At 44.4% G+C, this 288,358-nt stretch overlaps 1 protein-coding gene across 2 annotated transcripts; it reads left to right on the top strand.

Annotated features, from left to right (window-relative positions):
- The first annotated feature begins 74,130 nt into the window (after positions 1-74,130).
- On the top strand, positions 74,131-268,444 carry AP2A1 (adaptor related protein complex 2 subunit alpha 1). 2 transcript variants are annotated; one of them, XM_069200922.1, is made up of 23 exons: positions 74,131-74,258; positions 109,793-109,861; positions 120,859-121,001; positions 143,926-144,119; positions 144,588-144,717; positions 164,959-165,060; positions 165,536-165,644; positions 166,173-166,323; positions 178,488-178,656; positions 181,476-181,613; positions 182,751-182,933; positions 185,833-185,930; positions 186,390-186,621; positions 187,170-187,334; positions 187,514-187,671; positions 227,369-227,452; positions 231,721-231,803; positions 234,021-234,110; positions 234,683-234,806; positions 248,194-248,310; positions 255,646-255,715; positions 255,990-256,124; positions 266,558-268,444. In XM_069200922.1, exons 1-23 carry the CDS (start codon positions 74,192-74,194, stop codon positions 266,633-266,635), a joined length of 2,889 nt encoding a protein of 962 aa, XP_069057023.1. In that variant the 5' UTR covers positions 74,131-74,191; the 3' UTR covers positions 266,636-268,444. The 2 variants fall into 2 exon arrangements, with proteins under 2 accessions (XP_069057023.1, XP_069057024.1); XM_069200923.1 differs by lacking the exon at positions 227,369-227,452 and having other exon boundaries at positions 266,558-268,443.
- The last annotated feature ends 19,914 nt before the right edge of the window (positions 268,445-288,358 follow it).

Below are 288,358 nucleotides of genomic sequence, written 5' to 3'. Positions count from 1 at the left end.
GGGAAGTGCAGAGGAACTCTGGTGAGCTCTTGCATTCGTTATCTGAAGAATTCCCCAGAGGAGGGACCCTAAATAGCCAGAAAATGAGGTTTGGCTACCAAGAAAGAGGATTGGCTACCAAGAAAGGTAAGAGCCTATCAGAGGGGGTCTCTGACGTCACCTGCTGGCACTGGCCACTCAGAGCAGTCCAGTGTGCCTCCAACACCTCTGTTTCCAAGATGGCAGAGGTCTGGGACACACTGGAGGAGCTCTGGGCACCTATCCTGGGAGGTACTGGTCAGGGGAGTGGTCACTCCCCTTCCCTTTGTCCAGTTTCGCGCCAGAGCAGGGCTGGGGGGATCCCTGAACCGGTGTAGACTGGCTTATGCAGAGATGGGCACCTCCAGAGGCTGGGGGAGGCTACGCCTCCCCAGTCCTTCACACCTATTTCCAAGGGGAGAGGGTGTAACACCCTCTCTCTGAGGAAATCCTTTGTTCTGCCTTCCTGGGCCAGGGCTGCCTGGACCCCAGGAGGGCAGAAACCTGTCTGAGGGGTTGACAGCAGCAGCAGTTTGGCAGCACCTGGGTTCTGTGCTAGAGAACTGGGGGATCATGGGAAAAAAGAGTGATTACTCCACACCTTTCTGTAAAGATATAGGTTTATAAAACTGTTTACACTCTCTATGTTCACCTTTCTGTAACAATTTAGTTCCCAACCGTGTGATACTTATATAAATCCATGTTTTGGCATTAGAGTGATGTTTTCTTATCACTGCCTATATAAACCATACAATAGGCAAAATTAACCCATATAAAAACTTTTTATGTTTGCCTAAACTGTGGTGAACATTTCCATCCTTGATGATCTGTTTACCGTTATCGATGCTATGTGAAACATTTCTGATCGAAATGTTGCTGACTAATAAATGATGAAGAAATAAATAGCAACAAAAAAAAATGAATTTCTCCATGCCCCACCACCACTTTCAAGTAGTTTGTCTTAATTCTGAGGTCAAAATTGTGACTAAAATGTTGACAGCTGAAGGATTATGAATGGGCTTTTCAGTCTGCTTGTGATATTGCAAAATATTGATTCATGCAATCCAGCTACAATATCACCAAAATAATTACAATATCATTAAGAAATATTAAATAAAACACTTTTTACATAAAACAATAAATAAACATAAAACATTTCATACACCTGTTTAAATTAAAAATAAACATATTACATCAAAAGAATCTTTACAATTCACCCCAAAATATATAACTAATTTCATAAAAATATAACAAACAAAATCACCATTAATTAGACACTTTTATACATCACCTTAAATATTAGTAACTATATATACATAATTTTTTTGAAAAACTATCAAACTGTATCAACATTTATAAATGAAACCTAAATTAGCGTTTACCACAGAAAGACACAACTGATAAAAAAATTCAAGCCAAAACTAAACTAACCAATAACCTCAAACAATAAAAAACCTTAATCAATGAAATCAGACAAACAATTATATGAACAATATAAAAGGTACACAAATTTTACCATCAAAATACTTCTAAAATGACAAATACTGCAAGATGAGGAAGCTCTGCCGGATCCTCTAACTAGATCTCTAACAAAGAAATATATAGAGCTCGACAACTAACTAACCAAGTAAATAAAATGTACACTTAAACTAAAAAATAAAAAGTACATTAACTTATAAACATAAAATATCAATGAATTAACAAAACACTCTCCAACTTCTATCTCTTCACATGTACTACCTAAAAGAAAACACTATGGTGGTCATTACAACCCTGGCGGGCGGTGTTAAAGCGGCGGTAAGACCGCCAACAGGCCGGCGGTAAAAAAATTGGAATTACGACCGTGGCAGAAACCGCCAACAAAGACAGCCACCTTAACACTCCGACCGCCACGGCGGTACAGACAAACAGCTTGGTGGTCACCACCAACAGACAGGCGGAAGATAAAGTACCGCCCACAGTATCACAACCTACCAATCCGCCACCTTTTCCGGGGCGGATTCACAGCGGACAAAAACACGGCGGAAACAGGACTTCGAAGGGAAAACTCTCACCTCTACACACCCCACGAGGAATCCGGACGCCCTGGAACCAGAGCTGCACATCCTGCCAGCCCTTATCTTCTTGCTCCTCTACCAGGAGCACGAACGCCGGCAGCGAAGACAACGGTGAGTACTGCACCTACGACACAGGGGAGGGGGGAGGCAAAAAACAAGGACACACACACGCAACACGCAACACCCCCGCCCCCACCCTCACCCACTACAACACACACACCAATACAGCATGATACATTACAGTTACACCCCCAAACCCCCCGGAAGAATGCAAAGACAAAAGGAAATGAGTGTAACCATTGTAATATATTAAAATCAAGTACGCAAAAATATATATATACACCATAAACAAAATATACATCAAGCTTAGTAGTCCAGGTAGTGCTCCAATGAAGTCCGTGGAACACTGGGCCCACACGGTATGGGCGAGGCCCACACAAGATCCCCGACCATGAAGGAGAGAACACTGCAGGGGCATCAGAGAGCAAGAAACAGGCACCTCAGGGGGAGCGAAAGGGGAGGCACCTCAGCCGGTTGAGTGCACGACGCCAAATCCACGAGAGGGCCACATGCCCACTGTTCAATCCTGGGGAGTGCAAAGCCACAGTCTCTCATGTCTATACAGTGGGTGGGTTGCCCACTGTTCCATCTTGGGGAATGCAAAGCCACAGTCTCTCAAGTCTATACAGTGGGTGGGTTGCCCACTGTTCCATCTTGGGGAATGCAAAGCCACAGTCTCTCAAGTCTATACAGTGGGTGGGTTGCCCACTATTCCATCCTGGGGAGTGCAAAGCTACAGTCTCTCATGTCTATTCAGTGGGTGGGTTGCCCACTGTTCCATCCTGGGGAGTGCAAAGCCACAGTCTCTCAAGTGGATAACAGTCTTCACTGGTTCTGGAGGGGGCATGGTGCCTAGAGTGCTTCATCCTGCTAAGGACAGAGGTAGTGGATGACAGTCTCCACTGGTTCTGGAGGGGGCATGGTGCCCAGAGTGCTTCATCCTGCTAAGGACAGAGGTAGTGGATGACAGTCTCCACTGGTTCTGGAGGGGGCTCTGTGCCCAGAGTGCTTCATCCTGCCAAGAACAGAGGTAGTGGATGTCTTTCTCCACTGGTTCTGGAGGGGGCATGGTGCCCAGAGTGCTTCATCCTGCTAAGGACAGAGGTAGTGGATGACAGTCTCCACTGGTTCTGGAGGGGGCATGGTACCCAGAGTGCTTCATCCTGCTAAGGACAGAGGTAGTGGATGACAGTCTCCACTGGTTCTGGAGGGGGCTCTGTGCCCAGAGTGCTTCATCCTGCCAAGGACAGAGGTAGTATGTCTTTCTCCACTGGTTCTGGAGGGGGCTCTGTGCCCAGAGTGCTTCATCCTGCTCGTGAAGGACTCAGTAGCGTCAGTGCCCTTGGTGCTCATGGGTCAGGGGTGCGTGTGGCGGCGGTGCCCTGTTCAGCGGTGCTTGTAGCGGTGGTGCCCTGTTCAGCGGTGCTTGAGGTGGCGGTGCCCTGTTTAGCGGTGCTTGTAGCGGCGGTGCCCTGTTCAGCGGTGCTTGTAGCGGCGGTGCCCTGTTCAGCGGTGCTTGAGGCGGCGGGCTCCTTTGCAGTGACTCAGCTGCTGGCGGTCCTCTCTAGCCCAGCGGGGCTTGTGCTGGCGGTCCTCTAGCCCAGCGGGGCTTGTGCTGGCGGTCCTCTCTAGCCCAGCGGGGCTTGTGCTGGCGGTCCTCTCTAGCCCAGCTGGGCTTGTGCTGGCGGTCCTCTTTAGCTCAGCGGGGCTTGTGCTGGCAGTGGCCTCCTGGGCAGCGGGGATGATGGCGGTGGCCTCCTGGGTAGCGGGAATGATGGCGGTGGCCTCTTGGGCAGCAGGGCAGGTGCTAGCGGTGGCCTCCTGGGCAGCGGGGATGATGGCAGTGGCCTCCTGGGCAGCAGGGATTATGGCGGTCTTCTCCGCCGTGCTGCTCTTCTCAGACTTGCCGGGTTTCTTGTGGCCCTTCCCCACCTTGGAAGGTGTCGCAGCTGACTCCACACTCCCACCGGGACACCTGGGAGCGGCTTTGGTGGCTGGAGTCTTCCCCCTCTCCCGCCGGGCACTGGCCAACTTTTGATGCTTGACAGGTGGGGGACTGTCCGTGCTGTGGCTCCGTGCCACACTGGCTGCCCTGGTGGCCGGTGCACTCCAGATTCCAGTGACTACAGGCACCACTGGTCCCGGAGATGTTGTGACTGAGGTGCTAGGTTGGGACCGGGAGAGTCGGGTCCTAGGAGACGGACGGGGTGGGGGAGGTGTGGGAAAGAGGTCAAGGTTGGACAGGAAAAGATTTTTGGAGACACTGGGACGGGTAGCTGGAGGGGGTTTGGGAGTGGAGGAAGAGGTTGTGGTTATAGGAGGTGTTTGTTTGGGGACTTTGGGTGAAGGTGCATGCGCTGGAGGCTGTCGTGAGGTGGATGGCTGTTGGGTGGGTGTGTGCCTGCGTTTGTGTATCTTGGGAGGTGGCGTCACAGACACACTGGGAGAGGACACAGGGGACGTGTGAATGGTAGTGGGGGTGGTGACTGCACGTGAGCGGGGTGTGGTGGTGTGTGTGCTGGTGATGGCAGTAGTGGCTGTAGATGTAGTGCATGCAGGTGTGAGTGTAGACGAGACTGGGAGGGAGGAGGGAGACGAGGAGGAGGGGGACACAGTGGAGGCAGTGGATGTTGGTGTGTCTGCATGTGTGTGATGTTTGCGTGAGTGCCTTTGGGATGTGTGGTGCTTATGTTTGCCTGAGCTTCCCTTGTGTGTTGACGTGTGTGCATGCTGGTCTGAAGGTGTGCTTGGGATAGGCTGAGGTACAGGGGATTGGGTCTGGGTGGAGGAAGATGGAGGGGGGAGGCTAGAGACGGGGACAATGGCTGCCATCAGTGCTGAGGCCAGAGTCTGAAAAGCTCGCTGAAGGGCCAAGTGGGATGCAGCTCCCTCGTGCTCCGGTGCCACTTCTCCTCCGCCTGATGATGCTAATGCACACAAGAGCAGGGAGACCACAAAAAGGGGGGGGAAACGACAGAAGAAAGACATGTTGAGTGCATGCATTACCGCTACCGTTGGCGGACACGACAGACAAAGAAGCCCCCTGCACTATGCCGCGCTCTTGGGCTCCACTGTTCAATCCCTGGGAAATGGCCTACAAGGCTATGGACGACATCTGCACACATGGATGACACAGGGGCATGACTAGGTGTACTTGGCACTCTACAGAGGTGGGGTGGGGTGCCACATGGCCTGCCTTACGGAGGGACCTTGCCTACTAAACTCACCCTGGCCTAGGGAAACCCACAGCCCACCTCCCCGCCCAGACACCTCCACTGCGCGCAAAATCAGCAGGATGAGTGTGTACTCACCCCCTTGTGGCTGCTGTGATGCCCTCAAGCGCCCATCCAACTACGGGTACGCCACCGCCAGGATCCTGAACATCAGGGGGGTCATGGTGCGACGGGCACCCCTCCCACGTTGGGAGGCCATCCCCAGCTGAGCCTCCGCCATCTTCTTGCTCCAGCGGCGAAGGTCCTCCCATCTTTTCCGGCAGTGGGTGCTCCATCTGTGGTAGACCCCCAGGGTCCGGACGTCCTTGGCGATGGCACGCCAAATATCTTTTTTCTGGTGGGCGCTGACCTACATGAATTGAACATGGGGAAGATAAATTGTATTACCAACTGCACCGTCACAATCCCCCCCCCCATCTTTCATTCACCCCACTCCACACAGGCATAGCCCATACAGCATGCTCCCAGTGTACTTAGCTGTTTGTCTGGAGGACCGTAGAGTAGTGTGTACTGGGGGAGGACCCCATCCACGAGTTTATCCAACTTCTCCCATGTGAAGGCAGGGGCCCTTTCCCCAGACACTCGAGCCATTGTCTCTTCCAGACCGAGGTCACAGCAGCACTTGCAGTGTAGGTCCTCTCCTGTCGAAGATCAGGTATTGAGTGATTGAACAGATAGAAAATGGCGGTCACGTCCGTGGCGGTGCGTACCGTCACCGCCGGCGTACATCGTCATTGGCTCCTGGGACCAATAGGGTCCAATGTTAACCAATGCAGCATTGCGCCGCGGTCTTCGACCGCCTACCGCGACTGTGTACAACGCCAGCGCAGTTACCTCACATCCCATTTTCCCACTTTAGAGGTCAGGCAGCCGCCATTTCAGGGGCCCACATGGCTTAATTTTTAACTGCGTCACACATACCTAGGCCTAGACTCAACTCACATACAGGCCACTTTTCGGATTATGATTCGTGGGTACATACCTCTGAGTTGGTTGACTCTGTGCTTGCTTTTGTCCTTCATAGGCACCGTCCGCTGGGACATGTGAGGAGATGGTGGCATCCTCCGGTGTACAGACCGCTGGTGGACCTGTCGACAATGGAGGAAAGACATGTGATCATCACCTACAGGCTTGACCGTGCCACAATCCATGAACTGTGTACCCAGCTGGAGCCAGACCTGATGTCAGCTATCCGCCATCCCACAGGAATCCCCCCTCAAGTGCAGGTGCTGTCAGTGCTCCATTTCCTTGCAAGTGGGTCATTTCAAACAACAGTGGCCATAGCATCAGGGATGTCCCAGCCTATGTTTTCCAACGTGTTGTCCAGAGTGTTGTCTGCCCTGCTGAAACACATGCAGAGCTACATCGTTTTCCCTCAGTGGAGGATTTGCCGACAGTGAAAGGTGATTTCTATGCCCTGGGACATATCCCCAACATCACAGGTGCCATTGATGTTATCATTATCATTCCATGAATGTGCAGATGGTGTGTTTGGCAGACCAGTACATCTCCCATGTGAATGCCAAGTTCCCTGGCTCAGTGCATGACACCTACATCCTGCAGAATAGCAGCATCCCTTATGTGATGGGGGAACTCCAGAGGCACTGTGTGTGGCTATTAGGTGAGCACCTGGAAGCAAGACAGTGGGAATGGTTGTCTGGGTCTGGGGATATCCCTACAGGTTAGTGTGTGTCTAACAGTTGTCCCTCGCCATTTACAGGTGACTCTGGTTATCCCAACCTGTCATGGCTACTGACCCCAGTGAGGAATCCCAGGACAAGGGCAGAGGAACGCTACAATGAGGCCCATGGGCGAACTCGGCAGATTATCGAACGGACCTTCGACCTCCTGAAGGCCAGGTTCAGGTGCCTCCATATGACAGGTGGATCCCTATTCTACTCACCAAAGAAGGTGTGCCAGATCATTGTGGCCTGCTGTATGCTTCACAACTTAGCTTTGCGACGACAGGTGCCTTTTCTGCAGGAGGATGGTCCAGATGGCGGTGTTATTGCAGCTGTGGAGCCTGTGGACAGTGAAGACGAGGAAGCAGAATAAGAGGACATGGACAACAGGAACTCGGTGATCCTGCAATATTTCCAGTGAGACACAGTTAAGAGTACAGACCTGCCTACTACATGTACTTTAACACTACTACCTCTACTGTCTGTCGTTTTCACCCAGTGTATGGTCACTGAGTTGTCACTTTCCCTTACGATTTCACAGATGTGGGTCCCACTGTGTGACATCTGCTTTGTTTCCTCATGGACTAGAGCTGTGTGACATAGGTATGTTGACATTACAATTGAAAGAGCATTTTGTCCCTGTAATTGCTAATACACAATTTCGAAATCACAGACTGACTCCAGATTGTTTTGTGCTTCAAGGGCGTTTATTTAAGTGCTAAATATTGGAGGGTGTTATAAAATGGTCAGGGGTGATGGTGGAGGAATGTCCATGGCAGAGTCCAGTCTATTAGTCTCACAGGTGCATTGCCCAAATGGGCATAGGAAGGGGAACTGGGGCAGTTTGAGGATGGACAGGGTGACAAAGTGGGACAGAAAGATGACATTCAGGGTGGTCTCATTTCTTGGCGGGGGTCTTGGCATCGTTCTCTGTCTTTGTCCTGGATCTCAGGGACCGTTTGGGGGGTGGTTCTCCCTCTGCAGGGGGTGGGGTGCTGGTGTGGTGGTCCTGTGGCAGGGCGTCCTGTCCACTAGCGCCGGCGGAGGTGGTGGGCAGTTCATCGTCCATGCACCCCTACGATGGTGCCCAGGGTGGAATTAATGGTTCTGAGTTCCTCCCTGAAGCCCAAATACTGTTCCTCCTGCAGGCGATGGGTCTCCTGAAACTTGGCCAGTACCGTTGCCGTTGTCTCCTGGAAGTGGTGGTAGGCTCCCATGATGGAGGAGAGGGCCTTGTGGAGAGTGGGTTCCCTTGGCCTGTCCTCCCCCTGTCGCACAGCAGCCCTCCCAGTTCCCCTGTGTTCCTGGGCCTCCGTCCCCTGGACCGTGTGCCCACTACCACTGCCCCCAGGTCCCTGTTGTTGTTGGGGTGGTGGGTTAGCCTGGGTTCCCTGTAGTGGTGGACACACTTCTGATTGACGTGTCCTGGGGTCAGAGGTGTGGGCCCGCTGGGTGGGTGCTGTGCTGGTGTTTCCACAGGGTGGAAGCTCTGTAGTGGCATGTGACTGTGTGATGGGAACTGACTGTCCAGAGGTCCCCGATGGGCCGGGCTGGTCATCTAGATCCAGTTGGTCAGAGGTGCTGTCAACACTGTGGGCCTCTTCTGTTGGTGGTGTGGACATGTGTGGACCCTCCTGTCCGGTGATGTTGGATAGGGGTCCTGCAGGGGTATAAAAGGATGTTTATTACATCTGTGTGTGCCATGGTGTGCAATGGGTGGGTGACCGTGTACCCCAGTGCTTGCATTCCTGTGTGGGACCTTGTGTGATGATGGTTTAGGGGGGTGTATGGGTATGTGCAGTGGGCATGCTTTGGTGATGGGTGTCCATGCTTTGGCGTTGCATGCAGGGCTTGGTGTTGGGATGGGTGGTTTGTAATATTGGGACATTTGTGAGGAGTTGGAGTGATGGGGGTGAGGGTGAGGGTGGGGGTATGTGATGGCATGCAGGTAGGGTGGGGGATGTAAAAGTGAAGATTTGACTTACCAGAGTCCATTCCTCCATCTACTCCTGCGAGGCCCTCAGGATGCAGAATCGCCAAGACCTGCTCCTCCCATGTTGTTAGTTGTGGGGGAGGAGGTGGGGGTCTGCCGCCAGTCTGCTGAACCGCAAGGTGGTGTCTTGAGACCACGGAACGCACCTTCCCCCGTAGGTCATTCCACCTCTTCCTGATGTCATCCCGATTTCTTGGGTACTGTCCCACTGCGTTGACCCTGTCCACTATTCTTCGCCATAGCTCCATCTTCCTAGCTATGGAGGTGTGCTGTACCTGTGCTCCGAATAGCTGTGGCTCTACCCGGACGATTTCCTCCACCATGACCCTGAGCTCCTCCTCCGAGAACCTGGGGTGTCTTTGCCGTGCCATGGGGTGGTGTGGGTGATGTGTGGGGTGGTGTGTGTGGTGATAAGTGTGCTGATATGTAGTGGTGTGTTGTGTGAGGTGCGTGGAAGTTATGTGGGTGATAGTCTGGTGTGCCTGTGGATGCTTGGTAGTAGTTTGTAGTGTCTCTCTCTGGCCTTCTTTCAGTATTTTTGTCATAGGGGTTTGTTAGTGATGTGGGTGTGTGTTTTATATTGTATTGGGTGTGTGGGAGTGGTGTCTGTATGTGTATCAGGTGTGTGTATTTTGAATTGTCTAATGTGGCTGTGTTTTGTATATGTGTGTGTATTTTGAGCGCGGTGGTGTGTACCGCCAATGGAATACCGCGGTTGAAAGACCGCCGCGTGGATTCGTGTGTCGTGATAGTGTGGGCGTATTTCTATTGGCGTGACGTGGAGGATTTGTTGTCGCCAGTTTATCACTGACCTTTGGTGTGGCAGACTTGTGTGGGTGTCTGAATTTTGGCGGATTCCGTGCTGTGGGTCATGATAGCTGTGGCGGATTTCCGCGGACGCGGCGATGTGTTGGCGGTCTTCTGCGCGGCGGTAAGCGACTTTTACCACCAATGTTGTAATGACCCCCTATGACCTAAAAAAGTGATAAATTGCAAGAAAAAAACACATATCACAAGCCCGCAAAAAGATATAACGAAGTAAGCATACAAACATTATCAGAAAAATTAAATTCACCCCAATAGCAAGTAAAATAAACCTAAGAACCTCAACCTGTACAAACAACCAACAAATAAACATTTAAAATAAAACTGACACTTTTTTCTCAACAGAAAAGGAATCACGTGCTTCACATAACCCCCAGTGGAACAGCTGCAAAACACTGGGAAACGTTTAAGAAAGAACATACATGTAAGTATAAAAACCAGAAGTAGTTGCATAAATTTATATGTATATAACAAACATATAAACTTTAAAAAATGTATTTATTTATACTATTACACTATTTTCAGATGCAATGGCACAGCAATCCAAATATATAACATCCCAGAAAGAAAAGCAATTACTAAGAGCCTCATTATGAGTGTGGCGGTCCGAGGACCACCTCACTCGCGTTGACGGTCACACTGGCACAACTTTGGTGGTCCAACTGCCCGATTATAACCCGGCGGGCGGACCCGCAAGGGGACTGCCGTCCCCACCGGGAACATGGTTCCCAATGGCATGACGGAGGTCGGGCTTGTAACCAGCCAGGGCGGTAATGAATTGAGCCCCACCTGGCTGATTACAACCCCTCTTTCCGCCAGACTTTTCATGGTGGGGACGCTACCATGAAAAGGCTGGCAGAAAGTCAGTGCTGGGGCCATCGGGAGGCCCCTGCACTGTTCATTCCCAGGGCATGGGCAATGCAGGCCCCCCCGTCCAGCACCCTCGGAATGCGCACTATTTTCAGACAGTTTGCATTCCGAGGGTGCTGGAGAATTAGAATATTCTGTTCCTGTCAGTCAGTCCAGCGGGAACGCATATTACAGTGTTTCCGCCGGTCGCCCTGGTGGGAACATTGTAATATGCTGGGGGGCGCGTAACCGCTATGGTGGTGGCGTCCTCCCCATGAGTTTGGTAGTCCCGTGGTGGGACCGCCAAACTCATAATGAGGCCCTGAGTCACATGGGTTACACATACAACGAAGAAAGTGCATCGACAGAAAATGTGAATTGGAAATGTACCAAATGTTGCTCTAATGCATGCTATGGGGTGGCCACTATACAAGATGATATTGTAATTCATGTAGGAGAACACACCACCATCCCCCAAATGTCACAGAAAGAGAAGTAAGGGAGGTATTGCAGGATATAAGACAGTCAAGCCCTACCTCACCGTGCCATTACCAAAATCCTAAAAGATATACTGCCTAAAGACCCTGCGCACATCACAGGGCAACCACCACCTATACCCACATTAAAACGTTTAATTGTGCAAAGAAAAAAAGCCACCAGTGACACACCTCCTGCCCCTATAAGATTCCAAGATATAGAAATACCTGAACATTTAACAATGACACATAATGACAAACGTTTCTTCTTATAAGACAACAACATAACCAATGAGAAACAAATCCAAATATTTTCCTTAGCAAATAACTCACTAAAACAAAGCCATTGTCAAACCTGGATAATGGATGGGACCTTTGAAATGTGTCCTAAACCATGCACTCAGATATACACCATACATGGTGAATATCATAACACAAATATCCCTTTAATATATACTCTACTACCAAATAACTCATACACCGCATTAAACATTAGACAAATAACTAATACCCACAAAAAATAATCATAGACTTTGAAAAAGCTATAATTCGGATCATTAAAAAACTTTACAGCCATACAAGGCTGTTACTATCATTTAAATCAAAATATATGAAGACACCTCCAACCATCTCAATCAATCAGTTTTGGTAGAGCTCAACTACTCACCCGTGAGGGTCTCAAGGGCTGGTGGCGGGGGGAGGGGGTTTGAGACAGAGCCTAATTCAAAGAGCCACGTCTTGAGGTTCTTCCTGAAGATGGTGAGCGATGGGCTTTGTCTGAGGTGTAGAGGTATGTTGTTCCAGCTCTTTGCTGCGAGGAAGATGAAGGACCTTCCTCCAGCTGTGGTTTTCTGTATGGGTGGCATAGTGGCCAGTGCTTGCTGGGCGCAGCAGAGGGATCTGGTGGGGGTGTGGACGGAGACGCGGTGATTCGGGTAGGCCAGACCAACATTGTGTATGGCTTTGTACGTGTGAGTGAATAGCTTGAAGGTGTGTCATTTTTCTATCGGGAGCCAGTGGAAGGCCCTCAGGTGCTGGGAGATATGTTCTTGGCATGGGAGGTTGAAGACAAGTCTGGCGGCAGCATTCTGGATGAGCTGCAGCTTTTTGATGTTTCTCGTCGTGGTGCTGGCGTAGAGAGTGTTGCCGTAGTCAAGCTTGCTTGTGATTAAAGCATGGGTTACTGTCCTGCGGCAGTCTGCTGGGATCCATTTGAAAATTTTCAGAGGGAATGCCAGCAGGAGGAGGTGACTGAGCTTACCTGATGGGTCATAGATAGGGAGGAGTCGAGGATGATGCCTAGCTTGCGGGCGTGCTCAGTCAGTGAGGGCGGGGTGCTGAGAGATGTGGGCCACCAGGAGTCATCCTATGCTGAGGTGGCGTTTCCGAAGATGATGAGCTCTGTCTTGTCAGAGTTGAGCTTGAGGCAGCTTTCTCTCATCCAGGTGGCAAAGGCTTCCATTCTCGGGTGGAAATTTTATTTGGCCATGCCCAGGTCTTTTGTGAGGGAAATAATGAGTTGTGTATCACGTATGACACGAAGTTCATTCCGTGGCTTCTGACGATGGCTGAGAGTCAGGTCACGTATATGTTGAAAAGAGTTGGACTTAAAGAGGATCCTTGGGGAACTCCGCAGCTGACTCCTGTGGGTTTAGATGTATACGGAGGGAGCCTGACCCTCTGAGTTCTTCCGGAGAGGAAGGAGTGGATCAATTTCAGGGCTGTTCCGCGGATTCCGTTGTCGTGGAGTCTGGTGCATATTGTGCTGTGGGAGACTGTGTTGAAGGCTGCTGAGAGGTCGAGGAGTATGAGTGCTGCGGTGTGGCTGTGGTGTAGAAGGAATTGGATGTCGTCAGTGGCTACAGGAAGAGTTGTCTCCATGCTGTGGTTGCTGCGGAATCTGGACTGGGAGCTGTGCAGAGAGTTGTTGACCTCGATGAAATTTTGCAGTTGTGTGTTCATGGCTTTCCCCAGTACCTTGGCCGGGTAGGGTAGCAGCGAGATGGGCAAGAAGTCCTTTAGTTCTGATGGGTCAGCCGAGGGTTTATTCAGGAAGGGGTGTACTTCGGCATGTTTCTAGTCCTTGGGGAAGGTGCCCATGTTGATGGAGCGGTTTATCGTATTCCGAGTGATGGATGTGCTGGCATCTGAAAATAGTGTAGAATATGCACAAACAGCCAATTTGCTTTGAAAATAAAAAAATGATAGCACTAGCCTATGTCCCTGTTCGGAGATAGCTAACCACTAAAATATACTAATAGAAAGCCTTTTCTACCAAAGAATGAAAACAAACCAAGCCTCTAATGGATTATTTTGAAGCCACTTGGGTTGGCGTACTGCATCACTCTGAACACAAATGCCAACCCAAATTCCAAATACCATGGTGGAATTTCTATGACAGCACATTGGCAAAGGAAGCCAAAACAAACATTGCAATGGAAGGATGGCACAATGCTTTACAATCCATTCTAGGCAGAACCCAACTTCTATAAATTTAAAGAAGCATTACAAAAAGAGCAAAGCTACCAACAGCTATGAATGGAACAATCTGTTAGCCAACTTGCATGTAAACTCACCAAACAAATCAAAGGAATGTCCAACATGCCACAATCTAAAGTCAAACTCTTCATAAACAACAAAGGAGCAGATTACTTAGAAATAATAGCCAAAACATATTATAAAATAAATAGTAACATACAAAAGTCTCAAAAAACTGTCATAAAATCTCAAAGTTAAATCAAGATGACAAGCCATTTTTTATATAAATAATGAATATACTATTTTATTACATCAGTCTAAACATTAATTGAAACTCCAATATTGAATAAGACTGATATATATATATAAATTATTTACATGAAAAATGTGAACCTGACCAACCAAAAAGCTCAAAGAACAAGCTCAACCCAAATTAAATAATCGCACTGTTGGACACTAAAGGGATGACATTCACTATTCCTACTCCAGTCTATACTAATTTGGGGACGGTGTTGGATGCTAAAGGGTGGACATTTAGTAATCCCACTCCAATCTATACCATTTTGGGGAAGATGTTGTACACTACAAGGGTAACATTTACTATTTCTACACCAATTTAGATCAGCTTGGGGAAATTGTTGGGCACTAAAGGGATAGCATTTACTATTCCTGATCCAATTTATACCAATTTGAGGAAGGTGTTGGACACTAAAGGGACATTTACAATTCACACTCCAATCTATAGCAATTTGGAGAAGGTGTTGGACATTAAAGGGGTGACATTTACTATTCCCACTACAATCTAAAAACAATTGGGGAAGTGGTGGACACTACATGGGGGACACTTACTATCCCCATTCCAATAAGAAACAATTTGGGGAATGTGTTAGACAGTAACTAACGATGGCAGTCTTACCGCCGCACACAGGGCGGTCCGACCACCTTATAATGACCGTGACATTTGGGCCATGGTCCGACCGCCGGCACTGCCAGGTTGCCACCTGTCGACAGCCTGGTGGTCTCGGCGGCCGTAATCCGCAATGCTGCTACCCACAGGATTCTGAGCAGGGGTCCCTGCACTGCCTATGCACTTCCCATGCCAAGTGCATGGGCAGTGCAGGCGCCCCCCTCTGCCCCCCTGCACCTGTTCTCCCCCAGCCTATTCATGGTGGTGAAACCACCATGAAAAGGCTTGTGGAGAACCAGGTTGTAATCAGCAGGGCATCACTGAGTTCAGCGCCACCCTGGCTGATTCCAACCTGGACCTCCGTTGGCCCGTCGGGAACATTGTTCCAAGCGGAGACAGTGGTGGTTTGGCGGTCTGACCACCAAACTCTTAATTTGGCAGTCGGACCGCCAAACTGGCGGCGATCAGACACTGTGAGTCTGGTGGTCTGTTGACCGCCAGACTCATAACCAGGCCCTAAATGGGCAACATTTACTATTCCTACTCAAATCTATACCAATTTGAGAGAAGTGTTGGACACCGAACAAGTGATATTTACTCTTTCTTCTACAATCTACACCAATTTACGGGAAGAATTTAGACACTAAAGGGGTGAAATTTAGTATTCCCACTCCAATCTATACCAAATGTGGAATTGGTTGGACACTAAAAGGGTAACATTTACTATTCCCCACCCAATTTAAGCCAATTTCGCGAACATGTTGGACACTAAGGGCCAGATGTAGCAAACTTTTGCGAGTCGCAAATGGCCCGAATCGCAATTTGCGACCCCGCAAATTCGGAAATGGGATGCAAAAATCCCATTTCAGAATCGCAAAATGCGACGCAAGCCATTACCGACTCGCAAAAATAGCGACCCCATTTTGCGACCCGCAAATAGGAAGTCGCTATTTGCGAGTCGCAAACCATATGCAATAGCCACTCGCAAATTGCGACTAGTCGCAAAAAAACCCCATTTTGCATTTCCAATTTACCACTAACTCAGAGCAGGTGGTAACCATAACCAAAGTATAAAAGGAGACCCAGAAGGCACCTGGGTTACTCAAGATGGCGGAGATATATGTGATAGCAAGGAGGAGGAGAGCCCACGCCGCACAGCAGATGAGGAGGAGGAGCCAGAGACAGGAGAAGATATACAGAACCAGACAGACACTTTTCCAACAAACTGAGGAGGAGATATATGATAAATACAGACTTAGCAGTGCAGCAATACTAGATTTAATAGATCTACTCAATCCGCAGCTTCAATGCCAGACTGTGCACGGCAGCGCCATCCCCACACATGTGCAAGTGCTATGCTCACTGCACCTCTTGGCCTGGTAGCTATCAGGGTGTCATTGCTGTGGCAGGTGGGGTATCCCAAAGTGCACTCTCACGGTTCTTCAGAGCATTCCTAGATGCCATACTCACACACATGTCCAGATACATATACCTACCCAGGAATGAGGCAGAAATCAACAGCACCAAGTTGGAATTCTGCAGGATTGCCAACTTCCCCCATGTAATAGGGTGTGTCGACGGGACACATATACAAATATGCCCTCCTGCAAATCTGGAATATCTGTTCCGCAACCGGAAGTGTACCCACTCACTGAACATCCAGGTGGTATGTGACGCCCATTATGTTATCACTGACATGGTTGCCAAATTTCCAGGGAGTACACATGACTCCTACATTTTCAGGCACAGTGGGATACACCAACGCCTAGAACGTGGGGAGTTTGGAGACGGATACCTCCTAGGTATACCTGAATACACCTTGCAGACATACACACACAGGTCAATGTGGAACCCATCTATGCCCAGCTAACATTGTACATTTTGTGCCAAACAGGTGACAGTGCATATGCACTACGACCATGGATACTTACCCCGTACTTAACACCCAGCAATGAGACAGAGAGGCGATACAACAGTGCACATAGGAGGACCTGAAATATTATAGAGAGGACCTTTGGACTGTTGAAGGCAAGATTCAGATGCCTCCACAGAAGTGGAGGTGCCCTCCAGTATGCCCCAATAACAACATTCAAGATCGCTGGTGCATGCGCTATACTGCACAACATTGCCACCAGACGTGGGCTACCTCTCACCCCAGAAGACCCAGATTCGGAGGATGACGAGCAAGAGCTACCACATCGCCATCATGGGGATAGAAGCATTGCAAATCAAGGCAGACAGAGACGGGACCACATTGCAAACCAATACTTTGGAAGGTACGTGCTAACTGTCACCACACACACGAATGTCACACACAAAGAGTCCAGGTGTGAAGTGGAACAAACAAGAACTTTAATGATGTGCACCAATAAACTATTTACACAAACTACAGATCAGGGGCTGTAAAAGTCCACCTGCTATGAGGACACATTAACCTCATGTGCCTCCAGTCTATGACAGTGCGTAGCTCACACCCTACGCCATGCTCGCCCAGCATGGCTGGTTCCTGGTGCGTCTCCAGTGCCCTGCCATGCGCTACCACTGCACAACACCCTGGTGTCTGTGGCTGAGACACTGCTAATGGTAGATCCCTCCTCACTGTCCTGCGGCGTGTCTGCCCCTAGCCACCTGTCGTGCCTCCATCAGATCGACTGCGTGGCTAATACGTCCCAGCCCACGTGCCACATCGCTGGCAAAGTGGCCCATGTCCACCTGGAGGCTGACTGTGCGCCGTGACAGCCCAGTGGTGTTAACAGCGGGCCGGACGATGGAGGCAGCCATGCGGTGCAGGCAGTGGATGAGCTGCCGGTCACGGCACCTTGCACCCTCTTTCTCAGTGACAAGTTCTGACACCAGTTGTCTTATTGAGAGCGCAAGGTCACCAACAGTGCTGTTGAGATGTTGCAGCTCAGTGTGGACCTGTTGCAGCCCTGTGGTCTGGTTGCGTTCCATGCGCCGCATGGCCCCTGAAATAATTCTTATCTCCCTTGTCTGCAGGCGCTGACCATGTAGGAGTGCAGCCTCGGCGGCGGACATGGAGGCGTCCCCTACTTCACCCTGTGGCACTGGAGGGACATTGAGACGTCGCCTGCGACGCGGTGGAGGTTCTGTGTCCTGTACACTGGCACTGTGGCTGGGACCGGGTGCTGGCTCACTCTCCAGTATGGCCACTGTGCATCAGGAGGGGACTGTGGTTGGGTGGTGCAGGTCCCTGTGGTGGCTGGTCCTGGGTCCTGTGCTGGCTGGTGGCTGACCTGTGGCCCCTGGACGCTGTGGCTGGAGGTGGTGTCGTGTGGGAGACCTGTGGGACATAGGGAACACACTGTCAGTATCTACCATCTGTTATCTGCTTCCTAATAAACTGTTGCCTCTCAACTGCCTACTTGACTACATTGCCCATAATGCACCATGCAGGTGGCTGGTACTCTGAAATGGAGCTATTTTGGTTGTGCATGCTGCTGTGTACTAGGTGGGTGTGGGTATGGCAGATATGGGTGTACATGCATGTCTCATGGTACTCACTGGTAGATGGTCCTGGCGCTGACGTGTCCAGCTCTCCTATCCCGGACACTGCCTCTGGCTCCAGGGTCTCCTCCACTCTTTCCTCCAAGGGTGTGGGTGGTGGTATGGTTGATGGTCCCCCTCCAGTGCTCCTCATCTCCCGGAGCCGCTCTGCCACCCTCTCCTTGGTCCGGGAGCGCAGGTCATACCACCTTTTCTTTAGTTCCTCAAAACTTCTGTGGCTCACACCCATTGAGTTGACTTTGTCATGGATTTCACTCCAAATCCGCCTTTTTTCCTGCTCTAGCACACTGAGGGCTGCTCTCCCAAATAGTTGTTCGTGGTGCTGGCAGCATTCCTCCGTCAGCACCTCCAGTTCTTTCTCAGCAAATTTCAGCTTTCTCTTCCTGGGTGTTTCTGCCATTGTAGCTGCTGTTCTTCCTGTTGGCTGTTCAGCAGTTTAAAATGGGTGTGGTCCTCCCTCCTCCCAGGTGTATTAGTAAACTTCCTGGCTGTGATGTCATCATCAAGAGCCAGGAAGTGTTTTCCAGAGTGTTCTGCTGCACCTGCACTCAATTTGCGGCACAGTCGCAATTTGCGACACCCACTCGCAATTTGCGTGTTCGTTTTTAGCGCGGTCGCAAAAAGCGACCTCGCTAACAGCGGACTCGCAATCTGCGGTGCAACTTCATTTGCGAGTCGCAAAATGAAGTCGCTTTATCTTCTTGGATACCATTTTGCGAGTCAGAAATTGCGAGTCGCAACGACTCGCAATTTCCGACTCGCTAATATTTTGCTACCTACATCTGGCCCTAAATGAGTGAAATTTACTATTTCCACTACAATCTAAAATATTTTATGTTAGAAACAGGTGGTGTCATAAAATCTAAAAGTTAAATCAAGATGACAAACCATTTTTGATATAAACAATGAATATACTATTTTATTACATCTGCCTAAACATTAATTGAAACTCCAATATTGAAAGAGACTGATATATATATATATATATATATATAAATTATTTACATGAAAAATGTAAACCTGACCAACCAAAAAGCTAAAAAAACAAGCTCAACTCAAATTAAGTAATCGCACTCCAACATAAACCATTTTACCAAAATTTTGGACACTCAGGGGGTGACATTCACCATTCCTACTCCAGTTTATACTAATTTGGGGACGGTGTTGGATGCTAAAGGGTGGACATTTAGTATTCCCACTCCAATCTCTACTAATTTGAGGAAGATGTTGGAATACAAGGGCAACATTTACTATTTCCACACCAATTTAGATCAACTTTGGGAAATTGTTGGGCACTAAAGGGATAACATTTACTATTCCCGATCCAATTGATACCAATTTGAGGAAGGTGTTGGACACTAAAGGGACATTTACTATTCAAACTCCAATCTATACCAGTTTGGAGAAGGTGTTGGACATTAAAGGGGTGACATATACTATTCCCACTACAATCTAAAAACAATTGGGGAAAGTGTTGGACACTAAATGGGTGACACTTACTATTCCAATTCCAGTCTGAAACAATTTGGGGAATGTGTTAGACACTAACTCGCGATGGCGGTGATACCGCCACAGACAAGGCGGTCCGACCGCCCTATTATGACCGTGGCAGATTGGCCATGGTCCGACCGCCAGCACTGCCAGGTTGCCGCCTGTCGACAGCCTGGTGGTCTCAGCAGTAACAATCCATCAGGGTCTCCTTTCCACCAGCTTTTGCATGGCGGTCTCATAACCATAACCAGGTCCTAGATGGGCAACATTTACTATTCCTACTCAAATCTATACCAATTTGAGAGAAGTGTTGTACACCAAACGAGTGACATTTACTCTTTCTTCTACAATCTACACCAATTTATGGGAAGATGTTAAGACACTAAAGGGGAGAAATTTAGTATTCCCACTCCAATCTATACCAAATGTAGAATGGTTGGACAGTAAAAGGGTAACATTTACTATTCCCCATCCAATTTAAGCCAATTTCGCGAATGTCTTGGATAAAAAAGGGTGAAATTGACTATTTCCACTACAATCTGAAATAATTTATGTTAGACACTAACAATTTTATATACACAATTATTACTCCACACTCACACAAAATGTACGATGTACAAAACAAAATAAAATTGACTTTAAAAACACACTACAAACCTATATATTCATATCCAAACATTAAAATATATAATTGTTTACCATTATTAATGTATTTTTTTAAAATATGAACTACCATTCCTAAACTAAAAATCATAATAACAAATTAACAATGATACAATTAAAAACATATACACCACCAATGTTTAAAATATTAATGTAAAAATATTTTTTTACAATGACATTGAATGTTCAAGATGCAAAATGTAAAGATATTCTAATTACAATATTTCAACTGATTTATGTATACATATTTTAAATTTACATTTTTATTTAAATATGTATTTTATTGTTTATAATTAAAAAATATGTTCTATTATTAATACATATTTTAAGTAATTAAAATTATTTGTAAAGGTTATTATTGTAACAAAATCAATTTAAAATGTTAATTTGCATATCATTAGCATAATTAACATTACATTTCATTTAAAATATCCACTTGTTAAACTGCTCTCGTTATCCCCTAAAAACCCAATATCCTGCTGCTGAAAAAAATATAAATCCATTATTTTTATATATGAGAACAAGTAAAATCACAAATTTCAACAATTTCATTATTAATAAATTATCTTACTAAAAACACAAATTAAAAAGTAATAATAAACAGATAAAACACACTACAATAAATTACATACAAAATGACACAAATGATTTTACATAAACCAATATTCTCTAAATAGATCTTTTTTACAACAATATTAAAAACAACACTACACAACTACAATATTTTTAACTTCGATAAACCTTTTGACTATGTTTTGGACATCCTGATACTCTTGACACAATATTTTTGTATCACAATATTTTTTTCAAATATTTTGTTGAAACACCCATGCAAACACCTAGATCTGACACAATTATGAAGAGGTTTCATAAGAATGTTAAACATTGGAGGGGGCAGAGGGCAACACCGTCTTAGCATGTCAATGTCCTGCTGCACCTCTGTTTGGTGTCTGGCTTTCTGTCACTCCTTTTGTTTGTCAGTGCCGCTTTTGTGTCTGTGGTCCCCTTTTTATTGTCCCTTCTATGTCTGTGTAATTCTCATAGGTTTCTTCTGTGCCTTTGCACTCCTTTTGCATGGTTCTGTGCCACTGATGCATCCCTTATCACCAGTACTATTTATATATGGGTCTGCCACCATTAGAAGTATTAGATTGCTTTATAAAAAAACAGCTCAGAGAAAACTGTGACAACCCAGATAACCATGAGCAGGAGGTCACAGTGACCAAAGAGGTTACAGTCTTAGTGCATTATTGAAAAAGCTAAAGTGTTAATAGTTGATGTAGATGAAAAAGAATGATTCAGGTACTGGCAGAAAACATGTTTCTTAAATGTGAGAGGGGTGAGTTTGGGTTTAATAAAAAGGGCAAGAAAGTTCCAAGCAAATGTTACAGCACCAGAAAGTGTTTCGAAGCAAGAGGGGTTTCTAGAGAGTTTTAGAGCTCTTTGTTCTGTTGGTCACTTTAAATAAAGACAAGGTGGGTATCTTCAAATGAAGTCTTCATAATGGAGGCATCATTATTTGAACTTGATTCTTGCTGCCAAGGGTATCCAATGCAGATGGTGTAGACTCTGTGACATATGGTGGAACATTTTTCAGTTTGTGATAAGTCTAATTGAGTGCCTTGAGCATGGCATGTGGGGCTTGTGCTATACATCTCCAGCTAGGATAGCATTTCCACAGTTGAGATTACAAGCACTTGTACAGCAGTTTTCAGCTGGTTTGTGAAGATTTAGAGCCTGATTATGATCTTGGCAGATGGGATACTCCGTCACAAACATGACAGATAGCCCATCTGCTGTATTACAAGTTTCATAGGATATAATGGAACTTGTAATAAGGCAGACGGGGTATTCATCACGTTTGTGACGGAGTATCCCATCCGCTAAGATCATAATCAGGCCATTAGTGTTTGTATTTTTTGGGTGAGTAGAGGAAGAATGTTGCAGTTATCCGAAAAATGGGTCTAGGGGTGGAATTCAAATTAAAACTCAAGTGGCTAATTTATAAAGCCTCTGTGAGAGGATTAAGGAGTGGTGTGCATTAAGAGTTTGTGAACACCCACAAAGTCGTGCGTTTGATGACAATCACAAACTCCTGTACAACTGCTCCCAACCCTGGAAATGGTCTTCAGCAAAGTGCTGGAGTATCTCCACTTTAAGGGTAGAAATTGGAAAGGAACACCCCCAAACTTTGTCAGGGTGTAGGTGAAGAGGTTTCTTCATGGAAGAAAAGCATTAGCAAAGCCAATAAGTCTTGCCTGTGAAAGCTATTGGCTTTGGCAATGTTTTGTGGCCATGCTGTACAGCAGTGCTGATGCTTTGCAGTGTGGCTAAAACTAATCGTAAAACGTGCTATGATGGAGCTGGCTAGCTCTTTTTTTTTTTTAAAGTACCGTAGGGCTAGATGCAGCAGAGTCCTTTTTAAACGTATTATTTATAGCCATGCTGCACAGCAGTCACTCTGCTATACAGCTTGGCTACAAATCATTGCCCAATTTGGCAAATGCCCATGCTGTATATCACGAACAAAAGACAATAGCATAGCTGCTAGTCACAAAGATGAGGCTAATTGGCTTTGCCAATGCTTCTTAGGTCTCAGCACAATAACCTTGTGATTCTGAGAAAATCAGTTCATCTCCCCATTGTGAAAAAGAAAAAAGGTATGATATCTGGTGTTAGACCTGACAGCCTTAGGGTGGCCACCCATAACGTTTTGCCTGCCTCCTTCCACTTTTTGACACTGTTTTTGCTGGTTTTAGGACTCTGCGCACTTCACCACTGCTAACTAGTGCTAAAGTGCATACGCTCTCTCCCTTAAAACATGTTGACATTGGCTCATACCCAATTGGCTTATTCAATTTACTTATAAGTCCCTTGTGAACTGCACTACATGTGCCCAGGTCCTGCAGATTAAATGCTACTAGTGGGCCTGCAGCACTGATTGTGCCACCCACATAAGTAGCCCCTTAACCATGTCTCAGGCCTGCCATTGCAAGGCCTGTGTGTGCAGTTTCACTGCCAATTTGACTTGGCATTTAAAGGTACTTGCCGAGCCTTAAACTCCCCTTTTTCTACATTTACGTCACCCCTAGGGTAGGCCCTAGGTAACCCATAGGGGAGGGTGCTACATAAGTAAAAGGCAGGACACGAACATATGTGTTCTATATGTCCTGGTAGTGTAAAACTCCTAAATCCGGTTTACACTGCTGTGAGGCCTGCTCCTTTCATAGGCTAACACTAAGGCTATCCTCATAAACTGTTTGAGTGGTAGATTCTGATTAGAAAGGGGTAAACAGGTCATATTTAGTATGGCCAGAATAGGAATACAAGGTCCTGCTGACTGGTGAAGTTGGACTTTATATTACTATTTTAGAAATGTCACTTTTAGAAAGTGAGCATTTCTCTGCACTTAAAACCTTCTGTGCCTTACAATCCACGTCTGAGCTGGGCTGGGCTGGGCTGGGCTGGGCTGGTTGACAGCTGCCTTGTGCATTTCACACAGACAACCACAAACACAGGACACTCAGACACACCTGCACACATCTGCATACTGAATGGGTCTTCCTGGGCTGAAAGGGTGGAGGGCCTGACACTTACATTTCAAAGGACAGTGGCCTGCCCTCACACAATGGACTGCCAAACCCCCTACTGGGACCCTGGCAGACAGGATTGTACTGAAAGAGGACCTTGTGCACTCCTAAGACACTCTTTGAAGTCTACCCCATTTCAAAGTCACATTTGGGTATATAAACTGGGTCCCTGACCCTACCAACTGAGACACTTCTTGCCAAGATACCTGCTGGGAAAGGAACTCTGAACCAGAACCTACAACCTGCTAAGAGAAGCTGCCTGGCTTCCCAAAGGACTCACCTGACTGCGTTGCTGTAAAGGACTGCTGCCTTGCTGTTGCCCTGCTGCCTTGCTGCCCTCTGGCTCTGCTGAGAAGTGCTCTCCAAGGGCTTGGATTGAGCTTGCCTCCTGTTTCCTGAAGTCTCAGGGCCAAAAAGACTTAGGGGCATATTTATACTCCGTTTGCGCCGAAATTGCGTCGTTTTTTTTTACGCAATTTCGACGCAAAACTAACTCCATATTTATACTTTGGCGTTAGACGCGTCTAGCGCCAAAGTCCATGGAGTTAGGTCATTTTTTAGCGTGGACACCTACTTTGCGTTAATTATATGCAAGGTAGGCTTTCCCGTCTAAAAAATCAACTCCGAGGCATGTGCGTCGGATTTATACTCCCGGGCAAAAATCACGCCCGGGAGTGGGCGGGTCAAAAAAAATGACGTACGGCCGCTTTTGCGCCGTTTTTTAGCGCCTGCAAAAGGCAGGCGTTAAGGGACCTGTGGGCTCTGAAGGAGCCCAGAGGTGCCCTCCCATGCCCCCAGGGACACCCCCTGTCACCCATGCCCACCCCAGGAAGACACCCAAGGCTGGAGGGACCCATCCCAGGGACATTAAGGTAAGTTCAGGCAAGTGTTTTTTTTTTTGTTTGTTTTGTGGCATAGGGGGGCCTGATTTGTGCCCCCCTACATGCCACTATGCCCAATAACCATGCCCAGGGGACAGAAGTCCCCTGGGCATGGCCATTGGGCAAGGGGGCATGACTCCTGTCTTTGCTAAGACAGGAGTCATTTCTATGGAGGTTGGGAGTAAAAAAAAATGGCGCAAATCGGGTTGAGGCGAAAAAATTGCCTCAACCTGACTTGCCCCATTTCTTGACGCCCAAGCTCCATATCCCCCTACGCCGGCGCTGCCTGGTGTACGTCGTTTTTTTTTACGCACACCAGACGGCGCCGGCGGCTAACGCCGGCTAACGTCATTCAATAAATACGGCGCACGCATGGCGCTTCAGAATTACGTTAGCCGGCGCTAATTGTTTTGACGCAAAACTGCGTTGGCGCAGTTTTGCGTCAAAAAGCATAAATATGGGCCTTAATCTCTGCAAAGAACTCCTTGTGCTGCGAAAATCGACGCACAGCCTGCAAGAATCGACGTACAGCCTTCCCTGCGGTGAGAAAATCACTGCATCGCCGAACCAGAACGACGCAGCCCGGCTCCCCGAGTGGAGATCGATGCAGCACCAGTGTTGCGCCGGAACTTCGACGCACGGCCCACCGGATCGACGCATCGCTGAGCCGGAACGACGCAGCCCGACTTCCTGTGAGAGTAATCAACGCAGTGCCTGCCATGCGACAGAAATTTCCCCGCATCGCCCACCGGATCAACGCAGCTCCTGTGACTTTGGCCTGCACACCCAGGATTTCTCTGCATCGTACCTGGGGCGTCCAAATATCCTGCAACCCGAAAAAGATCCAAGCCTGCACGCCGAAAATCGACGCAAAGCCCTTGCTGCGTGGAAAAGCATTGAAGCATCATCTGTGTGCGCCCAGAGAGATCGACGCACACCTCCCCGTTTTCCACGCATCTCCTCCTCTGCCGTCCTGTGCGGATAATTTAGATGCAAACCAGGTACTTTGTGCTCGCATGAGACCATTGTTGTTTTTAAGAACTAAAAGACTCTATTCATCATTACAAAAGTGATATTTCAACTTGTATTTATCAAATCTTGATCATTTTGACCTTAATCTACTCATAAATATTATATATTTTTCTAAACCTCTGTGGTGTATTTTTGTGGTGTTATACTGTGTTATTGCATGATTTATTGCACAAATACTTTACAGATTGCCTTCTAAATTAAGCCTGGCTGCTCAGTACCAAGCTACCAGAGGATGGGCACAGGATAATTTGGATTGAGTGTGACTTACCCTGACTAGAGTGAGGGTCCTTGCTTGGACAGGGGGTAACCTGACTGCTATCCAAAGACCCCATTTCTAACATCTGGCAAGAAAACCTACCACATAAAGAAGACAATAGTGCAAATGTCCATGTCTTAGTGAACATTCATTTGGCTCAGATGACATCTGCTGTCACAATAAAAGCAGATCACATCTGTTGTCAAAATAAAAAAGGGCTACTCTCAAGTTTGTGACATGGTAAAACATAGCTATAAAAGGCAAAAGGTCCAACAAGGATGATAGGGGAAGAAGAAAAAATAAACGTACCTTAATCACAAAATGATCAGCAGAAGGATAGCAATCAAGCTGAAGCAATTAGTACTTGGTCCATGCTCCGGCCGAATGAAGAGGAAGTGAAGCCAGCATGAACTGGACAATTTGTAGGCAGAATATAAGAGTGAAAATGAATGTTAAACAATGGGTGGGATGCAAGCCTCTTATTGCATACAATATCTCTTGCAAGCGAAAGCACACACAGGTGCATGCCCTGTTGCAGGTGAGACCTAAAAATGGTTTTCCCTATGGAGAAATAAAAGACATTGGAAATAGTTTGCATTTGCACAGCAGGCTGCATTTGCCTACTGCAGGAATCTAGTAGATATAGGAGAGCAAGAGGATGACTGGAGTGTCTCTCTCTATATGCGTGTAGACCTAAAACACAGGCTGTATCATAGGTCCCCACAGACCCTGTAGTCAATCAATCAATCAATCAAGATTTATAAAGCACAGCTAATCATCCAACAGGAGAAAGCAGTGAAAACTAGGGAAATGCAAAGAGAAGGCACACTAAAATGGAGGAAAAAGCAAGGAGAAAGCAGAGAGAACAAGGGCAAAGCAAGGAGTGGGCACACATAAAATGGGGAGGGGGAGGAAGCAAGGAGAAAGCAGTGAGAATGAGGGGAAAAGAAAGGAGAGGGCACAAAAAAAATGGGGTAAAAAGCGATGCAGCAGCACGGGGAGAGCTGGGCCTGGGAGTGTAGTGAAGCAAATAGGCCTAACTTTCTGAAGGCCCCTACAGTCAGCCCAGGAATTTTGTGTATTTCCTGTGCAAACGAGGGAAAAGCAAAGAGCAGGCACACAAAAAAGGGGGGAAAAGCAAGGTGAAGACAGGAGCAGGAGTGATGCAGCAGCCCGGGGAGAGCTGGAACCTGGGACCTGCTCAATGGGGTTGAGTTGCAGCCTCTATTAAGTAGATCCTGGGACGAGAGAGGGTCACTAGGAGGCAGTTAGCGAGGCTAGGCGGGAAATAACAGGCAGCAAAGGGGAGCAGCAATGAGGGCAAAAGCAAGCAGAAAGCAGTGAAAAATAGAGAAAAGCAAGAAGGCACACAATAAAACAGGGGAAAAAGCAATGGGAAAGCAGTGAAAAAGAGGGAAAAGCAAAGAGAAGGCACACAAAAAATGGGGAAAGAAGCAAGGAGAAAGCAGTGAAAATGAGGGAAGGAAATGAGAAGGCAGACACAAATCTACAGAAAAAGCAAGGAGGAAGCAATGATAACAAGGAAAAAAGCAAGTAGTGGGCACACAAAAAACGGGAAAAGCGGAGAGAAAGCAGTGAAAGCAAGGGAAAAGCAAGGAGAGGGCACACAAAAATGGGATAAAAAGCAAGGAGAAAGCAGTTAGAATGCGGGAAAAGCAAGGAGTGGCGCACAAAAAAAAACAGAGAAAAAAGCAAGGAGAAGAAAGAAGCAAGAGTGATGCAGCAGCACGGGGAGAGCTGGGCTTGTAGTGAAGCAAATAGCCCTAATCTTCAGAGGGCCCAGGACCTTTGTGTATTTCACAACAGCTTGCATGGAAAACCCTCATTATGCACTATGCAGCTGCTAAAGAGAATCTAAGAGGAAGCTCAGAGTGCATGTCTCAGTATGTACAAATGTGTAAGAGGAGGTTAAGTATTTCTGCACCAGTTTAAGAGGAGATCAAAGTTTTTGCATGAGTTTAATCCAAGTGAAGTGTATGCCTTACTGTGCCGGAAGATGTAAGAGGCAGGGGCATACAATAGGCCCCTAAAATCCCTGAGATGCAGAGAGCTCCCATCCCTCACGGACCTTCACTGGTGGTATGTCTAAATACCGCAGATAGGAATATCGACTCAAACATATGTGACTCCAAAATATCAACTACAGTTATATTGCTAAAGCAAGTATACATAGCAAGGGGGCATGGCCAACAAGATTGTCAAACGGACGTAGATTCAACATCTTCCACCTAGTTACTCCCTATACCTATAGCTCATCTGCTCCCCAGCTTCCATAGACTCACCAAAATAGTTGGATGAGTTCCAGATGGTAAGGGGGAGTTGGTGGAAGAGTTACGACTGCAGTGACTTTAGAGTACTGCACTTTCTGAGAGAACCCTAGACTTCGGTGTGCCCCTACTGACTCCCCTGCTCCCACCCTTCATGCCCAACCACCCAGAGCCTGGCGTTCGTGAGATCTTAGGTACCGAGAAAGCCACTACAGGAAAAGCAGCCTGAGAGACACAAACTATCGCCCCCACATATAGACCTCAGCAAAGGAAAGTACACACTAGCTCCCCCGGAGTGGAGGCAGCATCACAAGAAAACTAAATACATAATGAATCCAGGAGTAGTGTCAGGCTCAGGGACTGAGTGATTCCAATCAATGACTGGATTGAGGAATCTGATGAATGCCATTAAGGTGGATATTTTACAGGCCCAAAGTGAGACATGTAAAGATGCAAGGTTCGAGGAGATATGTAAACGTAGAGCAGCCAGTGGGAGGACTTAAATACTTCTGAAGAGGCGATTAATAGTACAATGGCAACAGATCTAAGCCTGGGTTGATGGGACTGGTGCGTAACCCCTGATGTGCTTCTGTACTATTCAGAAAGGATTACCACAGGAGCCTAGATAAATATGAATACTGGTTACCTAGATACCCTGACACAATATGTGTATAACTAGCAAAGATGAATTAATTTAGACTGCAGTCTTTTGTACAATGAAACAAGCACTGAGCAGAAATGAGTGTAGCAGTGGCAACTGTATGAGCGATGCCCATTCCCAGTGAGCCTGACAGGTGAATGGGAAATGGGGACACACCTGTAAATGACACCATTGATGGCCTTACGCAGGGGCGGCCCCTCCGCTATGGTGGAGGAGCATCGCCCGACTGCTGAAAGGCAGCAGAAAAATAAAATGATAATACAACTATTGTAGTATTTTATTTTTTACTTCCTCCTCATAGGGCAGGGTGAGGCAATCGTAGTCAGCAGGGGAGGAGGCACGGGGTGCGCTCTAAGTGCGCATGTCGGTTTGGCCGATCGTCCAAGGCCAGCCAAACTGACATGCACACTTAAAACACTCCACCCGAGCTCTATAACACAGCCCCGGTGAAGAACCAGTGCAGGCTCCCAGTCCCCAGCTGAACTGCATTTAAGGCCACTCGCACCAATCCAGGTGCATCTCTTATGCTGGGTAACAGCATGAGAGAAGCATCTGGATTGGGCGGGGAGAGAAGACTCAGAGAAGCACTGAGGCGGCAAGGACATCAAGGTGGCATGCAGCAGGTAAGTGTTTTTTGTATTATTATTTTTTTTTATTATTCACACCCCCCCCCCGCGTGAACCGCCTGCCTCTGCGCAAACACTCCCTCTGCACGACTTCTCCCCCCACCCCACCGAGCCTTATTAAAAGTACCCACCACCGGTCTTATGGTTGCAGGCTGCTTTTACAGATGGAACTTCATTCTACTGTCTATGAAGGACACTCACATAGTTTTGGAAAAGGAAATAGATACAGTGATGTTAGATGTAAATTTACTTGGTGCAGACTAGAAGAAAATTGCAGCCAAGGCACTGGAGGTATAAGCAAAGCTATCAAGAACAGGACCTGAAGTCATGCAACTCGAAACAATTAAGAGATGAGCAAGACAGAGTTAATTCCTAAAGTATTTGGTTGAAGGAACAGAAAGAAAGGCCAAAAAAGCAAGGTCCAGATGGAGGGGATACCACTCTGAGCCTTAGGCCCAAATGTTTAGCTATCCCATAAAGAGTGACTGAGTGGAACAGTAGTGCCAAAGGTATTGACAAAGTATTTTTCCATCAAAAGGGCACACAGGAGTCCACAGTGTCTTCCATCAATTAGGACACCACCAAGAACTATAACTGACAATTTATTAAACTGCCGTGAGAAAGACATCATCCTCCAGTGGGCCAGGTAGACTGATCAATATTTGATTGAAGAAGCACAAATACTAACCCTCCCTGACTATAACTTGGTAGGGTAACAACAAAGACAATTATTTGGGGAGTTAAAAACCACAAGCCTTGATACAATGAAAGATGGCAGATTTCACTTTTTCACTGATGTGACTGTGCCATGAGACTGGTCTGAGGCACTAAGGAACTCTTTGGACCCACAAAGGTGGGCCCAATCTGCTAGGCTAAAGCCTTACTCAGGATCAAGGATTTAAAATCATAGATCCAATAGACTTATACCTCTGCAGAGAATGGGAGACAGGGTAGCTGCAGGAGTAGACGTAGAAGCGCTTAACATAACTCCACCTTGCTGAAAGATTTGGCAGTGGCAGTTCGACAACAGGGTGTTGATACAGGCAGCCTGGAAGTCCCTCTCCAGATGGGCTTGATGAACAACCAACGACTTGCAACAGTGCAACGTATGAGCAGGTTCTTTTCTATTGGGGTGCAGTTCAAACAAGATGGCTTAGATGGCTGATTCAGGGTAGAGAGGGCTGTCAAATATGTATTTACACAGCCTAAGAATTGTAGATTGACACTGAAATCATTAGTGAGTTTTGGGGTGTGCTGAAGATGTGCCCCACTCCCTTGTTAATGGTAATGATTTCTTTCTTTGCAATTTTCATACACTTGATCCTTCGAAGGGAAACGCTGCCTTGGAGGAGGAGAGCAAATGACTTATGCATCTTGGCAGAGTGTGGTCTAATGATTCTATTCTGTCCTAGGGACACTGGAGGTTCTCTGTGTAATGATGCCTGTTCTATTTGAGGGGGGTCATGTGTAAAACAATGCAAAATTGATAAAAAGGTGTGGAGGGTCATTACCTGGGTAGTAATTCCACATACAGAATGAGGGCAACTGATATTAGCGGCTATGAGTATAATTTGGTGTAAGGTGGCATCCAGATCACAATGAAAGTTTATGACCTCGAATATAAGGGGAATATCTGGAGCAGCCAAACAACATAAGGTGCAGTCTTTTACTAGGTGCTCCATCCACATTTTACTCTTTTTACAAGAAACACATATTCTCCCCTGTTTTCTAAGGAACAGAGATCTTTGATGGAAGCAGCGCAAATGCTGGCAGGGATCAAATATGCTATCAAATTGACAGCAAAAACTAAAACCCCAGGTTCTGATCATTTATTTTCTGGATGAATGGTATATGAAATATGAATAATTATTCACCCACAGATGACTAGAGGAGTATATCTCAGCTCAAACACTACGTAGACCCCATCTGCCCACACAGGAAGCAATGTTGGTGGAAATTCCAAAGACTGACCATGACAGTTTAGTTAAGATCTCATTTAGACCATTCTCTACGCCAAACCTAGATTAAAAAATCTTGACAAAGGTGTTAGCAAATAGGATCTTGCCGATATACACTATGTCTATATATCCCTTTCAAAACTGAGTTGTTCCAAAGAGGAATACATTCCCTAACTTGAGGAGATTACTGCACTGAGAGCAGCCTCCCCAGACACTGACATATTTTCATCAGTTACATCAGTGGATATTGAAAAAGCATTAAATACTCTAAGGTGGGATTACTTGTATCAGGTACTGGAGCGTATGAGGTTTGCTTGAGATTTATAGGAAGGACTATTGTACACTAGGCCAACTACAAGGGTCAGAGCTAGGGAGGTCATTTCACACAGTGGCTGATAGGTAGCGGCATTTGATGGGGAGGCCCGCTCTCACAACTTTTGTGTGGCTGGCAATGGAATCCCAGGCCTTCTGGATACTTCAAAGGGCTGGTTACAGGGGACTTGTCCTTGCAGGAGTACATTATAGCATACGATTAGATGATGATGAGGTACTTTTGTATCTTAGAGACCCCAATATAGATCTAGCTACAAGGATGAGAATGGTGGAAAAGCTTAGCATTGACATGTAGTCGGTGTGATCCATTAAGATGGATCCTTGGCACATTTAAATATTTGGAGATGCAAATGCATCATGCTTTAGATGGCTTGCAGGAGAAAAACCTAGGAAGAGCGCCGGCAGCACTGAGAAGCTCAGTAATATTTTGGGGCACAGCAGGGTCGGACTAAGACATAAAATAAGCCCTGCACCGAAATAAAAGTGCCCCCCATTAGTGAGTAGGAAAGCAAAAACATTTTTGCAAATTGGAACAGTTTTGACTGTGTAAAGTCATGCTGTATAACTGCTTTGCAAGGTATGGAAGACTGTATGGATTAGAGCTTGCTGCATGCAATGTTTGTTTAATATCAGTGAAAGCAAAAGTCAAACAGGCCCGGCAGACAATAAAACAGCTAAGAAAATGGTCCACACGCTGACCTGTCGGACCAGCCTGTTGGGCACTGCCTGATTCCCCTACAGGCCAGTCCCAGGGGCACAGCACCACTGTTAATTATTGTTAAGGCGGGTCTCTCAAAAATAATTATGTTAGCCCACCTAATATGTTACTTTAGGAATATATCAGTGAGTGTCCCACAAGCTTTCTGAGGTAGCTCTAACTGTTTTCAACTGGTCTGATCAAGAGCAAAGGAAGATGGCAGGTACCAAAGGGGAAGGAGCATCAGTCACTGACTGAATGGGGCTTGGCAGCATCTGACTTTAAGCTGTATTAAGTTGCATCACAACTGTAGTAGGTGATCAGATGGGTGTTACAGGAGGGCAATGATGAGGCGTGCAAAAGGGCATATGGCCACTGACAACAGCATAAGCTGAGCGGGGTGATGTAGAAAATTGTCCACAACCGATATTAACAAAAACAGCACAACATTTCTGGAAACATTGCTTACGAAGAACTGGGACACAGGCGACACATGCATCAGAGATCCTCTGTGCTGTCTGTATAGGTTCCATAAAATAGTATGCCACATGGGCTGGGGTGGATGGTTGGGAGCTGGCCTAAAACAGGTGGGTGCCCATAGGAGGCAAATGTCCTACAAGCCTTTATGGAGATAGAAGAGCAATTCGGGATTCATCCAAGACAGTTTTTAGCATATGGTAATAGTGTGAGGATAGTTAGAGAAACCTGGAATCAAGACTTGAAGGAAGCTATGATACATGCACTGCACATCACTTGGCAGAAGAATCAGTGGCTCTACCTCAGTGTGCGAATAGATAAATCCAAGAGGAGCCTACAAGGAGGACTGGAGCATCTCTGAAAAGTAGAAATGTCAGGCCAGGCCAGGGATCCTCAAGTTGGCGGACCAACAATAAAAATGCTGCACTCGTTTTTGATCATTATGTCAAGAATGATAAGTAACTTTGCCTGTTCTCATGCCGTGTAGCACTCTTCTAAATTCCCACAATAGGTCCACAGTCAAACAAGAAAGCTCTTTTCAGTTAGACTTACAATATATAGATCATAATTATGGACAAACAAACAATGCATCAGTTTTCAAAGGGATTCATGAAGTGGAAAAACATATGTTTAGGGGGCATAAGGGTCTGGCAATAAAATAAAATAATTAATAGGTTCATCACTAGACCAGATGAAAAAATGATTTTCTCAGCAGTGTCTCAACATAAAAATGTATACCCTAGTGATGTAAATAAAATCATATCTCGCTAAGCAGCAATGCCACTGAATTAATTATATCATCCTACCTGATTGAAAATGTCATTGTCTGGTTGGCTAGAACCAACCCACTGCACAGCAGACCAGTGACAACACACTTGGCATGCTTCATGAATGTTGCATGTACCACTCAATGGCTGGCTAAAATAAAAAGATGCCAATTTTTTTAAATCTCTGGAACCCCAGGTGGAAGAACCCTGTAGCTCACAAAATCGGGGGATTGTCATGCCATGTAGCACTACTCTAAATTCCCATAATAGGTCCACCTGGTATTTGGGAAGTGGAAAAAAAGATGTTTAGGAGGCATAAATAATTAACAGGTTTATCACTAGACCTGATCAAAAAATGATTTACTCAGCAGTGGCACAACATAGATAATGTATACACTTGTGATCTAAATAAAAACATATCTCTCTAACTAGCAATGACACCGAATTATTTAGATTTCCCTTCATGATTGAAAATGTCATTGCCTGGTTGGCTAGAACTAGCCCACCACACAATGGTCTACTGACAGCATGCTTGGTATGAAGCCTAGTATTTCCAACAGTGACTGATGGCATCAGAGGTGGACACATTCATCCTACATGAAAGCGGCACACACTAGACATGTAATAGAGAAAAACGCCTGCAAGCCTATTGCCTGCCACTGTCCAGCGCCCTTCGCCCCAGCACAGACCCTCAACAAGAGAAGCTTATTCGGGGATAAAATGCAGTAACGTGTGCTATGGCAATGACAACTACTGCGTTAGCTGAAACCGTGGATTTACATAATACCGCAGTGGCTCCCTCGTGATAACTGATCAAGACCTTCTCTTAAACACCTTGAGGCCAGACTCTTACCAGTGAGGGGAGGCTTTCTAGGTCTGTCTCCGAGTCAGCTTCTCCGAGGAAGGTCTCTCGTTTATCCAGCGTGTGTTCCGACCCTTCTTCCTCGGTCTGCTCGCTCTCGGTGGATTCCCCGTTATCCATGTCGGTTAGGTTCATTATTGACACGTTGGTGCAGGCGGAGGAGCGCTTCAGTGCCAGGCGCCATTCCATGCAGTCGTCGGCCTTCGGTGGTTCCACCCTGAGGGAAAAGTTGGCAGGTCCTATGACTTAATGTATCTAAGTTCTCTTCCCCGCCTAAAGTTCTTGAGAGAAAACACTTGATGTACGCACGTCACTGTGGTGCAGTAAACTATTTCCCCTGTGTTTAGGAAGTCCATCTTTGTTAGAGACAGGAATGTCCTTCCTCTTATTTTTCGGAATCTATTTCGTTCTTTGTAAAATGTCTTGCTTCTGTGTGTAGGGCTGTAGGTATCTGTAGGGCTTCTCTTCGTGCCAAGCTGCTGGCCTTCCCTGAATTAAGCCACGAGCCCTCAAGAATTGTTGTGATAACTATGTATATGTCACTTCCTCTTAGGTTCTTACCCAGCAGTGCTCAGGTGACATCTTCCTCCATGTTTACAGAGACTGAGCACATGAAATGAAAGAGGCGCAGGAAGGGCGGGGAGTGGGCAGGAAGGGACAATACTGCATTGGGGGCAGTGTAATGGAGTGTGAGCTGCAATATAACTGAAGTGAGAAAATATTTCAAGTGTGGTTGCTTCTGGAGTGAAAACAGTAGCTCCTGGTTTGAGTGCAGTCTGAATATAGCTCAGCATGAGGAGACCGGGGTAGACTCTTAGTGCTGTGAGGGACATTATTACGAGGGCAGAGTGGTGCTGTGTAAGGGTAGTTCAGCGTAACTGCAGTGCAACTCTGTGTGTCTGAAGTGTGAATGTTACAGGGTGCAGCATGAGTGCAGTGTAGCAAAGTACATTGGAGAGCAGGGTGAGTAGAGTGGAGTGCAGTGAGATGAAGTGTAAATGATGTGTAGCCAAGTGTGTGCCTTGACTACTCCCACCGTGCCATACCACTACATTGCGCCATTAGAGGGACAAGGCCAACACTGGTCATACTACGGCATGGATCAGCCAAAGTAGTGCCCCAGCTGTCTGTGAAAGACATCATAGACAGAGCAAAGGAACTGCAGCTTAGCTGAAGAAAGAATACTACAACCTAGACTTATACGGTATGCATGTATATGCTATACTGAAAGGGACTAGAAGCTCTGTGCTGCTGTGGGCCTCAAAAGTTAACTTTCATATATGTTGGTCCCAGTGGCAGATATAGCAAGAGAAGGGTTTATATTTAATTATTTGTTTGCTTTACTATAATATAAAAAAGCCTGTTATGTAGTGGCAGCCAGCTGTTCACAGTTTTGTCAACTGTGAGACGAGAACAGCTGTACAATATTGAATGTTCTTTATGTGCCTTACAATGTCTGCATTGTACTTGTATAAGTCCCATGCATGCACAGAACCAGATCAGGCGTTTTCTTACATCACTTCTAAAGCATGGCGCATCCTCCCGCTCCACATCAGAGCCTCCTCCTCTCTTCTTGAATTCTGCAAGAAGCTAAAGATCTGTTTTTTCAATTAACCAACCTACCATAGGTAGCGCTAGGCACATGCACATGCTTAGTGCCAGGATACCCTCACAGGTGATGGGGTGCTTTACAAATATAGCTAATATAACATAACACAGCAGAACATAACAGTGCCTTTGTGCCACTGGTGGTGTGGCGAAGGTTCCTGTGGCAGGGCGCTATCAGCTGCTGCTTTATTGCATATATTAGTGATGTGTGACATGGATTTTAAGATGTCACACTTACCTGTTGTGGAAAGGGTGGAGTCAGAGGTAGTACAAAACTTGCAGTAGTCTTTGGTGATGGCAGATAGGCTGCATAAGTGGTTGCGGGAGGCTGGCACCTTATCTGAGAAGACTAAGGCTTTAGCCTGGACTATATTGTGGTTTGATAATGTCAGGTGTGGGCTGTACAATGATAATTTTGTGTAGATTGAGTGCCCATTGGTCCAGTGGACCTACTAGTAGGAAGGACAACTGAATGGCTAGATGTCAGCTGGTGGTGTTTAGTGGCCAATATACAGTAGGCCTGCTGTGCTCCCAAAGAGTGAGGAAAAGGCCTTTAGAGATGTCCATTAACGCCACAGTTGGTAACTTATGTCAGGAGATTTATGCAGAACCAACCACAACGGCTTCATTAAGTGATTTAGTTAGAGAGGTGGCAAATGATGATGGAGTTATCGATGAGTTTAAATAATTATATGGCCGTTGTAGGCAGTGCATGTTTGCTTACGTAAAGGGCACACACTGCATTAGTATCAATGATGTGAGTGTTACCTGCAATTCATTGGAACGGAAGGTGGGTAGCCGTGGCGATGTTGCTGCGTTTTTTAAATTGGTTATGTTAGCTATTTTAGACATAGAGAAGGATTTAATATGCTGCACCTCTCTGTTGATGAATCAGTTAGTGGCAGAGCAGGCTTCAAGATGTTTTTAGTGGTCACCTGTGACTACCACAAGTTTACGTTTCTGGACTTGACTCTAGAGTGCTTTGACAATTCATTGTGTCCAATATGTTGAGAAGATGTAGTTTTGAGCCTGAACCTGGCCTTCAATAAACCTTAGGTTTGAGGTGAGAAATTACAGATGTTGATATTGTCTTATGGGTATTAGGAGATTAAGGGGGTGATTCTAACTTCGGCGGGCGGCGGAGGCCGCCCGCCGAAGTTCCCCCACCAAAATACCGCTCCGCGGTCGTAAGACCGCTGAGGGTATTTTGGGATTTGCCCTGGGCTGGCGGGCGGCCGCCAAAAGGCCGCCCGCCAGCCCAGGGCAAATCAACCTTCCCACGAGGACGCCAGCTCAGAATTGAGCCGGCGTAGTGGGAAGGTGCGACGGGTGCAGTGGCACCCGTCGCGTATTTCAGTGTCTGCATAGCAGACACTGAAATACTTTGTGGGGCCCTCTTACGGGGGCCCCTGCAGTGCCCATGCCATAGGCATGGGCACTGCAGGGGCCCCCAGGGGCCCCGCGGCACCCCCTACCGCCATCCTGTTCCTGGAGGGAGACCCGCCAGGAACAGGATGGCGGTAGGGGGTGTCAGAATCCCCATGGCGGCTGCGGAGGATTCTGTAGAGCAGCGGAAAACCGGCGGGAGACCGCCGGTTTTCCTAGTCTGACCGCGGCCGAACCGCCGCGGTCAGAATGCCCTGCGGGGCACCGCCGGTCTGTCGGCGGTGCTCCCGCCGACCCTGGCCCCGGCGGTCTGAGACCGCCGGGGTCAGAATGACCCCCTAATTGTTTGATGCTGCATATCAGTTTTGTGATTGTGGAGGTTGGTTGCTAACTGGAAGTGATTCAAGAAAATGATAAGAGACTATTGTGCCAGGCAGAAATTTACAAGATTTCCATCTTGAAGAAGTAACTGTGGAAGAGTATCTGGTGGCAGGACTGTTCCAGTGACTCTGTTGGAGTACCAATGTGTGGGGGAAAGCCTGGAAAGCTTGAATGGAAGTGGTTATGGCAGAAGCATGGGAATAATGGTTAAGTAAAACTATATATGGATGTCTCCTAGGAGGTGAGTAAATGAAGAGTCAGATGCAAGATGTGAAAAAGTTGGGAAGATTTAGGTACCGGTACGAGGTCAATATATCAGTGCCAGGGTGATGGACATAGTGGGACTGAAACGTGTTACGTGGCTTTTTTCCACAATAGTTCTTTCTTAATTTTCAATAACCGTAGATAGCTCCACAATACAACATATATATTCAGAACAGAGGTTACTACCAGTTGTTCTGATACACAATATAATGTAAAGCATCTAGATAAATGCCAATGAAAGGGAACATTGGGGATTTGCAAAGGTAACAAACAAAACATAACTCAAAGCAAGTTGGTTTAGAGCAACCCATATCCTACCAAGGAACAGCTTGTTAGAATGAGATGCAGCCCATGCCTCTAGCCATTGAGGGTAACCCAATGTAAGGGGGGGCGTAAGGGGTGTGATGAGGTACGGCATGCTAATAACTGAGGTCTGCTATCACACTGTTGAGTCAGACCCCATCTACACAGCACTGATACCACTTTTCTCCTGGTATGAATTGGAGTGGCTTTTTTCTGATTTAGCTTCAACCTCACAAATATACCCTTCCCATTGTATTGGCTGTGTGTATCTCACATAATTATGAATGCTTTTTGTCACAGCATCCAGCTTGATGCTGGGACGCTCCTGCCATCATGCCACACCCAGTCCACTGATTCTTGTCATTCACCTGATTCCATTTTTAGCTCCAAGCACAGAGTGGACAAGCAGACTTACTCTCTTTTGGTTGCCTGGATGGTGCTGCCATCCGCGGCGCCCGGTCTTCTGGTGTCTGTCACCTGCCTACTCCTAAGCAGCGCAAGGGCTTCTAACCAGCATTGGAGCATTCTTCCATTCTGCCGGGTCATCTTTGCCTGTTTCTGTACTCCCAGTTTAGGTTATGGGCACATGGGCCATCTCCCTACCAAATACTTCATCGATATTGACTTTTACCTTTTCAGGCCTGCATCAGGCGCACAGTATATTTATCATCCCATGTTTTACTTGTAGGTGTTAAGCCTTGGATTTCTTATCCCACTAGTCTCTCAGAAGTGAGCCACTATGCTGCTATTTACGGCACTTTACCATGCCAGTTTCATTTCATGAGATGTTCATGTTCTCTCTATAGTTTGACTCTTTTCTTCCCCAAGTGTCTATAAATGCCCTTCTGTACTGTGAGACCTTTACATAATTCCTGTACTTTACACAACTTGCTGTATGTGTTATCTTCTTACTATTTCTATTTTCTTTCTATTTCAGCAGGAATCTTGGGCTCAATTGTTTCTGTGAGAGTCCTGATGATGATCCTGTCATTTTCTATGGGGTTGGAAAGTCGACTGTATTCGCTGAACCTCTTCTACCTTATTTATTAATCGAGAATGGGCCATGCTTTCCTTGCCTTTTAGATATGCAGTTTTGATTGCCATTATCACTTGTGTGTATCACTGTTGAGAGAGCACAGAGCTCTGTATATTGTTTTTACAAATAAATATTCTCATGCTTGTTGGTTTGAATAAATAACCATTTGTGGGTATCATTGTTAAATGCATGTGCCTAGGGGCCACTTCTTTGTATTATAGCGCATCCAGCACAGCATACATTTCTCTTTTCAGGTCCCTGACCCAGCTCACCAATGAGGAGGTGTTAGAAATGGGGTCTCTAGTTGGCAGAGATATTCACCTTTGTCTAAATAGGGACCACAAAATAGTCCAAATAGTCAACCAGCCCAGCCAGATGTGGATTGGAGACAGGCTGTAAGGCACAGGTGGATTTTAGGTGCAGAGAAATGCTCACTTTCTAAGAGTGGCATTTCTACTAAGTGGCATACTAAGATAAAATCCAACTTCACCAATAAGCAGGATTTTCTATTACCATTCTGGCCATACTAAACATGACCTGTTTACCCCTTTATGATCAGAATCTACCACTCAAACAGTACATGAGTGTAGCCCTAAAGCTATCCTATGAAAGGAGAAGACCTTACTGTAGTGTAAACCCAATGTAGGAGTTTTCCACTACCAGGACATATAAAGCCCACATGTACATATCCTGCCTTTTACCTACATAGCACCCTGCCCTATGCGTTACCTAGGGCCTACCCTAGGGGTGACATATGCAGAAAAAGTGGAGTTTAAGGCTTGGCGAGTACTTTTAAATGCCATGCTGAAGTGACAGTGAACCTGTACACACAGGTACAGGTACATATGGTAGACATCAGTGTAACGTTTTATATGTTTTGATTATGTTAAATTTTACCCAGGCTTTGCTGAATTTTAACATGATCATGCATTGTGCATTGAATGAATTTGTGCATGAGAAGACTTGAGAAAAGACGCATGTTTCTTGCTATGTGAGCTTATCAGTATTTTGCAGTCCTACAAATTAAATATGTTCAGTTGCCACACATTTTTTCTGCTGCTTACAATAAAAGGAGCCAGATAATGGATGTTCCAACTCAAAGCATTGCACGGTAGCTACGGGTCTGCCTTATTAGTGTAAATGACATTGTGTGATTCCTCTGTTAAGGAGCTACAAAGATAAACACCAGCTTCAGTGTGCATCCTAAAAGCAGAAAGGAGGCTTTGCTAAACTGTCCTGTGTAACAAATATAGGCACCAAGAATGGAGAGTCTATCCTCGCTCCATAGACAATCATATGTGAAAAAGGTATTAAAAGACAGAAGTGTTTGGAGCAGGCCAAGGCAGATAGACTGGATGCTAGAGGGATGCTGAAACACTAGTCTCCAACTTCACACTTAACAGCGCAAAAGTATGAAGAAGCTATAAATGAATCAGCATAGAGGTGGTAAAATAGATTAGTTATTAGCAACTTAGGTAGGATTTAGACTAACTGATTAGGGAAGTATGATGAACAATATAAAAGTAGATATAGTATTAACTCTTCTAAACATGTGTTTACCGTTATTTTGGCAAACAAAGAATGCAAGTCACATAGCGGAAAATAATCTGTATCTTTGATTCCAACACAGGTTGCCCTGCCCCAAGTGTTCTTTGAGGTGGCATGTGGCCTGTGGCTACATGCAGGACATATGTGCCACAAAGTAGCAGTTTGAGGGGGACACAAATACATGACAAAATCTGCCCTGGCACTAAGCGGCACCTATGTATAAATAGGCGCATGTTCACTCTCAAGGTCCTTAGTAATTTTTATGTATGAATTCAAGTTATTGCACAATTAAGATATTTTGAAGTTCTGAAACATTAGAATGGTAGATCTTATTTAAGAGTTGCACATCAGCCTGTGCAAAGCCAGATGATACCTGCTGCCATGCTTAACTCACAACCATATGCCATGGGTCAAAGGGCAGCATGGCAGATTTAAAAGCATTGGTGATGCAAAGATTAGGCACATCTTGTGGACTGACTCAATCTGGCATCCCCTGTTTTGCAGTACATATCTCACTTGTCAGATCAAGCTACAGCTTGGGTAAATAATGGCTTCTTCCAGTCAAGTTTATAGAATGTGTCACATCAATCTGTTTGGGTGCTGCATACTGAGAATAAAGAGTCAGGGAGGAAGGTCGGCTTTGGTGCTATGAAGACGTCCATAAAGTAGTTTCACTAACTCATTTTCGGAAGCACCTGACACTCTCCTTTCGGACTCTGAGCTAACCACTTGGTCTGTAACCGTTCACCGTATCAGTTTGGTTTGCTATCTTCTCACAATTCGCATCAATTTCCCACCTTCTTCCCCACTGTTAGGCCACCCTTCCCCTGGACCATAGACCTGTAAAAACACAAAGCATCAGTAAAAAGAAATCCTAAAACACCTCCTCTAAATCAGTTGTTAACCATAGCAATTGCCCTTGACAACAACTATCTACACACATAAAATGAATGGATAGTAGTCATTGTTCCATCAGCAGTTGCTGCTTTGTATAATCCTTCCAGTGCTTGACCTTCTTTCCCTCATGGTGCTTCCTGTTTCCATAGTTTACTGCTTAAAAGATATGCAAATCCATTTATGCCCAATATTTTATGAATTAATTTGTTAACAATATGAACAGGGCAAACTGCATCTATTAACTGCCAGGATTCTGGCCTATGACCTTCCCTTTAGAAGCCCTTTACTGCCTACATGTTTCTCATTTTGTCCCTATCAGTTTTTAAGGCAGAGATATTTCCCATGGGTGTCAGTTATTGCCTCTGTAAGAAGATGTATGGTCTTAAGGCAGAGATGTTTCCCACAGACATCGATTCACATAAATGTCAGGGGTAGCAGAAGTGACATCACAAACCAGTTGATGTCTGATCACATAGAAGAGTTGATCCCATAGATCTTTTACAGCTTCCTATTTGCGGAAAGGTGGCTCCTTCAAAACAAGGAGTTAACACTACATAAACTAAACAGGACATTTAAGGCCGGTTTATTTTCTGTTGTTGCCCCTGCCTTCATGTAAATTTTGTCCACGGAAAGCAAGAGCAATGCTAAGGGTACCAAAGGGCAAGTGAAGGATGGCATTAGCTACTTATGGATACTCCTAGTTGAGGCCCATGTGTTATACCTCAGAACCTGGAATTAGCTCTGGTCCCAACAGTTCAGGTCAGATCAACCCCATTTTCCTCCAAAGGGCACTCTCTTCTAGAAATAGAGAAAACCTATGGCTCCTCTGCACCCCTCCCCCCCCCACACATAATTTCAAGATACTTACCCATGGAAAGAAACAGCTTTCTTCCTCCTGGAAAACATTTTTGGGGGTTCTACTTTCTGTTCCTCTTCAAGCTTGTTCAGTATTTCTTCTGCCTTAGGAGGGTGGTAGTCATCAGATACGTGGATGCCCCCTACATTAATCTCCTTGGACTGCCAAATAGTTTTCAGGTAAACAGCAGTCATGATTTCATTTTAAACAAGGCAGATTCTCCTCTTCTACTACTAAACGCAAAAATAAAGGCCTCTATTTATCCCTTCCAGCCTCATCTGTGCACAGGTGAACTTCTCTTGGAAGTTCCAGGCAGGAGTCTTGTGATGTCACAAAAGATGATTTCATAGTTGGAAATCAAATGATCTTGTAGACTGAAGACTGACCTTATGTGTTCCAATTCTAAGATGTGTGTTCCGTGACATCAACCCCACTGAATGGGCTGCCAAAGCTAGGGAATCTACAAAAAGGTACCTTTTCCAAGAAACCTATGCATTTGCATTATGGTATTTACTGTAGTCCCATGATTAATAGTATGAAATAAAGCAATGAGCCAAAGAGGCACATGTGATGCACAACAAACATCTATATACTGGCACTGCATCGTTTTAGGTCTTGCCTTCTTCGGGTGGAGGGATACTGCCTTCTCAGTCTCAGACTGCTCAGCTGATAATGCTGCATTTTACAAAAAAGTATAATTCATGAGAATTCTAACTGGAAGTGAATTCAATGCAGCCCCCTGATCTGATTAGGTAGGCGCTGGTCTGCTGCTCAGTTAATTTGTAAATAACCACATAGGTTGCACAAGTGTGTCTGCAGTAATGTTAGTAAATCCGTGTCTGACGTAGTTAGTCCGTATATGTGCCAAAATGTGCTCTGATGCAGTTATGTGCCATGGCATGTGCTCCCCTGAAATGGTGGCTGTCTGACTTGTGAGGAGGGACAAGGGAAAATGAGGTAACTGCGCTGGCGTTGTGCTGCGTTGCGGTAGGAGACCGCTGCGTAACTCAACATTGGTTATCATTGGGCCCTATGGGTTCCAGGAACCAATGGCGATATACGCCAGCGGTGACGGTACGCTCCGCTGCGGACGTGACCACCATTTTCTGTCTATTCACTCACTTGATACCTGACCTTCAACAGGAGAGGACCTACACTGCAAGTGTTGCTGTGACCTCAGTCTGGAAGCGACAATGGCTCGAGTGTCTGGGGAAAGGGCCCCTGCCCTCACCGCAGAGGAGTTGGACAAATGGTGGATGGGGTCCTTCCCAGTACACGCTACTCCACGGTCCTCCAGACAAACAGGTGAGTACACTGTGAGCATGATGCGTGGGCAATGCCTGTTTGGAGTGGTGTGGATGGAAGATACATGTTGGGGGGGCTGAGGGCTGCATGTGAGGTTGGTCAGTGTATGTGCCTCAGGGCATGGTTGGCAACTGGTGGGCAATGAGTATGATGGTCCGGACGGGTGAGTAATTTCCTTTCCTCCTGTACCTTTCCTCTAGGTCAGCGCCCACCAGAAGAAGGGTATTTGGCATGCCATTGCCAAGGAAGTGCAGACCCTGGGGGTCTATCATAGACGGAGCACCCACTGCTGTAAGAGCTAGGAGGACCTGCGCCGCTGGAGCAAGAAGACGGCGGAGGCCCAGCTGGGGCTGGCCTCTCAAGGTGGAAGGAGTGCCCGTGGCACCATGACCCCCCTGATGTTCTGCATCCTGGCAGTGGCCTATCCGGAGTTGGATGGGCACTTGAGGGCATCACAGCAGCCACAAGGGGGTGAGTACAGTGTCATAAAGCTGACTCTGCGCGGTTTAGGAAGTATCTGGGTGGGGGATGTGGGCCGTGGGTGCCCCTAGGCCAGGGTGAACATGGCAGTGTAGGTCCCTTGTTGGGCAGGCTCTGAAGCACTCCAACCCCAATAGTGTTAGTGGGCATCTACTACTGGGCAGCGTCCTGTGGGTTTCAGGTGTGCAGCTAATGGCGTTAGGCATTGTACCCCATGGGCTGGTGACTTTCTTAGTAACTGGTAGTGCATGGCCTAGTGCATAGGGCTGCTCCCTGTGTGTTGTGTCCGCCAACGGTAGTGGTGTTGCTGGCATTGACCATGTGTGTTCTCTGTCTTTCCCCCCCTTCTTGTTTTGTCACCCTGTCCTTGTGTGCATTAGCATCATCTGGCGGAGGAACAGAGGCACTGGCGACGGAGAGAGCTGCATCCCACATGGCCCAGGAGGGTGAATCCACAGATGGTGAAGGCACCAGTGGGATGGAGGGTGAGGGGAGCTCCACGACGGCGACAGGAGGGGATACCAGCGACAGCTACTCCTCCTCTGATGGAAGCTCCCTGGCGGTGGCAGACACCCCTGAGGCAACAGGTACAGCTGCCCCCCCCACTATCAGCACTGCCCTCCCAGCAGCCCCTCAGCGAGTTTCCCGTGCCCGCTCACCCAGGAGGGTGAGCATTTCCTTCGCCCCATGCTCCTCAGGCCCTGCCCCAGTCAGCCCTGCTGCCCTCAGTGAGGAGGCTATTGACCTCCTGAGATCCCTCACTGTTGGGCAGTCAACCATTCTGAATGCCATCCAGGATGTCGAGAGGCATTTGCAGCAAACAAATGCATACCTGGAGGCCATTCATTCTGGTGTGGCGGCCCAAAAGAGAGCATTTCAGGCTCTGGCCTCAGCACTGACGGCAGCCATTGTCCCTGTGTCCAGCCACCACTCTCCAACTTCCACTACCCAGACCCAATCCCCTCTACTTCAGCCTATCCCAAGCACACCATGAGACCAGCATGCACACACATCAACACACAAAAGTGGCTCAGGAAAACATAAGGACCACACATCCCACAGGCACTCACACAAGCACCATACCCATGCACACATCCACTTCCTCCACTGTGTCCCCCTCCTCCACCTCCCTCCCAGTCTCGTCTCCACTCACACCTGCATGCACTACATCATCAGCAACTGCCTCCATCACCAGCACGCCCATCACAACACACCGCTCACGTGTAATCACCACCCCCACTACCATTCACACGTCCCCTGTGTCCTCTCCCAGTGTGTCTGTGAGTCCTCCTCCCAAAGTACACAAACGCAGGCGCACACCCACTCAACAGCCATCCACCTCACAACAGCCTCCAGCCCATGCACCTTCACCCAAACTCAGCAGACGTACACCTCCTACAACCACTAGCTCTTCCTCCACTCCCACTTCCACACCCCCTCCATCTTCCTGTCCCAGTGTGTCTAAAAAACTTTTCCTAGCTAACATTAACCTCTTCCCTGCACCTCCCCCCCATCCTTCCCCTAGGCCCAGGATGTCCAGATCCCAGCCCAGCACCTCAACCACCAAATCTGCATCCGTTGTGGTCCCTGCAAGTCCGGGAGGCTCAAAGGGGGCAACCGTCAGAGCTCCCAGTGTGCCACTGACAGATATGAAGAACCACCCTATTTCGACCACATGCAAAGGTCAAAAAGGGCCCTGCTTCTAGCAGGGGAAAGTCAAACCACCCACCCAGCAAAGCCTCACCCAAACACAGACAGGACAGTGCCAATGTCCCTGCAGCGACTGCCAAGGTGGGGAAGGGCCACAAGCCAAAGGGCAAGTCACCTCTGGGCATGATGCCTCCTGGTGAGGGGCTGGTGACCACCATATCATCAGGGACGGCAGCGACCTACACCACAGTCACCACCAATGCTCCGACTGCCACCTGCACCACCACTGCCACAACGTCAGGCTGCAGCATCCTCCCCAAGGATCAGCCACCCGAGGCTGTCGGAGATGGTATGGTGTCTCCCTTCACTACAACAGACACTTGCACCACGGCCAGCACTGGCAGCCTCTCCGCGGCAGCCATCGCCACCTGTACCACCATCAGCACCGCCACGTGCACAGCCGATACCACTCTGTCGGACATCAGCACCATCCCTAGTGGGCAGCCGTCTGAGTCTGCAGGTGATGTCCTGGACCCTGGACATGCCACTTGAGGCACCACCTCCAGCACTGACACTAACCAGCAATTGGCAGCCTAAGTCGCCACAGAATGTAGTGTGGCTCTGCCTCCATGGAGTATCATGCTACCTGTTCCAGGTACATCGCGTGGCTAAGACACCCAGGTGGGAGGATGTCAACTGCCACACCCCAGGTGCAGCATCACTGGGCACAAAGGCCCCTCCAGAACCAGTTGAGAAATGCATCCCCTCACCCAATCCTTGGCAGGATGAAGCACACTGGACACAAAACCCCCTCCAGAACCTGTGGAAAAATGCATCCACTCACCCAGTCCTTGGCAGGATGAAGCACACTGGGCACCAAGCCCCCTCCAGAACCAGTGGAGAGATGCATCCACTCACCCTATCCTTGGCAGGATGAAGCACACTGGGCACAAAGCCCCCTTCAGAACCAGTGGAACATGTCACCCACTAGAGAGACTGTGGCTTTGCACTTCCCAGGACAAGCAGTGGGCAAACCACTCACTTGAGAGACTTGAGAGACTGTGGCTTTGCACTCCCCAGGACCAAGCAGTAGACAAACCACCCACTTGAGAGACTGGAAAGACTGTGGCTTTGCACTCCCCAGGACCAAGCAGTGGGCAACCCACCAACTTGAGAGACTGTGGCTTTGCACTCCCCAGGTCCAAGCAGTGAGCAAACCACCCACTTGAGAGTCTGTGGCTTTGCACTCCCCAGGCACAAGCAGTGAGCAACCCACCCACTTGAGAGACTTGAGAGACTGTGGCTTTTCACTCCCCAGGACCAAGCAGTGGGCATGGAGCCCCCTCGAGGAGCAGTGGCGTCGTATCATCATCCGGCTGAGGTACCCCCCCTCCCCTTCCCCCTGAGACGCCTGTTTTTTTTCCGACCTGATGCCCCTGCAGTGTTCTCTCCGTTTTGAGGCAGGTGTCGTGTGGGCTTCGCCCATGCTTTTTGGGGCCACTGGTCCACAGACATTTACAAGGGACAGTGTATGGACTTGTGTACTTGATATTGCTTATATTATATATAATTAATTAATATAATATATTAATATATGAGGATGTCATCCATGTAAAGCGAAATTGCATGCATGCCATCCCCCAGAGGTCTCATCCCCTATCCCTGAGAGTTAAGGCTAAAGGTTCAACCGCCAGAGCAAAAAGGTAGGGGCATATGGGGCATCCCTCGTGCATGCCCCTCTCTATGGTGATGGGAGGAGAGATCAGAGATACTGTGCGCACTCTAGTCGTTGGTGAAGTGTAAAGCAGTCAAATCATATTTGTGAATTAGGTGCCTAGCCCCATTTGTTGTAAAACCCGAATGAGATAAGACCACTTCAGAGAGTTGAAGGCCTTCTCTAAGTCAAATACCAGGCATCCGGCCAGGAGCCACTGTGTTGGTGCGTGTCTTCAAAACCAGAAAAATCTGCGGAGATTGAATGACGTAGTTAAGTTGGTACAAAGTAATTTTGATCTCTGTGGACTAAGTTGGATATCAACTGTGCCAGTCGATCAGCTATGAACTTAGCCAGTATCTTATAGTCAGAATTCAGGAGTGCCAGTGGTCTGTACGAGTTAGTCTGTGAAAGGTCTTTGTGGATTTTCTAAATGTATCAGTCTCTGTTCTAACAGAATCACTCCCCATCCACATGCCTTCCCATGTTCCGGGTTAGTCCCATACAATGCCATGCACTTGTCATCTCAGCTCAGCTTGTGTACAACATAACAAAAAGACTTTAAACTGCCCTGTAGAGATCTGATAGAAGGATGACCAACAGACAACTACTTCTTATTTAGTTTAACAGTGACATCTTTGTCATCTGCAGTATTCTATTATTGCTCAGAAATGCTTCAAAATGGCTGTTTGACCACTTTTTGAAGTGCTGAGAAAATCTCAATTTTGTCATCTCTTTCCTGCCCCTTGTTGTGGCTAGATGATACAGGTATTTGTGATAGACGTTGTTTTACATTAATATTACCAGAAAATATAGTGGTACATTAAAATTGTTTTTTAACATTATTAAAAATATCTAAGAATTGAATATTGTTGTATGTAATAATTGTGGTATCCTAAGAATACATTGACTGGAATGTTGGACAAATAGAGTGTTGGGACATTCTAGGTCACTGATGACATCTGACTGGAACTCCATTACTGTCAGTTGATGCTAGACCTGGATGTTACCTGACCTGCACATAAATGATGAATTTCAGTCAAGAGAATATACAAATAAGATGAATTTATTAGCAGCACAACATCTAACAGACCATCAGTCTCCACAGCTGCTAGAGATAAGGTTCTCTAAGTTCTATATTCTAAACAGTTGTAACAATACAGCATGAAACAATTGAAAACAAACAAAAGCTTAACCTGTACTTACAATGAATTTACATATAACAATACAACTGAATAAGACTTCTTATAATTATTTAAACATAGGAAATTGCACATCTTCCTCCCTAAAAGAAAGTGAATACTCATGACACAAAGGCCCTCATTACGACCCTGGCGGTTGGCGGAGAAGTGGCGGTCTTACTGGCAACAGGCTGGCTGTAAAATAATTGGAATTATGTCATCCGCCACTTCTCCGATCCGACCGCTGGGCTGGAGACTTGGGTCTCCAGCCCGGCGGCCGTCACAAGACCGCTGGCGGTATCACGACCCAGCTGACCACCATGGATTTCATGGGGTTGGGGATGAGCACTATCAGTGCCAGGGAATTCCTTCCTGCATGTCTCACCCAACTTGTCTCTTTTACCCTTGATGCCGCCGAATCACAAGAACCATTTCCTCATTCATCATCAACTCAGCATTGTCCACCCTTTGTTCTTCTGTAGTACATTCTTCATCTTCTGTAGTACAATCCTGACCAGAGAACTTTCCTCCAACTCCTTTCTCCCTTCTATCATAATTTCCTTACACTTTGCCACTCATCTGACATTCAACACTTTTCCATCCTGTGTGACCACACCATTAGTATTAACTTTCATCAATTTCATTTCTTTGCCATGCTTCGGAATACCTTTCATCAATATTCCTGTGAACCAGATTCCCGCCCAATCAACCACCTCAAACCTGGATTCTTTTACTCTACATTTGGAGCCGTACCATTCCTTCCTTTTATTTTGCTTCTCCTACACCTTTCATGCCACACAATTAACATCCACAACATCGATCTTCTTTACCCACTTCTCCCTGAACCACAATGGACACAATTGAGATATGGGATCTCTTCCTTTTAACAATTTGAAAGAACTAACCTCAGTGACAGTGTGAGGTGTTATCCGATACATCCACAATGTTTCTCTGAAAATGTTCTTCCACTCACTGCCAAATTTCCACGCATTCCACCAACCAGTCCTTCAGTACATAATGGAACTTCTCCACCTATCCATTTCCTTGAGGTTCATACAAGGCTCTGGTAATACGTTGAATCTATCTTTGCTTGAGAAAATCCGCCATTTCCTTAGACTTCAGTTAAATCCCATTATCTGTTATTAACACTTCGGGTAACCTTCTCTTGCAAACATTTCTTTGAGAAACTTAATGACAACACTGGTAGTAATTTGCATTACAAACTTAATCTCAGGCCACTTTGAATGGCAATCCATGAACACCAAAGCAAACCTAGCATCTTGTGGCAAAGAATAAAATGGTCCTGAAATGTCCAAAGCAACTTTCTGCCATGGAAATTCTGGCCATTTCACAGGTTTCAAAGGTGCCAGAGCCACTTTAAGTGCCCTTTCTCCTCTCACATAGTCAATTACATTCTCTTACCACCGTGTCAACTTTCCTATTCAAGCGTGGCCACCAAAAACGTTCCCAATAAGTCTCTTCATGGAAGACATTCCTAAATGTTCTTTCTGGGCCAACTGAAGAATCACATCCTGCATCGTAACAGAGGGAACACACTTGTCATCCTTGAAAAGATTCCTCTCTGCAGCTCTAACTTCCTGAAACCTTTTAGAATGGTAAAATCTCAGGAGACAATGTTTCCTATCTTGGCCAGTTTCCATAATATGCTTCTTAACGTCTTGCCATAACTCATTTTTGGTTTTACTTTCCACCCATAACTTTTCATCAATCCCTTCAAACTCACTCTCCACCACATCCTTAATAGTAGCAATCATGTCCATATCTTCCTTCACATCCTCCTCATTTCCATTGCTACACAGTAATCTAGAAAGGCAACTGGTACATATTCTACTTTAAAACTATACTTTTGGAACCTCAAGGTAAGTCTCGCAATCCGAGCCATAGCATTCCATACACCCCTGGTGACAACATATTCACCAGTGGCTTATGATCTGTTCTCTGAAGATGATCATCTTTGGGAAAATGATCAATCACCCAAACACATCCCAACAGCTCTTTTTCAATTACTACATATCTTCCCTCAGTGTCATTTAGGGTTCTTTATGTAAAAGCCACATTCCACTCTTCTTTCCCACATCTTTGGAACAAAACTATTCCCAGACCACACAAACTTGCATCTACAGTAATTATGCATTCTTTTCTCATACAAAAAGGTTTCAGCGTGAGGAGATCCACAATATTATTTTTGATTTGTTGAAATGTGTGTTGCTGTTTCTCCGTCCAGTTTTTTTTAGCATTACATTTATTGCATTTTGCAAACACATAACCTTATTGACAACATTGACTAGTAATGAAAAACAGTCATGGCACAGATATCATTACATAGAGCCAGTCAGATCCTCATGGTACAGGGCATATCATGGTTTCTCCATCTAGTTAAATACAACATCTTTCCTTCTCAATGCATGCAAAGGCTACATCTTGGTTACAAAGTCTCTAATGAATTTATTATAGTACTCACACATTCCTGCGAAGGAGAGTAACTTTTCTTTAGGATCTGGTGCTGGTGCCTTTACAATGGCATCCACTAGAAACTTTCTAGGCACCACTCCATTGTTGTGTTGGCTCTCATTGCACCAATGAGGCTGCTGGATTTGGCTGTCAGCATCACCTGAATTGTGGGGAACTGAGTCCAATCCCATACCATGTGACAACTGTCAGCCCAATCCGTGTCCGGCCAGCTAGCAGCACCTCATCTCTGCCAAAGAACAAGGATGATTTGTGGAAAGCGGGTACATGACATAATGACTTCTCAGGGAAATCATGGTGGATCAGATCTCCTCCTTTTCTCTCAGTTACATTAGTCTCACACATGCAAAGACAAACAGAGGCAGGAAATGGTTCAATAAGATTTTTTGAATAAGCTGCGTCTTAGATAAAATAACATGAAATGCAAACATTAGAATGATAAAACATACTAGAAGCAAAATGGTGACAAGAAAAGTGACACACAAGAAAAGTCCCACCATCCTGTCACCATGCATGATACATTTAATTCCTACCTAAGCTATGTTAGAGCACAGCAGGATAAGCCCTAATCTTCCCTTCAGGAACCTCCCCTGGGAAGACATCATCCCCCATACCTGAGTATGACAGTAGTGGAGATGTCTGTTATCTATAGAGACACCATCCCCATGTGGGCCAGAGAACTAGTGGTCTCAGCGAGCAATCATCATCATCTGGCTGGAATCTCCATCTAACATTCATGGGACAGGATAATGTTTTTATAATAAAACAACTGATGTTCAGAGAAGTGTGTTCCCACATAAAAATAAGTGTGTTTCTGTGAATGCTAGAGACACAGTGTACGCTTGTGCTGAAAATATGAGGATATCATCCTGGAAACACTTTACAAACTTGTCTATATCCTTAAAAATGTGGTGCATTGCCCTTTGGAACACTGACACCACTTAGGTTAAACCAAAAGGTATCCTCTTGAACTGATACATCCCCAACAGCATAAGAAAAGCAGTAAAGTGTTTGGAGTCCTCCATCAATTCAATTTGATGGTATGCGGATCTTAAATCATGAGTGGAAAAAAAACACTGCTTCCTCCAACATGCATACCAACTCATTAATGTTCGGCAGGGAATGACAATTCACAAAAAGACTGGCATTTACAGCTCTCAAGTCAACACATGGTCTCAAGAGTTATCCCCTTTTCATGCCATAACTATGGGAGACACCCATTCCGAGGACTCAATTTCTTCTATAATATCCTTTTTCATCATTTCATCGAACATTTCCTTCAACTCTTTCCGAACATTAATGGGAACATTTCTCAATTTTTGTCTCACTGGAATTATTCCATCTTTTATTTTTATCCTGTGGGAGTAATCTGTCAATATGCCTAACTTGTCTGTAAATACCTTTAGAAACTGTAAAACCACATTTTCTCCTTCAGTATTATCTGCAACTAAAAACACTGGTTCTTTATTTGTGGGATTAAGCATTATGCCCAACTTCCATTGATCCCTCCATTCAAGAACATTCACATACTTTTCAACTATATACTACTTGACTTGAGCCACTCTACCTTTGAATTTCAACTCAACTGACTCATAACCCATACTATCAATGGTGGACCCATCAACGCTCTCAGCTATGATGTCACATTTCTATAAATTATGTATGTCTAACACCTTGGCAAATATATCAAGAAAATATTTTCTAGTAAAGATAGTGCATGGAGAACCGGAATCAGTAATGAGCAACAGGTCAACATTCAAAGCTCTTACTACACACTTAGGTTAACTTTTGATCTCATGTTCCCATTCAACAATGGTAAAATCCTTAATGGGAAACACTACTCCTTTACTGCACACTTCCATTTTGCAACATTCAAATCTTTTGTTTTGCTCCCTACCTTTTCCAACAAAAGATACCATCCCTGTAGGACGTACATTACTCTTTTTTATATCATTGCTGACACTGCAAAGTGTCCTACCTGACCGCATTTCTTACGTTCTTTCCCAATTGCAGGACACTGAAAAAATTAAGCAATATGATTGGTAATACCACACCTATAACATGCAGAAGTTCTTTCTCCCTTCCTATTAGTATTTTGAAACAGTGCACCAGTAACAATACATACCCCTTCCTAAGAGTGGTTAACAGTAGATACATCTTTACTACTACAATTCTTGTCTGACACTGAGGTCATCCACTTTTCTGACTGTTCCAAAGCTTTTGCAGTAGCTATAGCATCTTGTAATTTAGGGTTGCCCTTGACCTATATTTTTTTAACTTTTCACATGTACCACAACCTGATCTCTGATCATCCCATCTGTCATAGGCCCAAAATTACATGTCATAGAAACAGCGGCAGCCGCCGCAGATCTCAAGGGGAGGGAGGTACAGGGGGAAGGGGCCAGAGACAGAGGGGGGGGAATAAATAATAAAAAAAAAACGTACCTTACCGACGTCTCCGTCTCTTGCCTCCTTGCGCTCCTCTTCCGCCCATGTGGGACACCAGCACAGGCTCCCCAGCAATCCTGGAGCTGCTTACAAAGCTAAACATAACATGCAAGCAGCATCAGGATTGATCGGCGACTGCCGCTCACACACAAGCCTGGGGTCTATGCTGTTTCTCCAGCCCAGCTGTGTGCACAGCCGGGCTGGAGAAACTTAAGTGTGCATGTGTGTTTGGCAGGCCCCAGACTGCCGGCCAAACACACATGCGCACTTAGTGCACTCTCCACTCCTCCCCCCTCCCGTTGCCCAGCCCCCCCCCCCTCCTGCACTGCTGGTTGAGCCAGCAGATGATAAATGAAACTATAGAAAAGTATTGTTTCATTTTTCATCTCCTGGCTCTTGGCCAGGGGGGCGACACTTCTTTGCCAGGGCGAAGGAGCCGCCCCTGCATAGGAAGTGCTCTCAACACAGTGAGAAATTCATCAAATGACTTGTAAAGATTAAGCCCCAACAAGGTCCACTTGATATAAATTCTTTATTCTTCCATGAGTCATCCCTTCACTGCTCTCCAACCCTTTTGACTTTCTCCCCCACATTCCATTTGATGTCATACTCCCTCACTACATTCTAATATCATTATACCACTGGACATGCTATGTAACCACATAGTTCCTCCCTTATATACTGACCACAAATGTAATTCTAAGACCAGTAAAATACTACTGATAACTTATCAAATAATTCACATTCATGTTACATATTTACATAGTTTTGTATATTGTCACATTAAAGGTAGTAATAGAAGATATAGATAACCTAATACTTTACCACAGTGTACTTTGCATACATTTCCCATGCTCCATTTTGCTCCTTTTTGTAAAATTACAAACTTCCGTCTGACTTCCCTTACTCTTTGTGGAACAGAGTACTTACTATCCCCTTTGTGGACAAACCCTCCCTTCCTTATGACAACCCAATCTCCACTTTGTACACAACACTTTTTGTCACACTTCTGTTATAATAGTGCACATTTCCCTTCCTTTCAGAGATACAAAAGGTGAAACACCTGTTACAGAATGTGGAGTTGTTCTATGTGACCACATCATTTTCCTCAACTCTTTTCTCCATGGAAGATGATTTGCTAATGATAGCTGTATGTTTTCCCAATACAGTTTATTCTTTCTATCAATCTATTTGCTTGTGGTCAGAATAAGGACACCCTTTCATGACATATTCCTATCCTACCCAAATAATTGGTCTTTTCCCTAGATACAAATTATACTGATACAATTATTCTAGGTATTCCTTCCTCAATAAAAACTTCCTCCAGAAAATTCAGTTACTCCTGCAGTATTCACATATTCCATTGTTTTCACTAAAACTACATAGGGCCGCATTATGACCCTGGCGGTCACCATACCGCCAGGGTCGCGGTTGGACTGCAGCCAAAGTGGCAGTCCAACTGTGAAATTACGACCGTGACGACCTGGTCGCGCCGTCGGCACTGCCAGGTTGCAGCCAAGTGACAGCCTGGCGGTCTCAGTGGTTGTAATCCGCCAGGGCTAGGGATTACGAGTCCCCTTTCCGACAGCCTTTGCATGGCAGTAGCCCTGCCATGCAAAGGCTAGCGGAAAGGAGGTGCAGGGGCGCCAGGGGGTCCACTGTACTTGGCATGGGTAGTGCAGGGGCCCCCATGGACAGCCCCATCGCCCGAATTAGGGGCAGTGAAAAGCGTGACGGATGCTGCTGCACCTGCCATACCGCCACATTGGTGCCGCCTCAAACACGAGCCGGCGTTCATTTTAAGGCCCTGTTCACCGCAGGGTCGGCGGGTGGAAACGCTGTGAACTCCTAATAGGGCTGGCGGTGTTCAGGCTGCACTGGCGGTCAGGTGGCAGTATGAGTTTGGCAGGCAGCAGAGGCCGCCCACCAAACTCATAATGAGGGCCTCAATTTGATAATCCACCACTAGAATATATTTATGCATCACCCCTTCAAATCAATGGCCAACTTCTCCCATGGTCTTTTTGGGAATTCCATAAGTGTTAACAGAGGTTGTCTTATTGTTTTAGTCTTGTCACTATTTTCACTTGTGACACAATTCCTTACCCTCTCTTCTTCTTGATCCGTTCCAGGCCACCAAAATGATTGCCTCACTTTTCTCTTCATCACTTCTTGATCTAGATGTCCTTCGTGCGTAATGTCAGTAACATGTCCCGAAACTCCCTTTGGAGGAACCAACTGATTTCTCCTTATTAATTTGCCATTGACTATATTCAAATGTTCCCTTACTTTAAAGTAATCACCTATATCGCTGCTAGCGCCATCTTCATCCTTCCAAGTACCCACAACTCGTTCCTCAGCCTTCTTCATGACTGAATCTTTTTCTTTAGCAACATCCCATTCCTCCACACGTATAGCTATCTGCCCTGGATTCACGCTTCCTCAACCTGCAATCACATGTTCCACAACGTCTACTAAATCACCCGGTATCCTTGATACATAATCTGCCACCACATTCTTACAGCTCCTGACAAATTCTACCTCAAAGTTATAATCCATAATGGATAATAACCATCTTGAAATGTGTGGAATAATATGCCCTTAAAAAGCCTCTTTCTCCTTTAAAAATGTATGTCAGGGATTTTTTCAGTTCTTACCTTGAAAGGTATACCCCACTTATAAAACTTAAAATGGTTGATCCCCCAGCAACAAGCCTACCTCTCTATTACAGAATGTGCCCTTTCAGCTCCTTGTAACCTCCTGGATGCAAATCCTACCACATACACATTATCATCCTTCCTTTGTGTCAAAACTGCACCAATGCCAACATTGCTAGCATGCATGGTTATGTACGTTTTTATTGTAAGATCAAAATGCCCCGATGTGGGAACCTGAATGATACATTTCTTTATTTCTCCAAACCCATGTTCACAATCCTCATTCCAAATAAAGTCTGCCCCCTTCTTCAGTAACCTCCTTAGTGGTTCCACAATAACTGTAAAGTTCTTCGCAAATTTTGAACAATACTCTGCAAGTCCTAGGAATGGTTTCAAATCATCTTTGGTACTAGGCTTTGGTGCTTTTTCTATTGATTCTACCATGCTCTTTTTCGGTCTGATTCCGTTGCTGTTTATGACATGTCCTAAGTAAGTTACCTCATGTTACCTCATGTTACCTCATCTTTCCCCTCCACTGTTAACATTTCAGATGTATTAGGAAGTGGCTGCCCCTCCACCCAAATGTTTTTATTAAGATCTCTAAGATCAACACATAGCCAAAATGTTCCTTCTACTTTTGGTGCAATTACAACTGGTGTGAGCCATTCGGAGGCCTCAATGGGCTCAATAATATCTTGTTCCAACAATTTATTAAATTCCTGTGTCAAGGGTTCTCCCATCATATTAAGGATATTTCTTACTTTGTGGACTACTGGCTTTGCTCCTCTTTTAAATACTATTCTATGGGAAAATCCCTTTAACAACCCCAAGCTATTTGAAAATACCTTTTGATATCTCTCAACCACTTTGTCTTCAACTCCCTCAATTACCTCACCTACATCCTCTCTTTTTGCTAACATGGTTGGTTCTCTTGCATTTGGGTTTATTATAAGACCTACATACTTCTAGTTGCACCACCACAGCAAATCTGAACCATAATCTGTAATATATAGCCTTCCATACACAGCACTCTCGTTGAAAGTGATCATCATCCATTTAATTCCCAAAATTGTTATTCTCTTTCCTGCATATCCTACAGCTTTTATATCTGCCTTGCTTAACTGATAATTTTGCACCCCTGCCCATTTGGCTTCATATGTTTCCTTAGATATGAGACTGAATACGCTTCCTGAATCTGTTAACATGTTTTTGGGTATGTCATCTGACAATGGGGTTTCTCTAACCTATCAGTACTTTCTGGTTTCACTCCTTGTACTCCATAGTCGTCTCTAACTTGCACCGATCAGTTTCATTTGACTGATCTTATATCCCATTCACAGTTAAAATCACCTCACGAATGCTTTCAAATTTGTCCTGGTCTACTACTTGTATTTTTCTATTACCTCTTGACTCAATTTGGGTTTTACATACTTTGGCAAAGTGCCCTCTTTTGCCACAATTTCTACATATTGTATTCTTTATGGCACGCATTTTATTAGACGCAATATGACCTGGAGCATTACAACAAAAACACTCCATCAAAAATGTTTCTGCTTCAACTCTGTCTCTATCTTTTCTTTCACATTTTTATTCCTCACCTTGTTTCCCAACTAGCCTCACTTTTAACTTCATTAATTGCATCATATTTATTCTTTTCATCACTCGTCTTGCCTATTTCCTGTATGCTGTATGTTCAATCCCTTTAGCTATTTCTATAGCTCCCTCCAAATTGGGATCTTTCATTAATAATTTTTCTTTTATTTTCTTGCCGTGTACACGCTTTACAATTTGGTCTCTTATTAAAAAATCAGTCAATTGTTCAAATCAACAAGACAGTGCGAGGTCTCTTAGTGCTGCCACGTATGACGCAATATCCTTGTCCTTCCTTTGTGCTCATGAAAAGAACTTATGGTGCTCCAAACCTAAATTAGTTTTAGGAGTAAATTAAATATCTAACATTTTCATTGACATGTCGAACTATTAGTAGGCTGTCCATCACCCAATCTCAAGGATACTTCTGGTAGATCCTCATAAATCCTCTTTCCTTCAATTCCTAAGTGATGTAGTAAAATGGCCTGATGTCTAGGTCCATATTGCCCCCCCCCAATTGCTAACAAATAGGTTGGAAAGATTTTCTTCCACTGTTTCCAAGGAATAGGTTGATCGCCTGGTGTTGACAAGAAAGGTGGTGGTGAGGACATACTTTGCTCTGCCATCTTTACTTTGGATATGTTTTTATAAAATGTACTTCTGAACCTTAAATACACAGTTTTTTCAAAACTATCTAAAATAATATTTCAATATAACAAATTAACATACAAACTAACACAATTAACTAATAAAATAACCTAAAATAATAACTATGCATGAATTAATCTTGAATTAACTCTAAAACATAATCTCATACATTCCGGTTCTAGTTTCTCCTTAATGACAGAAATAGTCCTATTTCTACTGTTATTACTGACTGCAGGTTCCCTGAGAAAGAGTTGTCCTTGTCCGGGTGTTAATACTGACTGCAGGTCCCCAGAAGAAGATTTGTCCTTGTTTAAATGGTGTTGTTGCCAAGAATTGTTTTTAAAATGTCTGCGTCCTCCGCTGTTTAAGACTGTCTCAGCTTTATAATAATTAAATCGTCGGATAGTAGCTGCTCGCACTGCATTCGGATCCTGTTGTGCGTTCAATCACGCTGCTCCGTTGTGCTTGCTCATGCAGCAGCGCATTCAGTCTCTCTGCCAGTGTTCACACACATACCCTTCTTGTGCTGCTTTGTGCTGGCTTGGCAGTCAACACCTGCTTGCACTGCCAATTGTCTACTCTGTGCCTCACACACAACTTCTGCTGGACTCGCACACAACACATGGTAGTTGCTTGCGCTATCCCGGCCACTCTGTGCTTCATGCCGATAACGGCACCGTAACCGTTATATATTTCTTATCTCTTTTACTTTTTGCCAATTTTGCCACAATTGACAGCGCAATAGCGCAGATGAAAAAAAACATTCACTTGCCTTCGTAGAACATGCAGAAGCACAATGTTACCTCCAACGTCATGCAAAGTCATACACTTGTGGGCTTCCAGGGGAGACAATGTCTGTTTTCTGTTTGTTCTCCCCTGCACAGACCAGCGATCGTCGCCAATGTAAATATTACGCCCCAACAAGGCCTGCTTGATATAAATTATTTATTCTTTCATGAGACATCTCCAGCAGAGCTTCACTGCTCTCCAATCCTCTTGACTTTCTGCCCATACTCCAGCTGATATCATACTCCCTCACTACTTTCTAACAACCTTATTCCATTGGACATGCTATGTCTCCTTCCTTCTGTGATCTTGTATAAAATGTGTACCTGTTTAAAGCAATGCTGGTGGTAGGCTTAAATCTCAGTTCCATTCTTAATAATGCTTCCTGCTATACCTCAAGTTCCCCTTGACCTTCCACGTGCGGTAAAGTTCTAAACAAAAATTGGCCTTGTGACCCTAAACAATGCAATTATATACTTTTCTTCCTCTCTGCACTCATTAGCTTTCATATAAATTATGAAATCTTCCTTCCATCTTATTCATGGTATTACAGGTTACTCTTTGTTTTGTAAAAGCTTGTCTGGTGCATCAAACTGCATATTTCACATTTACAATTACTATCAACTTTAAGCTAAATCACAGTTGTTATTAGCCCTGAAAAGAAAATTATATAATTGTTATGATTAAAATAAAACGTTAACATAAAGTAGTCACCGCTGTCTAGATGTGAAGATCTTAAAACCAACACAGTCCTATGTTGATGATTATGAACAGGTTTAGTCCTTTTTCAGTGTAGATAAACTCAGTACTAAGACAAGGTACTGCATATTCTGCATCTCAGCAAGCAGCACATATCCGTCCGGTAAGTATCTTTACTGGAATATGAGCAAACTGATGCAAAGTATTTATATCCAGGATAAACCTATAGAGCCAGTTCAGTTTCCCATTTTCCAACGAAAAGTGTGTCTTGACATGATAAACAGAAATGTTTTGATGATAAATACGATGCCTGTACACACCTTAATAAATACATAAAGCCTGAAGTTGTCTTCTGTAATTACCAAGGCCTGTAAATCTCACTGAAGAGATCAAAACAAGCGCAAACATGTACTAGTGCCCAATTCGTTGACGTGAGACAGAGCACGCACAGTGGCAGTGCGTGCCGGTAGAACTTCAAACAATGCTGTGGCAAACAACTCAGTGGCACGTAGTAGTTAGTAAATGAACATCCAAGAATGCTGCTGTGTGCTGGGAAAGCATCTTAAAATATATATTTTGCTAAAATTGCTCCTTAACAATTATGATATCCCAAATGCCAGCAGCGAACAGAATATGGCTTGCACAGATAATATCCCTGAAGCCTCCATGAATTATTATGGGAGCACACTTGAAAGCCCCAGTTTATATCCTCCAGAAGTGTTACCATTCCTGTGCTGAAGTCGAAGAAAATGACAGGTCCACTCCTGGCCCTCGTCCCCAAAATCGTTGCATAAATGATGAACTCCAGTTCAGATAATATGCGAATAAGATGAATTTATTTGCAGCACAGCATCTAACAGACCATCAGTCTTCGCAGCTGCTAGAGATAAGGTTCTCTAGGTTCTTTAATCCAAACAGTTGTAACAATACAGCATGATATAATTGAAAACTAAGTCTTAACCCGTACTTGCAATTAATTTACATTTATTTAACAATATAACTGAATAAGATGTCTTATCAAGGACATAACAGGGAAACCCTTTAATAAAGAATCTACTTGACTTTTACTGGATTTCTTGCGTAATTACAGTAGCGATGAGTGGATAAGAGCATCCCAACATTGTATTGCTACTAAGAAGTTTACTTCACTTTACTTCAATTAAACTGGTTTGAGCTTATCTGCAGTTTGCAGAGATTTCAACTAAAAACCAGTGAAGGAAAACTTCCACTTCAGCCCTGGGATGAGAATTTCAGCGTTGTGATGTCATCAGTGTCACCCACGACTGTGTCCGCACGGACCACTACATGATTCATGACGGTGGGGTATGCGTCTGCTTGTGCATTCTCTTTTCAAGTTCCAAATGCAGCTGTTATAAGGGGAGCACACCGTTGCATACCTAGCAGGAAGATCAGAGACAGTGAGAGGAATCTTGCACACCTCCCCTAGCTGATAGGTTAGTAACCCATGACTACGAGGGAAGCCCCACAGTAAAAGTTAGTCTTATTTACTTTAATTCTGTAGTTGTGGATACCTTTGTTTTTTTGGGGGGGCATAACGATCTGCACTATGTAGTAGTACACTTCCTTAGGACTGTTAACCGTCCATTGTAAAAGGCCTCGACTGCTATCTATTAATTGGTATTGAAAATAGTTCCCAACTTTTGGAAATTCTTGTCTTCCTTGGAGATTTTTGAATTGGAAGTTTATTTTGTGGTTATATATTTGTTCTAATACTTTTTCTTTGCAGGACTTAACAGGCAGAACATTGTTCCTCCACCATTTTTTCTTATTACACCTAGCGAATCACTGATTCAGTGGTCCAAATGGAAAAACATTGATGCATTATTCTAAAGTGTGTGATTCAAATCTTACAGCTGAAAGAAAAACATCCCTATTATTACATTGTTTGAGCTGTGAGGGATAAGAGCTGTTTGAGAACTCACCACATTTGGAAGAGGTTGTGCAAGGGCTAAATGAGCTAGATACATGCATAAAGAAGTTATTTTTACATTACTTGCCAAACATTAGTACTATACTGGAAAGGTATCATCCTGATATGAGTGAGCAAAATGGTGGCGAGAGTGTGGAAGAATATATAACTAGTCTGAGGAAGTTAGCCTCCACTTCCAAGTTTGGTGCTACACTGGAAGAACGCATCCGAGACCAATTTATTCTTAGTTGTCGCTCTTATAAAATCAGGCAAGCGTTATTGCTGAAGGATTATACCACTTTGAATGAGGACGTCTGCATTGCCAAACATGTGAAGCATTCCTTAGCTTGTGTAGAAGAGTTAGAAAAAAATAAGAACAATGCTGTTCGTAAGGTAGAGATAAATGAAAATGACATAAAATCTCACCAAACAAAATTTAAAAGGGTGTGCTTCAGATGAGGCAATTCAGATCATATAGCCTCACTGAAGAAATGTCCTGCGTGAAATGTCACATGCAAGCTCTGCACTAAGAAAGGACATTGTGTGAAATGTTGTTGTTCCAGCAAAATTAATGTCCTATAACCTGTAAAATTGATTGGAAATTTTATTCGGTCAGTATATATCAAGAATGAAAAAAGATCACATTTCTGTTGAGAGGCTAGACATGGAAACTTTCTGGGGCATGGCTTACCCTGATGCCGAATGAAGTATTTGACAAGGAGATCAGCAACAGAATTGAATTAAAGGACCCTGATGAGATTCCTGGAGGTTATGGGGGGACAAACCATTGATTTCAGGGGATATTTTGAGGCTGACATAAAATGTAAAACTAACATGATTAATGGAAAACTTTATGTTCCTGTGAAATGAGACACTGTATTAAGTTGGTCACACCAGAGAGATCTAGGGGTCATACTGGATCCAAATTCTTCAACTTCCGTTAAGCTAAGAAAAAATATATATACAGAAACTTAATGCAGAACACATTGATAAGACTGTCAAATTTGTTGACAGATTCCCTGGAGTATTCAGAGGTGAGATAGGAAGTTTAAAAGATTATGTTCACCAGATTAAAACAGGGTGTTACACCTGTGGCAGCAAACGTACGATCCTTACCTGTTTCCATGTAGGAATCTGTTGAGACTGAACTGAATTATTGAGCCGGGCAAATCACAGAATGGGGTGAGCCGACTGTTGTGCCCCGTAAACTTTCAGGAGACATCAGGTTGTGTGTATACTTGGGGGTCCAAAATAATTGTGTAATTGTTGATCATTTTCCTCTGCATAACTTCACAGAGATGGTCTCTTTGTTAGGTGAAGCAATTTTTTTCACTACACTAGATGGATTTAATGGAGGCATTCCACCAAATAAGGTTACATCCAGACTTAAAGGATCTGACTACATTTATAAGTCCTTTTGGGACAAACCAATATGTGTGTATGCTTTTTGGCTTTGTGTCAGCTGCTGTATTTCAACGTGTAATGTACAATTTGTTTGGGAGCCTTCGTGGGGTGAAGTGATTTCAAGATGACATTTTGATATATGGTGAGTCTTTACAGATTAATGATGAAAGAGTGAAGCAAGTACTGAACATACTACAAGAGAATGGTTTAACACTGAAATTGAGTAAGTGTGCTATTGGTAAGCCGGAAACTAAATACCTAGGTCACTGTGTTAACTCTAGAGGGGTGTATCCTAAAAAAGATTTTGGGCCTCATTACGAGTTTGGCAGTCCCAGGACCGCCATGTTGGCGGTCGTACCGCCAACAGGCTGGCAGAGAAGACCGCCAAATTATGACCACTGCGGTATTCCAACAGAATACAGCCAATGCACCGCCAGTGCGGTCTAGCTGCCACAGACGACGGAAGACACCTGCAGGCCAGCGGAGACCATGTTTCCACCGGACAGATTATGAGGTTGCACGCCGCCAGGGTTTCTGCTGCGGTTGCACAACCACGGAAACCCAGGTGGAAACCAACTATATAAAAGGAGACACTCACCTCCAGGAAGCAATACTCGTCCAGAGCCACCATGGAACCAGAACTACAAATCTTCCCGCTGCTTCTTCTCGTCTAGAGACACCGCATTCAACTCCGAAGATGACGACAGCAACTGTAAGTACACACACACTTACCTGTCATTGTTGTAAACTGTAAAAAGTGTGTACGCACACACAATATACTGTAGGAAAGTACCCTCTTTTTGGCATGGGTACACATATTTTTTGCCTGCTGTCAGTGTGTTTTGACTGTTTTCAATGGGATCCTGCTAACCAGGACCCCAGTGATTGTGCTCTCTCCCTCTAACTTTGGTGGCTTAGGTCTTTGCACACCTCACAATGGCAAACTGTTGCCCCCATATAAGTCCCTGGTATATGGTACTTAGGTACCCAGGGCATTGGGGCACCAGGGGTTCCCCATGGGCTGCAGCATGTATCGTGCCACCCATGGGAGCCCATGAAAAATGTGTCTGCAAGCCTGCCATTGCAGCCTGAGTGAAATGGTGTATGCACCCTTTCACTACAGGTCACTGCACAAGGTCACTGTAAGTCACCCAAATGGAAGGCCCTCCTAGCCCAGAGGGCAGGTACCTTTGTGTCAGGGCACCCCTGCACGAGTAGAGGTACCCCTACGAACTCCAGCTCCATTACATTGGACATCATAAGTGTGGGGAAGCCATTTTACGCATGTACTGGACACCTGTGTCCAGTTACATAATGGTAACTCCAAACCTGGGCATGTTTGACATCAAACATGTCAGAATCATTCCCCAATACTGTTGCCAGTACTGGTTGTATGATTTAATGCACTCTGGGGATTCCTTAGAGGACCCCCAACATTGCTCCTACTAGTCTTCTGGAGTTTTCCGATCAGCCCCCGCTGCTGGCACCCCTCAGACAGGTTTCTGCCCTCATGCTGCTTGACCGGCTCAGGCAGACGAAGGCAGAACAAAGGATTTCCTGTGGGAGAGGTGGAAATAGGTGTTACATGGCTTGGGAGGGGTAGCCTCCCCATGCTACCGGTATGTTTTGAAGGGCACATTTGGTGTCCTCCTTGCATAAACCAGTCCCTGCTCTGGTGCGAAACTGGACAATGAGAATGGGAGTGACCACTCCCCTGTCCATCCGCACCCTAGGGGTGGTGCCCAGAACTCCTCCAAGTGGCCATCTGATTCTGTCATCTTGAATCCAAGGTGGGCAGAGGCCCCTAGGAGCATCTGTGTGGTCAGGTCCGGCAGGTGACGTGACAGCCCCCTCCTGATATGCAGGCATCCTGCTAGGTGACAAATTCCCCTTCCTGGGCCCTCTAAGGTCTCCCTCTGGGGTGGGTCCTCAGATTCGACATGCAAGATTCCAGAAGGACTCCTCTGCATTGTTTACTTGATCTTCTGGCCACTGGGACTTCAACTGGACCCTCCAGGAACTGACAATCTGCAACTACAGCGACGACTCCGCTCTGCAACATTGTTTCTCTGGCTGCTTCCAGCAACTGCAACATTTCCCCGGCTGTACATCCTCTGAGGCTGGCTAGTCTTCGGCCTGCACAAGAAGCAAGAAGGGATCTCCCTTGGAGTGACAGAATCACTCCCCTGCATCTGCAGGCACTAACTGCAATGGCGACCATCTGCGTGGATCTTCTACCCTCCTCTTAGTGGTCCCCTTGATCCTCTCTACCAGCTGTCCAACTTGGAAGACGGTAAGCCCTTGCCTTTCCTTGCAGGACAGTACTCCTGTATGCCGAGACTCTTGCACCTACCAAGTCTTGTTTGTTCCCCCTCCCAGGGCCCTTCAGGCTCCTTGTAGCCCCATCCCCCAACACTCCTTCCTGCAAAGCACAGTCTCCTGTCTGCTGCTCCAGCGACGTGGGATACTTCTCCAGGCATGCTGATTGGGCCTCACTGCAACTCCTGTGCCTGCTGCCTGTGGGTCACCTGTGGGGGCTGCTTCCTCTTCTTGTGACTCTCCCAGCTTCTGAGGGTCACCTCTGACTCCCCTTCTTGGGTCGAGTTCTCTTCTGAAAAATCTTTGCAAAACCTTCTTCCCCCAACTCACAAGTTTGTGCAAAGCATCCTGGATCAGTCCATGATTCCTTCTTCACGTGGAAAAACAATATACCACTGCTGATGACATCAATATACACAGAGAGGGCTTGGCTGGTTGGTACGTCATATATGTCATATTTCTCTGTACATTTTTTCCTATTAACATATATGTGGATGTCCAAGATTAAAGTTTGGATTGGTGTAACTATACCTTACAGGGGACTCTGGCTACCAAAACTGTCCTTGGTTATTGACACCAGTGAGGTACCCAACTATGCCAAGGAAGTCTGCTTCAATGAGGCCCATGGAAGGACAAGGCGTGTTGTGAAGAGGACTTTTGGGTTCCTGAAGGCAAGATTTTCCACAAAAAAAGACTTGTTTGGTATTGGAGGTGGCTCAAATGGTACATTCATTTCTGTCTAACACATGCCACAATGTGGTACCCAGACCCTCTACCATCATTATGGTTTGTGTTGTATGTGAACTAACTTGTACATAGCTGCCAGTGTATTTTCTCATTGCAGACTAATGTGCATGTGTCTGAAGACTGATATAGGTCAGTGGTAAGCCTACGGATACCTGACCATGGTAAGTGGAAGGTTCCATGACTGGGGAAATTAGTAATGGCCTTTGTCTGTTTCATGGGGTATGGTCATTTGGAAGCTAAGGTATGGGTATGTGATAAGGCTTTAGCTGATGATACATTGAACAAATCTGTATGCCTCCTGGGATGGTAAAAGACTGATATGTCCCTAATGCCTGTATTCTGTGGGTTAGTAGTGAATGACACCTACTCTGAAGCACTTGTTGTGTTTGTAGGGGAATAGGATGGAAAGTATTATAAATATATATATTTTATTGTTTTACATTCATTCATTTTTAAATATGATTGTCTTTATTCACTCCGCTATTTAAAATACTTTTTGGAAAAAAATGAATGAGTGGTTGTTTTGTGAAATTGCTAAATATATTATTATTATTATTATTTTAGTGTTATTTTAGTATTGTTAATTAGATTTGAGTTTGTCGTATTCATTAAATTAAATAATTCATTTTTATTTTTGGAATTTTGGTGGGCCGTTCGGTTTATAGTGAATTTGCATATTTATTACTGATTAATCGGTAGAACTGTTTAATAAGTAAGTAATAAGGTAATAAATAAGTAAATTAAGGGCCTCATTGTGACTTTGGAGGGCGGAAAAGCCAGTCCGCCAAAGTTACGACAGGGAGGTTGCGCCAGTGTGGCAGCCTCCCTGCCGGGCCCGTTACGAGTTTCCCGCTGGTTCAGCGGGCGGAACCCCAGATTCCGCCCACTAACCCAGCGGGAAACAGCCTACAGCATTGTCTCCGGCTCGTAATAGAGCCGGCAGCAATGCTGTAGTGCTTAGGGTGCACAAGCACCCGTCATAAAGTTTACTGTCTGCTGAGCAGAGAGTGAACATTGCGACGGTGCTGGCAAGGGAGGCATCTGCACTGCCCATGCCTAGTGCATGGGCAGTGCAGGGGCCCCCCTGGTGCCTCACGCACCCTGTCTCTGCCAGCCTTTTCATGGCGGTGTTACCACCATGAAATCGCCGGTGGAGAAGGGGGTCGTTATCCCCAGGGCAAAACTGCTTGCACCGCCAGGCCGTCATGAAGGAAAAATCTGGCAGTGCTGGCAGTCCGGCCCTGGCACTAACGCTGTGGTTGTAATATGGCGCTTGGACTGCCGCATTGGCGGAGGTCTGACCGCAAACCTGCCTGTCATTAGACAGTCAGGTTCGTAATGAAGCCTCAAGTGTTTAATTGATGAGTATTGGCTTTATACATTTTTTTTAAACGTTAAATGTATACATATCCATTTTTAAAATAAGCTATTTTAATTACAAAACATTTAATAGTCATAAGTATTTTGCTTTGTGTATTTAATTGACTTCATTATTATTGATAATGTTATTTTATATTTTATACATGTGAATTACTTTGATTTATACTTATTGTATGTTTTTGGTTTTAGTTGCAATACGTTTTTACTTTTCAGTTGTATATTTTTGTGGCATTTAACTGATAGACTGGGATTGCTACTATTTAGCTTGCAATGTAAGCTGAACAACGGAAACATCTATGAATCTGTGACTCAGTGAAGCTGAAGCAGCCAGGGACTATAAGGTTGTGCATTGACGTGTACCTGCTCAACCGGGTGACAAAACAAGAAGAACATATAACTCCAACAATTAATTACATGATTACTGGCTTAAATATGGCAAAGTGGTTCTCAAAATTTAGTCAAAACGCAGAATAACACCAGCTCAGGTCCCACCCAGAAAGTTGCTACATAACTTTGTTTTCAACCCACTTGGGGTTCGATACAAGAGGTTGAACTTTTAGATTTCTTCAGCCACTGAGGTGTTACAGAACATCATCAGAGAGATGCTCTTGAGCTTGAGGGAATCATCAGAATAAGCAATAACATCTTCATATATTCAAAAGCACTTGCTGACCATTATTACCGCCTGTGGGCCACACTGCAGTGACTTGCAGAGTATGAAGTTACCTTTCACAAAGAGAAATGTTTGTTAACAGCACATCCAATTCTTTGGGTATTTCTTTTATTTTATTAAATTAGTTTATTTATCGGTTTTCGCAAACAACCAAAAGATGACAGAACATTAGGTCATCTCACTCACAGATATTATTACAGCAAGTACGTGGCTGATAATCAAGGGCACACACATGGGTATGCCTTTTCAAAAGATGGGTGTGGTATGTTGTGTCTAGTTCCTGCCTGCTTTGCATCCTGCTTATGTGATAAGAGGTTTTAGGTTCTAGGTTCAAAGTGGAGAAGTAGTGAAGGGACAAAGACGGTTGGAGGCTGGAGTCCTTCTACATGAAATAAACAGATTTTATACCTATTCTCTCTGAAGTCTCAGTGTTTATTTAAAGTTCTACATCACAATGGGTTACAGATAGACACCTGGAAGTCGAATGTAATCAAGTTGGTGCCAGCCCCACCGCATTGCAACAAAAGTATGCAGTTTTCTGATGATGGCCACATTATGTGAGCGGTTCCTACCAAACTTAGCGGCCCTGACGGAACCGTTGAGAGCCCTCACCAAAACAGCAGCCAAATGGGAATGGGGCACAACAAAGGAGAGGTCTTCAACAGCATCGAGGCAGCTCTGCTGACCAAAACAACTATGGCACACTTTGACCCCTAGAAGTTAAAGTAGTCACTGACCACAAAAGGCTAATCAGCCTCTTTAGCAGCATGCCCCTACACTCGTCCCCACAGATTGAGTGGTGGGCAATTCAGCTGCTACTGTACCACTTCATTGTGCTCTACAGACATGGAGCCAGAAACCCATCTGACTTCCTGTCGCAATACCCCGCAGCCCCAGATCACAGGTGGCTGGGTTCAGAGGAGGACAGAGACTACCTTGTAAGCACAGTGGCTCGGTGTGCCTCTCTGAAGGAAATGTCCATGACTGACATTCAGAGCGCAACCCAAGCAGATGATGGTCCATAGAGAATGATTTAAGTGCTGCAACAGAAAAGGTGGAACAATTTCCTTCAGTAGACCCGCCAGTAGGTTCTAGAAGACAATGTTATGCTGGCTCAGCACTGGAGAGTTTGTGCAAACTAAGCACAATAAAAGTCGAACTCCTAATAAAGAAGGACCAAATTGTGACCGCAGAAGCCCTGCAGCTAAGGATAATTGAACTGGGCCACAATGGCTACCAAGGAGTGAAGAAGAGCAAGCCCTGCATATGGGAGAAGGTGTGGTTCCAGGAACTGGACGCGCTATGCGACCAGACTGTGAAAGATTGCTTGTCACATCACCTCATGGGAGGATCAAACCCCTGGCTCCTATCACCACTGAAGAAGCATGTGGGGTCCCGTGGACCAAGATCAGCCTTGACTTTGGGAGCTACCATGACAGACAGATCATCATGGTCATGATGGACAGATATTCTTGTTTCCCAGTTATGAAACTAACAAGCTCCATGGCATTTCAAAAGATTTGTCCCCTGTTGGAGACAACACATGCTACATTTAGCATCCCAGAAGTTGTTCAGATGAACACCAGACCCCTGTTCCAGGAAGCCGAGTGTAGGAAGTACTTGGAGAGTTTGGGAATCCTCCATCGTAAGAGCACACCACTGTGGCCTCAAGCAAGGGGGTGTGGAGCATTTCATGCGCACCCTCAACAAAGCTCTGCATATTGTAATGCCTCAGAGGGGAGCTTTAGAATGGAGTCTACACCACTTCTTACACAACTATCTACCAGACAACTCCCATTGCATGACCTGATGTGTGCCCATCACCATGATGCTGGAATGACCAGTCAATGATAAAATTCTGGCGGGCCAAGATTGAAAGCATGGCATTTTGCTCAGGCAACACTCTGAGTCACTGACACAGCACAAACGAGTGAAGCAGCAAAGCTAGAAGAGCTAGGAACACTGAAATCCAAATAGGGGGCTATGTCCTAAGCAGGGATAGACACCCTGGTTGGAAATTTTGATCACTATTCGATAAGAAGGTGCAGGCTGGGATGAAAGGAACCATTGTGTATGTACGGAAGGGTGAGGAGACAGTCACATGGAACATCTTGTGGTTCAAGAAAGTGGAAACCTCTCCAGAGCCCAGGGTGAAGGAAGATGTGGATGCACTGAGGAAACCTGAAACATACAGCACCTCCAAGCCTCTGCATTCTGCTAGCATAGAGAGTGCATAAAAGCCTGACCCCAGAATGGGTGGACGCTAGGGTTGCCACCTGGCCAGTTTTCTACCGGCACCATCTGTAGTTTAATGTCCAGACCGACACAATAATACAATAATAAGCAAAATCACCTAAAGCTGTTATTTTTAGCCTTTATCTGTACATACTTCAAACAGCAAATATAAAGAGAAAGCACTTTTACATGTGTTATTGAGCTGTGTTAACGACCCCGACTAATAATTAAAGCAAACAAAGGCAGAAAAGTCATGCTACAAATGAATACATGTGATTTTCTTTAAAGTCCTATTTACTATCATGCTCAGGCCTTTGCCAGCTCTTAAAACAACAAAAGGTCAGTATTTTTCTCTTGGAAAAGTTCCAACCCTAGTGGATTCAAGTGAAGAAACAGACATGGAGTCAGCTTTACGAGATCCAACCCAGCTCCCAATCCGCAGCTCAGGGGCTATGTATGTTCAATCCGCTCCATCTACGGTGGGAAGAGATGTAGAGAGCTACCTGGGATCTACGGAGAGCAGGATGACTTAAGAACACACCCTTCTGGCTGGATGAGACGAGCAATAAATTAACAGGAGATGTGCGGATTGTGGTTAGTCTAAATAGTACTCATATGTGATGTGTAGTCTGCATTTCCACATCACTGGTAGTTAGGTTAGGCCGCTCCTCACATGGTTACACATATTGAACCTAACAGTTTGCAATGTTTGAAAATCTGTATGTGGGCATGTGTGCCTGTCTCCCTCCCTCTCAAAGGTATGGTTGTCACCTTTCGAAGAGAAAAATACCGTCAATTTATTGTTTTAAGTACCTACAAAGGCTGGGACATGATGCTAAATACGACTTTAAGCAAAATTGTACGTATTCATTTGTATCATGTCTTTCCTGTCTTTGTTTACTGTATTTATTAGTCATGAACCACTAACACAGCTCTAAATAACATTTAAAAGTGCTTTCTATTTCTCTTTGAAGTATATATAGATAAGGGCTAAAAATACTGGCTTTTGGTGATTTTGCTCATTTTGTACTGGCTGTTACATTGAAATACCAGTGGAGCGGGTTGAAAATCGTTCAGGTGGCAACCATACTCGAAGGAGGTGTTCTGGGGTAGTGAGAGCCCATCACATGGATGCCAATATGCTGTGTAGACTGAAACCTTCGGCCAGTTTTGGCTTTTTCTAGCTGCCAAGGGTTCTGATTGCTATGTGTGACATTTTCATAATTTCATTGTAATTATGAGTGACATTTGAACATCTATGAGTGACACATTTTGTCGCGGGCAAAATCAAGCAATGAAGACTATGGAGACATATCAATACCATAAATTACACCAATTTGAGAAACGAGAAACTGTAAAAAGTGCACTACATATTGTCTCACTCTCAGCAAAGACTTCACCTTCCAGGGAGGCGATGAGCTGGCGTGCGGCAGTTGGTAGGCCCACTGTGGCCGCATGCAACGACTCATGCTGTGGACCATCACCGACCAGTCTGACTCCTTTTCCCGCAGCAATCATGATGATCCAAAAATCTTGTGCTGCACACACACTGGTGTGGCGCAGGTTTGGTGGGGTCTGATTGCAGCCGCTGCAGGTGTGCGAGCAGTGAGCTCTCTGCCAATATTGAAGCAATGACTGTCTGTCGCAGCTAGCCACTGCAAACAAGTTCACGACGAGGCCGGTGGGGTCGGGTCCATTGCGGCATCACATACCTGATGTGTGCCCATCATCACGATGCTGGAATGACCAGTCAAGGATAAAATTCTGCCAGGCCCAGATGGAAAGCCTGGTATTTTGCTCAGCCAACACTCAGAGGCACCAACAAAGCACAAACATCTGAAGCAGCAAAGCACACAGCTTGTGTGGTGCTTTATTATAGAAGAGCCCCCTGATAGCTGAAGAGGCGCTATAATGTGTGACATTGCATTTCAGTGCTGTGATGCGGTCCACCACTGAAATACATTAGTCTAACGCCTGATGCGTGGTACTTGGCAGGACTCCTTTTTATGTTGTATCACTTTCAATTCTGGTCTGCATTTCTGAACCCATACATTACATAAAAGTGGATAATTTCTAATATTTATCTTATTACGCAGCCAGAACAGGTTAGTTCGACTTGTGATGAAGTGTCACTCACAATGTCACACACAGGCATTCAAACGTCACACCAAAAATCCAACTGTCTGTCACACTGTTGGCAAACTCAAAGCTTGTCAGCTATAAAAAAAAAAATTCTTGCCCTGCAGTATGGCGCTGCTGTAAGCGCATTTCAAATCCTGTTAGCACACTAGTTGTTCATAAAAAGTGTGTGGCTGCTAACAAAGAACGTCTTTTATTTCTAATTTGACTACGATTATCATTTCAAATTGAGAAGTAGGAAAAGGTATTTGAGAAACTTGTGTTCACTGGGGTTTAAGTAGGTCAAATGTAAGAGGCGTACTACATTTTTCAGCACATAAATCATCTTCTTAATGTATGGTGCGTTTTAGCGACCAAACAAAACAGAAAATAGTAGAAAACGCTTCTATTCTTAGACACTTAGTAAGGCTGCCTTAGTATGTCTGCGATCGATCCCACAGAGAATGTTTCCAACACAGTGGCATGGAACAATAAATCAATCCAGTCCAGTAAGAAAACTATGTAGTTTAGAGGCGGCTGAAGTTTGGGGAAAGGAAATAAGCATTAATTTACTAATACGACCGTTACGCTGTGAACGTGGCTTTCATCTTGGATTGGGGCTAATACCTCTACTATTCAATCGATGTCCGAATGCAGGGGCGGGTTTTAGCCTGGTCCTCCATTTTTAATATGTACGCCCCCACACGCAGGCTCTTGCGCATGCGCACGCACGCACGGCCCGCCGCTTGGCTGTGCTGGGAGAAGGCCGAAAGATGCCGGCCGTGTCCAAGGGAGATGGGATGCGCGGCTTGGCCGTGTTCATCTCCGACATCCGCAACTGTAAGTGTGGGGATGGGAGCGGTCCCGGGGGTAAGCTGGGCACTTCCGGTCAGGGAGACGGGGACCGGAAGTGGCAACACCTGAGACCGGAAGTTATGCTAAAGCAGCTGTCAAAGCTGAATAGAGCCGAGCATTACCTGTCGATATCTATCCATCATTACCAGTCAATGGCGACATTAATTCTCCAATCGTGTTCTTCTCACTTCATGTTAGAAGTTCCTTGTCATGTTTAAATGCCAATGAATACCTTTAGCTATCAGTGTTCTCCAACCTTTGTTAATGCATTTCTTATATGTCTCTACCTGATAATTGGTTTGCCTCAATACTTGTCAGCGTCTTTAACCATTTCCTAGGCGTGTGTTGTAGTATGCATATGTTTTAGAATGCTTTAAGGGGTCATTTTTATGGCATTATGAGAGTAACAAGCACATTATTTTTGACATTTTCAAGATTGTTGAAGTCTGTTTAGTGGATAAAATGAAAACAAAAATGGTGATGAGATTTTTTGACAAAGTATTATTAAGAGAAGGATTTCCTACGTCTTTTTTTAAACAGACAATGGTGTCCAATTTAAGTAGTACGCGATTAAGACTTTTTTTAAGGTTGCTAGTATTAAACAAAATTGACTGCACTTTATCACACTAGTGGCAGTAGGATAGTGGAGTGGAGAGAGCTAACAGAGTGATTAAAGGTATTATTCAAATTTCTACTCACAGCAACAAAAATTGGAATACGGAATTAAAAAGAATGTGGTGGGCATACAGGGTAACTCAACACGATTCTGTAGGTGAAGACCCGCCTTCATCAGAGGAGGCATTGCATACTCTAAAGTGGGTGGATGAAGGAAAGTAGATTGGTGGTTTAGAATGCTTACATGGTCAAAAATTGCATCTTAGATTCATAGAAAAAACAAACTTTATTATGATAAACATGGTGCAAATGAAAATAATTTAAAGGTTGGGCAGTGAGTTCGGTTCAAGAGTGCTTAAAAGGTAAAAGCAATTTACTTATCCGAAAAAAGTTGCCACAATAATGGATAAGACTGTGGAATTGCAAGATGGCATTATATGGCATATGAGTGGTATTGTGTTGGGGAAAAATTAGAATGGAAAGTTTGATCCAGTTGATGCTCACAAACCTATGAATGATTTTTGGTGATTCAATTCTGTGACTAATGAGTGTACCAATAAGAAAAATCTTTATGGTCGAATTTCAATGGAAGTACCATTTTTATTGGACTTCAGGATAAAAGTGTTTGAAGAAAGGAGTGGTACATCATCTTTTCAGGAGGAAGAAGGTGTCAGAACAAGCGCTGTCAGAAGAAGAATTAGAAAAACCTAAAAAAAGGAATTTGTTTGCAAGTTTTTTTTGTCTTTTGTTTTATGAAATGAGGGTGTGTATAGTATTATGCATAGAATGTAGAAAGATTTATGCTCTCTCTACCTTTTATAAATATGTGTGGTTTAGAATGTTGGAAGGGGTGGGTAGTTTATATCTTCTGGCGCCGATGACAAGTTGGTTAATGCCAGGGTAAAAAGATTTGTCTGTTTGGTCAGATAGACAACTAGACTTTAAATCAAAGAGAATCAACAGAGCTGTCAAACATTAGTGCACTCCGGTAATCATGATGTTTTTGTTTTTACACCTGTCACGCTGCTTCTCCGTGCCTACAAACAAGCCTTTATTCCCTCTTTCTATTACTCCAACTACTGGTCCTTTAATCCCCCTAGGGACCTGCCCTCACTTTATTTTTTCCCACTGGAATATTAAATAAACCAGGCTTTGGCTGTTTACAATTATTTACTTTATTGAAGTAGCTGACAAACTCAAGTGTGTTTTCGAGATGGCTGGGAGGGAGCAAGAAAGTTTTATCACCAAAATTCTTTTGAAAGCACATTTTGTCTTCTTTAGCAAGATGATAATACCAGTGCACAAACTGGAGGGCCATAAACCAGCAGGAAGTGGAGGCCTGTAATGAAGCTGGGTTTGGAACAAGTTAATACTCAGTTTGGACAGCAGAGTAGGAATATACTGTAAGTGCGCGTCAACCTATCACTTTAAAATGTTGCTTTTTGCTGCTTTGTCCTCATGCAGCTGTTTAAAGTGATGTAAGTTGCCATTTGTTAATCGTTCTATGTAAAGAGGATGTGCAGAAAGAGATGCTGGTTTCGATAAACATTAACATTTTTACCTTCTGAGTGATCAAATATGCCCAAGCTCAACTCTCTGGGGAGTGATGTCGACTGTCACCATCCCAGCACCCAGCGTCATATATCATTCAAAACTGTGAAAAGTCCTGTCTTTGGCTATCACAATTAGCTAAGGCTTTCGTTTTAAGCAGGGCATTTGATTAGCTGCATAAATATTGACAGTGAAAGTGAGTTGCTCTCCAGGTTAATATTTGCCCTATGTTGATGCTGTGTTATGAGAAAGCTAGGCACCTGTCTATGGTGCCCACATTTACACCTAGAAATATCTTTGTTCTGGCACTCTGGGCCTAATTACCACAGCGGGCAGTGCAGGGGTCCACCTGCCCATCATCCTTGTAATGCGCACTGTCTGCTTTGGGTGGAGGGGGCAGAAGTGAAGGTCACAGGGGATCAGGTGAAGAGCCAAGTTTTGAGGTCCTTTCTGAATTGTGATAGAGTTTGAGATCTTCTGAGGTGGATAGGAAGGGAGCTTCAGGTCTTGGCGGCGTGGTGGGAGAAGGACGTTCCTCCAGCTGTGGCCTTCCGGATGTGTGGGATGACGGCGAGGTCGGTGGAGCAGAGTTGCCGGTGGGCATGTACAAGTGGAGTCCTTGGTTGAGCTATTCTGCATTGTGGAGGGCTTTGTATGAGTGGGTGAGAAGTTTGAATGTGATTCTCTTGTCTATTGGGAGCCAGTGCAGGTCTCACAGTAGTGCAGAGGTGTAGCTGTGTTTGGGGATGTTCTTGATGAGACGGGCAGAGGTGTTCTGGATGCGTTTTAGTCTGTTTTGTACCTTGGTGGTTATTCCGGTGTAGAATGCATTGCCGTAGTCCAAGCGGCTGGTGATGAGGGCCTGGGTGACTGTTCTTTTGGATTCAGTTGGGATCCATTTGAAGATCTTCCGGAGCACGTGCATGGTGTTGAAACAGGCGGAGGAGACTGCGCTGACTTGACGGTTCATCGAGAGTGCTGAGTCCAGGATGAAACCGAGGTTGCTGGCGTAGTTGTTGGGGGCCGGAGTGCTTCCGAGGGCAGTGGGCCACCAGCAGGTGTCCACGGCTGAGGGGTAGTTGTCGATGACAAGGACTTCTTTTTTGGGGTATTTAGCTTGAGGCAGCTCTCCTTCATCCAGGCTGTGATTGCCCTCAATCCGTTGTGAAAGTTGGCTTTGACTGTGAGTGGATCGTTGGTGAGGGAGATGATTAGCTGAGTGTTGTCAGCGTATGAGGCAATGTTGAGTGCGTGGTATCTGGCGATGGTGGCTAGGGGGGGCATTTAGAGTTTGAAGAGGGTGGGGCTCAGAGAGGAGCCTTGCAGGATGCCACAGATGATCTTGGTGGCCTCTGAGTAGAAGTGGGGAGACAGACTTTTTGGGTCCTGTCGGAGAGGAAGGAAGTGATCCATTCTAGTGCCTTGTCTCCGATGCCGGCGTCGTGGAGATGAGTCTGTAGCAGTGGGAGATGGTGTCAAAGGCGGCGGAAAGGTCAAGGAGGATGAGAGCCGCGGTCTCACCCCTATCTAGGAGGATGCGAATGTCGTCTGTGGCAGCGAGGAGGGCGGTCTTGGTGCTGTGGTTGCTCCGGAAGCCTGACTGAGAGTGGTGAAGGATGTTGTAGAGTTCAGTGTGTTTGGTGAGTTGTCTGTTGAAAGCCTTTTCGATGACCTTGGCTAGAAGGGCGAGTAGTGAGATGGGTCGGAAGTTCTTGAGGTCGTCTGGGTCTGCGGTTGGTTTCTTCAGTAAGGGCTTGATTTCGGCATGTTTCCAGATTTCTGTGAAGGTGGCGGTTTCGAAGGAGAGGTTGATGATGTGCCGGAGCTTTGGTGCAATGGTGCTGCTTGCTTTGTTGAAGATGTGGTGGGGGCAGGGATCGGAGGGAGAGTCTGAGTGGATGGAGTTCATGAGGTTGAGGGTTTCCTTGTCGCAGATGTTTACCCAGCAGAGTAGGTGGTGGGGGTTTGGAGGAGCTTCGGTGGTGAATATGACGGTGTTGGGCATGGGATGGTCCTGGGTCGGAAAGCTGTCATAGATGTCTGCTATCTTATGGTGGAAGTAAGTGGCGAGGTTGTTGCAGAGTTCTTGTGAGGGGAGGATGTCCGTGGAGTTCGCTCTGGGGTTGGTCAGTTTGCTGATGATTGCAAAGAGTTCTTTGCTGTTGTGTGTGTTGTTGATGCGTTCCTGGAAGGCGTTTCTTTTGGTGGTCCTGATGAGTTGGTGGTGTGTGTTTTAGGCTTTTTTGAAGGCTTCGTGTTTAGTGGGGGTCTTGTTGGTGAGCCATTTCCTTTCGGGGGATCTGCAGTTTTGTTTGGACTCCTTGAGGGCTGGGGTGAACCAGTTGGCTTTCCTTGCTGAGCATCCTTTGGGAGGTTTGTTGATGGGGGCTAAGGTGTTGGCGCAGTCTGAGATCTAGTTAATGAGGTCCCTGGCAGCTGTTAGTGTCAAGGTCGTCTGGGGAGTGGGGGAGAAATTTTTGAGGCTGGCGAGTAGCTGGTCCTTGGTTATCTTGTTTCAGCTCCTGTGGGGTGGTAGGTGAGCGAGGTGTCGGTCGAGGGATTTGCTGAAGGTCAAGTGGATACAGTGGTGGTCGGTCCATTGGAGTTCGGTGATGTGGCTGATGGAGATCTGGTTGCTGGCAGTAAAGATTGGTTCAAGTGTGTGTCCAGTGGAGTGGGTAGGTGAGGTGATGAGTTGCTTGAGTCCAAGGTTGGTGAGGCTTTCGAGCAGTGTCGTGGAGTTGTCATTGGCATTCTCCAGGTGGAAATTGAGGTCCCCAAGGACTATATAGTCCTTGGAAGCGAGCGAGTGGGTGGTGGCGATGTCAGCGATGGTGTCTTAGAATGGGAGGTGGGGGCCCGGTGGCCTGTAGATGAGGGTGCCTCGTAGAGTGGTGTTAGGGTTGGTTCCAATCTGGAAGTGGAGGAGTTCCATGTTGCTTGTGTAGTCGTCGGTGCTGGTGGAGAGGCGTAGGGACTTTTTGTGGACGATGGCGATTCCTCCACCGGGGTGGTTCGTGCAGTCTTTGCGGATGATCTTGTAGCTGTCTGGGATGGCGATGTCTGTAGCCGAAGAGGGGTTAAGCCAGATTTCTGTGAGGAAGGTGACGTCCAGGTATGTGGTGTCGATGAGGTTCCAGAGTTCGATGGCGTGCCTGTGGATGGAGCGAGTGTTGATCAGGATACATCTGAGGTTGTGTTCTGGTTTGTGGATCTTCGGGGTGGGCTTGAGTGATGGAGACTGGTGAATTTGCAGTGGCAACAGGTGAAGGGTCCCTTGGTGTTACTCAGTAGCACCTGCTTACAGTTGTTGTTGTGTCCTGGTTTGAGTGCGCTGAGCGCTGCTGATGAGTAGCAGTTGTGGGTGGGAGGTCCAGGGATCCTGGTCGCGGTCGGGTCGCGAATGGGCGCAGACTGGCTTGCCTTGCGTGCAGCCACCATTAAGTAGGTGGGGGGAGAGGAGGACAGCTGGGAGGCGGGAGCTGTAAATGGCGTGAAAAAAGGGGGCGGGGCAGCAGCGGCGGGGAGAGAGAGAGAGAGAGTGTGAGCGAGAGGATGGGGTGGGGCTGCGGGGGGGAGAGGGAGAAGCGCAAATGATAGGAAAAACTAGAAAAAGCGGGGACAAAGATAGAGGAAAGCGCAGAAGCGAAAGAATCAATTGAAATAGCACACTCATATGAAAACGAGGAGAGAGGATGGAGAAAAGAGAAAAGAGGCAGATGCCATCCCAGCAGAAGAGCAGAGCTCTCCCACTCAACACCAGGGATGAGGCGCAGGCAGAAGCCTGCAGGTGGAGAAGGGACTCGAACTTCTTGCCGAGGTCATAGTTCAAGTCAGAACGGGCTTCCACTTACTGGTGGAGCTATGTGGGGGCAGAGCAGTTCACTGACCAGGTCACCCTGTCTGGAGTTTGGCTGACTGGTGTTCCTATCCGCCAAACTCATAATCATGGCCTAAGTCTGTGTATGTCTCAAAGCTGTTAGTGATGTGCAGTACCGTTGAACTTTCATCACTGACAGGATTGTCTTTTACTGCTTTAGGTCCCACTCCATGGCAAGAGAGCAGCGAGTGATGAATATCACCCAGGTTAAAGGAAATAAATTATAATATGAGATCCTGAAATGCAGTTCATAGATCAGAGGCTCCAATTATGTCAATTATCTCCAGCTACTCTGAGCTAGGCAGACATGACAATTTGTAGAACATTGCTTTTATAAAGAACAGAGGGCTTTAAACACCATAGTAGCATGAGTGTCCAGCAGAAGTCCAGAAGGGCCACATTCATAACTGATTTCCATATTCATCACATAAAAAATTTTCATGCAAGTAATCTCATTGCATAGTGGTTATCCTAAAAGTCTGCCATGAATCCCGACTTGTCTTCATGGACATTGCTTCCACAACTCCCTATGAACGATTATCCTTCTGCAAGCTCCTTAGATGGCAGTTTCTTTATATGTTTGCAGACTGTTCCCTCCTTAGATTGACAAATGTGTGGCTTCTTTCGCACCTTTATGGTAATCTCTTGATTTCTTTGCAGAGGTATAAAGCCCTTCCAGAGTCAGACAGTCAAATGTATTTCAGGCTCTGCGTGGCGCATGCATGACTTTGCTATTGTTACAGCTTGTGAGTTCCCGACTGACAGTATTTGCAGGTTGTGCGTGCAGAATGAGTTTGCAGTGTGTGTATCTGTGCAGGAGCAGGTGTATATCTGTGCAGGAACTATTGTGGGTGTGTCTGTGCAGGGGGTTTATGCAGGGTGTGCCCCTATGACTGAGCAAGGAAATGTGTTTCTCTGTGCTGGGGTGTGTGCCCGTGCAGTGTGTTATGTTTCTTTTGTGCAGTTGGTAAAAGAATACCAGAAGAGCCAGTTAAGAAGGAATAGAGAAACGTGATATCTGAGCTAGCAGGACAACAGAATGAACAGTTTCTGCATAAAGTTGTACAGACTGCTGGTGGAGGGGGAACCAAATTTCGGTGCAGGAAACAAAGTCAGTGTAAACACAAAGGGTCCAATTGCATACTCGGAATCAAAGCAGTCTGTTTTATGAAGACCATCCATCAGGTAAGTTAAGTTGGTGAATTGTAGATCATTATGTTTTTAGTGCTCCCAGTACAACTTCTTAAAATCTTTAAAAAAAACTTTGGTGCTGCTGCTCCAGGTCATGCCTGACATGGTGACAGGCACAGGGTGATACACATAAAAAATCTGATGACTTCTTGTTTCAGGTAGCAAATGAAGGAAAGTACATTTTTGGAGTCATAGTTTTTTCCCCATGCCAAATTCACATGGGTTTAAGTTAGCACACTGCCCGGAATGATCATCAACTAGTACTAGTTTCATATTTTACCCTTTTCAAAGGCACATGGCCATGTCAACTATTTCTATGCTTCAAATTACTGATTTGTATGCACACATATGTACCACTGTATGGTACTGCTGGAAACCACTCACTGCATCATTTTGGACAATGTGTTAATTTCAGCACATGTGAATTTGGCACGGCAGTGCATTTTTAAACAAGAGCAAACATGAAAATATAGTACTACATGATGACCATTGGAAACTAAGGCTGGAATAGTACTTTGAAATATCTGGGAAGCGCTGCAGCTGTGATATTTAAGCACTGTCTCTGACTGGATGATACGCTGAGCCTCAAATACTCTGCAGCATCTTGATATTCACATGTATCCTCCGCTATTTGAGTGTCTTCACTTCAAAATGGATGGAAATGCAAAAGGGATGCAACTTGCTTAGTGGACATTGATGTCCAAAGAGCAATACCAGAAGCCAGTTTCAAGAGTTTATAAAGCCGTCTTTCAGTATGGTTTGGGTGAATAAGGATCATATAACTTTTCTCAATAATAAAATTAAATTTAGCTTGAAGCATTTTTGCAAAGCAATTGCTATGGTTGATCAGGTTTTGAAAACAAAAATGTATTATTTTTCTTTTTCAGCCAATATAAGCAAGGTACGGACTAGATGGGACAAGGGGACCTTTTAGAGGCATGTAGATTTACATTACATTTTGTCCTTTGGACCAGTGGATTAACTAAAAAAATCAACATCCCAGGTTGGGAGTAGAAGGAAGAGGCTAAGTGGATGTAACAAGACGTGGGCACACTGCTTTACAAAAATTGTACTTAAAGGAGTTCAGTTATGTTCTGTGTGTACACTTGTAACTATAGCGTGCCAGATGTTCTGCATTGCATGTAACAAAGCAATCAGACTTCTTGCTTCCCTCCAGAGTAGCCTGTTAGCCACACTCTTAACATTATTTGTATGTCTGTCTATGCCTTAGGTCAGCTTTGCTATGTGATATGGTAGCAATAAATCTGTTAAAATGTTTTACCGCAGAGAAATGTTCCCAAGATGCCCTTTATTGCATTGTACTCTTCTCTTATTTCTCTTGTACGGTCTAAAGTTGCAGTATTTCACATGCAAGCTAATATGTTAGAGCTTCAAAGTTTAAGATATGTATAATAGTCATCATGACACCCACCATTTACTGTGGTAGTATTGGAGGATAAATAAAAACTTGAAAGTGGAAAAAAGACAAACTCTTCTTTGGCTACGAAAAAAAAAAAATTATGTCACAACAGGGAGATTGACCCTCCTCACACAGGGAGGCAGCCAGTCTCAAGTTGCTTTGGCTTCTTATATAAAAAAAATCACACAGTGCTTTATTACATTAAATAATGATTGACTGGCCAGTCATAGTTTGAAACTGAAAAACATTTGAACACCTGTGACCCCGTAACCCCTTAATTCTAAACCAACCTTCTACTCATTCTTTACTTGGGGCTTTAACAATGTTCGACAAACTAACCATTCTTCACTCTTGAATACATACATTTCTACAGCAAATACAATTTTAATCCTCTCTATGTCTTGTCATTGTAACCCTAAGACCTCCATGTAGTCTGAGCTGATAAGATTTCCTGCACTTATTTTCTAATCAGGTTTACAGTTTATTTGGAAACCTAAAGCGGGTGCCAGTGAGCCTCTATTCTTACAGTCGTACCTACCTACATGTTTGCTAAACATGAGTTAGCATTTAACTGCACTCTTTTCAGGTTACTTATTTCAGTGTCCTAAAAATGTTTTCACCTTATTCCGTTCAGCATTGGATTTGGGCTTGCATTAGTCTTATATTTCATACATCTGCGTTGCACTTTCTGCCAATGTCTGTTGTTATATTTTCATGTGCATTTTCTCCCCCTCTAGTTGATATTTCAACTATAGAATTTGAGCATTGGTCTTCATTTGGCACCAAGGGCCTCATTACGAGTCTGGTAGTCACTAGACTGTCAGACTCTGACCGCCACATTACAACCCTGGAGGTAGGGCCGCCAGGGTACCGCCAGTTCCCCTAGGATCAGAGATCCCGGCGGTCTGGAGGTGGCCGCGGTCCTAATCCACCAGAGGAGCGCTGCAAGCAGCGCTGCTCTAGGGATTACGACCCCCTTCTCCACTAGTGGTTTCATGGCGTACCACTGCCATGAATATGCTGGTGGAGAACGGGTGCAGAGGGCCATGAAGGGCCCCTGCACTGCCCATGCACTAGGCATGGCCAGTGCAGGGGGCCCCCTGGCCAGCACCATTGCAGTGTTCACTGTCTGCTGGTTCACCCTGCACTCTACAGCATTGCTGCCGGCTCGTTTACGAGCCAGAGACAATGCTGTAGGCTGTTTCCCGCTAGGCCAGTGGTTGGAAACTCAGGTTTCGCCCATTGACCTAGCAGGAAACTCTTAATGGGGCCGACGGGGAGGTAGCCAGTATGGCGGCAAACCCATCTTCCCTCTGCCGAACACTTAATCAGCCCCTAAGTGGTACACATTACCCTGAGAATCTACCACATGTGTTGGTGTCCTAACTGGAACATCCCTCCCTCCTTACAGGGGTGTGGAATTTAAAATATCTACTTGTCCATGGGACAGGTTGCTTCATAAATCTTCTTGTCCTGTAAAAAAATCTACTTGTCCTTTTGGTGCTTTGTAGCTTGGCAGCAGATTATGGCAGTAATTGCCATTATATAAGAGCTCCGACAATAGCATCTCTGATTATGCCATAGTAGGGCTTTAATACTAGCAGTTTCCTTATTTTGCCACCTTTCCGCAGATCTACATACTGGGGCTGGAGGTAGCGTTAAGCAGTAGTTCAAAGGTTGGACTGTCCTTTGGAGTCTGTGCAAACCTACTACCTTGCATGTTTGGAAATGTACTCCTGACAAGGGCAGAGGTTAAGCTTCTTCCAAAGTTGGGGGGAAAAAGTGGTGAGAGGGAAAGTGAACTTGTATGCGCTCAATAGATTTTCACATTAGTAAATCTACCCATGCATATTTACTTGTGCTAAAATGCAGTTCACAAATACATTTTATTAGTACGATTTTCTGGTGTACTTCTGGAAATTCATGTAAGTGCATGGAAAACATTAATCAGCACTAATGCAAAGACATATACCATGGGTACTCTTTTGTGACTTTCTTTAAGAATTGGGTCCCTAATTAGGTCTGGCATTAACCAGGACCTTTTGTTTTTATTGAAATTCTCTCTCTCCCTCTCAATTCATCTATCGGCTGGTTTCATTGTGAGTGATACCAATCTGCTCATTCACAATGAGCATATCAGCACTCAAAGTAATTTTGTTCAGTGCTAGGAAATACTGTGTTAATGTGTGTTTTTTAAGACCAAAACATATTTTTGCTTTTTGCCAATGTTTGTTACAATGGTGAGGACTCAGCAGCTCCCACAACAATAACGTTTTACAAAAGCCATGTTAAAATAAGACACTTATTGAGAAATTAAAAAAAAAAACTATTCAATCTTTTGCTAATGCTTATTTATTTTTATATTTCCCATAATCTTATTAAAACTGGGTACACTGATTTGCCATTATGAATATTTTTGGAAATACTAGCATGCATTAATATATTGTACTAAGTGATGCTTCAAAGAACGGTACCTTAAATTTCACAATAGTTTAGCAAAACTGTTTTTCCTAGTTGCATTTTTTTGTAAACATTTTATTTTGAAAGCAGAGAATCTTCAATCTTGCTTTCAAGTTTCTGAAAATATTTGCATTTAATATGAGAGCATTCTTGGAGTTTTATACGTAGCCTCTTATTGTTAAACTTTGCACACGTGTACACTTTTTTTTTTTTATTTCTTTTTTTTTACTGGAACCACAGTCAATAGTGCAGTCAGTGCTTACAGCATTTATTTACAGCGCTCCCCCTAATAATAAATGGTTTGCATTAATGAACCATAAATACAAGTTAGAACAGCTTAAACATATGAACATAAATATTACCTCAACTGCAGACAATTCCCTTCCGTGCTTCATAATGTGGTACTGTAAATAGGTAGCTAAAGGGTTTGTGCTTAAGGGGGTGGGCGTACCAGTCACAAGGACAAAGGAAACATGAAATCTTGTTATCCTTGACATCAAACAATATGTCTTGGGTGTCCGGCTATAGGAATTCCACTCCCCTGCGCCTTAGCACGTACTCTTTTACAAGCATGCTAGAATCAACTGTATGACACAATATATTAATAATACGGTCTCAATAGATGGAATCAAAGCTCCCAACAGTCCCAGCTTCCAGGATGGAAGTAATGTCAACCACCTACTAAACCAATTATCTGGGCCACCTCCTTCATCTACCATTTTCTTTTTTAGATTATGCAGTGTCTGTATAGCTTCTGATAAAGTTCGATTATCTGCATAATTTTCTGGATAAAGGTACAACACGTTGTTCTGATTAATTTACATATTTCTCCTTGCATAGCCGTCATAAGGTCAAGTACAAGGCAGTGCCGCATCAACATTATTCTCATAGCACACAGCTCTTTCTTAACCATGTTGAACCCACCCTTTCTAGTGTTGATAGTCTTAAGTTCCCATCAAATTATCTGCAACCATCAAGCTGTTGCGTTGGCCTGAACAAACGGCAGAATAGTTCCGAAAAATAGCTGTACATCATTAAACAAACAATACTCCTGAGGAATGTTACTCCAAGTACTCGTACCATAATACTCATTAGTTCTCTTCCTTCGATTATGATGCAGCAGGGTCGTTGGATGAATCATGGGGTGTTCGTGCAAAGCTGTCAGATTAATTCCAGAAATTATCAAAAACAAAGCATGCAAAGTCACAATGGAGCAGAGTCAACCCCAGTTTGGTGGCAACTGGGCATACAGTAGTTCTCCACACTGCCAATAATAGTCCATGAGGTTGGAGGTGCCCCCCCCCCACAGGTTGGTGTTATCTATTGTAGCCTTTCAGACAATATTTTGGCCCACATCAACAGTGCCATTTCCTCAGAAACATAAAGAAACAGAAGTTAATCTCATGACAGTCTGAGAAGTCATTGTGCTATCTATCCAAGTGGAATGTGATTTTTTTTCATTCCAGATATGATGTCCCTATTGCATCCTGACTATCAAAACCTTTCCATAAAGATATAACCCTCCCAGAAAATTCAATATCAGGATGTCATTGATCATGGTCAAAGACTGACCGGTGACTCTAAATCCTTGCCTACTGACATAATCTGGGAACAAAGGATTTATTAAATAACTGCTACACTCAGTGCGACTCCTAGAAAACCTAGATCTAGGACCTTCTGAATCCAATCTGCAGAAGTAGGATGACCAGACTTCTTCATGCATGATATTTCATCTTTGATGTCCTGTCGGTCTGTCTGTGAAAATGTACAACACTTCTACTAAAGAATCATATTTCGTGGCGTTAACTAAAAAAGTGCTACTTTACCATGTGTCAACTGCATCCTACATAAGTAAAGATGTAATAAACACAAGACTGTACTTGGGGGCACTTATCTAAATAAATATAGCCTATCTGATCCAGTAGCATGAAAAATTAGGGAGCACACAAAACAAGACACATTAGTATTTTTCAAACTTATGTCTAACATATACCAATACCACATATTTTCCAACAAGTGAGTATGGGCATTACAAGTCACATTATTATGATAAGAAAGTTCCCTTCGGGGGGCGTGGCCAAGGCATCAAGATGGCGGTCGCACTCGTGCTCCGGACCCCTCCGTCATCCGCCTTCAGCTGCACATTTAATCCGCCTTCATCGGCGGTAAATACCCGCTCCCGGGGCTGCCTCCCCCGGAGGAATCGGAGGAGCCATCCAACCCCCCCCCGGCTCAATGGCGCGCCGCTGAGCGCCTGGGGGAATCTGCGCTCAAAATGGCAGATGGCTGGTGATCGCGGCCCGGGCAGCATGGAGACGGACCTGGTCGGAGGCCGCCTGGGAACAGAGCGAGTGACTGCCGGAGCGGTGCAAACTGAAAGGGCGCTGCTTGCGTTGGCTGGTGCGTTTGACGCGGGGGCCGGCAGGGAAGCGGTCGAACCCCCCGGGCATCGAGAGGCGGAGGGCCGAGGCCCAGCAGCCAGGTGAGCTGAGGGAGGCGGCGCTAGGTGGTAGATGGGGTGGGTGCCTATACAGTACGGAAGAGGCCCACCCTCCCTCACCCCCCTTCTGGCTGTAATTCCTGGACTTTTTGGGACGGTGAAGAGGGGGAGAACTGGTGGCAAATACCGCCAAGCTGGGTGCGGATCGCTGTTGTGCCTCTCCCCCTTCCCAAGGACTGTGGGACCCGCAGAGAGGCAAAGGAAGAGGCGCGCTGCCCAGGGGCGTTTGAAAGGGAGCGAGGTGAAGAAAAATTACCTGGGCAGCTCAAAAGAAGAACAAACGGTCTCCAGTGCTTCAACGCCAGGTTGCCGCAGGAGGCGCTGAGTGGGGTCGGCTGGCACACCATCGACCTTAGGATCCTTGCGACAAACCTGCTGCCCTGCGGTGTAAAACAGTACCTGTCGGATCTGAGGCCGTGGAGGGTGGCTTTGATGGCCCTGAGACCCCGCACGATGGGCTAGCTGGACTTCCCCTGTACAGTTCAACTAAGGTGGCATAAACTATAGCAGAGCCTGGGGGCGGCAAAGACAAATCAATGAGGCCATCGACAGCACAGACTCGCATAGACCAATTCACTATGGACTCTGGTGGGATCCGAGCTGAAGCCCGCGCTCTGAGTGGTGGTGGCGGTCCGCCGGCGGTGTCCAACGACCTGGCAGCAATTTTTCAGGCTACTCAGGCATCCCGGACAGCTGTAGAGGCCAAGATCAGGGAAGTAAGAGTGGATATGGCCCTGGTTCGTCAGGACCTCCGCAACGCCACAGCCCAAATCACGGAGGCGAAATCAAGGATATCCACAGTGGAAGACGACATGGCTGCCTTAAAGACTCAAGTAGCCGCACTATCAGCCCGCATGTCAGAGCTCTACCGGAGAGCCGAAGATGCTGAGAATAGGTCCAGGTGCAACAATCTTTGCATTGTAGGCCTTCTGGAGAACACAGCAACATCATCCTTGGTCTCATTCTTGGAGGACTGGTTCCGCTCTTGGATGCCGGCGGACCGCCTCACCCCATGGTTCGCGATTGAGCGGGCCAACAGGGCTCTGCAGTCAAGGTGCCCGCCGGGCTCCCTGCCCAGGCCGGTGATTCGCCACCTCTTCAACTTCAAAGACAGGGATGCTGTGCTGCAGAAGGCGCGCTCCTGGGAGATCTCTTCTGTAATGGGGTTAAGGTCTTCCTTTTTCCTGACCATACCAGGGACGTACAACTGCAACATCGCTCCTTTCTTGAAGTGAAGCAGAAACTGAGAGTGATGGATATATCGTACCGTCTTCTGTTTCCAGCCAAACTCCGAGTGGTACACGGAAATAAGACTCACTTCTTGGAGCATCCAACCGTGGCGTGGACTTGGCTGATGGGAGAGGTACCTCTTGGCCCACCTAGAGAGAGACCAATGCTGACCCGGGATGGAGCCCCGCCCAACAGCCAGTAGAAGCAACCATCTGGCCTTCACCATCGGATGTGCTCGAGGAGGCGCAAAGCACGCTTGGATTCCCGCTCGGGCTTCCCCATGGAAACCTCGTCCACAGACCTATTAGGACAACGATCGCAAGCAGGTCAGGAGGGTGACCAGGGGAGCCCAGAACCGCAGAGATCAACGCAGGCCCACTTGGGGATACTGAAGGGCTCCGATCAGTCCCAAAGCCCGGCACTTTGACTCTACATGAAGGGAAGTGATACTGGGGCGGGTGCTGCATGCCTTGATGAGAACACTGCTATAAAGAGACTGCTTACCATTTAATGTGTTTCCTTTTTTAATCCGACACTATGGAGGGGTCCGCCACTGCCCAACTAGTCAGTGTTTCCAACCCACTATGTTTGGGAGTGAGATGACATATAAGGGTGACAGATGCTTCTGGGGGGAAGTATGGGGTGGGGAAGGAGTTGGGGGGTATGGGAGTTTAGACCTTGTTTTAAGGTGTTTGTTCTTGTTCACTGACATATTGGTATATGTGTTCTTACTTGCCACTGCACAGGAAGAAGGGTCTAGGAAGCTAATTGACAGAGTGCAATCACTCATTAAGATGCGGACTAGGTGGAGCGGGGGGGGAGTCCGGGCCATAACACAGCAGAGTCCAGAAGCAACTCTGCGGTAGCTAGAATTGACCACACCAATGGGCCCGACACAGGTTATCTCATGGAATGTTAACGGTCTTTTAGACAAAATTAAGTGTACCGCCGTGTTCACCTTCATACAACGATACTGACCTGATGTTCTCCTGTTGCAGGAGACGCACCTCCTGGGAGATCACTGTCCCTTTTTAGCCCGAAAGGGTTTTGACAGAGTGTATCATGCAGGGTTTGTGCGTGGATCGTGGGGGTGGCGATACTGCTGCACCATTCATTCCCCATAGTGGTAATCCAGGTATGGAGAGACCGACAGGGACGCTATGTGGCCATTGCTGGGAGGGTTGAGGGCATCACAATCAATGTGGTTATGTCTATGCCCTGCCAATGATGGTACGTGGGACTTTTAAGGATCTAACCAAATTGCTCCCGGACCTACCCCTGGGACTTACTATACTGAAGGGAGATTTTAACGCAGCCTCAGATCCTGACTTGGACGTGACTGGCCCGCCCTCGGTTTACAGACAGGCCATGGCAGCGGGGATTACGGGGTGGTTGTCTGCCGCAGGTCTCTGCGATGCATGGTGAGTATGGCATCCGCGGCTTCGGCAATTTACACATACCTCAGGGGCCCACGGCACGCAGTCCAGAATTGACTTGGTGCTTCTGCAGCTACCTCACCAATATTGAAATCTTGGCACGTGGAATTTCTGACCAGTGCCCCTTCAATTTGCTGTGGGACTTACCCAGTCTTTAATCCGCCCTATGTGGCGATTGAATGCATGGTATCTGCAGGATGGGTCCTTAGTCAAGCAGCTGAATACTTTGTTCTCAATGAAGGGTCTGTGACATCCCCTGGAACCCTGTGGGCTGCAAGCAAGGCAGTCCTGCGGGGTACGGCTAGAGGCCTTGTACGAGCTCGGGAGCGCTCTCAGGCACGCAATATTGAGCAGTTGGAGGTGCGGGCAGTGCGCTTAGAAGCTGAACAGGAGGCACTGCCCAACGAAAGGGTAGCTAGGCAACTCCTATTGATCCGCGATGAAATCCGAGATCAATCATTGGAAGCGGCAAAATACCTTTGGCAAGCTACCACTGCTAGGGTTTATGGTTGGGGGGACAAAACTGGAAAGTTGCTATACTGGCTGACATCTCAACAAGAAGTCTCTAGGATTATTCCTGAAATTTATAACGAACAAGGGGTCTGCGTCTTGGGACACCGGGACATAGCTAACGATTTTGCCCTGTATTACCAGGCGCTTTATCAGGCTCCAGCAGCGATCGTGCCCGCTGGCTTCTAGAAGATGTCCCTGGTGAAGGTGCAGCACCTGGACGAACCTCTCAGCGTGAAGGAAGTCGGGCGGCTATCTCTGTACTGGGGACGGGTAAGACTCCTGGACCCAATGGCTTTCCCTCAGAATACTATAATGCATACAGGAGGATCTTGTGCCGCACCTTTCGGAGTTATTTACGGGAGTGAACCGCCAGGGTTCCTTCCTGGTGGGACTGGACGCAACCACCATTGTGGTGTTTCCTAAAACCCAGCCTCCATCGCTGCATTGTGCTGACTACAGGCCGTTATCTCTGATTAACAGTGAGGTAAAAATCTATGCGACTATCCTCGGCACCCGTCTCGAGGGTTCTGCCGCAGCTGATTCACCCTGACCAATGCGGGTTTATGGCCACTCGCGGCACACAACACTGTATCCGTCGATTGCATATGGCTCTGACCGAACGCCACAGACTGCCCTGGGACCTCGCTCTCCTATTTATTGAATTTGAAAAGGCCTTTGACACAGTGGACTGGGGGTTTCTTCTGGTGCTTCAGCGGGCGGGTTTTGGAGCAAGGTTTTGTCGCCTGGTCTGGGCTCTGTACACCAACCCCACGGCACGCGGGAAGGTCAATGGTGCCCTGTCTTCCATCTTTGATGTCCATCGGGGCATGCAACAGGGCTGCCCTTTGTCCCCCTCTTCTATTCACTCTGGCTATTGAGCCGCTGGCACAGATGGTCAGGATAGACCAATTGTATTGTGACTGGAGATGGGGGCATTCCCGTGAGAACAGAGTAGCCCTGTATGCGGATGATGTCCTGTTGTACATGGAAGAGCCCAGTATAATGGGCCCATGAAGCCTCCACCTTCTGCGATGTTACGAAGAAGCATCAGGGCTCAGAATGAACCCAGCTAAATCAGTGTTGGTGCCCCTGGCGAGTTCACAAGACTGCTTTGATTGGCAGGATATAATACCCTTGCGCAGACTTAGTTTTAAATACCTCAGTGTCTTGGTGGCCCTTCTTCCCGAGCTTACGTGGGCCACGAACCTGGCCCCGCTCTTGGCACGCACCAGGGCTGACTCGCAGAGGTGGCATTCATTGCCGTTGAACGTGATGGGCCGTGTAGGCCTGTACAAGATGATGGTCCTACCACGACTTTTACATGTATTTCAGCGGTGCAGGGCTCTGGAGAACACTACCACTTTATTCCTCTGGAGGGAGGTGAAACATCGGGTGGCTGTGCGGCACTGCTGGAGGGGAATATACGACGGGGTTTGGGCGCGTCGGATCCCTACTTATATTACCTGGCGACCCAGCTCCTGGTGATTCATGACTGGTTTAGTGGGGGTGGGCAGACCTGGCCTATCAGATGGAATTGGTGATATTGGGTTTCCCTCGAATCCTTCATCTGCATTATGGCGCGCCTCTCCTCGAGACATGGAGTTGGTAACCAAAGTGTTCTTCCTGGCGTGGCGCGCAGCGGCACACTCAGTGGAATGCTATTGTCACCCATCTGACTCCGCTGTGGCGAGGGAGTTGGCTGAGTGAAACGACGGAACTGGATGGGTTCGCTGAGTGGGATTTGCTGGGTATTTCACTAGTGGGAGATGTATGGAAAGGTGGCGCAATTAAATCATTTCAGGAACTGCAGGCTGACTTTCAACTATCCCAGATGCAGATCTTTAAATGCTTCCAGCTCCAGCATGCTCTGGGGGCTCACATGCCCAAGGCTGGCCCTATGCCAGAATTCAATCCACTTGAGGCCAAGCTGCTCATGGATAATCTGGGAGGGAAGGGCATTTCCCAGGTTTATAAAGTGTTAGTTAACCATGCCCCGCGACTAGGAATAAGTGGGAGTCATGGGTGGGGGCGTTTGAGGAAACGGAATGGAGGGAGGCATTGATGGCGCCCCGGAGGCTGGCGGTGTTGGCGAGGCTTTGCGCGGTGCAATTTTACTCTTTACATAGGGCATATTTAAGGCCTAACAGGTTCCGCCGGGCGGGGCTTCACCCCACGGCTCAGTGTCCACAATGTGCAGGGGAACCAGCTGATTTTTTTCAAAAAGTCAGCAAACTGAACACGGTGCAGGGGCGGGTGCAGCAGATCTCCGCCAAACTAGTATTATTGGGTGTGATGGAAGAGATGGGGGGCTCACGAGCGAGCCGTGCCTTTACGAGTACGGCCCTGCTGGTTGCAAAGAGAGACATTGCTGCCGCCTGGAACCCATCTACGGGCCTGTCCCTCAGAAAATGGAGACAGGAAGTGGACTGGTGCGCAAACCAAGAAAAACTGGTGTATGAATCTAGTGGTTGCCCCCGAAACATGAGAAGATATGAGGAGGGTGGCTAGGTCTGCTGCTGTAGCCCAAATTGTGGTTGTGGCTCCCATTATTATGTTAGGAAATGGATTGAAGTCTGTCATCTGGATTGGTTTAATGTCAATGTAGTTTGGAATTGGACCTCATCGTACTTACCTGTGCAAGCTGTTTTGAGCTTTCTTTCCCCACATGTTTTCCTCTCCCCCTTTCTTTTTCAAAACAATAAAAATTTGTTTATAAAAAAAAAAAAGTTCCCTTCGTACATATAAAATATTATATGATTAACAAACTGATTGTTGTAGAAAATAGGAAGGATAGAATTAAGAGACAAAAGAGAAACAAAAAAACAATACATATGTTTTGTGCTGTTCTTTCCAAAATGAATTATCCAAAAGCGGGGGCAGAGGGAGGTATTTTTATGATGATAGTCTACTTCCCCCGTCTTCTTCCATTTACATTGTTCATAAGTCTTAATGAGATGCAAGACTTAGACGAATGTGGGTGCGGTGAATCCAGGGCTTTTTGCCATCGAAGTGTGTCTCTCTCCATTTATGAGTGAAATTTCTCACAAAAACCTTGTCTCCTATGTGCACAACTGGGAGGTCGACCTCAAAGCTGGCACACTTCTCCTTTTCCTTAGTTACTTGTTTTAGAAATTAACTTTGCAATTTTCATGAATTCAGAAAGATACACCTGCATTTCATCATTTTTAATTTCTACAGAGCTTTCACCCTATACACTACTTCTGGTGGCAGAGACTTGCGTATTCATAAATCCCCTTGTCACTATGTAATGGGGTGTCAAGTGATGATCAGAAGTAGATGTATTCCTAAGGGAAAAGAGTACCAATGGTAGACAATACAGCCATCTCTTATGCAATGTAGCACATAGCTTACTGATCTTACTCTCAGAAGCCCGTTTAGGCATTCAAGAATGCCATTACTTTGAGGGTGGACACAGAGAATAACTTTATCCCTAACTGTGTCTTAATATACATAAATATTGCGTTTACAAAATGGTTGCCATTTGTCAGATCTTATTCCCTGTGAAATTCCCCATTGTGGAACTACTTCACGAATTAGAACAGCAGCTGCTGATTTAGCATCACAATGAACGCTAGGTCCTGCTTCAATCTATTAGGAAAAAGGGCGGACCACAACTATGAGATACCTTTAGTTGCTGCACCAATCAATCACGTCCACAAAGTCCAAATGAAGAGCCTTAAAAGGACTTTGCGTTCCTAAAGGGGTGGAATTTATTACTTTCAGTGTGGGATTAGGTGAAAACTGCTGGCAGACAATGCAGTTATGAAGGTACAGAGTAAGTATGTCATGCAGATTAGGAACAAACCAGTCTTGTTGTATTTGCATAAACAAGTGATCTCTTGAAGTATGAGCTGGTAAATGCAGCTGATCAAGAACTATCATAAGTAGGGCTCCTGGTTTTATGGTACTTTTTTTTAACATCAGTCTGTATTTATCCAAATTTATCTTTTGGCCATCTTATTAGTATTTAACCATATGTATTTTGTGGTTTGCGAATAAGTGGAGTAAGAAATGGCACATTTCCCCATTTATTTATTTAATGGATAAACATGCACTCATGTCATGTTTTAGCAAATTAGGTAGCCAAATATAGCAACACAGTACGCCCTCAGGTAAATATTAGCAATTTACTACAAATATATTTTAACATATGCCTGTATTCAAAGATATATTATCTTGTTTGTTTAAGTCCCCATGTTGTCTATCTGCTCACCCGTTGTCTTAGAATTCACAGCAGACAGCATGGAAAGTTACTCATTAGAAGCACAATTTTCAGTGTTTTTCCGCTTTTAAAAATAAATATAGACAGGAAACACATTGTTTTCTGTCTGAATGTATCTGTAAAAATCAGTAAAAACTGAGAACTGGGAGCCTTAATCATAAGTAGGGCCTGTGGCATCACAGTTTTACCTGTACATTGTTGTGTATATATATATTAGGCCATTCCTTGACTGGGCACATCCTCCATCCTCCTGTAACTGTTTTTCATATTGAGGAGCAGCTTCCTGCAATTCACACAGATGTAAATGGGCTGTCTCAGCAAAATGTGGTGTATCATTGTCTGTGATTGAATTAGATTCAGACTCAGGCAGTGAGGCAGTCTGAGCTGCCAAGACAGGAATATGTTGTGATGACACAAAATTCAGTCTAGGAGTTTTCTGTGCAGAACAGGGCTTCCATTTGACTTAAAACCTTTCCTGTTCCATCTCATGGTGCTCGAATGTACAGTAGTTTTCACTTAAGCTGAATAAATTGTAATAAACTCTGTTCCTTGCTTAAGAGTTGCTATTAATTCCATTAATTCTGCTGCTTGCGCAGAATAATGTCCTGTTAATGGCAGCTGCTCCACTATATGGAGTGTATCAGAAGAGTCATGCTGTTGTGCCCTGACTGCTGCTGCACCTGTGTATCTAATTCCTGTAGCTTGGACAATAGTAGAAGAACCATCAACAAAATAGACAATGCTATCCATTATAGGTTACTGTGTTGCTTGACCAGACCGATTAGGAATATAAATTGCACAATCATGCACATCATCCTCAGAATATAATACTGGATGGGCAAAGAATGTAGCGGGGTTCACTGTGTGACACTGCACAATCTTCAGAGATGGTAGTGACAATATCACCTCTTATCCTGTCAGAGGAGTCTTAGCTTTCTGAATGATAGCAAATACTGTATGTTCTGCATAGAGCATCAAAGGTGCCCCCATAACAATGGGGGTGCTCTTCTGCACTGCAAAAGCTGGTGTAGCGAGAGCCTGTTCGCATGGATAATGTCCTTTCGTCACTGGATCTGACAGTCCACTGAAATATGCAATGGGCTTATGCCCCAAAGGATATTTCTGTGTAAGGATGGCTGTACTCACCTGACCATTGGAATGGCAAAGTAAATAAAATTTCTTGGTGTAATCGGGAGTCCCCAGGACCTGAGCATTTGTTATTTCAGTCTTTAATTTCTTAAAAGTCCCCCTTATCTCTGATGTCTATTTTATCTTGTCATTTCTGTCTTTGGCCTGTGTGATAGAAACTAATAAAGGCACAATCAAAGTACCATACTCAAAAGCACATTGTCTCACATAGTTACAGAGACCAAGAAACTTCTGCATTCCTTTAAAAGTTTCTGGTTTGGTCATCTGATGAATGGATGCTGCTCTTTCAGGGGTTACTCGTCGACCAGAAGCTGACAACAGTTGTCTTAAATAATGAACTTCCTCTTGACAATACTGTACTTTTTCTTTCTCTACTTTGTATCCTCTTTGTGCAAGAGTAACTAAGAGAGATACACTACACTGCTTCTTGGTAGGACTACAAATAAGTATGTCATCGACATATTGCAAAAAGGTGCTGTTGCACTAAAAATATGACAAGTAATTTCTCACCACTTGTTTAAAAATACTCGGGGCTCATAATACCCTTGGGGTAAACAAGAATACAGATGATGAGTGCTGCGATAAGAGAACGCTGTCAAATAATGATTGTCTGGATGAAGAGGAATGTTGAAGAAAGCATTCTTCAGATCAGTAACTGAAAAATACTTAACATCATGAGGAATTTTGGTCAGAAGAATAGATTGATCAGAAACAGTTGGCCATTCGGGTACCACTACATCGTTCAGGGGGCGTAAGTCTTAAACCATGCACCATTCCCCTTAAACTTCTTAATTGGGTAAATCGGGGTGTTGCAAGGAGACACTCCAAAGTAACTTACTCCTTGCCCTAACAAGGCCTGTATAATATGTGCGATGCCCTTATCAGCTTCCTTAAAAAGAGGATACTGTCTCACTCTGGGTAAGATAGCACCTTCCTTTAATGTAATTTGGAATTATGCAGCAGTACGAATAAGGCCTACCTCATGAGGACCCTAGTCCATAAAATGTCTGGTACTTGTGACAGATCGGCTTCCTTAACAAAATCAAAAGCTCTTCCTGGTGCCGGTGTCCTCACTCCAAACACTGTCCTCAATGGTATGTCACATTGAAAAACCACAGCTGTTTTCTTAGAATTGTCATCACAAAACAGTTGGTCATCCACTATGTCCCTAACCATTTTTCCTGGTTCTATAAAAATAACCCATGCCCATAAGACATGATTATAGTCGCTGGCTATCAGAGTGCCCTAGATTGGTGTTATTTCTAAGGCCTCTATTTGCACTATTAGTTCAGCATCAGGCATCCAAGTGTCTTGCCCTTGCCGCCAAAAAAGCAATTCTTCAGGTAACTGAACCTCCTTTCCTAATAACTCTGATGTCTCTGCTATGATTGTATCTACTGCTGTTGTAAATTCCTCCACATCTTCAGGTCGTGCTCTGATTTAATCTCCAGTGGAGGAAGCTGTTGTTACTGCCATCACCTTGGAAGGTGAAACTCCAGGGGTTGAAGAAATCATGGTACCATCAGATTCAAAATGAATAGTCATATTTAATTCACCCATAAGATCTCTAATCAGTTAGCTGGGGCAGCTGGAGAAAATAAAAAACAGCCATCAGTGTACCTTCCTCCTTCTTCCATCCCCACCAGTTTAGTGAAAGGAGCCCTCTTTACTTCCCCAGAGACTCACTGTCCGTTGATCTGTTGGAAATTGTTAGGCTCTGCTATTTAATGCAAGATCTAGTTACCGTCACAGTGTGTTCCTCATCTGGCCTGTGCGTCACTGACAATACTTGTCACATAGAAATTCTCTGTGGGCACCTTCATTGTGCATATCCTCCCACAGAATTCATCTGAAAAGGATTCCCTCCTCTCACAACTACACCTCCCTCTCGACTTTGAGGTGGAATCACCATTGGGGGAGTGTTTGATCATTTTGCTGAGGCGGCACATGTTGTGCTTGTGGGATTACTGGTGGCTGCATCTTTTGTGATGGTGCCTGAGATACATAAATGATTTGCGGATTATGTTGTGACTGTACCGCAGTATTCCCAGGCTGATTATAACATCCTACCCTTCCATTTTGCTCATCCCATCTCTTAGTTCTACAATCTCCAATAAAATGTCCATACTTCTGACAATGACATACCTGATCCAGTCTTCAAGGATCCATCCTACCTCTTTCTATTCCTCCTCGTCCTCTTCTGCTACTTCCCTGCATCCTTACTTTGTCCTGTTGCTGTGGACCGATCCTACAGATATTGCAGACATCTGAGTGGCAGCTGCTGCTACAGTTCCTTCTGCTGCTCCTTTCTATGCCAACTTCTGCTGTACTAATTTGGCTGCTGCTTTGTATACCACTTCCTGTTTGTTCCTCTGTTTTTCCTGTTTCTTTTCTTTTATATGCTCTTGCACTTCTGTCCAGGGCTTGGCTTTTAACTCTACTATATTATCTAGGCTATCCTGTACATCAGAGGGTAACCCTTTTTTCACTGCTTTATGAAATAATGCAGCATTTCCTCCTGTTACCCCCTAACCCTGACCTACTTCTTAGATCCATTTCTCTTTCATCCTAATGCGGAACTTAACTGCATCCTCATCTGGCTGCATTGACTGTTTCATAAGAGTTCCAATGTCCGGCCTGTCAGGATACATCTTCCTCAACTGATCCCAAATCACTGTTGTTACTAAATTAAATAGAGACCTATCATATCTAGTTTCAGTGTGGGTAACAGTTCTCACTCCAGCCTTTTGAAAAACAATGTCTGTTTCATCTCCTATAAGAGAAATAAGCAGCCTTTCTCTGTCCCCTACTGCTAAGTAAAGGCCTGCAGTTTGTTTTTTAAAAGCTCTAATCTACTTCCTTGCTCCCTCTGTAAGCAGCAGCAGCAGCAGCATTTTTCTGGGATTTTCCTTGTCCATTTGTGGCCATGGAACATAATGAGGTGCCCTAGGTCCCTTATGTATCAGGGGCATCTGAAGTAAGGAGGTGGTAGAGCGCTGAGGATTATGCTGTGTAGCATATTTCTGTTATTCATGCAAGTACTTCCACATGTCATGGACTCATCTGTGATGCTGGTCATTAAGTCCAATCCACTAAATTCTCTACATATGGCACAACACTGTGCTAGCTAGTCTCTCCTTTTGCACTAAGGGTGAGATCTGCACTGTGCAAGGCTGATTGAATACTCATCTGCTGCACTGATCTGTCATGTATTGTCAGACCTCTCATAGCTTCACAAGATCCCATCCCATGGTCTGGTTGGCCATGCATTCTCTGAAATTGCAGTCTCTGTCGCACGAGCTTTCCTATCTCCGGAAAACTTCTCCTGTTCACATAGTCCCTCCACCTAACATCATCTGCATTTCTTCGCTGTGAGGTAGACATTTGTTCCCTAACTATCTTTCCTGTTGTGTCTCTCTGCTGCAACAAATGCGATGTTGCTGATGAAGCACCTGCCTGGTCACTATCCCATGAACTTTGTTCTTCACTCCTGTCCTCCTCGGGAGAGGCTGGGTCTAAACGTAGGGTGAACTCTGCTTCTAATTGTCCTGAAAACTGAGATTCATTTAGCTTTGCTTGCTGCCTAGGTGTGTTCACATATTTCAGCTTTGGCATTTGTGAAGCAACAGAGGTAGCTTTTGGGGATTGTAAAGGGGTCTCAATTTCGGGGTTCTTGTAGCTGCACCAGTGGGTATATACTGGGTACCTTGGTAGGGGTACTCATAGAATCGTATGGGGGTGGAAAAACAGATGAGGTATTAGGGGTATTATTTTTTAAGGGGTCCTGAGATTTTTCACAAAATACTTGCCACAGGGTTAGAATAGTTTCTCTTGTTTGTAATTTGGTTCCCTCACAGTTACTCCTAACGTATGTAACAATATGCGCAATTATTTTATAATTGAATGTCCCTCCCTTTGGTCAGGGATACGTATGTTTTTCAGTGGCTTTAGACCAATCTAAACAATATTGTTGTTATTTTCTCTGATTGTGGAAAAAAACTTATGCATGTGTGCTAATGGAGTCTCCATACTTACTCGTCTTCCCAATATGTCTACATTTAACGTTCAAGAATTGCTCCTCTTTTAAAACTTAGACAAATATTTTTAAAGATAGGAAAAATGTGCAATTTTGTGTCTTTGTCAATTGTACAATACACATTAAAAGAACACTATACAACATTACACATCAACATCACGCAGTAGCCACTTCATTTATACACACACACACACACACACACACACACACTCACCATCAGCATAAAAACAATATGAACACATCAACTGTTTCCTAAGTATGAATCACCATTTTTTCTAAATCGAAATGGTAAATACAACCGGAAACCGCTAGTCACTTCGCTATGCGTCTAGAGAGTATAACCTTGTCAAACTATGCACCCCTCAGACCATAGAGTGACTTCTGGATATTAGTTCCAGGGTAGTAATTTGTGTGTCCAGATTGCACTTAGAGGTACATTTTAACAACAGCCTTCTTGCTGTCCCTCTATGTCGACTTATTAGACATACATTGGCAACCCCCAACTTCGAATTACATAAATTGACTCCCCTAACTAGTTGTTAGGAATAACAAGTTACCAGTTATGCAGCACCCAATTATTCAACAATATTCTATTCTAAAATGCTAAATGCAACTGGTCACCCCTGGTCACTTTTCTCCGCGCTCAGAATAGATAACCCTTTCGAACTGTGCGTCTCTCACACCCTGGTATGACTTCCAAACATTAGGTCCAGGACAGTACTTTGAGTGTTAAAGTCTTATCGGGAGGTAAAGTTTAGCAACATCAGCTTTCCCTCTCTGTCAACAAGAAACATCGTCTCCCTCCGAATTGAAAATTCCCACATTGACCACTTCTCACTCGTTGCTAGGAACAAGTGAACCACTTATGTAGCATCTTTCCTGATATTGTGCAACATGTACACAATCTTTCATGTGATATCCTTATGTCTCTTATAACCTTATATGTCTGCATCTGTGTTTACCACTGCCAAGGAAAATAAATCATATAGTAAATAAGGAGCATGAAATGTTGTCTGCATTTTCCCTCACCTTTAAAAGACGGCAATCCCTGGACTCTTTCCTTGCCACTATGCACACACAGAACTTCTGTAACCACGGCACCTGTTTACCCAGTCAAAGATGTGCAATAATCTATGCAGCGGGGTAGTTGTCCTCTGGTGTCAGCAGTTAGATGAAAACAAGAATGAGACCTCCTGGTTGGCTCGCCAATTGTTGCTGGGTAAATAAAAACTTAAACATGGAAAAAAGACAAACTCTTCTTTGGCAATGAAAAGACAGTCCTTTATTGTTTCGGAAGGGAGCTCAACCTTCCTCATTCAGGCAGTCAGTGGGTCTCAAGTTGCTGTGGCACATGCAGCCTCTTATATACAAAATCAATTTAATGCTTTTTTTACAAGGCAGTAGATAATAATTGACTGGCCGGTCATAGATGGAAACAGGAATACACCTCGTAACCCCTTAACTCTAAACTAATCTTCTGCACATTCTTTACTTGTGGCTTTAACAATGTTCCTCAAATTGAAAATTTTTCACTCTTGGATACATACATTTCTACAGCAAATGCAATTTCAATACCATGTGTACCTTATCATTGTAACCCAAAGACCTCCGTGTTGTCTGAGCTAATTAGATTTCCTGCACTCATTGTCTCATCGGGTTTGCAGTCTATTGGGAAACACAAAGTACATGCCAGTGAGCCTGCTTGCCTAAAGTCATAAATACCTAAATGTTTGCTAAACACGATTTAGCTTTTAACTGTAATCTTTTCAGGTTCCTTATTTCAGTATCCTCATGTGAACTTTTCACCTTATTCCGGTCAGCATTGGATTTGGGGCTGCAGTGTTCTTTTATTTCATACATCTGCGTAGCGCTTTCTGCGACTGTCTATTGTTGCATTATATTTTCATGTGCATTTTCTAAATTTCCTGTAACAGTGACATATTAAAAACAACAAATCATTATTTAGAAAGGCTATTACATTTTTATTTGCTTTATGCAAGAAGGATATACATGTTAACATTGAAAAGGAGAGTGACAATGAAAATATTGGCACTTCCAAAGACCATGGATGATATTTGGAAGTACACCATTGTTCCAGCAGCTATAGGTGTCGTGGTTTCCAGAAGCACAGTAGTTACAAACATAAAAAACTGGCGCACACACATACATCGAGTATTAATGATTCTTGTGTTGAAGTAGTTTATCAAATCTTGTCAGTTTGTATTTTAGTACTTGTGGTTCTTTATTTCTATTAAGCTAAGCAAGACAAGGCTTACAATCCAAATAAAAAACAGGATTGGATGCCCACAACTGGCACAGAGCAAGTTAAGATGTCTGTATTACATATGTTGGAAAAATAATTAGGGTCTCCTTTTACTTCAATTTTGTTTTTTCACGTTTCCAAATAAATAGGCAGCTACGACATAAATGAGAAAGTTAGCATGAACCTGATGCTGGACAGTTTCAGTCATAGCTTGATTTGTCCACTTGTGCCTTGCCATGGGTTAGTTAATTCAGTCATTTCCTATTCCACTGCATTCTGGCTGTTGTATTTTTTATATTGTATTACACCACATTGTCATACACAGAACTTTATATTCCTGAAAGCAGAGATATAAGAGAAAAGAATGTTGCATATATATATACACACAGAAATCTTGGTAGCCATGCATTAATTACCTGTTGTCTTAGAGTTGCACATATATGTTTTTGTTACATGTAAATGTTCTTGTGTTTTGGGTTTAGTTTTCACAGGGAGTGGGTGGTCTGTTCACTTTGAAGATAAAATACCATTGCAATGATGCAGTTGGTGGCTCACCCCCACCTCCTCGCTTACACAGTGCTTTACAGTAGACCTTCTGACTCATGTGTTAGGCTTCAATTTCACTTTTTTTCCGTTGAATGTCAAGGATATTGCAGTTCAAAGCCAACTGTGCTGATGTCTGTAGGCAGCCATCAGTGCTTTCACCAGTCTAGAAATTAGGTTTGCTTCATCAGCAGAAAGTGTTTTGGAGAGAGAAGCCTGCATGACCTTGGTGCCCATGAATTGCACGTTTGGGCAACAAGCAACTATACAGAACCAAACAAGTGATGCAGAAGTTTGAGAGTTTGGAGTGGTCTTCAAGCTGCCGGTAGCTTAATTTCAGCTAAAAACAGACCTGCTAACAAAAGGTTCTACTACCACAGTGCACCTTAAGGCACCATCAAGTATAGGGAAGGCAGTTTTGTTTACCCAGTCCAGCATCCCTTAAAGTAATTTGATGTAATTTTATATAATATTTCGTCATTTTTGCTACATAATAAATATAAACATCTCACTTTTGGTGGGTATTTTTTTTTAAATACATCTTTAATATATTTAAATTTGTTACATTCTAATTCAAAATTAAGAAATAGTGGTGTATTATTTTTGTCCTAATTTTTAAACACATATATAAAAATATTTTGCATTAATATTTAACTTAAAACTATTTTAACTATTTGTTTTAAAGTTTATTCAACTTTTTAAAATTTCCCAATACCTTACCATAATGACATCTCCACAGGAGATCACCACCCCGGTGGCAGAGACCTCTGCCTACCTCTGAAAAGTTACTATAGGCCTCTCAAAATCCTAAATTTTTTACTAGATCTTCAGGTAGAGAAACTTGAATAATCTATTCGCCCTAACTGTAATGTACTTGAACCGTAAACGGAACTCAAATTGTGTGATCTTAGGCAACTATATATTTTTTAAGAGTCACCTTTTCTTTCATTTCCTTCCCACATAGGAGTGCACCTTCAAATATGTGAGCTCAGCATTTCTATTTCTACTATACAAAAAACTCTTTTGTTTAATTAAACAGTCTAAACGTGTATAATAAGAAGGTAGCCCACATATAGGGTACACAAGATCCCTGACTTGCCTCTTAGTTTACTAATAACATTACCATTAGGGCAGGAGTGTTTCTCCGTTTAGATTCAAACACTCACTTTTAATAAATATATTACTAAAGCATGATGTGGTAGGGCACTGTCATTTACAGGCAGTACATTTCCTACAAATGTCCAACAACCTTCCCACTAACTTTCAGCTCTTCTGATAAAAATATATAGGGCCTGATTACAACTTTGGCGGAGGGGGTTAAGCCGTCCCAAATATGACGGATATCCCGCCCGCCGTATTATGAGTCCATTATATCCTATGGAACTCCTAATACAGTGGGCAGGATATCCGTCACATTTGGGACGGATTAATCCCCCTCTCCCTCGCCAAAGTTGGAATCAGGCCCATAGTGTTTAACAATAATCTCTGAAAATTGGGTTTCAGAAAGCATATGCATCATTTGCACATCACCAAGTAAAGTGTTCTAATTTGGCTTCATCCTATTAAAATATTTTTTTCATCACACAGAAGTACAGTAGAAATGAGCTTTTACAACTACTGAAATATATTTTGAAATGTTTGTACAGTTCACACCCTGCAGCTTTTCATTTCACACTCTTTGTAAAGCAGGTCAGACAGTTCAACTCACAAGACCTTGAAACTCTGCAGTCAGAAGGAAATGTAATTGTAAGAAGACAAACCGACATTTGACCTCTGTCTCTGAACACAGACCAAATGTGACAAGATAAGAACAAGATTTAAAGGTGTCTGTATTGCTCCTTCACTTTCTGACTGAACAGAACTCCGGTTCTTTGTTAACTCGCCAGAAGGGGTGAGTAGGTCCTAAAAATAGCTGAACCTGATAAAATATGACTCGTCATAGCAAGTGGGCATGTAGAGTTTTTGGGGCCTGTACTAATAGTAACTTTATATTCTTAACTTTGGCCCCAGCCCCTGGTTTCAGTGGGTGGGGACATATACATCTAAACTTTGCATTCAATTTACACTTGGAAATGGAGAACAGCTAAAAGTAGTAAATTTACTACAAAGTGTAAAAGTAGATTTACATGTATAGATTTACTTACATGTAAATTTACCTTTGTGAATAGGCCTTTTTATCTCTTGGCTTTCGTTGATTACTCGTATTGCTTTTGCAGATCTCCAGAATTCTTGAACAATGATCACAAATAATCTTGAGGGTTATTTGTGACAAACATTCTAAATGAGAGCTGTAACTAAAAGTGCATTCTGTCAGCTCTATCAGTTGAGAAGAACCTTCCTTTAAGTAGACATCATCTTGCACTTAGTTTTCACACTGATCAGTTCCACACTAAATATGTTATCACTCTATGGGTTGGTGTGAGAGCTAACACAGCCGTCTGTCAATGTCAGTCCTCTCCTGAGTCTAATCTCCCTTAGGGAAAGCCTAAAATTCCTCTTTACCCTCACTATTCTCCCTCACTGCTTATCATAGACGTCTGGTTTACAGCATTCATCATGTTGTGAATTAGCCATGCAAATATATGGGAATAAATGTGCAGTGCCATAAAATACAAAGGTCTTAACTTAATGTTTGCCAATTCACTCAGTTCTTATGTATCACACTTCTACATTATTACTGTCAGTAGGTGATAACATAAATGTTCTGATCATTGCAAAAAGAAATACCCCTAGTGAGAAAGCCTTTTACTTGTAAGACTGGTGTTATTTCAGTTCCTGTGCACAATGTAACTCCTAAAATTGGCTTTACAATAGTTGTAGCTTTAAATGATGACTACCCATTAGGGTTTGTGCTTTGTGGCTGTTATTATAGCTGGATCTTTGTAAGAATAGTTAATAAGATCTATACCATGTATGTTTTCTGGCATTTAAGGTTTTCAGAGGGATGCCATTTAATTAAATGATGAATTTCAAATGGACTTTCAAGTATCTAATTAGGAGGACTTGATATAATAATAATACAACGTTTATGGCTTTATCATAAGGAAATTTTGTGTTGAAAATCTGGGCTGCTATATACATGGTGGTTTGCACTTAAGTCTCCTACTAAAAGGTTATCCATCTGCTCCGTTGTATTACTTCAGCACATTTGTCAAGAGTACTGCCAAAGCATCACTCCTGGAGAACTGCTTGATTGACATATATGTTGTTAAATGTGAACATCAGTTCACACCTTAACAGGTTCCCTAAATATTATTGGCTAATTGTTGATTAACGAGTAGTGGAACAAAACTCCCAGAAATTGTTTTGACCTCACTGCACAATCTGCTATCACTTTTTAGATTCTCACTGCTTGCCATGTTTTGCCAAGCATCAAACACCCCCCTGCCAGCATTTTTTTTTATAGCGATTGAATATCATCCCTTGGCAGGTGCTTTCAATATATCCTTAATACCAATCTCTAAAGTGGCATTGTATAAGACTTTGGTTCTGCAGCCTTTTAAAAGGCCTCATAAAGCAACTGATTTGTCTGACTATAAACTAATTACATACTAACCCTTCCATGCCAATTGGTTGCTAAGAAGTAGCTACAGTCATTTATTGATTAGTTAAGCCTGGTAGGAAGACCCTGTGAGTTATTATTTTTATCCCAGCTGTCTCGAAGCAAGAGCTGGGCAAAAGAAACACTATTGCTGCTGTCCTATCTGACTTATCTGCAGCTTTTATATGGTTGACAATGCCATTCTGATTGCAGTGGCAGCTGGTGATCCCGGAAAGAGTTGAAGACACTTGCAACAGGTTCACCTCATTGTTTTCAAAATTTGCCTTGGTTGCCCTCACACACAAATGTAGCCATACACTCACTGTTTCTAACTGAAAAGCACCCTTGCACCCACTCTCACTTTCACAATCACTTACCCTCGTTCACAACTACTGGTGGACAGGGGATCAGATGTTATACTTTAATAGTGAAGCAGATGCAGTTTCACCAAACCAACAGCTGCACTTGCTGCATAATTAATAGAGGCACCTTCGACTCACTCCCAACCCCTCTAGCAGTATCCCCTCATTCAATTACTGCTGTACTGCTGTACTGCTGTACTCACTCCCTCACCCTCATCCCTTCCCATGCCAGACATCCTTCTACAGAGGGATGTGTTTTTAAACAACACTCTGTAGGTGGATGTCACTCAGCCCAACCGTCTCCTCATGTCATAAGGAGCCTGGGGAGAGGCCGAGAGAGCTGACCGTCTCATTGCTGAGTTCAAGTAAACACGAAAGTCACGTTTGCATGAAAACTGCTAAATTAAATTATTATAAGTGTAATAATTAGGGGCAAGCGCAAAGTGATTCGTCCCTCTTCTAATCTCTCTTACGGGGATTTTAACCACTCCCATGCTAAGTCAGTCACTTTCATTGGCTCGTGGGCTTGCCTTTTAAGATCCACTTGTTTTCATTTGTGAAAGGCATGCATACGTCATGCTTTTTCTGGTGTTTAGCCCTCCTCTAGAGCACTGGTAAACTACTGAAAACATATGAGGCTCCCTGTTTTTCCGTATGGTTTCTGGACTACTTTTTCTCTTAATTTTGTGTTTTACACAGCGTGATTGCGCTCGTTTTTTTTTTTTTTTTCATTTAATGTGGCAGGAAAAGTCTGGTTAGGAGTTTACATTGCTAATAGATCTAACTCCACATAATGCGAGAGACGTTCATTGCAAATGCTTGTTTTATTTAGCAGTGGCTCCATGGCAAATGATAGGTAGCAGGACAACACCCTGAAGCCCCTGAAGAGGAACCACCTCTATGTTATTGGAAGAAGTGGGGATCAGAGGCAACGTTTTGTGATAGTGCAGATCATTTCAATTAGTTTTTTTCAAGAGTGGTAACAACCTCTCACTCACTCTTCATTTACATCAGATTTTTATTCCATTGGCTTATGGAGTACCTAAAGGCTTGGTTTTGTCAACCCTGTTTTTTAATGTCTGTGTTGTCTTTGACCCCGTTTATTGAGTGAAAAAGAACCCACAAAGTAATGAAAAGTGACAAGAAGTGTATGGTAGTGGAAGAAAAAGGCATGAAATGGAATGTAGACTAGACAGGTTTGATACATGGCAACCCCGGCATATGTCAGCACTGGTGTCAGACTCTTCTTAAAATTCTTTAGCTGCCAGTGCTTATTTTATTTATTTATTAAAACGTAAGCATTGGTTTTATGGATTGATATTGTACAGTTGCATACAATAAATTATTTATTTCGATCAGCAATGCTTATAAGTCTAAGCATTCTACAAATATATGGATGATTACAAACAAGTTGAAACTCAGTCCATCAACCAAGGACTTCGTGTTTGGCCACAAAAACTGTCCTTTTCCAGGCTGCTCTTCTCACCACCTGACCATGGTTAATGACCCTCTGCCTTTATACAAGATCGGTCAGCACTCATGCCTAAAAGCCCAGGAAACAGCTGTCATAAAACCACATTCTTCACTTGTCAATGTGCAGTCTGCTTCCATACCTTTTATATTCTGACTCTGTTAGCACTGTTGTGGCTCTTGACGTTTCACATGTAGACTATGCACAGTCTGTCTCTGCTATCAGATATCCAGTGATTGCAGAAGGTTTTGGAAAGTCTCCTGTTGAGCCTTAAGACCAGAGCGGATGACCTGCACAACATAACGCTGCAATTAATCCCTTTTATGCTGTAGCTGACTTCAAGATCCTTTGCTTTGTCCATCAGGTATTTTGTAATTGAAGAGGTGATGTATGGGGTGCTTGCATATATTTCTGCTACTGGCAGTTGCTTGAGGGAGCATTACAGCTCATCTTTGTTTTGCCCACCATGCCACTTTAGACAGGAACCAGCCTTTTGGAAATCTAACCTGGCCAGGTCCTCTCTTGATGAGAACACAGGCTTTGTTGGGGCTTATCAGTGAGATGAAGAATGCGTCTTGTTGCTTAGTATGCGTGGCACTCACATCTGTGCATGCCTCTTGCACTTAGAGCATCACTCTAAATCAAAAAGGTGATTTGTGGAATGCTTCAGAATTTCCCTCCCACTGCAATAATGCAGTTGTGTTAATTTAATACATTTTTTGAGACCTTTCCAGACAGGGAATTATTTAGTTGCATTTGCAAATCTGTGAAGTGTATCATATCTTCTTTCTAGACACTGGTATCCCTTCCTAACCCTGACTGTTTCAAAGCTTGCCATGATTCTCTCAGCTTTTAACTTATGCTTTGATTTCCATTGAACGTAATATAGACAATTTCACTTTAGTTGTGCTTCAATGATCCTTTGTTAGATGGTTGACATAGTTAATAACTTTGGCTTTATATGTGTTTAATTAAATGACTTGGATTCAGAGTTTTATTAGATAATGAGGTTGATGTCAAGAGATGTCAGATCATGATATAATATTGAAATGTCTTTGTGTTTTTAATAAGGACATATTGGAAGTTCATCACTGTCTGTATTTTATGTCATTCAGGTAAAAGCAAAGAAGCAGAAATCAAGAGGATCAATAAGGAACTGGCCAACATTCGATCTAAATTTAAGGGTAAATATCTAACTTGTGCAACATATCCTGTTTTCTCTACATCTCACTACATTTACAGATTTCTTTTTTCTTAGTGCTACCAGTATGCAGTCGAAATTCAAGGCTTTTCCTCAATTTAGACGTGTTTGCTGGAATATCTCCCTCTCCTGTTTGTACAAATCAAATCCTGACTCTATGCATCTTGATTCCAGGATCACCCGCGCTGTGTGTACTCCTCCATCAGGAATGTGATCATATTGCATTGTACAGAAGCCTCTCATTTCAGTTTATGAATTGTTTTCTGTGACCTGCATTGTTACATCTTGTATCTAGCTATTATACTGCATATACTGCAGCTTGTTGTATTTAAGATAACATGCCTGCTTTTTACCTCTTGTAATTGAGTTTGTTAGAATGTTTACCTTTCTTCTACCATGTGATACTGGTGATCCATCAGTGGTTTGATTCTTTGTTGCTTAGCTTTTTCTCATGTGTAATCTGAAGCAATTTATTCCAGGTACCTTCCTATCATCTTGTATGGAAGTGCATACCTTGCTTAGTTTCTCTTTGCAAGTGACTCAATACAAATTACATCTGAATACAGAATACTTAACATCCCAATTTTCATTTAAAAACCCAACCAATGTGCAACTTTGCAACATATGCATATCTTTTTATACTTTTTGCAAGAATTATTTGAACTTCACATCCCCCTAGTGAGAAGCGAAAAAAAAGACTAGCGCCAGAATGATTCAGATCTTCTGTAATTTGATTCAACATTGTTCATAACCAACCAGCAGTAGGAGACTCATTCAGTGACAGTTCCAATTTGGATAATCTGTCTGCATTTCTTTAGACATTCTAGTAAGTGGATTTCAAAATCAGCACCTAGTTAAGATCATCAAACACATTTCCAGGCACTGGCAAGTCTTTAACTTTCAACTCTTGTGGGAGATGACCAAGAGGAGATAAACCCGCCTGGAATATAGGCTCTGGTTTTTCGATACCTCCTGGTAGCATTATTGTATGATGAGGCTGCTCTAAAGTGACACTTCAGACTTTTTTGTAGTGATCTTAGGCCTCTAGGAACTTGATATACTTTTTTTTACTGTAGAAAGCATCTAAAAGTAAAGTGCAGAGTAGTGATCTGACATGAGGAAATCCATGCTTCTCTGCAACCCAACCCATCTACTGAAGACAAAGTAAAAGACTGGCTTTGGGATCCATGTTCAAAAAACATTGTGAAATTGAAGCCTTTTTTTGGTAGTACGATCTCTGGAAAGCACAATATGGTTCTAGAGCTGCTTAAAAACAGACCCACACACAGGAGGTTAGCAAAAGAGCTGAGACTTTTTCTAAAGAGGAAGTTGCCATAGATTTGTCGAATAGGATTTTGAAGGACAGTTTATACTTTTGAGCCAGAGAGCCCAAAAGCGCTTCCTCAATGCAGACTTGGCTAAAGCTTGGCTTTTTAGGCATGAAGCAAGAGACGGATCTTAAGAGACTCCACAGGATATAGGAAGTGTAAGATCACACTGTCAGAAGGCTATACTATCTGAATCTCCCATCAAGGGATACTGCAGCCTTTCCAACCTTGTGGAACAGCTTTCACTGATATCTGCCTCATTCCCATTATGTTTTGGAAAGTTCATAGCTATCCATTTCTTCAAAGTCTACTACTTTAGAAATTTTCAAATCTCCAGGAGCATTTCTGTATCATCATGTGAGAGTTCCTTGAAATCAAATGTCTACATGAAACCCCCACAGTGGCTGAACATAAGAGCTAAATAGACTAGGGGAGAGTGCCCATTCCTGTGGAATACCACAATTCGAGTGCATCTCAATAGATTAAAAAAGAGGAAGAGCCACCACCTATGATTTTCTTTTAAGAAAATAACTAAACCATTCTGTGAACAAGCTGGTGAATCAAGACCCAGCTAGGCAGTGGGAGAAAAGTCCCTTTTTTGCATGCCCACCTATATGTTTGCTGTTTCTTAGGCTCTGCATGCTGGTACACTACTGTTCACTGCCTAATGTATGTACTCTGACCCCAAAAGCATGTAGAAGTTGACTAATCACTGATTGACATATTTAACTTTCCACCAGTGGCTTGAAAAGGTAAATGCCACCTGCGGACTACAGTACTCCATTGTGCCATCCACTAGTGTGACACAGGAAAACATGGTTTCAGGCCTACCAACGTAGCCTGATTGCTACAGTTTATATCTCCAGTATGACCTGTTAAAATAACCCATTTTGACAGGTAAAAACCTTCCTTTTAAAAATATGAAGTCACCCCTGCTTATAGCCTATTATATGTGGTGCATTGTATTTAAAAGTGGGACATGTAGAAATGTAATGTTACAATGTCCCTACGGTAATACAGGCCCAAATGCTATTTTCACTGTTGAAAGCTCTGGCCATCCTTTAAATAAAACTAGAGTGCAGATTGATATTTTAATTCTGCTATTTTTGGTATGGGGCCACCTAGAAAAACAGTTTAACACTATTTATAATAGTTAAAAACATCCAGTTCAATTGTAAAGTGATATTCCTAATAAATATATAGGGAAAGTAACTTTTGGAATGAGGTGTGAAAACTCCTCCCAGAACAGAAACTTCGGCCTGGGTGTGGGGAGTTATTTTTCTTCCTCATTCAGGAAGACCAGCCAGGGTGGACCCAGAAATGTCATTAACCTATAAGGGGGCTGCCCTGTCACAAGTAAAGTTAAGATGAGTCCTGGAGAAGGCAAAACTTCGCTCCCCCAACTAGGCTGCCTCAATACCCAGAGCGAGTGATCACAAAGAAGGGGGCTACTCATTTCCCTGGGCATACCTCTGGGCAGGCACACAGGCTCTGCACAAGGCGGGTGGGCAAAAGGGTTTCCTCATCTTGAATTTTAGGAGTAAGGTGCACTGTAGGATTGTTTGCAGTAGGGCAGGCAGGAACTGCTGTAAAAGTGGGTAAATATGCCCCGGGAACCTTTACTCCATTGGTTAGGGAGAAGCCAGGAGTCACCCTCACTCACTAGTTAGTGCCAGCCAGAAATGTAGCAGCTCAAAGCTCCCTCCTCTAAGCACGTACTGGATGTGGAAAAAGAGAAGAGAAGAAGGACTGCACCAGCTGTTTGAGATCTGTGAGGAGACCAGAAGGGCAGGACCTGCTCTCATCTGTACCCAGGACACAGAAGTGTACTACAAAGGTGAGTCTGACCTCTTGTGTGGCTACAGGGACACAAAAAACTGCAAACAGCCTTTTTACTGAAGTGCCCATCTGACCATTTGGAACTAGGCCTGTACTAGTCCCTGCTGGAGGTAGTCCTAATCTCTAAATGCTGTCCCTGAGGTCCTGAGGCATGCCATACTTGCACACTATGGAGATACTAGCTTAGCTTGTCAGATTTTTAACTGCAAGATGTGTCTGTTCATGAAAGCAGAACAGTGACTGATTATGGGTACTGGCTTAAAAACCAGACATCGTCTGCAGGAGCAGCTCCTTATGCCTCTCAGCCTATTGTCTGTAATGTTGCTTCTAGTTTACATAGTGGAGCTGGAGTGACGATCCTCTGATAGACTATTTCTTCTCAAGGAGGTACTCTTAACAGGTCTATGTTACCTGGTTCTCAGGTTTGGACACTGAAGACAGCCACAGATGGCCTTAACTCGTCTTCATCGCATTAAACAGCAAATGAGGTGTCTGTTAAGCTCTAGGCTTAGTTTTGTTTTGAACTTTATAGCTGCACATTGCCCTACAGCTGATCCCTGTCAACTGCAACCGGTCCTGGACAGAGCATTTTTTTCAGAAGTCAGTGGATAACTAAAGAACTGGCTCAGTGGAGCCAGCATACACCCAATTTCATAGGCCTCAAATGAAAGCTACTGCCCAATCACATGAACTGCTACCTTTAGAATTCAGCTGGGACCAAAGAAATCTTCCTTTGAAGTCGGAGAGATGGCTGGATCAGACCTTAGAAATGGTCTGTGAGGTGTACAGAACTGCACATCTCAGATGATTCTTTATCAAGCTCATTTTACTGGGTAGATCTTTCAGACTCTTCTCATATCCACAGGAAGGGCTATGCAGGTGCTCTGTTCCAGGACACCTGTATTTCTTGTATTTAAAAAAAAGATTGTTTTACATTTATTGTGCGGTTTGAAAGACAACTTTATATGTTTTCGCATCTAGATTAGCAATGAATGATAGATTAAATCAATTAGATTTTTTTAATGAGAATAGGGCTGTTTTGTTAACAGCAAGTTTGATGAGGTCATAGTAAATACAATGTGAATGGATCATTGTGAAGACAGAGTTCTCCAGCATTCAGTCTTTCATAGATTCACATGCTTGAACCATTCCTCGTAGTCGAGCAGGGAATGCCATGGTAGCTTTACAAAAGCAGCTCACTGCACTGGCTGCTTGAAAGACTTTAGCACAATACTACTTTATTTGCACATCCATCTCAGTGGAAAAGATCAAAACTCCAACAATGAGGTGAGATTGCCCCTAAACTCATCCCTGTCACTCATGCCATGTCACTACAGATTTCTAGCACAAACCCATGTGGGAATTGGAGTTACAGAGCTAAGACAGACGGATAGAAAAGGTCTTAATTTAATTAAAAAGCCTTCCTTAGCACTCTTACTTGGGTTGCGAGTGTAGATTTAATTCCTCCACCACTTTTGTAATTGAAGAGCGGATTGAATATGGAAAAAAACATCCAGGAGAAGCCTCTTCAAGGCATGTGATTCTTGTGGACACATGAGTCTTCATAGACAAGCTTCCCAAAATGTGCAATTAATGCCTTTTCCCAGACCATAAGACTAAGGACTTTAACATTTTCAGAGCACTGTCTGCTAAAACCCTCAGTTAACATGATTGTAGGTTCCAGAGGTGGATACTGAAAAATAAGACTTCTGAAAAACCCTTTTCTGGGGATGAATCTCACTTAAGCTCTCATCTACTTACTATGGTATGTTATATGGATTTGTATAGCATAACTTATCACTTGACGGGTATCCAGGTGTTGGAGCAGGTGTGAAGGATGTCTGCTGGGGATAGTTAAGATAGTTGAAGAGCCAGTTCTTCAGCCTCTTGCGGAATTCAAGAAGCGAGGAGGAGGCCCTGATGTCGGGAGGCAGGTCATTCCATGACTTGGGCGCTATGTAGGAGATGGCTAGCCGCCCATTCTTCTTTTGCGGCTACGGAGGGTGTGTGTGATGGAGAATTAGGCTAAACGTAGGAGTCTGGTAGGTTGATGGAAGTGAAGGCAGCATTTCAGGTATGCTGGTCCTATGTTGTGCAGTGCCTCGTATCGGCAGCCAGTGGAGTTATCTGAGGTGTGGCGTGATGCGTGTGTGACCTGAGTGACCCAGGACAAGTCTACCTGCGGCGTTCTGGATGGTCTGAAGTCAGTAGAGGAGGTGGCTGGTAAATCGGGCATAGAGTGCATTGCTGTAGTCTAGTCTGCTAGTGTCTAGTGCTTGCGGTATGGTGCACCTGGTGTTTGTGGGGACCACATTGAAGATTTTCCTGAGGATGCATAGTACGTGGAAACAAGAGAAGCCGACTGCGTTCACCCGTGAGGCCATGTTGAGTTTGTTGTCTAGGATGATTCCCAGGTTTCTTGCGTAGTTGGCCGCCAGGTGAAGTCCCAGAGTGGAGTTCTTGTTCCCGAAGATCAGCACTTCCATCTTATCCAAGTTGAGTTTCTTGCAGTTGTTTTTCATCCCTTCTGCTGTGCAGATCATGCATTTGGTGCAGTTGGATCTGCTCGCGGTGGACTTTGAGAGAATGAGCTGTGTTTCATTGGCATAGGAAATGATGGATATATGGAGATGCGTGGGATCTGATGATGTTAGCGAGTGGTGCCACAAAAATATTGAACAAAGGGGGGCTGAGAGATGGTCCTTGAGGGACTCTGCTGATCACGTCCTTGTGCTTTGATGTGTAGGATGTGAGTCTGGCTCTCTGTGTTCTTTCTGAGAGGAAGGAGGAACAGTTAGCATTTTCAATGTAAGCCATTAGGTCAGCAAACTTAGCTGTAGTGCAACTAGCCAGATTATTAGGGATTTTCTTGCCGTAGATTTGCTTGCATCAATAAGGTAGCCAAAGCAGACAGCTCAGAGATGGACTATTATTTAACAAGCAAAAACATGACTTTGCTAAGGGTATGACCCAACTCACCCACATTTTACCTACAAACAACTGATAATTATGGCTTTATGTAAAAGGCTGAGGTGATCCTCTTGCTGTTCTAATATGCGACATATGAGTTTCTTCGTGGTTGAGTTGTGCTTTATAGAAACCAGACAATGAGCAAGAACAGTTAAAATGTGAATAATAAGGTCTTATTAAGAAGTAAAATAAAAGATCCAAATATTAGTATATTTCAATCTAACATGGTGTGGTTTGCAAACCCCCCTGATCCACCAGCCCTAATGAAGTGATTTAGGGTAGATGTTGGGCTAAGTCAGTTATTTTTACAGTTCATGCTACATTTCAGCAATCAAATACTTGACTATTTAGGTGTTTACATGCTGCTTACATATTAGTGTGTTGAAATTTGGTGAAATATCAAAGCAGTCATGCCACTGGTGTAGACAGCCTAACATTTTGTTCAGAAGGAGCCCTAATTAACCTCTCACTGTGTGTGGTTTGCAGTCTCACATGTTGCACCAGTCCTTCTGCAATGCTTTAAGCGGAGGTGTAGAACTCATGTTGTCCGACACGAGAACTTACTGTTTAAGGTCAAGGACTACGAGTTTTCAAACCCCCTGAATCACAGACTGTATGCCTGCCATTTGACAGTACCACAGTATGGTTGTGGGAAAGAGGATTATCTACCACTATGGCAGGATTTGTATCCATAGGTATAGGTTGTGTCACGTTTTCCATATGATACATTAACGCAAGACCTTTAGTATTTGGGCTAGTGCTCTATGGAAATGCAGTGAGTTTGTTTTGATGATAATGGTTCCAGTTTAAAAAATGTGCAAGAGTTTGCAAAACTTAGCAGATTGAGGGTATTTAATAATGTCCACAGAATACACCAAGGTTATATGCAAATATATGCAGAAGCAAGGTTGGTGATTGGTTGCTTTCAATATAAAATATACACAATGAAATTGCAGCTTCCAAAAGCTGTTGTGCATTTTTAAAAGACGCTCCTCTAAGGCATCATCTGATGAAATCTGTTTTATGCAAGACAATAAATTAAAAAAAAAATTTTTTTTCAAAAGACTTTTATTAGGGTTTTGACAAATAACGTGCTATAGAGCACAGGCATATAATAGTACCAAACAGGAATATTCATGAAATGTTTCCATAATAGAGTAGGTAGCAAAAGCATATAATAGTACAAGGCAGGAATATTCATGAAATGTTTTTCATAATAGAGTAGATTGGATGAACATAGTTTCCATGGCAAGAATATTATATCGTGTAACAGCAAGTACACCTAGCAATTGGGTACAGTTAAGGAACCATAAGTCTCCATTACCACCCGCCATGCACTCCTCCCCCCACCAGAGGAGTTCCACTGTACCATGTGATTACAGCCAGCCAATAAGTAAGACATTGAAAGGAAGAACTCCTATGGAAGAAACATGCAGACAATAGGGCCAACATTAGTATGAAATGAAACCATATCAAAGTAACAAATAACAAATAGAAGTAAAACATTATGGACCTCACGAAAATAAATTAGGGGTGTCTTTCTTAATGCACTCCATGATCTTGCATTGGTGCAGGTTTTCAGCTTTCAAGAATTCACAAGAGTTTATGTAAATATGTCTGGAAATTACTCCTAGAATACTTTTGTAAATTCTTTTTCGCATGAACAAATATTGACCACAAAATCAGAAATGCTCTATCATAGCTCTGACTTAATGAGAAGGCTGTCATAATTTGTCGCTTAACTGCATGGTACCAGAAGGAGCAAGATGACTTTTTACAGGACAAGGCGGTTTTCGGAAGCACCCTGTCCTTTGAGCAAGTAGGTATTTCATAAAATTCTACACCTTTGATTATGGTGGATGTATTGAGGTTTATTCACAACTCATTTATTTTTCCAGTTCATCTTACTCACATTTAAATTATTTCAGCACTCAATTACTTGCTCGGTCTGTGACGAAAATCTCCTTACACGTGTATTATGGTGGTTGCCATTTATGAGATAAGAGCACTCATTGTATTTATTGGTGTTTGCATGATGTTCATATATTACTGATGTGAAGTACCAAATGCAGCATTGTGTATAACACCAGTTTGGCAACTAAATTTGAAAAGCATAAAATGTATATTCTCAGATGTCTCACACACTGTTCAGTGCCACATGCCACTGATAAGGATAATGCGCCCAATCATTTTCTGAATGTACATGGATACTATTCTGAGCATGTTTAAAACAAACACATTGTACACTCTGTAAAGCCTCTTTGTTCCTACGTTTTCTTTTCCACAGTGTTGAGGTGGATGTACTGCTTTCAAGACATTGTTATGGTAAAACACAACAGGAGAACCCATAGACACAGTTGAGACCTGAGTGAATCATTGTAACAAACAACGTCTCAATATGTATCAGTCACACAATTGGAAAATAAATCAATCATAAAAGAAACACTAGGAGCACCACTTTGGTTTTAAAAAGATGAACAAAGAGAAACAAGAGGGCAGCATCAACATTATTTTGATTGTGTGCAGTAAGTGAAAAAGACCTGTGCAAGACATGTGAAGTATGTGAAAGAGTGAAAATAACAGCAAACAGGCGACGATATCAGCTGATACTGAACATGAAATGGCGATATGCAGTTTTACACAATCATGTAATAAGTCAGAAGCCATTAAACCACTGATTTATGTCGACAGGTTTCCGACCTTCAGTACTTGAGATCATCATCGGACAAAAACGCACATAAATGATAGATTGCTGTCTAAAAAAAGGAGAAAGAAAGAAAACATTAAAAAGTTGAAGCCCTCTAGAAAATTACTATAAAACTAAAGGCACCTTATGGCCAATATCAGATAAATATCCTATAACTTATATACTTGTCCGACCTGGTGTGTTAGCCAGAGGGGAGGGGGTACGATTTCCTCAAGTGAATTGCAAAAGAGCGCTACATCAGGGAGGAGTAAATCCTGTGGCCAAAGGGAAGAGCGCTGGCCAGTCACACTAACGGTCCACAAGTTTCTGAAATAAAAGGAGGAAAATATAGCCAGGGTAAAATATAGAATGCATGTGAGCCTACTTATATAATTTTAAGGAATCAGGATTACATACAACTCACCAGTTTGTCTTGGAGTTTTCTTGAGAGCTTAGGGCCCAGCCAGGCGTAAAGTGTTACAGCCTTTTGCTCGTAGGGGCCACTGTTTCACCCACTGATTATTAAATTGGGTTTGGATTCTTGTCCTCAATGTTGCACTCCTCGATTGAGCGCCTTTTCGTAATGCTTTACGCCCGGCTGGGCCCTACCCACTCAAGGATACTCCTAATCAAACTGATCAGTTATTTGTAATCCTGATTGCACTGGCATACAATGCATGATTTTAGACTGTGTCCAGATTTGTAGTTTCTATTCAGGATATTTTTGACATTAGCAGAACGGCTCGTTTGTGGCCAATACACTGTTCACAGTGGTAGGGTGGATGGTGGTTTTTGGTAGTGATATTGTTGTCATTGAGGATATTAATGGTGAGTTGTCAGGACTGTGCTGGTAGTAGTGGAATAGATGGCATATGGTCAGAATTGTGTTCGTAGTGATGCAATGGATTAAGTGGAGCTCTGACACTGTTAGTGGTGGGATCATTGAGTTGCTTTTAGGGAACTTGGCCTTGTTGGTGCTGATGTATCCTGGTCAGAAGATTTGACATATGTAAAATGGATTGCGCGACCTCAGGAAACTTAACATTATTAAGGTGGATAGAATGTGACTCTGAGAGCGTTTGTTGTGGTAGTACACATCAACTTGTAGGGGCAGTGTTAACATAATGTATGGTGGTCAACAGTAGCTAAACAGCTGCATTGAAGTTGGAACACTCTTAGTAGTGTTGGTGGGATTGTGGGCCAGGCATACTTTGCAGTGGTGGGAAGCATGGAGTTTGCAAATGGACTGGCAGTATGTGCACTTGGCATGGATGGGCTAGTTTGGCTGTAGTGGGAGGAGTGGGTGTGGTTGTGTGGAGCAGATCATATGAGAGTGGTATTGGCAGCAGTGGTATTGATCAGTGGTTCCCAAACGTTTTAGAGCCATGGCCCACTTTTTACAACAACAAACATTTGCAACCTACTTAACTTTAGTGAACATGAGAAGAGGTAATTTAAGCATGTAACTAAAGCCTCATATGGTAGCGCATTGCCATTTACAGCAGCACATTTTAGATTGAAATGGCCAGTAACATTTCACAGACACACAGCTTTACTGATAAAAGTATTGAGTATTCAGTACACAAATGATAATGAGTGGAAATGGGGTTTCTGTGAATATTTATAATTAGTGCCTCCCCAGTTAAACTGGCTTTATTTGTTTTGAACCTATTAAACTGTTTGTTTCCAGCACACTTCAGAATTATAACACAACATTTATTTCATTTTTGCTTTGCAAACTGCTGAATGTATACAGTTCATAAACAGGTATTTTCATTGATGTGTGTTGCTAGAAAAATACATCTTGAGATTGTCACATAAGTCATTTTAAGAGCTCCTCTCAATTTGCAGTCAGAGAAAGAAAAGTAAACACCAATCCCTTGTTAAAAGAATAATCAGAAACTTGTCAGAAGACGTAGCCTGAGCTATGTCATTGAAGCATGTACATGCGCTAGATAAACACATAATTTAAAGGCATTTTTATTGCTCAGACTTTATACTGTAAAATGGTGGTGGATAGCTTGTTTTGTGTTTAGGGAAATGTTAACTGTCGATGGAATTCTGTACAGATTATAGTTAGGGCAGTGCTGGTAGTCGTGAGTTTTGGACGGTTCGGTGTATAGTACCGAATATCATTTCTTTGTCCTGTTTCTATAGGGGACAAAGCCCTAGATGGTTACAGCAAGAAGAAATATGTTTGTAAGCTGCTCTTCATCTTCCTGCTCGGCCATGATATCGACTTTGGTCACATGGAGGCCGTCAATCTTCTCAGCTCTAACAAGTATACGGAGAAGCAGATTGTAAGTAGCTCATCTGACAATATAGCACATCCTGCTCAGAACATAAGAAGGGTCAACTTATGGTTTGAAGGGATTTGTTTTCTCAGTCCAAATAACTACTATACCCACTCGCCTGACAGGACCTAAGCGATGAACATTTGCCTTCTCTACGTTCCAGACAAGGGTATCATATTTCTACCATAGAGGACGCACTAGTGATTCTGTGTGTGGGCTTGCTTAAACTAGTAAGGGCCTGTAAGTATCTCCTTGATACTAGGTGCTTCCATCTTGTTAGTGAGTTATCCAGAATATTTGTTGTCTCAAATACAATTTATCAAAAATGTTTAAACTGAATCTCATTAATTAATTACAGAATAATCAAGTGTTTAATCCAGTGAAGACTTTCTTTACTAGTTGCCTCTTATTTGTTGCAGGTATGTCAGTGGCTGGAATCTGATTCCAACTGTTATCCTCTCATAAAATCACAAATTATCCAAGTTATTCCACTTCGAACAGGAAAAACATGTGGACATATATGAAATTGCCAACTCTGGGCTGAATATTGGTGCCCTTTTTGATGGCAGGGGGATTGCTAAGTAATGGAGAAGGGAAGGACAAAGGAGGGAAACGCTGAATGAGCTTTGGGCTTGGGTTGTGCTGTAGGGGCTGAGTATGGCCCGAGCTGTACCACTATACACTACCTATGCTGTCGGATCTTCACCCAGTGTTGCCTGATAATAACTGGTCCAAAATCACTAGACCACACAGAACCACCCACAGCCATGCCTCCACCTCCCCTGGGTCAAACTGGAATCTTATATATTATCTGGTGAATCGATTTCAGAAAATCTCAAGCCACAAATGCTATGTGTCTCAAAATGATGATTTAAGATGTTATTCTTTTTGCAGTAGCACAGTAGTATTGTGTTGTATGCCTGATGCTCAACTAATTTCTCCACTCCTGTGCACTCACCTCCAGATTCTTACCCATTGTAATTGTCACTGGTTGGAGTAGTTAATTTCCCTATCTTCATTGATGGAATGGGTATGGACCTCCATGCTTCACGCCCTCAGATCACCAATCTCTGTGTACTCTTTACAATCTAGGAGATCTTTCTTCAAAGCTCAGTCTACCAACAGTCTGCTGAGACAAGAAACCACAAGACAGGAAGGCGCTGGAGCTTGGTGACACCCATTGTGCATGAATTGTCCTGCAGTCAAAAATATAACATTTCCATGAGCAAAGTTGCTATAAGGAAAGTATGACAGCTAGTGGATAATAGCTAAACTCTCGTGGGAGTCTGCAAAACATTTAGGATGTATTTGCTTAAATCCATAATTTCTGATCTGTTTTGTAATGATCATAATCTAAAAACTGCATACAAATCTCTTTTTCAAAAGGGAAGAGGATGTTAAAATTCTGAACAAATAATAAGTTCTTAGAAACAGAGTTTTGTATTAGTGAGACATTCCCGGTAATATGTACTGTGGAGCAGGCCCACGTCCACCCGACTTCCTTCTGTCTCACAGATGATTGTAGTTTCACTGTATATAATATGGTATTGGTTCTTTGCTCTACTGAGAGCAAAAACTGTGTATCAATTCTTGTCTTCTAAGTGCAGGCTGCATGAACATTGCCAAGGAGGTTTTTCTAGCTCATTATTTTCTGTTGTTCTCTCATTATACCATATCCCTTTCCAGTACTGCATATTCATTTTAAGACATGACTTCACAACGTTTTCCAATGTGAATGACGTTCTTTCGTGGTAGTGTGTTGACATAGCATACTAGTTTAACATCTAGTACAGGACCTATGTTGTGCAATTGGTGCGAGCCACGTGGACACTTTACAATTGTGTGAGAACATTGTTTTAATTCGAAACACTTGCAAAGCCCTGCCATAGCATAACTGCTACCTGGTCATGTTTATGTTAGTGTGATAGTGCCATATTGTGACGGTCCTCTCCTGAAAAAGTGATTCCATAGTTAAGAGTTATAGTTAGGGTTTCCGATTTTTAGTTAAACCAAACATAACCAATAAAAACACCTAAGCAACTATTTGCCATTCAGTGGAAACTTGAAAATACTGCTTTTCTTGCTAGTATATATTTTTTGACAGGCTGTGCTCATTGGAGTAGTATAAATGAAGCTATCTTCAGTAGGTTCTTTTCTGTGCTTGATGCTCCCCTGTGCCCGATTCTGAGCCTCTGCTAAACCATCTACTATGTCCTTGTGACTATCATCAAAGTTCCCTGGACCTCCAGGACCTACTTCAAGCTCCCTAACCTGCCATTTTGGGAGCGAGCATGACTCACCTCATCTGACTTTAGCATGCCAGAAGTTCCTGTGCTGCATGTTATGGCTATATATATGTAGCTGCTTAGTAGTCCACTCAATGACTTTGAAATGAACGTAAGATCCTCTACGCACTGCCTAGCAATGTAAAAAAAACAACGAGCAGGAAAAATGTAACTTATACTGGAAACTCACCAAAGGCCTCTTGCAGGGCATGACATTTCTTTATTATCTCTGTGTTTTTTCATACAGCAGCACAGTTTAGCAAATAGTATGAAAAGTAATTCCTTAGCAGGCTACCCTGTTATGACCAGCATCAGTATGACAACGCTCAGATCTGACAGAGGTAATGCATTTAGTCACCCATTTCCTCAGATATTCTGGAGCATAGAGCACCCCACCACATATAGCTCATGTCATAAGTGGAAAATCTTGGATTGTTGATCACTGCCATTTGACTATTGGAAAAAACTGCAAGAAAAGGTGTGTTAACTGCCCACCATTAACATTTTAATTGCTTCAGTCAATCGTAAAGAGGTGTAAACATATCTCAAGTCGTGCACATCTTGACGTTTGGTGGGACTTATTTGCTGGGAAGAGGAGTTTGAGTGTTGTGAAACATTACAGACAGGGAGATGAAAAAATAATGATACATTTTGTGGAATGGAATATTCAAGAGAAGGATAGAAGGACGTGGATAAAGGGAAGGAATGGAGAATTGTCAGTATGAATGAACTCAACATGGAAGAGATTAAAAATAAAATTATTTATAAGCACTGCAAAAACACTGGCATCTATATATTTGTTTGTAGTACAAACCCTGAACGCAGCATATTTTTATAGATTATGAAAATACTGGAAAACATTGAAAAAACACTAGAAATCAAAACAAATAGAAAGTGAAAACAGGGAAGTGTAGATATAAACGATTTCCTAAAACTGACTTTTTGATATTTTCTATATTTGGAGCTGGTTGATCCTGCTTGACTATTTCGGCACCCCTTCCTTCTGTTACTCGGCCTTTGTTGGCTGAGTGTGAAACCATGACTTATTTAAAAAAAAAAAACACATAGCTATATAATTAAATGTAACCAGTCATCTGCATTGCATATGTTTTGAAGTGGTTTGAAGTTTCATTTACCATAAAGTCCTTACCATTGTTTAGGCCAGTGTCACTACACTACTGGATCATTACAGATCTCTATAATGCTTATTAAGTATTATGAAACTCCCTACATCAACCTCCCTGACCATAAGATTAAAGGTCAGACAGACACCCCTACACTGGAGGAATAATGACTGTGTGTTCCTTTCATTTTCTTTGTTTCATATAGGTTGCTTTCATGATCCTTTTGTTACTTTCACACATCTTGCATGTTTGCATTACACAAAGCCTGTACACCAAATAGTGATAGATTAGTCAACTACCATAGAGTTCAGACAGTGGGAGACCCTCAGGAGTGGATCTGAAGATGCGCCTCACAATCCTGTTAAGGGACCACTGCTTGAAACTGTCAAGCTGGGCAGCAAAGGACCCCCCTCAAGGATAGGAAAACAGGAAGCAGTGGTAGTAAGTGAGCTCATGGGAGACAAGGGGTCAATCAGTAAAACGTTCTAAATGTGAGTATATGTTTTTAAAATTGTACCCCTGGGCTTCCTAAGTAAACTACATTATCCAGGGTGCACTGCTGCTGATAATCTGCATCATCAGCAGAAACGTCAAAGAATTGGTAATAATTCCTTCTGGAATGTATTAGGGAGTTGAAACAGAACAAGCAAGTTGAGGCAGTCTGAGAGAACCTTCCAAGGATAGCTTCACTGGATCAGGAATGAATGAGTCAAAATAGGAGGGGACAGGAGAGGGATACAAAGCAGAGAGACACTCTACCTTGATTTAGGGTTTGGAGGATAAGTACTCTGTCACAAACATGGTGGATATCCCTCCTGCCTTATTACAAGTGCTGTAGGACATTTGTCATTGGTATCTGCATGCCAGTCTCCAAATCAGGCTGGTTAAAACCACCAAGGTAGAAAAGATGGAGCAGGTGAGGTCACCCAGGACTAGTGTAGATGTTTGTATCTCCTTCCTTTTTATCAGTCTTTCCCAGGTGGCTAATTGCTGTCAAGTGTGCTATCTAAATGTTTGTGAGAGACAGGGCTGGCCCCTCCAGTGTGACTTGCACTATCAAGGCAGAGCTTACTTATCAGTGGCTTCAAAATCCCTCCATGGTGTCTGTGCTCCCTGATACCCCTTGCTGTGTGGACTGCCAACCCCCAAATAATGCTCTTCCTCTCTTTGGCAGTCTCCCAAATCCACATAGTTCTTGGTGGTATGGCGATATGGGTGAGGTGGTACAAACTGTCTAAAAAGAGGAGAGAGGCTTGGTGGTAAATTGAGTGCAACATCACTAAGTGCTAACACCTAGGCCAGTGGTTCTCAACCTTCTGTGGACCCCTGCTGTATCATGACTGGAACATGGGTACCCCCACTGAATTATTATTGGAATCAGGGGACCCTCCACTGAGTCATTACTGGAAGACAGGGACCCCGGCCTAAACATCATCCATGATTTGAATTGCAAAACAATACACACAAAAATTACAGAACCAAGAATTCATCAAACACATACACAAATCATAGCACATTTTATTTAATTTGCAGACAAATTCAAATTTAAAAAATAATAATTTAAGTAGGAAGGTTGTAGCTTTTCTAAATTCAGTTGAAGCCGCACATTGTACATACTATCATATTCTTTTTGATGTACCTACATTGTTCCCACAAATCAATCTAAGGATACTCATTTACTTTTTAGCGTCCATTTCCAAATTCCTTGACATTTACAGTATGTTTTAAAATTTGTAATGGTTGTACATTGGAAGTTGATGGTGCCCATCTTTTGCTTCATTGCTGCTGCAGCGGACCCACTTGCTTGGACAATCCTCCCCGATTTGCTACGTATTCATACGATTGATACGTTATTGCTGGCAGAACTGCTTTGCTTATTGTGTTTAACCACTCTATAACATGGAGGCTTAACTGTACCCTTTAATGCAGCATTGTCACTTCCCATAGGTGTACGCCTCTCTTTTGATTGTCATGTTGATGTTGGGATTGGGACTTTCACAGAGGATCTTTGTGCTCTCTGGTGTTTTTTTGCAGGAATGGATGTTGAGTATGTTTTTCTATTCGTTGTGTTTTCTGTTCTTCTCCTGACTGTTGTGTATGCAATGAAGCACATTATGGACCTTATATCATCCTTTCTGATAATTACCATAAACATGTTGCATCAGTTCATGGGGGACTCTGTTCTTAGTATCTCATGCACCACGTGGACTATTAGGGGGCTAAATAGTCCAAGGAAAGGCAAATAGGTCCTTACTTATTTAATTAGGCACGGCATTAAACTCGCTTTCCTGCAGAAACGTATCTGTTGCCTTCTGCGAATTGCGCCTTTGCTGCGCAATGGGGTGGGAATCGGTATTTTGCTAATTATAGTTCCTATTCCAGGGAGGTGTGAGTATTTGTCAATAAGAGCCTACGTTTTGTATGCAGTGCATCCCTGTCCGACTCTGAGGGGTGTTACGTTATAGTGCATGGGTCACTGTCCAGTGTCCCTTTTCTCTTAGTTAACGTTTATGATCCTAATACCAACTCTCCAGAGTTTTTCCATGACCTGACGTCTCCGATGGAATGGTTTCATCCTGAACATATTTTGTTAGGTGTTGACTTTAACCTTACTTGCTGTCCACAACTCAACACCACTGGCATATCTGGGGTTACTAAGCCCAGCTCCATTCAAGCACTGCGCAGCCTGCTAGACACTTTTCATCTTGCTGATGTGTGGCGCACCTGCAACCCTTCCACAGCAGTTTATACTTATTATTCCAGCCCTCACAATGTATGGTCCCGAATCGATCATTGGTATGTGACCCCCTGCTGCATTCCCTTGGCTAGTTGGGTTATCACATCTGCCCCATACTCTGTATGATCACTCTCCAATGATAGCCAACATGCGTATCCCAACCCTGCTTCCTCCGGTCCACGCATGGCGATTCCCCTCCAGTGCCCTGAAGGACGAGGTGTTCCTCTCAGAGGTTTGCAACACTATAGTGGAGTATTTTGCTCTCAGTGTGGTTACTGTTTCTAAATATGCGACACTCGGGAACGCCTTCAAGGCCTACATCAGGGGAGTGTGCATTGCCAAACATGCTGGGGTACTCCACTCCTTCTGGGTAGAACTTGTTCGAATTGAGAGAGCTACAAGCGCTTGATCAGCGTGCTATATCGGCCCTCACAACCTTTATTCCCCCACAGAGAGATTCATTGTTGCAGGACTTTCGTGAGGCCGCCGACCGTGAGGTGCTGTACCTTGGTAATGCTTTGGCTAGGCGATACGGGGAGGGTGAGCAGCCTGGTGACACGCTCTCTCACCTAATCTGCCCATCGTATCAATCCTCTTATGTCACCGCCCTCCAGATGGAGTACGGAGAGATAGCTACAGCATCCCTGATATCCTCTCTACTTTTGAATCCTATTACCGGTCTTTATACCGGACTCATGCATCTGCCACTGCGGCCAAGCTCTGAGGACTTGGATGAGGTGGCTATGGTGTGGCTTGAAGCTGGTCAACAGCAATACCTTGCCTTGCCTATTGTGCTGAGGAGGTATCCCAGCCCATTGACTCTCTTGCTAGTACAAAAGGTGCCAGGATCAGACGGTTTAATGGGGGCCTTCCTTAATGTGCATAAGGAAATTATTGTTCATATCTTCTCGAGGCTTATACTTGAGGCAGTAATAGTGCTCCTCCTCAAACCCGGAAAGCCACTATAGGACTGCTCTTCATACCGTCCTTTGTCATTACTTAACCTTGACAATAAGATTCTAGCTAAGGTTCTCGCCACACGTCTGTCCTTGTTAATGGAAAGTATAATAGCCCCCATGCAATCAGGATTTGTGCCTCACTGTTCCACCTCCATTAATTTATGTAAGTTTTTTACCGTTCTGAACCAGATATCTCTAGAACTTCCCGCTGCGGCTATTCTGCCGAAAAGGCATTTGACTCCCTTGAGTGGCCGTTTCTCTAGGCCATTCTGCACAATTTGGGCATGCCCGCGGATTCCGCAACCTTATAGCACCTCTCTATGAGTGTTCCTCCGCCTGGATCTGGGTTAACAGGGCATTGTCCGATACATTTCCACTATCTCGTGGCACCCATCAGGGATGTCCACTCTTCCCTCTTTTATTCATCATCTGCATGGATCCATTATCTGCATAGATCCTTTGGTGCGCCGGTTCTAGAAAAGGCACCTGCATTGGGGACGCCGGTACCGCCATAGTCTCCTACTCGCTTCTCTTTACGCGGATAACATTTTGCTTTTTGTCAGGGACCCGATTGACAACCATGCCCCATTGGTTGAGGAGGTGATCCACTTCGATCGTTTCTCAGGCTTGTCCATCAACTGGAACAGGTTGGAGTTGTTCCCCCTTATTGATGCCACGTGCCTTGCTGCCTCACTTACCCCCTGATCTGGAGGGACGACTTGACAAAATACCTTGGTATACATCTACACAGACGCAGTGCAGAGGTTATTTGCTGGAATTACGGCCCGGCGATTGATAAATGTACCATGCGGGTGGAGCGGTGCATAGCACACCTCTGTCTCTTGACGAGAGAGTTGCCATTATAAAGATGGTGGTCCTGCCTCGCTTTTGGTATTCTATTCTTGAATATTCCTATAGCTTTTTCAAAAAGCTGCATTGCATCCTCACGCATTTGGTGGGCGCCTCGAGTGCGCTGGCCTACACTGATGTTCCCATTTGAGCGCAGGGGCTTTAGGGTCCCAGATTTCCACCTTTATTACCTGATTTGCCCAGGCACATTTTGCCTATTAATGGTACCAATCCTGATAATAGAATCCAATATCTCAAACCAGAGCGATCACAGTCCTCCTCTGCTTCTCTTTCTGTCCTACTGCGTAATGGCCTACCGCTCACCCCAGCTGAAATTCAGATTCTCCCCGCGACCTGTTGGGCATAGATAAATCTACTCCGTTATCTAGACTTTGATAGCCTTTACTCACCGCAAATTCCCCTGTCCAACAACACTTGGCTTCCACTTACATCCGAGCGACTGACTCAACGCACCCTTGCTTCTCTCAGCCGCGGATATGACTGAAGGGCACAAATGATCTGCACTTGTAGATTTATTCTACATAGACTCTCTGTTATCTTGAACACTGCGATGCCTACATACACAACGGAACCAAAAACTTTCCACCATTGTCCATTACCATTGCTGCTACGGCCAATGCACATCTCATCTGACCCCTGTGTCACACTTCCCTAAGGCTTATGCCCTGGGGGCCTGAAAAGTCAAGGGTGGCCTGGGAGAGGGGCCTGAGTCGCTCTTTGCCATATAAAGTTTGGTATTACTGTTGCACGCAAGTCAGATTAGTATCCAGCAACTACTGACACAAAATGTTACATTTAAAATTTTTACACCGTGCAAATACCACTCCTTCAGCTGTTGCTTGATTTGACCCTACACAAGCGCACCAATGTCTCAAATGCAATGCCGACCAAGCCAATTTCATTCACCTGCCCTGAACGTGCCCAGTGGTCTCTACATACTGGGGCATCATCTACTCCATCCTATCCCGCATGTTAGATCTGGAGTTCACCCCGATTTACTCTACGCTCTATTAGGATATGTAAAGACACTACCAAAATCCACTCGGCACTATGCTGCATTGGCGCTGTTACTTGCTAAAACGTCGGATCGACCTACTTTGGGGCAGTGCGGCTTGAACTACTGAGACTGCCTGGATTAGGGACCTCATTTATTGTGATACTAACAGCAAACTTTACGCCTCTCTTCAGCCTCCTGCTTCACACCCGAAGGATATCTGGCAACTTTTAAGGACCTATCTTCAAACTTTGTCGCCTGCACCTTGAGCGGTGGGCAATGGACAGTCCCCTCTACACACCATCATGTCTCCCCAGCTGCTAACAGACTGTAGCGCCCAACGTTGCTCTATGCCTGCTGTACCTCATCTTGTTTCTTGATTTATCAGTATTGACTTGCTCCAGTGTATTTGATTGGCTTGATGTGCTTATGCTCTCACTGTTCGCCTACTCATGTTGCTGTGCTGTATATCTTTATTTTAACAAATTAAAATTGTACATTAAGCCACCTTATTTATGTACACTTTTTAAATCTGTTAATATTATTTAATTTTCTAAGCAGTCACAGACCCCCTGAGGAGGCTTTGAGCAACCCCAGGGGTCCGAGACCACAGGTTGGTAACCTCTGACCTAGGCAGTGTAGAGTGGGGATTTAGGTCCTAAATCAGGCAACAGACCTGTAACAGGCTCTAAAATTAGGGATAATCATGTTAGCCATATTGACACAAGTGTTGTAACAATTTGTCCTGTCTTTTTAAATTTCGGTTTAATGACAAGCCACTATCAGCTAATTTTATTCATAAATCCATTGCACCATTTCTTCATGTTTCTTGAGAATCTGAGATAGTAACTTTACTTTATTGATCCAATTCATATAAGGCTTCAAACACAACAGCTCCCACTTGGTGCGAAGCTCACCAATATATTAACAACTTGTTTTTTGCCAAGGTGGAGGGCTAGACCTATGCAATATGAATTTTCTTTTTCGATGTTTTGGAACGCTATTATGGTTGCGGCTTGAAGAGTGTGTGCTTATAATTTGCCAGGCTTGCTTTTGTTTTGCTATTAGATCTTTATCTTCTAAATATGACTTTTGTGTCCATTAATGAGGTAAAGCTGGGCTTGCTGTAGACATCTTGTGCCATAATAAGTAGTGCAATTTACTGAACAGTCACAGACCTCTTGAGCCGGCGTCTCTAATCCAAGGGGTCCACAGACCAAAAGTTCAAAATTACTGCTGTAATATACAGGAAAATGATGTACCTTTCCCACTGTATTGGGAACATACTATTCCCATGGCATATTATATTTTTATTTATAAAGGACCAGTACATAGACTTGAACATTTGATTATTTTTTACCCACTAATGCGTACCCATTTCTGCTTAATGTGTTAAGGTGGTATATTCCATGCTGCAATATTGTAACGTTTCTTTGAAGTAGGAGTAATATTTGCCTGGCTTGCTGATTGGGCCTTCCCACCACCTTAGTTATATTTGTATCTTGTCAGATTTCCTTCCTAACCTGAGCCATGCTTGTATCAACTACCTTTGGTAAATTAGTCAATAAAGAGATAACAGTAATTGACAAAGTTTTGGTGGCATACACATTTGGTTTGCTGTTGGCCTGATATCAAGCTGCCATAGCTGATGAAAGAGTTTTCCTAACTTAAAAAAAACATATCCTTTCCTGTTCACTTGCAGGTGTTGCAAGGCTGTTGCATTATCAGTGACTTTGTTGTCTTTCAGATTTGTGCTATAATGATTAATGTATCTATTTGGTGTTTGTGTAGCACAAACCTAGATGAAAGGTAGTGGAGTGCTGTATACACAAATATACAGTCAGTGTGTGACTCAATGGGTAGCTTAGTTCTGAGTGCAGACGTTGATTGTTACTGTGTTGAGAAGTGGTGTTCTTTATGGAGGTCTGTCTTCAACTATCTTCTAAACTGGACAAGTGTTGGGGTGTTAATGATGGACGCACAGATCGCGGAGCAGTGGGACAGAGTATTGGAGAGCTGGCATATTAATGTGTCATAGTACTAATGTGGTGTTATCACCCCGTACATTGGCATGTTTTGTAACATTCATGCTTCTTCACAGTCATTTCAGAAGACTCAAGAGAAGTTTCCATCCATTTTTATCAAGCCTGAGGTCAAGTTGAACGGAGTAGAGATATTTCCTTTTCAACTACTTACATGTAGCTGGTGGAAAGGCTGACTGGTTAAGGGTGTCACACCCCAGACATCCTGCCATGGTTTTGACAGAAAAGACATTGATGAGGTAGTGTCCACTAGCCAGTGGTAGGTTTGCATTATCGGAGGTCCTAATGGGAGGTGATATCTAGTGTGCCAGATTCTTGTTTTTCTGTGTCATTTTGGTTGCACAGGTACAGCTGTATTTTACACTGTTTCTAATGATCTTGGAGACAATGTTCCTGTGTTGTTTTGTTATTTCTGACCTCATAGACACAACGAGTACATATCCCTATCCTCTTGTTTTCCCTATTCTGTCAGAGTTCTCTATGAGGTCTCTTTTCCCAGTGCTCCCTGTTCTCTGTTCTCTGACCCCATGACTCTAAATGTTTTAGAAGCATTGTAGTGTCCTGCTTCTTGACTCGGGGAACAGGATACAGAGCTATAATTGCAAGTGTGTGAAAGTTCGATGCCAAGGGAATTGGGGCCAGATGTAGGAAAAAATCAAATTGCGACTTGCAATTTGCGAGTCTGTGCGACTCGCAAATTGCAAGTCGCAATTTGACATGCAGAAAGGTGTCTCAGACACCTTCTGCAACTCGCAATGGGGTCGCAAAGACCCACCTCATAAATATTTATGAGGTGGGTCGCAGTTTGCGACCCCATTGCGAGTATAGGCACTCGCTAACATGGAGGCCTGCTGACGTCAGCAGGCCTCCATGTTAGCGACCTGCCTTTTAAATAAAGGTTTTTTTTTTTTTGAAATGCAGCCCGTTTTCCTCACAGGAAAACGAGCTGCATTTCAAAAAATTCCGAAACCTTTAGTTTCGGAATTTTCAGGGCAGGGAGTGGTCCCTTGGACCACTCCCTGCCCTGAAAAAATAATATGGGGTCCATTCACAAAGGGGAAGGGATCCCATGGGGACCCCTTCCCGTTTGCGAATGGGTTACCATCCACTTCAAGTGGATGGTAACTGCGACTCCATTTGCGACCGCATACGCGGTCGCAAATGGAATTGCATACTGTAAGGAAATGCCTCCTTGGCATGGTTGCCCCCTGACTTTTTGCCTTTGCTGATGCTATGTTTACAATTGAAAGTGTGCTGAGGCCTGCTAACCAGGCCCCAGCACCAGTGTTCTTTCCCTAACCTGTACTTTTGTATCCACAATTGGCAGACCCTGGCATCCAGATAAGTCCCTTGTAACTGGTACTCTAGTACCAAGGGCCCTGATGCCAAGGAAGGTCTCTAAGGGCTGCAGCATGTCTTATGCCACCCTGGAGACCCCTCACTCAGCACAGACACCCTGCTTGCCAGCTTGTGTGTGCTAGTGAGGACAAAACGAGTAAGTCGACATGGCACTCCCCTCAGGGTGCCATGCCAGCCTCTCACTGCCTATGCAGTATAGGTAAGACACCCCTCTAGCAGGCCTTACAGCCCTAAGGCAGGGTGCACTATACCATAGGTGAGGGTACCAGTGCATGAGCATGGTACCCCTGCAGTGTCTAAACAAAACCTTAGACATTGTAAGTGCAGGGTAGCCATAAGAGTATATGGTCTGGGAGTTTGTCAAACACGAACTCCACAGCACCATAATGGCTACACTGAAAACTGGGAAGTTTGGTATCAAACTTCTCAGCACAATAAATGCACCCTGATGCCAGTGTACATTTTATTGTAAAATACACCACAGAGGGCACCTTAGAGGTGCCCCCTGAAACTTAACCGACTATCTGTGTAGGCTGACTAGTTTTAGCAGCCTGCCACAAACCGAGACATGTTGCTGGCCCCATGGGGAGAGTGCCTTTGTCACTCTGAGGCCAGTAACAAAGCCTGCACTGGGTGGAGATGCTAACACCTCCCCCAGGCAGGAATTGTCACACCTGGCGGTGAGCCTCAAAGGCTCACCTCCTTTGTGCCAACCCAGCAGGACACTCCAGCTAGTGGAGTTGCCCGCCCCCTCCGGCCAGGCCCCACTTTTGGCGGCAAGGCCGGAGAAGATAATGAGAAAAACAAGGAGGAGTCACTGACCAGTCAGGACAGCCCCTAAGGTGTCCTGAGCTGAAGTGACTCTAACTTTTAGAAATCCTCCATCTTGCAGATGGAGGATTCCCCCAATAGGGTTAGGATTGTGACCCCCTCCCCTTGGGAGGAGGCACAAAGAGGGTGTACCCACCCTCAGGGCTAGTAGCCATTGGCTACTAACCCCCCAGACCTAAACACGCCCTTAAATTTAGTATTTAAGGGCTACCCTGAACCCTAGAAAATTAGATTCCTGCAACTACAAGAAGAAGGACTGCCCAGCTGAAAACCCCTGCAGCGGAAGACCAGAAGACGACAACTGCCTTGGCTCCAGAAACTCACCGGCCTGTCTCCTGCCTTCCAAAGATCCTGCTCCAGCGACGCCTTCCGAAGGGACCAGCGACCTCGACATCCTCTGAGGACTGCCCCTGCTTCGAAAAGACAAGAAACTCCCGAGGACAGCGGACCTGCTCCAAGAAAAGCTGCAACTTTGTTTCCAGCAGCTTTAAAGATCCCTGCAAGCTCCCCGCAAGAAGCGTGAGACTTGCAACACTGCACCCGGCGACCCCGACTCGGCTGGTGGAGATCCAACACCTCAGGAGGGACCCCAGGACTACTCTGATACTGTGAGTACCAAAACCTGTCCCCCCTGAGCCCCCACAGCGCCGCCTGCAGAGGGAATCCCGAGGCTTCCCCTGACCGCGACTCTTTGAATCCAAAGTCCCGACACCTGGGAGAGACCCTGCACCCGCAGCCCCCAGGACCGGAAGGACCGGACTTTCACTGGAGGAGTGACCCCCAGGAGTCCCTCTCCCTCGACCAAGTGGAGGTTTCCCCGAGGAACCCCCCCCCTTGCCTGCCTGCAGCGCTGAAGAGATCCCTAGATCTCCCATTGACTTCCATTACAAACCCGACGCTCGTTTCTACACTGCACCCGGCCGCCCCCGCGCTGCTGAGGGTGAAATTTCTGTGTGGGCTTGTGTCCCCCCCCGGTGCCCTACAAAACCCCCCTGGTCTGCCCTCCGAAGACGCGGGTACTTACCTGCAAGCAGACCGGAACCGGGGCACCCCCTTCTCTCCATTCTAGCCTGTGTGTTTTGGGCACCACTTTGAACTCTGCACCTGACCGGCCCTGAGCTGCTGGTGTGGTGACTTTGGGGTTGCTCTGAACCCCCAACGGTGGGCTACCTTGGACCAAGAACTGAACCCTGTAAGTGTCCTACTTACCTGGTAAAACTAACAAAAACTTACCTCCCCCAGGAACTGTGAAAATTGCACTAAGTGTCCACTTTTAAAACAGCTATTTGTGAATAACTTGAAAAGTATACATGCAATTTTGATGATTTGAAGTTCCTAAAGTACTTACCTGCAATACCTTTCGAATGAGATATTACATGTAGAATTTGAACCTGTGGTTCCTAAAATAAACTAAGAAAAGATATTTTTCTATACAAAAACCTATTGGCTGGATTTGTCTCTGAGTGTGTGTACCTCATTTATTGTCTATGTGTATGTACAACAAATGCTTAACACTACTCCTTGGATAAGCCTACTGCTCGACCACACTACCACAAAATAGAGCATTAGTATTATCTATTTTTGCCACTATCTTACCTCTAAGGGGAACCCTTGGACTCTGTGCATACTATTCCTTACTTTGAAATAGTGCATACAGAGCCAACTTCCTACATTGGTGGATCAGCGGTGGGGTACAAGACTTTGCATTTGCTGGACTACTCAGCCAATACCTGATCACACGACAAATTCCAAAATTGTCATTAGAAATTCATTTTTGCAATTTGAAATTTTTCTAAATTCTTAAAAGTCCTGCTAGGGCCTTGTGTGTTAAGTCCCTGTTTAGCATTGTCTTTTTAGAGTTTAAAAGTTTGTTAAAAGTTTGAATTAGATTCTAGAAACAGTTTTAGATTCTTAAAAAAGTATTCCAACTCTTAGCAGAATAATGTCTGATACAGAGATGCAGGTGGTGGAACTCGACACCACACCTTACCTCCATCTTAAGATGAGGGAGCTAAGGTCTCTCTGTAATATAAAAAAAATAACCATTGGCTCCAGACCTACCAAAATTCAGCTCCAGGAGCTGTTGGCAGAGTTTGAAAAAGCCAACCCCTCTGATGATGACATCACAGAGGAAGAAATTAGTGACTTGGAGGCCAATGTCCCTCCTCCAGTCCTAAATAGGGAGAACAGGACCCCTCAAGTCCTGTCTCCAACTGTGTTAGTCAGAAATAGTGAGTCCCTCACAGGAGGGTCCCACATTTCTGAAATCACTGAGGATGCTCTCAGTGAAGATGACCTCCTGTTAGCCAGGATGGCCAAAAGATTGGCTTTAGAGAGACAGCTCCTAGCCATAGAAAGGGAAAGACAAGAGATGGGCCTAGGACCCATCAATGGTGGCAGCAATATAAATAGGGTCAGAGATTCTCCTGACATGTTAAAAATCCCCAAAGGGATTGTGACAAAATTTGAAGATGGTGATGACATCACCAAATGGTTCACAGCTTTTGAGAGGGCTTGTGTAACCAGAAAAGTGAACAGATCTCACTGGGGTGCTCTCCTTTGGGAAATGTTCACTGGAAAGTGTAGGGATAGACTCCTCACACTCTCTGGAAAAGATGCAGAATCTTATGACCTCATGAAGGGTACCCTGATTGAGGGCTTTGGATTCTCCACTGAGGAGTACAGGATTAGGTTCAGGGGGGCTCAAAAATCCTCGAGCCAGACCTGGGTTGACTTTGTTGACTACTCAGTGAAAACACTAGATGGTTGGATTCAAGGCAGTGGTGTAAGTAATTATGATGGGCTGTACAATTTATTTGTGAAAGAACACCTGTTAAGTAATTGTTTCAATGATAAACTGCATCAGCATCTGGTAGACCTAGGACCAATTTCTCCCCAAGAATTGGGAAAGAAGGCGGACCATTGGGTCAAGACAAGGGTGTCCAAGACTTCAACAGGGGGTGACCAAAAGAAAGGGGTCACAAAGACTCCCCAGGGGAAGGGTGATGAGACAACCAAAACTAAAAATAGTAAAGAGTCTTCTACAGGCCCCCAAAAACCTGCACAGGAGGGTGGGCCCAGAGCCTCTTCACAAAACAATGGGTACAAGGGTAAAAACTTTGATCCCAAAAAGGCCTGGTGTCATAGCTGTAAACAGCATGGACACCAAACTGGAGACAAGGCCTGTCCCAAGAAAGGTTCCACTCCAAACTCCCATCCAGGTAACACTGGTATGGCTAGTCTCCAAGTGGGATCAACAGTGTGCCCAGAGCAAATCAGGGTCCACACTGAAGCTATTCTAGTTTCTGAGGGTGGGGTGGATTTAGCCACACTAGCTGTCTGGCCGCCTAACATGCAAAAATACAGACAGCAACTCTTAATTAATGGGACTAGAATAGAGGGCCTGAGGGATACAGGTGCCAGTGTCACCATGGTGACAGAGAAACTGGTTTCCCCTGGCCAATACCTGACTGGAAAAACGTACACAGTCACCAACGCTGACAATCAGAGAAAAGTACATCCCATGGCAATGGTTACTTTAGAATGGGGAGGGGTCAATGGCCTGAAACAGGTGGTGGTCTCCTCAAATATCCCAGTGGACTGTCTGCTTGGAAATGACCTGGAGTCCTCAGCATGGGCTGAGGTAGAGCTAAAAACCCATGCAGCAATGCTGGGTATCCCTGAACTGGTGTGTGTGAAAACAAGAGCACAATGCAAGGCACAGGGTGAACAAGTAGAGCTGGAGTCTGGAAGAATGGCCCAGCCTACCAAGAGAACAGGAAAGTCAGTTGGGAAACCAACTACAACACAGCAAAAGAAAGGGAACCTCTCTTCTCAGGAAGAAGTTCTGCCCTCTGAGGGAACTGAGCCTTTGGAGCTTGAACCTTATCAGGTTGAGCTCTTAGGCCCAGGGGGACCCTCAAGGGAGGAGCTGTGTAAGGGACAAGAAACCTGTCCCTCTCTTGAAGGCCTTAGGCAGCAAGCTGCTGAAGAGTCCAAAGGCAAGAAAAATGGAACGCATAGGGTCTATTGGGAAGATGGACTCCTGTACACTGAGGCCAGAGACCCCAAACCTGGTGCCACTAGGAGAGTGGTAGTGCCTCAGCTGTTCAGGAAGTTCATCCTAACATTGGCCCATGACATTCCCCTTGCTGGACATTTGGGACAAACCAAGACGTGGGAGAGGTTAGTCAACCACTTCTACTGGCCCAATATGTCCAACATGGTTAAGGAGTTTTGCCTCTCCTGCCCCACCTGTCAAGCCAGTGGTAAGACAGGTGGGCATCCAAAGGCCCCCCTCATTCCACTTCCAGTGGTGGGGGTTCCCTTTGAAAGAGTGGGTGTGGACATAGTTGGTCCACTAGAACCTCCCACAGCCTCAGGAAATATGTATATCCTGGTAGTAGTGGATCATGCTACCAGGTATCCTGAAGCTATTCCCCTTAGGTCGACTACTGCCCCTGCAGTAGCCAAGGCCCTCATTGGTATCTTTACCAGAGTGGGTTTCCCTAAGGAGGTGGTGTCTGACAGAGGTACCAACTTCATGTCAGCATACCTAAAGCACATGTGGAATGAGTGTGGAGTGACTTATAAATTCACTACACCATACCATCCACAAACTAATGGCTTGGTTGAGAGATTCAACAAGACATTAAAAGGCATGATCATGGGGCTCCCAGAAAAACTCAAAAGGAGATGGGATGTCCTCTTGCCATGTCTGCTTTTCGCTTACAGAGAGGTGCCACAGAAGGGAGTAGGATTCTCACCCTTTGAACTTCTGTTTGGTCATCCTGTAAGGGGACCACTTGCCCTTGTTAAAGAAGGCTGGGAGAGACCTCTCCATGAGCCTAAACAGGACATAGTGGACTATGTACTTGGCCTTCGCTCTAGAATGGCAGAGTACATGGAAAAGGCAACCAAAAACCTTGAGGCCAGCCAACAGCTCCAGAAGTTTTGGTATGACCAAAAGGCTGCACTGGTTGAGTTCCAACCAGGGCAGAAAGTCTGGGTTCTGGAGCCTGTGGCTCCCAGGGCACTCCAGGACAAATGGAGTGGCCCTTACCCAGTACTAGAAAGGAAGAGTCAGGTCACCTACCTGGTGGACCTGGGCACAAGCAGGAGCCCCAAGAGGGTGATCCATGTGAACCGCCTTAAGCTCTTCCATGACAGGGCTGATGTGAATCTGTTGATGGTAACAGATGAGGATCAGGAGGCAGAGAGTGAACCTCTCCCTGATCTTCTGTCATCAGACCCAAAAGATGGCACAGTAGATGGAGTGATCTACTCAGACACCCTCTCTGGCCAACAGCAAGCTGATTGTAGGAGAGTCCTACAACAGTTTCCTGAACTCTTCTCCTTAACCCCTGGTCAGACACACCTGTGTACCCATGATGTGGACACAGGAGACAGCATGCCTGTCAAGAACAAAATCTTTAGACAATCTGACCATGTTAAAGAAAGCATCAAGGTGGAAGTCCACAAGATGCTGGAATTGGGAGTAATTGAGCGCTCTGACAGCCCCTGGGCTAGCCCAGTGGTCTTAGTCCCCAAACCTCACACCAAAGATGGAAAGAAAGAGATGAGGTTTTGTGTGGACTACAGAGGGCTCAATTCTGTCACCAAGACAGATGCCCATCCAATTCCAAGAGCTGATGAGCTCATTGATAAATTAGGTGCTGCCAAATTTCTAAGTACCTTTGACTTGACAGCAGGGTACTGGCAAATAAAAATGGCACCTGGAGCAAAAGAAAAGACAGCATTCTCCACACCTGATGGGCATTATCAGTTTACTGTTATGCCCTTTGGTTTAAAGAATGCCCCTGCCACCTTCCAAAGGTTGGTGAATCAAGTCCTTGCTGGCTTGGAGTCCTTTAGCACAGCTTATCTTGATGATATTGCTGTCTTTAGCTCCACCTGGCAGGATCACCTGGTCCACCTGAAGAAGGTTTTGAAGGCTCTGCAATCTGCAGGCCTCTCTATCAAGGCATCCAAATGCCAGATAGGGCAGGGAACTGTGGTTTACTTGGGCCACCTTGTAGGTGGAGGCCAAGTTCAGCCACTCCAACCCAAGATCCAGACTATTCTGGACTGGGTAGCTCCAAAAACCCAGACTCAAGTCAGGGCATTCCTTGGCTTGACTGGGTATTACAGGAGGTTTGTGAAGGGATATGGATCCATTGTGACAGCCCTCACTGAACTCACCTCCAAGAAAATGCCCAAGAAAGTAAACTGGACTGTGGAATGCCAACAGGCCTTTGACACCCTGAAACAGGCAATGTGCTCAGCACCAGTTCTAAAAGCTCCAGATTATTCTAAGCAGTTCATTGTGCAGACTGATGCCTCTGAACATGGGATAGGGGCAGTTTTGTCCCAAACAAATGATGATGGCCTTGACCAGCCTGTTGCTTTCATTAGCAGGAGGTTACTCCCCAGGGAGCAGCGTTGGAGTGCCATTGAGAGGGAGGCCTTTGCTGTGGTTTGGTCCCTGAAGAAGCTGAGACCATACCTCTTTGGGACTCACTTCCTAGTTCAAACTGACCACAGACCTCTCAAATGGCTGATGCAAATGAAAGGTGAAAATCCTAAACTGTTGAGGTGGTCCATCTCCCTACAGGGAATGGACTTTATAGTGGAACACAGACCTGGGACTGCCCATGCCAATGCAGATGGCCTTTCCAGGTTCTTCCACTTAGAAAATGAAGACTCTCTTGGGAAAGGTTAGTCTCATCCTCTTTCGTTTGGGGGGGGGGGGTTGTGTAAGGAAATGCCTCCTTGGCATGGTTGCCCCCTGACTTTTTGCCTTTGCTGATGCTATGTTTACAATTGAAAGTGTGCTGAGGCCTGCTAACCAGGCCCCAGCACCAGTGTTCTTTCCCTAACCTGTACTTTTGTATCCACAATTGGCAGACCCTGGCATCCAGATAAGTCCCTTGTAACTGGTACTCTAGTACCAAGGGCCCTGATGCCAAGGAAGGTCTCTAAGGGCTGCAGCATGTCTTATGCCACCCTGGAGACCCCTCACTCAGCACAGACACCCTGCTTGCCAGCTTGTGTGTGCTAGTGAGGACAAAACGAGTAAGTCGACATGGCACTCCCCTCAGGGTGCCATGTCAGCCTCTCACTGCCTATGCAGTATAGGTAAGACACCCCTCTAGCAGGCCTTACAGCCCTAAGGCAGGGTGCACTATACCATAGGTGAGGGTACCAGTGCATGAGCATGGTACCCCTGCAGTGTCTAAACAAAACCTTAGACATTGTAAGTGCAGGGTAGCCATAAGAGTATATGGTCTGGGAGTTTGTCAAACACGAACTCCACAGCACCATAATGGCTACACTGAAAACTGGGAAGTTTGGTATCAAACTTCTCAGCACAATAAATGCACCCTGATGCCAGTGTACATTTTATTGTAAAATACACCACAGAGGGCACCTTAGAGGTGCCCCCTGAAACTTAACCGACTATCTGTGTAGGCTGACTAGTTTTAGCAGCCTGCCACAAACCGAGACATGTTGCTGGCCCCATGGGGAGAGTGCCTTTGTCACTCTGAGGCCAGTAACAAAGCCTGCACTGGGTGGAGATGCTAACACCTCCCCCAGGCAGGAATTGTCACACCTGGCGGTGAGCCTCAAAGGCTCACCTCCTTTGTGCCAACCCAGCAGGACACTCCAGCTAGTGGAGTTGCCCGCCCCCTCCGGCCAGGCCCCACTTTTGGCGGCAAGGCCGGAGAAGATAATGAGAAAAACAAGGAGGAGTCACTGACCAGTCAGGACAGCCCCTAAGGTGTCCTGAGCTGAAGTGACTCTAACTTTTAGAAATCCTCCATCTTGCAGATGGAGGATTCCCCCAATAGGGTTAGGATTGTGACCCCCTCCCCTTGGGAGGAGGCACAAAGAGGGTGTACCCACCCTCAGGGCTAGTAGCCATTGGCTACTAACCCCCCAGACCTAAACACGCCCTTAAATTTAGTATTTAAGGGCTACCCTGAACCCTAGAAAATTAGATTCCTGCAACTACAAGAAGAAGGACTGCCCAGCTGAAAACCCCTGCAGCGGAAGACCAGAAGACGACAACTGCCTTGGCTCCAGAAACTCACCGGCCTGTCTCCTGCCTTCCAAAGATCCTGCTCCAGCGACGCCTTCCGAAGGGACCAGCGACCTCGACATCCTCTGAGGACTGCCCCTGCTTCGAAAAGACAAGAAACTCCCGAGGACAGCGGACCTGCTCCAAGAAAAGCTGCAACTTTGTTTCCAGCAGCTTTAAAGATCCCTGCAAGCTCCCCGCAAGAAGCGTGAGACTTGCAACACTGCACCCGGCGACCCCGACTCGGCTGGTGGAGATCCAACACCTCAGGAGGGACCCCAGGACTACTCTGATACTGTGAGTACCAAAACCTGTCCCCCCTGAGCCCCCACAGCGCCGCCTGCAGAGGGAATCCCGAGGCTTCCCCTGACCGCGACTCTTTGAATCCAAAGTCCCGACACCTGGGAGAGACCCTGCACCCGCAGCCCCCAGGACCGGAAGGACCGGACTTTCACTGGAGGAGTGACCCCCAGGAGTCCCTCTCCCTCGACCAAGTGGAGGTTTCCCCGAGGAACCCCCCCCTTGCCTGCCTGCAGCGCTGAAGAGATCCCTAGATCTCCCATTGACTTCCATTACAAACCCGACGCTCGTTTCTACACTGCACCCGGCCGCCCCCGCGCTGCTGAGGGTGAAATTTCTGTGTGGGCTTGTGTCCCCCCCCGGTGCCCTACAAAACCCCCCTGGTCTGCCCTCCGAAGACGCGGGTACTTACCTGCAAGCAGACCGGAACCGGGGCACCCCCTTCTCTCCATTCTAGCCTGTGTGTTTTGGGCACCACTTTGAACTCTGCACCTGACCGGCCCTGAGCTGCTGGTGTGGTGACTTTGGGGTTGCTCTGAACCCCCAACGGTGGGCTACCTTGGACCAAGAACTGAACCCTGTAAGTGTCCTACTTACCTGGTAAAACTAACAAAAACTTACCTCCCCCAGGAACTGTGAAAATTGCACTAAGTGTCCACTTTTAAAACAGCTATTTGTGAATAACTTGAAAAGTATACATGCAACTTTGATGATTTGAAGTTCCTAACGTACTTACCTGCAATACCTTTCGAATGAGATATTACATGTAGAATTTGAACCTGTGGTTCCTAAAATAAACTAAGAAAAGATATTTTTCTATACAAAAACCTATTGGCTGGATTTGTCTCTGAGTGTGTGTACCTCATTTATTGTCTATGTGTATGTACAACAAATGCTTAACACTACTCCTTGGATAAGCCTACTGCTCGACCACACTACCACAAAATAGAGCATTAGTATTATCTATTTTTGCCACTATCTTACCTCTAAGGGGAACCCTTGGACTCTGTGCATACTATTCCTTACTTTGAAATAGTGCATACAGAGCCAACTTCCTACACATACCATTGCGAATCGCAAATAGGAAGGGAACACCCCTTCCTATTTGCGATTCGGAAATGCATTTTGCGAGTCGGTCCCGACTCGCAAAATGCATTTCTGCATAGGAATCACGCATTTACGAGTCGCAAACGGCAAATTTTGCCGTTTGCGACTCGCAAAGTGCTTCCTACATCTGGCCCTTGGTGTTCTGGTGTCAAGCATTATGGCCATGATCCATCAGTATGAGAGGAATAACGATGTGAAATTGTCCTTGACAAAATGTCTTCTATTTAATTCTCCTGATGCAGGGCTACTTGTTTATCTCTGTCCTGGTGAACTCCAACAGCGAGCTCATCCGACTTATCAACAATGCCATCAAGAATGACCTGGCCAGTCGCAACCCCACCTTCATGTGCCTGTCCCTGCACTGCATCGCCAATGTGGGCAGCCGCGAGATGGCTGAAGCCTTTGCTTCAGAGATCCCAAAGATTCTGGTGGCAGGGTGAGTAGATGGCCATTATATAAAGGTTGCATGTGTATTCATGTGATGTGGCTGTGCTTACCAATTATAAATATGGAGAGAATGGAAGAGGCCATGTACTTTCTGCCAATATCCTATCCACTATAACCTGATGCTTTATTTCTTTTTCACTTTTACATTAAGCTGTAATCAAGCTGCCCTGCTGATGGCAGTAAATGTGGCTACATACCTTGTGCTAGCATCTGAGCTCTGACTTATGGTTTATTACCTTTCTCTTGCTGGAGTATTTTATATGATAGACTCATTACAGTGAGTGCCACATTTTTTTTTAATCATTGGTTGTCCCCATGTGTGCAGAATTTAGCCTCTTACACCTTGACCTGTTCTGAACTGTTAGCTTTGTCATACTATTTTGTGAGATTCTTGTGTGTGCCACTTTGGACTTTGTGTACAATGCATGTGAATAGGCCATTGTTCTTTCTACTTTAGGGATACAATGGACAGTGTAAAGCAGAGTGCCGCCCTCTGCCTGCTGCGACTCTACAAAACGTCTCCGGACCTTGTGCCCATGGGAGAGTGGACATCACGAGTTGTCCACTTGTTGAATGATCAACACATGGTATGTTTCATTGAGACTTGGAGCTGGGGACCCTGGGGGTTTCTGCATTCTTAAGTACTCGAGCCCAGTATTGGGCCTTCTCAGCTCTCACCACTTAGAGGTGTGTGATTGAGGTTGACTGATATGCCACCAAAGATTTTACTATTGGCCGTTTGCCTGTGCTCAGACTTCAATCACTTTTTATGCTATTCCTGTCTTTTCTCCCCACAGACCTTTTCCTGACACCTCAGGATAAATCTTCTTAATCAGGTGTGTGTACTGATCTGGTAGTGTGTATCAAAATATTAAGCACTAACAGCAGTTTTTCATCACATAATATTATTCTTAAATTGATAAGCTGTAGGTCTCTGAGTGGTGCTTACATTTTTCTTAGAAAAAGAAACATCTCTTCTCCTGTTGGGAGAAACATTTGTATAAAATGTGTATATCAATCGCAGACCAACCTCAAAATTGTTGGAGCACTGTAAACCTATTAACAGATGTATAGAAAACTTCTTAATGTAAGGTGGGAAATGTTTAGTTGGTGGATTCCAAGAAAGATGAGTTTTAAAGCCTTATTAAAATGTTAAAAGTGAATGAGACACTCGCAGTTCTTCAGGTAAAGAGTTCTGTAGCTTGAGTGTATAACTGGTGAATCCTTTCTTGGCTATTTTGCTTTGATGGATATAGAGATTTCTAGGGTCAGGAGTCATTGCTTCTGGTAGCCTTAGATGTATTGCGTTGATGCATTTCTCATGGAAGTAGATGGGTGAATGGATATTACAACTTTGTAAGCAATCCAGAGGGATTTCAAAATGATTCTAGCTTTAAGTGGCCACTAATGAAGGTTCAGAGGAATGGGTGAAGTGTGGTGTGCTGATACAAGTCTTGCATCAGTGTCAATGAACGTTTTGCTTTCATTTTTTGAGCGGGTTGAAGTTAGAATAGTACCATCTTTATAATGTTAGCTAGGTCGTCTTGCATGTGGAAATTGGCATTAGTTGAGAATTGGAGAGATTTGGTTGAGTTCCTGTTGACAGAATGATACCTAGTTGTTTGCACCGTCTCCGGCTGGAATTCTAGTTGGGCTCTTCCTGTGTGTAAAAGTAATAGTTCATCTTCTCTAGGATTTAATTTTATAGTGAAGGCAGACATCTAGTCATTATGGTCAAAGAGGAAGGTTTCTATTTTTTTTCAAAATCTTTAAGTTAAAGCTCTACTGTGCATATGTTTTGCTTTCACTAATGACCGAGCTGACAAAAATCTCTGGAATGCACTTCTCAGTTCAAAGAAGACATTTATTATTATTTTACCACGAAGTTCCTAAAAAATGAGATTAGTAGGTCGAAAGAACAGGTTTAAAAATAGTCACAGCAATGAAAGGAAAATATACCCAAAATGATTCTCAACTGCAATGTACACAGCAAATATATGTGATTATATTACAGCATAATTGCAAAGCAAAGAAAAAAGTAAAAATTCATCACCGTAGGGCCTGCCAAGCTCTTAATTTTTCTCAGGCCAGCAAGAAGATGACTCCGTTAAAACTGCGAGAAAGAGATTTCCACCCTCACGGGACAGATATGTGTGTTAGGCATTCAACGTCTAATCCTGACCGAGGTCTTGGAAATTCCCATGCTACTGAGCAGGGCCAACTTTTTATATCTTAAAGAACCGAAAGGGCTTCCTGGAGAAAACCCCTCCCATGAAAGAGAAATATTCAAACATGCTGGCTACTGTAGGTGAGTGTTGGAAGAAAAACGTTGAGAACTGGCCACCACCTCAAGGTTCTTCTCCCAAGGCCGGGCCATTCCCTGCACTGAAAAAAACATGTACATTCTTATCATGCTGACTGACTAACTGTTCGGTGAGAAAGAATACGAAAAACAAGCACAGTTTACCATGGGGAAAACACAGCTCAACTGCAATGTCTAACGCCACGATGAAGTCAATGGGCAGCTAAACTGAATGCAAAATGTAATCTGCAATCAGTGAACACTGAACAACTAATCCAAATGCAAAGTGGTGCAACACAAAGTCAGTGGTCAAACATACCTATTTTAATTACAGCATATTGACTAACAGTCACACCATGCGCTCCCGCTGTCGGCATTCTGTTGGTTCAACATAAAGGTTGAAAATAATGAGGGAAATTATTGAACACTGAGAAGCTCAAAATTCAAATGGAAACTGGTGAATGGGAGGATGCTGGCTGAATAAACTAGGTTCATCGTTTTGGCAAAGATGAGAATCTGTTTTAGATATGGCCTCCTCGTCACATGCACTTCATAAGAATGTGGACAGAGGTCCTAAATTCAGTGGTGTCGAAGAGGCCCAGAAGTGAGAGAATGAGCGCCGACCATATGGGCCACATCAGTTGCAAACCTCTCAAGCTGGGGCCTAATATTCTCATCCCAGACCCACTTGCTGGAAATTTACTTTTGAGCATTTACTTGATTTCACAAAATGTTACTGTAATGAAACACAGATTGATTCCAGTGCCAAAGTTGCCAACTATGTATCAAAGAGACCACCCACTGCCTCACCTTCCCTTAACCACATGACAACATTATGAAATTCTTAGGCATATCACTTCAGCTCATTGTGCCTCTATTCCCTTGTTTGTCATAATTGAGCACATACCAAGCACTATATCAATGACTGCACTTTTACATTATGCACTTAGATTAACTCTGCAAGATATGGGCATAGTCGAAATGTTATGGGCCAGATTCTCAAAGGTATAAACGCGGGTACGTTTGACTTATATGTGTAAAAGTTTGTTTTGCACTGGTACAATGATTTACTCCCTTGACGTTTTTTTGTGAGGAACTCAATTCACAGTGCCTCATATGATTTGTGAGTTTGTGTGCAGCTACAAACTAGCATGTTTAAGGGTAATCACCAACTTCGTTCCCACTCCTTCAGATCCTGGAAAAGGTTGTTCATTTACTCCTGACGAGGGAAGGAATGAAACGTTATCCAGGATAGGAAGGAATTTTACCATGCCAATAAAAAGTGGGGGTATAGGGAAAAGGAGAAGCATTTAAAACGTTTTAATGAGCAAATTTGCAGTCAGCAGATTTTTACATCAACAAATACATGCATGTATATTTGCTCATATGAACATGGAATTCCTGAAGGTTTGTTAGGAGTATTCATGGAAACCCACAACTTTTGCTGGTTTCCAGTCCTACTTCTGTAACCTTTGGTGAATTTCCAAAAGTCATAAACTTGCGCCCATGCAAATTATCACTTTTGTACCTTTCTTTAATAATATGGCTGTTATTATTTGTTACGTGATGGTTTACACTGATGCTCTTTCACACAGGTTTAGACATGCCTTAGAGACATGGGGGGTCATTACGACCCTGGCGGTCGGAGACCGCCAGGGGTAATGTGGCGTCCGTACCGCCAACAGGCTGGCGGTACGGAGACCCGTATTACGACCGCGGCGGTAGCGCCGCAGTCGCACCGCCGGGGCCGGCAGTTTCCCGCCGTTTTAGCCCCGGCGGTGATAATCCGCCAGGGCAGCGCTGCAAGCAGCGCTGCCCTGGGGATTATGACTCCCCTACCGCCAGCCTGTTTCTGGCGGTTTGCACCGCCAGGAAGAGGCTGGCGGTAAGGGGAGTCCTGGGGCCCCTGGGGGCCCTTGCACTGCCCATGCCACTGGCATAGGCAGTGCATGGGCCCCCTAACAGGGCCCCGTGCAGCTTTTCACTGTCTGCATAGCAGACAGTGAAAAGCGCGACGGGTGCTACTGCACCCGTTGCACGGCTGCAACACCGCCGGCTCCAGCGGCCGCATCCCCGCTGGCCCGACGGGCGTAAACTAGGTTTGCGCCCGACGGGCGTAAACTAGGTTTGCGCCCGCCGGCCCAGCGGGGATGTTGTAATGGGGTCCGCGGGAGTGCGGCCGCACGGCGGTTACAAGCTTGTAATGACCACCATGGTGTTCAAAGTTACCCATAAAATTGCTTAATAACTTACCAAAACAGTCTCAAAACTTTCTCTGCTTTCTTCAATTCACAAATTTAGATTTTTGATACATTATATTTTGAATGCAAACAAATTGTACAGTAATTTAGCAAAACTGTCTGCAAGTTTCCACTATATTTATTTAAAGTTACAAATATGTTTTGGGTGTATTTTGTTTCATCAGAAAATAATCACTAATTTTCTCTTTTTCTGAATGTAGTTATAAATAATTAAGAAGCATTCAATGACGATTTTATATTCAAAGCTGCTGACTGTAATGCGAGCTAAGCTTACAGCTCACTATCTTTCCTGTGAGTGCTCGCACTAACAATAAAGGTTTTTAAATAATGAGTTGTATATGCAGTTTCGAACATCGTATACTTTTAGATACAAATGTTTCTTTGGCATTGGACAATCCTCTCTCACAGTCATTCCCTGCCACTGTAAACTGGCAGTGAAAGAGTTTGTACTGCGGGGGTGAGCCTACTTGTTCAGTAGACAACATAAACATCCAGACGTGTTGCCTTTCACCCTAAACAATATGTCCTGGCTGCTTGGTTATAAGAAATCCCTATTTATGAATGGCAAAGCAATGCCTTCTTCTCTCATTTCCAACAGTCGGCCATTTAGGTAGGGGATACATCGTGAGCCACTCTCTGGCATTACAAACTTAACCAAAGATGAACATTGTTCAAAACAGATCAATCATAAAATTGTAAAGTCCACCACTTAATAATTGTCCCATGAAGTCAAACAACTCTTTTCAAATGTGCTGGCTATTTCTAGCGGCTGTTGTACTTCTGAGCAGAAATAGCAGGCTATTTATTGATTGGAAAATGAATTTACTAGAGTATCAGAAGAGTCCATAGGAATAATTTGGACCTGTTCTAATTCCTGTCAATAAACTAGGTGGAGAAAGAATAGCTCAGGAAATTGGCTGTACATGAATTATTTCCACACATTTAAGACACTGCAGTTCCAGAACGTAGATTTCCACATCCACATTCCACAGAGGTTCTGAAAACGCTTCACATTAGAGTGCAGTGGAAATCAGTGGGGCCAGATGCTACTGGACAGCTCACCTACCTGAAATAACAAGTTAAGTGGTCGAGAACCCTAAACGTAGCAATCAGAGACACTGGCCTGTCACTTCAAACCTACATATCATGTGCTCTGAAGTTAGACACATTTGAGATCATTTTAGTTAAAAGGAACGTCATTAGAATGATACTAAAATGAAACACACCTATGTGGAGATTATTTAAAAAAAAGGCAACAATTTGGTGGACTGGACCTTCCTAAGAAAGATGCTGGAAACAATGGGCTTGGGACCTGAGGATGCATAGGTAAATAGATTTACTATACTCAGAGCCCCAAGCACAGACACTAATCTGTGGATGTTTATCTGGCCCCTCCCCCATTCAGAGTGGAACTAGGCAGGGATGCCCAACCTCCCCGCTCCTTTTTGCCTTTGCAATCATGCCTTTGGCCATATTTGTGAGGTGTGACGTTCAAATACTGAAGTGGAGATGGGAGGAGTAGGGACCTGAAGAAAGAATAGTGCTGTATGTGGATGACATACTCCTCTTTCTATCTTATCTACATATTCTGGGCCCACGCTGCCTCCAGTTTCAAGACTTATACCAGGAAGCTTCTGATCTAAATGGGAATCAAAGTAACTTCTTGCTGATCCTGCAAAGTGATGATGTAACACCTCATACTGGTAGACCTCCATACCCACAAAGCAGCTAAACTTTAAATACCTGGAGATACACATCTTCTATGAACCCGGTATACCTTTGAACATTAAGGTGTCCCTCCCTATGACTGCCATGGTTGCATTTCTCAAGTGCTGAGCCTCGCTGCCATTCTGGTTATAAAGGCCCTATTTAAAATGATGATCCTACCACGTTACTTGTAGGTTCTACAAAATTTCCTGATGATGATCCGTAACCGCTGTTTTTGAGATCTCTCGACCATGATGTGTTCCTTCCTCTGGGCGAACGCCTTTCATCCGTGATGCGTTCCTTCTTCTGGGTGAACCGTCCGCCCCTCGTAACCTCAGATAAATGTGTACAAATGGTATAGGGCAATAGAATGGGTTTGGTCGACCATCAATTTAATAAAGAGCGGCACAGTCATCAATGACTGGGGGATGGGACGACTTGGCTGTAGGAAGCTGGCTATCTGTATGATGTACCGGCTGTAATGGGACACTATAAAGATGGTCCAGGCGACTCTTATTGGTTTACAGGGGTTAAAGTAATAATCCAAAATGCTCTCTTTTGTGGTACTGTGGGTGAGCAGTTTAGGCTTATCAGAGGGTAGTGCTAAACATCTGTTGAACACACAGAGTCAATAGATGTGACACACACTCAAGAAGAAACTCGAGATCAATGTTTAGAAAAATATAGTTATTTTTATAGAATGTTTCAATACCAGAAAAAACTTCAAAGAAGGTAAGTAGTGTTGCAGTGTGTCAGCAAATGCACTTTCACGCAGTAAAGGACTTCTTTTAGTTAAAGTACTTTTACTGCATAGGGGTCTTTGCAGTCGATTCTTAGGGGTCCCCTTTAGGTCATAGGGTGCTAGGTGGGCAAAATCACAAGAAACACCAGCAGTTTAGTTTTAGCTGCCTTGGGTCCGGGTGTAAAGGTGCTGGGTGGGTCTGGTGCCTTGCGGACTGCACAGTTGGCTTAGAGAGGGGCCACCTGGAAACAGGCTGCAGATGAGGACTTGGGGACAAGTCCAGGAGCTTCCAACAGAGGACTCAGTTGGTGGGGATCCTGGGAGCAGGGGAACACTGTCAGTTGTTGTGGATCTGGGCCATGGAACTCGGGTGCAGCTGGTTTTGGTCGTCGGGTATGCCTGCGTCAAGGTGCCCACAGTTCTCCGTTAGACCTGCAAGAAGGGGACTAAACAGGGCAGTTGGTCCACTCTCAGTGTTGGCGTCTGTGATGCTGATGTCCCTCGACAGCTGGTCTCTGGTTGCAGCAGAGTGGACTCAAACTTGCATTGCTTGCTGCAAGGGGTCTGATACCCTGGGTATTGGTGCAGGACACTCCAGTAGATCCTGGTTTCTTCTCACTTGGTGGGGAGACAGGTCTGTCTGTCCTCCTGGAGCATGGTGATTTCCTCCATGGCAGTTGCTGCCTCGGTGGTCAGCAGAACCGTGACCCGGACTTTGCGAGTGGTGCCTGCAGGGTGCAGGGAAGTAGCTTCTCCTCTTCAAGGGGGATGCTGATGGCTTGGTGAATTGCTGGAGGCCCCCCGAGGCTTTTGGAGGATGCACAGCTGCTGGACGAGTTGGGTTGTCGTGACAGGAGCAGGTAGGCAGGCATGGTTTTGCATCAAAGTTTACCAGCAGTCCGTAGTTCTTGCTTCTTCTGCTCTTCTTGGTTCTTCACCTTCTTTGGCCAGACAAATCTGTTCTTCTGGTATTGGGGGTACCTAATAACTCACTTTAGGGGCGTTTAGGGGAGTATAGGTTAGTGGCCAATGGACTACTTACCCCTGGGGTGACGATACCCCCATATGCTCACTTCCTGTGGGGAGTAGGCATAACTCTGTCCCAGAAGTCCTCGTTCCACCAAAAACAAGCTGGTGAACCCCTTCTTTAGTAGAGCACATCTGGCTACCCATACTAGGGGTGTGTCCAGCCTGGTAGTCCACCACGCCTACATGCATGGCTGGTTTCCTATCTTTCCTGGTGCGAAATTGGACTCAGGACAGGGGTTGGCAACTCCCAGGTCTGGGGATCGCTGGGTCTGCATATCAAAGGCAGCAGGATCTTTGAAGTCCTTGGCCTTGGTATGCAGAACCACTTGCCATCCTGCTCGAGGAGGTGATAACACCTTCCTACGGAGTAGACATTGTTTTTGGCCTCTGATGGCCAGAACTCTGGTAGGTTTCAAGGGACACCTCTAAGGTGCCCTGTGGGTGCAGTCTGGATTTATTAAGACAAGGTGCTTGATACCAAACACCATAGGTTTCAGTGAAGCCTATATGTAGGTGGGTGACTCATATGGACCATATGGTGGCTTTATGGACATAAGATGGCTTCCTTGTTCACTTTCAATGTCTAAGGAATTGAACCAGACATCACGGGGCATATCCGCTCATGCAAATATGTCCTCACATCAAATATAATGCACCCTGCTTAAGGACTATAGTGCCTGCTGTAGGGGTGACTTACATATATTAGATGCAGTGACTTGGGCATGGCTCCCAATGAGTGTGCATGTTCTGTCTTCACTCATGGCTTGCACCATGACACACAGTCAGTGAGGGCAGGCTGAATGCAATTTTTAAGGAGGGGGTCCCTCAGGGTGGCACAATAAATGCTGCATCCTTTAGGGACCTTCTCTAGTATCCAGGCCCTAGGTATCAGGGAAACCATGTACTAGAGACTTACAGAGGTACTAGGTTGTGTGCCACTTGTACTCAATTAGGCCTTTTACCTTGATGTTGGGGAAAGAGCACTGGCACTGGGGACCTGTTTAGCAGGAACCCAGTGCTCCTCAGTCGAAAAACCTTAGTACCAGGGGTTACCATGCCCAAAAGGGGAACTTTCCTAACATCAGCTCACTGAGCTGAACTCTCCCTCCTAGGACTAGACAAAGTGATGGGAATGCTGTATGAGAACCCAATCCCTGAGTGATATTCATGGACTGGCCCTCCAGAATGTGCACTATGGGCTGGGAGAGCCAACTGATGTATCAAACTCAACTGTGGCAAGGGAGGCAGCTTCACTAAATGAACAATTGACAGGATTCCTCAAATGGGATAGAATAGTTATCACAAATTAGGGAGACGTCTAGCAAGGGGATCACATTCGCTCCTTCTAAGACCTCCAAAGTCGAGTCGATCTGTCAAGAATTCAATTCTACAAATATCTATGGCTGCAACATGGCCTTGCTGCATATAAGACTCAATTCAAAGGGCTCCCTGAACATAATCTGCCAAACTACCAGGAAAGGAGGCATATCTCAGATATTCCTCACCCTTGTTAATAACACCCCTACAGTTTCACTGCCTTAGAGCAAAAATGGGAGAAATGGGTAGATACTGTGGATGATCTCGACTGGGACCTACCCTGAATCACTCCTGGATAAATTGCCATCTTACTTCTTAGAGTGGTCCAACTGAAATACCTACACACAACTTACCTCACCCCTCGGTGACTACACCAGACTGGCAAAATCCCACACCCCCACCAGTTTCCGCTGTAGATGTCCAGGGGCATACTTCTTTCACATGACCTGGCAGTGTCAGCTCAGGTTTTGGGATGATCAATCAAACTGTCACCTAAAAAGGCCCTCTTGGAGGTGTTGGATGCGATGGGAACAATTCTAGGTATGGCAACTGTAATAGACAGGAGAGATATTGTTCGTAAATGGAGAGCCGCCGAACCACCTACATTTTCTGACTCGAGATCAGAAGTGGACTGGTGTGCAAAAGTAAAAGAACCCATCTGCATTGCCCCCCAAAACACGCTTGGAGCTGGGGCAAATACGGCAACACTATGGACTTAGTCATAGGTGAATACGTTTGTCATTACAAAATTACTGTAAGTTAGTATCACAGTGGAAGTGTGCATTATGGTGCTACGTGTTTGGTTAAATGTGTAAAAAACAATAAAAAATGTTTATCGAAAAACAAAAATCTGTGTGGAGGGTAGAAGATATTCTAATACAAGGATTTATACCAACGAGTCATGTGGTTGTGCTTTTCAAAACCGTTAATCAAAGAGTAGTGGCACATTCCTTTTTCGATATGAAATAAGCAGTGCCCCGGATAATGGTTTTGAAAAGAGTTCTCATAAAATGTTGTCCTTTCAAAACACAGCCCCACTTACATGCAGCAAATGTCTGTGTTAAAAAGAGTCTGCTGATTGTCAAGACATATGAAAAGCTATGTTACTCATACTCTGGTCGTCCCAATGTCCCCCGACCTACAGTAACCACCCCTTTCCACGGGCATCATGGCATAAGGCAAGTAAGAAAAAGGATTTTCCCACACTTCTTTCAGGACCACTGAGGAAAGCTAACATTCAAGTAAAATACTACTACTCGCCAAGGTATATCCAAGTTGTTGCTTTTTTCAAGCCATGTTTGCCCCACAGTTTTTTTCTCCTTGTGCAATTATCAACAGACTAGTTTAACTAGTCCTCAGACTAGCCTTAAAGTCCCCGAATCAAAATAAAACAGGGTCAGGTGTTTTTCGGTTTTGAGGCAGACAGGAATTCTTAAAAAACAGTCTTCATATTCATGCTGTCTTGGATTCCAGCTTCCCCCACTACTCCTTGCAGATCATGGGCATTCTCCTGGCCTTCTTTTTCCCCTTTCCTTACAACTCATGTTGGTTTTCAGTTTTGTAACTCCTCTTGGGCATATTATTGGTATGCATTGATGATAATCCTATGATCTTCTAAGGATCGAAACGTTGTTGACTTCAGTACCTAGATTCGATTGCAAATGTTGATACTATTGTACACAAGAGCAGTGGTACTTGTAAATTGTGACTACACCCATTGAGTTTAATTTGTCACACATATATGACTGAGTTTCCCCTGACTGTTTCCCCGTTTGTTTTTTTCCTTCCCACGTTATCAATGCGAATAAATAATTTATTAACTGTCCACTGGACAACATATTTATGCATCATTGTATTCCTATTGTATTCAGTTATTTATATGCTTTTCATGAGTTACCGTTGTTCTTTAAAAAATATACGTACTCCTGGTCCTCATGAACACACATCTTGGATTTCAGCAGCAATCTGCCTAGAAAATGTTTTAAACATGGTGAATTATCTTAGCAAATCCAGGTAACTCTCCTGCACATCTTTCTTCTACTGCACTGTGCATGTTTTTCCTTAGCTAGACACTTTAAAACAATAGATATCCCAGAGTTATTTGTGCTGCAGAAACCTAAAGTGGCATCTCTATACTACTAGTCCCAAAGCCAGCCTGCCACAGCAGATCAAAAAAATATCTCACCCCTCTTGGGCACGTCTGCTGCAATGCCAGTAGGGAAAGGCTCTGCTTTGTTTGTCAGACACATTTCATTCAAAGAGGGCAAGTGCGCTGTTTCACTTGCATAGTGAAAAAGCTTTCAGGTTTTAGAGAGCGGCACATGGTTTTGGAGCCTGTTTGGCAGACCCAGACTGCCCAGAGGTAAGAGAGACCACCAAACCAGGTAAAGAAAATGGAAGAGAACAAGATGGAATTCTTACAAATAGGTCGGATGATTTTTTTGTTTACAATTTTCCCTTTTCTTTTTTGCCTAAGGTGTTTGAGTGAAACAGCAGAACTGATTTTTATGGCTCCAGCAGTTATGTCAGTTGTGGTTTTTCTACTATTACAAAAGCCACAAGAGTAATTGCAGTGCATACCAGATATCTGCCTGGGATGGGCAGCTTCTGTAAACGTAACTGTCTGGCTCCTCATTACCTCTGGAATGTCGGAACATTTTCAAAGTATCTTGAGAACTTCAAAGAGAAGGGATTCAGCATATGCATCTGCTGGATTAGTCTTAAAGTTTTTCTTTACTAAAGGTCTACAGAAAATGCTCTTCCCCACAATATCTGTCTTAACAGCTTTTAAGATGGTACTTATAGAGTGCATCCTGTAATCAGAAAGAAGGGTCTGTCCCTTTGGGAGTTGATTGTAGCCTGCCCTATCTAAATTGATGGGTGCTCGGTTTGAACAGATGCATAATTCTGACCCCCTCAGCATCTTTTGTAGAAAGAAGTTTTATTGTTCACCATTATGTTGACCAGAAAAATTCCAGAATACAGCTCTGTGTTCTTATAAACCTTATACAGTGTCCATTAAGAATGACGTCTATCTCACCATTCCACCATTCCATCATTCCATCCATTCAACCGTTGTGTTGAATTTTCCAGTAAACTAATCCTTTTAATCCTTTTTCTCCTAATCTTTCTCTGTTGTGGTATTGATTCAGGCCCTAAACATTGAACAGAGCCCTTTGATGTTACCTTGGCTGACCAAAAGAGATTTGTAAAAGAAAGCCCAGATAGACAGTAACATGCATAACCACGTGTTATCAGTACGCCAACAAATACCTTTGGGTAGGCTGAGAGTCCATAGAAGAAAACAACTACTGCTGTGATTACTAGGAACACTCCAATTAACAAATGGTCACATAGCTTTTATGCCATCTCTTTATAAGACACTACCATTGAGACTTTCATTTCTGACAAGGCACACGGCTAGCAAGGCTGGTATACTTCTAGTTCTGCCCATTTCTTTGTGACTGCTCTTCCTGCTTTTACTGCTGTTCTTTATTTCTTTCAAATGTTCTCTATATAATCCAGCACATGCACCCTATCTGCAATAAACTGCCTGTGCTATGCAACCTTTCAGTGCCATAGATGTTTCTTTGAGGAGGGTCAGTTGTATATCATGTTTGTTTTATGAATTAGCCTGCTGAGGCTAGTTTCATTTACCCTAAAATATAGTAAATATGATATGATATGATATGATTTGATTTGATTTTGATATTTATAAAGTGCACAACTGCCTAAGGGCATCTTGCACTTTCACCGGAGGGACAGGGAGACCACAGCTAAAAAGATGTAGAAAAAATGAAACTGTACCTAAAAGTTATGGCGATAAGGAGAAGAGCCAGGTTTTCAACTGTTTCCTGAATAACAGGACGTTAGGCCGGTTTCTAAGATGATAGGGCATCTGGTTCCAAAGCCTGCAAGTTGTATAGGAGAAGCTCCTATCCACCCAGGATGATTTCCGAATTTTAGGGATGGACGGTTTCTTAGCCAAGGCAGACTGAAGTTTGGCATGAGGGTATACCATAAAAAAAATTTGACCAGGAGCCAGTGGAGATTTACTTTGCTGAAGAGTCAAATTTTCTGAGACACAATAGAATACTTATTGCAGCATTTTGCAACCTCTGAAGTTTATGTAAGATCCCTCTCTGAGCACTTGCATACAACACATTACTATAGTGTAACTGAGAATGAACTAAGGACTTAACCGCTATGTTCTGCATCTGTTGAGGGATAAATGGAAGGTTTAAATAAAAATTTATAATGAAGAAGCAGGAAGATGTCAGATGGTTTGCTTGTTCTGAAAAAGAAAGGCCAGGGTCAAACTAAATCCCCAGATTTTGCATCTTAGTCATTCCAGAAGAATTAATTGTGACTGAATAGCTATACTTCGGTTTTATCTGAATTCAACTTCAAACAGTGTGAACTCAGTCAGGCTACGATGGCTGACATACAATTCCTAAAATGACAGGCTACATCTTCTGCATCATTAAAAATGGGACCACAATTTGTGTATCATCTTCATAAGAAATAGATTTGAAACCAAAAGAACTGATCAGAGGGGTCACATAAACATTAAACAATGTGGGGCTCAGGGAGGATCCCTGAGGGACACTGCAGGGTAAACGGAAAGGCTTGGATGTAAAACCATCCTTGACACTGTACCGTATCGTCAAGGAAGAAGCCTAGCAGATCAGGAGCCACATTACGGATACCAGTTTCCTCAAGCCTGCTTTTAAGGTTAAGTGGTTCACGGTGTTGAAAGCTGCGGACAAATCTAAAAGGACCACCACAGCCTCTCCACCTCCAGCAAGGGTATCATGTACTTCTTCTGTAACAGCTAGCAGGGCTGACTCTGTACTATGGGCTTTACAAAAACCAAATTGTGCAGCATCCAGTGTTTCATTGTGGTCCAAATATTCTGTGAGGGATATATTCAAGGGCCACTCCAGAACTTTGGCCAACAGAGGAAGACATGAAATAGGTCTGTAGTTTGTAACCTCCATTGGGCCTCGATTGAGTTATTTGAGTAGAGGAAGAATGGAACCTTTCTTCCAGTCCATAGGAAAAATGCCACTTTTTAAAATGTTATTGAGCACTACAGTTAGTGCAGGAACAATGTTGGCAAGCCATCTTGTGGAATACCCTAGTGGGGCAGGGATCACTCAGGTACCCAGATTTTGTAAGATGCAAGTGCTCAACTTGCCACTCTGGAGTGAGCAGTGGAAATTCAGCTAGTTGGTAAGGGGAATGGAATAGAGTATCGGGCACCTGCAGTGCGGTATTACGATAGTTGAGTCCCGAGATACCATCTCAACCTTATTTTTACAAAACTCAGTGAGGTTATCGCATCGATCTTGAGTAAAAGAGGCTGACTGATCCTCTAAGAGAGATGAGAGCAACCATACTGTATGAAACAGTTCACATGGAGGAATTTAAAGCTGGCTGAATTTTATCGGTAAAATAGCGGAACTTTTCCATGATTATTTGTTTTTTTATTCCTGGAGAAGAGCTTTGTATTTAAGTTTTCCCTCATTAGCATAGTCAGTTCTCCAGATTCTTTATTGGCGCCGACTTTTCCTTTTAGTCACGTTAAGTGCAGGAATGAACTAGGGGGCGTCCATGCTATTGGGCTTAATTTCTTTGTGAGGAGTTTCCTAATTAATGACATCCTTTACCCAATTTGAAAAATCAGCTACCACTTGATTAATATTACCGGACAGAGCTGGTTTAGAACCCACAAGTGCGTATTCCAAGACTGTCAGGTTGATTTTGTGCCGTAATCAAACCCACTGATCGTGTGTGAGCCTGGGATGATGTAGGAAGGTAGCCTCTTTCTAGCCTTGTTACCCCCACTTTTGGCCTGTTTGTGAGTATATGTCAGGGTGTTTTCACTGTCTCACTGGGATCCTGCTAGCCAGGGTCCGCCCGGTGCTCATAGTGAAAACCCTATGTTGTCAGTGTGTTTGTTATGTGTCACTGGGATCCTGCTAGCCAGGGCCCCAGTGCTCATAAGTTTGTGACCTATATGTGTTCCCTGTGTGGTGCCTAACTGTATCACTGAGGCTCTGCTAACCAGAACCTCAGTGTTTATGCTCTCTCTGCTTTCTAAATTTGTCACTGCAGGCTAGTGACTAAATTTACCAATTCTCATTGGCACACTGGTACACCCATATAATTCCCTTGTATATGGTACTTAGGTACCCAGGGTATTGGGGTTCCAGGAGATCCCTATGGGCTGCAGCATTTCTTTTGCCACCCATAGGGAGCTTAGGCAATTCTTACACAGGACTGCCACTTCAGCCTGAGTGAAATAACTTCCACGTTATTTCACAGCCATTTTTCACTGCACATAAGTAACTTATAAGTCACCTATATGTCTAACCCTCACTTGGTGAAGATTGGGTGCCAAGTTATTTAGTGTGTGGGCACCCTGGCACTAGCCAAGGTGCCCCCACAACGTTCAGGGCAATTTCCCCGGACTTTGTGAGTGTGGGGACACCATTACACGCGTGCACTATACATAGTAACTCCGAACATGGCCATGTAACGTGTCTAAGATCATGGAATTGTCACCCCAATACCATTCCAGTATTGGGGGGACAATTCTATGATCCCCCGGGTCTCTAGCACAGAATCCGGGTACTGCCAAACTGCCTTTCCGGGGTTTCCACTGCAGCTGCTGCCAACCCCTCAGACAGGATTCTGCCCTACTGGGGTCTGGGCAGCCCCGGCCCAGGAAGGCAGAACAAAGGATTTCCTCTGAGAGAGGGTGTTACACCCTCTCCCTTTGGAAATAGGTGTGAAGGGCTGGGGAGGAGTAGCCTCCCCCAGACTCTTGAAATGCTTTGATGGGCACAGATGGTGCCCATCTCTGCATAAGCCAGTCTACACCGGTTCAGGGATCCCCCAGCCCTGCTCTGGCGCAAAACTGGACAAAGGAAAGGGGAGTGACCACTCCCCTGACCAGTACCTCCCAGGGGAGGTGCCCAGAGCTCCTCCAGTGTGTCCCAGACCTCTGCCATCTTGGAAACAGAGGTGTTTGGGGTACACTGGACTGCTCTTAGTGGCCAGTGCCAGCAGGTGACGTCAGAGACCCCCTCTGATAGGCTCTTACCTTTCTTGGTAGCCAATCCTCCTTTCTTGGTAGCCAAACCTCCTTTTATGGCTATTTAGGGTCTCTCCTCTGGGGTATTCCTCAGATAACGAATGCAAGAGCTCACCAGAGTTCCTCTGCACTTCCTTCTTCGACTTCTGGCAAGGATCGACCACTGACTGCTCCAGGACGCCTGCAAAACCGCAACAAAGTAGCAAGACGACTACCAGCAACATTGTAGCGCCTCATCCTGCCGGCTTTCCCGACTGTTTCCTGGTGGTGCATGCTCTGGGGGCTGTCTGCATTCACCCTGCACTGGAAGCCAAGAAGAAATCTCCCGTAGGTCGATGGAATCTTCCCCCTGCTAATGCAGGCACCAAAAGACTGCATCACCGGTCCTCTGGGTCCCCTCTCATCCTGACGAGCGTGGTCCCTGGAACACAGGAAGTCTATCCAAGTGACCCTCACAGTCCAGTGATTCTTCAGTCCAAGTTTGGTGGAGGTAAGTCCTTGCCTCCCCACGCTAGACTGCAAACCTGTGTACTGCGTGATTTACAGCTGCTCCGGCTTCTGTGCACTTCTTCAGGGATTCCTTTGTGCACAGCCTAGCCTGGGTCCCCAGCACTCCATCCTGCAGTGCTAAACCCTCTAAGTTGGACTCCAACGTCGTGGGACCCTCCTTTGTGACTCTGAGCCAGCTCTGGTTCACAAATCTTCTAAGTGCCTGCTCCGGTACTTCTGCGGGTGCTGCCTGCTTCTGTGGGGGCTCTCTGAGTTACTGAGCGCCCCCTTTGTCTCCTCCTCCAAGGGGCGACATCCTGGTCCTTCCTGGTCCCCAGCAGCACCCAAAAACCTCTACCGCGACCCTTGCAGCTAGCAAGGCTTGTTTGCGGTATTTCTGCGTGGAAACACTTCTGCAACCTTCAGCACGCCGTGGGACATCTTCCATCCAAAGGAGAAGTTCCTTGCTCTCTTCGTTGTTGCAGAATCCTAGGTTTCTTCCATCCTGAGGCAGCCTTCTTGCACCTTCATCCGGGGTTTCCTGGGCTCCTGCTCCCCCCACCCCCCGGACACTATTGCGACTCTTGGACTTGGTCCCCTTGCCTTATAGGTCCTCAGGTCCAGGAATCCGTCTTCAGTGCTTTGCTGGTGTTTGTGGTTCTTGCAGAATCCCCCTATTGTGACTGTTGTGCCCTATTGGGGTAGAAGGTGTACTTTACTCCTACTTGTCAGGGTCTTGGGGTGGGGTATCTTGGACACCCTGACTGTTTTCTTACAGTCCCAGCGACCCTCTAAAAGCTCCCATAGGTCTGGGGTCCATTCGTGATTCGCATTCCACTTTTGGAGTATATGGTTCGTGTTGCCCCTATGTTCACCTATTGCATCCTATTGTAATGCTACACTGTTTGCATTACGTTTCTTACTATTACTTACCTGTTTTGGGTTTGTGTACATATAACTTGTGTATATTACTTACCTTCTAACTGAGGGTACTCACTGAGATACTTGTGGCATATTGGCATAAAAATAAAGTACCTTTATTTTTAGTAACTTGGAGTATTGTGTTTTCTTATGATATTGTGCTATATGATATAAGTGATATAGTAGGAGCTTTGCATGTCTCCTAGTTCAGCCTAAGCTGCTTTGCCATAGCTACATTCTATCAGCCTAAGCTGCTAGAAACACCTTTATTCTACTAATAAGGGATAACTGGACCTGGCACAGGGTGTAAGTACCACAAGGTACCAACTTTTAGGCCAGCCTCCTACAGATGATGAACCTCAGTTTGCATGGTCCTAAAGCTACATCTGATGGCATTATGGTCTGACTTTCAGAAATATCATTGAGCTGGAGATCTTCCTGATTGGAAAAAATACCATTGAGCTTTTGAGCAGCCCGATGAGAAGGAGCATCCACTAACTCACTCAGGCCTAATGCGTGTAGGTTATCAGTTAGTATTACCGTCTCTCTATCGTCCTTAAAGTCAAGATAAACATTCAAATTGCCTAAGTCTGTAAAACTGCTGAATTAGAGACTACACTCAAGGTAGTCAGCAAGGGAGTCGATAAGTCTGGATCTAGGGCTTGAAGGTTTGTGAAGTAGCAGACCATGGAATGAGTTGATATCATCAAGGCTGCAGCCGAAATGCAGTGCTTCGCAATCCGAAATAATACCGGGGCTGACAGTAACTGATATAATCTTTGTAAATAACAGCCAGCCCACCTCCTCTTTTCCCAGCCCTGTCTAGTTTATGGATTAGAAAACTCGGGGTAAACAATCAATCAAATCCAGGAATGAGGACTGATCGGCCCAGATTTCCGTTAGGAATGTCAGGTCGGGTCTGTGTAAATCAAGGTAATCATATACTTCAAATTTATGTTTGATAAGGGAAAGCACATTCAAAAAAATACATTATAGCCTATGAAAGTTCTTTGTGATGTGGAAGAAGGAGCAGATAGTTTCCCCGCCAATTGCAGCGATCCTTGAGGGCCAAAGGCTTAATTTACAATTAGTACAGGAAAAAACAGATGGATAAGTCAAAGTAGAAATGCTTCATTCAGGGGACTTACCAATACTGCTCAACAAAGGATGGCTTCTCTAGAATAAGAGTCGTTCAGGCCAGTGTCTCTGGCGCAGTTTGGCCGCACTTAGACGGGCTTGCCTTTGGCATGGACGTGCTGTCATCCTATCTAAATTGCCTGCCAAGTCCTGGGGGCATGGCAGAGAGGACGCGGAGAGCAAATTAGCTGGTGCCCCTGCCATAAGCAACGAGGAGCAATCGCACAGTGCTGTAGCAGCAATAAGGAGGGAGAGAAAAATAAAATGCAAACCAGGGTCCAGCAACCCCACTGACCTTCGTCGTCTCCCCAACAGAAGGCACAAATACTAGTAAATCAAAGTGTAATTAAAAGAAATATGAGAAACAGAAAACCAAAAAACATTAAAAACCTGGTAATAGACCCACTTTAAAATGTCAGCCAGCACTACAGGAGCCAGGTAAATCCTAAAATGGCACACCCCGTGCCTACAAGGAAAGAAAAAGCTGGGCCGTCTAGATGCTATTAGTAGCTGTGCAGACACTCGGTCATCCTAGCTAAATAGCCCGCCATGTCCTGAGGGCGTGGTAGATTGGGCAAGGACAGCAAATCAGCTGCTGCCTCAGCAACAAGGATAAACCATTGCATTGCTATAGCAGCAATAAGGAAGGAAGGGGAAAATAAAATGTGAGCCGGGGCCAGTTACCCCACTGGCTTTTGTTGGCTCCCCAACAGAAGGTGCAAATACTGGGAAATCAAAGCGTAATTAAAAGAAATGTGAGAAACAGAAGATTAAAAAATGTTTTAACTCTGGGGATAGACCCACTCTAAAATGTCGGCCAGCACTACAGGAGCCAGACAACTCCAAAAATGGCACATCACATACCTACATGGAAAGAAAAAGCTGAGCCGTGCAGACGCTCTTAGTGGCTCATGAATGTAAATAATACGTTTTTGCTTTGTCAGCTACAGCATTGCAATTAAGTGGGAATCACACTTTTTTTAAACAGATTTTAGACAGAGATTTGCTGAGGTCTGTATATGGATCTCCTGGTTAATTTTAAGAATGTCAATTTGGACAAATATTATCTATATGGTTGCGCCATTAAAACAAGTTGGCACCATGGTTCTAAAAATCTCTTTTGCCACTGAAATTGGGCTGTTCTATTGTGAAAACTACCATTTACGAAATTATACTAAAACGTCTGGAGGAAATATTAATGATTCTTGTTAATATACTAAGGGCTGTTTGACGGCATGCAATTGTGCACAGGATATTTTTGTTGGAGAACTTTGTAGCCAGGTGTATTCCTAACTGTCTGTCTGTCCTCCATGGTATCCCTATTCCTCACCATGTACGTACAGTGTCAAGAGGCAAAGGTATGCTCTATAAAAAATATATAAAAATCTAGGTCCCTTTTGTCTATCATCTGTAGAGTTTATATCGACAATCACACCAGATGCATTTCTGTCTTTCTGGCAAGATGTGTCTCTGTGGTCTTCTTCCTGCCTTTCTAGTGTGTTTTTTTTGCCCACACTGCAGTTTTCTGTCATGTATATCTTTCTAACCAAGTATGTGTCTAAACAAGGTGTGTTTCTAGGACAGGAGTGTTCATTGTCTGTTCAAGAGTGTTCGGTCCTTAGCTGATTTTTATGATAACCAGCTGAAAGCATTAATGAGTCCCATTTACATTCAGTGTATTAAAGCTAGTACTATGTTGACATCCTGAAAATCGGACCTAGTCCGCCTGAACTGACTTTGGGAATCCTTGTCCTGGGATTTATTTCCTTCCCTAGGTCTCTTCTCTTGGTTCATTATGCTTTTTCCCTCTCCCCCTCCTAGGGAGTAGTCACAGCAGCTGTCAGTCTCATTACCTGCCTTTGTAGGAAGAATCCTGATGACTTCAAGACATGTGTTTCACTCGCCGTCTCTCGTCTCAGCAGGGTATGTCTCACACCTCTGAGTTTGAGTTTTAAAGACAATCATTTGTAGATGTTTTTTGCGATTATATTTTAAGCCAAATAAAATGAAATTATATATGAATGTAGATGTGTGTTTACATCCTCATTGTTCTTCTATGTTCTGAATCTGTGTGAGTTTATACACTGACTTCCATGTGTGCATTATTATAGCTTCTGTGTGAGAGTACATATGTGATAGCTTATATAAATTTTCTACAAACTCAGCAGTTGCCCTTCTACCACATGCAGAAAAGGCAAAAAGTTAATGTTATGTGTTTAATGGAGAATTAATATCACTGTAGCTATTATTGAATCATGATGTTAATGCAACCAGGAGTAAAAGATGTAGCTGCAGCTGAAGTTTTAAAATTCACAATACTTTGTCATCTTCAAGAGAAGAATGAGGTCAGCTAAAATATGATGCCATCTGATGGAGCATTTTCTCTGGTATTATACAGATTGTCTCATCAGCTTCTACAGACCTGCAGGACTACACATATTACTTTGTACCAGCTCCTTGGCTTTCGGTGAAACTGCTTCGCCTCCTCCAGTGCTATCCTCCGCCAGGTAACAACTTATAGTCCAGCTCTTCAATGTAGGCCCACCTAAAGTTGGTTTCCCTCTATTAAATGACATCACCTTCATGCAAGACTCCTCTTTTCCCGAAAAATACAAGTGCAAGAACAATTTTTTCATTGCCTCAGAATCAATCTTTTTATTGTTCTTTGACCCAGTTGAGCTGCAGTCATACATATAACAAATATTGACTTGCACCTTTTTTGAAATGTTAAAAACCAGTAAACGCTGCACAGCTTTTATTTATAATGCAACAAACATCTAATGCAACAGATGTCTGCGGCTTTCTTTCTTCTCTTTGAGGCCCATAGTGAACATTTTGTCTCTCATGGAGCCTGTAGTCTTGCCCTGCAGGTCTTTTTTCAAGAAAGACATTTTATACTTAATGGCATTATAGTGTCTATGGGCCCTTCTCCATGTGAGGGGATTTCATCTTGTGTGCTGAATCTTGACTATGAATCTGTAAGTTATTTATGTATGATTTACTCTCATGCTTGCCATGTGCCTCATCTCTTCCAGAGGATGCTGCTGTGAAGGGACGGCTGGTTGAGTGTTTGGAGACCATTCTCAATAAAGCCCAGGAGCCACCTAAGTCCAAGAAGGTTCAGCACTCTAATGCCAAGAATGCCATTCTGTTTGAAGCTATCAGCCTTATCATCCATTATGACAGGTGTGTTTTTACTGAAACATTGTGCACCAGGATCTCTTTTGAATCTCCCTCTTAAACGCATATGTCATCTTCTACTAATTCCAGTTTAGAATCCTCCACTGGGATCTGTTGTGAATATCTACTAAGACCTTTTCTGAATTCTTTGTGAGGACTAATAATGTATACTTCACTGGCATGGACCTCTTCAAAATAATCCCTTGGCTGTTCTTAATCTTTCGCAAGGACCCGCTCTGAGTCCTCTATTAAGACTTGTTCAGTTATCCCCACTTATTCTTGTACCTGTTCTGAATCCACCACTAAGACTAGTTTTGAGTCCTGCAGTGATCCCTGTTTTGAATTCTCCACTAAGCCCTGTCCTGAATTCTCTGTACCCTTTCTAAAGATCCATTCTGAGTCTTCATTTAATACCACTTCAGTCCTGTACCTAATGTAACAATGTGTTTTCGAAAATAATGTAATGTAACTACACTAATTTGACTGAAAGTGAATTTGATGAACATCTTATGTTCAACATTTCAATATATGGTCTGAAGGTGAGGGCACAGAGAAATGTAGAGGGATACATTCTAAGGTGTGGGGTTGTCAAATTGATTTCTACAGAGCAAGAGGCACATTTCCAATCAGAACTTTGAGTATCTGTCTGTATGACATAGTGACATTGATGAATCCTTTTCCCAGAGTATGTGGTAGGAGTTGAAATGCATCATATGTAACATAAGACCAAGAGGGTGCAAATATATCTCCACATATGCTTGCATGCTGAGCATTACAACGCTTTTCTTTGCAATCCCTCCCGTCTACTTGCAAGGCTGGTGATTTCATGGCCAGTTTTTACCCAAATGTAGCTTTCAGGCTAAGGAGTGGTGCTACGTTTAGGCAATGGCGCTGCAGCAGTCCAAGTACCTGACTAATTAAATGATTACAGCTGTTTACACAGTAGTTTTACTATTGTTGTGATAGGCTGCTGCTGGGCAGCTGGACTTCGACTACCACAATTCCCTGCTGTCAAGAAGGTGGGGGAGCACAGAGGAGCTACCTCGGTGCATATATTGGGCTAGGAAAAGCTGCCGCCCAAGTACGTGCCTTGGGGAAGGCTGCACCAAGATCGGACCAAGAATAGGCCAAGAATGAGCCCATCTATGCCCATCAGAGCATGGAAGAGGAAGGGCTGGGCCATACCCCCTTCAACCTTACATCAGGGAGCTAACAAGTGATATGGGTAAGTGAGAAACCTGTTGCGCCATTGGTTCCTCTGTTTCCAAAGATATTCGGAAAGGGCCCTCCATCATCTCCTTACTAACCTTGGCAGACTTGGTGGGGCGTTAAATGAAGAAATGTTATCAGTTGAAGAGGAACTTAGCCTAAGGGCCACACCTTCTCAGAATGCATCCACATATGGTGGGGATAAGATCACTCTGGCCACTAGCGAGTCCTGCTCACATATTAAAGGGATTGTGGGCACCCTGGTGAGGGATGATCCCTCCCCAATGACATCCGTGGCAGAGGTTCATTGTAATCCAGTGCCTTCTCACCAGAACCTAATCAGCCATCAAGATAAAAAAAAAGTTCAGGGGGACAAGGCTAAAGGCAATGCCCCAGAAATAGCCATATTAAGCTACGGCTCTTGTCCAAACGGAGGAACTTGTTAATACTGAACTAAAGGGTGACACAAGTGAATTATCTGGTACTTTGAAATTGTTAATTGAGCCAATATTGAAAGATTGTTTTGTGAAAATAGAAGATTTGACTAAAAAAACGATTGATGGTTTGAGTAATAGGCTTAATATCTTAGAATTGTTAATCAACGAGTTGAATTACCCATTATTGGAAATTTGAAATGTCTGGCTAAGGCACTGTTTATGTCCACCTAATGTGGCGCATTAGTGTACTACCTACTAGGAATAGTATGACTCTCCCCCGTAAATCAACCGACTAGTGGCTATCCTTGCCAAGGTGCTCCTTTCAGGCAAGACGTAAGGGATACTACCCTTCAGCTAAGAATCAAAGTTGTGTAGTGATGTGATAGGCAGTTGATGGTGGGGGACTATCTATTTTCCCATTTTAGTATGGTCAGAAGGGTCGTGCGGGTAAGGAATGGTGTGAAGGGGACTGGGATATAATCTACATTTATGAACTAGACATAGCAGGCCGTCGCTTTATGCAATTAGGCAACGTTCAGTCTCACCCCCCCATCAGCGACTCAAGCCCTTCCTTTCGGTTGTTTTCATCCCCCGAGCACAAATGTTAATCATAGAAACTCAGTGGAACTTAATGGCTCTCTCCTAAGGGCAACCTTTTAAGAGGATATCCCACCTTCCTTTTAATTGTTTAATAGGAATAGTATACATTTCTGATGTGTTAGCTTTGCAGCCCATTGTAAGAAGGATCTCGATTTGGTTAAATACAGAGACAGGGCTCAACTGAGTAATCTTGAGAGATTGTATAAACCCAGAGGGGAGTAGCAAAATCTGACTTCTCAAGTATATTAAATCAGTATTCAAGGAAATGTGTCAGCCGGCACTATACGATTTCCCTGAATATATTGTTCGAGCTGACTTGATTTAGGCAAAATTGCGATTTATGTCCCTACCACAGGAGAGGACAGAGTTGAAGGAACTAAGTAAACCATCAGTTTGCGCACATGCCTTATTGAAAATCACCTTGTCCATTGAACCTTATTTGATGTTAGCGATTAATCTGAACTTTATAATTCTATCTGCTAAGGAGATTCAGATTAAATCAAATACAGTGTCTGCTGGCCAGCACAAAGGCTTGGAATAGAGTTGAACATTTAGGACCATGTGTGGAAAGCTAGGTTCTGGTTGCAGAAGATCACCCGACCCCCACACATTTTGGCTGGTTTTTGATGCAACATTGGCTGAACTGCTCTGAAATCCTGCTAACCAGGTCACCAGTGCCAGAATTCTTTCCCCAAAACAAGACACCTAGTCACTTGATCCCTAAGTGGCCAGACCCTTTAGCACCTCTGTAAGGACCTAGTAAATGGTATCTCTGGTACCTGGGGCCTAGGTACTAAAGAGGATCGCTAAGAGATGTAGCATAACTTGTGCCACTCTAAGGACCCAGCACCAAACTCAAGCAGATTGCACTGCAAGCTGCGTGACAAGGTGCTCCGAAAAGTGAAAACACAACATGGCACACACTTGTGTGCCATGTCCCCTAACACTGCCTGTAATATTTGTAAGTCATCTCTACAGCAGGACTGACAGCCCTAAGGCAAAGGTGCATTATATTACAGGTGAGGGCATGTCTGCATGAACAAGTATGCCCCTTATATGTCTTTGTTGATTCTTTGACATAGTAAGTGAATAGGGAAGCCATTTTACATGCATGTACTGCACACTGGTCAATAAGAGTTCCCCAGCTACACAATGGCTTAACTGAAAATAGGGATGTTTGGTATCAAACATCTCATGTTAATAAACCCTCCCTGATTCCAGAGATGGATTTATTAATACATACACCCAGAGGGCACCTTAGAAGTGTCCCCTGAAATCCGTAGTTCTAGTCAGCCTGCCACCCACAGACAAATTTCTGACCCATAGGGTGAAAATCTTTGCTCTCTGGAGGTCAGGAACAAAAGCCTACTCTGGAGGGGTGTCACACACCCCTCCCAACAGGATGGCGTGCACATCTGCATTCCAAGACAGGAAGCTTCAAAGAAGCCCACCGCTTCCAGATCTGGCTCTCCTCAGTGGGAGATGCCGACCACTCCCGCTCCAGGGCCCATTTGGCATCTGGACAGGCGGGAAAATCAGCTATGCAGGAGTCGTGTTACATTTACAGACTGGGCACACCCATAGAGTGACAAGCCTTAAGTGAACACAGCCTTAGGAATTCCGCCATCTTGCGTGTGGTGGAATTAGGAACTCTGGGACAGAGTGATGCCCTCTCCCCACAGGAAGTGGTCGTGTAGGGGGTGAGGTGCCCCCAAAGGTAAGTAGCCTATTGGCTACTACCCCTCACTTCCCTATGCGCCCCCTAAGTTGAGCATTTAGGGGACTCCTGATACCATGAAAACAGTTCTTCACTGGACACAACAGAAGGAGTAGACAAGAAGCCTGCTGACTTGAGAACTGAGGAACATGAAGGACTTAGCACCAACCCTGCCAGCCTATCTGTTGCACCCTTGAGGAGCAACTGGCCTGTCCTACCACTGCAGCATCCAAGAAACCGGTAAAGCTGCCAGTACTTCACAAATCGCCAAGAACAACTCCCTTGGAGCAAACTAGCTGCTTCCCTGCATCTGCACGCAACCAAAGAAGAACTGAGAACCTGGGACTACCAAAACCCGATGCTGGATATCACCACTGCACCTGAGCCTGCCTAGTCCGAGCTGAAGTGGGCCAACAGTGTCAACGTGGTCCCAAGGCCCTCCAGAGACTACGGTGTCTGCAGTCGCTTGCTGCAGACCCGCCTTCACCACGACCGCCAATGCTGCAGTTCATAGGGTGTCCCAGCAGCCGTGGCGCTGCTAACTGTCTGCCATGGGGGCCACCTCACTGCCCATGCCAAGCGCCAGCCTTTACATGGCGGTGCTAATAACCAGGGTGGCGCTACTTACAGTGCTGCCCTGGCGGATTAGTACCGCCAGCACCGCCAGGCCCTCCTGTGGAGGAAAACTGGCGATGCTGGCAGTCCGTGGTGCAACTGCCACGGTTGTATTGTGCCGATCAGACTGCCGCAAGAGCGGTCAGACCACTGCTTTGGCAATGGTCACACAACCACCGCAACCCCAGCAGTCTGAAGACCGCCAGGGTCGTAATGACCCCCTTAGTGTATGTGTGTGCATTACATGCTTAGCACTACCCTCTGATATACCTAACTTCTCGCCCACACTACCACAAAAGAGATCGTTTGTGTCTCTGTGATACCTTTGGGGTTTGCCTGGACTCTTTGCACAGTGTACCTCATTTTGGTCCACTATGTGAAGAGCCAGCTTCCTACACCATGCAGCTGTGATGCTCACATAACGACACAAAAGACTTCATGACGTTTTGCAGTCATTATTCTACCCTGCACTGGAAGTACATCTTACCCTTGTTGAGAGGGAAGAATTGTACCTAGGTGAGGCTGACACCGATCGTTTTGCAAATGTTGCCAAATGAACTTGTATGTTTTAATATCACCTATTTCCTGTCAGGAGCTGTCAAATTAGGTGCCACATTTGCTGTCTACTATTTTGACAAGATGTGATTCTAGGTTTGCTTTGTGAAGGATTTATGGGTCATTCAACGCGTTATCAATTTTGAATACAACTTTTAAGTAATATGTATTTGTTCGCAGTTTTACCCTCCTCAATGCGTTTTCTGTCTGTTTTACCAAAAGGATGCTTTTAATATCAATATGTTCGATGGCATGTGTAGCTGCAGATACACATGCTGTGCATATCCCGCCATCTAGTGTTGAGCTCGGAGTGTTACAAGTTTGTTTTTCTTCGAAGAAGTCTTTTCGAGTCACGAGATCGAGGGACTCCTCCCATTTCGGCTCCATTGCGCATGGGCGTCGACTCCATCTTAGATTGTTTTCTTTCCGCCATCGGGTTCGGACGTGTTCCTCTACGCTCTGTGTTTCGGTTCGGAAGATTAGTTAGATTTCGGAAAAATTTGACGGTATTGTTTGCGTTCGGTATCTGGTTAGTTAACAGATCGACACCAAATTTTGAAGAGCTCCGGTGGCCCTTCGGGGTTTTGGTTCCCCAGCGGGGCCTGGTCGGCCCGACCACGTACGTCGACAAGACTAATGGAACGGACCCCATTCCGCTTCTGCCCCAAATGCCACAACAAGTATCCTTACACAGATCAACATTTGGTCTGTAACTTGTGTTTGTCTCCAGAACACAAAGAGGATACCTGTGAGGCCTGTCGAGCGTTTCGATCGAGGAAAACGCTGAGGGACCGGAGAGCGAGAAGACTTCAAATGGCGTCAGCGCCGTCAGGACACCAAGACTTGGAGGAAAAAGCACCCTTCTCCATCGCTGACTCGGACGAGGCCGAAACAGAACAGACGCCGAAAACCGTGAGTAAAACCGCCCCAGCCAAAACTCACGGAAAATTCATCAGAGCCCAGGGGATGCCACCGCCGGCAGGCCATGGCTTAACCCAAAAACTCGGTGACCGTCCATCGGCACCGAAAATGGGCAAGCATGTGTCGAACTCATCCGACTCCGGTCGAGATACCAGCACAGAAAAGACTCGACCCCGAGACACCGGGTCAGAACAATCTCGACATCGAGATACCGGCACCGAGACTACTCTGCACCGAGAGATCGGAACACCGAAACACAAAAAAGGGGCTTCGGAGCCGAATAAGATGGTGGAAAAAGTTTAGATCCCGAAACATCCGGCTTCGGAGCCGAAAACAAGTTCATACACGGAAGAGCAAGGGCTTTCCACACAAATGCAAAGCCATAGATTCGGACAGGAACTAGAGGCAGGGGAGCCAGATTATACACAGAGAAGGCTCCATATCCAAAAGGAGACAGGGAAGATAAGAACTCTCCCTCCTATAAGGATGAAAAGGAAACTGGCTTTCCAAGAGAAGGATAAACCACCACAAGCAAAGGTGGCAAAACAAGTAACTCCGCCACCATCACCTCAACGCTCACCTCAATCATCACCTGTCGCTAGCCCACCGATGGTGCAGTCTCCAACACACACAAGCATGAGCCAAGATGACCCAGATGCATGGGATCTTTATGATGCGCCTGTGTCAGATAACAGTCCTGACTGTTACCCAGCGAGACCATCACCACCTGAAGACAGTGCTGCTTACACCTAGGTGGTGTCCAGAGCAGCTGCCTTTCACAACGTCACACTGCACGCTGAACCAATCGAGGATGACTTTTTATTTAACACTCTGTCATCTACACATAGTCAGTACCAGAGACTTCCAATGCTACCTGGAATGTTAAAGCACGCAAAGGAAATATTTCAGGAACCCGTGAAAGGCAGGGCTATTACTCCTAGGGTGGAGAAAAAGTACAAGCCTCCACCAACAGACCCTATGTACATTACGCAGCAACTGACATCGGACTCTAGTAGTTGGCGCAGCACGGAAAAGGGTGAATTCACACACCTCCGGGGATGCACCACCACGCGATAAAGAAAGTCGCAAGCGCAGCGGGGAAAAGAGTGGCAGCACAAGCAGCCAATCAATGGTGCATTGCGAATTCACAGGCTTTGCTGTCAAGATATGACAGAGCCCACTGGGACGAAATGCAACACTTTATTGAACATCTGCCCAAAGAATTCCAAAAACGTGCACAACAGGTGGTAGAAGAAGGCCAAAGTATCTCAAATAACCAGATACGCTCAGAAATGGATGCAGCAGACACAGCTGCAAGAACTGTAAATACGGCGGTGACAATTCGGAGACATGCATGGCTGCGCACCTCAGGATTCAAGCCCGAAATCCAACAGGCTGTGCTTAATATGCCTTTTAATGGACAGCAACTGTTTGGGCCGGAAGTGGACACTGCTATCGAAAAGTTGAAGAAAGATACAGATACGGCCAAGGCCATGGGCGCGCTCTACTCCCCACAGAGCAGAGGCACTTTTAGGAAGACACCATTTAGAGGGGGGTTTTGGGCTCAAACAACAGAACCCTCAACTTCACAAACTAGGCCCACATACCAGAGCCAGTATCAGAGAGGAGGCTTTCGGGGACAGTACAGAGGGGGACAGTTCCAAAGTCCCAAAACCCCTCAAAACAAACAGTGACTTCAGTGTCACAAATCCCCAACACGTAACACCAGTGGGGGGGAGACTAACACATTTTTACCAAAATTGGGAGGAAATAACAACGGACTCGTGGGTCCTAGCCATCATCCAACATGGCTATTGCATAGAATTCCTACAATTACCACCAAATGTGCCACCAAAAACACCCAACATGTCCAAACAACACATGGATCTATTACAAATAGAAGTCCAAGCGTTGTTACAAAAAGAGGCAATAGAACTAGTACCCAGTCATCAAAAAGGGACAGGAGTTTACTCCCTGTACTTTCTCATACCCAAAAAGGACAAATCTCTAAGACCTATATTAGATCTCAGAACACTAAATCTTTACATCAAATCAGATCACTTTCACATGGTAACACTTCAAGACGTAATCCCCTTACTCAAACAACAAGATTACATGACGACATTAGATCTCAAAGATGCGTACTTCCATATACCCAAGCATTCTTCACACAGGAAATACTTACGGTTTGTAATCCAGGGAGTACATTACCAGTTCAAAGTGTTACCATTCGGAATAACAACAGCACCAAGGGTATTTACAAAATGCCTTGCAGTAGTAGCAGCACATATCAGAAGACAGCACATACACGTATTCCCGTATCTAGACGATTGGTTAATCAAAACCAACACCCAGAAACAGTGTCTTCGGCACACAAAATACGTCATAGAAACCCTTCACAAACTAGGGTTCTCACTAAACTACCAAAAATCACACTTACAGCCGTGTCAAATACAACAATACTTAGGAGCAACAATCAACACAAAAAAAGGGATTGCCACTCCAAGTCCACAAAGGGTACAAGCATTCCAAACCGTACTACAAAGCATGCACCCAAACCAAAAGTATCAGGTAAAATTGGTGATGAAACTCCTAGGCATGATGTCCTCATGCATAGCCATTGTCCCAAACGCAAGATTACACATGCGGCCCTTACAACAGTGCCTAGCAACACAATGGACACAAGCACAGGGTCAACTTCAAGATCTAGTGTTGATAGACCGCCAAACACACACCTCGCTTCAATGGTGGAATCCTGTAAATTTAAACCAAGGGCGGCCTTTCCAAGGGTCAGTGCCTCAATACGTAATCACAACAGATGCTTCCCTAGTAGGATGGGGAGCACATCTCAACCAACACAGCATCCAGGGACAATGGGACACTCAGCAGAAACAACTTCGCATAAATCAGCTAGAATTACTAGCAGTGTTTCTAGCGTTGAAAGCATTTCAACCGATAATAACCCACAAACACATTCTTGCCAAAACAGACAACATGACAACAATGTATTACTTAAACAAACAGGGAGGCACACACTCATCACAACTGTGTCTCTTAGCACAGAAGATTTGGCATTGGGCGAATCACAATCACATTCACCTAATAGCGCAATACATCCCAGGAATTCAAAACCAATTGGCAGACAATCTCAGTCGAGATCACCAACAGATCCACGAATGGGAGATTCATCCACAGATACTGCAAACCTACTTCCGAAAGTGGGGAACACCGCAAATAGACATATTCGCAACAAAAGAAAACGCAAAATGCCAAAACTTCGCATCCAGGTACCCACAGCCTCACTCCAAAGGCAATGCGTTATGGATGAGTTGGTCAGGGATATTTGCTTTCGCTTTTCCCCCTCTCCCACTCCTTCCGTATCTTGTAAACAAATTGAGTCAAAACAAACTCAAACTAATACTAATAGCACCAACTTGGGTACGACAACCTTGGTACACGACATTACTAGACCTGTCAGTAGTGCCTCATATCAAACTACCAAACAGACCAGATCTGTTAACTCAACACAAACAGCAGATCAGACACCCGAGTTCAGCATCACTCAATCTAGCGATCTGGCTCCTGAAGTCTTAAAATTCGGACACCTAGACCTTACACAAAAATGTATGGCAATCATCAAACAAGCTAGAAAACCTACTACAAGACATTGCTACGCAAATAAATGGAAACAATTTGTTTATTACTGTCAAAATAATCAAATTCAACCATTACACGCGTCCGCAAGAGACATGGTAAGCTACTTACTACACTTACAAAAATCGAACTTAGCTTTTTCGTCCATTAAAGTACATCTCACAGCAATTTCAGCATATCTGCAAATTACACATTCAACTTCACTATTTAGAATCCCAGTCATAAAAGCATTTATGAAGGGTCTAAAAAGGATCATTCTACCAAGAACACCACCAGTTACTTTGTGGAACCTCAATATTGTATTAACGCGAACTCATGGGTCCACCATTCGAACCCATGCACTCTTGTGAAATGCAATACTTAACCTGGAAAGTAGCCTTTCTAATAGCTATCACATCCCTCAGAAGAGTGAGTGAAATACAAGCCTTTACCATACAAGAACCCTTTATACAAATACACAAACATAAAGTGGTTCTACGCACGAATCCAAAATTTTTGCCAAAAGTTATATCACCGTTCCACTTAAACCAAACTGTGGAACTCCCAGTGTTCTTTCCACAACCACACTCTGTAGCTGAAAGAGCATTACATACATTGGACATAAAAAGAGCTCCAATGTACTACATTGATAGAACTAAACAATTGTTTGTAGCTTACCAAAAACCGCACACAGGGAATCCAATATCCAAACAGGGCATTGCCAGATGGATAGTTAAATGTATTCAAACCTGTTATGTTAAAGCTAAAAGAGAACTGCCTATTGCACCAAAGGCACACTCCACTAGAAAGAAAGGCGCCACAATGGCCTTTCTAGGAAATATACTAATGACAGAAATATGTAAGGCAGCCACATGGTCTACGCCTCATACATTTACTAAACATTACTGCGTGGATGTGTTAACAACACAACAAGCCACAGTAGGACAAGCAGTACTAAGAACATTATTTCAGACAACTTCAACTCCTACAGGCTAAACCACCGCTTTGGGGGAGATAACTGCTTACTAGTCTATGCACAGCATGTGTATCTGCAGCTACACATGCCATAGAACGGAAAATGTCACTTACCCAGTGTACATCTGTTCGTGGCATGAGACGCTGCAGATTCACAAGCGCCCGCCCACCTCCCCGGGAGCCTGTGGCCGTTTTAAGTTGACTGGAATTAAACTTGTACATTTGAAATATTGTAACTATAACGCTTTTAAGCACATTATGTACATACATACTTACTCCATTGCATGGACACTATTACTATATACACAACTCCTACCTCACACTCTGCGGGGAAAACAATCTAAGATGGAGTCGACGCCCATGCGCAATGGAGCCGAAATGGGAGGAGTCCCTCGATCTCGTGACTCGAAAAGACTTCTTCGAAGAAAAACAACTTGTAACACTCCGAGCCCAACACTAGATGGAGGGATATGCACAGCATGTGAATCTGCAGCGTCTCATGCCACGAACAGATGTACACTGGGTAAGTGACATTTTCCTTATGGCAGTATTTTATCTATTTTACATTGTACTCTATTTTTAATGGTTACTTACAACCAAATAAAGTTATTTGATTGATTTAAAACAAAAGGTACTGGTCAAAGAAAAGGAAAACTGAAACCTCACAAGGCTCAAAAACAATATATTGCATTTCTTTGAAAATGAATACAATATTTTCAGCCAATAGAAAAAATATTCACCTGGTTGGTAAAAGATGACCCCCAATTGTAACTGTATCTGCCATTTTTTGTTTTAAATATACTTTTTTTTTTTAACTGCTTTATTATTAAAAGTTTTAAGAATTTACTTAACGTTTCAATCTTATTCAACATTTCGTTACGTTTTAAGCAAGAACACGTTAACTTACCTCATCAAATGCTTGTGCATAGCTGGTGTAGTGAATTCAGTGTAGTATGGATGCAGCACTATATAAAACGTAAGTGATGCAGTTGAGCTGCGGTAGAGTTGTCATGTTAAGTGAAAAGATAACTTCTCGTTTCAGTCAGTGTTTTAAGTTATTCCTAATTTTGTAGACAGTTGTTATAAAACTGTGCACCACACTGCACTCTTCCAGTTTTTAGGTGCTTGACAAATGTGTCCTGATTGTGTTAGCCATTTTACATTCAGAAGAGGAGTAAAAAAAATAGTGTTTCTTACACAATAGCAATGATTTTAGTTTCAGGTGGTACCATAATTTTGCACCATTGACATTGTGCATAGTTGTCTGAGACTCGACATAACATCTGCAGAGCTTGCGATGTAAACTAAATATAATTTGGATTACCCAATGTTTTTGTTTAATAATTTTACTTGGATTTGTTGTTATCATGACGAATAGTGAACTTTCAATGATGATCTGATTGCATTTCATGACAGATCTGTATTGTGTTAAAGATGTGAATCATGTATGAATTGAAATAAATGTTAATTGTGTAAAAATGATAACCCTGTCTCTGTTCACGTCACAGTGAGCCCAACCTCCTGGTGCGTGCATGTAACCAGCTGGGCCAGTTCCTGCAACACCGCGAGACGAACCTGCGGTATCTGGCTCTAGAGAGCATGTGCACCCTGGCCAGCTCAGAGTTCTCCCATGAAGCTGTTAAGACGCACATTGAGACAGTCATCAATGCTCTGAAGGTGAGGGTACCAAAGCTCTTGCCTATCCCTAGTCATGCATGTTCTAGCATATGTGAACATGCTATTTTAAAGTTACACTCGATGTGTCTGCTACAAATCATTTTACTTAATGTATCCAAGCAGCATTAGTGCAGCTTAGGGGTTCATGAACTCGGGGCTTTCCTGTGGAAGAAGTATAAATGTGTTTACTAGGTTACTAAATTAGCTGTGCAGTGGATCCGCAGTCCTATCAGTTAAGTGGTGTTCTGAGTTTTCTTACTTTATCCATCTGTTATCCCCTTTGCTCTTTTTCTCTTTTGTTCCCCATCTGCCTCCATCTTTTCCCTGAGCTCTAATGTATGGTATACACTGTTTGTTTTGCTCCAGATATATTGGGAGATGTGAGGTACTGTGAATTATGATCCTCCACTTGTCCACTAATCCTCTGATATTTGTCTAATCCTTTACCACAACAGATTATTATGGTCATTTGTGTGGCCATGTGATTCAAAGTAATAAAAGTGCTCACACTTCCTTGGGCGAGAACGCTGCTCTGCTAGTGTCAAGGGTCAGGTTAGGTGTGACTGATGTCTTGACACGCTTACTGGAGTCCCACTAGTCCAGTCGACACTGGGCTACTGTAGGAGCATAGTGGCTGGCCAGGTTGACTCTCCACACTCATAGCCTCAGATAAAAGAAAAAAAAGTGAGAGCACCTGTACCACAGAACCCACAGGTTGCAGTCTAGAGTTTCTAATAGCAGGGCACCCACAGAGAGTACTGCTTGCTACTAGTGCAAGACAGGCAGTGCAAAGCTGGAGCAGTTCTGGGGCAGGGACCAAGACTCAACTGGTAATTCATCAACAAGACACTCTTCCCCCAGCTACAAATGTTAACTGGAAGCACCCACAGGCTCCCACAGCACAGAGCATGGGTCAGGTACAAACAAGTATCGCCTTCAATAACAGTATGGAACCTCCTCTGTCACCCTCAGCGTTGTTGTGCGGCACATTTCCTTATCTTGAGCACATGCCTGTGGTCTCCTTGTGCTTCATTGCACCAACTGACTGCAAGCCACACAGTTGGTTCTCCGCTGGGATGCTGTTTGATGAGCTGAAACCCAGCTCCTTCCGTTAGATGGCAAATTCCTTTCACGGATAATCTGTCACGGAGATACCTTCTGAAGTCCAAACCCTGTACTCGAGTTTGAGAGAGAGAAAGGCAATCCAGCAATGGATCTCAGCAATGCTGGATTTGCCTCCTGGATCTCAGCAACCCTGGTGGGTGCCTGGTCAGGAGACTGAGACTAGAACAGCCTTAAGTAAACAACTGACCAATGCACTGGTTCATCCACTTAGGTGATCTGCTACCTTTGAATCCTGAGTGATATTTCCTTCATGTTCACTACGTGATCAGTGCATGCAGAGGGCCTGCTGCCTGCCTTTCTAGTCTCTTGGTACCTTAAGGTCTATCCCCCACAGAGGAATTTTAATTAACTCCAGATCAGGAGGCCCCGACCATCATCCACAGAAAGGGAGGGATTCGTCCCAGAAGAGGGGTTGAAGCCCAACACAGTTAGGAGCTAGGCTCTATCCCAACCCACCAAGCTTCTACAGGGAATAGGGTGGGGTCCCTGAGTCTAGAATGTCAATTAGAATAGATACCAGCTTGGCTCATGTTAAACACAATGGCATTCTGTCCTCACCCATTGAACCAACTGGCTCTCAGAACGCACATTCCAGATATGACAGAGACAAAGAAAACCCAGGTAATGGATACTGCACTGGGTTTACCAGGAGGAAGCTGGTAGACACCCCTTTCTAAGGGATACTGGTTAAAGTTACCTCTGAGTATTGATGAGTGCTGCTACCATTGTCCAGCTACAACAGACTGGGTAGAGAGGGCAATAGGCACTCTCTGTAAAAAAAAAAAAAAAAAAAAAAAAAAAGGGAGCGTTATGCATGCCCCCTCAACCTCCGAGCCAAGCTCTAGGGTCTGAATCCATGTAAAAGGTAGATCAGTGGACATGCGTGATTGTAATGTGTATTGAGCTAGAGATCAAGAAAACCTATAGCAGTTTTCCTGTGACCTGCCAGGAGATCAACACAGGATCGGGAGGCATGCTCACCAGAATCATGCACAGGACTTCCCTTTCAAAAGTTTAGCTCTATACAGGAGCCCCCACTCCCTTCCTACTGTGGCTCCTCTTTTTCACTCCCTGGTCAAACTGCAAGAATCCAAGCTAGGAAGCTTCGGGTGCTGAAGAAGGATGAGATGTTTACATATCAGTTGTGTTCCTGTCTGTAGTAGCCTTTTTCTCTTGGATATGCCTGGCCTCCTTTTATAGGCCCAGCAGGCAACACTGCAGAGCCAAAAAGGAGCATCAAAGCAAGATCATTTTTTAAAGATTTTGTGATTTTTGTTTTTTTAAAATATTGACAGATTTTTAACAATTTCAAGATTGTTGTGCAAATTGCAAAAACTCAAAATCCTGGAGGTTCTAACTGAGTTTATGGTAACCTCTGTAAGCGACGTTAACATTTGTTTACATCCTGATTGCAGGTTGGTCAGCAGTAATCCCAGGTGTCACATGTTACTCTTCTAAAATAGTGGCCTTTATCCCTTGGGCACTACAGCTGGATACAAAACTAGGTGTCTGTGAAGAACAGTCCATTTGTATGGACAATTCAAGGGAACTGGTGTAAAGCATTAACATTTTGAGCACTATTCCCTAAGATTATAAAATGCATCTGGAGTTAGGTCTGCTCTGAAATTGCAAGTTGTTGCTGCTGTGCCTTGTAAGCCTCTCAAAAGTTACATTATGTGTTCTTCTCCTGGCAGACGGAGCGAGATGTTAGTGTACGACAGCGGGCAGCTGATCTCCTTTATGCCATGTGTGACCGTACTAATGCCAAGCAGATTGTGTCTGAGATGTTGAGCTACCTGGAGACTGCTGACTACTCCATTCGCGAAGAGATGGTGAGCTTCTGTTTTGTCCCGCTAATGAGAGTTAGAATAGATGAAGGCAAAATGGTAGGAATATGGTAAAATTATTCGGTGAAACGGGCGCATTCTACTAGGAGGGTCTACTGTAAGTACATGACCTTAGCGCATAAAGGTAATGTATCGCATCCCACAGAGATGCTAATAACATAGAAGTGTAGGAGACATTACCAGTAGCTATGTCTTGCAAACATTAATCTTTTGTAGATTTTTCCTCTGGATATATAACTGATTTGAAAATGTTACCTCTGTATGTATTGTGTGCCTTATATACAGATAGGTACATGCAATATGGTTTCCTCTGGCAATGGTACCCATGTATGTATGAAATAAAAATCCTAAGCATGTAAACTCAAGGGGGGTTCTATGCATATAAATTTTGTCCATCACTTCAAAGTGGCACATGTTTATATAGGATACCAGATCCCAACTGAAAGCTTTACTCGCACAGGATGTTATGTTATGTTATAGGTTCTCGTAGAGCGCATAGCTACCTGGAGGCCTCCCAGCGCTGATCACAGATGTGAAGGACAAAGTCTGAGGGTTATGCTCTGAATAGCCAGGTTTTTAGGGCTCACCGAAAAGTAAGTTCATGACTGGTAAGGCGAAGACCAAGAAGAAGAGAATTCCACAATTTGGCTCCATGGTAAGCCAAGGACCTTCCACCCCTTTTAGATTTTCTTACTCTGGGGATTGTGGCAAGGGCTGCCGATGAAGACCTGAGCTGTCTAATGGGCTTATGGAAAGAGGCTAGAGTCCTTAAAAGGGGAGGACCTCTATTGTGTAATGACCTGTGGACGCAACAGAAGATTTTAAACTTTATGCACTGTTCCACCGGAAGCCAGTGGAGAAAGGAGATAGCTGATTTGGCTGATTCATGTCTCGGTATGTCTAGAACAAGACGGACAGAGGCATTCTGCACCACCTGAAGCTTTTTTGATAGGCTTTTTTGTAATATCATGGGCCAGCATTACCTGTACACAGAAGTGCTGACATGCTTCTCAGAACCTTCATCATTTTTGCTGTAGCTGGTGCTCAGAGATGGAGAGGATTGGTGAGATATGGAAAGAAAGAGAGAGCGACTTACCATAATATTCTTCTGCTTGTATTAAGGTTCTCAAAGTGGCGATCCTGGCAGAGAAATATGCAGTGGATTACAGTTGGTACGTGGACACCATTTTGAACCTGATTCGTATTGCTGGGGACTATGTGAGCGAAGAAGTATGGTACCGAGTAATCCAGATCGTTATCAACCGAGACGATGTACAGGGTTACGCAGCCAAAACAGTGTTCGAGGTAACGTATGTTTGGCTTTAATGACCAAGCTACTTTCTTCTTAATATTTCAGTGCACAGTTGAGAAGAACTCTTTGTGTCATCGATTAACTAAAAAGTGCAAAAATCTGTGCTGAACGTTATAAACTTTGATTTCACTATTTTTTTCTGTAGAAATGTTGGAATCCATATATTGTTAAGTGGTTATGTTCATGGATAAACATTCTGCAGGCATCGTATTTTGGAAGATATCCTGAAATTCAACAAAATTAGAACTGAATGCCAGAAAGAGCAAAGGAAGGTGCATACGTTGTAAGAGTAATCAGGCCTATGTGCTGTGATCCCCAGCACTGAGCCAAGCGTCAGTCTGCTGTGCTTTGGAATAGAGTTTTTTGTCTGTATGTGCTGTTTCCTTATAATCTTTCCAACATGCATTATTTGGTTCCTCTGCCCACTTCTTTTGCATTACCCCCGTAAAACCCATGGCAAGTACTGTGCTCAGGTACTTTGTAGCTACATTCAAGATTCATATATCGATTGTATCATATGTGAAAAAGGGGATTCCCGTTCAGTAACCTTAAGGTAATTATAGAACCAGAACAAAGGAACCTTCATACACATTACTTGAAAATCAGTATTCCCTTTACAATAGTATGGACCCATAAATAGCGTACAAAGGTGCATGAGAAAACAGTTTTTACTATTTCTGAGCACTGTGCTTGATAGGTGTTACATACAGTGACTTTTGTCACTTATTTTGTCCACATAGCAAGCATGAAGAGTTGTCCCTGTCCTGCTGGGATCTGACCTGCATCTTATACTTGAATATGATCAGTAAACACTTACCTCACTGAGCAGTGAAACTGGCTAATGTACATTGTACATCGGAAAATTGATTATTATTGAGTGTAGCATGTTACTAAAGAATGATAAAACACACCATCCCTTTCTTAAACAATGTAAACTTTTAATTAGTGATCAGAAAATTATTGCACCTCAGAAAATTGCTGGATATTTACGTTAGACTGATGACTTTGCCTGGCATTGTTCAGTGTTATGATTTGTTAAGGATTGATGGTTATGATCTCGAAAGAAACCTCTTCTTCTGGGTTTTAGGGACATAGAATGCTGTCAGCTTTGTTACAATCTAGCCTTTTGCCTTCCTTTGAAGTCTTGCTCAAGAATTTTCAATGTAGGACTTTCCATTCAAGTCGAGTTGGCCCACTGGTGTATGTTGCCGAACAATCACTTGCACAATGCACTCTTGTCTTCTTAAGTTAGTCCACGATGGATCTTTTCAGGTTGTGCTCAAACAGCAGCAATGTTAGAGGAACGAGCATGGTATTTTGCGAACACTTACAATGATTTATATGCTCTGGCAACAAAGGTGGAAGGTAAGAAAATTAATCTAAAATCTCATAAAATAACAGGCAGAGTCAGTAAAATCTAGCTGCCTGTGGAAGAGGGATATCCCAATACTCACTTTTTGCTTTGGATTTTGCTGGCACGGTGATGTGGATGCAACATCAATGCTGCAGCTGTCTTTTATTCCTTTATGGTAGCTGAGCATATTATCCATCTTTCTTCACTTGATTTTGCAACTTAAAGTTATTTTTCCCTTTCTGTACAATACAAGACAATACAATACAAATCATTTGTAGAGCGCCCAGCTGCCTCTGAAGAGGCTTCCCGGTGCTAGTAATAGAGGTCAGAAAAAGGGAAAGAGTAATAGTGAAAGGCTTAATTGCCCTCTAGACAGGAGTCAAAAAGCAGTGTTAAAATTATTTTTGAAGACAAATTTGTATACAACAGCACACAACATGCTCAACTCCATGCTTTTTATGAAGTGTAAACTGTCGATTCCTTACTGGCACACATGCCTATCTTGAAACGGTCTTGTTTCCATGCAACTTGCACAAGTGATACCTCCCATCAGTTGTGAGCATTTTGGTTAGTAATTTCCACTAACTTCATTTTCCCCCTTTAAATAAATAGCAGGTAGCATTTGCCTTAGAAATCTGATTATGTCACCACATGCAGCACTATCCGTTTGTACAGTAGAAAGGCTGATTCCAGACCTAAAGATTTCCACCAAACAAGGACAGAGCTCTCCCATCTCAGATAATTTTGGGATGAAGCTTTCCTGTTAGCTTTCCACTTTCCCCATGTATCACAATATCCATTTGTAGTTTCTGATTGACTGAATGGTGCTGCGGCTCAACCTTGGAACAGAGGCAATGGGTTGAGTGTGCAGATTAATGACTACATATATATGTTGGGGGTGGGGTATTTTGTGCCCTTACTAAACTGCATTGGAAATGTGAACTGGAATCTTTAACTGTGTGAACCTCTGAATTGCATGCTTCTTCTGTGAAGGAGATGTAATTCACCCAATTTGATAAGATGGGGTGAGACAGGTATCCGTGGAAGGTTGTTCTGCTCTGTTCCTTGAAAATAATATGGTCTTCAAATACAAAGATAGGTAATTCCAAAGAAACGGTATGCCATAATGCTTTAGTATCTAGCTCCCTCCATTCCTAATGCATGTTGCAAAGCATTGTGTGTGTAGTTAACTGTCTCTCTTTTTTTTCACAATTATGGTATTGAGCACCGTGGCAGCTTTCCCTAGTTATTAATATCATGACCTGGTTGTTACTCACTGGAATGAATAATTGATGAACAAAAGGCTTTGTGAAAGCTGAGCATGATCCTCAAGTAGGAAAGAGAGGCCAGAACAAAACTGCCATTGGTTTAAAAGTTTTTTCCCTGTACCCCGAGCAGGCTCTGCAGGTCCCAGCATGCCATGAGAGCATGGTGAAAGTTTATGGCTACATTTTGAGCAAATTATGCAACCTTATAGCTGAAGACACCTGATCCAGAAGTCTAAAATATTGTTTCTTTTTTCCCCTGTCCCCGAGCAGGCTTTGCAGGCCCCAGCATGCCATGAGAACATGGTGAAAGTCGGTGGCTACATTTTGGGCGAATTTGGCAACCTTATAGCTGGTGACCCCAGATCCAGGTAAGTCCAGAATGCTTTTTCACGTTGCTTTTGGAAGAAGGGTGGCAGGCATGAATAAGCATGTTGAGGGAATAAGAATGAGAAAAACTGTGGGTTTTCAGATCTTTCTTGGTGCAGCACTGGCTAATTCACAATACACTTCCACACACCTCTGCCTGTGAGCTTAGTTGACCTGCAGCACCCCTTGCATAGTGCACTCCCACATAACTGGGCAACACATGCTGTGCTACTGCTGTCCTTCTTTCCTGACCAGCACTCCCTACCGCTATTCTAAAATTGAAAGCCACATACATCTCTGCCTGTTCACCTCAGTCTTAATCGGCAGCCCCCTTTTAATTCTGCATCATAGTTTTAAGTGATCACGTTGGCTTAAGATGGTCATTTCCCCATCATTGCCTGAATTTGATATCACATAGTTAACCGCTAATTTCTGTTTTCTTTGTTTCTTTTTACTGTCAGTCCCCTGGTGCAGTTTAACCTGCTGCACTCCAAGTTTCACCTGTGCAGTGTGTCCACGCGAGCCCTTCTCCTCTCCACCTACATCAAGTTCATCAACCTGTTTCCTGAGACCAAGCCTACTATTCAGGAGGTGTTGAGGTCCGACAGCCAAATCCGCAATGCTGATGTGGAGCTGCAGCAGCGGGCTGTTGAGTACCTGAAGCTTAGCTCCATCGCCAGCACTGATGTCCTGGTGAGTCCAAAAGCTCCACTTACTCTGCAGGGGCACTAACAGCCTAACAGGGTACTGTCTCCAATTCATTTTCTATCTCCTTTGCTATCATGCTCTTTTTTCTATCTTCCCCCTGCTATTTTTGCACTCTGCCGCTTATTTTATTTCTTCTCTGTTACTGCCTTGCATTCTCTCCTCACTGCTGCTCTCATGCGGATAAACATTCTTCTTTAGCGCATCTCTCTCCCACTCTCTCTCTCTTTTAGCCTACTGATTCTTTTTCTCAAATATCTACTATCTGTTGTGCTGATGACCTTTTCCTTCACCCATTGGTCTCTTCTGGAACATCTTAATCCTGTCACTGCTGTTTTACCTTAATGCTTATATCTCTCTGTTGCCCTTTCTCCTGCTGATGCTTCTTCCCCTAAAAACTCATGTATTTTCACTGCTTTGTGTTACTGATGTTTTCTCCTAAATGTTGCTCTAGCTTCAATCCTCTTGCTTCATGTTGCTCTCTCTTTGACCTTTGCAATCCCTTCTCTCACAAATGCTTTTTATCCCTTTGACAGGCCACTGTACTGGAGGAGATGCCCCCCTTTCCTGAACGAGAATCCTCCATCCTGAATAAGTTGAAAAAGAAGAAGGGCCCTAATGCAGTGAGCGACCTGGAGGAGGGTAAAAAGGATCAGAACTCAGAGGTCAATGGAGGAGTAGAGCCTACCCCTAGCACAGCAGTACGTGACTGTCCCATTTTACCCAAAAGGGTGGTGAAAGCTTGGACATTTCGTAGCCCTATGAGTGTTTATGGGAAGATGATTTGTGTCCTTTGCATACCTTCCGATACCTCTGGCAGATGTGTTTTTGGCTTCCTTGACATCTCTTTAGTGTTTTTTTATATGTTTCCCCTTTGCAGTCAACTCCGTCTCCATCCGCAGATCTTCTTGGTCTACGGGCTGCCCCTCAACTGGGTTCTGTGGCTCCTAGCGCAGGGAGCCTCCTTGTTGATGTCTTTTCGGACACGCCGTCTGCTACTGTGGCATTGACATCAGGTGCAGAAGATAACTTCCTCAGGTAGGAGCAGAGTTTAACTTTCTTCACCCCTTTGACATGTTACACCTCCAAGATGTTCGATCAAGTCATCAGCTTGAGAGCCTAGTATGGCTCCAAAATGTTAGTATGTTGAGAAGGGCATTAGCCAGGTAAAGGAATATTGAATAATGTGAGCATATTCTAATGCCTGTACAAGGGCACTGTTCGGGATCGATTGCCAGCTTTCTAAGATGCTGTACTTGGCTGATAAAGCAGGTCATCAACCAGGGGATGTGGTGCCAGTCTGCTGCTAGATTTATGGGATCATGTGTTCCAGTAATGACATCAGAGGCTTCAAGCAGGGAAGCTGTTGCTGGGTCCAAGAGATACTGTGCTGGTGAGTATGGCAGATGTTCTTCAGAAGGAAAGCCTCTCAAATTCATAACAATTAGAATAATTGTCAGCCCCTGGGACAAACCTGGCTAACAGTCCTCAAATATTTAGTTTTTGATTTTGTTTGCATTTTTTAACAACAGATTAACATGTTTCTTTTCATTGGTCCACCTTAAAAAATATTTTTACAAGTGAGAAATTACACACTGAACAATTTTATCTCTGTTCTTTTTTCTGCTATGAGAACAGCACTAAATGACACCTTTCGTATACTACGCAGCATTTTTTCCAACTTTAGGCTTTCTTCCTTTAACATTTTGTGTATTTTGCTGAGTGTAAGCAGTGCTTTCTGTCTGTCCTTTTCTCTCATAGTCATGGGCTCCTGTAAGAACTACTTGCAGCGTAACGAAAAGATGCCAGATGAAGATGCGTGTTCACTGTGCCTCTACTGCCTCTATTGGGCCCTAATATATCAGCATGTAGCTTTGCGTAAAAAATGAGACCCAGACACCTCAGAGAAAGGCAGTGGAAATTGTTTAGTTCTAAACTATCCAAAACCGGCTATAATCCTTTTCACAAGAGACCCATGAAGAACCCTCTCCTTTCCTGGTGTGGGTGCATCATCCACTTGTGTAAATGTTGCTAGCATGCCCCCCCCATCATGTCTACTTCTGTTTTAATTTGAGTTGTAGGGGCTCCCATCAACATTGTTTGAGGTTTTGGCAGCATCTTTGCAGGTCTTTAACACTGAATGATCTGTTTTACACTTGTCATTCAGTGATGCTGAAAGGCTCATTGTCTTATAAATTGAGAAATGTGCTGCTATCTTCATGGTAGGTACATGATAATACACATCATAATTCTTAACAGGATTGTAAAGAATGTCCTTCCTCTTGCCACAGTCATTTTTATGACCATTGGATGGATTCTATTTGAGATGCAGTGCATGTTGAAAATAATGATTGGCAAGACATTCCTTTTTCAAATGAAGCCGTTGATGATCTGTTTGCCATCTCGGATCTAATGAATACTGTGGACAGGGAATTTAACAATATGATGGAGCAGAAAAATCAGCAATGTTTCGTATTTGAAACATAGGGCCTCAGTCAGTGCAAGTGGATTAGTCCCAAAGATACAGTGGGTTCTGCTTCAAGTATATCATATTTTTGATACCTCCAATAATTAGGCCAATTTTCACCGGCGTTTAGAGAAAAATATAGCGCATCCAAAATTGACTATTTCTTTCTTAAGCAATGCCCCTGTCTTATTTCCTAGCGATTACTGCAGTTGGGAAGAAATGCTTTCATAATCAAGATGGCACCGCTTTCATGATCAAGAGAGCCGTTGAGTGATGAAGTGCAAGAAAGTATGTACTACTGATGTAGTAATAATCGAAGCAGCCAATGTAACACGCATTTTGAGTAAAGTTAATTGTAGCTGGTGGGACAAAATAGAATATTTACTTGTGTTCTTGTTAGATGACAAACCGTTTGGAGCAGAGGCCAGTGAGAGCCCAGGTTTGCTGGGTGTGCCCTCTTACCTACCAAGGCAACGTTTCTACCAGTCCCCAAAAAAGCGAATAAAAATACATGTAAGGAGAAGGTAGACAAGCCTCTTAAGCCTTAACTTTCCTAAGTGAGCTGAGCAGCGATTGTAGATGTCAGCTTGGTGCCCCAAGAAAAATACATGCTGGACCTTTAACAGAAATTCATGCATCTGATTAGCTGATACCTGCAAATGTAAGCACAGTTGATCCTTCACTGGCCTTTACGCTCACCCTGGGTGTTTTACGAAAAGAAACCAAAAGTAATATGTGGAGGTGGTACTTTAGTACAGTATCTCTCATAGGCTTAGCTCTCTAGGCTAAATGCAGCCACTGAGCAGCATATGTGTTCAGGTGTTCTCAGTGGGTCCTTGGAGAGAACAGTGCATACAAACCAACAATCTGTATTGGCTTAGTAAGAAGTGGTGCAGTGGAAAATCTAGGAAGAAGTTGAAACATGTAGGGTTGTGAGCCGTCTTACAATACCTATTTGAGTGGATTGTATTGTCCCAAAAAGGAGCCTGCTGAATTCAGACGATTTCAGAACTTGTCCATCTCTCAAGGCTGGTCAGTAAGTGATGCCATTGACTCTTGAGTGCTGCTCAGTGTGTTATGCGTCACTATCAGTTATTTAATAGGCTTGTTTGTGTGTCAGCGGCTGTTTTTGCAGTCAGACGGGTGTTCTATAGTATGGCTCTGAGGAGAAACTCCTGGGCTGTGCTCTTAGGTCTTAACGCAAAAGCCTAATTAAGAATCTGCAATTTAAATTTCAAATGTTTATTTCACATTTTTATTTAGACTAACTCAACTACAATGCAATGTGCTTTCGAAGTAGAACAAAATTGGAGAATAAAATCTCTAGTGAAAGTGGAGAAAAATAGATTTACATTACATATAGAAAATCAGTTAATAAAAAGAAAGATGGGAGTGAGAGGTAGAGGTGAATTAGAGCATTATTAGAGGGCTAAACTATCTTAGGAGAGGGGTTTAGTTTAGGGTGAGGATAGATAGTTATGTTATGGGAGAAGTGTTTTGAGACGTGTGAAGGAGAGATGAGGTAGAGAATACAAGAACAATGAGCAGGAGAGGATAGATCAAAGGTGAGAGCTGAGTAACAGTAGGCGAAGTTCGACACATGCCAATGATTGAGGATAAGAATGATAAAAAGTAAGAGGACTAGAAGGAGTTAAACATCATAAACTAACCATAGTGACAAGCGAGATACAGCAAAGGAAGAGAATAAAGGAGAGGATGGACAGCTAAGAGAGGAAGAAATAGGAAATCATTTACAGATCAGTGTAGAACCTAGGCAGGTGGGTTTTAAATTTTGCGCAGAGCTAGAGATAGTCCACATGTTGACAAAGGTCGTTGTGTAGGGTGTTCCAGTGAGATGGGGCTGCCCCAGGGTAAGATTGGTTTGTGGCTAGGAGTGTTTTCAATTTCTTAAATTAGAGTCTCTAAACCTTCCTGCTCTAGAGCTTTTGACTTTCTCAGATATTTTTAAGAAGGAAGATAGGTAAGTTGCTGGTGGATGGCTTGAAAAGCTTACCCCTACATTAAATTGGCAAGAGCCAGGGTAGATCTTAATACATTGGAGTGATGAGATCTAATTACACCCAACGCTAGTTTGATAGTGCATTTCGTCAAATAAGTGACAGAAGAGTGGAGTTGTTGATACCAGTTGAATTGAAGTTTCTATGGTTCAGTTGTGAAATGACAAGCAGTTGGTTGCTTAAATCTTTAGACTGGATCAGAGGCATTAATTTTTTGAGGCAGATTTTGTTTTGAAGTGTGCACAATACTCGAGGACATGGAGAGGTGTTGGTATAACCAGATGCCAAGGGATCTGACCTCAGAGGTAAGGGAGGTTGTAAACTCAGCCAATTAAAGTTCACAAAGCCAGTTATAATTTACATTTTGTTTTGTGTTGTCAGCAAAATAGAATACACTCACTCTATTGAGTTTTTAATAGAATGAGGTTGCTCGCCATCCATATGTGAAGGTCAGATAGTTTCAGTTGTTAGAATCTGAATTGTACGGCAAGGGAATTTTTACTTGAATTTGGGTGTTGTCAGCATTTTGATGAAGACACAAGTTCTCCACGACATCTCTTATGGCTCCATGCACAAAAAAAACAAAGTTGTAGCTAGAATTGATCCTTGAGGAACTCCACATGAGATTGAATCAGAGTCTGAAGAGAAGTGTCCAAGCCTCAATGATTGTTTAGTTGTAATAAGAACTATTTGAACATTATTCCTTTAAAATACATGTGATTTTTTAACATATGTATAAGCCTCCAACGGTCGATGGTGTTGAAGTGTGCTGAGAAATCAAGCAAGACCATCGATATGTTGCATCTCATACAGATAAGGAGATCCAGGCAATGGAGAATGTAACTGAAACAACTTGTTCAGTGGGCTCAGACCATAGAAGCCAATCCACTTTTTGTGTCACAGTAGCAAAGAGACCATTCCAACATGGACACTAAGTTGAAGCCAACAGTCCATTTTGTAGTATGAATCTTTTCTGGATTCACATCGTCTGCATTACTCCCCCATCTAAATCCTTTTTGAGTTCCTTGTCTCTGTTTTTCTTTTTCATTTTTTTGTTGGGCATTGACGGTCCCACCATTTGGTGTGTGATCCACATTTCTCATTCCTTTTTTCATGCAGGATGAGTCGGAGGAGGATTGTGGGGTAACACTTCTTTCTCTCTATACACCAAGCCAGCTGATCAAATACAGTGACTCCTTTCCATGCTCCCTCTTCCATAATACACCATTAGGTAGCAGGGTGCTTCTGTGTGTTCCAGAATTGAATGATGTTGCAGCAGAAACACTGGAGTCTACAAGTCCTCTAGATTCCAGTAGACATTTCATCTGGCTTGAACATTTCCCACAAGACCACAGCAACTTTGAGTGCAGTGAAGATCTGGAGAAGAAAGGCTTGCCTGAACATCTAAGGAACAACGTAGTGCACAGGCTCTAGTTCTTGTTTTTCTGTGCCTTACCAATGCTTCTCTGTGGTTGTTTGACAACATTTCTCGAAATTTAGCAGTGTCTAGGTCAGAGGTCTCACTCTAAGATTTCAGGGTTCAAACACCTAGCTGTCTTAAGAAAGTATTCTAGCCGGATCCACTTGACATCTACATGTCTCTTTGCTCCAAACATGGCCCCTCCGACTGCGACTCCTCCTCCTTTACACACCCGAAGTTTTATCAGATAGCGAGAGTTGACGTTATTTTTAGCCAAGGCACACTGGGATATTCCAAGGCTAGCTCCCTCCCCCTTGAATGAATCTCCCACCTGGGAGCCATCTTCTTGGTCTTGCCATAGAAAACATAAAAACACCATGAGAAAGGGAAATCCTTTTCCTTTTTTAAGAAATGATATAAAGACACTTCAATCAAATTCCTTTTACTTCAGTCTTTATTCTTTCATCTCTACTGCCTCAGCAACAGTTCTCCACACAGCTGCTCTTCTAGCTCCTCAACGTTCTACTGTCAACTCCAGCCCAATAACTGTCAGACTCTACCATTCTAAGGGGAAGGGGAGGTGGAACATACTACTTCTATCGGTGTAAATATTAAACTCCTATTAGGATAAACTTATTTATATAGAACAATATATATATATATATTTAATTAAAACTGCGATACAACACATCTTCCCTTCTAACAAAACTAGAAAAAGTACAGTCATCTGCTATCATTAATTACAGTTCATTATACTCAAGTAGTAATCTCGTAATCTTTATGCCAAACAGGAGGTTTAATTCGTCGGCTATATGTTCTTTTCTCATAACCTCCTTCATTGCGATTCTGTGGAACTTCCTGACTTCCTTCCGCTTCCTCAGGATTGCTTTCAGTCTTTTCTACACCCGGTGGCTGTTTGACGATCCTATCCATGCTCCAACACTGTCCATTCTCTAATACAACTACATTTCTTTTTACTTTGGCAATATTGAATGGGCCCATAAACTTGGTGTCTCTCACATTTGACCTCATTCCCTTCAATGGATTTTTAACATACACTCTGTCCCCTACCACCCACTGTTGTTGTTTCGTACCATGTTTCTTATCATACATTCTTCTGTATTTATCTTGGTGCAGAGATAATTTAAGTTTGATATGAGGGGTTGCAGGTTCACTCTTCTCTCCTCCACCTAACCATGAGGGAAAGAATTTTGTGCTTGGTTTTCTGCCTTTTAGCACAGAAAACGGGGAAACTTTAGTGATTAAATTTGGAGTTGTATGGTATGCCCATAACATGTCTCTGATAGCATTTTCCACACTCAAATGATTAACACTAGCTAACTGTATGCATTCCTTGATCATACGATTGGTTCTCTCAATCAGACCATTTGCCCTTGGGCAATACAAAGCTGTAGTGAGGTGATTTATACTGAGAGATGCAAGGAAGTCTTTCATTGCTAAAGAAGTCAACTGAACCCCATTATCAGTAATAAGGGTAGCTGGTATGCCCTCAACAGCAAACACATCCTTGAGGAAATTTATCACCGATTCAGTTGTGATTTGGTTAACTAATTTTGCATTTATCCAATGCGAGTGGTAGTCAATTAATACTAAGGCAAAGCGTTTGACTACTCCTGTCATGTTGATTGGCCCAATGATATCTAATGCCAGTTTGGACCAAGGTTTGTCAGGTATGGACACAGGAGAAATTGGGGTTTTGCGAATCAATTTCGTTTTATCACTGCGTGCACATATGGTGCAATCTTTGACTTCTGTTTCAGTCATGGAGTCCATATTAGGGAACCAGTACCGTTCCCTAATACGTGATTTTGTTAGGCTTCTGCCCAGATGGCCCTCATGAGCCAGCCTAATGATTTTGTGTCTTAAACTTGCAGGAGGTATTATTTTTATCATTCCTAAATACACAATTTCCTATTTCATTTATTTCATATCTCACCTCCCAGTAGCTTTTAATAACTTCATCCAGATCCTTCCTGGATTCAGGCCATCCTTCCTTGGCTCTCAGTTTTAGCAAGGATAGAGATTCATCTTTTTGACATGCTGAATTCCATTCATCTTCATTGATAGAAGATGTAGAAACTACCAATATAGGATATTCTGGAGTATCAAAGTCTTCTACTACATCCAACGGAACTCTAGATAGAAAATCCGCAGCCAAATTTCTATTGCCAGGGAGGTACTCAACCTTGAAACAGAAGCTTTCAAGGCCCAAGGTCCACCTCGCAATCCTTGGAGTGCTGTTGTAAAATCCCTTAGTGGAGAATACATAAACTAAAGGTTTGTGGTCTGTGCGTATGGTAAATTGTGTACCCCAAAGAAAAAATTTAAAATGTTTAACAGCCCAGAAACATGCCAGAGCCTCTCTTTCAATGACTGAGTAATTGGATTCAGCTTTGCTTAGAGTCCTTGATGCAAAAGCCACAATCCTCTCTTTGCCATCAATGACTTGTGATAGTGTAGCCCCCAAACCCAATTTACTGGCATCTGTGGTGAGAATAGTTTTCCTTTCATGATTAAAATTACAAAGATATGGTGCTGATAAAATGGCCTGTTTAATCTTTTCAAATGCATAATCATGACATTCCCTCCATTTATAAGGTATGTGACTCTTAAGTAACTCTCTGAGATCATATGATGTATCTGAGAAGTTTTTGACATATTTGGCCATATATTCAGTGAGACCCAGAAATGACTTGAGTTCATCCTTATTTTTGGGCGCCTTTGCTTTTTTAACTGCCTCTACCAGGGAAGTTTTAGGTTTAAAACCATCTCTCGATATTGTATACCCTAGATAATCTACAGAACTCACACCAATCTGGCATTTTTCCTTCTTTAACGTTAAGCCTGCTGTTTTCAGTATATTCAGAACCCTCCTCAGGTTTGTGTTGTGTTCCTCAACTGTCGCCCCATAAATTAAAATGTCGTCCTGGAAACACAAAGTTTTAGGAGTGTCTCCTAAAATATGCTGCATGATTTTCTGAAACACTGCAGCAGCCGACGCCAGCCCGAACGGCATCCTATTGAACATAAAGGAACCCATAGGGGTGGTAAATGCCGTAAGCCACTTAGAATCTGGGTGAAGTTCTACTTGATGATATGCACTGGAAAGATCCAGCACCGAGAAACATACTGCATCTCCCATGGTACTTAAAATCTCATGGATTATAGGAAGAGGGTGTCTTTCTACCCAAATATTCCTATTCAGGTCTCTTAAATCAATACATACCCTGATGTCTTTTGAATTACTTTTCCTAGCAATCACAATGGGGGATAACCATTCAGAGCTGTCAATAGGTTGAATTATGCCTTGAGATTGCATTCTGTCAAGTTCCTCCTTGAGCGCCTGTTTCAGTAAATGGGGTATCGGTCTGGTTTTGTGTACGGTAGGCTTTGATTGGGGTTTCAACTTGATTTTGTGCTGAAATCCTGCTAATAAACCCAATTTTCCACTAAAAACTTCTGGGAATTCCTGAAAAATTTGTTCTTTTGAGTTGGGTTTGTCAATGATCAAAACTTGTTCTGGATTGTTTGGATCCAACTTAATCCCCAACTCCTTCTGATGCTGCCAGCCCAAAAGACTCGATCCCTCCTTTACAACATAAACCTTCCCCACAGTGGATCGACCTTTGAATGAAATAAGTGCTCTGAACATTCCTTTAAGAGGAATAGGGTCCTGGTTGTAACCTTTGGGGTTAATATCTGGTTCCGTTAAGCTGGTCACAATTCCATCATCAATTTTGTCAAGGTTCACAGCATTAATAATCGTAAAAGGGGAACATGAGTCAGCAAAGACCTTAACCGGGTTGCCATCAATGAAAATTTCACATTCTGGATACTGAAAAGGAATTACTTCTTTATCATTCACCTGTAATATAATTTTTTTAACTTCTTGATGATTTCCTTCTACATTCTTGCCATCATATGGTCTTTCTGGTCTTGACATATCCCTACACACTCTAGCAAAATGCCCTTTTTTGTTACATTTCCTACAAATGGCTGTTCTTGCTTGGCAACCAGTTGAATTCGCTAAATGGTTGCTGCTTCCGCAACGAAAACATTTTAGATTAGGATTTACAATCTTGTTTTTTTGAGGTATTTTATCTACGCCTCTAATTTTGAGAATGTTGTCTTCTTCTATGTTACCTTTGATTTCTGTGACCTGATCTGGAGCAGATGGACATCTAATTTCCTGTAAGCATATAGCAGTATGCTCAATGGATTTAGCAATTTCAATTGCTTCATGTAAGTCAGGTTGCTTTTGTAATAGCTTCTCTTGAATTTTTATATTACTGGTGCAACGAACTAATTGATCTCGAATGAGTGAATCATTAAGCTCCCCAAAATTGCATAAAGTACTTAATCCTCTCAAAGCAGCAATATAGTTGGTTATACTTTCTTGCTTACTTTGATTGCGAGAAAAAAATTTATGACGTTCTAAAACAACATTTATTCTGTCTCCAAATTGTTTTTCTAATTTCATGTATGTGGTGACATATTCATCCCGCACCTGATCTTCTGGAATATTAGGTTCAGGCAAGGATTCGTAAATTTTCCTACCATGTGTTCCTAAATTGTGTAATAAAATATGCTGTTTTCTAACTGGATTAAATCTGTCACCCCCAATGGCAATTAAATATGATTCAAATATTTTGAACCATTCTTTCCATGGAGAACTAGGTTCTCCAACCTCATTTAAAAACGGAACAGGTTGGGACATACCTGCAGCAGCCATCATGAGTACAGATTCCCAGGTAAATAGGGTAAGTCAAATGCAATTCACCTTAACACTAACTAAATACACTATAAAATATTATTGAAGTAACAGTTATGCAGTTATCATCAGTACAGATTCACAGATAAATAGGGTAATTCCAAGGTAAATCCCCTTATCAATAATTAAATACACATAGAAATTATTGAAATAACAGTAGAGAACAACCAAAATGTAAAGAGTAGGCTTTGTAGCAAAATTAGAGGAAAGAGCTCAAGCAACACACTTCCCACCATGCACCTCAAAAATGAAGAGAACTGTGCCTGTCAGCGTTTCATTACAGGTTCCCAGAATGTACCCAGAAAGTGATTGTGAGCGCTTGAAAACGAAGTTCCAGTCAGATTTTCTTTGAATGCACTTCAGATTTCTGGGTTTCAGGTAACCGAGATTTATTTAAAATGTTTTGGTGCACTGCCAGCAACAGAAATGTGAGGATACTCGTTCCGCAGTTTACCGCGCCTTCCACATTACCATATTGGTCTGTATTTGTTTTCCTTTCTGGTTCGAAATGCAGCTTGTAATGTAATTAATTCCGTCTTAAATGCCAGTTCTAAAATCTTTAAGGCAACAGGAAAACAGCCTTTAATTTAATCATATTGTTGTGCTGCCAGGAACAGAATGCTGCTGACATGAAGACACACGATCATTGCACTTTACCGCACTGCATGTGCTTATTATTTTTATATTTTCTTTCCTCTGTGAAATGCCACTTGAAAAATTACAGCCTGGAATACTTTTCTTGTTTTGTGTCAACGCTTAGATGAAATACTGGTTAAAAGCTGGATTGAATTTCTATGCTTCCGTTTTCTTTCCTAAAAACGTTTTCACTTTGTTATTTCAGTGTTCTCTGTCAGCGCAGGAAAGGTCAGAAAGGTTAAGTGTTCCGATCGAAGATATAAATAGAACAGCAGTTTAAGTCTGTGTGCTGACGTGAGAAATTTGAAAAATGGATTGAATTGGAGTAAATAGTGTCCTGGTTCCGAAAGTTAAAGTAAGGCACAGGAAGCGCTAAGGCGAAATGGCACGCTTATGTTCAGCTAGAGTATTCTTTAAAGTAATAACAGTACCTTAAGATAATTAAAGTTGCTGAAGGGTTATCCAAAAGGGGTAGAGATGAGAGTGCCCCCTTCCGCACGTAACTCGTCGCCAGTGATATAAAGACACTTCAATCAAATTCCTTTTACTTCAGTCTTTATTCTTTCATCTCTACTGCCTCAGCAACAGTTCTCCACACAGCTGCTCTTCTAGCTCCTCAACGTTCTACTGTCAACTCCAGCCCAATAACTGTCAGACTCTACCATTCTAAGGGGAAGGGGAGGTGGAACATACTACTTCTATCGGTGTAAATATTAAACTCCTATTTGGATAAACTTATTTATATAGAACAATATATATATATATATATTTAATTAAAACTGCGATACAACAAGAAACTATCCTGCTCCTGAGATCATATGGAGCCCTGACACTATTCCGTGATTTTCCTAGTGGTCAAAGCTAATTTAGATGTTGAAAAGGTTAAGCTGGAATCCTGATTCTATCAACCGACCCTGCCCAGGTTGAGCCTTTCAGTCAGGCCATTCTGGATATCTTCAGGGTGGCCATGTTATCTTTTGGGCTACTCCAGACTGACCTGATGCTGTCTGAAAGCTTCCAACAAACAACAGAAGGGAGCCTCGCGTGGCACAATGTTCAAAGAATGTGACATCTATATGTTTGAAAATTGCGATTAAGATAACATAAACCACATCAAATAAACTTGTAACACAAAAACCTTTGACCCAAATATAAGTATTCTTTAATTTATTAATTTACTGTCACTAATGGAATCATGAAAACAGTGCATACAAATATTATAAAGTCAAAACTAATTTAATGTTTACAAATACATTGCATAAATACAAAATATATGAACACATGAAGACAACTTTCACCATACACACACATTAACACCGACATACACAGAAGTTTAAAAACGTGACTCTGAACAGATATTTAAGCCAGAATGGTGAAAAGTCTTATCTTTTCTGATCATGTTAAACGTTCATCAGAAGGTCAGTGGCCATACTCAAACATGCATTGACTTTCATTTCTGTGGTATTGTTTACTTCTAGGCCACCTTCTTCAGGGCTACACACATATCACACATAATATAATACATATGTCCAAATTTTAGTTCTTAAAAAAAGACAATAACAACCAAAAAAATAAATACATTAGCAAACATACATAAATACCCAGTTATTACTCCAGTGGGAAACTCATTCCAAAAATGAAACTATAAGAACAGAGCACGAAGAAGATTTAGCATCCAGTAATTAAGTACCAAAGTCGATAAAATGTATAAACCTCAGTATGATACATCATCAAAGTGAACATTTGTTTATTCCATCACCAGAGTGAAATGGAGCTTCTTACCACTTCTTTATTTCTTTAAGTATTTCTCCCCAAAACATATATTCAAATAAGAAAGAAACTTCTCAGACTAATAGAGATGTCAAAACAGGTCCCAAGGAAAAACATAATAAGCGACTTTGCCCCATCCGCAAGTCCTCATAAGAAAAAGGAGTATTTTGTAGCCTGAAAAATACTAAATATCTTAGAGTGCTTTAATTGACAAAAAAGTAAATTAATGTTCCCATAAATCTTATCACATGGGGCGTAGGCACGTGGCAACTTACTTAAAGGCTCTGTACTTGATTTGATATCGGGCAAAGTGAAGTATTGCTAATGTCTTTATGAGCTTTTGGCAAACCTTAGAAAGCTCGTGTTTGAGGTTTAGTAGCATTCAGAAAAGCATGTGCTTATTGGCCTATGTCACCTTTTTTAATGCTCTGGATGCGATATCTTAGATTTTCAGAGTAAGTGTCTCTAATCAAAATCAAGTGGCCTCTTAATGTGTGTATACTGATAGTCTAAGAGTTTTTCATCTTAGTCTGATGTATTCATGATCACAATCTCTCCACCCTTAGCACAGAGTTTGATGTGATAGAGAAATCTTCATGTAACAGTTCTATTGCGTTTCTTTCCTCAGAGGTCGTTATTTTGAGTTTTGGACTCATATCTTGTCATTTTGACAAGTTCATTCAAAACAATCTTCTCGGAAGATGCCAGTTTCAGGATTCAAAGAGTCTATCAAAGGTTTAAGGCCCAATATATTTTAACGCTCTATATATTTTCTCCAACAGGGGTCTCATTTGCTTTTTAGCATTAAGTATTTCTTTAGTCTGATTTTTTTTTTTTTTTAAAGAGTGGGTGTCTTTATATAATCAAATATATTTATTTCTTGAGTGGGGACAAAATACATACCTTAAAGTACCATTTGCATGGATTTGCCAACCAGAATTGTAGACGAGAGATTGAAAATCAAAGTCTTGCAGCTTCTATCTAAGGCCACCAGTACAGCAGCAATCTTGTGTGCAAATATTACTATTGAGGGCCCAGTTCTGAAATATGCTTCTGCTATTCTCTTGCCTGTGAAATTTTCTTCTGCCTGGATCCCTGCAGTAGTCTAAAAAAATTGGATTTGATAGCCCAATTGATTGATCACTATAAATTCTGCCTTAAGAAATGTAAGGTTCTTTAAAGGGGCTGGGAAAGCTTCTCCATCTGATTCGCGAGACAATGTATATAAAAAAGTCATAACTTTATTCTGTCTGATGCCTCTGTTTTGGAAGCTTGTTTCCCCTGATCTTCTTCTTTGATAATAAAAACAAATAACCTTCTATGAGGTAAGGGCAAGCCCACCCTTGACTAGGAGAATTGGGTTGTTTATTTGTATAATTGATTCTAGAATATTTCTGTTCACTCACACCGAAGGGTAGTAGAAAATAGAAGAGTGGTCTGAAGCAGCATTTCACTATAGTGAGGGAATACACTGATGTTCACTTTAGTGCTATAGTATACTGATGTTTATATATTTTTTCTCTGGTACTTCATTCTTAGTTGCTGTTTCTTCTTCACATGGTGATTAGAGTTCTGTCTTAGTTATTTCATTTTTGGAATGTATTTCCACTGGAGCAATACTACATATATATTCTCATTTAGTACATTTTTGATTGTGAGATCTAAAAGTTGGACTCCCCAACATACTTATTATATTTTGTGCAATATGTGTGTTGTCCTGAGGAAAGTGGTCTAGAAGTACATATTGGCACCAAACATATGCCTTTTGGACAACTGTGCACATGCTTTGTCAGTGCTAGCAAAAAGAACCATTTTCTTTCCCTGTGACAATATAAAAAAATGCCTTTCTGGACACCAGTGGTATGGAAGCTTCCAAACAAATCTTAAAGTGCTGACTGTTTTACGTGGAAGTAGTAGCTTGATCCATGGGCACAGCTGTCACCTCACCTCACATCACTGTGTTTGACTGTGTTCCACTGACTTTTTAGAAGATGTCAAAGTGATCCTTATAAGAATACCCTTCAATGGCTAACAGCTGGTCAGAGAGAAGGCAACTCCTCCCTGTAAAGCTTCATAGATAGTCGAGCCACTATGCACTCACTTCACTTGTCCTTTCTGGTGAAGCCATTCCACCAGCAGTACCGAAGTCTGCATCAGACTTTATATCTTGTCCAAATACCTCAAAAATTGTATTGCTTCTTTTGGAGCAGGATTGCATCTATACAATACCATCAACAGCAGCAGTTCCAGTTGCTACCTTCTCTGGCGCTCCTACCCCTCCACCCCCTTCACTCCTTATCATCAGTTTCCAGAGAGGTGGAGTGTCTTCACCAATTGGGTGACAATCAGGGCCGATCACGGAGTCAAACCTTTCTGCCCTTCCCTTTGGACGGTCCCCCATCCATTCTGAGTTTCCTTACTTGAACTACTGTCTGATAAAGCCAAGGCCTAAAGTGCTGGTCATGGACCAGTGTTGGTGCAATAAGACTTCTCTGCATGACTTTGCTTCACCTTTAACTCACAGAAGTCCCATTTCATTCCAATAGAGGATAAAACCTCAGAGGACTGCAGTTATTTGGGATACGATTCAGATGTTTCTAGCTCATACACCAATCCCAGTTCTGCAATCCTGCTCCTGTTGGGCCTATGTTCTAATGCACCGTTTGTGCTGCAGGCTAGATGGCAAAAGCGGGCCATTCGCTGGAGTCAGAGGAAATAATTGCTAAGAACTCAGGTGCTGAGCTGTGACTGTCTTCTTCCAAATCTGCACTGGTGAATGTGTTTGGTCAATCAGCTTGTTGGTAGTCTTTTACGTCCTTTGCATTTGTAGGCTACAAACACCTCAGCATTTTTTTGGGCTCTCATCTGGGTGAGTTCGTGGCGAGGGAGCAATGGTCCACTATGGAGCAGCATTTGCACAGAAATTTGTAGGAGCTGCAGGTGGTCCGCCACTTCATAAAGGCTTTTTCCCCCTCCATCTGAGGTATCATCTTCAAGTTCTGTTGAACATCACCGCCAATGCTTTATGTAAGTGTTATGCTAGCACTTTCAGTCAGATGCCACTGTTAGGCAGACCCTCCCAATTTTTTATTACACATTAACATTGTGCAGCAGATGATGGGGTCTCACTCTCTCAGGAATTTGGCTGAGCGTTAGTTCAGTTGAAATCTTTGGAAATTCCTTGTGGGATATAGTTTTTAATTTATAACAGGGTGAACCGATTTTCAGCTCTAGATCTTCTTAAATTATATCGCTTCATTTTGCATAATGTAAAATTTAATGCAGGTTTCAATTTTTTATATTTGCTCATAGTCTGATGGACAAAGACATGATGAGCACAGTTCCGGCAAATTATCCATTATCCATTAAATGTTTTCTTTTTATAAATGGAATCAGGAACTGAACTCAAGCTTCTACTTATGTATCATATACTTATTTTTCTTTGATTAACCCTGTCAAGGTATTTCACTGACATTTATAGATGAAGACCAGGTTACTGAATTTGAGTCTGCAATAGAACACTTAGCAAGATTTGGGGAGTAACATGCTTCTTTCACCAATATCTTAGTGCTCGTAGTTGCTCTGGATTGAACAGCTTATTTCCTTCCTTCCATTCTGAAAGTGGTGATTGTAGGAAAGTGTCCCTTTTTAACATGGTCACCCCCCACCTTTTGCCTGATATTCGATGCAATTTTGACTGAAAGTATACTGGAATCCTGCTAACCAGGTCCCCAGTGACAGATTTGTTTCCCTAAAACTGTGCAATTGTTCCCCAGTAGGCAATACCTTTAGCCCCCTATAAGTCCCTAGTAAATGGTAACCCTGGTACCTAGAGCATGTGTACCTTAAGAGGGTCCCCAAGGGCTGCAGCATGGATTGTGCCACCCTGAGGGACCCGTCACCTAGCACATGCCAACCGCCATTGCACCCTGCGTGTCTTGGTGCAGCTAAAAGTGAAAACATGGCAAGCCATGTCCCCTTAGACTGCATACAAATATATGTAAGTCACCACTACAGCAGGCCTTACAGTCCTAAGGCAGGGCGCATTATATTGCATGTGAGGACATAGCTGTATGGGCAGATATGCCCATGCTATGTCTTTGTCGATTCTTAGGCATGGTGAGTGAACAGGGAAGCCATTTTAAGTACTTGTGCTGGACACTGGTGAATATGAGTTTCCCAGCTACATGATGGCTTCACTGAAAATAAGGATATTTGGTATCAAACATGTCGTATTAATAAACCCTCACTGATGCTGGTGATGGATTTATCAATACATGCACCCAGAGGGCACCTTATAGATGCCCCCTGAAAAACCTACCATTTACCCGTGTGCTGGCCGACTAGTTCTAACTAGCCTGCCATCACTAGACACGTTGCTAACCCCCAAGGGTTGAGGGCCTTTGCTGTTGGGCGAACAGGAACAAAAGCACGCTCTGGCAGGAGTGTTAGCACACCCCTTCCAATAGGATGACCTGCAAATCTGCATTCCAAGGCAGGGGCCTAAAAGAAGCCCACCGCCCTTGGTATGCAGACCTGGCTTTGCTCAAAGAAGAGATGCCGACCCCCCCCCCTCCCCTTCTCAGACCCAGGGCCCATTTGGCACCTGGATAGGTCGGAAATTTAGTACTCAGAGAGGTGTGTCCATTTAGAAATCTGCCATCTTGGTGTTGGCAGAATAAGAACTCTGGGACAGGGTTATGCCCACTTCCCATGGGAAGTGGTCACATAGTGGTGGGTGTAGTGACCCCAGGGGTAAGTAGCCCATTGTCTATTACCCTACACTCCACTAAACACCCTTAAATTCAGTATTTAGGGGAGCCCCTGGCACCAGAAAAGTAGATTCCCAATGACCTACGAAGAAGAAAGACACAGTAGAGCCACAAAAGCAAAGACTGAGGAAGAATCACCTGACTTGGCCCCAGCCCTGCTGGGCTGTCTGCTACTCCCATCACATTGCACCAAAATCAACTCATCCTGCAAGATGTTGTGGCTCCAAAAGCCTGGTAGGACTGCCTAGCTTCAACAAAGACTTAGGAACTCCCTTCGAGCAGCGAAGCTGCTTTCCTGCATCTTGCAAGCACTCCAGGAGACCTCATGACCACAAAAACCTGACATCGGAAAACACCACTGCACCTGTGCAACCTAGCTCGAGCTGAAGAAGGCCGGTGCCAGTGTGGTCCCCCAGCCATCCAGAGACAAAGCCCACCTTGGACTTGCCTAATGTGAACTCACCTACACCGCCTGCAGCCTATGCCTGCAGCCCCCTCGACCGTGAGTGCTCCAGGTGGAGAAAACCTGATGCCTCAAGGCACCTCTGCAACCATCGCCCTTGGCACATAAAGGAGAGGACTGAAGGTGTCCCCACGTCCCGTGCATTTGAACCCACCTGTTGAGTCTCCTTGACTGGACTCTCTGTTCAAACCTGCAGCCCCTTTTCAGCTGGACTGATCCCCAATGACTAACATTGGGCAGCCAACTCCATACTACACCTCTGCACCTAGCCCCCCCCCCCCCAGTGCCTCCCGATGTAACCTGTTGGTGTAGTCCCGAACCTTGCCCAATACTTAAGTCAAAGAGATTGGCCCCATATGTCGCTGTACTTTACCTGTTTGCCGTATTTGTTTTTCCTCCGTAGAATAACATTGCAGCCTTCCAGAACTACACTGTGTCAACTTTTCTGAACTGTAAAGATATGCAATATGTACTTACCTGATCATTTTGATTCTGGAGCCCAAATACATATAAAGACACCTGTTCATTTTATAAATTGGTGTGGATCTCTTTATTGAGTAGTGTGTCTTATTTATTGGATGTGTGGGTGTATTTGCAGATGTCTAACACTCCTCTCTGATAAGCCTAAGTCTGCTCAACCACACTACTCCCTAAATGAGCACCTTGGGATTGGTAAAGCAAGCCCCTGTCCACTAGTAAGAGAACCCATGGACTCTTTGCACGATATATCTAATTTTGATATATCATCCAAAGAGCCAGCTTCCTACAGTGATCCGGTAGCTGAGCATGTCAAAACAGGTTGCCATGTTTGCCCTAGTCTTATTTAATTTACACTCCTCTCACACCATTAATTGAAGTCCGCTTGGCAATTCTTTCCTCTTCCTTTATTCGGCTAAGGCAGGGGCTCCCTCCTATCCTAGGCAATATTGGCGAAAAAGGAAGGGTTGAAACAAAGCTGACATTTCTGGTACCAGGGGAATCTCCCAGAGTAGCCGAAGAGAAGGTCTGTGTAATTCTAAAATCAGGAACTGTCTGTACAAAGACTTTCACAGGGTTACCAGAAGAAATCTTTGACTACTAGTCTCTGCTCCTTCTCTGCTTCTGCTCCTTACTCCTCTCTCCTCAGCTTTTTACTCCCTGAGAACCATCAGTCTCTTCACTTCAGCCTTCTGTTAATGACATCACAGCAGCTCACCACAAGAGCATGGACATCTGTTGTACAGACCAAGTAAACTGATGCATCCAGGTATTTATGCCAAATATCATTTGGGAATGCCCTTTGATAACCTGGTGCATAATATCGCTGTGCACCTTTCCACCCATACTGTGACATCTCCCATTGAGCTATCTTGCAGGCTGGATCTGACATCGAGGAGCAAAGGGTAAAACCTTCATCCCAACCTGATCCAATGAGAACACTTTAAAGATAATTTGTTAGTACTGCTTCAGCCATTAGCCAGTGGAACAGAGAGCTCTAACACTCCTCAACACCCTTAGAGGTTTTTCCACCACTACAGTACACCACTTCTAGCCCACATATGGGCTTACGCTTTTTTGACTAGCTTTAAATGCTTGCTCAAGGCACATCTTTTCTAATGGGCAGATTTTTGTTCACTGTAAGCACACACAGAAGATGCCGCAATCCAATCATAAATGAGGTGCACACCACTACTTGGCTTGAGTGCTCACAGTAACTGCTTGTTAGGCTAGAACAATCTTTGTAATCTAAACAATAGAGTTAATTGTCTCTCCCTTTTTTTTGTTCTTTGACAATTTTGTCCTATAAGCTGGCGAGCCGGAGTTCTTTCACAGGTGACCTTGAGGGCTGTGGCAAACTAATCTTGTCACCAGTTAGACTGAGATTTCCCATACTAAATTGAAGGTTGAAATGTCTTTATTACCACAGCTGCTTACAAGCTTGTACCACCAACTGTTACAGAACACGATCGCCTTCATAAGTTAGCACTCTTGGAATGCTCTGACTTGCTAATTTGTGGAACAGCATATCACATTAAGGTGGAATATATAATGAATGTAAAAGACACAACAGTTCCGGGAATAAGGCTACAAAGCCAGTCCGTTTTCTTGACAACATGACACATCAGACATTGTTATATAACTTCACAGTCTCTTTGTTCAGCCAGCTTTTGTTGTGCTATAAAGCATAAACGAGACATGTCAACAAGACCATGACTTGCCAAAAAGAAGCCTTATGACCATATCTACTTCATGCACAAATTCTAGCCGCCATCATAGCTCTTTTAGGTTCCACACATAAGTGATTATAGCTTACAAGAATTCTCTCTCTTTAGCATATCTCTTCACGAATCCTGAATTCAAGGTCTTCATGGATGGAACGAAAGAAATTCACTTCACAGAACGCCTGTGTGACATGCTCTTGGCTTCTTGGGGAATACCCATGCACTCTGTTGCCTTGCACTCTATGATGGATCGTTCCTGAAGGGTGGTTGGGGGAGATTGGGGAGCTGATATGAAGGTGACTGGAGTTTCTGTACCTGAGTAATATCTGAATGTCTCCCTCAACTTTGGCTGTTCCTGTGTCTTCAGGTTTCATTTGCAACTTCACAGCTTCCTCACAATGGGAAACTAAATACAGGTCTGAAAAATAATAGGGGCTTCCAGGTTCGACTTACAAACGTGTTCTCACACTTCTGTAATGACTACTGGCTTTCTTGATTGAGCTCACATCTTCTGAAGGACAAGTTATATACTTACTTAATTGCCTGTGGCCTGTCATGTATTTTATGGTTCTATGTAAATACAAGGTGGTGTGGAAGACCTACTGTTCTGTCCTCTTCCTGCTGAAGTAGGTGTCAGATTTTCATGTTATTTTGCTCGCAGTAGCGTAGCCAGTGGGCCTTTATGCAAGGAAGCAAATGTCCACTTACTGCTGTTTCAGTTATAAAATAGTGCAATAATCAGGGTTCAGTGGACCTCCCAAGCCTCTGGGCCATGGTACCACTGTACCTGATGCACTAATGGAATGGACTATGTTCCTATAGTCTTGCTGTTGTGTGTCAAAAGTACTTCAACACGAGAAGAACAAGCTTTATACTCTTTTGGTGTTGAAAGGAGATTAAAATACTATTGAAAGGACTTGGGGCCTGATTTAGTTCTTGGCGTAACGGTCATGCTGCCACTTTTTTTTATGGAAAACCCATCCGCTGTCTTGACGGTCCACCCGTGCTATTTAGATGTTGGCGGGGACCATAGGCGATAGACACTTCGTGTCCCACCGACTCCACTAGATCCACCTGCGTCAATGGTGGAATTTGGCTATAGTGGCTGGCCACGGGACTACAGCCACCATTCTGACCATGCAAATTATGATGTGCCTTACTGCCAAGTCAACTGTGGTGGGTAAACCTCCACACCGGAGTTAGTGGACTGGAAGCGAAATGAGGTAAAAACTCACCATTTTGCCTATTTTCACCTCCATTTTCGACTGCTCCCAACTGGACGAGACCTGACGTTGCTGCCATTGAACCACAAAGGACACATGAACCTGTTGTCGCCGAACTCAAAGGTAAGCATCCCGGAGTACTTGTGTCTCTTGTTTGTTCACTTCACATTAGCTCGGGACCACCGCAGTCATTTACATATCACAGCAATGTTCGAAAAACAACTTGTGACATGCATATGTCTGTAAACATCTGTGTCAGACATTGATGGGGACACACCTGCATATCACACAAATTGAGGACATACACCGTTTTTTTATGTAAGTGTTTATTACCAAAAGAATGATTGCACCAAAAAAATTACATCACAAGTGTGAAGTATGTCCGTGTGTTGCATTCCAGTGACATGATGAATTGTATTGCAATACAATTCACTGTGCAAGTTGGACTCCTGTCATTATACATGTCCTGCTACTCTCATGTGTAATATCTTGGAAATGTGTCTCATATGCTTGGATGGTACAGCTGCCCCTGGCTGTGTTGCCCTGCACTTGTCTCCCTCCTGTAGTCCAGGGGTGTCTTCCTCATGTGTGGGCAATTGTTGAGCACATATCTGGCACCTTACAACTTTTACTTGGGAGTGGTTGGTTGAGGTAGAGGGCGCTGGAGTGGGTGATGTGGTTGTGTCTGTATGTGTGCCACTTGCAGGTGGATCTGATGTTGTGTATGTTTGGTTGTGTTGCTGTGTGCAGCATTCAGGTGAATGTGGTTGCCTGGTTGTGGTCGAAGTGATGCGTGTAGTTGTGCTTTTGTGTGAGTGCGTTTGTGTAGATGTTTGTGTAATTGTGTTGTAAATTGTGGTTGTGTTGTATATGATTGTTGTGTCAATAGTGTGTGTATGTTGTCTTTTGTGATGTACTACATTGTGCGTTTTCTGTTTGTACGTATCGTGTTGTGGTGGAATGGCAAAGGATCATGGTGTATGTAGTGTGCTGTGTAATACAGGTGGACATATGGGACTAAAGTTGATGGGGTGTGTGTTATTTGCCTTCTTTCCATAGCCACTACCATTGTACATTGGTTCCTGCAACGGCTTCCCTCCCTCGGCAATCCGCCCCCAGAACAAAGCCTGCAAAACTGTACCATCTAAATATGGTTGGCTGAAACCCACCAGACTGATGGTTAGGTAGAGCACTCTGTTGCGGCTGTCCAGCCGCAGTACATCTAAATACTGCAGTTGGAACTCCGTCGGCTTGACAGAGTACATGGGACCGCTGCTACGGCATGATGCCAGTAATGCCGTCAAAATCTAAAATTTACTTGCTGGTAAGTGACGTTCAAGATAACGATAGTGGATACACTGAGGCCCTAATCAGCAAGGGGCAAGGCTCCTACAGCAGCAGGGTTTCCAAGTGTCCTTTGTTAGTGGAGGTAGGCCTTAAAGGGACACTGGCCCTTTCCTATTGAGCTTGCATTGTAAGCTGTTTCTTCTTTAATGTGTTATAAATTCTTATTAGAGCAATGTAAAAAATTGAAGTTTTGATCAGTTCCAGCCTAGTCACTGCAGATTTTTATACAGTTTGTTAACCTGAGCAGGATGTCTTTGCTGAAAAACATACTCTTACAGGAAGGTATATTTCCTTTTTGCTGCTTGATCCTTGGTACTGGGCTTAGCATCATATGCTCTGGCAAGACCATAAGGTACTTAAACCATGGGTTTTGTTGCTGAATTGATGGGATTGTGTGGTCTGGATTGGATAGGGCCACATCTTTTGGCATGCAGAGGCAGACAAGTCAGGTCATCTGTTAATGGATTGATGAGTTTGTGGGGTGTGGGTGGGATGGTGTGGGCAAGGCCATAGGATCTTGGTTGTCAGTTCACCAGAGTTCTAGGGGTAGGAGACACTACATCACACACCCTTTGACCCTGAAAGACAGCAACAGCGTTGACCTCTTGCATAACCCTTGATACCTTATAACCTCCAATTTGATGCTGTATAGCTAGGGAGAGGGCAATGGTGAAAAATGCAGAAAGTATATATTGATTTTTCTTTTTTTTTTTTCTTTTTTTTTTTTAGTAGCCTTTGTTACTGACAGCAACTTCCTAGCCCTTGAAGCACTGGGTCAGAAGGCCAGCGCCAAAGGGCAGCTGTAGGTAGCAGATACTTTCTCTGGCTAAGCCATAATGAAATTCATTTATAGGATCTACTGGTAGAGCGTTGTCAGAGATGCCCAGCCAGTGAACTTGCTATTGGACTTTGGTTGTTAATGTACATTGGTTGCACAGATCAAAGTTGTCATGCCTTCTAGCGTCATCCATTTAATTTCCTGTTTGTGTCTAACTGAATAGATGTCCTGGGTGGTTATTAGACTTTATCATACACTTTCTGACAATTTTTTCTTTAAGAGTGGCTTTCGCAGAACCAAACCAAACTGGTAAAAGTCCTTGAAGCAAAAAGCATATCTTATCCACACTACCAGGATTCTTTCTTACCTCCCACCTACTATCATTGCATCTTACACTGGTCCGTTCCCCCATGCCAGCTTCTCTCTCTCTCTCCTTCTCTCTCCCTCGCTCTCTGTCTCTACCTCTCTCCCTACACAAAATGTGCTACCCCACCCGTCATTGTCCTCCTCCTACCTGCCCTCTCCTCTTTCTTCTTCCCCCATGTCACCTTTCTCTTCCTCCTGATAGGGGTGTAGTAGATATAAAAGAAATAGTGCTGCAACTGCCTGTTTTTAAATGTACGTTTAGCTCTTCCACTAAACATTTTAGGTTTGTGGAGAAGGTATTTTGTCGTTTTGACATTTCTTCAAAACGAAGTTTCAGCCTGATCCTGAACATTGCCACAGCTAGGAAAGATGTAAAGCTCCCATGCTGGCCCACCCTAGGACTTGAAGTTATCTCTTTACAGGTTTGGGGAGCCCATTTGAATGTTTTTCTACTAAGATTGTAGGTGATGTGTGAAGCAGTGTTGGCCCTTTCCTCCCTATGAAAGGACCATGTGACCCATGCTGTTGAAGGTAGCCACTGTGGGTTCCTTACTCTTGGTGACCTCATATGCCTAATTAGTTTTGGATCTAGGTGCATCTACTTTGTGCTGTAAGTCCTTGTGTCCTGATGAAATTGCTTTGAACTAATCGCAATGAAACAAGTCAACCTAGTCACATAACTTGTCTTAATATGCTGAATACTTTTTAATAATTCACACAGTATGCATATTAAACTTTGCCAACATTGTACTGATGCATTATTACTTTTTACTTTTTTCACTCACATTGTACCATATCAGTAGAGGACTGACTGCATCTGTTTGGAACTTTATTTTCAACCGTACTCTGCTCAGATAACAATCCAGAGTAAGTTACTTATAGGACCTCACTTACATCAAGATCAGTCAAAGACCAGTAAACTGTTTTCTGCCCAGCATACCCAGTGCCACAACTGTTCCCCCAAGTTCCTGCTCACATACACAGGAGGCAGATGTCAGTGGTGAGATGAAGAGTTACAGAGAATGACTATCCCGTGGTACCTCCATGTAGCTCTTGTGAGGTGTCCTCCACAATCAGTGTGTATTTTTTAAGGATGAATTTTAGGAGCCTGTGACTTGTGTTTTTTGGCTCACACAGTGTTGAGGAACAACTGAAACAAATAATGGATGCTCACTACCAACAGTTTTCAATAAAACTCATCGTTGGCTCCCTGAGTTTGCGAACTAATTCCTGCTTCGGGGCCAAACACTGGAACGTGCCTCCTTTTTAAGTGTTGTTTGCTCCCTAGTGCACTTTGGTATTACTGAAAAGGCCCTGGATGGTTACATGGCCTATTATGTAATCTATATTGCGCTGGTGCAAGACGTTTTCCAGCACGATCACAAGGGAAATGTTGTCATTTTCATGGGGTTGTTTGCCCGCGCAAACAAGGGAATCCGTTGACATTAGCCTGCACCATATTACAGGTGCGGAAGTGATGGCAAAGGAAACTGCGCTACATATAAGGTAGCCGACAGTCATTGCCCAATCTCAGGCTGCTTTTACTGGGTGAGGGTAGGCGGTCCAAACATCACTACACCATCTAAAGGAGGATCTCTGGCCCCACTTGAATCAGAGGTTGGTCAGCCCCCAGTGAAAGATGGAGTCGTGGTTGCAAACCACGGCTCTGGCTTTCACTAATGAGCTCTCCTCAGCACAGACATGAACTGCCGGAGTTTGTGCATGTGCTGTGGACACTTTTTGATGTGATTGGCCACACAGTCAATTTCAGCGCCAGGCACACCTCTGTGCCATATTCTAAGACAGTGTATTATTCAGGTCTTTAAACCTATATTTTCTCTATGTTTTGTTTGTTGTTACTGTCCTAGCACTAATAACAATAATAACTATTTGAAATAAAATAAATAAAAAAATGGTGATGCTTGAAATTGTGTCCTCATGCCCTGAACCATTTATGTGTTATGTTAGTTTATGCACTGAAAAACGTTATTCACACCGTGGAAATGTGGAAATGGCCACTTTTCTGCACATCATGATGTGAGTAGGGTGCCATGTTCTGGTGTTGCTACATAGGGGCTGTCACATACTAAAGCAGATCCAGTCAAGAGGAGGCAAACAGGCTGTACATGACCTGTGCCTGTGATAAGCTGTGGAACATATCTACTTTCTTTCAGACACAGAGCCAGTGCTCTCCTTTGTACTTCTGCTTTATGTCTACAGTGCTGACTTTCTGTCTGTGTCTGTCATCTGTCTGTCTTGTGTCTTCACCCTTCTGTCTCCCTGTTTTGTTGTCTTCTTTTCTGCTGCTCTTGGGATTGGTTCTTGCCCTCTATCCCTGTCTGTGTGCTCTGCCTTCCTATGACCGGATGATGCTCAGTGACTTGGAGCTGCCTACTGAGAGTCCGACGTCTCAATTGGTGGATTCATCCCCGCCGCTGGAGTAAGGGCTCATTCATTGACATTTACTAAAGCACAATGTATGGATTCACAGGCGCAGCGCTGGAGAGACCGGTTATTTTACATGCATTTAAACATGCATCTTCAACCACAAAACCAGTTTAATTTGGGGAGGGTATCCGTGGTAAATGAGTGGCAAAGGTACTTTTGGCTGTAATATTTGCAAGGAAACTCTGTCCCTTTCTCCCCAGGTTTGATATTAAAAGTCTCCCATAATCAGGCTGCAGTCAGTCTCACATGCCCCAGTGTCATGGTGTCACCTGCTCCACTGATTATACTTGTGTTCCTGAGTAGCTGAAAGAGGGGTGGTCAAATAATAAAATGAGGCCACTGGATTTATACTTTCAGATGCTCATTCAACTAATGCGGTAACACTGTATATTACCATTACCATCTCATGTGGTATTACCACCGCATGAGCCACGGAGCAAGTAATAACTGCAGAAACCTTTTTTTGTAAACTGTTTTTCACAGATTTTTCCTTTATTCCGGTTCCTTCCTCCAGGTCTATTTCACCTGCTTTCCATTGGCAAAATGTATCAGGGCAAAATCCCAGAGGTTCGTGTTTTCCCACAAAATTCTTAATACAGATTTGGCCACTAACTGCAGTTAGAAGTCAAATCGGTATCAATCAGAACTCAAAATGAGGGCCTTAGTGAATTAAATAGATGAGCTATTATTGAATCTTTGATTGTCCAGCCTTGTGATCACTGATTGATGTAGAAAGATCCACAAAATGATAAGGAAGGATATGCCTTAACATAGACATATTCGTTCTCCCTCCTTCTCACTTTCTCGTTTCCCCTGCTGTGTTGTCCTTGCTTTCTGTGTAACATGCAAGAACTCTTCAAAAAGTATACATGCACACTGTAGTCTTGCAAGCTAAATTCTAATTCCCTTCATTTCTAACTTGTAAGAATAGTGCTGCTTTGTGACCAGTAGAACAAACTATAGTGCAGTAGTTACAACATAGTGAGTCAGTGATGTGCATTCTTCCTGTTCGCCTGATCCTGACTGACACGTATGCCCAATGCATGTTTTGCCTCTTTTGAATTTTTTATGATGACTCCATATTGTGTCAATGCCACAAATGTTCAAATAGATATACATTCACTTTCTGCACATAAGATGCTTAAAGAGCTCTAGCATAAGTGTTCACTGCTTTTTTCTTACTCCTGAAACTGTCTATAGATTCCAGATTGTGAGATATTAGGGGGCCTATTGACTAGGGTAAAAGTACATATATATTTTTATTCATGTGTATATATACTTAACTGTCTAGGTGTAACTCTACATATTTTTGCTGTTCATCATCTCCAATTGTACACTCACATGTCTCCATCCCCATAATACAGGGGGTGGAATCACCTACAACAAGATTTACAAATGTAAAAGTGCTGCTAGTAACTTGGCACTCACAGGTTTAGATCTCTGCCACTGTGGTATAGAGCTCCCTCTGGAGATGTATATGGAAAATAATTATAGTTTATTGTTCTTGAGGAAAAACATATTAAAATAATTTAATGTCAGATATGATTGTAAATTAATTTTAAATATTTAGTTTTAACTTAAAACTAATACAATAAAATGCCTTAGCACATTAATGTACCTAATTAAATGTGTGTTAAATAATTCAAATATATGAATTGTAATTTATAAACAATACTTTTGTAAACAGTAATTTTAAAAAGACAACCCATACTGACATTTTATATGTATTTTAAATTGCAAAATAATTTGTTTTTATGTCAGTGTGTTGCAGTATCAGTGGTTAGCTATGGATGGTGCCTGACTTATCTGCAATCTGGACTTGAGCACATTTACACCTGTTTTGACACCTTTTGGAGTGTAGTAACTTTAGAATTTTAGTCTGTGGTCTCTTGTGGGTGTGTATTTCCTAATTTCCAGCGACTCCCCCTTGTCTCGTACACATTTACTACTAAAGCATATACCTTTGTGTACAGAGAGCACTGTTGCAGAAAATTATTTAAAGAAAAGGTAGGAGAGGAAGAGGTCTCTACTTAAATTTGTGAATAGTACTACTGTTGTTTTTCTTTTGGGTATTACAAATTGCAGTTTGTGAATGGGCCCTTAAAAACGTAAAAAATAATTCCAATGTGGCCTCTTGACAGCCTTGGTCAGAAAGTCCCGCTGATCGTCATTGTACTGCCCTCTTTCTCCAGATCTCTAGGACTCTCCTCTCTCATGTGGAGAATCCACAACTAATTTTACTGTTTCGTAACTGAGAAGAGTTCATGTAGTTCAAAACCAATGGGCTCTGCGTCTTAAATCTGAAAATTCCAGGTAGCAGTGCACTTGAGAATGTTGTGTTCTTGTTGGGAGCTGGGTTCTAGTTGTAGTACCAACCCCCACTTTTTGCCTGGTTTTTAGATGCAATTTTGACTGAAGTGCACTGGGTTCCTGCTAACCAGATCCCCAGTGCCAGTGTTCCATCCCTAAAGCAAGACACCTGGTCACTTGATCCCCAATGATCAGGCCCTTCAGCCTGGTGCCTAGGGCATGGGCACTGAAGAGGGCCCCTCAGAGCTGCAGCACAACTTGTGCCACTCTGAAGGATCCACCACCAACCTTATGCAGACTACCATTGCAGGCTGCATGATAAGGTGCTTCCAAAAATGAAAACACAACATGGCGCAACATGGCACACACGTTTGTGCCATGTCGCCTAAAACACTGGTTTAGTATCTGTAAGTCCCCCCTACAGCAGGCCTTCAGCCCTAAGGCAGGGTGCATTATTACAAGTGAGGGCATATATGCATGAGCAGATATGCCTCTACTATGTCTTTGTCGAGTCTTGGACATTGTAAGTGTGCAAGGAAACCATTTTGAATACATGTGCTGGACACTGGTCAATACGAGTTCTCCAGTTACATGATGGCGTCTCTGAACCTAGGGATGTTTGGTATCAAACATCTCGTATTAATAAACCCTCACTGATTCCAGTGATGGATTTATTAATAAATGGACCGAGAGGGAACTTTAGAGGTGTCCTCTGAAAAACCTACCAGTTGCTGGTAAGCTCACTGACCGGTTCTGGCCAGCCTGCCACCAACAAACAAGAATATGACCTCCCAGGGTGAGGGCTTCCGCTCTCGAGAGATTGGAAACAAAGCCTGTTCGAGCTGGGGTGTTACGCACCCCATCCCACAAGATAACCTGCATTCCAATGCAGGAGGTACAATGAAGCCCACTGCCTTGGGTGTGCAGATTTTGCCTTCCTGAGAGGAAGATGCTAACCCCCTATCCCAGGGTCCATGTGGAAAATTAGCTTTGCAGGAGGCTTGTCACGCTTACAGACTTGTAACAGCTGTGTGGGGGCCAGCCTGAAGTGGGCATGACTTGGATAATTCCACCATCTTGTGTGGTGGAATATAGGACTCTGGACAGGGTGGTGCCCACTCCCCACAGGAAGGTCATCTGGGGGTGTAATGACCCCAAGTGTAAGTAACCCATTGGCTACTGCCCTTCACTCCCCTTAGCACCTCCTAAATTGAGTATTTAGGGGACCCCTGAAACCAGATCCTTCAACCCCACTGAGCTGAAGAAGGAGGACACCCCAGAGACGCAAAAGCAAGAATTGAAGGCCGGTGAGGGACTCGGCTCCAGACCAGCCAGCCTGCCTGCCAACCTAGACAATTGTGCCAAAGCCACCTCATCCTCCAGCTTCTGAAACTTCCAAAAGCCTGGGAAGACTGCCAGCCTTCACCTCAGCACCAGGGAACGCCTGTGGAGTAGCAGAATTGCTTTCCTGCATCCCTGCAGGCACCAAAGAACCGCTAAAGAGGACTCCAGACTGCCAAAACCACCACTGGACAGCACCACTGCACCCAAGCCTCCTAGCCCATGTTGAAGTGGGCCAACGGTGCCTACCTGGTCCCCATCCTTCCCAGAGATAAGGTCCATTGTGGGTGTGCCCACTGCGACCTTCACTCCGACGCCTGCAGCCTCTTTGTGCAGGCCTTCCTTCACTGCAACCACCTCCGGTGATGGTGACCTGACTGTTCACTGCACTCGAATGCCCCAGTACCGAGGAGAAGAGGACCACTGGTGTCCCTACATCTCCCAGACTTTTGAGACCTGAGCCCACCTTTTAGTTTGGCCGGACTGACCCCCCAGTCCACGCCTGCAACCTGTGTCAGTGGGCCCCCTACACCACAACTGCATCCGGTGGTGGTAAACTCGATGGTCCAAAACACCTCTGCCCGGACATTCCGGACCAAGGAGAATAGGAGCACTGGTGTCCCTACATCCCTGAGCATCGCAAGATCCCCCTTCACCGCTAATGCCTCCGGTGATGCTGACCCGACAGTTCACTGCACCTGGATGCCCGGCCCGAAGAGAAGAGGACCACTGGTATCCCTATGTCACCCAGGCTTGTGATACCCAAGCCCACCTGTTGGTTCGGCTGGACTGCCCCCCGAGTCCCAGCCTGCAACCTGTTTCGCTGGGTCCCCTACACCACCTCCCGTGATGGTAAACCTGACAGTCCAAACCACCTGTACACCCGGATGTTCCTGACTGAGGGGAACAGGACCACTGATGTCCCTATGTCCCCGAACATTGCAAGACTGAACCTCCTTGGTGGTTCACCGGGACTGGACTCTCAGTCCACCCCTGCAGCAATTATGTGGCGGGACCGATCCCCATTGACTTACACAGGGCACTCAACGCTGAACTGCACCACACCACCCGGCCTCCCTGTGCCACCTGAGGTGACCAGTTGGTGTGGCCTTGGAACTTGTCCCATAAATTGGGCCCATAAGTCGCTGTATCATACCTGTATGCAGTGCTTGTTCTTCCTCCATAGGAGAACAGTACTGCATCTGAAAAATGCAATCAACTTTTGCAAACTCTAAAAATTCATAACTCGAAAAGTACTCACCTGACTCTGGTGATCTTGGTATCAAAGTTTATATAAAAGCATGTGTTATCTTATTAGATTTCTTTATTGAGTGTGTGTCTCACTTACTTTAGAAGTGCGCGCCTTACATGCATAACACTACCCTCTGTTATGCCGAACTGCTTGACCACAGTACCCAAAAAGAGAGCATTTGGGATGTTGTTTGTGCCTTTCTGTGATATCTCTGGGGCCTGCTTGGACTTTTTGCACAGGGTACCTCGTTTTGGTCCACTATATAAAGAGGCAGCTTCCTACAGCTTCCATGGGAGTATTTCAAGTCATTTCTTCTGCATTGTTGTGCTGATAATCTTTGAACATGCTCATGTTATTTTCAAGACATTTTAACTTGCATAAAAATATTTTTCCCAATTGAATATTTTTTAAAGACATATCAATTGATGCTAAATTAGGTGTTTTTCAGTAATTCTGTTTTTTACCCTTAGATGGCCTTTTAGAGGCTACAACTCTCTTTCTTAGGCAGTGAACTAAATGTTATAGATACTATAACTTGGTCACGTGGTCAAGCACAGTATATCTTTTGCATTCTAGAAAATCTAGACAATTACAGTGGTACTAGATGTAGGTGATGTCCTTAGTAGACTTGTAGATCTGTGACAGTGGGGCCAGGAAGTTGCAAGCAAAGATGGAATCATGCTTCACCAAATAATGCTTCCTTCCTTGCTACTAAGGTTAGGGCAGCAAGGAGTCAAACAGGGCCTCTCAAAGCTGCTTTTGCTTAGTAGCTTAAAGCCATCCAACCAAAGGGCACTGTCCGAGCATCAGGAAGAATTATTCAAACAGCTTTCTGAGGGGACAGAAAAAGAATATGGTCCTAATTTCTAATTTCCTGTAGTGCTGCATAAGTACAGCACTCGTGTCTAGACAGACTTGGGAAGATATTGTTCAGACAGAAATCATGGCTTATATGATCTCGTCTAATCCTCCCTGTTGGTATTCAGAAATCTCATTTATGCAGAATGGCCCTTACATTTATTTTTAGATCTCCAATTTACCATAAACGTTATCATTGAAGGGGTGAATAAGATCTTGCCCTGTGCACTCTGATAGCTTATATACTCCGAAAGGCAACTGAAGGATCCTCTACTGTCAAACATGGCCCATTGCCCAGACATGTCAACTCCAAAAAACAAAATTAAGCCTCCATGCACTTTACTAATATGTTGATGCTTATGCTGCAGATGTCTGACCAGTTGCTGAAGGAGCTGACCACGATTTTGGTCATTGTATATACTGTCTCACAAAATGGAAGTGTTTCAAGGTTGTGACTGCTGCCAGCCTTCTACACGGCTTGCATCTAGGCCAGTGGTTCCAAACCTTTGGACTTCAGTGGACCCCCACTTTACCATCACTATAACCCTGGTACCCCACTGAATCATTATTGGAATCCGGGACGGGACATGCTTCCGTCCTCACCCCTCCCCCACCACTAAATCATTACTGAAAGCTTGGGACCTAATCTGTTAATAATATTTGATTTTCTAAGCCGTCGCAGACCCTCTGAGGAGGTCTTGCGGACTACCAGGAGTCCCCGGACCACAGGTTGGGAACCATTGATCTAGATGGTAGCATGGACATATTTATGTAACTGTTCTTGTAGACAGGAGCTTTAATGGCTTTTATCTTTTCCTCAAGTGAGGTGTGTCAGAGGAGGGTGTCCTTTCATCTGCTATGTCATGTAGACTGACAGAGAGGCTGTGTGATGCCTATGACCACTAAAATCTGGTAAAGGCTGAGCTTGTCACTAATTGTGGCCTGATTAAAGACAACAAATATAATGGAGCACATCATTAATAGAGAGAGAGATCACCATATCCAGTTATAAGAACACGTTAACCTTCAACTGCTCCAGATCTAGCCATGGTGGGCTCTTCCTCACCCCATCACTGCAAAAGCAACAATATAGGAAATTGGTAATACTCTAGGAATAATCAACAGTTAAGATCCATGCCATCTTGTATTTTAGACTGCAACAGTGTATTTTAATAATGCACTTTTCATTTTGACTCAAGCCACAGAAGTGAAGACAGTATGTTTCACTTTCTAGAAGTCTGTGACCATTAAGTTAGTTTTAATGGGTCTCTTGGGTTGTCCCTTATGTTTTCTCCAGGTTCTGGGGTCTGATAGTTGTAAAGATGATTTCAGTTTACACAATCAGTCTTGAAAACTGTGATCATGATCTGTACTTGTTCCACCCTCTCTTTAGTTTCCTGGCTTGAAATGTTCCCAAATTTTGGGAGTGGTGGAGGTGGACCTGAGAATAAAGGATACAATCTTTCCTTTGTAAATACTTCTGTATATAAAATCTAAATGTCCCTCTATTCATGAAGACCCAGTCTATTTATAGGGCGTGAGCTGAATATATATGTTTGATGGCATGTGTAGCTGCAGATACACTTGCTGTACATATATCGCCATCTAGTGTTGAACTTGGAGTGTTACAAGTTGTTTTTCTTCGAAGAAGCATTTTTGAGTCACAAAATCGAGTGACTCCTCCTCTCCATGATAGTGCGCATGGGCATCGAGTCCTTTGTTAGATTGTTTTCTTTTCACCGTCGTATTCGGACGTGTTCCCTCTGGCTCTGGTAGATTTTGGTTTGGTACTATCTGAACTTCTCTATCTGTTTCTTCAACATCAATATTATTTTCGGATGCGTTTCTGACTACACTCAATCCGATTGTAGTGTTGGGATCAATTAAATGCCCTTTTGGGTGCTCTTGCCCTTCTCGGGCCTTCTGCGTCACAGGCTCATGGATCGGACTCCATTTTGCTTCTGTCCCTGGTGCCACGCTAAGTTCCCCTACACCGACCAGCATTTGTTGTGTAACCTCTGCCTCTTTCTGGACCACAAAGAAGAGACCTGCGAGGTGTGTTGAGCCTTCAGATCCAAGAAAACCTCACGGGATCGAAGAACAAGACGGTTAGAGATGGCATTGATGTCCACAGAACAAACGCCCAACATCTTTGGTGAGGAACAGGCACAAACTGCAGTCTCCATCCGAGACTCCGATTCCGACTGTGATTCAGATGGGGACAGCCAGATATTTCCTGCGGTGCAGTATGTGAGTACACCAGCCCCCATCATAAACAAATTAAAAAATCACAGAAGGCCGTGGGTCTACCACTGCTTGCTGGCCATGGTTCGACCCGAAAACAACATATCATCGACCGACCCTCGGGTTCGGCGACGAAAAAGGCCAAGACTCACTCCGACGAACAGACTCCCATGCCTGCTTCGGCTTCGAGTCGAAAGATGAAGGCTTCCACTTTGGAACCGAGACAGCTACACACCACATCTGAACCGAAACATCCACGCTCCTCTTCGGAGCCGAAACATCAAAGCTCCTCTTCGGAATCGAAAAAACTTTCGCCTACTGAACAGACCACATTTTCGGCATATATAAAGTATGCTGCCACCAAGCTTTCAGAGCATTCATTGGTGGAAAGCAAACAGGTTTCATCTTCAGAACAGGAAACAGATAAAACAAACATTAGACCAATTCTTGAGGTCATGGACCAAAAGCAAAGGAGAATTCAAATCCAGAAAGATACAGGGAAGATTATTGCCTTTCCTCCTCCAATAACAAAGAGGAAACTAGCATTCCAACAAGGCTTGGAAACTGGCCCTTCACTAGTGAAGATTTGTAAACACAAAGAGAAGCCAATGACTGTACAACCTCTCCACCACATTTGCCTTATCTTCCCTCTTCTCCACCACCTCATACTCCACCTCCACCACCTTCAGCCAAATCATTTTCCAAACATTCTTCAGTTTCTTCACATGGGGATTATATGGGTGACAATATTTACAATATGGATCCATGGGATATATATATGATTCTGACCCAATTCCATCCAATGACCCTGATTTGTATCCTACAAGGCCGTCTCCAGCTGAGGATACAGCAGCCTATAATCAGGTCATTTCCAGAGCAGCCACTTATCATAAAGTACAAATGCACTCTGAGCCTATAGAAGAGAATTTCCTATTTAACACTCTTTCCTCAAATCACAAACAATATCAATGTTTGCCAATGTTACCAGATATGTTAACACATGCTGATGACATTTGTAAAGAACCAGTGAAGGCTAGGGTGTTAACACCTAGGGTAGATAAGAGCAAATAGCCAGTCCAGAGGAGATGCTCCTCCCCCCTGATAAAGAGAGCCGCAAATTTGATGCAGCAGGCAAAAGAGTGGCAACTCAAGCTGCAAATCAGTGGAGAATTGCCAACTCCCAAGCTCTTTTGGCCAGGTATGATAGGGCACACTGGGACAAGATGCAGGAGTTCCTTTAGTACCTCCCAAAAGAACACCAGAAAAGAGCACAGCAAGTAGTGGCAGAAGGACAATCCATTGCCAATAATCAGATTAGATCAGCACTAGACGCAGCTGACACAGCAGCTAGAGGAATTAACACTAGGGTCATGATTAGAAGGCATGCTTGGTTGAGATCCTCAGGATTTAAACAAGAAATACAGCAAGCGGTCCTTGATATGCCTTTTAATAAACAGCAACGTTTTGGAACTGAGGTGGATGCAACCATTGACAAATTAAAAAAGGACTGAAACAGCAAAGGCCATGGGAGCCCTTTACACAACACCTTTTCGGGGCTCATTTCGTAAACCTCATTTTAGAGGAGATTTTATGCCACAAGCTTCAGAGGCCTGTACACTCCAACAAAAACAGAGACAATGATATTATCCCAGGGGATCTTTCAGGGGCTCCTATAGAGGACACACTTTCAGATCTATAGGCAAATCCGCTGCCGCAAGAGGTGCCTCCACCTCATCAAAGCAGTGACTTTCCCTGCATCCCCACACAGCATACATCTCCTGTGGTAGGAAGACTGCAATATTTCCATCCTCACTGGCAACAAATTACAACAGATCAATGGGTACTGTCAATTATCCGCAATGTTTATTGCCTAGAATTTACCTCCACTCCACCAAACATTCCCCCCTGTTCACACAGGCTTTCTCACGAACACATTGATCTGTTAATACAGGAGGTAGAATCTCTTCTACTCAAAAATGCACTAGAGGAAGTTCTCATCAGTCAGCAAGGGAGATGGATATATTCTCTATACTTCTTCATACCAAAAAATGATGGCACTCTCAGACCAATTCTCAATCTCAGACCTCTAAATCAATATATTCTGTCAGAGCATTTCCACATGGTCACTCTACAGGATGTGATTCCCTTGTTACAAAAACAAGACTACATGGCAGCATTAGACCTAAAAGATGCTTACTTCCACATTTCTATACATCCAGCACACCGCAAGTACTTGAGGTTTGTGATAGCGGGCAGGCACTTTCAATTCAAAGTACTACCCTTTGGAGTAACAACAGCACCAAGGGTATTCACAAAATGCTTAGCAGTAGTTGCAGCATACCTCAGAAGACAGTACATACATGTCTTCCCATATCTGGACGACTGGCTCATAAAAGCCACCACCATTCTCACCTGTCAACAATTCACAAAATACACAATAGATACCCTACACATGCTAGGGTTCGCAAACAATTACCACAAATATCACCTTTAGCCAGCACAAATTCAACCATATCTTGGAGAAATTCTGAACACTCGGCCAGCATTAGCCTACCCAAATCCACAATTAAATCAAGTGTTTCACAATCTCATATCCCAATTACAAGTCAATCAAACCTACACATTAAGGTTTATCATGAGGCTTTTGGGAATGATGGCATCATGCATAGCAGTAGTGCCCAATCCACGTCTTAACATGAGACCACTGCAACAGTGTCTCTCGCAACAATGGTCTCAGGCACAAGTTCAACTACAGGATCTAGTGTTGTTGGACCGCCTAAATTACAACTCTCTGCAATGGTGGAATCAAACCAACTTATCAAAAGGGCGGCCATTTCTGGACCCTGTGCTGCAGACCATAATCACCACAGATGCATCAATGACAGGTTGGGGAGCCCATCTCAACATTCTTACTATACAAGGAGAAAGGGACTCAATACAACAAACTAACCACATAAACCACTTGGAATTGCTAGCAGTGTTTTTAGCACTCAAAGCGTTCCAGACACAGATCACCCACAAGACAGTGTTAATAAGAACAGACAACAATGTATTATTTCCAAAAACAAGGGGGGGGACACTCATCCCAGTAGTCCTTTCTAGCACAGACAATTTGGAAATGGGCAATTCATATTTGCATTCAACTACTAGCAGAGTATATCCCAGGAATACACAACCAACTTGTGGACCTCTTAAGCAGGACGCATCAACAAATACATGAACGGGAGATTCACCTACAGGTAATTCAACAGTACTTTCACATGTGGGGAAAACAGATATGGACTTTTTCGCAAGAAGCAAAAACGCACACCCATGATCCAAGAGCAATGCCCTATGGATCAATTGGTCAGGGATATTTGCTTACGCTTTTCCCCTCGCCCACTAATTCCCTTTCTGGTCAACAAAATCCGTCACACCTCTCTACTCATAGCTCCCACGTGGGCACGTCAACACTGGTACACAACATTGTTAGATCTGTCTGTAGTACCACATCACAAACTCCCAAACAGACCAAACCTATTGACTCAAAACAAGAGTCAGATCAGGCACCCCAACCCCAGTATGCTCAACCTGGCGATTTGGCTCCTGAGGTCATAGAATTTGGATATCTACAGCTTCCATCAGAATGTATAGACATTCTAAAACAAGCATGTAAACCTCCAACCAGGCAGTGTTATGCAAATAAATGGAAACGTTTTGTTTATTACTGCCAACCTAAAAACATTGATCCACTTAAAGCATCAGTACAGGATATTATATGTTATTTGCTTCATTTACAAAAAGCAAATCTTGCATATTCATCTATTAAAATTCATTTGACAGCAATATCAGCCTACCTCCAAAACAGACAGCATACCTCTCTGCTTAGAATTCCTGTCATAAAAGCTTTTATGGAAGGCCTTAAAAGAGTTATTCCATCTAGAGCTCCACCAGCTCCTGCATGGAATCTTAACATTGTGCTCACAAGGCTTACGGGTCTGCCATTTGAACCCATGCATTCTTGCGCTCTTCAATCAATCAATCAAACGAATTTCTTAAGCGTACTACTCACCCAGTAGGGTCTCAAGGCGCGGGGGGCACTTCGGGGGTTACTGCTCGAAAAGCCATGTTTTGAGGTGCTCTTCAATTTCTCTCATGGAGGGTTGCTTTCCTGGTAGCAATTACTTCCTTAAGAAGAGTAAGTCAAATTCAAGCATTCACTTTAGAAGAACCCTTCTTCCAAGTTCACAAACACAAAATAGTACTTAGGACAAATCCAAAATTTCTACCCAAAGTGGTTTCACCATTTCACATTAATCAGTCAGTGGAATTGCCAGTCTTCTTTCCACAGCCAGATTCAGTTGCTGAAAGAGCTCTCCACACTCTTGATCTCAAAAGAGCTCTCATGTATTATTTAGACAGAACAAAAGATTTTAGAAAATCTAAACAACGTTTTGTGGCTTTTCAACAGCCTCCTAAAGGCAAGCCTATTTCCAAACAAGGATTGGCCAGATGGATAGTATTCAAACTTGATATTTTAAAGCTAAAAGGCAGCTAATTAGCAACTCCTAAAGTACATTCTACTAGAAAGAAAGGAGCTTCAATGGCATTCTTAGGAAATATACCAATGTCAGACATGCAAAGCAGCCACATGGTCTGCTCCACACAGATTTACTAAACACTTCTGTGTGGATGTGCTGTCTCAGCAACAAGCAAATGTTGGCCAAGCAGTGCTTAAAACACTATTTCAAACTACTCCAACTCCTACAGGCTAGCCACAGTTTACTTAGGAGGAGACTGCTTTTCAGGCTATGCACAGCATGTGTATCTGCAGCTACACATGCCATCGAACAGAAAATGTCACTTACCCAATGTACATCTGTTTGTGGCATGTAGTGCTGCAGATTCACATGCGCCTTCTCGGAAGCCAGTAGCCGTTGTAGTACTTTATTATGTAGATATGTATATACATTGCATGGACATCTTCTTTACTTACTATATATTCGTACATATACAATTATTTACTCCTTACTTTACCCTCCTGCGGGAAAACAATCTAACAAAGGACTCGATACCCATGTGCACTATCATCGAGAAGAGGAGTCACTCAGTCTCGTGACTCGAAAAAGCTTCTTCGAAGAAAGACAACTTGTAACACTCTGAGCCCAACACTAGATGGCGATATATGCACAGCATGTGAATCTCCAGCACTACATGCCACGAACAGATGTACACTGGGTAAGTGACAATTTCCATATATTGTATGAATCAGCACTTCTATACAAACTGACAGTGAGGAGCACTTGGAAAGTATATTTTGGAGAATTGTTATATTGGGGCTCACAGGAGGGATGCACATGACAGCACAATCATATTAAAAAGAGTTATATCAATGTAACTAAAATAGCTTTGATACATTTTTGATACCCCCAACATAGTGGTACTTTTATCAAAACATATAAAGAAAGGTAACTTTAGAATGTGTAAATGAGTACTGCACAAGTGTGGGACTTTATTTATGTTGTACCAGACTAAGATTCCTACACTGTCACAGGGAAGAACACCTAAATAGGCATGGGCTCATACACACTTTCTTCCATGTCACCGTTCTCTCTGTTTTTTTGCTGCCTGCCTGTTTAGTGCATGCTTCCACAGTGTACCTTTCTAATGAGATTTTGCCTTTTGCACTCTGCCTTTCTGTTTTATGTGATACTTGCGTGGTTAGGAACTGGCTTATTTGTTATCAGTGCTTGTCTAATCTCACCCTATGAGGGAAGGGGTTAATGCTAATAATGTTGCACACTAATGTTCCTTTAGGAAGCAAAACTGCCAGCTCCATGCCTCTATGTGTTAACCCTTTCTTGAAGTCTCTTTCCAGTGTTTATAGTATTTTGCATGCCTTGTCTTTTATAGGAAAATGCTGCCAGTGTCAATTTGCTCCAGCCCACATGTTTACCTTATATTTTTGTTTGTTTCCTTTTTTCTGTCTTCTCGTCATCTCTCCTCTTTGCTTCCTCCATGTCTGTCCGCCGAATCCTCGACTCTTACAGTAGCTCTGGTGCAGCTGCTGCTTCTGCCTCTGCCTCTGAGGATTCTGCTTTACCTATCGCTGAGGCTGATGATCTGCTAAACAAGTAAGAACTACATCTGTGTAAACTGCAAAAGACTTTCCTCACTTTAAAGAGACACAAAGCTTTGGCAAAGCCATTAGGTCTCGCCTTTATAATGAAAGTTCTGCGCTTTGAATTGCCAATGTTTGTTTGTAAAGGATTATCAAAAATGTGGATATAACCTGTTAAAAAAAGATAATAAAGATGACTAGTTGCAGCTTCTTAAAAGAAGTTAACAACCCTCGAAGGTGGGGGGGGGGCATGAATAAAGAGGTGTCAGAATTTAAAGGGGAATGCTAACCAAGACCTACAACAGGAACAAATGTTCCAGTTATTTGTTCCTCTGTACCTTCCCTGAGAGAAGCTTTGAGTCTCCAGGAAAAGAGACATCTCCCTTGCAGTCACTAGAAGCACACCTTCTGCCTCAAATGCTGCTGAGTGAGTACAGTAACCAGCCCTTCTTTGAGCAACATAGATGCTGCCTTTGTGTAACCAGCCCTGGGCATTCATACATGTGCAGTGCAGGTAAAAATCGACCTGTTGTTGTAGTTTTACAGATCAGTTGGTTAAGATGGGGAGCACCACAAAGACCTTGGAGTGCAGGGATGTGAAGTGAAATGCAGCACACGAGAGAGAGGTCAAGAAAACACATGTACTCCTAAAGAAAAAGTAGTTGCCTTAAGCGAGCCATGAAATGATACAAGTTATTCTTTCAGAAGGATGGTAAAAAGCTAAGAAAAGGGAGGAAACCACTGAATAAAAAGTAAGCAAATGATACTAACACGAAAGCCAACAAATGAAAAACAATGGGTTTACTTAAAGTCCACTCATAAGTATTGGTGTTGTACACAATAGGCCTTTGGCAACACACACTTGAAAGCTGCCTATAGGTGACACCTAATAAGTGTAGGCTTTTAACGTGGGTCTGGAGAATTCCCAGAGCTCCTTGCAGTGGGCCTTGTTTGGTTCTTTGTTGTTGAAAGGATTTTGTTAAACCATATATGTTCACAGACACCAATAGTAAATGCGAGGCAACAGGTACTCTTGATTCTTTTTCTCTCCTTACCATATGCCCTGTGTAGTCATTTTGTTTGTTTTAGTTTAAAGTCTCTTTTCGATTACACTCATGGGCTTAACAGGTGAAGTATGATTACTAGACGGTCAGTAGCCGTCACTGACCTGATACTTTTCCGTTAATTTCTTGGCATGTGTTACTAGATTTGCAGCCAGTTTACTGATGGCCTAAACTCTTTTGAGCCAGTAAGATTATTCGCTGCATGTGTATGATCTGTTGTGTATGACATGAGCCTTTTTCTGTGGCGGCAGCTACTCAATGTGAAAACTGATGATAGGATGGTGATGGTTAATTTTATTAGCTTTACATCATGTTAATACTGTTCATATAATTAAACCTATACTCTTAAAGCCTTTTAGCTGGATCTCCCTTATACGATCTTTGCCCTTTGATACTGGAGAGAGGAGAAAGGAATATATTTTCATGACTGTCTTATGTCTCCCACATTGACTAAAAGCCCACATTTTGTTTTAAATTAAATGTGCTCTTCACACAAAGATTTTTATGGGCTATGGTATTTCATACATCTTTTCAGAACATGTGAGTTGTGTCTCCGGAACTTGACCTCAGTGAGTGTTCTTCAGTGAAGACTCCAAGTCAAATCTGTCAGGGTGGACAGTCGATTGTGTCCTTGACCATGTGAACACTGTGGAAAACTAATTGCTCATTGTGTTCTGGTATTGCCTGGAGATTTACAGGTAGAAAGAGTATCAAGATTATTAAGGGCTACACTGTCATTCATAGCACATTATTTATTTTACATTTGTTGAGCAGACACTGTGAATCACATTTTCTCGTGGCCTTGTTTACCTCCACAAAATGTTGCCAGATGGCCATGGCCTGCAGTTGAATGTAGCCTCAGCAGGAATTTTCTGAACTTGTAGAAGATCTTCGTGAACAGCTTAAGGCAGTGAATAGTGAGTGCCAAAGTGTACCAGCAAAGGAAAATGTATTTCTTAGTTGTGGGTGATTAGTTGTTTAGATTTTGAAATAAGTGGAATCTTTGTTTCTCTAAGCTGCAATGGTTAGTATGGGGAAATGGTTTTGTCTTTGCAGTAGGAAAAGCACTTTACTGTAAAAACACTATAGTACAGGTATCTTCATGGAATTGTAGGGCTATTCGTTTCAGGGTCTCTTCAAGTCTAATAGAAAGGTCCGTAGCCCGTGCCGGCAGTCTATAGGGTCACCAGGAAACCTGAAGCCCTTGTTCCAGGGTGACCAGTGTAAGACCCTCCATGGGGTCAAGTGACAGGATTTCTGTATCAGCAGTGCTATTTGTGCATGTCTTGAGTGAAAGGGATACATAGGTCAGTACAATTTAGTTGTTGATCCTAGGAAGGGAGGCAGTTGTTTGGGACTCTTGTTAAGAAGCATTTCATAAGCAAAATCGTTAGTTTGGTTTAGAATGTAATCAACTTACAGAAGGTGGTTTCCCATTAGTAATAAAATCAGTATTGTGAATTCTGCAATTTGTTGGACGTCTTTGGAGATTTTGATTTGTACTTGTTTTATGTATCATATGTAGGAGAATGCACAAGAAAATCTGGCTTTTGTGTCAAGGATAGAAATGGTTTATGTTACTGCAGAATAAGATAGGGTCAGTGGTGAGAATTACAAATCTCGGTAAAGGCATAGAGACCATGCTCATGTTGTAATTGGCCAGGTTTGATCCACTGATGATGTATATTTTTTAAACTGAAGGCTGCAACCAGAGTAAACCTTCTGTTCAACCATGATCAAGTGAGTTATTGTATTGGATGCTACAGAAAGGTCCAAGAGAATGAAAATACAGTAGTGTGCATAATTCACATAACTCAGAATAGCTACAAGGGCTGTCAGCAAGCACTTTCAGTGGAATTTCATGAATGGAAATAAGATCAAGTGGGATTGAGTAAGTGTTCATGTAACTGTTGACGTTTTACTTATCCTTTTGCTAAAAAATATGTTAGTTGTGGAATAGTAGTTTTTCACAAACCCAGGGTCAATGCCTTTTTTGCCAATGTAGGGATAGAAAACTGTCGAGAATAAGAGATTAGTTCCTGCTGAAATGAGGCATTTATGAAAACAGCTACTTGCTGTAGTTCTGATGACTAACACTTTATTGTGTTAGGTGCCAGGTTTGAAAGTCAGAATATTCAGAAGAGAGTCTGAAATTGAACATTTATGGTCAATTTTTCACTCTCTGGCCTGGATGCACACAATATTGGAGGCTGGTGTACATAGAAAACTGTCTTTCGAATGTGGTGTAGTAGGATATTGAAGCATGGTGTATATGAAGGTATAGGGTGTTTTAAACTGGTGTATGGGGTGGTAAGGTATCGGATGCTGATACATGGAAAAACAAAGATATTGGAAGCTGTTGTGTGAGGAGAGGTAACTTAGATACAGCAAGGTTGAATATTGGTGGCTGGTATGTAGGAAATATAGGGATTTGGAGTGGGTGCACATAAGGCATGGTAGGCTATTGGAATCAACTACACATGGTGATATTGGAGTCTGTGTATAATGAGTAGTAATCTTTGCAGTAGGATACAGGAAGCTGGTATGTATCACAAAGAGTTTTTTGGAGGACGATATATGTGAAGTGTAAGGAGATCAGAATCTCGATTTAGAGGAGACAGGACTACTGGATGCTGTTATATGAGACAAAGAAATTGTTAATGTAGGATACTGAAAGCTGGTATACAGAAAGGTAGGATACTGGAGACCTGTGTATGACTGAAGGTAGGTTATTGTAATATCTGAGGAGAATATTGAGTATTTTAGATTGTTTCATAATGGAAGGTATGATTTTGGTTACTGGTTTGTGAGTGAAAGAAGAAGACTGAGGCTGATATAAGAGAGGAGGTAGGATACTTGAAGGCTGTTTTATAAAGGAATCTAATATGTTATAGACATAAACACTGCTCTATGAAGGAAGTTAAAATAGTTAAAGTTGGCTTATTTCAGGAATTACATTTTTAGGATTGGAGTGTAAGATGGATGTACAATATTAGTGGCTCGTAGTTGGTGTAAATTAATATTGAAGGCTTTTTATGATGGGGCAGGGGTATAGTAGAAGATGTAACGTCAGAAACTAAGGTATGATGTGAGGTAGGATTTTGGAGACTTTTGCCATGGAATGTACGGCTGAAGAGTATAGTTGCCTTGCACTGTGACCCTAACACTGTTGTGTTGCATAAGACTGCGTCTTCATGCTTCTTTCTCTCTTTTGTAGATTTGTATGTAAGAACAATGGAGTCCTATTTGAGAATCAGTTGCTTCAGATTGGAGTGAAGTCTGAGTTCCGGCAGAACCTTGGTGAGTGCATTGCCTTACATTATAAATTGAGTAAGGTCTGTCTTTTACAAAGTGCATGTAGGTCCACCAAAATATATTTAGTCTTAGATCTTTTGTTACAGTTTCAGTGCACTTTTCAAAACTGCTGCATTACTCCCCCGCCCTAGCTTAATGTTTCTGGAATAAACTTAGGTGAGTAAAGGTCTCCAGGAACCCTGGGGCCCTTGGTCCAGGCTGACTGGTTTAATAAAATTAATTATTAATTGGGGTGGATGGAAATCCACTACAAGTACTAAAGTCACTACCCTGTTAGGTGTAATCAAATGTTTGTGTAATTTAAGCCTGAGCTCAACCCCTGGTAGTTATGGCACAGAGCATACAAGCTTAACGTAAAAAAATGTGTATAGCATTTGGAAGTACCAAAACAGTAAAAACAAAATAGTTAAAAGGACAACACCATAACCTGCCCCCTTTAATCTTAAAGTTAGAGAAACATTTAATAACCACAATATCATAAAAACAGCAAATACCCAATAAGGAGAACCAGAAATATGAATTTTATAAGATTTAATGTAAAAAGTGCCAAGAAGAAGTAAACGGCCAATGATAGTCTGTGGGCACGGTTGGCCGGGATCAATGTGTGATTTCAGCCTGACTGCGATGGAGTGTAGGTAAGCTACTTCAAGCAGGTTCGTCCCAGTTGGAGATTTTACTTTGGGACTTATTCTCTGATATAAATCCTCCAGTGGGGCAAGGTTGCAGGCTGTATCTGAGAATGGGTCCCACAAGGCCAGATACTTTCTCGCCCGTTGAAACGTTCGTGTTGCTGCACAGAAGCTTCAAGCGAGAGAAGTCAGGATTTTTCAAAGTTCCACACCTTTTTAGAGAATGTAGAAGAAGCCCAGTTAGATACAGCCTCGGGTCCTAGGACCTCAAGGACAGCACTTAGTGGTTACGATTCACTCCAGTAGGGTCACCAACAGGGTCCAGTCGTCCAGGTTCAGTTGTAACTAGTCAGGTGGGCGGTTCAGGGAATGGCTTTTTGCAGACTATTTTGTCCCTATAGCCATTCGAGAGGTCAGCCAACTTACCCTGGACCCATGTCATTGAGCTGGGTGCAAGTAGAAACAGGTCAAATCCTTCAGGTCTCCTCACAGGTCTCAGACATCAGGTGCATTCCTTCTTCTGATCTTTCAAAGGTCCAGAAAGTGCTTAAGAAGGTTCCCTTGAGGTGCCACATTTATGGTTGGCACTGGCTAGAGAGTGAAGGTGACTCTTTGCTTCTTCCTAACCAGTGGGGTAAAAGTTCTCAGGTCAACACTACCCACTTTTGCAGCAGTTTTTGTTTGCGCTATTGTAAACAATCCCACAGTGCTCCTTACTCATAATTCAAAATAGGAAAGCCCTTTCTCCCTTGTACAGAGACTGTCTGTCGACCCAAAGGTGTGGTCAGGGAAATGAGTAGTCCTCTCCTCTGGTTTCCAAAACCAGTTGTGGGGATAGCTCCCCTCCCACTGGGCTTGAAGCCAGCCTGGCTAGGAAAACAGATGTTTGCCTTCTTACATTTCCTTATTTAAGGGGAGACCCTTTACTAGTTAATGAAGTTTCAGGTTCTGTACTAAGTGGTCTTTCTGCAAGGAGTAGGAAAACACCGCCCTACACCCAGGCTACGCTGCCATTTCTGAAAAGAACCATCCTTGTGACACTGAGACATTATTAGCATTTCACTGAGGGGGCATTGTGTGCATTTTACTGTCTCTCACCACCAGGATTTGCTTGGCAGTGACGGAGTATAAAAATATGGATTTATGTTCGCCCATCCTGTTCTAAATTGGGGGTACGGACTATTATGTTGGCAGTAAGGAGTATAAAAATCAGCCCCAAAAAGATTAATTGGATAACTCAGTAGTGGAAAATGATTTAGAGGCAGGAAGGTGATCTCATTTTTGAGGTAATGAGATTCGATCCAGGACCCCATATCATTAGAGTTCTATTTGTGCAGTGGCCAAATGTTAGATTATGAAGTTAGTTGACCGGAATAACAGTATGTGAATTCTAAGAGATGAGTCAGCATTGATCGTCTCAGTCCACTCTTGGCCTATCATCCGTGCTGAACAAACTGTACATTAGGCAACTGACCAGTGGCATATCTCGGTGTTCTGTAACTTCTGAATGTCCTAGAATGCTGCAGTTGGGTGATTATTATTTTCACATGCCTGTCTGTTTTTCTTTCAACAGGTCGGATGTACCTCTTCTATGGGAACAAAACCTCTGTTCAGTTTCAGAGTTTCATCCCTACTGTCTCTTACCCTGGAAACCTGCAGAACCATATCCTTTTACTGCTAGATCTCATATCTCTAATATCTCATACCTTATAAAACTAGGACTGGCATGTTTTGTGCTTTCTCTCATGCCTTTTGCTCTCCCTCTAACCTCTGTTCTCTCTTTTCATTTCTAACAAAAGAGACACATTGTGTGAAGAGACCAGCAACATTGCAGATTTCACTGATTCAGAATATAGCAGATGTCTGTCTCTCTCTCATCCCCCTCACGCTCCTTCTTACAGTGTCTCATTGTTTACCCATGCTCTATTCTTGATTACTATATTTTCCTATTCTACTGTTGTACATCTCTCCCTTCCTCTCTCATTTTCTTGCCAGTCCCTCTTTTTTGCCTCCCCCATTGCTCTCCTTTGGGCTCCTTGAGTCTTTACTTCTATACACCTTGTTTCCTACCTGTCTCCCTCCTGCTTGTCTTTTCATTCTTCCCTCTGACCTTCTGTCACCTTTCTGTAACCCCCCTTTTCCGTTTATCGTTTGTCTTCAAGCTCTGTCTCCCTTTGTCTATTTCAACTTTTTTTGCCATGTAAGGTTGCTTTTGCCTTTAACATAACTGATCACATCTAAACATCCAGACAAAGCCAGTGGACCCTACTGTGGAAGGAGGGGCCCAGGTGCAGCAGGTGCTAAACATCGAGTGTCTGTCTGACTTTAACGAGGTTCCCCTCATGAACATTAAATTTAGGTAATTGAAGCAGGTGACTGTGGAAATGTGCAGGAAACCAACCTGTAGTTGAGCACTGAGTTTATGTGACCAAGGTGTTGTCCTTCTTTAGGTGCGTCTGCCTGGAGACCTGTCCAGGTTCTGCTTTAGGACGGGTCTGTATGACTCTGCTTAGAGTCTAGTACTGCTATTGGTGTGTTTGGTGACGATCTAGTCCACCTAAAGGTGATTTTGCTTAGTGTTCAACACATTTCTTGATAAGCTTGCATAGAGTCCAGCTCTGGTTGCATTTACCAAGAGTCCTTTTGTCCACTGTATGAGTCTGTACAGGCTAAACACCTGTTCTGAATAGGACATTAGAAACTCTAGTTCAACACTGGATGTGTCTTTTCAAGATCCAGTCCATCAGTGGAAGAGTATGTCCAGAGTCCATTCTAAATATGGATAATCTATCTAGAATCCAGTCCATCTTTCAGTGAATCGGTCCCAAATTCTATTAATCTTAGGCTGGTCCTTGTCTGGGTGAAACTTTCTAGGGTCAGTGCTGCAGTGTTGGTCTGCCTCGTGTCTGGTCCCTCTCTGGGTCGGTCTCCTAGAAGTCAGGTTGTGCATTGGGAGAGTCTGACCCAGGTTTCAGCCCAGCTTTGGATGGTCTACAATGAGGTTAGTCCAAAACTGTTAATTTGAGGGCATTTGAGCAGGGTCTTGTCTGGAACCATGGGCAGATTCACCTGAGGAGGAATCTGCCCCGGGTGCTGTGCTGCAACACTTGTCTGTCCTAGATCTGTTCCAGCTCCGGATGCATTTGTCCAGAGTTCTGCATAAGTATGGGTGAGTTTGTTTAAGGTGCAGTTCATCTCTGAGCATGTTTAGTGTTCCTTGCAAGAGCGGTATGTCTAATCATGATCCAGTCCGGGTCAGGATACTGCTCATAGGGTCTACCCTGAATTAGTCTTTCAAAAATTGATCCCTGATTTTGCCCAGAAATCACTCCAGTGCTGCCTGAGTCTAATCAGATGAACAGAACTAGCTACAGTGAACCAGTGTGGAGAGTCCAGATAAGTTTTGAACATGCTTGACTCCTCTCTGATCTACAGCGTACATATAAGTCTTCTGTCCATGCTTTCATACTGCTGGTACACTTATTGGGAGGGGAGTAGTGCTCCTCTGCTATAAAATTGTGGTTTTGTAAGAAAACTCAAGCTCCACATCAAATAATGTTTATTGATAGTGATAACCATTGAAATAATTTCCCACTGAGTGCGGCAACCCCAAATAACCTTTTATCAATATATCTGTCCATATATCAGTGGAAAGGGTGAAGACTTCAACTTGTACATATGTTGCAGAGCACCTTCCAGAAGCCTGTTGCAGGCAAGAATTTTCATATTGTAGACTGAAATACTTAATATTTGATCTACTGCCTACTTGTCTAAGTAATGATTAAAATTGCAGCCTAATATGTTTATATTATGAAAGGTGGAAATGCTGCCTGCTCATTTAAAGCCACAGGAGATTCCATTACCTATGATGCTTTGTACTGGCAGCTGCTCCACAGAGTCAGTTCTGTTTTTTCCAGCTCATGTGAGTGAGATCCAGGAACGCAGGGGTTGTTCTCCCACCTATTTTTTCCCAAGAAAGGGTTCTCAGAATATTTCTTTTTCTACTTTCACTCAATGCTTTTTACATATAATAATGGAATAAAGCCCCTTTCTCCATCCCTTTTCTGCAGGTTTCTGCCTGTCAGAATGTCTTCTCTTTATGGTAAATGCCTGTCTAGGGTGAGAAAGATGGCTGATTTGGTTTCACACCATGTGTGTGGAGTGTCTGACCCCTTTTGTTGTGCAAAGGATTGTGCCTTTTATGAAAAATAAATGTCAAAGGGGGCCCTGAAGGATAGAGAGGGTATACATTTCTTCTCATGTTGGATTTTCTAAGAGCAAAGGAGATGAAAATACCTAAAAAAACTCTCCAGGGAATTCTTGTTTTCACCAGGACAGTGCCTGCAACAGCAAAATATCCCCCCCCCCCAAAGAGGGATATCCAGCGTGGGAAAGTCAGGAAAAGGTGATAAATATGAAAAGCGACAATATTATTGTCATTCTCACCGTCCCCATAACCATTAAAGACCACAGAGTTGCTTGGTCCCATCATGTTTCATTTTGAAGACTGGCTCAACTTTGACAGTGACGCACCATCACTGCTCTAGAATGTCTTGAGTGTTAAAGCATTTGAAGCAGTCCACAGGGTAACCCATGTAATTGAAGTGTTCCGGACGTACACCCACATTTCCTTTGCAATTGATCCATACAATCCAGTCAACGTTGCCACAACATTCATCTCCGGCGCTACTGCTTTCATGCCACCTCTCAACGTCACCTAGTCAGTGTCAGAATTTTCGAGGTCTGCATTCTCCACTGAGCTCCCTAAGAAGACAGTTAGTGAGACTATCACCAGCTGAAGGATTGTCATTCCTGAGGAGGACCGATAGAAGAGCCCAGTGCGGCTGCTTAACCTAGGTGAATGTCATCTTGAAATCCTAAAAGTGGCCATGCTCCCCTTAAGCTCCTCATTCTCTGTTGAGATATTTGGGTTTTCCACACATGCCCAGGAGGGATGAGATCCCTACCTGAATCTCCTTCCTGTTCACACTCGGATGATGGGGCTCTTGCAGTATTCGTTCACAATTGTATCGCAGGCTGTCTCTAGTAGACAACATAGCCACCTTTCATGATGTTTTAGTAAGACACACCTCAAAGTTTAATATCCCCATGGAAACATCACAGACAATTGTGTCTGTAATAATGGAAACCCTTCAACCAAGGGCATCACCAAGGTCCTCATTCCGTTGATGCTATATTTACTGGAATTGGTGGAGGAGAAATTACTACATCCCCCCCGACCCCACGGCTTCTCCACAAGACCTTTATTTCCTTAAAACAGTCCCCAAGCAGCTCACTGTTATTGTGAGGTGCATTAGAAAGAGGCATGGTTCTTTCCTCAAAGCTTCCATATTGCATGACATTGAGAGGAAGGGAGTAGACTGAGCAGGTAAGAAAATGTGCAGAACAAGGATCACCAGTGATGTTGCCCTCCCTTTACTCTATGGCTAAGACATTTGGTAGAGGCTCAAAGTACTTTGCTGAAGACCTGCCAAGGCACTATAAACAGGACTTTGTGAGTAGGCTCTCTGGTATCCAGTCAAGTAATTAGACTGAAAAATTGACAGTATTGGGGTACTGTCATGGAGTCACTTTGCGGCAATAAAATTGGTTGTGCCTCACTAGGTTGAAACCTTAAGCATACCTAAAGAAATCATAATCTCACGTTCTCAGGGTCTTCTGTGGCCAGGGTAAGAAAATGTAGGGAATGAAGAGTGAGGAGTAGACACTATCGAAGAGAAGAAAAGGAATTATTCAAGTCCCAGTACAAACAGAGACTGCCATTACATCCCTCAAGAGGATTCAGTGCTCTCACTGGCCATATCAACACAACAGAAGCTCTAAAAAGAAAACAACCCAATCACAGCCATCCAGCACTTTGAGGAGTCCTCACTTCAACAACTACCAACGATTCCTCAATACTCTCCTTCCATTCAATACTCCAGAAAGGGTAGCAGGCCTCAGCAGGTAGAGTTTGTAATGATCACAAAGGAAAAGTGAGTTTTGACTGTTGCAAACCATATGGACTCCACATTCTTTTTGATAAATTTTTCAACAACCATTAAAACCGGTTGATTCAGAAACGGTGCAGCACAACTCCCCAAATGTACTTCACATACAAATCACTACAGGATGATCAGGGCAGCCCAGCGCCCACTGCAGGCAATATGAAATCTCTCAGCTACATTCCATCAGAATGTCCTCTTAAAATGTAGATTATACCTACTCCTTCCTTCGCAACCATAAACCCATTCCCAACACAGCCTTTGCACTTCTCAAGGGGGCCTGTTATTCGGAGAGTCCGTCAATTTCAGTAAGATCGCAGCCCATTCTGCCAATACCTCTGTGAGTTTGGCATCTTTCCTTGTTGCCATAGTATGTTGCACATTAGCCAAGGCAAAGTTTTTAAAGTCTTTTTTCCATTTTATAACGTTGATATATGGTTCCTACTCTGATGCAGAACTGCTTATTTAGGGCAACACTTCAGAATGTGGGGGACTGAGTCCATTCACACCATCAGTGACTGTCGGCCCCATTCCTGGCTATCTCACAGTGCCTCACCCAAACCCCAAAACCTACCGGTGTGGAAGGTGATTATTGCAACCTGAACATGACACTGACTCCCAGGGAAGTCATGGAAAAAGATCTTGCCCTTTTGTGATATTATTCATGCATGCCAAGTTGAGACACAAAAGATGCAAGATGAATTTTCAATACATTTATTAAAACAATCGCCACTTGGCATATAGAGAGTGAGCTGAGATAGACAGATGAAACAAAGCAAAATAATCAGCATTACATAACATAGTAAAGAAGATAAACAACCATGGTGTATGTGGTTCTAGAGGTTCTAGATGTTCCTACCTAACCCTCAGTCAACGCTGAGCATAGCGGGTGTACCCTCTGCTGGGCCCGATCTAAGAGATTAGGCCCAACCACATAACTGAAAACAGTGTCAGGAGTCTGTGATGTAGATGGCAATCCTCTCAGGAGGCTGGTAGATTAGCGCCAGCAAGCTGCATGTTGAACAGAATGCGTCCCACAGTGGTTGCGACCAGAATGTGGTCTGCCCCTTTCGGGTCAGTGCACAATTTATATAATAACCCATACTGTGTTGGAAGTACACCCCTGATGCAACACTGTGTATGTGATAGAAGTTGTCCTCGGAATAGGGAAACACAAACTAGCATATTGTGTACACTTTTCTTAGCCTTCTACCAAAAGTACTGATTACAAGTTGTGCAAAGGCTAAAGGTTCTGTGTATTCCTAGAATAAAAGCAAGCTGATAAAAATGTATATAAATCATTGCTAAAACCTCACTGAAAGAATTAAATAAAAAACAAAGCTTTAACACGTGTGACAAACTCGGGTCCAAGAGGTCCTCTCAACAATGTTCAGTGCGCTTGATGCAGCACAGTGGATCACATTTCTTCTCCATGCCAGCACTGCTCCAGTGCTACACATATGGAGCTTCATCTTATGTGCTTAAATGTACCCAACAAACAGGCATCTATGGAGGCAGCTGCACACTTCCCCCTAGATGTTTCCCAAACTTGAACAGCTCCATGTCATTTGGAGAAACTTGGCCTCTGCCAATTCCACATGTCCCACAGAAGGCTTGCTGCCCTGGGTAGATGTGCACCAGTCTGTGTGGAGTAAGGTATGTCCTACGATAGAAATGGCACTATATCAACTTAAATCAGGCATTAGGAGAGACACCCTGCACACATGGCTTCTTCCAGTCTCCTTTTGTCAGGGCCCTCATCCACCCACCCATTATAGACCCTTTCTGTGCCTCCCTCCCGCTCTTTCACCAGCGCAGAATATAGCACTGTGATTAGCCTCCTGCTAACTCCTAACTCCATTATCTGCCATATAACATCTTGCTCCATTTGAGCCTCTGGGATTCGGAGCCATATACCTCAAACTGCGTCTGCCATCTTGGCATACTGTGAAAATGGCCTCCTGCCAATCCCAAATATATGTTGTCCTCGAGGAAATGTTGCTGAGCAATAATTCAAATATAAATTGCCAATTGATTTATACCCTTCCTTTTCCAACCCAGGTAGGATAGATCCCGTTATACAACCCAAAAAGGTCACAGCTCCCACATGGGGATCTCCACTGCAAAAGGGGATCTCTGTAAGATCTGCTGTACTACCCTATGCCATACTTACCCCATAAGCCAAACCAAATATGGCATGTCCCTTTGTACCCCTTTTCCCCTCAGCAACAGCTCTGGTAGGGTATAGTCCCTGCATGTTCCCGCCAACAGAGATTTCTTCCTACTGGGGCCCTCTTCAAACCAGTATGTGGCATGCTGCACCGAAGCAGTTGCATAATAAAATTCTAAGTAATTTTGATGAATACTTCTAAATGCAAATTTCCTTTCTTTTGAATTCCCTCTGACAACGAGCTGGATTTGGAAACTGGAGCTGCTCTCCACTTAAACAGGGAACTACCCAGTTTTCTCTCTTTTTTTGCATAATATATGCACCACTCTATACCTGAAAGGATATTGTTTACACTTATACTAGGTGCTTTAGGAAGTTTGCTCTTTATACAGTGGACCAAAAAGAGGTACACTGTGTAAAGAGTCCAGGCAAACCCCGAAAGAATTACAGAGGCACAAATGACACCACATAATGCTCTCTTTTGTGATAGTGTGGGCGATCAGTTAGGCATATCAGGGGGTAGTGCTAAGCATGTTTTGCCAACACTAAGGTACTAAGCGAGACACACAATAAAGAATTCTGACACCAATTTATTAACATAACACATACTTTTATATAAATGTAGATACCAAGGTCATTGGAATCAGGTTAGTACTTTTTGATGTATGAATTTTTATAGTTTTCAAAAGTTGACACTGCAATTTTTGGGTCCGCTAATGTTATTCTATGGGAGAAAACATGTACTGCACTCGGGCACTTTAGAGCGACTTACAGGACTTTTCTCCAGGACTTAAGCTGAGTATAGGGCCAGGTCCAGGGCCACACCAACTGGTCACCTCGGGAAGCTCTGGGGCGTCCAGATGTAGAGGTGTGTTACATCTTCAGGTGTCCCATTCAGTGGGAACGGTCTAGTCAGGAAGAGGCTGCAAGCTGGGATGGGGGGACAGCCCAGAGGAGCCCACAGGGAGCTTGACCCTTGACATCCTCTGGCACGTAGGGACACCGTTGGCCCACTTTTCCTCAGGCTGTGGGGCTCGGGTGCAGTTGTGTCTTTTGGTGTTGGATCCAGTGCTGGAGTTAATCATGGTTGGAGGGGGCCTGCAGAAAGAGGCTGCAGGCGGCGACTGGACGTCCATTCTGGTCAAACCCAATGGTGGGTTTAGCTCCAGAGGATCGTAGGACCCCGTGGGCACCCTCGACTCCCTCAGACTCGGGTTGTGGGGCTTGGGTGCGGAGGTACTTTGAGGCATCTGGTTGCGGTGGTCAGGGCATTTCTCTGGGTCTTGGTGACCTGGTGAAGAAGGGAAACAGGGCAATGGGGCCACTCTCCTGAATGTTCTTGTGGATCCTGACATCCCTTGACGGTAGGTCTGCTTTGGGCCTGTTGGCATCTTGATTGAACACCAACAAGCCTTGGTTGCTGCAAGGGGTCAAGTACACCAGAAATAGGTGCAGGGACCCGCCAGGTGGGGTCAGCATCTAGATGTTTGTGAAATGGTGGGGCTGACCTCCTGGACGCCAGACAATCTTCTCCTGGCTTGTTGATCCCTCGGAGGACCCGATTGCCAAAGGGGCAGAGTACCAGAGGTTACAGATGGTGCCTGCAGATGCAGGGAAGCAGCTCCTCTGCTCTAAGTGAGATTCTCTGGTGATTGGCACAGCACTGGCAGCTCCCGGGGTTTCTTGTAGTCTGCACAGTGCCAGGGAGGGTCTGTTTCTCCATGAGGGTCGTTCAGAAGGCAGGCTAGCAAGGTTAGCGGCAAGTCAGTCATGCTCCTAAGTTCTGGGATCAGCAGTCTTCTTTGTCCACTCCTTCTTTTATGTCCGTCAAAATTTCAAGTCCTGGTATCAGGGGATTCCCTAAATACTCTAGTAAGGGGTGTTGAATGGAGTAAGGGATAGTAGCTAATAGGCTACACCCCTCGGTTCGTTAAGCCCCCTAGATGATCACTACCTTTGGGGTGTGGCATCACCCTGTCCCAGACTTCCTAATTCCACCACACACAAGATGGTGGAATTCCTAATTTTATGTTCACTTCAGACTGAGCATCCTAGAGGCGTCTCTAGCCTGCAGGTACAACACGCTTCCTGCATAGCTAATTTTCCCGCCTGTCCAGGTTTCAAATGGGCCCCAAGCCAGGGGGGTCAGCATCCCCTCACCTCTGAGGGAAGCCAGATTTGCAAACCAAAGGTGGTGGGATTTTTGAAGCTCCCTGCCTTGAATGCTAATTTGCATGTCATCCTTTTGGGAGGAGGGGTGTAACTCCTCTGCTAGAACAGGCTTTGTTCCTGACCGCCCGATACCATGGGCTCTCACCCTTGTGGGTCAGAAACGCATCTGTGGTGGCATGCTGGTTAGAACCAGTCAGTCAGCACAATTGTAGTTGGTAGGTTTTCAGAGGGCACCTCTAAGGTACCCTCTGGGTGCAGGTATTAATAAATCCAGCCGTGGTATAAGTGTGGGTTTAGGAATACGAGGTGTTTGATACCAAACACCATAGGTTTCAGTGAAGCCATTATGTAGCTGGGGAACCCATTTTGACCAGTGCCCAGTATATATCTCAAGATGACTTACCTGTTCACTTGTTCTGTCAGTAATTGACCTGGCCAGCACAGGGTCATATCTGCTCATTCAGCAGTGTCCTCACATGTAATATAATGTACCCTGCCTTAGGGCAGTAAGGGCTGCTGTAGGGGTGACTTACAAATATTACATGCAGTGTTAGGGGACGTGGCACACAAATGTGTGTCGTCGTGTTTTCACTTTTTAGAGCACCTTGTCGTGCATCCTGCAGTGGCAGCTGGTCCCTTAAAGTGCCACAAGCTATGCTGCAGCTCTTAGGGGCCCTCTTTAGTACCCACGCCCTAGGGACTTAGAGGGGTTCTAAAGCCTGTTCATTTGTGGATCAATTGAACAGTTGTCTTGTTTTTGGGGAAAGTACACCAGCACTGGCGACTTGGTTAGCAGGAACCCAGTGCACTTCAGTAAGTGTTGCATCAAATACCAAGCTAAAAGTGGAGGGATTTCTGCAACATAAACCCAGCTTCCTACAGGTGCTCCCTTATGACTGGACAAAGTGAAACCTCTCTTAAGAGCTATAATGATATCGAAACACGTGTCTGGGGTTGATTTTGCTCATTCTAGGTTGGCTTGGGTGGCGTTTTACCAATCCAGAGCTGTAATAGTATGCCTGGAGTGGTGAAAGGCTTTTGTCATTTTACAGCTTGGCGTGGATGGCACTGTGCTAATCCTGTGGTTAACGACTTTGCTGTAAAATGGCAAAATACCTTGTCCCTTTGTAGCTTCGGTTGATGGCACTGTGGTAATCCTATGCTTAAAAAACAGACATTTGAGTTGAGCAAATTTAGAGTGTCGCTGGTGTTGTAGGGTGCTCTATTGTGGAGCTGTTCGCCACATAACTTGGGAACTACCCAGAGTTCTCCTTTTTTGCATTATTTATGTGTCACTCGAAGCCTGAAAGGATATTGTTTCCAATCTCAAGGATGTACACTTCCATATTGAAGTAAATAAGGCTTATGAACAGCAGTCACAGTAAGTGATGCACCCCATCAAACCAACAGCCCAAGAAGTATTTACCAAATGCCTGCCCGTAGTAGCACCCCACATGTGGCACAGTCAAGTTCATGTGTTGTCATACCTGGACGTCTGGTATGGAGACACGTGAGATGCCTTGCCCTCAGTCAATAAGTTATTATGCTTCCACACAAATTAAGATTCTCATTCAATGCCAAAAAATCCACAACAAACCCAAGGTTTTCTGGGGGCTACACTCAGTGCGGTTATAGGGAACGCTTTCTGCATCAACAAGAAAGTCGTGGCATTTCATATGCTGCTTACCTTTTACCAGGCGGTGTCTCCTCGCTATTGACTGGGGACTTAGGGCCAGATGTAGCAAAGTCCGAGTTTGCGACTCGTAATTTGCGAGTCGCAAACCCGGATGCAGGATGGTGTCCCTGACACCATCTGCGAATCACAAGGGGGTCGCAAGGATCCACCTCATTAATATTAATAAGGTGGGTCGCAATTTGCGACCCCCTTCTGATTCGCAGCACTCACAGGGATGGTGGCCTCCTGAAGACAGCAGACCACCATGTCTGTGACTGCTTTTCAATAAAGCAGTTTTTTTTTTTGTATTGCAACACAAACGAAAAAACAAAACGTTTGTGTTTCATTTTTTTCAGAGCAGGCAGTGGTCCACAGGACCACTGCCTGCTCTGAAAAAATGTTTTCAGGGCCATTCACAAAGGGGAATGGGTCCTATGGGAACCCCTTCCCTTTTGCGAATGGATTAGCACCCATTTGAAATGGGTGCTAACTGCGAATTGCTTTGCGACTGCGTTCGCGATCACAAAGCAATTCTACATCGCAATGCGAATCGCAAATAGGAAGGGGAGAACCCCTTCCTATTTGCGAGTCGCATTCCCATTTTGCGAGTCGGTAACCAGGTTACCGACTTGCAAAATGGGAATGAGCATTGCAATGTGCTTTTTGCATGGCGCAAACAGTGAATTTAGCTGTTTGCGCCATGCAAAAAGCTTCGTACATCTGGCCCTTGGAGTATCAAGTGTTGGTGGAGCCCCATAGTCAGCACTGACTGCTATGGTGTAGCAAAACAAATGTGTCACTGTGCAGATTGTTTCTTGACCCACAGCCGCAGGAGACCACCAATACAGAAGCATGCCTGACAAGTTGTGGAGTGAACATGAGTGCCCTCACTATACAGGGTTGGTGATCTCCCCAAGAGAGACTTCTCCACATCATTGTGTTGGAGCTCATAATAATGCAGTAAGACCTTTGGGCATTCCTAATAAGTCTTCACAGCATAGTGGTCCTGATGCAAACAGATAAAATGACCATCATGTATTACATACAAAAACAAGGGAACATACACTTTCCACAACTGTCCATGCTGATCCAGTCTGTTTGGCACTGGACGCTACATCATCAAATACGCTTGCAAAGAGAACATCTCCTGCAATGGACAACAACTTTACTGACCACCTCAGCAGAAGACATCATGGAAAGCACGAATGGGAGATGACCTTCAGTGTACTCAATCTGTACTTCCACCATTGAGGGACTGCAACAGTAGACAAAAGCCAAAGCATCACCTCCAGGTACCCCACCGACTATCCTTTTGCAATTCCCTATGGGCAAGCCTGTCAGAGATATTTGCTTGTGCTTTGTTCCCACTGCCACTAATCCTTGCACAGTAAGGTAAATGTGTCCTGCACCAAAAACTCTAATCCTTAGTTATTGGCCCAACATGAGCATGTAAGCCTTGGTACTATCTACTTTTAGATATGTCCGTTCATTTTCCAGAAGAGCTACAACTATTCCTAGACCTAGCCAGTCAGCATCATGGGTGGCTGGTGCATCCCAACCTCGAGTTGCACTTGAGGACTTTAAATGTGGGTATTTTCAACTACCAGAGGAATGCATGCAACTTCTCAAATAGGCTAAAAAAAACTACTGCGCATTCATGCATACCAACTATAGTACAGCACACAGTTTTACATGTTACACTTACTGAAATCTGGGCTTCCCTACAGTTCTGTAAGACTACACTTAGTGGCAGCTGCAACTGCTGTGCACCTGCAAAACAGAGAACATTCATCCGTTTTTACAATTTCTGTTCTGAGACCTTTATGGAAGGCCTTAAGAGCATAAATTAACCTAGACTGTTCCTTCTTGGGACCTTTACATTTTCCTCTCCCGGCTTACAGCCAAGCCACTCCACCTGTGCCCACTGCAGATCCTATCTTGGTAGGTTGATATTCATGTGGCAATTACATCTCTCAGGAAAGATAGTGAGCTTCAAGGTTCATCAGCAGAAGATACATTTATACAAGTACATGTGTCTTTTGCTGTTATAAAGTGCACGTTCACATGGGGGTATCTTGACGCTAAAAGGATCTGGGATTCCTAATGATCTCAGGCAATCAAAGGATAACTAAAACAAGCAGTTTACCAAAAAAGGTGTTTTTTAGTACTTTCTTGAATGTCACTAATATTCTATTTCCTCTGCATTAAAAAGGACTCTGCAGTCTAGATGCTGTCACTGAGAATGTGCAACCCCTCAAGGTGACTTGACGGACGCCTAGAGACATTCAGTAATCCTACATTCTCAGATCATAGAGGTCTTCTTAGAATATAAAAGGGGAATCTTTTAGTAAGGGGACTGGGTCTGTAATCATATAAGGGTTTGTAAAATAAGCAGAATGCTTTAAAGCAAATTCTTTTACAGGCCGGAAGCCAGTGAAGTTTGGCTAGACCTGAATTAATAGATTCATGTTTGAAAATATTTAGTATCATTCCATTGAACACATTCTGCACACATAAAGACCGAAAAAGACATAGCTGTGCACTCACCCTTGTTGTTTGCCAAACGTGGTATATCCATTTTATGTTAACCATTGTATAGAACTACTTTCAAATTTTTCCCCACAGCCTCAATTAGTAGCGGAAAAAACATAGAGATGTTAGATGCCCAGATGGCCTTCATGTGCTATGTTCACTGTAATCTGTCCATTTAGAGAAACTTGCAGTTTTTTGTTGCTTTTGCGCAGTCAGATCATGGTGATTCTGTCTCAAAGGCAAGGTGGATTGTTAGATACATTCACTAATATTACACCATAGCCAAATGTACACTGCATGACATACCAAGAGCACACAATGTAATTTTAGGATAATGTTCTGTTAAAAGATATTTGCACCCTGTTTGATAGGCTTCAAACCACACACCTACTAAATGCACAATCTGTCAGTACCATGTGGACATTCACAAGCCAAGAGAAGCCTTAATTGGGGAAACTGAACTGAAAATGTTATTCCTCATGGCTTCCACCTCTGCCTACAGGCCAATGCATTAGGGGTGTGGCTACTATTTTCAGTCTGTGTACAGCATTTGACCTACAGCTGCATAAACTACAAATAGAAAACGTTATCTTTGACAATCGGTTTGCAGCATCTACTGCTTTAGATTGATATGTACACTACCCACACCGCTGCAGTCGAGCAGAGAGTAAGACGTGTGTATATGGTTTTCATTTATATTTACTGAAGTATTTAACTGTTTTCTCCAGACTCTTCATTTTTACACAACTGCACACATATATACTTACGCTGGTGCCAGGGGTGGGCACAATCTGACGTAGAGTCTGTGTCCTGGTGCATAGTGGGTTTCAGGGAAGATACCACAAATTACCTTGAAACCGAAACCCCATCTCCAAAGTAGCACAACTTGTAATGATCTGAGCCCAACACTAGATGACAGAAGTGTGCATAATATGTGAATCTACAGCACTGCAGGCTGCAAACCGATTGTTACAGGTTAGTAAAGTGTTCACTGTCATCCTCTCACACTTTTGCATTGGTGTAATGCTCTGACCTCTTGTTATCAAGGACACAAAGGGATTGTTATTTACCTGCAAACAGGCATCTGCCATCAAGGATGGACTTGGGGTGGGAACAGCAATAAAAGTGGGACAGTGTTCTTGAGTTTGTGTTCTCTTTCCTCACTAGCTCCTATCTTTTCCCTCCACCATAGGTACGGGGGCACGTTACAGAACATCACCTTGAAGCTGCCGATCACAGTCAACAAATTTTTCCAGGCCACAGAAATGCCCTCTCAGGACTTTTTCCAACGCTGGAAGCAGCTCAGCCTGTAAGCTTTGTCAAGTCATGTGGGCTAGTGGGAAGTAGGTGTGACGACATAAGGTGAATTTGAAGGACACTGAATGTAGGGGCATATTTTTAAATTCACAGATCGAGAGAGAGAGAGAACATAAGATCCAGGGTACAGGGGTTGTGTTTGTGAATTTACATAGAGTTGGAATGTAAGACTCTGCATAGTGAGGCTGTGCATGTGAGTTCCCACAGTGCAGAAATGTAAGAATATGGGTGCAAGGCCGTTTCTGTGAACCCACACAAAGGCAGAACCCAAGAACCATGGTGTGTTGCCTTTGCAACCTCACAGAGCAAGAGTATAATAGCCTCGGTGCAGGGCCTGTGGCTGAATCCACACTGTAACAGAATGCAAGTATCTGGGTACAGTGGGGGTGTCTGTTAACAAGCAGAGCATAAGTGCTGGTACCTGTACATTAACACAAAGCAAGAAGGTAACAGTGGATGCAGGACCTCTATGTGAATCCACCCTACAGAGTCTGGTTGAAGTGCCTATGTCTTCACAGAGGGAGAATGTAAAATCCTGTGTGCAGTCTCTGTGCAAATGTTTCCTTGGCGAACGTAAATGTAGGAGTCTAATTACTGGGTATGTGTCAGTGATTCCTCACAGAGCAAGAACTTTAGAACCTGGGGTCCAGGTCCTGAGTCTGTGAAAGCACACACCCTGAGATTCTGAGAGCCTAGGCCCTAGGCCCTAGGTCCAGGGCCTGTGTCTGTGAAAACACACACAGTGAGATTCTGAAAGACTAGGTCCAGGGCCTGTGTCTGTGAAAACACAGTGAGATTCTGAGAGTCTAGGTCCATGCTCTATGTCTGTGAAAGCACGCACAGTGAGAGTGTGAGAGCCTGAGTCTTGTCTATGAATCTGCACACAGAAAGTATGTAAGAGCTGTGGTGCAGGGCCTGTTTCTGTAAAAGTGCACACAGTAAGATTTTGTCTGCGTGCAGGGCCTGTTTGTTTAATCCACACACAGTGGATTGTAGTAGCCTGGGTGCAGGGTCTCTATCTGTAAATCCATACAAAGTAAGAATGTAAGGTCCTCTATCTATAAATCCTCACCTGCATATTGTAAGAGCCTGAGAGCAGAGCTTGTGTTTGAGTGCACTTGGACCAGTGGTCTTAAAACCTAATGCTGCGCCTCCTCATGTAGAAAATAAATTGTTGCGCCCCCAGAAAAGTAAACATTTTCTCATAATAATTCTGTAAAACTCATATTTCTTAACATATTTAGCAGTTCAAACTTCACAGTTTGTTAATTTATCCCTTTAAAAAAATTCAATCAAATACTTGCTTGCCAACAAATGTAAAGGATTCCACACTATGATCCTTTATCATAAATGGGGGAAAGAACTTGCCCTCCAATCTCCACTCTGTTTCTTTCACTAAAATCACAACATTCTTTTAAGCATTACGGTTGTCTGTGTTCCCTCAGTACATTAGAAAGCACCCCCTTGCCATAGCCTAGAGTCCCCCTGAGTCTTAAGGGGGCCCACCGTCCGAGTTTGAAGACCTCTGACTTGGAGTGAGAATATACCACTGTAACAAGGTGGTCTTCCATAAAGAAATCCATAAACAGAGGATTGCAGGCAGGATACGTTTATTGGATAACAAAGGTCCCATCCACTCTCCCAGCAGTCACTCTGCTCATCTCCCTAGTGGCCCCTCCTTTACATTCTCTCATGACTCCATTCCAGGTTAGAACACAGTGACGCCACTTTGCCTATAAAAACGTTGTTGCAGGTTACACATAAATACATTATACTATTATTCTACAATGAATATACACTTCTACTATTACAGTTCTTATGTAATATACTCCTCTACGTCTTTTGGAGTTACAGTTCTCCTGTCAGATTTTCTGACCCCCAATTGCTGAGTCACCACCAAAAGGTTCTCTTCCAATCAGATTCTCTTTGAGCAACACCACCCGATTAAGATTCCAGATCCTAGAGTCTTCTGTCTTAACTGCGTTAGTGAACAACCTAACCACTCTCACAGGTTTTGACATGCCTTCACCACCCCCTTTCTTCACAGGTTTTCATTTCAATACCCAATCTCCTACTTGAACCTTTGTTTCTCGTACTGATTTCCCTGTACCAAAATTGTCTTTGCAAGCTATTATTCTCTTTTCTTCTCTTCTCCAATTTGATTCTGATACCACCTGACCTATTCTAAATTCCATATCATTCACTCAAGTGGGTGCTACCAGAGTATTAGGGTGTTTGCCCCTAAACAATTTAAAAGCAGTTTTCCCAGTTATAGAATGAGGAGTAACCCTATATGCCTCAGTTTTTTTAACGACCGCCTTCTTCCAGTTTAGCCCACTGTCTTAGGCCATAGCTATAGTTTATTTTAGCACTCTATAAAGCGTTCCAACATACCATTGGTTTCAGGATGATAAAGCTAACATTTCTTGTGCTGTACACCATTATTTTCCAAAAACATCTCCATTTCCTTAGAGACCAGTTGCACTCCATTATCAGTGAGCATTGTGCTAGGAATGCCCTCTCTTCCAAATACGTCTTTTAGAAAACATATTACATGTTTTGTTTCAATTCCTCGAGTAAACATTACTTCTGGCCACCTTGAGTATATATCAGTCATGACTATGAGATACATATCACAACCTTCCCCATGAACTGGACCTAAATTATCAAGGGCAGCTTCTTCCCAAGGATGAGGGGGCAGATCTCTGATCTTCATTGGCTGAACCTTACGTTTGACAGATTTCTCACTGAATACACATTGCATATATTCCCTTATTGCTCTTTCCATTTGACAGTCCATACCTGGCCACCAGTATGTCAACCGTAACCTCTGTTTGGCTTTTGACATGTCCTGATGACCACAAGGCACAAGAGAAATTAGTTCCTGTCAAGGCCCAGTTGGCAGAACTATTCTTGTCCCATGGAACAACAAACCCTTTTTCTCAAAAATTCTTCTTTAACATGATAGTACTTTTGAGTCTCCAAGCTCCCTTCATTCCTATTCCACCAACCTCCTTTTATTAATGATAGCACCTCTAACATTATTTTATCAGATTCACATTCTTTTCGCCACTTAACTTCAGTTATGGTACTATATTCAATTTCACATACCATTTCATCATCCAGACTTTCATTATCATCCTCTCCTCCCTGATCTCCATCATTTACCTGCACCAACTTTAATAGCGTGTCAGCAACCCTGTTCTGTGCTCCGGGTATATATTTGACCTCAAAGTTAAAATCTTGCAAGGCTACTACCCCATTTGGTTATTCTGTTTGATATAGCATCAATATCGTTTGTTTAAAAACATTCATATAGAGGTTTATGGTCTGTTCTCACTTCAAATTTGTTTCCCCACAGTAAATTCCTTAATTTCTTAATGGCCCAATGGACTGCAAGGGCCTCCCTCTCAATCACTGAGTAATTCAATTCAGCACCCTTCAGGGCCTGTAATAAAAACAGTATCACTCGTTCTGAATTACCTCCACTGTGTTGTAAAACAGCACCTAGACCTTTTGTGCTGGCATCAGTAATTAACATTGATTTGGAGTTAGGGTTAAAGTTTTTCAGTTTGGGACCTGTCCGTAACCTTTCTTTTATCTCTTTAAACTCCATCCCGCATTCATTACTCCAAACAAATTCAACACCTTTCCTTTGTAATTTCCTCAAATTTTCACACATCTCTGCAAACCCTTTCATAAATTTGCTATGATATTCAGCCATACCAATGAATTTCATTAACTCTTCATTATTAGACAGTGACTCTAGATTCTTTATAGCATTCACCAAATCCACTTTTGGAGTGATGCCTTCCCCAGTGATTGTGTGACCTAAATGCTCTATTGAATTCCTTCGGAATTTACCTTTCTCTAGTTTGAAAGTCATACCAAATTCTCCCAATCTCTCCAACACACGTTGTACTATCTCATCATGCTCAGAGTTGCCTTTCCCAAACACTAGAACATCATCCTGATACACTCTTATGTCCTTGAGATCCTTGAACACTTTCTCTAATGTCATTTGAAATACTGAGGCTTCAAAAATTAGTCCAAATGGCAACCTACCATACCTAAATGTCCCAAAAGGTGTGACGAAAGCAGTGAGACCCTTAGACTCATCCTCCAGACTTATCTGATGGCACGCTGATGTTTAATCTATGGTGGAAAATACTTTAGCTGCATGCAGTAACATCAACATGTCTGAGATATTGGGCACTAGATATCTGTCTACCACCACATTCTTATTAAATTCCCTCAAATCAGTGCATAGACGTAGACTCCCTTTAGCTTTCCTACCTGTGACCACAGGGGCCAGCCATTGTGTCCCTTCTACTTCTTCAGTTATCCCTTCTTTTTTAAGTTTTTCTATTTCCATTCTCATTTCCTCACGTACTGCCACAGGAACATTGCGAACCTTTCCACATACAGGTTTTGATCCTTCCACCAATCGAATGTGGTGAGTATAATGTCGGAGACACCATAGTCTGTCTTGGAACGCCATAGGAAATTTCTGTTTTGAACTTTTTCACATATTAATCTACCACCACACTTGATTTCTCATTCACTCCATCCTGCTCACTCACTACATTCACAAGCATATCTTCTCTCAATCTTACAAGAGGAACACTATTGGGATTAAGAATGACTTCTAAATCTTTTTGATGAAACCAGCTCAAAATGCTGTCACCTTTTTTTGAAACATAAATCTTTGCATTAGTATACTTATGTTTAAATTCAAGTAAACTCCAGAAGTATCCATGTAGTTTAATGGGCTCACCACATAAGCATATGGACTAATATCAGGTTTGAACAACTTAACCTTGTCTTTGAGTTTCTCAAGGTAAAACTCCTTCAAAACAATGGTTAGTTTTGCTCCTGAGTCAAATAAAACTTTTCTTCTCTCCATATCTACTATTACCTAATCCAGTGGACTCTTCCTTTTCCATTCTTTGATTTGAAGAACAATTTGTCCACATTCAAAATCGGTTTCACTGTCCCATTCAGACTCCAGCTTTTCCCTCACTTTATGTATGCTACCTTTCCCTCCTTTCGCTCTGCACACAGCAGCAAAATGACCTTTCTTTTTACAATGACTGCAAACCATTTTAATTGCTGGACAACTTTTATCATTTTCCATATGTCCTTGTTTACCACACCGAAAGCACTTCCCTTGGAACAAATGCCTTTTCTCTCTTTTATAGTTGCTTTCTCCCTGAGTTTCATGCTTTCCTGTAGTATTCTCAATTATTTGCACACTATCACTTTTACCTTCTTCCTTCTTGATGGTTTCAACACATTTGAGAGAGTGTTCAATTTTCTTTGCTATTACCAACACCTCATCCAGCGATGGTTCATTTTTTTGCCAAATCTCTTCCCTACTTTTCTCTATATTGCACACTAGCATAAACTGATCTCTAATTCGGTCTTCTAATAACAGACAAACTTCCATGAGGAAGCCAATGTTCCTAACACCGTTGTATAATTTTCCACACTTTCACCTTTTTTTCTGATTCCTCCTCCCAAAGTGATATCTCTCTGAAATAGTACTAACCTTGGGCAGGTAATGTCTATCTAATTTTTCTATACATGTTTCATATTCATTTAAATTATCATCAAGTACTTCTGGCAGATTATCAAATAAATACCTCTTGTCCTTCCGAACCCAAACAGTGTAACAATAGTGCAGCTTTTCTTTCTGCACTCAATGATGCCCCACACACTTTGGCATATCTTTTAAAAACGTTCTTCCATTTCTGCCACTTAATAGGTGGTTCTCCTGGTATAGCAAAAAAACAAAAATAGTGGTGCAGTAACATTCTGCATAGTTATTGCAATTATCAAACTTGTTGCCACCAAATAGTATATTTAAAATTATGTATGGTAAGCAAAAGACACCCCCCCCCCCCCCAAATATGAACTAAGGAATTCTTATCCTCTTCACTCTCTTTTTCTCTCTTATTTTTTCTGTTTAAACCAAAAAAACTCCAAGTAATTAACACCTGTATAATCAGTGCAGTTCACAGCCAATGTTGAAAGTCTCCACCAACATTCCTTAAATAAATGCAACAATAAAACAATGAATGCAGTGCACCATCATAATCCTCTTAGTTAAGAAGCCAATGACATTCACACAGCTGAAAGGAGCTGACTCCATGCAGTACTTCTGCTCCCAGAACACGGAAGAGCTAGTGCGGAAACACTTCCTCTTCAACATCGGCTCACGCATACAGAGACGCCTCCTGTAATAGTGCTCACTCCCTCTCAAACATCAGGTCAAGATTAAACATAAAAAGATGCCTCCTGTAATTCTGTCTTTACTTCCTCTTGCACGTCCAGTCACGATTAAACTCTTCCTGCAGGACGACGATCCTTGCTGCGCACACTGACGCTTCCTGAAACCAGTGCGTCTCGTATAATGTGTAGCATCCATTCATTACACCGCACAAGAACACTCAGTGAACGCTTGAGAGAGCCGGTGAGTGTTGTTGTTGTACAAAATCTTCCTGTACACAACTTTGTTTCAAAACAGAGGATTACATTTTAAATGATATAATCCTCGAATGCCACTTTCTTTTGCCGATAACATCCGTCGAATGTCCACAACCTCCAAAACTACATAATATTAATTCCGCTTTGAAAACACCCCACAAGAGTGGGAGAAAGCACAATTTTCCTCAGATGAGCCACCAGTCAGAACTCAAACACAAAATCTATGTGGCATAGGGATATAATCATTCTGAGCAGTACATCTTACTCACATCTCCAGTGTTGAGACCTCCATTACAAAAATATATATTTGTTTATTCTCCACATCCTCCTGGTGATATTCTTGAATCTTCAGATCCCATCCTTTGTCGCTAGTGTAACAAGGTGGTCTTCCATAAAGAAATCCATAAACAAAGGATTGCAGGCAGGATTAGTTTGTTGGATAACAAAGGTCCCATCCACTCTCCCAGCTGTCACTGCTCTTCTCTCTAATGGCCCCTCCTTTGCATTCTCTCATGAGTCTATTCTATTCCATTCCAAGTTAGAACACAGTGACTCCACTTTGCCTATGTTTACTAATAACATACATATGCATTGAATACTACAGCCACCTCACCTTTATACATAGGAAATCAAATCATAAGGTGCCACTGTTGGCTGCCAGAGTTGAATCACGTCATTCCCTTTATATGAACTCCCAGCACACCAGTGTCGTGGTGCTCAGTACGACAAAGCATACTGGCTATGGGCGAAAGAGAGTCATGTCATTTAGGTAGGAAGAAGGGAACATACTTTTGAGGATTTTTCTTGAGATTAAATTCCTTGTTTTTTATGGTTTTAGCCCTCAACAGGAAGCACAGAAGATATTCAAAGCAAATCACCCAATGGATCCGGAGGTGACAAAGGCCAAGGTGAGGGAGGTAGTTTAAAATAATCAGGGAGGGTTGGACTGAGAAGGGGTTGAAAAGAGGCTTATAGAAAATAATATCTGGTATTCTGTGAAAGTTGAAGGAACTTGGGTCAACAGAAAACTGTGTTGTCCTCACAGTGCATGAGCTTTGTAAATGATAAAAATATGAGCAATTGCACTGTATACCATCATGCTGTCCAGGCTGCGTGGGAGCTAAAGAGCAAGGGTCAAAAAGCCTTAGTAACTGTCTCTATATTTTCCTCTTCCTGCATTAGCTGCTGGGCTTTGGTTCGGCTCTACTCGAGAAAGTGGACCCAAACCCAGACAATTACGTTGGAGCTGGAATCATCCAAACAAAATCCATCCAGGTTGGCTGCTTGCTGCGTCTGGAGCCCAACATCCAAGCCCAGGTAATATAAGATGAGAGAAAGGTTCTAGAGTTGTTCTGCTGGGTTCAGTGGGAAGTTGGCTGTAGGAAAGTAAGGTAAAGTGGACTTTTCGTCGTCAAAGGACTTTCCAACAAAAACCCACCAGTGCCCCAAACACCCACATTTATTTTTAAAGCAGACATTCGTTTAAGTTCTGTTGACTCTGAATTTGATTAATTCCAATAATAGGTAGAAGTTGACTGTGTAATTGTGGGTTGTCTGCGGTGACACCTCACCTAGACCCTTAGTGGATCTTTTTAAGCTGTCCATGGCAAAAAGACCCTTTTGGCCCCTGAAAAATACCCATAAGTACATGGCACACTGCAGACAACAGTGTTGGACTGATGCCTCCAACATATTAACTTTAAAAACTGTTTTGGATGACAGGCAGGAAAATAAATCCAGAATTTGTAAAGCGCAGAAAATCAACCATGAGGGCCTCAAGGCGCTGAGTTATAGCCACGGGGAGTTTAAGTGATTTTCCCAGAATTTCAGGATGTTGAGCTGACGCAGAGACTTGAACCTGGTTCCCCCACCGCCAAAGTTGGCAGCTCAGACTGTTACACCTCACACTCTCCCACTTAACCCTTTAGGTGTAAAGAAGCCGTTTTACTTGCCATTCTAGCCCAGAGTTGCAGAACCACCATGCTGCCAAGGTGGGAACAAGTGACTACACAGCTAGAATACTAAATTGTGTAGTAATTTAAAAAAGCAGCAGTTTTAATACTAGTGGGAGATATTTGGGTAATGGAAATAAACCCTAACTGTCCTGTCCTATTATTCAGTGAGCTTCACACAAAACATACTTCACATTAGTTTGCTTATCTGGTAGCACTTCCTTTTCCCTACCAACTCCAAATCTCTCTCTCTATCTCGCTCTCACACAAACACACACATGCACCCTGAAGCCAGTGCCTCCTCCGCCCCCAAACTGGCTCTCTGCTATGCCCATCATATGAGTTTATAGGCAAACTTCAGCTGGCATGTCTAGCAGTGTGGCACTGACAGAAAGGCTGCCCTAAAGGCTTTTTTGCGCCTGTTTCTGCTAGTTCTTTGTAAAAGGTGATCAGATTTCTTAATGCTAATACATTGCTGTGATGTTGTAATCCTGAAGCAGAAGAGCAGGGCAGGGCTGTAGTGCCAAGGAACTCCATTCTCTTGGACTGGATGAACTCATTACCTCAAAATTGCTTTAGTGGATAATCATGATAAGAATTTTATAAACGTTTATCCAGTTTTGCAAAGTGTTTCAAGCTAAATATGCTTTAAAATACACCCTTTACACAATTGTATTGTTTTTGCAATGGCATAACGTTATAATCATGTGCATTCAAGTATATCTATGTGGCATTACAAGTACGAATGGTCTCCCAGATGCCTTTCCTGCTCTGAGTGAATATTGCTCCATGGGCCTTTGGCAGACAGTAAGGTTTTGTGTAATTTCCTATGGCTTATGTTTTTTAGTGAATATATGTTGCAGAATGTACTTTAAAATGCATACTTCAATGATACAATTTTAAAATTTCCTTGGTGAGTTGAGCTGTCTCTTCCTATCCCTAAACCATCCTTTTAAAGACTTTAGTTCAGCACTGCATAGTCCATTGAAACATTATAAAACAAACTCTTTCATGTGTGCATTAAACATATTCGAGGCATAGTATCTGTAGATACACATGCTTTGCATTATCCTTCCATTTAATGTTGGGTCCGGATGTGTGCAGGTTGTTTTTCTTCGAAGAAGGCTTTCGAGTTACGAGGTAGAGTGACTCCTCCTTTTTTGGAATAATGCATGTGGGCATCAATTCCATTATTAGATTGTTTTCTTTCTATTGTCCAGTTCAGATGTGTGTGCTAATGCGCCGGTTACAGACCGTTACAGTATCCTTTCGACTTGTGCGTTACCCTTGTCAGTATTGTTTTCAATTGTGCTTTCTTGTTTTGCATATCGAGGAGTAGCTACACTGATTGTCAGACCGATGCGCCTCAACCACGGCCCTTAAGGGCCTTGCCCATCGGGGCCTTCTACATCAGTTTTCCCCAGTTTCTCTGGAGAATGCCCTGCTGGTAATGGAATGGACGCCCTTCAGGTTCTGCCCTCTCTGTTGCGCGAAATATATCCCAAACAGACTTACATCAAGTCTGTAACCTGTGTCTGTCCCCAGAACAAAGGGAGGCGGATTGCAAGGCTTGTTGATCATTCTGTTCCAAGAAAACTTTACAAGATCATTGGGCATGCCGTCTTGAAATGCAGAGAAATGTCAGACACTCCCAACATCTTCGGCTATGAAGACATCGGAGAAGAGGGAGAACAACACCCGGAGGCATCGCTGCAGAGAAAGAGGCGTTCTCTCCAGAGGGCAGTTCTGACTCCCATTTTGAAGCTGACCTGGAGATGCAGGAAGTTACACTGGCTCAACAGTCCATGAGAACACTGGAAAAACCACATAGCCCCTCTGATCAAGAGGCCCTTCGTCCACCACTACCCTCTGGCCATGATCTGCTCTGAGTAACCATTTCGGTGGCTCAACCTCAGCACCAAAACAATGACAGAAGCCTTTGGCAGCATGCACCGCGGCGCCGAGCCGACTGTTGGTACCGAGCGAACCGTTGGCATCTATCCTATCGACTCCAAGTGGAACTTTGGTGCCGAAACACAATCATTACTCGGACCTCAAATCTTCGAAGCTGGCTCCAAAACTTGATTCCGGCAATAGAGTCAAGCCTAGCCTTCACAAACTGCAGGAGAAGGTGGATGCTCATCAGAAGCAAATACATATTGAGCCTCATACTGGCCATATCCTTGTAAAGCCTTTGGCCATCATTCCTCTACCACGCAAAAGACAGTTGTCCTTCGAGGAGGCTTTGGACTCCAAAACCACCGAAACAAAGGAATAAATCAGACAAAGCAACCTGTCCTTTGCCTCTTCTATCACCCTTATCACCACCACCACCTTCACAGCTTCCACCACTTTCATTGTCTCCACCACACTCTCTTGGGGTTCACCTAGATATTTCACTTTAGGGATTCGCCCCAATCATATACAGGCAGCCACGGGGCAGGGCATGACACCTTTGGGATACCACCACGCACTGACCCTTGGGACGCCTATGATGTAGATGCTGCAGGAACCTGTCCTGGTGTGTTGTGAGCACCTATGGTGTTGTCACCTTATAACAGGTCCAGGGATCCCCTATTAGTGAAGTGTAGGCCGTGTCTAGAAAGCCAGAGCTCTCTAGAGGTAGCTGTGGATGAGCAGCCAAGACTTATCTAGGAGACATGCAAAGCATATGCAATACCACTATAGTCACACAGCGCTCACACACATGAAAGAACCACACAGTGTTACACATTATTATGGTAACACAAATACTAAAATCCTGTATGGGCAATACCCGAACTGGAGCTAAGTAAACACACTATTATATACACATTAACAATCAGAAAATAGCACAGAAAGCAATAGGCATTAGTAAAAGCAATAGCAAACAGTGAGGGCCCTGGGGGGCGGGGGAAGGTCAAACTATATACTAAGAAAGTGGAATGCGAAAGGGAGTCCCTCCACCCAAGATGTGGAATCAAGAGAAGGGAGCTGGAGGAACTAGGAACCCCAAAAGGTAAGTACCAGGGTGCCCCCCCAGCGACCAGAAGAGAAGAGGTAAGTACCTGGTTTTACCCAAACCCAACAAGATGACTTTGGAAAAGGATTGTGCAAGACCCAGACAAGACTGGAAGAACCCAAAGGTGATTCTTGACAGAAGAGGACCTGCAAAGGAATGGGACCAAGTTCAGTCAGTGATGGAGTGTCCGGTTGTGGCAGGAGCCACTACCCACCCTTCTGTGGATGCAGGGCCAGGTCGGCGGTGAATGAAGAAAGTCAGTGGTGCAGCACAGAAGCAGAAGAGGAGTTCCAGAAGTGATGCAAGTGATGTCCCATGTCGGTGGTGGTGATGCAGTGGGTCAATGGTGCTGGAAAACTACCTGCAAGCCTTGGCAAATGCAAGAGTCAGAGAAGAAGTTTTTCCAAGGGTGTAGAGTACCAGCAAGGTCCAGGGGACTCGACCCAAGTAGGGGAGTATGCAGTGACTTTCAGCAGCTGGGAGAGTCACAAGAAGAGGAAGCATCCCCCAAAGGCGACCCACGGGCAGCAGGCACAGGAGTTGTAGTGAAGCCCACTCAGCACGCCTGAAGAGGAGTCCCACGTCTCTGGAGCAGCAGGCAGGAGACTATGCTTTACAGGAAGGAATTCTGGGGGCTGGGGCTACACAGAGCCTGAAGATCTCTTGGAAGAGGAACAAACAAGCCTTGGTAGCTGCAAGAGTCACAATGCACAGGGGTACTGTCGTACAAGGAGAGGCAAGGGCTTACCGTCTCCCAAGTTGGATAGCTGGTAGAGAGGACCAAGAGGACCACTCCAGACACCACCTGTGATGCGGGATCCACGCAGCTGCGGATGAGGGAAGATCCACAAAGCTGGTCATCATTGCAGTTGGTGCCTGCAGTTGCAGGGAAGTGACTCCTTCACTCCAAGGGAGATTTCTTCTTACTTCTTGTGCTGGCTGAAGACTCGTCGCCCTCAGAGGATGCACAGCCGGGGAAATGCTGCAGTTGCTAGAAGGAGCCGGAGAAACAATGTTGCAGAGCGGAGTTGTCGCTGAAGTTGCAGATTGTCGGTTCCTGGAGGATCAGTTTGCAGTCCCAGTAGCCAGTAGATGAAGTAAACGATTCAGAGGAGTCCTGCTGGAATCTTGCACATCGAATCTGAGGACCCACCCAAGAGGGAGACCCTAAGTAGCCCAGGAAGGGGGATTGGTCACATAGGAGGGTGACTACCTATCAGGACTGGGCTGTGTCGTCCCCTGCCTGTCCTTGCCACCCAGATGCTCCCAGTGGCCTCTGCCCACCTTGGATTCAGGGTGGCAGAATCAAGTGGCCACCTGGAGGAGCCCTTACAAAGTGCAGTGTAATGGGACTGGAGTTCGTAGGGACACCTCTGCTCATGCAGGGGTGCCCTGACACACAGGTTCCTGCACCCTGCCGTCTGGGCTAGGAGGGCCTACCATAGGGGTGACTTACAGTGACCTGGTGCAGTGACCTGTAGTGAAAGGGTGCATTCACCTTTTCATGCGGACTGCATGAAAGGGTGCATTCACCTTTTCATGCAGACTGCAATGGCAGGCCTACAGACACATTTTTCATGGACTCCCATGGGTGACACAATACATGCTATAGCCCATGGGGAGTGCCCTGGGTTCCTCAGTACTGTATACTAGGGACTTATACGGGAGCACCAGTACGCCAATTGTGGGGTGGGAGAAAGCACAGTCACTGGGATCCTGGTTAGCAGGGTCCCAGTGAACACAGTCAAAAACACACTGACAGCAGGCAAAAAGTGGGAGCAACCATTCCAAAAAGAAAGTACTTTCCTACAGATGCTCTAGGTGACACAGACCCAGACATATACTCAGCCTGTCTCCCCTCCTGATGATTCTACAGCTTATCAGGAGCTAATTGGAAGGGCTTCAGCATTTCATGATGTGCAACTCCACAAAGAACCTCAAGAAGAAGATTTCTTCTTTGAGACTCTTTCAGTTACACAAAGGTCCACCCAATATTTACCTGTGCTTAAGAGCATGTTATGCCATATTGAAGATATTTTTAAAGACCCATTTAGAGCTTGGGTAATCACAACTAGAGCCCTTCCCATCAGGTCATATATAAATATTTAAGAGGACAAGTACCACCGTACTCGCTGGTAATTGCAACTGCTCGCAGGCAAGCCAGTTCACATGCTAGAGAAGCCCCACCGCCTGATAAAGAAAGTAAACGTATTGATGCAGCAGGGAAGAGGGTTGCAGCACAATTTGTCAGTCAGTGGCACATTGCCAACTGAGTGAGTCTGCTTGCTTGATACGACCGCACACACTGGGATGAAATGGAGGACCTATTCCAATATCTCCTAGATGAGCAAAAAAAGTGGGGACAAGAGCTTGTCTCAGAAGGCAAGCTAATATCAAACACCTCTATGCTGTGAGTTGGACGCTGCTGAAACAGCAGCCAGAGGCATCAAAACTAGCATAATATTTAGACAACACGCATGGCTGCATTATTTGGGTTTCAAACTAGAGGCGCAAAAGAGTCTACCTAATGTCCCGTTCAATAAGGAGCATTACTTTGGTCCCCAAGTAAACCAGACCTTAGAGAAAATAAAAATAAAAAGACACTGAGATGGCAAAATCAATGGGAGCCTTTGAAACATCTACATTTGGTGGCTTTTTTCGACACTTTTGTTTTCCGTGGAGGCTCCAAAGCCACCTCTTCTGGGGCCTCCACTTCGTACCAACATAGATCGTGTCAGCACCTTTCACCGAGAGGTTACTTTAGAGGCTCATATATACTGCTTCTTGGCCTTTTGGTTAAGATCAAATGTAGGAGCTCATACAGGCGTAATAATGCCAAGGGTAGAGGCAAGGTTGCTTCCCACGTATTGGAACATCCACCATTAAACAATGACTTCCCTCTCCTCCCTCATGACCATGAAACACCCCAAGGTGATCGATTACAGGATGTTTTGCCCACCTGGCAGTCAATAGCATTAGACCAGTGGGTGTTGGACGTTATCCAACATGGTTATTATCTCGTGCTCACTACCATACCTCCCAACATTCCACCTCGCACTCACTGGCTATCACTGGAAATCAAACATTGCTCTAACAGGAAGTTCTTCTCCTCAAAGGAGCTATGGAACTCATCCCTCTTCAGGACCAAGGTCGAGGGCTACACTACCTATGCTTCCTAATACCCAAAAAAGATGGTTCCTTGCGGCCGATCCTAGACCTAAGACCACTAAATGAATACATCCTGTCAGAGCACTTACACATGGTCACCTTTCAAGATGTAATTCCACTCCTTCAACAGTGCGATTTTATGACTACACTAGAGCTAAAAGTTGCCTATGTTCACATACCAATACACCCAGGTCATCGCAAATACCTCAGGTTTGGAGTGGGCGGAACACATTATTAGTTCATAGTCCTTCCCTTCGGGGTGACTGTGTCAGGTGGTAGTGGTAGCCCAACAATGCAGACGAAAGATACATGTGTTTCCCTACGTGGAGGATTGGCTTATTAAAGCCAACCCTCTCCAACAATGTCAACAGTACACTCTAATTACAATAGATCTGCTTCACTGCTTGGGATTTACCATCAGTGTTCCCAAGTCCCATCTACAATCTCTGCAGATACAGCCATATCTAAGGGCCATTCTAAACATACAAATATCTTATATCTTACCCCAATTCTGCAAGAATTCATAATTTTCAGATACTATTACCTCAATTTCAAGCAAATCTGCAGATAATAGTGAGGACAGTTATGCACCTCCTAGGGATGATGACCTTCTAAGTCGCCATAGTACTCCATGCCCGAATACACATGCACCCGTTACAGGAATGTCTCGCTTGACAGTGGTCTCAGTTACAGGGTCAATTAGAGGATCTAGTGATGACTGACTGCCAAACTTATCATTCTCTGCAATGGTGGCATACCAACGACATGTTGAAGGGGCAGCCTTTTCTCGACCGTGTTCCCCAGATAACTCTCACAGTGGACGCATCACTCACAAGATGGGGTTCACATCTGAAAGATCTTGCAGAACAGGGTACATGGGTACATGGGACACCAACCACCAGGGTCGCCATATCAACGTCCTCGAGCTTCAAGTGGTTCGTCAAGCCTTGAAAGCTTTCCTTCCTCACATTATTCACAAAATTGTCCTAATCTAGATGAACAACATGACAGAGCACTAACAGTGTACTAACTACAAAAAACAAAAAAACACAGAACATTTGGAGATGGGGATTACGTCACAGCATTCACCTGCTAGCAGAATATCTCCCAGACACAGACATCGACTTTACAGACCTGCTCAGCAGGGTGCAGCAACAAGTACACAAGTGGGAACTCTACTCACAAGTCCTCCTCCCATACTTCCAGAGATAGGTGTTCCCTCGGATACACCTTTTCACAACCGCAGAAAACGAAAAAATGCTTAAACCTCACTTCCAGATTCCCACACCCACTATCCAAGGGCGCAACGCACTACGGAGAAGTTGGTCAGGGATATTTGCTTATGTTTTTTCTCCTCTCCCTCTCCTTCCATTTCTAGTTCAGAAGCTCAGGCAAACGTCTCTCACAATAATCCTTGTAGCTCCCACCTGGACTCGTCAACCCTGGTTCGTAACACTGATAGACATCTCTGTAGTTTCTCACGAGAGGCACCCCAACAGTCTGGACCTTCTTACTCAGAACCATTGAGAAATCGGACATCCATATCCCAAAACTCTCAACTTAGTGATTTGGCTCCTGAGGTCATAGAGTTTGGTTACCTTAATCTGCCACCTGAATGTATGAACATTCTTAAAGGAGCCCATAGACCTACTACTAGAGCTTGCTATGCGGCAAAATGGAAAACGTTTGTCTGCTCTTGTCATTCAAAACACATTGATCCTTTCAAAGCCAATGTTCAAGACATTGGCGGTCATTCTGACCCTGGCGGTCAAAGACCGCCAGGGCGGAGGACCGCGGGAGCACCGCCGACAGGCCGGCGGTGCTCCAATGGGGATTCCGACGCCGCGGTCGGACCGGCAACACTGGCGGGCTCCCGCCAGTGTACCGCCGCCCCATTGAATCCTCCACGGCTGCGCAGCTTGCTGCACCGCCGCGGGGATTCCGACCCCCCCTACCGCCATCCAGATCCCGGCGGTCCGACCGCCGGGATCCGGATGGCGGTAGGGGGGGTCGCGGGGCCCCTGGGGCCCCTGCAGTGCCCATGCCACTGGCATGGGCATTGCAGGGGCCCCCGTAAGAGGGCCCCTACATGTATTTCACTGTCTGCTGCGCAGACAGTGAAATACGCGACGGGTGCAACTGCACCCGTCGCACAGCTTCCACTCCGCCGGCTCGATTCCGAGCCGGCTTCATCGTGGAAGCCTCTTTCCCGCTGGGCTGGCGGGCGGTCTGAAGGCGACCGCCCGCCAGCCCAGCGGGAAAGTCAGAATTACCGCCGCGGTCTTTCGACCGCGGAACGGTAACCTGACGGCGGGACTTTGGCGGGCGGCCTCCGCCGCCCGCCAAGGTCAGAATGACCGCCATTGTCTGCTACTTCTCCACTTTCAAAAAGCTGGGTTAGCATTCACATCCATAAGATTACATCTTGCTGCAATGATGGCCATTGAAGCCTTCATGGAGGGCTCAAAAGAGTTATTCCACCACAGATTGCACCTGCATCCTCATGGAACCTTAATGTTCTTACAAAAATTATGGATCCTCCATTAGAACCCCTACACACATGCCCCCTTCAGTTCCTCTCTTGGAAAGGGCAGTTTTAGTCGCTAGCACCTCACATAGACATGTTAGTGAGCTCCAGGCATTAATTTTGGAACAACCTTTCTTCCAGCTGCACAGGGATATGGTGGTTCTCCGTACCAACCCTAAATTTCACTCTAAAGTGGTTTCCCATTTTCATCTCAGTCAGTAGATCTACCAGTTTTTTCCCACAACCAGATTCAGTGTCGGAGAGATCTCTTCACACTTTATATGTCAAAAAGGCCCTTATGTTCCACATTGTTAGACTTAAAGCTTTCAGGAAAACAAAACAACAATTTGTTGCTTTTTCCCCTCCTCATAAAGGAAACTCTGTATCCAAATAAGGCACAGCCAGATGATTAGTTAAGTGCATTCAAACATGTTAAGCCAAGAGAACTTTGCCTATACTTCCTAGAGCACACTGCACTACGAAGAAAGGAGCATTCATGGCGTTCCTAGGAAACATCCCAATAGCTGACATATGTAAAGCAGCTACATGGTCCCCACCACACACATTCACAAAACATTATTGTGTGGCTGTTTTAGCGCGTAAACAAGGCAATATACGCCAGGCACCACTATGTAGACTATTTCAAACAAATGCAATACCCACAGGTCAGCCAACGCATCTGAGGGGGACTGCTTTACAGTCTATGCAGAGCATGAGAAAGCAATCTAACAGTGGAGTTGATGCCCATGCGTGGTATCCCCGAGAAGGAGGAGTCACTCTACCTTATGATTCAAATGACTTCTTCGAAAAAAGAAAAAAAAACCTTCTCACATCAGCACCCAACACTAAATGGCAGGAGTTTACAAGGCATGTGAATCTACAGCACTACATTCTATGAACAGATGCTTACAGGGTAAGTAACATATTCCTTTTTTGCACAGCACCTCCCCACACGCCTGCCCTTATGCTCCATAAACCTACTGAAATGGTTCACTATTCCATTTGACGTCCAATGCCTATCCCCCTCACTACACCTAAAAGTGCTTACCTATCCACATAACGGCTTTTGAGTAACAGCTTCTTTGATTTCTCCAATTTCTAGATGTATCGCCTGACTCTGCGAACTAGCAAGGAAGCTGTGTCCAAGCATCTCTGTGAAGTCCTGGCAAAGCAGTTTTAGAACAAGGAAAAACATCCAGGAGTCAAGAAAACACTATCAAGACGGAGGGCTTAATGGGCATTGCGCGGGCGTGTGTCGAAGGGTGTGTGTATGTGCGTGCGTGTGTTTACATGGTACGTCCGTCGGTGCGTGCATCTGTCCTATCTATGCATATTGTCTTACAGTCTATCGGCATCCCAGTCGGAGAGTGTAGCATTCTGCCAAGGGAAACCCAGAAGAACAGTTATAGCAGTGGAACTTGAGGGAGTGCTGCATTGAGAAGAGATGCCTGAAAGGACCATTCTCGTGTGTCAGGGAAGGGAGGTTCTGTGTATCCCTCACGGGAATCATGTAGGAATGCTTTATGACAGCTGTCTAAGGACATGGTGGATTCCTAGCAGAGCTAATGTGGCCACCTTGAAGATTTCATGCTAAAGTGACTTTTTATTATTGAATAAACATTTTGGGCCATGAGATGGGAGGTTCACCCCCAGCAAAGTTTGCATGCATCAGGTACTAACAGTTTAAGTGGCATCTGCCTTAGAGCAGAGTCCATTTAAGCAGAAACTTTTTGAAAAGAGTACTGACTTACAGGGAAAACTGACGACATGGAGGCTTGAGGCTGACAGCTCTCTCTGCCTTGACCATGTACTGTCCAGGAGGTCCACAGCAGAATGAGATAAAGCAGAGAAAAAAATCTCACCCTCTTTTGCCTGTGGGTGAGAGTTCCCTTGCCTTTTTACTCTATTGCTTCTACCAGCGTCTTCAGATTGTATTTGTACTTTTCCCGGTGTAACCCTCACCACTGTCACAGGTTTTGGGCATGGGTATGTATATGTCTCAGTGTCATGGGAAGGAGTGGTGATTTGCACAGTCTGTGTGTGTTTTTATAAACTCCCTATGACCTGAAATTTGGTCTGTATGTGTTTTAGACGCATGTCTTTTTGAGTCTGCCGGTGTGTTTACAGAAGTTTTGTATTAATGTAGGTTGTTGTATTGTTGCTTCTGCTAATCCTAAAAATGTATGTCCCTTAGTTGTTTGCTTGTTTGTAGGTGTGATTCATGCCCTTTCTGAAGATGGAGTGGTTGTGTGCCTGTACACTCTTATTTCATGTGCTGCTGTGAGTGGATCACTCACCTTCCAAAAATGTGTACAGCCCCGGCAGTCCTTATTGCCTATGTCCATTCCTATTTAAGTTCTGTGTTTGTGGGTGTGTGTGCTTGCGTGTCTGTCTGTGTGGGCACATATCGTTTCCATGCGTCTGGTGGGATGTGAGGGTGATCTGGAATTGCAGTCAATGCATTTATTGGGCTTGGGTTCTCCTGGGAGCTCTGTAAAGAAGTCAGCCATAGTGGCTCATCAGTCTCCCTTGCAAGAGTTCCCTCCAGCATGGCAAATCTGGAAACATAATATAACCCACATTGTTAGCCTATGCAAACCTACTTGTTCCAAGGAATGTAAACACCTCTGTAAAGGATAAGACGCATTCGCTGTTCGATCACGAGATTTGACATAGAGATAAATGGAGTGGGTCCAGGCCCAAGTTCCTGCTGTCTAGGTGTTTAATTCTGTGAGAATCCATTGGTTTTCTGATGCGAGTAAACGCCACTGAAATTGGTTGGCACAAAATATCTGCCTCTGCCAGTGGGAAACTGTACAAATTAGTCGATCAATTAATATTCTCAGTATTATGTTCATGATCTATTTGAAGAATCATTCCCCCTCTTTCTTGTTTCCCATGATAAGCCATTTTTGCTTTACATATGGATTCCTTTTTTCAAGCCCCAAGCACATATAACTTAGTGCCCATTTATTTCCTCTCCACTCTAAAAAAAAAAAAAAAAAAAAAAAAAAAAAGTGTGGCGCCCAACATTGACTGTTTCACAAGGAAGGGGTACTGACTGCCATTCCACCATGTGCGCCACATTACCACAACAGCTTGTTTCCCAGGAGGGTTTGCAGCAGTACATATGCAGTCTACAGTATTTGTTGGAGAAGGTGGACCGGTCGACCTGACTTCTGCTGCCTATTCTGAATAGGTGAGCTTAAAACCAGGTGGTAGTTTGGACTGCAAATACAGTGTTAAAGCAACAATCTGTTTACCATCAGAGACTAATTTACGATGTTCACCAGAAAAGGACATTAGCATTCCTGTAGCGTCTTCCGTCCTGCCTCAGGGACCAGTCTGCACCTTTATATTGGCTGACGATGGGTACATAAACTGAGACATATTTAAAACGGTCACAGCGTATTTTCCCAAATACACACATCTTTGGAACCCATATTTCTTAGATATGTTGGTCTTCTGTACATAGCTCTTCAAAGTGTTTCTATTGTTTTTGTGTGCAAAGTCTAGTTTTCAACACAATGCCATTGTTGGCATACCATACTTTAATTGTGTAGCTATCGTGCTGGTAAACAGGGATATGTGATCTCAAGAATAAGCTGGGTGTGTGAAGTCAGTGTTGGGAATGTGACAATGTTGGGGCACATTTTCTACACATCAAAGTATGATCTATGATTTTAAATGTACTTTTTAAACTCAGTTTCAGTTAAAAAAATAATTGTATATATTTTAGTCAAAAAATGGCTTAAGAGGTCCCTTGTGTTCCATTGGACATATGGTGTCAGTGGGAAGAGTTGTGATAGCTGTGGTGTGTAAGTGTAGGATTGCTCAAAAAGATGCTGCACAGAGGCACATCTATCCTGCTCCCAGCTGCCCTCTTCAAGTCATGTGGTCTCCATGTATTGTTATAACTGAATCTTTGTCACCAGCATGGGGCCGTTTTTTGCTCCTGCATTCTCCTGTTTCATAATAATGACCAACATAATGGTTTCATATTCAGATATCATACAGCCTTTCCCATCAAGTCCTAAAACACTTCCCACAAAATGTTGACTCTCTGTATTCTTCAACCAGGAACGCTTAATGCTCACAGTTGAAATTCCATCAGAAGGTCTCATTCCTCCAAGTTCTCATCTCTCTGCTTATATTTGGGGAACTGATCTTCCTTTTTATTTTAGTTTCTACAATTTTCACATATCCACAGATTATATAACCCTTTTACGGTATTTAATTTATTGTCTTAGGGGAATGTTTCAATTCCACTTCAGCACCTAAAATACAATGTTTGTCTTTTATAAAACATCAAATAAGTGACTTTATATTTTGTTATCAAGAGTTTGTTTGCCTCTTTTCCGAAAGTCCATCTTGAATGACATCCTAGGAGTCCTTTTAGCTTTTCAGTTTTTCACAAACGTGCTATATGCTTTATAGAACATGTTCCCAGCCTCCTCTTTATTCCTGTCCTTCAATTGTTACGAGATTGCCACTTATCTGGCACACTTGAATCAGCATTCCCTTTGTACGTCTTCGGGAACTTAATTTGGCCTTCATGTGACATGCTGTTCACTCTTTTCCTGTTCACAGCTCTTGTTGAACATACCCTGCTTGTTGTGTGACCTCCTAACATGAATTATCGAGCATGGCTTTCCTTAAAGAATTAAATACATAAACATATCAGTCACTGCCATGGACAGTATCTCGGATATCTTATTTTTATTTCACTTTCTATATGTGTTGTGATTTTATTCAAACCTCTGTGATTTCAATAGGAGCGCCACATGGCCCCTGACATTTTTAGTTTCATTTCTTCTGCCATTTCAGGATATTTTGTTACTCAGTGGTTAATTTTATACCTAGTGAAGCTTTCCATGTGGTATTTTTGCAGCATTTCTGCACTTTTGCTACTCGTTTTTTCATTTTATTTTAACTTTACTATGGCTGTCTAATTTTTTTTACTGGTAAGAGAGTGTTTGCTTTTATTGTTCCTTGTTTTGCTATACGCATTTATTTCTTCTGTTAATTGACTTTGTTTCATTTTTACCTGTAATTGTTTCATAACTACATCTTCTGTTGGTCACTTGGTTAATACGTGATGTGCCTACCTCTGAACCTCAACATTCTTGAAGCTCCACATTGTTAAAGAGAGGGCGAGAGAACACCTCCTACGATGGTCTGTTGATCTAACGTGGCAGATACCAGCTTCCACAGATGAGAATATGGATGACCCATACAAAGCAGTTCTGTACGTTAGATTTAAGATATTTATGGCGTAAAATGGATTTACTTTATGAGGTACTGACTTTCATCCTCATCTGGTGAGCTATTCCCTCTTTTTGTTAAAGATGAACATATTAAAATTTTTACCAGGTTTTTTTTTTCTGGCTCCTCGAAAGTCATTAGACAGTCATTCTGTTTGACACCCAGGTGTGTTTCTTAATCCCACAGTTCATATTGAGCAGTGTTTGCACAACTAAGTAGACACCAAAGTATAATGACTTTTTGGTGTAGTATTAAACCAGTTTCAAAACAAGGCATTGTCAGGTGTATAGTTTCTAGCAATACATTTTCTACAAAAAGGCTAACAGCCCTTTCTAAAGTTGAATTGAAGTTCTCTCTATATGTGATGCAAGGCAGCAGCTGCAACACTGTTCAATGATATGCCTCTTACTAAAATTTGTAAAGCAGACCCATGCCTTCTAAAAACACTGCTGTGTGGATGATTGATGCTCAAGTTGCTCAACTGGTTCCACAAAACATTTTAATAGTGGCATATTTTCAATTCCCCATTCTCTTTATCTCATTGCTGGAAAGTTAGTTCTAAGAATATGAATGTCTACACTGTCTCATGTTAGAGAACAACAGAAGTTCTCCAGGCTAAGGGCCTTCTTTACATGTGTTTCATGCAAAAGTCCAATGTTGGATTAAGGAGCCAACCTGCCCTCCAGTAGAAAACCAAATTAGTGCCTAGTGGTAGGTCAATTTACTAAGGCAGTCAATGCCTTAAAGCCAGTTTATATTGTGTCCACTGAGTTCCAAATAAAAAATTGACCACCATTTCTAAACCCTCTTTCATACCAGTGGGACATACTTTAAGCATACAGAATTATAGAATATGCCCACATTCAGAAATCTTTTCTTAAAGGATATGAAAGTTATCTTCTATCTTTCAAGATAAATTTCATCATTCTGGGGGTGGATGCCTCTGTATAGCTATTTGGCACTCTACGGATTAAGCATACCTCAGACAAAGTTATTTAGAGCTATGTTCTTAACCCTTCACAGATTTACCTCACCTCCCATGTGACGTGCTACCTCTTCAAGGACATTCCATCTTACCTAACCTGTAGGGGCTTTGATCGCTTTTTATTAATGCTAGGTGCTGATGCCTCCTCTCTCCCTAGCTACCTCTGTATCAGTAGTGCTTGGGACTTCTTTTGCCTTGTCTATTTTTTCCAGGATTGTTCTCCCTTGATATGTGCTAGGATCCCTTTTTGAGTCTGATTATCATTTGGGAATCCATGCTGCTTTGGTGACAGTCCCCAGAGGCTTTGTTGGCAATCAAGCTCGGCCAGGGATAAATGGTTGAAGGGAGTCACCAATATTTTGAATGTGTTCTGACTGGAAGTTCTAGACTAAACCTGTGTACATATATTTATATAACTGTATAAGCACATATCATAGGTAACATAGCTAGAAGAATCATGTCTAGTATTCACCTATCTTTAATGCCATAAGTTTTAAACCAACAATGAACACACTTGTAAAGACATGCCTGTGGACTTCCATGTTGGGAAAGCTAATTGAGTGTCTTCACTGAGTTCATAATTAATGATTCGCTGTCGCGGCAACCAGTTCACAATCAACGTGAATTAAAGACTACCAATACAACAAATACACCATGTGGATCAAACACGTGAGAGTGGATAGAAAATTGTAACAAAATTTCAGAAAACTCTACAGTAATGTGGGAGTATTTCCAGATCCTTTTCCCTTATGCCGCGCATGAAGGACATGCAGGTGTGGTGTAGGGCACTCGAGGCGAGGGATTTTGATATGCATTCTTGGAGTGCTGGAGAACATATGTGCCGAAAAGTCCAGCCCTTTATCACCCCTCCTGCCATCTGCCTCTTCCTTAAGTACCGTGCTAATTGTGAGAGTAAGCCTTCGTCTATGACATCCTCCTCAGTCCAGAGGATTCCTTCTCGTTCAATATATGATATGAATATATATATTTTTATTTGGTTTTGTTTGTGGTTTTTTTGAGTTCTGTTTACAGTTCTGGTCCATGACAGTGGTGGGTGTACTCTGGTGTAGTGCAGTAGTGCATTGCTAGTGAATAGTAAACATAAGTGTGTAACCCCTTGTGAATGTATTACCATGCTTCGCACATTCTCTACCATGGCATTCTGTATTTTATAAACTGTATCATTCCCACCAAATATTTCTGGAATAAAATGTTGAGCCATGACTATATCTTCTTGTGTCTTGTCTTCAAAAACGAATTAAGAGATTTACTGAATGATGATACATGTGTAATATTTGATATACGTGAAGCAAACCAAGTTGCTGTAAACAGAACTTCTTCAACCTGACACAAGATACAGCTGGTACTTGGATCATTGTCAGACTGCATCTGTAGTAGAGGCAGTACTTGGATCTGTGTTAAGAATGGATTAAATTGTCACCAGCCCTAAAACACACATCAGAGAGAGACACTTAGGGTTTAGAACTAAGTCTTCTGTTACAAGGAGGTCTCTGTAGATGAGTGCTAGGACTATTTGACACTTCAGGGCCAGCACCTAGAAGTGTAACAAAAATATTACTAGTAGGATATTTGTTATAGTGGCGGTTTTCAGACATTGCTGCTCAAACATATTACAATGGGAGCATCCACAGGCACAGTACATGGTTTTGTTGTACTGTATGTGCTTACAGGTGACCCAAGTAAATGCACTAACAGACCTATTGAGGCATTTTATGATTATGTGATTGAGGCAAGTGCTTAAAAACACAAGTGAGGTGCTGCAAGTGTGGGTACCAAATGGAATGCCGCTTTGTAAAAATGTTACCAGATTCCAACAGAGTGAACTAGGGCGTAATACAAATAAGATGATACATAGATATCTGAATAGAGGATGACTGAGGTTGAACTTAGGCAGATAGTCATGTTAGGTGATGTCACATAAGTGACTAACTGGTTACACATAAGAAGGATTCCTAGCTGAGATTCAAGGTATTATTTTAAATGTTGCATCATTTGTATTACAACACGTATAGAAAACAGCTGCTGAAGCTGAAAGAAAAGGACAAAGGCCCTCATTACAACCTTGGTGGTCGGTGTTCAAGCGGCGGTAACACCGCCAACAGGCCGGCGGTAAAAAAAATGGAATCATGACCACGGCGGAAACCGCCAACACATACCGCCACTTTAACACTCCGACCGCCACGGCGGTAGCAACAAACACTGCGGCAGTAACTGCCAACAGCCAGGAAGAAGACAGTGTACCGCCCACAGCATTACATCCCGCCCATCCACCAGCTTTTCCGGGGCGGTACCAACACCATCAAAAGCACGGCGGAGACAGTACTCTGAAAGGAAACAACTCACCTCTCGACACTCAAGGAAGAACCAGGAAGCCATGGAGCCCAAGCTGCAGGTCTTCCCCATGCTGGTGTATCTGCTCATACACCAGGAGCACCAATGCCGGCGGCGACGACCAAAGTGAGTACTACACCTAGCACACAAGGGAAGGGGGGAGGAAAAAGAGAGTGACACACACACGCAACACCCCGACCCTCACTCACAACACCATATACACAAACACATGCAACAACATTACATATACACCCCGTAACCCTCAGGAATAACGCAGGGACAAAAGGAATGGAGTCAAATGAGTGTAATATTAGAAATACGTTCATAAATCAAAAACAGTATTTACAATATATACGATATATACAAAAGGCGGGACAATCCCCACTCAAAAATGTCCGTGGCCCACTGGGCCAAAACACATAGGCCAAGCCCACACTTGGCTCCTGCCTCAATACGGAGAGAACACTGCAGGGGCATCAGGTCGAAAACACACAGGCACCTCAGGGGGACAGGGAATGGGGGGGCACCTCAGCCGGAAGATGGTACAACGCCACTGCTCCTGGAGGGGGCTCCATGCCCACTGCTGGGTCCTGGGGAGTGCAAGGCCACAGTCTCTCAAGTGGGTGGTTTGCCCACTGCTTGGTCCTAGGGAGTGCAAAGCCACAGTCTCTCCAGTGGGTGGTTTGCCCACTGCTTGGTCCTGGGGAGTGCAAAGCCACAGTCTCTCTAGTGGGTGGTTTGCCCACTGCTTGGTCCTGGGAGTGCAAAGCCACAGTCTCTCAAGTGGATGCCTTCTTCCACTGGTTCTGGAGGGGGCATTGTGCCTAGTGTGCTTCATCCTGGCAAAGAGGGGCTGAGTGGATGGCTTCTTCCACTGGTTCTGGAGGGGGCATTGTGCCCAATGTGCTTCATCCTGGGAAGGATGGGGTGAGTGGATGGCTTCTTCCACTGATTCTGGAGGGGGCATTGTGCCCAGTGTGCTTCATCCTGACAAGGAGGGGCTGAGTGGATGCCTTCTTCAACTGGTTCTGGAGGGGGCATTGTACCCAGTGTGCTTCATCCTGGCAAGGAGGGGCTGAGTGGATGCCTTCTTCCACTGGTTCTGGAGGGGGCATTGTGCCCAGTGTACTTCATCCTGGCAAGGAGAGGCTGTGTGGATGCCGTCTTCCACTGGTTCTGAAGGGGGTATTGTGCCCAGTGTGCTTCATCCTGGGAAAGATGGGGTGAGTGGATAGCTTCTTCCAATGGTTCTGGAGGGGGCATTGTGCCCAGTGTGCTTCATCCTGGCAAGGAGGGGCTGAGTGGATGCCTTCTTCCACTGGTTCTGGAGGGGCATTGCGCCCTTTGATGCAGATGTTTTGGAGTGCAAGGTCACAGTCTCTCACCTGGGTGTCACAACGACAGCTTTTGCAGGGGCCAGGACGCACTGCAGCCCATGTAGTCACCACTACACACTGCTCTCCGGCAGTGACGGCTGCTCAGTGAATCGCAGTTGCGCTGCAGGTGGCGGTGCTGGCATTGGTGGTGGTAGCCTCCAGGCCTTAACCTACAGCCTCGGACGGCTGACCACTGGGGCTGCTGCTGCCGGCAGTGGTGCTGCTTGCGGCGGTGCAGGTGGCGGTGCTACCAGTGGTGGTAGCCTCCAGGCCTTCACCTGCAGCCTCGGACGGCTGCACACTGCGGCTGCTGATGCTGGCAGTGGTGCTGCTTGCGGCGGTGCAGGTGGTGGTGCTGCCCGCGGTGCTTCACCTGCAGCCTCGGACGGCTGCCCACTGGGTCTGCTGCTGCTGGCAGTGGTGCTGCTTGCGGTGGTGCAGGTGACGGTGCTGGTCGCGGTGCAGGTGGCAGTGCTGCCAGTGGTGGTAGCCTCCAGGCCTTCACCTGCAGCCTCGGACGGCTGACCACTGGGGCTTCTGCTGCTGGCAGTGGTGGTGCTTGCGGCGGTGCAGGTGGCGGTGCTGGCTGCGGTGCAGGTGGCGATACTGGCGGTTGTGGTGCTAGCTTCCAGGCCTTCACCTGCAGCCTCTGACGGCTGAAGTACCATGGCTGGTGTTCTGTGCCCCTTCCTGCCCTTGGCAGATGGTGGTGCCTCCTTGCTTCTGCCAGCTGGAGTCTTTGCCTTGGCCTTGCTGGCTGATTCTGCCTCCTCCCCTTGCTGGATGCTGTCCCCTTCTTGCTCTTGCCAGGTGGCGGAACCTTCTTCGCCTTGGCAGGTGTTGGTGGCACACTGGCTGGGCTGACGGGTTCCTCCTTGGAGCCTCTCATAGCTGCAGAAACCACAGTGGCCGTGGACTGGGTGGCTGAGGTGCTGGGCTGAGTTCTGGCCACCCTGGCCCCAGGAGAAGGGCGGGGCGGAGGGGTAGGGAAGAGGTCAATGTTGGCAAGGAAAAGCTTCTTAGGGACATTGGAGCAGGAAGAGGGTGAAGGTTTGGGATTGGAGGAAGAGTGAGTGCTTGTAGGAGGTGTCTGCTGTGTTTGGGTGCAGATGCATGAGCTCGGTGCTGTTGTGAGGTGGATGGCTGTTGGGTGGGTGTGTGCTTGCGTTTGTGTACTTTGGGAGGAGGGGTCACAGACACAGTGGAAGAGGACACAGGGGACGTGTGCATGGATGTGGGGGTGGTGACTGCCAGTGTGGGGCGTGTAGTGATAGGCGTGCTGGTGATGGAGGTAGTGGATGAGGATTTGTGCATGCAGGTGTGAGTGGAGACACTACTGGGAGGGAGGTGGACGACGAGAAGGGGGACACAGTGGAGGCAGTGGATGTTGGTGTGTCTGCCTGGGGATGGTGCTTGTGTGAGTGCCTGTGAGATGAAGTGTGGTGCTTGTGTTTGCCTGAGCCACTTGTGTGTGTTGATTTGGGTGCATGCTGGTCTGAAGGTGTGCTTGCGATAGGTTGGGGTTGAGGGGATTGGGATTGAGAGGAAGTTGGAGGGGGGAGGCGGGAGACAGGGACAATGGCTGTCATCAGTGCGGAGGCCAGAGCCTGAAATGCTCTCTGTTGGGCCGCCAGGCCAGAGCGAATGCCCTCCAGGTATGCATTTGTTTGTTGCAAATGCCTTTCAACACCCTGGATGGCATTCAGTATGGTTGACTGCCCAACAATGAGGGATCTCAGGAGGTCAATAGCCTCCTCACTGAGGGCAGCCGGGCTGACTGGGGCAGGGCCTGAGGTGCCTGGAGCGAAGGAGATGCCCACCCTCCTGGGTGAGCGGGCACGGGAAACACACTGAGGGGCTGCTGGGAGGGTGGTGCTGATACGGGGGTGGCGGCAGTACCTGTTGTTGGGGTGGGCACATAGGTATCCGCCACCACCAGGGAGCTTCCATCGGAGGAGGAGTAGCTGTCAGTAGTGTCCACTCCTGTCTCCGTTGTGGTGCTCCCCTCGCCCTCCGTTTCACTGGTGCCCTCACCATCGGTGGATTCGGCCTTAAGGCCCATGTGGGATGCAGCTCCCTCCATCGCCGGTGCCTCTGCTCCTCCGCCAGATGATGCTAATGCACACAAGGACAGGGTGACAAAACAAGAAGGGGGGGAGAGACAGAGGATACACTTGGTCAATGCCAGCAACAACACTACCATAGCCGTACACAACACACAGGGATCAGCCCTATGCACTAGGCCATGCACTACCAGTTAGAAAGCTAGTCACCAGCCTATGGGGTACATTGCCTAAAGCCATTAGCTGCACACCTGAAACCAACCGGACCCTGCCCAGTAGTAGATGCCCACTAACACTATTGGGGTTGGAGTGCTTCAGAGCCTGCCCACAAGGGACCTACCTTGACAGTTCGCCCTGGCCTACGGGCACCCACAGCCCACATCCCCCACCCAGGTAAAACCTTAACGCGCGCAAAGTCATGATTCAGATTCTATACTCATCCCCTTGTGGCTGCTGTGATGCCTTCAAGCGCCCATCCAACTCCAGATAGGCCACCGCTAGGATGCGGAACATCAGGGGGGTCAGGCTACATCGGGCACCCCTTCCTCGTTGAGGGGCCAGCCCCAGCTGGGCTTCCGCCGTCTTCCTTGCCCAGCGGCGCAGGTCCTCCCACCGTTTGCAGCAATGGGTGCTCCGCCTATCAAAGACCATCAGGGTCCGCACCTCCTTGACGATGGCATGCCAAATACCCTTTTTCTGATGGGCACTGACCTGCAGGAAAATATGCATAGGAAAAATGGGATTAGTCATACAGTCTGGATTGTTACACTCTTGGCCCACAATATCGCTCCCATCCCCTTACGCACAGACATTGACCACCATATATGCAGCACTCTGCCCAGGACCCTTCAGCCCCCCCTACACAAGGCTTACACACACAGCAGTCCATACATTCCTGGCCCACGCATCATGCTCACATTGTACTCACCTGTTTGTCTGGGGGACTATAGAGTGAAGTGTACTGGGGTAGGACCGCATCCACCAGTCTCTCCAACTCCTCCGAAGTGAAGGCAGGGGCCCTTTCCCCAGACACTCGAGCCATTGTCGCTTCCAGACAGGTTACAGCAGCACTTGCAGTGTAGGTCCTCTCCTGTTGAAGGTCAGGTAGCAAGTGAATGAACAGATAGAAAATGGCGGTCACGTCGCGGCGGTGCGTACCGTCACCGCTGGCGTACATCGTCATTGGCTTCTGGAATCCATAGGGCCCAATGATATTAGAAATACTTAGAAATAGGTTCATAAATTAAAAACAGTATTTACAATATGTAGAGTATATACAAAAGGCGGGACAATGCCCACTCAAAAATGTCTGTGGCCCACTGGGCCAAAACACATAGGCCATGCCCACACTTGACTCCTGCCTCAATACGGAGAGAACACTGCAGGGGCATCAGGTCGAAAACACTGAGGCACCTCAGGGGGACAGGGAATGGGGGGCACCTCAGCCGGAAGATGGTACAACGCCACTGCTCCTGGAGGGGGCTCCATGCCCACTGCTTGGTCCTGGGGAGTACAAGGCCACAGTCTCTCAAGTGGGTGGTATGCCCACTGCTTGGTCCTGGGGAGTGCAAAGCCACAGTCTCTCTAGTGAGTGGTTTGCCCTCTGCTTGGTCGTGGGGAGTGCAAAGCCACAGTCTCTGTAGTGGATGGTTTGCCCACTGCTTGTTCCTGAGGAGTGCAAAGCCACAGTCTCTCAAGTGGGTGGTTTGACCACTGCTAGGTCCTGGGGAGTGTAAAGCCACAGTCTCTCTAGTGGGTGGTTTGCCCACTGCTTGGTCCTGGGGAGTGCAAAGCCACAGTCTCTCAAGTGGGTGGTTTGCCCACTGCTTGGTGGGCTGCTGCTGCTGGCAGTGGTACTGCTTGCGGCGGTGCTGGCCGCGGTGCAGGTGGCGATACTGGCGGTTGTGGTGCTAGCCTCCAGGCCTTCACCTGCAGCCTCTGACGGCTTAAGTGCCATGGCTGGTGTTCTGTGCCCCTTCCTGCCCTTGGCAGATGGTGGTGCCTCCTTGCTTCTGCCAGCTGGAGTCTTTGACTTGGCCTTGCTGGCTGGTTCTGCCTCCTTCCCCTTGCTGGATGCTGTCCCCTACTTGCCCGTGCCAGGTGGCGAAACCTTCTTGGCCTTGGCAGGTGTTGGTGGCACACTGGCTGGGCTGACGGGTGCCTCCTTGGAGCCTCTCACAGCTGCAGAAACCACAGTGGCCATGGACCGGGTGGCTGAGGTGCTGGACTGGGTTCTGGCCACCATGGCCGAGGTGAAGGACGTGGGTGGAGGGGTAGGGTAGAGGTCAATGTTGGCGGGAACAGCTTCTTAGGGACATTGGGGCGGGAAGAGGGTGAAGGTTTGGGAGTGGAGGAAGAGGAAGTGCTTCTAGGATGTGTCAGTCTGCTGTGTTTGGGTGCATGAGCTCGGTGCTGTTGTGAGGTGGATGGCTGTTGGGTGGGTGTGTACTTGTGTTTGTGTACTTTGGGAGGAGGGGTCACAGACACAGTGGGAGAGGACACAGGGGACGTGTGCATGGATGTCGGGGTGGTGACTGCCAGTGAGGGGCGTGTAGAGGTAGGCGTGCTGGTGATGGAGGTAGTGGATGAGGATGTAGTGCATGCAGGTGTGAGTGGAGACGCTACTGGGTGGGAGGTGGACGACGATGACGAAGACGAAGAGAGGGACACCGTGGAGGCAGTGGATGTTGGTGTGTCTGCATGGGGATGGTGCTTGTGTGAGTGCCTGTGAGATGAAGTGTGGTGCTTGTTTTTGCCTGAGCCACTTCTGTGTGTTGATTTGGGTGCATGCTGGTCTAAAGGTGTGCTTGGGATAGGTTTTGGTTGAGGGGATTGGGACTGGGTAGAGGAAGTTGGAGGGGGAAGGCTGGAGACAGGGACAATGGCTGTCATCAGTGCAGAGGACAGAGCCTGAAATGCTCTCTGTTGGGCTGCCACGCCAGTGAATGCCCTCCAGGTATGCATTTGTTTGTTGCAAATGCCTTTCGACACCCTGGATGGCATTCAGTATGGTTGACTGTGGGATCTCAGGAGGTCAATAGCCTCCTCACTGAGGGCAGCAGGGCTGACTGAGGCAGGGCCTGAGGTGCCTGGGTCGAAGGAGATGCCCACCCTCCTGGGTGAGCGGGCACGGGAAACACGCTGAGGGGCTGCTGGGAGGGCAGTGCTGGTACGAGGTGGCGGCTGTACCTGTTGTTGGGGTGGGCACAGAGGTGTCCGCCACCGCCAGAGAGCTTCTATCGGAGGAGGAGTCGCTGTCAGTAATGTCCCCTCCTGTCTCTGTCGTGGTGCTCCCCTCGCCCTCCGTCCCACTGGTGCCCTCATCGTCGGTGGATTCAGCGTCCAGGCTCATGTGGGATGCAGCTCCCTCCATCGCCGGTGCCTCTACTCCTCCGCCAGATGATGCTAACGCACACAAGGATAGAGTGACAAAACAAAAAGGGGGTGGGGGGTAAGACAGAGGATATACTTGGTCAATGCCAGCAACAACACTACTGTAGGCGTACACAACACACAGGGATCAGCCCTATGCACTAGGCCACGCACTACCAGTTACAAAGCTAGTCACCAGCCCATGGGGTACATTGCCTAACACCATTAGCTGCACACCTGAAACCAACAGGACCCTGCCCAGTAGTAGATGCCTATAACACTATTGGGGTTGGAGTGCTTCAGAGCCTGCCCAACAAGGGACCTACCCTGCCAGTTCGCCCTGACCTACGGGCACCCACAGCCCATATCCCCCAGCCAGGTAAAACCATAACGCATGCAAAGTCATGATTCAGATTCTGTACTCACCCCCTGTGATGGCTGCTGTGATGCCTTCAAGCGCCCATCCAACTCTGGATAGGCCACTGCCAGGATGCGGAACATCAGGGAGGGTCAGGGTACGACGGGCACCCCTTCCTCGTTGGGAGGCCAGCCCCAGCTGGGCCTCTGCCGTCGTCCTTGCCCAGTGGCGCAGCTCCTCCCACCGTTTGCGGCAGTGGGTGCTCTGCCTGTCAAAGACCCCAAGGGTCCGCACCTCCTTGGCAAATGCGCGCCAAATACCTGTCAGATGGAGGCACCGGAATCTGGCCTTCAGGAGGCCAAAAGTTCTCTCAATTATCCTCCTTGTTCACCCATGTGCCTCATTGTAACGTTCCTCTGCCCTTGTCTTGGCATTACTCACCCAAGAAGGTGTGCCAGATCATCATTGCATGTTGCATGTTGCACAACCTGGCCTTGAGATGCCAGGTGCCTTTTCTGCAGGAGGATGAGCCTGGAGATGGTCTTGTGGCAGCGGTGGAGCCGGTGGACAGTGACGAAGAGGAGGCAGAGGAAGGAGATGTGGACAACAGAAGTACACTCATTCAACAGTAGTTCCAGTGACACACAGGTAAGACATTGTAACTTCACCTTCCATTGCAGTTTTGTGTTTGACATTGAACATGGCAACCTGATTTCCCTATGTCTATGGCCACTTACTGTACCCTTTGGCATCTCTATTTTCAGATATCTGTGCCCCACTCTGGCTCCTGGTGTGTTTACTGCTGCCCACTACAGGTTATACCTATGTTAATATTACAGTATATTAGAAATGCAATGTTTACAGTTTGTAAAGCTAATACATGTGTCATATAATCCACAGACTCCATACTTGAATTTGTTCAAAGAGTGTTTATTTATGTGCTAATAAGTGGAGGGGGTATTGCAGTGGGCTGGGTTGCTGATGGAGGAAAGTCTAGGGTAGAGTCCAGTCTATTTGTATCACAGGTGCATTGTCCAAGGGGACATAGGAAGGGGAGCAATGGCAGTTCAAGGTGGATAGGGTGACAGAGTGGGACAGAAGGGTGACAATCAGGAGAGTCTTATTTCCTGGTGGGGGTCTTGGCAATGTTCTCTGGCTTCTGCCTGGATCTCAGGGACCGTTTGCAGGGTGGTTCTCCTTCTGCAGGGGGTGGGGTGCTGGTGGCCTGTTGGTCCTGTGGAGGGGTCTCCTGTCCACTAGTGCCGGCGGAGGTGGAAGGCTGTTCATCGATTTGGCTAGTGTCAGGGGCCCGTTGGTGTGCCGCTGCCTCCCTCATGGTGTTGGCCATGTCTGCCAGCACCCCTGCAATGGTGACCAGGGTGGTGTGGATGTCTTTCAGGTCCTCCCTGATCCCCAGGTACTGTCCCTCCTGCAGCCACTGGGTCTCCTGCAACTTGTACAGTATCCCGGCCCATGGTCTCCTGGGAATGGATCCCTGCAAGTGCCTAGTGTAGAGTGGGTTCCCTGGGCCTGTCCTCCCCCTGTCGTACAGCAGTCCTCCCAGCTTCCCTGTTGTCCTGTGCCTTTGTCCCCTGAACTGTGTGCCCACTGACCCCAGGTCTCTGATTGTCTTGGGTTTGTGGGGTGTCCTGGGGTACCTGTAGTGGTGGACACACTGCTGATTGACGTGTCCTGGGGACAGAGGTATGGGCCGGCTGGATGGGTGCTGTGCTGGTGTTTCCTGAGGGGGGAGGCTCTGTGGTGGGTTGGGACTGTGGCAGGGTAACCGACTGTCCAAAGGTCCCTAATGGGCCAGGTTGGTCATCGTGATCCAGGTGTGCAGAGCTGCTGTCATCACTGTGGGCCTCTTCTGGGGAGGGACTGGATGTCGGTGGCACCTCCTCTCCGGTGACGTTGAGTGGGGGTCCTGTGGGGATGTGAATGCAGTGTTATTGTATCTGCGTGTGCCATCTTGTGCATGGATATGTTTCCCTCTATGGTTGTTATTAGCAAGGCACCTTTGGGTTGTGTGAGATGTTATTGGTTTGGCTAAGTGATTGTCACTAGTGTGCATGCTGTGGTGATGGGTGTCCATGCAGGTCTGTGATGGGTGTCCATGCATTGGTGTTGCATGCAGTGCTTGGTATTGGGATGTGTGGGTTGTGATAGTGGGGTATATGTGAGGTGGTGGAGTGATGGGGGTGAGGGTAGGAGTTTGTGATGGCATGCAGGTAGGGTTGGGGATATAGTAGTAAAGATTTGACTTACCAAAGTCCAGTTCTCCTGCTACTCCTGCGAGGCCCTCAGGATGCATGATCACCAAGACTTGCTCCTCCCATGTTGTTAGTTGTGGGGGAGGAGGTGGAGGTCCACCGCCAGTTCTCTGTACGGCTACCTGGTGTCTTGCAACCACGGAACACACCTTCCCCGTAGGTCATTCCACCTCTTCCTGATTTCATCCCTTGTTCTGGGGCGTTGTCCCACGGCGTTGACCCTGTCCACGACTCTCCGCCATAGCTTCATCTTCCTAGCACTGGACGTCTGCACCTGTGATCCCAATAGCTGTGGCTCTACCAGGATGATTTCCTCCACCATGACCCTTAGCTCCTCCTCTGAGAACCTGGGGTGTTTTTGTGGTGCAATCGGTGTAGTGTGAGTGGTATGTGTGAGGGTGTGTGGGGTGATGTGTTGGGGTGTGCGCTGTGAGGTGCGTGGATGGTGTATGGGTGATGGTGTTATGTTTGATCTTATTTGGATACCCGCAGAGGATGTCCTTCAGATAACTGACGCGTTGATTCTGCCCAAGGGCATCTCCGACCATGCTCCATTAATGGTCCGTCTAGGCTTCTTAGTGTAGGGTCTCCTTCCTATGTGGCACCACGATCTGTGGCCATTCTAAGGGGTTCATCTGTGCCCAAGAGAAGTGCAAGTCTGCCCAGATTACTGACCTGGAGACCCAGATCCTATCACTCAACCTTCAGTGCCGGTTGGAAGGCACCTGGGCCTGGAGCGTCGGCTGGCTGCTGCCTGGGAAGCAATGCGAGAGCTTTCGCTCGAGAGGCTCCACAATGCTGGAGGGCCTCGACTCCAGAGAGTTTACAAGTTGGTGATAAGCCTCGGAATTCGCTTTACTGGCTGGCAACCAGGGAGGATGCCTCTAGAGTGGTGTAGTGTATTTTGAATGTGAGGGGTCATGCCCATACTGCCACTCTCGATATTGTGCAGGTGTTTGCACACCCACTTTTGACTGATTTTCCATTGCCCTCTATCCCCTGCTCCCTGGCTCGGGACCTGGATCAGGGCATCACAGCTGAAGAAATTGGAGAGGAGCTGTCTGGTATGACCTCGGGCAAGATGCCTAGCCCAGCCGGGCTTCGAGTCGAATATTACTGGCGGTACCATTAACTTTTGATTCCCCATCTACCGGCTCTGTACAGAGCAGTGGTGGAGGCAGGTACCTTTGCCCCGGACCTTAACATGGCCACGATTTTAGTGATACCCAAACCGGATCAATACTCCAATGTGGGTGCTGCGTACAGCCCAATTTCTCTCAATATAAATGTTCAACTCTTCACTAAAGTGCAGGCTAACTTGCTACAGTGCACCCTATGATACCTGGTCCACCCTAATCAGTGCGGCTTTATGCAGGGGCTTAGCACCCGGCACTGTATCCGAAGGCTCCAGGTCGCTCTTTCTGAGGCACCTGTCGGCTTTACTTTTAATTGACTTCAAGAAGGCCTTCGACTCAGTTGATTGGTCTTTCCTTTTTTTCTTTTTTTTTTACAGTGGATGCAGTGCGGCAATGATACAGGAGAAGACTGCACAGGATATTGTAAGTGCATCTCCAACACATAAGCATTGGTATCACTGACATTAACATTAAACATCAAACCCCACCCCCCTCACACTTTTTCTTCCCAGGCATCTGTCAGCCAGAGCAGTTTCATCACAAAAAAAGACAATGAAGTCCATCTCCACATTTCAAAAGACCACATTACATGTGTGTTCATTATGACATTCCCTGGCTCTGTTCCCCGCCATCCTCTGGTAGCTCCAGGTAATAATAAGCTATCCATCTGACCCATATCTTACAAAACTTACAGGGGCCGTCCTGCTGGTATTTGTAATTTTTTCTGCCGCCATATACATGTCCATGCCCTGCCTCCATTCCAGTATTGTCGGGTTCTAACCTACTCCCCAGTGCTGGGCTGTCTCTCTTCGCAACTACCAAGCCTAGGCCACAAGCTTGGCCCTTGGTAGGTCTATGTTTTTGGGAATTCCCAGGATAAGGTTTGGTTCCAGTGGGATAGGTTTTCCCAGGATTTTACTGAGTTCTTCAAGCGATTGCCACCAGTATTCCTGAATTATTGGACATTCCCAAATTGTATGACAGAAGGAACCCTCTCCCCCATTGCAGCACAGGCAATGCGGTTCTGTGCTTTCCCCATCACAGGAAGTCTCCATATATCGTAATACACTCAGTGAAGAATTTTTAATTGGATTAACCGTAAATTCCCTTTTATTGCCACCTCCCTCGGGTGCATCAGGGCCAATTCCCAGTCAGTCTACTCCGTTGCCTACATCCTCCACCCATCTCACTCAGCCTACGTAGATTGTCTGGCATGTTCTTGTGTAAGGTTTTTTAAGGTTAAAGAGGTCACACCCCTTCCCAGCTCCTCAGTGAGAAACCGCCCCTCCAGTGGGGCAAACTCAGGGATACTGTCTCCAGGGCAGGTCGTATTTGTGCGTATTTCAAAAATTGGTTGGCATTCATCCCAAATTCCTGCTGCATCAAAGAGAAGGGCATTATGTCTCTATCCTCTAATAGATCCCCTAGTTTCAAGATCCCAATAAGGTCCCAAGCCTCGGAGCCCCTCAATTTCCGGATCTCTGGTAGCCAGTTTCCTTCCCATAGTGGTGTTTCCTGCATGGGCCTGCGATGCCAGCCCAGACGTTTTGTGTCTTTTCCCCAGGCCCACAGGGCTACTTGGGTAGATGGGAGAAGTTGCTGTGCCCTTTCCCCCCCTTATAGATGGTGTAAACAGGACTGTTTCTCCCACTGTGCCCTCTCTAACTGAAAGGTGGATTGATCTTGGGGGGAAGGAGGCAAACAACCAGTCATTGATATTAATTAGGTGGGCCACCCAGTAGTAGGCCTCCAGATCAGGTAAAGCCAACCCCCCATTATACGGGTTGTGTTGTAGCGTTTTCAGAGCAATTCTGGGGTGCTTATCTTCCCACAATAGGGTACGCAGGTCACCCTACAACCTAGTAAAGCCCTCTGGCAGAGTCCGGTAAAACATGTTCTGTAACACGTATCTAATTTTTGGGAGAGAAATAATTTTAAACATGACTGCACTTCCCATTAATGTAAGTGGCAGCCCTCTTCATCTCTTCCCAGGACACTTTTGCCACCCTTCCCAAGTTCTTTTCAAAGCAGTGTTCCCTCTGAAACATAATAAAAATTCCCAGGTATTTAAATACATCTTCCACGCATACTAGGCGCTGGGGGATCAAGGATGCTTAAATCCACCTCGTGGACTCTAGAGCACTGACTTGCCCCAAATTATTCTATATCCGGAGTAACTCACATGTTCCTCAAACAGTTGTAAAATTTGGGGGAGGATCTTGGGTGGTTCCATGACATAAAAGAGGATATCATCTTTGTGGAACAAAATGTTATTTTCTTCTTCCACTACTGTATGTCTGCTAGCCTAAACCTGGTCCCGAACCGCACAAGCCAGCGATTCTATGGTGAGAGCGAACAGGAGGGGGGATGGAGGCAACCCTGTCTCGTGCCACGACAGATTGGAAAGTCCAGGGACAGTGTCCCATTTACTCTCACAGCTGCCATCGGGGCCTGATAAAGTAGTCTCACCAACTTCCGGTATTGGGGGCCAAACCCAAACTTCACCAGAGTTTGTTCCAGAAAAGGCCAGTACACCGCATCATATGCCTTTTCTTTGTCTAATGCGAGGAAGATGTGCACCTTTGAGTGGTTTTGGATTTCATTCAGCCTGCTGTAAATTATAGGGTGTTGATCTACTGGACATAAAGCCTGATTGATCCCTATGGGTGATCACTTGTAATAGTCTGGTGGCCATTATTGTGTCCAGGATCTTGACCTCGATATTGAGTAGGGAAATGGGGCGGTAGGAGTCGCACTGTTCCTTGGACTTGCCTTCCTTGTAAATTACTACTATTATTGCTTGCATTGATGTCTAGTGAAAGAGTGCCCTCCTGAACGGCCTCTTGAAACATATTTAGTAAGTGGGACCTTAGCAATCCTGCATAATGCTTAATAAATTCAGCGGGAAGCCTGTTAGGGGGCTTATTGGTTTTAGCTTTGCTGTAGCAGCTTGGACCTCCACCAATGTAATGTCTTCTTCTAGTGAATCTCGGGCCTCTTCATCAAATGCGGAAGTGTTTACTGACTCCAGGAATGGCGCGATGCACATTGAGTTGTGCAATGGTCTAGCTCTGTAAAATTACTCACAATAACGGGCAAAGGCCCCTGCAGTAGTCTCCTCCATGTCACTGTAGTCACCCCCCATGTTATACTATCTGGTGCACCCATCTGGTTTCTGCTTCTTTCCTGCCCAACCATGGCAAAAGCTTCCTGGCCTTGTCTCCGGTATCGTACAATCTGTGTAGCATAGCAAGCATTTGTTTCTTTGCCCCCTCCAGTGCCAGATCTTGGTATTCAGCTCTCAGGAGTTCCAATTGCTTAAGCCTGTGGGGGTCTAGCTCCTGTCCCGGCTCACTCTCGAGTTCTTAAAGCTTGCCCTCGACCTGCTCCAGGGCTTTGACTTCTCTTTTTTTGGGCAATTAGGTTCTGAGCTTTGTCCCGAAGGACCGTCTTTTATGCCTCCCATAGCAATACTTTCAAGGTAACCGAGTCTTCATTCTCTTTGAAATAGAGCACTGTAATGACCCGGAGCCCAATGGCCACATTGCTGTCCTGCAGATCCAGTGCGTTGAGCCTCCATCCTGTACCCCCACCATGGCACAGTCTACCCAGTTTCAATAGCAGAGGGGAGTGGATGAGAGCCACATTGGGGGGGGGGGTTGTATACCTTCTGTATATCATCCACCTCTCCTACAAGGGCAGATCTGTAGTCTAGCCGAGAAA

The sequence above is a fragment of the Pleurodeles waltl genome, chromosome 7 (assembly GCF_031143425.1).
Source record: "Pleurodeles waltl isolate 20211129_DDA chromosome 7, aPleWal1.hap1.20221129, whole genome shotgun sequence".
Classification (NCBI taxonomy): Eukaryota; Metazoa; Chordata; class Amphibia; order Caudata; family Salamandridae; genus Pleurodeles; species Pleurodeles waltl.
Note: the sequence above shows the minus strand (reverse complement) of the source record. Positions and strands in the feature narration are given on the sequence as shown.

Bases quoted from the DNA above. Each gene is read 5' to 3' on its own strand.
- AP2A1 (XM_069200922.1), top strand. From the start codon at position 74,192: ATGCCGGCCGTGTCCAAGGGAGATGGGATGCGCGGCTTGGCCGTGTTC. The intron at 144,718-164,958 runs GTATGTTTCATT...TCCCCCTCCTAG, and splicing joins TGTTGAATGATCAACACATG to GGAGTAGTCACAGCAGCTGT. The intron at 234,111-234,682 runs ATATCCTTTTAC...ATAACTGATCAC, and splicing joins CCCTGGAAACCTGCAGAACC to ATCTAAACATCCAGACAAAG.